We start from the raw sequence: 288,358 nt of genomic DNA, 5'->3' as shown, positions 1-288,358 counted from the left end.
TTGGGTGATTTGAGGATTGCTGGACTCAAGAGACGTTTGGGTTCTGGGACTCAAGAACCTGAGGGAAAGGATGTGGCCCAATTTTCTGGGGTGGGTCTTTGCTCATGGTTTGGTTAATGAACACTAGTTGTGGTGTTTCCCCAATTTAACGCTGATGTCGTTTACCTCATGTTATTAAAGATTCTCTACTACACCGAGACTCTGTGCTTGCGAGAGGGGAAGTATTGCCTCATTGAGGCGCCCAGGGGGTGTGTAAGATTTTCCCAGGTCACTGGGTGGGGGCTCGAGCCAGTTTTGTATTTACTTTGATGAGAGGGAACCCCTGTGTACTGAACCCGGCCCTTGCTGCTATCAACTTGGCCTGGCAGAAGGGTTACACATATTTCAGACCAATTGTAAAAAGTGTAGTATTGTGGGAGTTTTATTTGTTGTTGTTTGTCCTTTACACGTGAGAGCCTAATGAATTGCCCATGGTATGTGGGTGCCCAGGGAGGTGAGAGTGGGGGTTGACACATACAGACACAGCATATGGGCCTGACGAAATACATCTCCTTTTATACTCTGAAATGAAAGTGATCTTTTACAAAGAAAATCTCTAACAGTTGATCCCTGATCCTTGTACTTGTTCTATGGGAAAAACACATGTCACACTAATGCCAGAGGTCTGAATTTCAACACTTATATCTTACTGACACACATCAGTGTGTGATGAGTTTATGTCATCGCTTCATAACCAGTCATTGTGTGTTGACATTCTAATCCTGCCATGCTGTCTCCATGCATCCAAATGTAATGATGCCTGAAATAAATTAGGGAATTTTTCAGTGTACTGCAAGTTGAGCTTGCAGATGCAGGGCAGTTCTGTGAAAATTTGAACTGTTCAGCAAGTTTAGGGGTCGATGGCAATCCTGGCCATAAACTGGTATCTAACTCTTGTGGCTGCCCAAGAACTTCGACAAGGAAGAGAGCACAACATCCTCCCTGACATGGCTGTTAGGGTCTTTTTTCCATGCAAGAGACTTGCCATTTCCTCAGTTCCCAGGAGATGACATACAACTTTCAGAAGATGTCTGTTAACTTCCCAACAGAGCAGAAAGGAGTGGGAGAAATACTTCAATTCACCATTCAAATCTGTGACTTCCACTTGAAAACTGAGCATTACTGTGCTAAGTCCTTGGAATTTAGATTGGATGAAATGATGCACAGAAGAGAAGATGCATGAACAGCTCAGTGGGAGGAAGGTGAAAAATACACACCCAGCAGCAGCATTTTCGTTGTGGCCTAATACATGCAAGAAAGTAATACAATGCCCTTCACTGTCATCTTTCTATATTGCCACTGATCAATCAGCATTTCACAGATTTTAGTTGGTAAAAATGTTGCCTTTTGGCGCCCTGAAGCCATAGTGCTATAGTTTTTACAACAAAAAACAAAATAAAGCCTCTCTTATTTGTTTTGCTATGTTTGTAACACCCTTCCAATTATGTTTGCCTCTCACAGCTCCCCTACACTCATTCCCTGTTGGACCTAGATCAGACACACAAAAGGTCAGACTGACTTTCAAACCTTCCTGTGACTTGGCAGGAACAGAAAAGTAAAATGTATAAAATCCTTCTTCCTGTTATTTCTTGGGCAGTCCTATCTAAAATGAAATCCTCCAAGTAACCCTAACATTCTAGCCACCCATCTTGAATGTCTGGCACAAACACAGGAGTCGGATTTGTCAGGAGAGAAGGTCTATTATTAGTTATTAACATTTATTCAGGCCAATATTTTCAAACTTGGGTACTTAAAGTTAGGCTCCTAAATCCATAGTTAGGCCCTTCAGTAAGAGTGGTTGGTTTTCAAAGCACCTGCAGCTCTAGTAACATACACTGTAATTGCCTCCATTTTTTTTAATTTCCTCAAGCTATGGAAATGTTCTTTGAGGCAGTGTAGGAGTAGCTGATCATGGTATTGTCAGCTGAACAGCAGTGTGCAAGTGTTTATAGTAAATGTGAACAGCTATATCACAAGCCACTCACTGTCTGCTTCACAGTAACTTTAAAAAACAACAAAAGAAAACAAAATCACTTTGCTGAAACAGTAATGTGGATACCAATGGCAATGGATGAAAGAAGCAAAATCCAGTCAACTGTCACTTTACCACATCCTCATAGCCAAGACTATGAGGGTCGAAATGAGCTGTTATCACTCAAGAGAGAGATCTTGAAGACATTGTGGATAGTTCTCTGAAAACATCTACTCGATGTGCAGCGGCAGTCAAAAAAGCGAACAGAATGTTGGGAATCATTAAGAAAGTGATACGTAATAAGACAGAAAATATCATGTTGCCTCTATATAAATTCATGGTACACCCACATCTTGAATACTGCATGCAGATGTGGTCGCCCCATCTCAAAAAAAGATATATTGGAATTGGAAAAGGTTCATAAAAGGGCAACAAAAATGATGAGGGGTATGGAACAGCTTCTATGAGGAGAGATTAAAAAGACTGGGACTTTTCAGCTTGGAAAAGAGACAACTAAGGAGGAGATATAATTGAGGTCTATAAAATCATGAGTGATGTGGAGAAAGTAAATAAGGAAGTGTTATTTACTCCTTCTCATAACACAAGAACTAGGAGTTACCAAATGAAATTAATAGGCAGCTGGTTTAAAACAAACAAAAGGAAGTATTTCTTCACACAACGCATAGTCAACCTGTGAAACTCTTTGCCAGAGGATATTGTGAAGGCCAAGACTATAACTGGGTTAAAAAAAGAATTAGATAAATTCATGGAGGGTAGGTCCATCAATGGCTATTAGCCAGGATGGGCAGGGATGGTGTCCCTAGCCTCTGTTTCCCAGAAGCTGGGAATGAGTGACAGGGAATGGATCACTCCATCATTACCTGTTCTGTTCATTCCCTCTGGGGCACCTGACTTTGGTCACTGTCGGAAGACAGGATACTGGGCTAGATGGACCTTTGGTCTGATCCAGTATGGCTGTTCTTATGTTCTTATAACTAAGTAGCTGCACTGAGGAAAGCAGTGCATCATGTCAATCACTGAGAGGAGCTGCAGTCAGAGAAAAAAATACTTCAGAGCTCATGGCCCAGCTGTGGCAACCAGAACACTTTGGAACTGAATAATCAGCTTAGCAGCAAGCAGCTTCAAGCACAAGCTTCATCTCAGCCAAGGTATGAGCCTCCACACTTGCACCAATAGGAATGACATGCTGAAAAGAGTGTTTAGCTACCTCCTAAACTACACAACTCTGAGTCTCCTCCTGTCTCCATTTGTTAGCCCCATTGATAGAATCTGGGACTGTGCGGGGGGGGTGTGCTGCTGATACTGCTGCAGCACCAGTGGAGGCTAGGGCTGGACTCCTCCAGGAGGACTCTGTGAGGCTGGCCTTGGCAGGAAGTACCGCCCAGCAGAACCTGAGTGGGGACCCCTCGCAGCCCACTGATTAGCTGGAACCAATACTTAAACCAGGAAGCCATGATGAGAAGCTGTCTGAGGAACAACACAGACTGCTTGTCTGCCTCTGCTCCACACCCTGCTTGTAATAGACCTTAGACTCCAGCTTCCAACCCTGCTTTGTCCTTGGCTTTGCTCTTTGATTGCGATCTGTAACCTGGTGCCTGACCCTACCCTTCTCCTGGCACCTGAACCTTGATCTGTCCTGTGGCCTGCACTGGACTCTGATCTCCCAGTATCTGACTTGGCCTGACTTCTGCTCCAATCACTAAGTCTGACCGCCCTTGTTCTGGTTGTGACACCCATAATATATGCAGAGAGTAACTTTTAGCTAAGACGTAGCTCAGCAAGGAGGAGGTTCCCTTTTGGCTTGCCTGCTTAGAGGTCCCTTTTGACTCAGTAATGAATGCAGGTCCTAAATTTAAAGTAAGTTAAGAGTGCAGTTGTTGGTATGTGGCTTGGGTCATATGTTTTGATGCCACTGGTGTGAAAGATTACCTGATTTGTACATGCAATGCCTGTAATAGCTCATAATCTGAATGTGCACTTTGCACATCTAACTTGCTTAAAGATCAGGCCCTGAATGTGCAGAGCACACCGACATCATATTCATCCACCAGATGGGGTATTCCACTAATTGGTTGTCTGTTCTGATGTCTGGCACCAGTTGGCAGATACATGGCCACTCAAAGACACACCAATAAATCTTAAGCCTCTTGACAGCATGCTTCCCAGGCTGAACTCTTAGGTTGCCCTTTTTCCATTGTGTTTAATATAATGGAGGCGGAGCAGGCTTCAGACTTTGGCAGATGTAAAGGACAGAGATGAGCCCATTCTAGCCCCACTAAGATAAAAATAAGTAAAACAGCTGGTAACAGGTGAATACTGTATTTCAGAAGGTCCCAGGAGATGTTTGAAATGCAGTTATCTTGATTTCACCAGATAGTTTTAAGAGCTCCCTGGATTTGCTGCAGTCATCTGTTTGCTCACTCTACCAAATAAATGTAACACACAGCTTCTCAAGTAATGAAAGGTTAAAGCTGGCAGTGATCCACAGGAAATAGGAGTGTAAGGGTGAGTGTGTATTTTGAAATACGGATGTTACAATTTCCATTCCAGCTTGCAAAACAAACCCAGACCATGTCAGTTTAACGATTTATAAGCTTGTCTTTAAAAATCATTTATTCAGTTTCTCACAATGACTCTCTGATACATGCAAAGTTCAGCAGTCTGCTTATTTCTCATGCTACTAAGCATGGGCTGCTTGTGATTATTTCTGACTAAAGGCCAGATTGTGGCTGCCTGTGCACAGGTGTATGAGGGGGAAAAGAAGTGCAAGGAGCCTTCATCTTATGCACCTGTTTGATGAAAGGGGCCACCAGAACCGCAGTCCTTGCAAACCCAGAGCTCAAGGATATGGAGGAGTCAGAGCACTGGCTGCCCCTTGGGGGCCTAGTCAGGTGGGGCAGAGCCATGTCCAACCTCCCTCCTATGCTGGCTGTTGGCCTAGGGCAGACTTGGGGAAGCGCATTCTGCACCCTGTGAAAGGGAGTAATAGCAGGCATTCTAGGATGCATTATCTCAGTGCTTTAAGATAACAAGAACGCTTCCAGGACGTGTCACAGTGGAGAAGCCATTGTGACTTTAATCCTCTGTTCATAGAGGGATCAATCCTGCATCCCTGAAGTCAGCAGGGCCAAAATTTTTAAGAGAGGCCACACAATCTGCATGCACTGGATTTCGTATGTCCAGCTCAAGATACCTTGGCCCCATTTTCAGAAGTGCTGAACGCCCACAACTCCATATGAAGATAATGGAAGCTGCCAGACTCAGCTCCTCAGAAAAATCAGACCCACAATGTTTCAAGTTGGGCACTCAGAATCAGTGGTGACTCTTGAAAATTTTCACTTGACGAGTTTTGCCATTGACTTCAATGGGAGCAGCAGCAGGTCTAGACAGGCACAGCATGGGCAGCAACAAGAGTGGGAGTAGAAGAAATTGAAACCACAGGTGTAGGCAGAGGTGGAATTATTTGTGCTCTAAATGATGATAAACATGAAGTTAAACCAGGTAAGGTGCTTGTAACATTTTTTAGAGGATTAAACTTGGAGATTGTCATTTGTTTAATTGTAATACAAACCCCAAATGATCCTTAACATAATGTATCATCAGACTGCAGAGAGAAACTGTTATCACATTGCTTTCCAGCTTTCGTTTCAAGACATACTGCCAATTCTTTCAAGATAAAATATAAAGGGTAATCCTCAACTGGTGTAAATTGTCATAGCTCCAATGAAGTCATGACTGCACAAGCTGAGGATCTGCCCGAAAGGGTCAGAAAAATTGCCAACGGACAAGCACCAATGGCTGCTCCACAAAGTAGATAATTTGTATCAGTTTTTAGGTACCTGGAATTTGAAAGTGCTAACACTTAATATACATTTTACCTTTATTGCTTTGTGAGCTTTCAAAATGACATTCTCAAAGTTTCCAAAAACCTGATAGAATACAATTTCCCCCCCAAAACTGACACTATTCTCCCCAAAAACTATGACACTTAAAAAACTTTAAAGTATTATTTTAAGGAGAAATACTATTTTTTAAAATGGAAATTTCTCAGTTTGGATGTTGAAATGCTGATTTTTGCCATTAAGAATCCTGGTCTGAGTCTGTCACTTACTGAGAAGTAAAAGCTTTCAGTACCTCTCAGAAGACACTCAGCACCTTGCAGAACTGGTCCCACAGAGATTAACATCACGGTTTCAATGGTTACCATTGTATCCATCTCAGATATACCCTAGGGGTGTTTGTCACATCCTGTATCCAGCGTTAAACTGAATTTTTTCTATTATAGAAATGCCTATGAAGATTTTCATTTCTCCTTTTCATGTGCAACTGTTTACCCCACTTGCACAGTAAAGTTAAAAAATTAGTAAAAGCAGAAATGAAAATGATCTCAACAAAAACACTTCAATGGTTAAAATTGAGAGCGTTTTAGGATTAACTCTGTCTATGGTAAACAGCAGCAGTCACCCTGAGGGGTAGACTTTAGGATGGATAATGATTCAGAAGACACAGAAGCAGACACTAGTCCTCATTGGTTTGTATCACCAAGAGAATACTTGGATTCTATTCAAAGGGAACATTAGCCAGTATTAAGCTGATTGGAATAGATAGCTAGACATGAAGAAGATGTATTCATCATTTGCTATGGACTAAATAGGGAAAAGTTTCAGTTCTCTCTGGGATCACCCACTGTACCTAAGATTTATTTGATAATTGTTATATTTAAAAATAAATAAATTTTTGATTACGAGGGTAGTGGTTTCCCATGCCACTTTTTCAGCAGGTTTGGTACCAATACAAAGTGGATGAGATGGTTGAACATGAAAAGTTTGAAATTCAGCTATTAAAATGTGTATTGGGTAAATGTTTACTCTACTGCATGTTCATTTATTTTTCTTTCGAACCTTTGAGTCTCCTTAATGCTTCACTGAGACAATTAATTCTCTTTGGAAAACAGGATATGGGTAATTAAACAAGTGAGAGAAACTAGTTTACTCAACTGTCTGGAGATTCAAAGAACCAACTGGTTTCAGAGTAGCAGCCATGTTAGTCTGTATTCGCAAAAAGAAAAGGACTTGTAGCACCTTAGAGACTAACAAATTTATTTGAGTATAAGCTTTCGTGCATCCGATGAAGTGAGCTGTAGCTCACGAAAACTTATGCTCAAATAAATATGTTAGTCTCTAAGGTGCCACAAGTCCTCCTTTTTTTTAAAGAACCAACTGCATTTAAATGGAGTTAAATCACATTCAGTTGATACCATGTGAAATCAGGGATTCACTGAAACTATAAGCATATTAATTCTTTGGAAAATACAATTTAATAAATTGAAACTATCTTCTTAATGATAAGAGAATTAACTTCTGATTGTTTATAGCATATAGTATTTGCTTGCTTTGTGTTATTTGGAACTATACCCACTCATGCCGTTAGCCTGAGAGCTGCTCAGGACAGAGATTATGTTCTTTATACGGCACACTAATCAATTGTAAAGATCTGTGCATGCCCTATGGGGCTCTAATGACTGTAAACTTTTTGGGGCAGGGACTTAAACTTCTCTAGGTTTGTTCTGCACCTACCACAATGGGGCCCAAACTGGCTAGCTTATAGATGCTACTCTAAAATGAATGCTAAATAACAGGTGTTTTATACCCACAATATATACTCCTACATTAAAGTAGATCTAACTGAGCATCTAGCTTTATTTGCAGCAGCATGACCTGGGAGTTACAAAGAAACATTGCCTGCCTGATCTGGACAGAACAATTTTCTAAGTATGCTCTGCCAAGGAAGAAAGATTTTTTTATTATTCTAAATATGATAAGAAGCTTTTTTTTTTTTAAAGAAAAAGCAGAACAATCTTCCCTTTACTGTCAATCATAAACAGTTCCATGTAATGCAATTATTATGTAAATCCTTTATATTTTAACTTTTTATACCTTTATTTTACTATATTTGCTTTTATTTATTAGCATTTATGAACAAATGCTATTGTTTGATTGTTTGTTTGTTAAGGTTAGTCTCAGTTATGAGTGGAATGTTTCTATGGTCCTTGTTGCTTGGGCCAGCCAGTGCCTTACTTTACAATTATCTCATTTTTGGAAAAAAGTTTCCTCAATCACTTTTAAAAATATTTTATACACCAATCAGTGAAATATGATCAGATATACATACTCATTTTAATCCCACTGCATCTGAAAATGTGATTGAAAATACAAGTTTCTCTCTATAGCAACAAGTTCATATTAAGTTTTTCATTTGTTCTAAAACTCTAAAGGTTAGATTCCATGCTGTACATATTTCCTCTTTATTGCAAGTTGAGTAAGATAATGAATTTTCCATGTACCTTAGAATCCATCTGATTTTGGCACCTTTTAAAACACTAGCACTTTCTGATCTACCTCTTGATTATGAGTGTGTTAATGACTTTCTAGAAAGGCATGGGATATATTTTGTCTGACTCTGGACAAAAGTAGCAAATGAAGAAATGTTTCCGAAGGGAGCATCTGTCTCCAGAGGCTTTAGAACCAATTCCAAATGCATCTATGACTGCTGATTCTTAATTGGAAAATTTACACTTTTGACTGACTTCAGGCTTTAACTATTAAGAGAATATGTATTTAGGCGAAATTTTCAAAGGCATTTGCCTATCCATATCTATTTGTGCATGCAGACTGGATTGTACAGTTAGCTGATTTGCTTACACAAATAACTGTTTGCATGCACAAATGCAGATTTGCTCACATAAATGACTGCGTCTGCAAATATTGTGTGTGGTTAAAATAAAAAGCCTGCTAATCATGTTCACCAATACCCCCAAAATTTATGTTGGGGGTTTATTGTGCTTTTACAGAGAAAAAATCACCACCCCTTATTAATTTTGCCACATAATATCTCTAAAAGTCTTGTTATAGTTCCTTATATCTCTGAAACTGTTTCATTAATTTGATTGTTTCAGCAAGACCCTGATTCAGTAAAACATCTAAATTCATGCTTCACTTCAATGAGACTTAAGTGCATTCTTAAAGTTAAGCATGTGCTCATGTGCTTTGCTGAATTAAGTCCTAAATTATCTAGGTTTGATGAACTATTCTCCATTTCCCCTAACTTTTTAATAACACACTGTGAGGAAAACACATCACAATGGAAGTTGTTTATGGAGAATGCAGCAATAAAGATTGTCAGCTATAGTTTATGGCCAAGTTTCTTTTGTTCTCAAAGCAGACGTGAATGAGGGATAAGAAATTCAAACACATGCTGTGTATTTTGTATTTCCATAGTTGTTAGGGAAATGAGGATCCTATTGATCTGCAGGTTTCTTAGTAGTTCTCCAAAAATGAAGTCTGTGACATTTATCTCTCTAGGAAAATGTATGGGTTGGCCTTTGAATGTTATTTGACAGGACAAATATTTATGTTTACTAGAACTGACCAACTTATTAACTGTGAATCACATTATTCAGAGAGTAATCAATGTGCGGCTGGAACTCCAGAGTCCCAAGAACTATTCCTAAAGAACATTTAGTCTAGGGAAAATCCTGGATGTGGTTTCTAGGACATTTGTCCTGATTTCAAACTGGGATAGATAAATATTGTAGAGAAGCTTTGCATGGATTAGCCATCAGCTAGTGTTCTTTAAGGTCTTATGAGTGACACTCAGGCACAGACCTGAGCAAGCAGCTGTGAGAAGTCACACTGCCCTGGGCATAGGATTGCCAGGTGTCCAGAGCACCTGGTTGGAAAGGGACCCTGCCGGCTCTGGTTGGCACCATCGACCGGGCTGTTAAAATTCAGGTCGGCGGTGCAGCACAGCAGGGGCCTGGGACTAAGGCAGGCTCCCTGCCTGCCCTAGCTCCGCGCAGCTCCCAGAGGTGGCCACCAGGTCCCTGCAACCCCTAGACTTATGGACCGGCAGGGAGGCTCTGCGCACTGCCCCCGCTCCGAGGGTTGGCTCTGCAGCTCCCATTGGCCGGGAACCGCAACCAATGGGAGCTGCAGAAGTGGCACCTGCGGGCGCGACGGCAGCACACAGAGCCTGCTTGGCTGCCCATGCATCTAGGGGTTGCAGGGACCTGGCGGCTGCTTCTTGGGAACCACGGTTAGTGCCACCGGGACCCCTCACCCCAGGCCTGACTCCAGAGCCCACACCCCCAGCTGGAGCCTGCACCCCCTCCCACACTCCGAACCCCTCGGCCCCAGCCTGGAGCCCCCTCCTGTACCCCAAACCCCTCACTCCTGACCCCATCCCAGATCCTGCACCCCCAGCAGGAGTCCTTACACCCCTTCTGTACTCCAAACCCCTGCCCCAGCCCGGTGAAAGTGAGTGAGAGTGGGGAGAGTGGGGGAGAGCGAGTGACATCGGGAGGAGGGATAGAGCGAGCGGGAGTGGGGCCTCAGTGAAGGGGTGGGACAGGGGGTGGGGCAGGAGTGTTCGGTTTTGTGCGATTAGAAAGTTGGCAATCCTATCTGGGCAAGGGATTATGACTCCTTGAGGCACAGTCCCTTCCCTAGTGCCTCAGTCCACTGGTGGACTGAATGCTGTGCACCATTCTGTTCTTACCAGCAAGCAGGCAGTGCTGAGGGGAAGGGCAGGCCATCATCCTGCCTCCTTCCTAACTGTGTTGGGAAAAAATTAGAGCACCTTAGGTAAGCAGCGGAGTTCCTAAACTCCCACAATTGCAGGAGCTGCAGCTACCCCTGGCCCTCATATATGATGCACAGAGGGGGAAAGAACATTTTTTGCACCTAATCATACTGGTGCACCTACTAAAAGGCAAAAGTCAATGACCTAAAGAATTGCAGGGGTGGGGGGAGAGAAAAGGGGAGGGGAGCAAGGACTGCAGAAGTCTAGAAATATTTCAAGTTTACTCTGCAGCCCCTGCAGATCACATGACTCGAAACATATTGTTTAATTTAAAACTAATTTATACAATGTTTTTGTTATTGCTTTTTAAACTGACGTGTCAAATGGGTGCAGAATGATTTAGAGCAGAGGTTCTCAAACTGTGGTCCGTGGATCACCAGTGGTCCGCAAGCTGCATTCAGGTGGTCCACGGATAGTTCCCTCTAAGGTGCGTGCCCGGGCGGCTGCACACGAGAGAATGAAGGGCCACCCACCTAATTAGTGGAGCCGCGCAGGCGTGGCTCCACTAATTAGGTGCCTGGACCCTGGAGAAGACGCACATGTAAGGTGAGGTGGTGGCCTTGGGGGGAATAAGGGGTAGGTGGGAGGGGGCAGTGAGATGAGAAGAGAGGGTGGGGAGAATTTGGGATGTGCAGGGCTGCGGTGGCCAGAAAAAGAGGTGACTTTCCCCACCTCCAGGGCTGTGGCTCCTGGGGAGAGATGGCCCTCCTTCCCAGCCTCAGCTCTGTGGCTGCTGTGGAGGGGGAAAGACCCCCCCTCCTTTCCAGCTCGGGGGCTGCCGTGGCGGGGGAGAGAGGGCACATCCATCACCTTAGAAAAGTAAGACTACTGATATTAAAATAAGAATTGTATGCTTTTATTTGTAGAACAAAAAAAGTTTATTATTAAGGTTTTTTTTATATAGTGCTTTTATCCAAAGCGCTTTACAATAGTTAGCTAATGGTACAAACAACATTTGGAAAGATCATTAAGTGGTCCATTGAGATCCTCAGCAATTTTCAAGTGGTCCGCAAAAAAAAAAGTTTGCAAACCACTGATTTAGAGGGACTGTTTGTTCCAAACTATGGGAAGCAGTTGTTTGGAACATATCCACTTCTACCCGTCGCCCGCACCCCCAGCTACTCAGGGTCCCCTGGCAGTAGAATTGATGTCGTTCTGCTGCACAAAAGTTGGGGTGGGAGGGTTGGATGATTGGGGGCTCTGTGAGGAGTAGGGGCACATCCCCAGCACAGCATGGAGCTCTGTTCCACACACACAATGGTGTGCAGATAGTGGGGAATGCACAGGGCAGGGAAGGGTGGGCTGGAGATCTTCTGCTATGTAGATCCTCCTGTACATACCTTGCCATTGTCTGGGTACCATGGAGCTCTGCTCTTTAGGGACCTGAGCTTAAACCCAGTGAAGACAGTGGAAAGACTTCCTGTGGTGGCATGCAGATGGCAGGGACTGGGTGGAAAAAGGAAAAGCTGAAGGATCTGTGTCTAGGAGGACCCTCCCATCCGCTTCTCCCTTTCTCCTTCATTCCTCTGTGCTGGAGAAAAGCACATAAGGGATCTCCAAGGTTACCTCAGTCACTGGACTGCAACTGCCTTGCAGTCTGAACGGGAGGATTCCTTAACCACATCTGTTTCGCGCCTGACCTAGGCATTCAGGTTGGCATTGGGCAGAGCATTGCCCTATATGTCTAATTCAACCTCAGACCTTACATAGAATATATTGAACACCAAAGAGTTGCAAATAAATAGCTTAACAGCAGGGATGTCGTGGAGAAGGGAATGGTCTGGAGAGAATTGGACTCTCCTATTATAGTCATGAGAAAAAAGTGTGTATACTGGACCAAAATTCCACGTGATCAGTGTGAGCTAACATTCTGATTTACCTTACAGATTCCACTTCATTCTCCTCCATTGTGATTCTTTAATATTGTCCGCACCATCCACATTTTCAAACATGTGCAGATATAGTTTATTTTCGGTACAGAGTTATGATTGTGTAAATGGAGTAACAGTTTCACACCTACAGTTCAAGACTGGTTCATTGCATTGCTGAAATTTTCAGTGTACATATACTTTTACAAAATACAAAATGAACTGTTAAGAAAGAGGCCTAATTTGGGGAAACTTCTAGAATCATATTAAGCGGTATAGAAATATCTGCATCTTTTATATAGATAACTTTCTCTCAAATCATAGTATTTTGGAGCTTAGGATAACACATATCAGGTGCTTATTGTATGAATTTGAACTATTTGTTTTTTAAAGAGCCAAATCCTCAGGTCTTAAGCTTTTATTCATTCATTATGCCAGCAAATTTCTGTTGATTTCAATAAAAAGAGAGAAAAGTACTCAGGATCTGGCTATAAATATTTAATTAGTTTTGCACAAATGCTACAACCCCAAATCTATTCATATGCTCTCGGCACCCTTAACATAACTTAAAAATGCATAACAAGTAACTCCCTAAAAGTACAGCATTACAGTTTGGTATAACCCACCATCCGCAAACCAGGAATCTTCAAAAGCTCAAATCTTCCTTCCCCAGCACCCCCTACCAACAGTTCTCCACCGTTATAGTTAGCATTCGCCCACACATCACCCCCATGTTAAAGGCCTATGGAAAACAATGAGCTTTGTCAAGTACCTTGAACATCATTGGATTTGGGCTATTTTGGACTAAGAGGGGGTTGCAAATTCGATAGCTGAGGAACCCTGACAGAGAACACCTGGTCAGCAACTCCTTCTCATTTATACCGATGGTTCTCCCAACGGTTTTCCTAAAATGATTGTAACAGAAATGAAAAACTAAGAAAAAACAAAAGAAAAGTCTCCATGAGAGAGTGCACAACATGTGTCTGGGTCCACTGAAAGAGGCCAGAGCAAAACAGAATAAATTGGCATCTAAAATCTGCACACAGTTCATAGAAATTTAAAAGTACATTGCAGAGAAAACAAAAGACAAGACGGTTTCATTTGCCTCCCTCATTTTCACCCACTGCCAGGCTCCAATGCACTTAAGCAGTATTGCCAAAGTGTACAACTAGTGTGCCTAACTGAGAGCATGGTTTTCAGATGAGTTGAGAGGCTTTAACCACGCTTACGAGGGCCCTCATTCAGCAAAGTAGTTAAGCACATGCTTAACTTCAATGTAACTTGAATTTCAATGTGATTTGAGTACTTAACTCTCTTAGGCTCTTTTGAAAATCCAGGCCTCACTGCAACTTTAGGCACCCTGGTCTAAATATTTTGACTTAAATGATTTGCTTGGGAGACACCAGGCTAGTGAACAAAAGACGTGAGCTTAGCAGGCACCATAACAGAGTCCCAATTTTTGTTCCCACGCTGTCTGGCTATATTACCTGAGACATGTCATTTAATCTCTGTGCCTCCAATTCCATTTCCCATAGTGGATCTGTGAAGTCTAACTAAATGATGTCTATAAAAGGCTAAATAAGTGTACAGTATTATTAAGGCAGTCAGCGACAGAGGTGACACTCAAATTCAAGATTTCCTGTCTCCTAGGTCTGTGCTTAATTCCAGAGGCCACTGTTACCTACTTTTCTAAGAGCTTCATTGAGAAGGAGACAGTGGGGTTTTTTGTTTTGTTACGTGTCATTTTAATATTTTTGTAAACACGTTGACAATAAAACTATTTGGCACAAAGAATTATGAATTTCTCTTAAATTGCTTCAAATTCACAAATGTTCTGCTAACTGAAAAACACAGTTTTGACCAACATAACCGTGCATTGTTAATATTTGTGCAGCTCTCGTAAAAACTCACTTTCCAGGCAGGCTTAAGCATTTCTTCTTTTTTAACTCAGTTGTCAGTGAGGATGAATGTACAGCACATTTTTAACACGTGGGGGTCTCAGGTAAAACAATCCTTATCCACCAATCGGACAGAGAAACCTTGTTAATACCCTGCTAACAGCAATCACATTTATGTCAGCAAGGTTCTGTTTCAGCGGGGAAAGGACATAGGATCAAATGAGAGAAAAGGAGCAACACTTTCTATGACTAGTATGATTTGATCTGTTTCAACAGGCTTTATTACTGGTGAGATCTATTTCCATTTGCTGCCACCCTCTAATTTAACAATAGATTGCATCATATGGTTCCTGCAATTGAGATAGCTAGTTACCATCTTAGACTGCTTTACTTAAAGGGGAAAAAACATAAGATAAAAAGCAGTACAAAGTGATATACCTAACAATTATGTTTATGTTTTAAATCTCAGACAGTGCAATGATTTCTACTGTCTTACTGTACTAAGTTTAACATAACCCACATTTTCAATGAAGACCTAACTTGGTAGTCAGAATTTGTTTATGGAGGTCATTCTGTGGTACACTAAAACAACTACTGGGTTTGTTAAAGCAATTTTGTTCATACTAGAATCGTGGTTACCACATAAATGCTGTAATGGAAAGGCACAACATTTTCAAAGTGGAAAAATAAATAATAATGAACCTTTAGCTTAAAAATGCAATTCCTTTCTGTGTTCCTTTCTTGTAAAGAAAAATCTACATTTCAAAGGAATTTTTTTTTACAGATGGAAATGCTTATTTTCTAGCTACTGAAGATGTGCCGGGAAGTATTACAGAATATCATGTTCAGAGTTTTAGAAGCAAATTGCTTCTGCATACACTTTATCTAGCAGTCAGCTTTATGGTGCTCTTTACCTGTCTGTCATAACTTCATCAGTCTTTTCCCCAATGCATCTACAGCCTTTGAAACTTTAGAGATGTAGCCGCGCATCTTCACATGGTGTGTGCATTTGCGCCATGCTAACTTGGCTAGCATGTAAACATGAACAGCAGGTTTCTGTGCATGAGACCCAATTATTAAATGTTTAATGAAAAGCCACTTTTGGAATGAGATGCTTGTGTCAGCATGAAAACAGTGATTCTAGAACACACATATCAAAGGACAAATAACAGAAGGGACTATGCACCTTTAAAATGAGTTTCAGATGTATTGTATGATATTCAGTTCTATCACAGCAATGCTGGGAGGACCACCTTAGCTGTGGAGGATTTGGCTTTTCCATTATAAACATTGACTTTTAAACATCTCAGCAGCATTTTTAAATCATCACAGTGAGCTGAAACATACATGGTGTCAACCAGATGGGAAATTTCATATACATTTTTTAAGCCAGTTAAATCATTTTTTTTTAATTGCAGAGAAACAAAAAAGCTAATAGTAGGAATCAGGATGTGCTTTTAAGTGCTTCTTTGCATCAAGTTCCATATACAGAGAAGGTCTGAATTTGCATTTATTTATTTATTAAAAACAGTAATTTTGGCAGTCAATTCTTAATCTAGACTAAGCCATTCTGGTATTTTGACAAAAACAAATGGTCTTGAAACTGCCAGGATATGAAAGTTTGAAAAGCAGCTTCTAAGACTACATGGGGGCTACCCTCTGGACTTCATATCAATGAGAGTTTTAACTGATTAAGGACTGCAGTCCTTAATGGCCTACAGTCACTGCTTTGTTGAAGGGTTTTTTTTTTATCAACACTGTGTTACCATTCCCTCAGTCTGGGGCTGAGGAAAGGAAAACAATTCTTATCTCTGTATCTGTTTGTCATTTCTGTTGTATTCCTAATAAGTTTTGTTACTTATCTTTGGTTTCCTGTAACTACAGAGTTAACTTTGGTTTTTCTTATCTTATTGGCATAATGCAAATACGATTGCTGCTCCATGCCTTCAAGGAAATCATATCAAAATAAAAATTAATTTCTAACTGCAAATAATGCACCTGGTCAACCAGCAAGGGGCGCACTAAAACCCACAGCAAAAGAGGAAAGACTGTGGAGAACTATTGGGGACAGCTTGTCAGCGGCAAGGAGCTTCCTTTAGATGAAAAGAAAAATGAAGCTAATGCAAATGTTTCAGGAAAACTGACCTCAAAGACAAAATTGAGGATTGCACAGTTACAAAATGAAATACCTTATTAAAAAAAATTCCTTGGTAACTTAAAAAATCTAACGCATTTGGTTGAAGTTCACACCTACATTTTTAAGAACAGGCTCTGGTGTAATTCATAACACCAAAATCTTTGATGTTTCATGCAAGAGCAAGCACAGTTTGAAATAGCAGGAGTCCAGAACTGCAGACATGAACTTGGATAATTTCACTTTAGGAAACCTATTCAGGAAATGTGTATGCCCCATTTTAGAGTCAATAAACCCCAAACTCCTGCCTGAAAAGCACTGCTCTCGGATTTTAATAGAAAACTCCCTTCCCAAGCCATTGTTTTCAACTTTTTAATTACTCTGAAGTGAGTAGATGAAATGTAGCCAGAGGCAGGCAGAAAATCAAAGATTTCCCACTGCTGCTGAAATTGCACATATTTGCCAAGAGAAAATGTGGGAAGTTTTAGAAAAATGCCACTATATCATACCCCTCTGCTAGGGCAGGGGAAGCTTTGCAGTATCCCCTTTCCTCAATTTGTCACCTTCATGGTTTGGACAAAACCTCTGATTTTGATGGCAGTAACTGACTGATCTACCGACTTGACTGATCTACTGATAACAAAAAGGACACAGTTAACTCAGAAGGATATTGGGCATTGTTAAACAGGCCAGGCCAAATTCATCCCTGCCATAACTCCAGTGAAGCCAACCAAGTTACATCAGGGATAGCTTTAGTCCACTAATCCAAAAAAGATCAGAAGAAAACTGAAAAAAAAAGCCACATAGATTTCTCTTTAAAATACACAATATAAAATGGCTGTGTTTGAGCAGTAAAATAGGAGAGGTTGCCTGTTGCATCATGTTATGCTGTTAGACACAAAGCTGAGTGCCACAGCCAACCTAAAAGGATGAGGATAGTTCAATATGAGCTAACCTCGAGCAATCCAGCAGTTCAGTTCAATTCACATTAGCACACAAATATATGGCTAAACTTCTCATTGAAGTCAATGGGCCTACTCACATGCTTAAGTTAAGCAAGATCAAGGTCTAATGTTACCATCCCTAAACATGCCATGCCATCAGTGCCTTGTTATCATCAGAATGTGAGCCTACGATGAAAATTTTTTAGGAGGAAAAGGGTGAGAAAGAAAAGGATTTATTACATTTTAAAAAATATTTTCACATCACTAAAAATAGTTACAGGAAGAAATTTGAAAGATTCCTTTAAAATGCAAAACTTGGACCAGTTATTCACCTTGATTTACTTTTTTCCAGCTGCCTTGCATCTCAGAATGAATATGGCTTTCACCAGGTCCTTTCTCATCTCTCCCTCCTACATCTCCCATTCACCACCCTGGGTTTGCCTTCCCCTCCTTCCTAGATCTTTACATTCCATTGAGAGGTTCCTCATCCTGATCACCACTTCTCTTCCGAGAAGGAGGATGATCCACGGGTTAGTGTGCTCGTCTGGGACTTTGGAGAAGGGGGTTGAGTTCCCTGCTCTGTCACAGACTCTCTGTCTGACTTCAGATAAGTCAGTCGTTCACTTCCTTATCTAGGGATAACAGCACTTTGTTGTTGTGAGAATAAGTGTGTTAAAGATTGTGAGGTTCTCAGATACTATACTATTGGGGGCCTTAAAAGTACCCTAAATAAACAGAGTCTCTTTTTAAAAATAACCTTTTTTTCGAGAAGTAATGACTGCTCAGCCCACACTTCCCAGCAGCTCCTGGCTTTGTTTCAATTACAGTAAGCAGGGCTTCCTTCTGTCATGAGGGAAAGTGCTCGTAGGGTGGTTGTTCTTACCTCGCCCAGAGGAGGGACAGATTGTTATTATTGATATATAACAATTTACAAAGATTATAAGAAGGCAGGCCAGAGGTCTGAAGGACATTTAACCTAAGGCCCTGATTATGCCATTTATAAGATTGCCTGCACAGGGCCCCGTTGAAGTCAATGGAGTTGCACTAGTGTAAAACCAGAGTAAATGAAATCAGAATACAACCCCTAGGGCCAAATGCTGTGCTGATGCCATTCTGTTCACTTTATTCTGCTGGTGTGACAAAAAGAGGCCTTAGCGGGGACTAGACTCTTGCCTCTTGTCTTTGTATTTACTTGTAAAGTACCATGCTCAACTATTGCTTTCATCTGATAAATAGTTATGATAACAGTGTGGGGTCTGGATATTACTGTAGCTACTGATCCACCGGAAGCAGGATTTCTTAACACTGCTTTCACATTTAATATAGCATATTAAAACCAAAACTATAAAAAACCAAGAACCAAGCTGCATTTCCATTACATTTACTTGGGCTTTTCTTAATGCTGCAATTCAACACTGGGTCCTTTTGAAGAAAAATAAATTAATCACCCTGTTGCAATAATAATTCCATGGGAATCCCACAAAAGGCACAGAACACTTTCTTTGCATAATTTACTTTTTCCTCTGACTCATTAGAGCACATTTCCTTGGTACGTAACTGAAACCCAACACTTCTCATTACACACCCTGGGAGTATATAACTCCTAAAGAAGGTTACCAGAGTATTTACACATTAAACATGTGTATTCATTAAAAACAATGTCTGAGGCCAGGAATAACTTATTCACTGACACTTGCAAGCGGTTTTTTGAACACCCATTTTTCTGTTACTCCCAAAAATGTCTTCTTGTTACCACAGAAACTGACGCACTTCTAAAAGAAACACACCATTACACTCCTTTGTTTTTTCTTTTCCTTCCCCTCACAGTACCTCGAGGTACATCTGGGATCCTACTGAGTTAACAAATTGCAAAAGGAGTGATATAGAGATAAGTGACAGTTTACTGTCAGCAAGCCCAAAAATATGTAAGCAAACAAATTTGGCAAAATCTACTCAGCAGAGTTGATCTGAAGTTCAAACTAAGGCCCCAGTCATGCAAGCTGCATTTCATGGGCAGATCCCAGTGCCCACACGGGCAGCTTTCAGGATTAGGGTCCTCTGTCCTCACAATCAGCATTGTAGCAGGATGACTCGGAATACAAAGAAAATTTTCTCAAATACTCTAATTGGAAGACAGGTTATAATTATTCTGAATAGGCAAGACCAATAGTCCGCATCACCATTTTTAATTGTGATGCTCAAAATTTACATTAACCATTTTTTTATTTCCCTCCTGATTTTATTCCATCTTCTAAATTCTATCATCACAGCTTCACTGCATTATGGAAGGAAAGGGCTGTGACCAAGTGAGGTAGTTAAATCAGTCTCACCCTTATATTTTTATTATTTCTGTGGATTCTCCTGTCAGTAAAACATTGCATTAATTACAGGTTTCAGAGTAGCAGCCGTGTTAGTCTGTATTCGCAAAAAGAAAAGGAGTACTTGTGGCACCTTAAATTTGTTAGTCTCTAAGGTGCCCACAAGTACTCCTTTTCTTATTGCATTAATTGAGATCCAAGAGACCAAAGTGAAGGATGGGGGCATAGTGCTCCCCAAGAGGGGTTCTGGGTACATTAAACAATAGGAGGAATGCAACCCAAAGGGGGGAAGGAGGTGAATTTTACATTTAAAGTGCCTGATCTCTCATCCATGGAAATCAATGGCAAATCTCCCTTTGAATTCAGTGGTGCAGGATCAGGCCCTCAGTTTGATTATAGGCAGAACCCAATATTTTCTGTGATCCATTGGCTCTAAATTGTAAGGCTAACTAAAAATTGTGTGGCAGTCTAAAACAAATAGTAGAACATTCACAATCGAACTTTGTTGGGGAATTAAATATTAATGGCATTCTTCATTACAGTATCAGTTTAAATAAACCCTGTTTGATATTGTTTCTGCCATTTATTTTACACAGTGATTAAACATTTTGTTTTGCCAGGAAATGCAATATTGACAGTATATATAATTGGACTGTAGCAGTGTATAGCAGAGGTAGGTAGGAACTGGGGCTATTGGTAGGTTGGAAGGGAGGCTTTTGTCATAAACAGAGGGTTCTGCAGGTGAAGGTCCGATGATGGCATAGGTGGGGGTAAGCTGGGAGAATCTTTTCCAGCTGCACTGATTATGGGAGAGAAGGAATGCTCCCAAAGTGCAGCAGTGTGGCTTTGATATGCCTGTGTAGCATGGGAAAGTAGCTTTAGGGATACTCATGCAGGTAAATGTCATAGGACTGGGGGGTGCAAACACAGTTTTGACTCATTGCAAACCTAATGGGACAGTGTGGGTTTGATGGCTTGATTCACACTCAAGGATTTGTGTTCTTTTTAGCATAGATTGTGAATAAAGGAGAGGATAGGAAGCAGGATGAGATAAATGACTGCATAGGGTGGAAAAAGTTTTTGTCTTTCTTTCTGCCTGCTCCTGAGAGACAGTGGGTGGAAGGAGTAGCAGCATATGGTGAGAGAGGACTGTAATAGAGCAAATAAATTCAGTCTTTCTTTATTCCATATCCTGGGCCTAGCTCCTGGGGTTGCAGGAAGGTTCTATACTTGCTACATAGTACTGACTTCCTTTTAAGTAGTGAAATATAGCCCTGATCCCACAATTGAGCATGTGTGGAACCCATATTTGTATTTTTAAAATTGATTAAGACATGGGGGGTAGGGGATCATGTGATTAAGTTAACAGGGCAATGTTACAAATTCAGATGAGTTTTGTAGAACCAAGAAATAATTTGTCTTACAGGGCCTTGAACTCACTGAGTGTTATCCTTAGAAGGAAGGAAGGAAGGAAGGAAGTGAAAATGTAAGACTACAGATGTGTGAGATTTAGTAGTTCAGGTGTGAATATTTTCTCTGCTTTGATCTCCAGAGATTTGCTTGGCTCAAAGAAATTATAGGTCAAATCCTCAGGTCCTTTCTTAGAAAAAACACCAAGTGGGTGTTCTAAACAGAGCTTTGCCCAAGTAAGGACTCAGTAAAAGCTGAGTGGGTGGGGTAAACACGTCCTATCATTGATAGGGAGTCAGTTACCTCTGCAGCACCATCCTCATCTTCTATGGAGGGCACTCTTCCAGATTGAGAATCCATGCAGGGAGGGAGCAGATACTGGATGGGCAGGCCTTTGTAGCATGTGGGCGGGGAATGAGGGCCTATTTGACACTGAGGGTGGGGAGAAAGAGTCCCCTGCAATGCCCAGCCACAGAGAACAGCAATGACCACGTCTCAGGAAAGGGAAGGCAGGGCAAATAGAGATGCATATTATCCCTCACTGTGTCCACCTGAATTTATGTGGAAAGAGAATAGAGTCTAGAGTTTTATTTCCCACTGAAGGGAAGAGAGAGCCTTCAAGAGCATACATGACCTAGGGATGTCCTTGGTAAGGTGGCTCCATTGGAGCTGTGCTAAAAGGGAGTGACTGGGAGGACACAGAGGTTTTGGTGCAGCTATGGTGAGTTGTGCCTCTGTGCAGATAGCCTCTGACCTTCTGAAGATCTCTTAGGATCCACATGGATCCCAGCATATTTGTGTGGTTTGAGGGTAAGCTCTAAGGAAGATTCCAAAAGGGGGCAAACCTTGCTACCCCCCTCTTGTCAGAACAATCAGGGAGAAACTCCTCAAGTGGATCCTAGAAGAACTTTACTTCCCCTTGGCCCCTTCTGTGGGTTTCTTTGGACAAGGGGACAATCTGGTCCTAAATAAGGGCTTCAGGATTTGATACTTTGGTTGAAGTTTTAGGTTCAAACACTCCAGCACTCAAACGTAGCTTTGTGGAAACCACGAAGGTCGACCTTATTTTATGCTTCAACCATGCAAAACCATTAACTTTGCTCTGGAATTTCAACACAAAACTATAAATCAGTTCAGGCTCACTCAGAAGGAATTGGTGAACCTGCTCTGAGTTTTGAATTCATAAAAGAAACCCAAGCCAAGTGAATTTCATCCTGAACATTCCACACAGCTCTGTTTAAAGGCAAACTTGGCTCATGCCTCGTCTCCCACCTTTTTCCAATATTTAAGAGCGTGAGAATTAATAAGACACAGACAAAACACCCCAAACAGAATTAGGCACAAATTGCGTGAACCAAGCTACTTAGTGCTATGGCAGAAAGAGATTAGCCTTAAAACACGTTTGTGTAATAACCTCAGGATTATGTTAGTAGTGTCTGAAATCCCTGTATGAAGAAAGAGTGAATAACTTTATAAAAACAAAAGGAGTACTTGTGGCACCTTAGAGACTAACAAATTTATTTGAGCATAAGCTTTTGTGAGCTACAGCTCACTCCATCAGATGCATTCAGTGGCCAGACTAACACGGCTGCTACTCTGAAACCTGTCGTTTATAAAAACAATACTTTCTGTGGCAGAAAGTGTGCTCGGAACATTTTAATACAAGAGGAATAGGAATTACCTGGAAATAGTACAGTCCCCCTATCAGTAATGTCATCATGTAGCCAAGACAGAAGATAGTTAATACTGACATAGTGGGGCATGTATTCTGTGTAACTGAAGATCTATTTCAGTATATATGCCTCTGGGGATTGCATTTTCAGTATATTGAATACGTTACTGTAGGTGTATGTGCATTTCTAGTATGAGTCACCCATGTTTCGGTACATGCATGGTATCTCTGCATTTTCTGTATAATATGTAAGCAATAAGCATCAGTAGAAAGTAAAAAAGTTCAGTTTTTGAGTGTATATGTATTCTGATGGGGCAGAACAAAAATATTTTTAAGACACTTTCCAAAATGGAGGAGAAAAATCTCAAAAATGTTCTGTTCTACCCCATAGGGATATAATAGAGATGTCATCCTGACCTATTTACAGCACCATTAAAATGTATAGTGTGGATGGCTTGGCCCAGTTGTAGGGGCTGAAGAGCTGATTCATCTCCATTAACATTAGTGGAAAGACTCCACTGACTTTAGTGGGAGCTGAATTGGGCCCATACTTAGGTTGCACATGTTAACTATGTTGTAATTGGGTTGGTGGGGACAATGCATTGTAACCATGTTGCAACCTTGACTTGTTGCAGGGTAGCCTAGCCCCCTAGGATATGTCTACACAGGTGGCAGAAGACAGTCTCCTCAGCTAACCCTCTAAAAATAGTGGTGTAGGCAACACCTTGCTGTTGCAGCTCGGGCTGGAGCTCGGGCTCTGAAGCTTAGGGAGGAATGCTGACTACACAGCTATTTTTAGAGGGTTAGTTCAAGTCTGTCAGCCCAAGCTGGCAGGCTCTCTTCTGCGGGCTGTGTAGATATACAGGGTATCTCCCTCATGCAAATTTCCGATGGACAACGGTAGTCCTTGTCCCTGCTGGGCTCCCGGTCAAGCGTGTCAAGGAAAAATTCTTCCAGAACGTTAAAGTTTGTTTTGACAAAGAAAAAATCTGTTTGTTTGGGTTTTAGAACTTGTTAGCTAGCATGTTCTAGGACTCTAGTGTGGACAAGGTAAATTGTTCTTTCGCACATGCTAGCTGGTTGAGGTGAAGCCTGTTTTAGAATGTGCTACACGTGCCGGTTAACGTTCTAAAAAACCCACCTTTTATCCTCATCAAGAAAAACTCTTACATGATGTTGCTCAAGAGTTTAGGCTTTATTAGGCCTTGCTAAAATTTTTTCCTCTTTCTTAAAAAAAAAAAAAAAATCACACTAAACAAGAATTTCTCCAATCTGCATTTCACTAAAGCACGCACTTTATAATCTCCCAATCTCTTGGCAAATAGCAGCTGCTGCTGCAAGGTGTTGTATTATTAAGATTGCATCATTTTTATGGCATATATTTCATTTACTAGTAAATTATGAAAAATCATTATCAGCAATTTAAGCTCAACTACAGTGGACAAAAACAAACGAACAAAGAAAATTTGGGATGGAGTATCCCTGCCTTTTATATTGTATTTCTCTGCTAGTTGCTTGTTTCTAAAATTGTTATTTGCAGTGGGTATCCCACTCCGTGTGAATCAGTAACATTAATGCAAAGCACTATGGCCCTGATTTCGGAAACACATACATGCTCAATCTTGTTGATGTGAGCAGTTCTACTGAAGTCAAGGAGACTACTCCTGAAAAAAAAAGTGCATGCTTATACTGTTAATGATACACATTTAAATACAGAAAGTTAATTTTTTTTAAAAGCCTATGGTTTTCATAGCAATTAACTACTGTAGCTATCTATCTGGATATTAATACAGACTATCTAGTTATCAGACTATTACAATTGTTCAATATACATCCGTTAATATTTTAGGAGATTTTCACAAGTGAACAATGGAGTGACTTTCTGTCACACTTCTCCTCCTGTGTCTCTTTAAACATGTTTGAAAATTCCATCTTTATTTTTTAACTGCAGATAATGGTTAAAATATCTGACCTACCCATGTGATTCTAAACACCTGTGATGGAAGGATAGACAATCCTGCTTTCCCTTTTCAAAATTAAAGAAAGAAATCTAAAGTTCACAAACCAAAAATTTGAAACAACTCACTTTTAAAACAAAAAGAAATGAATCAATTATTGATAATGCTTACAATACAGGGAAACAGTGCCAGATGGACTGTGTGAAAGGCTATCTGATGGCAGGAAGTAGAAGAAGTGTACAGTACATAATATCGCTTAAGAAACTGATCCAAGGTAAAAGGAACAAATAGTACACTTTGATGAGTCATTAACAAATGTTTTAGCAGAGGTGAAACTGCACTATGCCAGCACTTTGTTAACAGGAGTGGTGCATCTTCATTTTGTGCTTATTCTGCACTGTTAGTGGAAAAATATTTCCACCACAGAGGCAGTGAGCATATGTAATGCAAACATTTTGACAGTGAATGTAAACAGCTTTACTGCATTTTAAACCATTAAATCAAGGACACAAACTTCCATGCATTTGCAGATTGCAATCTTCTCTGACTGTAGTGAAGATCGTGCTGCATCTGTTTTGTGTTTGTAATTCCATGTTGTGTTGTGTCACTTTGACTGGATTTAAAAATATATGGATATATAATATTTTTATTCTCATGGACACCAAAGCCATGCTTGTAAACATACTGGGGCGATTCAGTAGTATATTCTGAATAAATATCTTAAACAAATAAACAGTCGGACTGGGATCCTGACTCGCAGCCTTACTCGCTTTTGATTTGTGGCTTCTTGCATTTTGATTTGAATCAATTGGCTCAAGCTATATATTTTTGGCTTAGCTCCTGTATGTGAGCCCCAGGGGAGTCCATTCTTGTAAGGCTGCCATAACTAGGTGTCTAACATTGTTTCTGTCATGAGAAAGTGTACATAAAGGGTCTGTCTTGGAACACAACTTTTTTTCAAGCTATCCCATTTCCTCCACCCTCTTACCTTTTTCCAGAATGGTTCTACAGGGAAATTGAAAGTTTTCTTGAACAGGAAAGGAAGGCGCATGTCAGGATGGGCCCTTTATGTGATGGACTGGTGCCCCTCGGAAAGAAACAGTGACAAACGTGTGGTGCAGGCAGCATTTTGTGGAGGAGGAAAAGTTACCAATGACAAAAGAAATGATTTGTAAAGGAGGTAATAAGATTCCTTCAGATTAAAGGGAAAGTTTTCCTTCCTAATAAATTATTTCTCTCCCTTGTTAGTAAATCATTTCCCCCTCTGAATACATTTAATTAGCTATTCCTTTTAATTATTACTTGTCCAAGTGGATCTCTAAGGCTACAACTTAAAAGGAGCCCAACAGAACACTTGTCAAAAGCCAACGCCAGCCAGCCATGTCATTAATTGGGAGACAATTCTACTCTGACCTTCCTTTATAAAAATATACTACAGTTAGGGTCCAAAATGCTGCAGTAGCACCATAGCAAGCTATGACACCTTGGGCGAATAGGAAAGGCTTCCATTGATTTTGATGGGTTTTGGATCAGGCGAGTGTGGTATGCTAATGTCAGAGTTTGCATCCTTAGTATACTGCAGTCTTGGAGAGTATCTAATATGATGATGTGCTCTTAGTTCAGAAAAAAATTACCTCTGGACTATTCTTGCTTACCTGTGAATGTAACACATTACAGTGTATCAGAGTATATTCCTCTTACCCTCCAGCAGGAAACAAACTGGGAACACTCGTTTTATGGGCAAAAAGAGGTTTTGCCATCATGTCATGCCTGTAAGTGCCGAGCTGTGTTTTACCTTATAGCCCTGCCTCTATCTCAGTAGGTGGCTGGCAGACTTGTACATTGAGATTTATTTCTGAATCAGCAGCATAGCAGTGTCGCCTGTGTTTGGAACACACACAGGCTCACAGCTGGCTTGTCCTGATATTTTAAAGTCACTTCCAGTGATGCATGATGTGTTCCCTGGCTGTTTATATTTGTCTAAAGACTAGACATAAAAACTATTTGAAAATTTAACCTTAAATCTTTTGCATTAGTGGTTTGGTAGTGTAAGCACCCAGAAGTCCCAGTGGTTACCCGATCCCCAATTTTACCCATTGCTCCCCCAACTGGCATGGCTCCCTCTACTTTAAGCAACTAATTTGTCAATGACATTTATAATACGCTCCTCACCAAAGTATCTAAGAGTCACTCTTTCTGGGAAGAGAGCAGCCCTCTCTCCCTTCTTCACCATTTGAAATGTGAAGATGCTCTGGGGTTTATTTGCATTTAACGACCCAGAGCACACTGCATGCTAATTTCCTGAGAAATAGCAGAGGAGGATCTTAGGAATCTTGGAATGTACAAGAATATAAGATCGTGTGTACTTTGGGACCATAAACTGCAGAGAAATTCTAGAGTGCCTTTACATTTTAAAGGGCTAATATGAGGGCAGGGAAGGCTGCTACTCTGATCATTAAGAGAGCCACTTGACTTCTCCGCAGAAGTTGGGGAGAGAGAGTACCCAGCCTTGCCGTAAAGCTCATAGCTGGGAAGAGCTTTTAGCTTGCACCCTGAAATGAAGAACTGACTAACCAGTGGAAACAGGCTGTTGGGGTGCCCCGGTCCTGCCACTAAAGAACGGAGTGATAAGCCATGCTAGATTTGTCATTGCAAAAGAAGGTTATTGGTAGGCAGAGTCAGGTGAAAGGTTTAAATCTTAATCAGACTTTCAAACCTTCGATGTGATTTGGGTTCAGTTGTACAAATTGGTCAAGGTTTGGGGAAGAGCTCAATTTTACTGAGCCAATTTGTCCACCTAGTTAGGGCCTTTTAAAACCAGTTAATTAATCACCCCCTTGAATAGATCTCCTTTAGTAACTATGCTTAGCGCCACCAGTTATGGCCGCCGCTGCATCTATTTTATACCAGCTCAGTAATCCTTTGCCTGGCTATAAGGGGAATATCTTCCAAAATCTGATTCTGTGAAAATTCATTCTGTTTGACCAGCTATAGAGCTGGTTGGTAAATTTAAAAAATTCAGTGCAATTTTTCATTTTAAGTTTTCATGAATTTCTTTTGTGAAAATTACTTCCCACGCTTGACTTGCTGTAGAGGGAGTAGAATGTCTCTACATCTCCATCCTATTAGCCCCTAGCAAAGGGGTGTGGCCTGAAGAGAGAGGGCCTGGCCAGAGGGCCTCTGTGATGCAGCTATTAATAGCTGCCATAATGACTCCATAAGAGCTATTGCAACCAAATGTAAGCCTAGCTTATGCTGATGACCAGATTGGTCCCTGGTCAACCCAGAATCCAGGGCACCACAAAGATGGCACACAGCTAGCCTAAACTCAGCTGCAGCACACAATTGGGGCCAATAGTTGTAATACTACTTAGTGATGGGTGATTAGGGCGATCTCAAGAACTTCAGAGGTTGGTTGCAGAGTGGGTATCACCCCATAAATTGGGTGATTTATTTGAATCTTATCAACCCCCTTGGGTTTTCATGCTAAGCAGGAAAATTAGCAAGAAGAAACTTTCCTCATAATTTTCTAATGCTTCCTGCATCTGGCTGGTCTTAAAATCTCACAAGAGTATCCTTTCATGTGATATTTCAGCCATTTTACTTCTAGATGGAAACAAGAAGGGTAGAAAGCAAGACAATAATAGTGGAAAAACATATCCAAACTTTTTGAAAATCTCCTGAATGGTTTAGTTTGAATTTAGTTAGTCTTCTAGGCAAAGGTTTGGATCAGGACTTATTTTTATCCAAACTAGTCCACTGAGCTACTGAGATGGGCTCTTGTGACAAAGATCAATAATAAATAATTCATTATTAAATTTTCTATGTGTGGCAGGATACTGAATCTCACCATATCTCAGTTTCTTATCAATCCATGGTACTTGTATGAGCCCCATTACCAGGATATCTGAGCCCCTCACAGTCTTTAATGTGTTTATCTTCACAGTGCTCCTGAGAAGAAAGGAAGTGCTATTAATCCCCATTTTACAGATAGGGAACAGGGAGACAAAGGGTTAGGTTTTAAAAGGTGTTGAGGTGCCTAACTGCCACTGACCTTTAAACATCTGGCCCTACTTGACTTGCCCGAGGTCATGCAGGAACTCTGTGGTAGAACAGGGAATTGTACACAGGCTAGCACCCTAACCATTGGACCATCCTTCCCCTCCTTCTGTGCCCTGGTGGTAACACATACTACATAGCAGGTGGTTCAACTTGCATTTCCCCCCTCATGAAGTCTGCTTTATTAAGCCAAAGAAAGAAAACAAACAGTTTGGCTTGGCTCACCCAAAGCACGATCAGTTCCTGGTCAGTGGGGTTGTACGGATCAGCTCATCTACCCTTCCAAGGGCTCACAAAGTCCCTCCAGCTCTCAGATGCCTGTTTTATGTTTTGCTTTGTGAGCAGAAACGAGCCCACTACCACATTTTAATTGCAGTTGTTTAAAGAAGGGGGAGGGGGGCGGGGAGGACTCAATATTGGATTTTCTTGCTGTTATTTTGTTTGAGATATTTTAAAGCTTGTCATTTCCTGGAGGAAAAAAGTTTAATGTGTCAAAATATATCAAGCTTTCTGATTTTGAACAGGGCTCACTGAGTTTTCTTGCTAGCTAGTTTCAAGGTTCTGCTGCAAATTACATCTGTTATGACCAGAAGTGTAACTCTCATTAAATGGTAAACATCTGTGGAGAATACCTACAGTGTCCTTCCTTATTTTAAAAAAAAACCTCAAGAAAATCCATTTTTAATGCTATTTGTTGCTAGCTGTGTTAGGATGCTCTCATTCTCTAGGGTGCCACAAGTACTCCTGTTCTTTTTAAAGAAATTCAGATTGTCAATGCACACCTCTGCAATATGTCCTCTAGGCTCTAACCTTACCCACAAATTCAAAGTCCTTGTTATGATATGCAAACTAATGAATCAGTTGAAGGAAGTTTTTATATTATGACTGTTTTAACTTTTTTTTTCTGATTTGAAAATTAGCTGTGACTGTGGCTGATACTATGTAGATTCTGTGAACTTTCTAGCTAAAATTAGTCTTTCCACTTGTGGATTTTATTGTAGAGAAGTGATGGTCTGAAACTAGAATCATTGATCTGAAACTCCTCCTTCCTTCCACACCAGCATCCAAACTCATGTTTGGATAAAATAAACTACAGATCACAACCATCCTGCCTTTGAAAACATGTCTATAATGGCTGGGCATTATATATTAGCCTGAACTGGTTTTAAACTACGTTCAGTAAACACAGTTTTAGCTACAATTCAAGAAGCTCAGATCGCTTTAGAGGAAGCAAATACTGTCTATACGTGTGTGTGTGTGTGTGTGTGACAGAGTGCAGGGAGTGAACAGGTGAGCCTGCACTCTGATCACTTAGATGCCAATTAGTTCTCCAGAGAAAGCTAACTGAGGTAATTAGAAAACTAGGCTAGTGGTCTGAGTGGAATAAAGAGCCGATTAGCCCTCAGCCCAAGTCTGATAAAGAGGCACAGGAAGGAAATGGGGGTTGGGGTAAAGAGAGAGAACATGTACATGTCTATGTCTAGTTGAACCCAGCCACACAGAGGCCTCAGGGAAGGGAGACCTCTGTTTCCCTCAGGTCCTGATGAGAGGGCGGAGAGCACAGAAGATATTATAAACAGACTGTTGCACGGGGACTATAGTGGTAGTGGGGGAGAGAACTCAAAATAAAAGGCCCTGTGCATGCAGAACTAGTGAAGTCTGCACAGTTTCTGTGGGGCAAGAGCCAACAGGAGCAAAGGTGGGCCCTGTTGCATATAGAAATCACTTCTCATCCACTGTAAATCCCTTTTCCTAAATCAGTTCTTTCTAAACTTTAACAGTTCCAGAAAGTTGCAACCAGATGACTCTCTTGATCCATGAATTGAGACAATACCCATCCTATTCTGTCTCCATGAAGTGCTTCATCCTACTTTTATGACTTTGTAACTCTCCATGTAATTACCAGCCACTCACTCTGTTCATCCTCCTTTAACTTCTTCTAAGTCCCCTCTTCATACTTGGTGGTTCCTTTCTCACTCAGTCTGGGGCAGGTCTAGATCTTTTCCACTTCACTAAACTCATCTTTACTATCTTTGTTCTGGGATATAGACAACTTTTTTTTTTTACTTGGGGGTGGCTAGAATTAAAAAATAATAAAATGATAGCTGTTGGATGTTGTTTGTTTGAGTTATTTTGTACCACGACTAAATTTGTCCGCTTTAAATGGGTTGTCATCATAAGAAGCTGAAAGGGTTTCAGCCTTTAGGATGCTTTATGACTTATTGTGCATAAGATGTTACCAGATTGTAAGGATTTCTGATGATGTAAAGTCTTATGCTGCCTTAATATTAAAGGTAGTTTAAATGCTTATACAGCATTAAGGATATTTTCTTTAAAAAAAAATCCTAAAGGAATCCCCAAGAAACTAAATGAAACCCCCACCTCTCCCATTAAGACATTGTTAAACAATCTAAAAGGGCCTAATTCTGCACCAATGAAGTCAATAGTTGATTTTCAGTGGGACTTATGCTCCAAGGCCCAGCTTTTTAAAGGTATTTAGGCATTGCACTGATCAGTGTCGCAATGGCTAACTGATCTAGGAATCTAAATCTCATTCCCAAAAGGGATTTAGGCATGTAGGAGCCTGAATCCCATTGGCAGTCAATGGGGTTTAGGCTCTTAAATGCCTAAATCCCTTTCATTGATTTTTAGTGTGATTTAAGCTCCTAACTCACTTAGGTTCTTTAGAAATTTTTGTCCATAATGATTTTCTTTGATAAAGTTTAAAATACCCACATAATGTGAGCAGTTGTATAAAAAGAATGTATACTGTGTTGGATGCTTAGTCAGAAGGATATAGCTTTAGAATTTTCCCTGCATCTTTGTGTGTGTGTGTGTGTGTGTGGCTTCACCACACATAAATTATCTGGTTTTTCTTTTTCCTCTTACATATGGAAAAATATATGGAAATGTAAAAGATGAGAGAATATCTGGCATTTGAACCAGCCTCTGTTTATTCACATTTTAGATTCAGGCTGGAAGGTAATTCAAGAATCCATCCAGATAAAAAAGCACTGCTGTGCAAAGTAAAAGAAAAGAACAACAAAAGTAAAAGTCCATATCTTTAAAAACTATGGAGCTGCAACTCTGTTTAGCATTCAATAAACTATCTCTAGAAGAGGAAGCACGTTACTTGGTATCATATTGCAAGAGGCTGTTCAGCCCTGTTGCGCTCACTCAGAGCTAGGTATTTACTTTTGTCACTGTGTAGCAGCGATTGCATTATATCCTTCCTGCCAGGACACCAAAGAGAAACAGAAGGTTAAGTATAAATGGGGGAGGGGGAAAGAAGGATGGAGAAGCGGCAAGAAAGAGAGGAAATAACAGTTGAAGAGTAAAGAAAAAGGTCTTAACTGAATAAATAGTAAGTTATTACGGAAACAGGGAGGAACAGGAGAAGATCAAGTGGTGCATATTTGGGATTACTACTGCAATTGTGTTTCTTTTGCTGATGTCGCTGAGGGCGAGATCATTGGATCAAAAGACAATAGATACATTTTTATTAAACATACCGGTACATAAAAATGGGAGGCACAGAGTCTGGCTCTGGGGTGGCCTAGAGGAATTTCCATGATTTGGGCCATGAATGTTGAATAAAAGGCTTGCTCGTTGGAGTCTGTTGCATCCGATGAAGTGAGCTGTAGCTCATGAAAGCTTATGCTCAAATAAATTTGTTAGTCTCTAAGGTGCCACAAGTCCTCCCTTTCTTTTTGCGAATACAGACTAACACGGCTGCTACTCTGAAACTTGTAAAAAGTATGTCTCCCTAAAAGATAGTTTGCCAGAGTTTGCAAATATAGCTAAAGGAAGCTGAACAAAACAATGCTATCCTGAAGGTCTGATCTCCAGGCATGCAAACTCTTACCCAGACACCTTCTTGTGAGTCCTTCACCTCATTGGGAGAGGTGAGGGGGGGCTTCAACGTTGCATGCATCACTTAAAAATAATCTGCTGGAGACAATTACAGCATGACCCAAAGCTAGGGTGACCAGCTGTCCCAATTTTATAGGACAGTTCCGATATTTGGGGCTTTGTTTTATATAGGTTCCCTTTACACCCCACCCCGTCTCGATTTTTCACATTTGCTGTCGGGTCACCCTATCCAAAGCACACTGAAGTCAGTTGGATCAACATTTTTAAAAGTGCCAAGTGATTTGGGGTGCCTCGATTTTGGCTGTGCAATAGGAGAAAGTAAAGAGGCCCAGCACTTCCTGAAAATCAGGCCTCTGTAGTGGGACCTCAAGCTGAGCACTCAAAAACTAAATCATTCAAGATCACTAGTCACTTTTGAAATTGTAGGCCTGGGATGGTGTGTTTTGTTTGACTTCAATGGGCTTTGGAGCAGGCCCTGATGACAATATATAAAGTACTCTCTAATGGCAGAGAAGGGAGAAGGACTTTCCCACTAATTAAGAGTACATCTCAACTAGGATAAAAGGGTGTTAACTCATTTCGACTGATGTTTAAAACTCTAGTGTAGACAAAGCAAACAGTAAATTGACATGCGATAGCTGGTCTAGGTGAACAATGGTGGAAGCCATCTAATTTCAGTTACTGGGTTTAGTGCGCAGGAGCTGGGTTATGGTGGCTTTGATATACAGTAGGTCAGACGAGATGATCTGGTGGTCCCTTGTGGCCTTAAATTCTGAAGTCTACGATTCTGTGTATTAAGATACAGTTCACCCTACCTATACCAGGGTTTTAAAATCTGTTGGCTAACACATTTTTTTAAAAAACCCTTTTTTGTCCTAGTCTAGACAAGACCCAAAAGGGGCTTGAGGATTGGGTGGGGCTTGTGGATCTCCAGATGGACTCATGAGAAGGTGAAGTGCAAAAGGCAGCCAAATGGGTGCATGAAATTGCAACTACGACTTAAAAAAATTGTTTAAACATAGCTTATTGGGGGCACAGAAGACTGGTGGATCTAGAGAAAAAGTTGGAGTCAACAATGTGAGAAGAGTAGGGATTTCTGGTGATTAAAGACAGGCATGAGAATGGGGCACCATTTATGGAAAATCTGATTCCCATTCTACTGGAGTTTGATGTGAAGTGTGATCCAATTATTACTGAAAGGGGTTAGTGAATTCTGATGAGAAAGAGATTCTGCTTTCACTACCACTGCGTAAATCAGGAGTAACTTCATTGAAGTCAGTGGGGTACTCTGGTGTAGGGGGAAGCAGAATCACCTCCAACAAGTGGGTTAATATTAGAGACTGGACAGCCTGATTCTTCATTTCCTTGTATAGTTACTTACACCTATACAAAGAGGAATAGAACTTTGTATAAAAACACTCCCTAACCAGAATTCTCCTCTCACACTAGAGGTTGCATTTTACTCTCCCTTTGTAGAGGTATAAATGACTACACAAGGTGCAAGGCTCTGGAGAATCAAACTCTGGTGTTAATGGGTCAGATCCTCCTCTGGTGTAAATTATCAAACGGACCGATGTTGATTTACACCATCTGAGGATCTGACCCAATAATACTGCAGTCACAGAGCCCGATTCTCCTCTGCATTGATGTCAATGGAACTGCATCAATACACATCAGCTGAAGACCTGGCCCATACAGCACAATGAGTGTGCATGACACTTTAAAAAACAAATAAATGACAGTTTCCTGCCCTGAGGATCTTACAATCTAATTGAGACATAAGAACACAAAAGATGCCAGTAAACAAAGGGAGGAAAAGGGGGAGGATGGAAGAAACAGTGAGAAATCACGACAAGCTTACTTTATATACACAAGCCATTGCTTCCTTCTCATTGTGTTTTGTTTAAACAGGGATGGGATATTGAGTGTGTATGGTTGAATTAAAGTGAATGTTGTGTATACACAAAGAGCAAAATCTTAACTGTCAATCAGGCTGTGAAAGGAAAGCAACAAAAAGAGCACTAGGAAATTTCTGAGCCCAGTGTGTTACTCACTCTGCAACTGTCATGCTGCATTGATTCACAGCACTGGGCCCTCTCAACCAGCAGGCAGGCAGGAAGTAGACTCATCCAGCCTGGCTCGCCATTGCCCTGCCCCACAGTAAAGTGGGTTTAAAACACCTACCATTATGAGTGTGGTCCTTGTACACCCACTTGACCGTGGTGTACTGATTACGCAAGGTGCGGGGCGACAGGGCATCAGGCCCATTACTATTTAAATGGGCACTATACAGAAAGCAGATTCTTGCTCCATCCCCTATGTTTACATAGCTACATGGACAGCAGTTAATAAACCAAGAACCAAGGGAACTAAAGCAGATAAGTGGACAGGGTGGATGGTGCTGGTGTGGTGACTGGAGTGGGAAGGCTGAGGAAAAGCAGCAAGACTCTGGGCAAGATTTGAAGGAGGTGAAGGAAGGTCTCTCGTGTACAGGATCAGGGACTGTATTTGGGGCACAGGGGATGTAGTTATCCTGTCACACATTCATGCTAGGGAGAGAATTTTGAAGACTGCCTCTAAAAAAAATAACTCCTGGACAAAGGATCCCAATTCCAAATCCTTTTCTTCCCAGGATTGCCATACAGACCCGGTGGAAATAATTTATTCTCTTGAGGCAAAGAGAGTGAATGTTGCACTACTTCTCCCCTCCTCTCCCACCCCCTGCTCCACCACTAAATGGAACACCCCCTACAACAGTAAAAACTTACGTTTTCTGCAGAGAAACTGCTAGGAAAATATTAAAGGAGGAGACATCAATGAAGCATGGAACAGAGAAGAAATGCGTCATGAAAAGGAAACAGATGAACTAGCTGCGTGTTGCCTTTTAGGGTTCTCGCTCAAGTACAGTGGTGGCAAGTGACGTATTGGCCTGAAACTCAGGGTTTGGACATGTTCCTTAACTTCTTTGGATTAGTACTTTCCATTTGCTTTAGCTCTCCTGAGTACGGTTACAGGAGAGTGAACACTGTAAATCTGAGATTGTTTTGATTTGAATTTTCTTCTCACTTGATATTTAGGACTCAATCCTAATCCCACTGAAATCAAAGGAAGTTTTGCTGTTTACTTCAATGGGACCAGGATTTGTCCATAATGGGATCAATCTCAAATCCAGACTGATTTTTATTATGTGTATATAATATACAAAGAGCTATCTGTTCTCCCCTGCACTGTGGGGAGAATCCTGGGACTCAAGGAGGATTCACCCTCAAAGAAGTACAAGTGATATTTGTTCCAAGCCAAACTTTTGTAGGGCAATATAAACGTATCTTGCTCAGTCCAGTCTTTCTTAAAACATTGAAATGAATCCTTTCATATGATCCATTTTAAGGTGTAAGCCTGATTGTATTGTTTTAGCAAACATCTGGTTCTGTTGAAGATTACTGAATAGCATTTGTGAAACATAAAAATATGAAACATGAAACGTATTAACTTTTTCCTGTTTTAAAAATATTTGAAATAATGGGACCAATCTGATAGGGTGTTCATAAAGACCTCAGTGGCTGGCAATCTGTAAAGGAAAGAAGCCAGACCCAGGTCTCCTTCCACCATGGAAACTTCTGGTAAGACTTGCACTTCTACATGTTTTTAAAAATATTATCTTTGCTAAATTGCTTTTTGCCTTAAAAAACATCTCTCAGATGTTTTGTTGTTTTGCTTGTGCTATAATGATCACAATTAAACAGTATATCTGTTAGTGTAAAGTGTTGTAAGCATAGATAGGTCAATGAGGCCATGTTTAGATCAGTATCTGCGTTAGGCTCAAACTTGGATTTGAGTTTGAACAGATTAGGAATAGGAGTTGGATTTGATATATGAATTCTTGTCAGCTGTTTTTACAAGATTTCAACATCTAGTTACAGAAATTCCATAGAATCATCTGATCTCAAAACATTTCTGTCAGTCATGACATCATTTGTCCTCATGATTAATCTTGTGACATTTCTTCTCATGAGACTTCACCTACCCTCTCTTGAAAATGGCCATGTGAACCACCCTGGTTCTCCTGAATAAGTACTTATATACTTAACTGACTACAGCCTCACCTGTGGCTCAGATATACTTAATGCTGTTAAGAAGATGTGGAAAAGAGGTGGCACTAAGCTACCTTTCTTTATCTTTCCCTAATTATGAGGCTGATCAGGGGTTGACCATGCCCTTGAAATAATTTAAAGCAGACTCAGAGCACTCTGTCTGTGTCCTCTTTCCTAGCCATGAGCCAGGGTGACTCTCCTGTTGACTTCAGTGAAGCCAGGATTTCACCCCAGGTTTGTAATACTGTTTTATATCCCAGCAAGGATATAAAACACCATTTTTTAGGGATGAAGGATGGTTTTCTGATTAAGGCACTGCACTGGGAATCAGAATAGCTGAGGTTAGTTGTCTGCTTTGCCACAGTGTTCCTGTGTGACCTTGGATAAGACACTTGATCTCTATGTGCCTCAGTTGCTCATACATTAAAATGGGGATAATAATACTTCCCTATCTCACAGCAGGATAAAGAAATTCATTACTGTTTGGGGGGTGCTTGGATCCTGCACTGGGTGCCATGTAAGACCAAAGACAGGGAGGACATTGTGAGGGTAAATAATTTGAGAACCATGTAGTTTCCTGTGAGGGAATTTGGATGAGCTCTTAAAAAGCAAAGTTCTGTTCTGCATGGACACTGAAAGATTCCATAGCAGTTTTTTAGATGGAGGTATTGTTCCAGTCTCCTTGCTAACATTTCCATAGCATAACATTTCTATTGTTGTACAGTTTGCTTGTGTCATTTGGTGGCTCTCCTACACCCCAGAGGTTTCTATATTTCAGTACTACTGCATGTGTAGCACATAAAGGGCCTTCTTATTCTCAGTTATGTGAAGGATACACAAATGCCTAACCAAACAAAATGTGGATTGGGTGCTTTCTACTTAAATCCTGTGGATAATTACCTCATCCACTTACCTGGAGCTACCGGTAGTAGGTGTGTTCCACTCCTGTGGGGTAGAAGCATGCAGTACAAATTCCAATCCCAGCCCCAACTCTCATGGATAATGCTCTAAGAATAGAAGAATGCAGCCTGTGCCATGTTACTACTGCCAAGCAGTATCAGACATCACACAGAGTTCATTAGTCAGTTTAAAAGACAAGTCTTCTAACTGGAAGTGTGGTTTAAAACTATTCCCCAGGGATGTTCTGGGCTTCAGACTGAGATGCTTGAAGATAAGTCAAATCTGCTACTGCTTTCAAAAGAGTTCCCCAGAAATATAGCGTGATTGGTTGCCAGGTATAAAATTCTGTGTTTTGACTATTTGCTCCTCGCAAATACAAAATGGCAATAATCCACCTCCCTCCATTTTAAAACAAGCAATTTAAATTATTTGTCATATTTCATCATTGGTGTTGGAAGAGAGATTGACATGTATAATTCTGTTATGGCTACTTCTGTACATCAAGTGTTACAAATTCATCATTTCACATTAGAATTATAGTATGGTAATTAACCACAGATTGTTGTCTCCTAACTGTCTTTCCAGTTGTGCTGTTCTGACTGCTAAATATTGCAATCACACACATGTTTTGCTATGTATCTCTGAACTGAAAGCAGCCAAGGACCATTGGGTTATATTTTGAATACTTGATTCAAAAAGAAAAACAATTCAGGCTTGACACAATGTAAAGGTTAGATGCGAATACTATGCTTGTTTCTTGCCAAGATTTTTTAATTTATAAAATTGATGAAGGTATAAAAAAGAACATCTGCATTGTATACCCACAGTAATATGAGCTGGATTTTTGTATATGTGTAGTTGCTCATGAAAATTAGGTATGTGCAGGGAAAACTTCTTGAGAAAGCACTACACTGCAGAAATACATAGCTATTAAGATAAAAGCAGATGAGGGCCTGGCTGGCTCAGAGGATTGGTAATAGGATATGGCACCTTTTTCTTTCAGGTTGCTGACTTGAATCAAGTCCAGATTATTAGTGACTGAAAATTGCTGAAGCACCATCCAATGTGTGTTCAGTGGCCCCTGTCAAATGGGCTTCTGGTTGCAGTCCAGTTTCTTGTAACAGGTGTCCACCTCTCCAGGACCACCCAAGATGGCATCTTTGGGCCAGTCTGAGAAGACAGGCCAAGATTTGTATAGACACTGAGAATGAGCTGCCCTCTTACCTCACTTCCAGGGTACATCTACATTGCAACTCGGAATGAGCTTCCTAGCCCAGGTAGACAGACTCACATTAGCTGGGCTCAAAGTAGCATACTAAAAATAGCAGCGTGGTTGCTGCACCTCTGACAGAGATCCAGGCTAGTCACCTGAGTTCAGACCCAAGGGATCAGGTGGGCTTGAGAGCCCGAGCTGCCGCCTGAGCCATAATTTTCACACTGCTATTTTTAGCACCCAAAATTGAGCCTAGCTAGTGCAAGTCTGTCTACCAGAGCTGGTAGATTTGGTGTAAATATACCCCTACAGAGTCTCTGACCCAGGCCAGGGTATAGACGATGTGGGAAACTTGCACCCCCACAGTCTTTGTTATACTAATTCTGTGGATAAATATGATTCTGGTTTCTATAGCTGTCAGTCAGCACCTTTTACTAGCAGTGCTTTTAAAGAGGTTCTTTAATTATGAAGATCTGAGCAGATACTATTTTCTCTAAAAAGAAAAGGAGGACTTGTGGCACCTTAGAGACTAACCAATTTATTTGAGCATAAGCTTTCGTGAGCTACAGCTCACTTCATCGGTTACTCTGAAAACTATTTTCTCTGTTCCTAAATCAAAACCGGTTTCTCTGGTACCCGTCACTTCCCTTCCCTTTCATTTGTTCCACCACTTTCCCCCTCCTTGCACCATAACATCCTTATTTATTAAAATGCTGTTTAAATAATGACATGAATAGAAGAATATGTCAGCTCTGCTTCTGCCAGTAACATACTCTAGATTAAATGGCCAAAAATTGCATTACCTTGGAGTTCAGATTGCTTGGTGGTATGTCACCTCCTTGCAGAATGCTAAGTTGAACATAACTCAAACTCAAACTTCTGAAAACCAGCATCTGCCCAGTTAAGATTGCCCATGCAAAATAAACTCTGCCCTGGTATGCCCTGTTAACCCACATACCTTTACTCTGCCAACCTGCTGAAATGTACATACCCATTCACTCTCATCCACAGGATTCCATCTAACACCGCTAAAGGACAAAAGGTTGGGGGGAGAGAGAGAGAAGGTTGAGTGTACCACCTTCCTTCTGTTCCTCTGGAGCTGGCAGTAGCCAATGGGAATGATTTGGATACACTCTTGGTGCAGTCAGTCTGTTACACTAAATGGTGGAGGCAGTAGTTGGGCCTGCTTGGTAAAGATGTGTCTGGGATATGAGGACATGTGTGGATTACTTTGTGGTGTGACAGCTGTGACGATGGTATGAGGAGATCTATGTTTAGCACCCTCTGATGAGTGTGAGCAAAAGGCAGGGCTGCATGTGTACCTTCAGGATCCAGTATGCATCATTTCAAAGCAGTATTGTGTATGTCAGATAATTAACAAGGCACAGGCATTTTATTACAATGGGTATTGTCAGTAGCAAGCTGCGATATGAGAGTAGTCTAAGCATTTATTATCGGCATGCACATCAGGTAAAGTGAGCATGGTCAGTGTCAGGTGAGGCTGCACTAAATGATGGAAGCAGTAGTTAGCTCTGCTTGGTAGAGGTGTGTTTATGAGATCCGTGGATTACTCTGAGGTGCGTGACAGAGCTGCGGTTGTGATATGAAACGATCTATGTTTTGCACACTATGAGGATAAGTAAATGGAAGAAGTGCATATTTACTTTCAAGATGCAGCTGCATCATTCCTATGCAGAGTTATGTAGGTTACGCCAGTAGCATGGCATAAAGCTTCCATTACAAAGGATATTGTCAGTTGAGGTGGAATAGGAGAGGACTCTAATGCTTTTAATGATGGTTAAGTGAAAGTGTAGGCTGAGATGTTACCCCGTGGGTAAGTGTAAAAGGCTGTGTTGTGGTTCTTAAATTGTGCATGTGTGGGGTATTCATTCGGGGGAGCTGGCTAAATATGTGAGTGTATACTAGGATCTGGAACCTCCTGAATCTTATACTGCCAAAGGCCAGGGTGAGTCTGTGCTATGGGCCTAATGAGGCATTGCTCAAAAGAGGGTAAAGGGAAGGTGGCATGAGCAAACTTTTTTTCCCCTTTATGTCCTTTAATAATGTTAGATGAAATCCTGTGGGTGAGAGTCAACAGGCTGTAAAAAGAGCTGAAGAGCTTACACATTTCAGCAGCTGTAGTGTTAGCAGAGTATGTGTGTTAGCAGGGTGTACTGGGGCATTGCGTTTTGCTCAGCTCAGTGTTCTGCCAGGGAACGACATACCACCAAGCAACCTTAACTCTGCATTAACATCGTTTTTTGGCCCTTGAATTTCCTAGTTTTCTGAACAGGAAAAGATATGTTGTTGGTAGGTGTGAGTAGTCATTGAGGCTGTTGTGCATATCGTGTCCCGCACTTTTCATACTAAGTCAGCCATGCCCCTCACACCCCTACACCCAAACATCAGCTCCCCTCCCCCCCCCATGCCTGCTTTGGAACACCTCCATAGCCATGCCCTCACCCATTCACTGGATTCCTCCTCCAACCTGGCCCCCACCTATGGACATAGTTTTGGAGGGGTAGGTGAGAGTTGCCCTCCCAAACTGCAAGCCTCAGGCAGGAGTAGAATCCCCCCCCCCAAGCCCCATTGGCCTGACTGGAGCTGCCCCTGCCCCCAAATATAGAAGTCAAACTACGCCTATGCCCCCACCCCATTACCCCCCCCACCCGAGCCCCTCCTTCCCCCCAAATGTTAAGCAAGGAATTCATCTCCCTGAGGTGTTCACTCCCTCATATATCTACCCTTCTATTGTTGTTACTTCCCCCTACCCCCATAACTTGACTCAGTGTCTGGAGCAAAGCACAACCATGTTACAGTGGAATGGTGTTCCTGGTCCATGTTTCAGAATGGTTGGAGGGTGGTGTTTGTTGCAGCGCCGGTGAGAGGATCAACAGAAACGGTTTCTGTTCCAAAATACTGGATGTTTTATGTTTGAGAGAAAGATCCTTTAACCCCTGCCAAACAGATGTACTCCATCTCTGCGAAACAGTCAGGTGTCAGAGCTTGTAATGTTTCTATGCCATACAGTACACATTCTCTGGTCAGCCATGAGCCCTCCAATTTCCCAGTTCATGTTCTTCTAATACTGACTAAGAGTTTTCATTCTGTTGCTGTAGCAATCATTCAGACGCTCAGTCCAATCAGAGTCCAACCTCTCTAGTCACCAGTTAGATGTTGCAGAGTAGACATAGCACAATGCCTATACAGGCCACCTTTCTCCACCCAAATCAGCCTGTAGTCCACAATCTCCATGTCCTGGTGTACTCCTTGCTGTCCTGCAAACTTCTACACCTTGTGATCCAGGAATCACCCAGAATCCACACACTGGAAACACTGGTAGAGTGCACATTTCTTTTCCCTCAGAGGTCAAGGTACCTGAGCTGTCAGTTCTAAACGTCTATGCTATAGGTCTTTGAAACACCACATTAATCTGCCCTGAAATCAGAAAGCAGACCCTTTTCCTCCCTGCTCCTCTGCAGGGGCTAGTAATACAGATTTTCTCAAACAACCAATGCAAGGCTTGCCTACCACCCGTTCTCTTGCCCAACCCTTCTGCAGCTGCAACCCTTCTCTCTGGCCCCTTTCCCACACAAAGTCCTCTGGATCTGGCTCCCCCACACACACCTGATAACAAAAATTATGGTTAGACTGGCTGCTGACTGTTCTCCTGTGTTCACAGTAAGCATCCCCATAAATTAAAGACACATAATATGATAACAGACACAACTTGTATCAAGCAACCCGAGTTATTAAATCTTTATTCCACAGGTATACAAAGGGCTGGACTAGAAACGTCATTGGTGGGGTGTCCAGGTTTGGGTCACTAACCCTGCCTTGCATCCTCTTGAGGCATATTACATTTCAAAGGAATCTGACTAAGCATGTAGATTTTAGAGGACTTTAAAAGATCAACCTTTAAACAGAAGTCGAGACGCAACCTAAGTTCCCTCTAAGGTGCACGGCCGCGCAGATGCCTATTAAGTCCATGCAGGGGCTCAGGGCTGTGGTGGAGAGAGGCGCCCCTCCCCATGGGCCCCAGCATGGACCTGTTGTGGACGTGTCACGGCCGGGGAGAGGCGCCTCTTCCCCAGTCCGGAGCTGCTGCGGCAAGAGAGGGCTGGGGGGAGTCCTCTCTCCCCACCGCAGCCGCGAGGCAGCCTGCACCTCAAACCCCTCATCCCCAGCCCCACCCCAGAGCCCGCCCCCCTGAACCCCATCCCTCTGCCCCAGCCCTGGGCCCCCTCCTGCACCCCAAACCCTTCATCCCCAATCCTACCCCAGTGCCCGCATCCCCCCACACACCCCAACGCTCTCCCCCAGCCCCCTACCACACCCCAAACTCCTCATCCCCAGCTCCATCCCAGAGCCTGCACCCCCAGCCAGAGCCCTCACCCCCCCGCATCCCAACCCTCTGCCTCAACCCTGAGCTCCCTCCCACACTCTGAACCCCTTGGCCCCACCCCCACGACATGAGTTTTGTTATATGCACCAATATGAAGGTGATGTGTCACACATCACCTCCATATTGGTGCACATATCAAAAATCATTCCGCACATGGACGTAAAAAATTAGAGGGAACACTGGACACAACCCTAACTATAGGTGTGCTGCTGCGCCATTATGATTTCTTTTTAACAGCTGTGCTTTTCTTATTTGACCTCATCACATTTTACCTATTTCAACCTAAAGACACTTTTACTTAGTCAGCACTCAGGGTCCTAGAGACTATTGTTATTTTATTATTATGAATCATGTTTATTTTGGTAGTGCCCAGGGACCAACAAAGAATGGGGTCCCATTGGGCAAGGCACTGTAGAATACATAGTCATAGAGAGTTTGAGGCCAGAAGGAACCACTGGATCATCTAGTCTGGTCATCTGTATATCACAGGTTTCAGAGTAACAGCCGTGTTACTCTGTATTCGCAAAAAGAAAAGGAGTACTTGTGGCACCTTAGAGACTAACGAATTTATTTGAGCATGAGCTTTCGTGAGCTACAGCTCACTACATCGGATGTATATCACAGGCCACCAATACCACCCAGCACCTGCCCACTAAATCCAACTATCAAAATTAGACCAAAGTATTACAGCCCACTGGAGACTAAACTATTATGTGCCACAGGCAGAGAATAGGAGGGACCAAGAGGCACCATCCTCCCTAATGGCAGGAAAATGATTAAATCAGATATACCCAGCTAATCCCAGCAAGTGATCCGTGGTCCATGCTGCAAAGGAAGGTGAAACGCCCACAAGTCACCATGAAGCTGACCTGGGGGAAAATTCCTTTCCAGTTCCACATATGGCAATCAGTTAGACCCTGAGCATGTGAACAAGAACCAGCTAGCTAAGCAATCCCTGCTCTGAAGAGCTTACAATCTAAATAGGCAAGATAGAAAAAAAGAGAGGAGAAAGGGAAATCAAATGAGTTATAAAGAAGCATGGGAGGAACCACTTGAGTAATTCTGACAGGTTTCAGAGTAGCAGCCGTGTTAGTCTGTATCCTCAAAAAGAAAAGGAGGACTTGTGGCACCTTAGAGACTAACAAATTTATTTGAGCATAAGCTTTCGTGAGCATAAGCTACAGCTCACGAAAGTTTATGCTCAAATAAATTTGTTAGTCTCTAAGGTGCCACCAGTCCTCCTTTTGTTTTTGAGTAATTCTGTTAAAGTAATATTGGACCCCAGATTTGCTGAGATACTGGTTTTTATTTTAGCATTTTTAGATTGTTCAAGGCTAGCAATTTCTGAAAGTTCTTGAAATAGTTTCCTAACGTTTTAAAGAACTTTACTATAAGGGTAGCAGCAAATGTTTTATGATCCCAGACTGGAGGTCTGACCCAGTGTGGTGCTGAGTGTCTGTAATTCCATTGACTTCAAAGGACATTAGGAGTGCTGAGTAATTTGTAGAACTGCGTTCTTAAATGCCGGAGAAGTAAACTGTAATTGTTACCCTGTCCAGTCCAATCAAGCTGATTTTTCCCTTCTCAAGTTGTTCACTCCTTTTACATGGTAGGTCATAAAGCACAAAAAAAGAAGAAGAAAGTTAGCACTTTTTGGTGTCTCCCTATAAATAAATCCATGTACTAACATTACAGCTGGTTGGAAAACATGCCACATTTTTTTTTCAAAATTCATACTCATTTTTATTTCAGTTTTTTTCAGGCTTTTTAGTGGTTTGTTGAAATTTTGAAACATTTTGAAATTTCAACATTTTTCAAAAATTGAAAATTTTCTTCCAGCTTTTTAGCTGGTCAAAACCAACCAACCAAAAACATCACTGAAAATGTTCATCAAAAATGTTCAAGGTTTTTTGTTTTTGTTTTCTTTTGGGGGAGGGGTGGCATTGAAATTCAAATGTTCAACAAAAAATGGTCAAAAAATAAAAATTAAAAAAGTGTTGATCAGCTTTACCATCTGTTACTTGGCATTATTTTTCTGCCCAGTTATCTCACTCTACATAAAAAACATGCTGTTTTAGAAATCCAGGAAGTAATCAAACAGCAGCCATTTAAATAGACTATCAGACCAACTAGTAAATAAGAGACCAGTCTTGCTCCCATTCATATCAATAGGAGTTTTGTGGATTATTTCAATGGGAACAGAGTAGGCTCTAAGTTACAAACTGCAAACAGTAAATGAAGAGAGGCAAATTCAGTTATGCAAGCAGACACCAGTTTTAAATTCCCAAGGACAGGGCATTAGTAAAATGAGTGATTAAAAATATTTTTTAAAGTTTTCAAACCACAGACCTAATAAAGAAAAGGAGTACTTGTGGCACCTTAGAGACTAACCAATTTATTTAGTCTCTAAAGTGCCACTAGTACTCCTTTTCTTTTTGCGAATATAGACTAACACGGCTGCTACTCTGAAACCGGACCTAATAAAGGACATTCTCTTATTTTGCATCTTAAATGTCTATAGAGTTAATCCTTATGAGAGATGAAATTTCCGGAAAATATAAGGGAAAACTCATTTTAGCTTTGCAGAAACTTGATTGATTACTATGGCAGTAAAAACTTGCACTCATACATACATTACTGACTGTCCATGCAGTTCCTGCATACATTCAGATGTGTGTACTTGGTATGCAGAGTTTTGCTAAATCACTACACAGGAGATGGCATATCCTCATTAAAGCCTGCAAGGCTTTTTCATAGGGAATCATGAACTTTTTATAGCCTTTTAAAACTAGCAATATCATTTAATGGAGAATTATATCTCTGCTATAGAATTATATAGATTCATTTTAAAATGTTATAGAAAAGCTATAATTCTTCATTACATTCTATAGCTTTTTATAGTAAATTCTACAGAAGGCTATTGATTTTACCCCATTACATTCTATAGGAGTTTTCTATAAGGGAATAGAGTATTGTAGTGTTTTCAAAGAGCTGGTTTTTCCAGAGTCCTTTTTCTTTGAGCCTAACTGCTGTTTTAGTATCAATGTTAATTAAAAACAAAACTAAGATAAAAATAGTTGTTTAGTTTCTAGTGTTCGTTACTTGAAACGTCATGGACTGTTAGTCAGTAGATACGAGTGCACTCTGAAACCTTCATGCTGATACACAGAGTGTGCCCAGCCTAGCTGATAATGTAGAATTAAGGAGGCAGCCTAATCTAGAATATAAAACAAGGAACAGAGAGTTAGGAATGGATCTGGGCAAATGTCTGCCATTTCTCTTTGTAGGGATTGGGCAAACAATTTCTTTTGGCTTTCACTTTTGGAGTGTATGTTTGGGGGGGTGTTTCAGGCCTTACATTTTTCTAAACAAAATTCAAATTGCAAACTGAAATGTGATAAAAACTGCTAAAATTCACCTATTATGTAGAAATCAGATTAAATTCCAAATTGTATATTATGTCAGTGTGAAAACCATGCATTGGCTCAGATTCACATGAAAGGTTGGTGAATTTGTCATTGAATCTGGTCTGAATTTCAAGTATATAATTAAACCCAAATAAGGAGAGTTTTATAACATTTTGATATCTCTATTCAAGGAATCTGTCTTTCCCATTGACTCAGTTCATGACCATAGGCAAGTGACTAAATCACTCTGTGCCTGTATTTCTCAAATGAATACTGCCCTACCTCACAGAGCCATTGTGAGGCTTAAAACTTACTTTTAAAGCACCCGGAGTTCTTTAGATGAAAGATACTGTAGACATGAGGTAGCATGGTTCAATGAATTGGGAGTGGGAGACAGGAGACATGGGCTCTATTCCCTGCTCTGCTACTGATTCACTTTATGACCAAAAGCAAGTTATTTTGCATCTCTGAATCAGTCTGCCCATCTATAAAATGGGTATAACGATACTTGTGCACTTTTTGAAACACACTGAGCACAGGGATGAAAAGCACTATGTAAGGACTAAGTTTTATTGAAAGTGCAATATTTTATATAACAATGTAGCGGGGCGGTCACCCCACTCCGGCTCAGAAGGGGTTAATAGCCAGCCCTTGGAGAGGCTGCCTCACCAGTTATTCCCCATCTTGTATTGGGGCATTTAATTTTTTACTTCCTAAGTGTAGTACTATGTACTTATCTTTATTTAATTTCATCTTGTTGATTTCAGACCAATTCTACAATTTGTCAAGGTCCTTCTGAATTCTAATACTGTCCTTCAAAGTGGTTGCAACCCCTCCCAGCATGGTGTCATCCACAAATTTTAAAAGCATACTCTCCACTCCATTATCTAAGTCATTAATGAATATATTGAAAAGTACCAGATACAGGAATTACTCCTGTGGGATCCGACTAGGTACATCCTCCCAATTTGACAGCAAAGATTGATAACTACTCTTTGAGTACAGTCTTTCAACCAATTATGAACCCACCTTATATTAATTTATCTAGACCACATTTGCTCAGTTTGCTTATGAGAATGTCATGTGGGACTGTGTCAAATGCCTCCCTAAAATCAAGATATATTATGTCAACAGCTTCCACTCATTCACCAAGCCAGTAACCTGTCCAAGAAGGAAATTAGGTTGGTTTGGTGTGATTTGTTCATGACAAATTCACATTGGCTATTACTTAGTGACCTATTTGCCAGAAGCTGGGCATGGGCAACAGGCGATGGATCACTTGATGATTACCTGTTCTGTTCATTCCCTCTGGGGCACCTGGCACTGTCCACTGTCAGACAGAATACTGAGCTAGAGGGACCTTTGGTCTGACCCAGTATGGCCATTCTTATGTTCTTATATTAATCTCTAGGTGCTTATAAATTGATTGTTTAATAATTTGTTCCAGTATCTTTCCAGATATTGAAGTTAGGCAGACAGGTCTATACTTTCCTGCATCCTGTTTCCCATCCTCCACGAGTTCTCGAAGATAATTGCTAACAGTTCCAAGATTGCTTCAGCTAGTTTCTTCAGTACCCTGAGGTGAATTTCATCATGCCCTGCTGACTTGAATACACCTAGGTCATCTAAATATTCTTTAACCTGTTCTTTCCCTATTCTGGCTTGCATTCCTTCTCCTGGTTAATATTAATTGTATAAAATATCTTGTCACCTACATTCCCTCTAAATTGCGCAGCTGCGCAGGAGGCCACCAAGGGCCATGCAAACGTGCACACGGCACTCGGGCATGGAGTGAGGTGAGGGGTTGTGATGGGGGAGCTTGAGGTGTCCTGACTGCAGCAACTCCCCCAGCCCTGGGGCTGCAGCACGGCGAGGAGAGACGCCTCTCCCCACCCCAGCCCCAGGGCTATGGCGGCTGGGGCGAGGCGCCTCTCCCCCAGCACCAGCCCGGAACAGCTGGGACCAGGGAGAGGAGCCTCTCCCACAGCCCAGGTGCTGCTGTGGGCCGAGAGGGCTGGGGGGAGTCCTCTCTCCCCACCGCAGCCCCATGCGGCCTGCACCCCAAACCAGAGCCCTCATCCCCCTGCACCCAAGCCTCTGCCCCAGTCTGAGCCCCCTCTTGTATCCTGAACCCCTCATCCCTGGCCCCACTTCAGAGCCTGCACCCCCAACCCTGAGCCCCCTCCCACACTCCAAACCCCTCGGTCCCATCCCCGCCACACATCACCTCCATATTGGTACACATAACAAAATTTATTCCACACGTGGATGGGAAAAATTAGAGGGAACACTGCTTGTCCCACTTAATCTTTTTAGTGAAGACTGAAGCAAAATAGGCATAAACACCTTAGTCTTCTTGATGTCATCCGTTGTTAACTGACTTTTCCTGCTGAATAGTGGACCTATATTGTCCTTCACCTTTCTCTTGCTCCTGATGTATTTATAGTACTTCTTCTTCTTGCCTTTTATGTCCCTTGCTAGGTCTAACTCATTTGGTTCCTTATCCTTTTGATTTTGTCCCTACGTGCTATTCTTTTGTAATCATCCATTTGTCCATGTTTCCACATTTTGTAGGATTTCTTTTTGATTTTCATGTCATTAAAGTGCTCCTGAGGGAGCCATATTGGGCTCTTATTATTCTTCCTATCTTTCCTTCACATCAGGATAGCTTGCTGCTGTGGCTTTAATATTGTCCTTGAGAAACTGCCAGCCCTCCTGAACTCCTTTTTCCCTTAGATTTTCTTCCCATGGGACCTTATCTACCAGTTCTCTGAATTTGTTAGTCTGTTTTTTTTAAAAGTCCATTGTTTTTATTCTGATGCTCTCACTCCTTCCTTTCCTTAGAATCATGGAATCTATCATTTCAGGATCACTTTCACCCAAATTGCTTCCGCCTTCATATTTGTAACCAATTCCTTCCTGTGTGTCAGAATCAAGGCTTAAAAGGTTATTCCCCTGTTATTTTCTTCACCTTCTGAAGGAAGAAGTTGCCCCCAATACATTCCAAGAACTTATTGGAGATTTTGTGTTTGGCCTTATTACTTTTCCAACAGATGTGTGGGTAGTTAAATTCCCCCATTACTATCAGGCCTTGTATTTTGAATATTTGTTATTTGTTCTAGAAATGCCTCATCCACCACCTCCTCCTGATTTGGTGGTGTTATGCTATAGTTGACTCCTACCATAACATTGTCCCTGGTTTTCCCCCCTTTTATCTTGACCTAGGGGCTTTCTATGGTCTGCCTCTCACTTCCTTCTGGACTCAGAACAAGTGTGTATATTCTTGGTGCATAATGCAACACCTCCTTCCTTTTTTCCCTGCCTGTCCTTCCTGAACAAGCAATACCGCTATACCAATATTGCAGTAATGGAATTCTGGAAGATGGTGAATTAAGGGAGAAAAAATCCCAGAAAGAAACAGATCCTGAGAAGAAAAGAGAAGCAGGGAAGAGGAGAAGAGAATAGAAAAGGAAGGGTGAAAAAAGACTGGGGGACTGGATAGTTCAGAGAATGGAAAGAGAAGAATAGAAACTCTCATCTCTAGCTTGCAAGGTCAAATCCTGCTCAGGTTACTATAACCAAAATTTGTTACCATACTTTGATGGCGGCTGCTGCTATTCCTAGTCTTAGTCGATGGGCATCCATATTACAGGAACCACCACCTCCACAGGTGGTTGATGCTTCGTTGGTAGTCTCAGCAGAGAGGTGAGAGGCTGAATTGACTGGGAAGTGATCCCTGATCCCTCGTAATCAGGGTTGGGCAGAGTGGGAAGGCTCACAGTGCCACTGCCCAACGTGTAGCAACTTCGTGGATGAACAGAGAACTTGAGTTGTCACTTGCTTAAAAAGGAGGAAGAAAGGACATTGCATCTTGTGATACAACTAGAAGGGGACCGGATTTCCCATTTCACAGGAAATTCCTTGATTTTTAAAATTTTGTTTCCATTCCAAAAATGGAACAAAGCCATTTAAAAAAAATAATTCCATAAAATGAAATTCAGAAAAAAATGGTTTCAGATTGAGTGAAACTAACATTTTGTTCAAATTTTGATCTCTTTAACATTAAAGAAAAATTGTATATAAAGAGAATCTTGTTTTGAAAATTTGTTCCTAAACAAAAAACCAAACCATTCTGTTCCCAAAATGCCAAAGCAGGAGGTTTTGACATTACTGAAACACTTCACTTTGTGTGTTTTCTAAACAAAAGTGTCAAAACTGACTTTTTAAAATGATTTGATTAGGGCTGTCGATTAATCGCAGTTAACTCAAAAAAAATTAACCATGATTAAAAAAATTAATCCTGATTAATCTCAGTGTTAAATAGAATACCAATTGAAATTTATTAATTATTGTTGGATGTTTTTCTACATTTTCAAATATATTGATTTCTATTACAACACAGAATACAAAGTCACTTTATATTAGTTTTTATTACAAATATTTGCATGTGTAAAAATGATAAAAGAAAGTATTTTTAATTCGCCTCATAAAAGTACTGTAGTGCAATCTCTATTGTGAAAGTATAACTTACAAATGTAGATTTTTTTTGTTGCATAACTGCACTCAAACAAAACCACATAAAACTTTAGAGCATACAAGTCCACTCAGTCCTACTTCTTCAGCCAGTCGCTAAGACAAACAAGTTTGTTTACATTTACGGGAGATACTGCTGCCTGCTTTTTATTTACGTCACCTGAAAGTGAGAACAGGCGTTCGCGTGGCATTTTTGTAGCTGGCATTGCAAGGTATTTACATGCCAGATATGCTAAACATTTGTATACCTCTTCATCCTTCCACCACCATTCCGGAGGACATGCTTCCATACTGATGATGTTTGTTTAAAAAAAAAAGTGTGTTAATTAAATTGGTGACTGAACTCCTTAGGGGAGAATTGTATGTCTCCTGTTCTGTTTTACCTGCATTCTGCCATATATTTCATGTTATAGCAGTCTCCGATGATGACCCAGCACATGTTTGATTTACGAACACTGTCACTGCAGATTTGACAAAACGCAAAGAAGGTACCAATGTGAGATTTCTAAAAATAGCTACAGCACTCGACCCAAGGTTTAAGAATCTGAAGTGCCTTCCAAAATCTGAGAGGGACGAAGTGTGGAGCATGCTTTCAGAAGTCTTAAAAGAGCAACATTTTGAGGCGGAAAGTACAGAACCCGAACCACCAAAAAAGAAAATCAACGTTCTGCTGGAGACATCTGACTCAGATGATGAAAATAAACATGCATCAGTCCGCTCTGCTTTGGATCGTTATCAAGCAGAACCTGTCATCAGTATGGACACATGTCCTCTGGAATGATGGTTGAAGCATGAGGGACATATGAATCTTTAGTGCATCTGGCACGTAAATATCTTGCGACACAGGTTACAACAGTGCTATGCAAATGCCTGTTCTCATTATCAGATGACTTTGTAAACAAGAAGCAGGCAGCATTATCTCCTGCAAATGTAACCAAACTTGTTTGTCTGAGCGACTGGCTGAAGTAGGACTGAGTGGACTTTGTTTTATTTATGCATGCAGGGTTTTTTGTACATAATTCTACATTTGTAAGGTCAACCTTCATGATAAAGAGACTACACTACAGTACTTGTATTAGGTGAATTGAAATATACTATGTCTTTTGTTTTTTACAGTGCAAATATTTATAATCAAAAATAAGCACTGTACACTTTGTATTCTGTGTTGTCATTGAAATCCATATATTTGAATGTAGAAAACATCCAAAAATATTTAAATAAATGGTATTCTATTTAACAGTGCAACTAATCACGTGATTAATCGTGATTAATTTTTTTAATTGCTTGATAGCCCTAGTTTTGATTAAAAAAAAAATCTGTGCTCTATGCTTGCCAATTGGTCCATGACATTGATACAATGTGGGCCAAATCTTTTCCTTTAGTGGAGTTACTCATAGGAATAAGGCAAGCAAGGTTTAACTCTGCTTTTACAGCTCTGCTTGTACGGAGGTTTTTCATAGTAACTGAATCCCATAATATTTTCCAGAGCCAAGCGATAGTCATGCTGCATTACAGTGTAAAATAGATGATTGTTTTCTAATACACTGAATTATAATCTTTATGAAGCTATCATTAGGGGTGGAAATAAACAGGTACCAACTGGCAGTCAGGAATAGCACAAACATATTTTGTCTTCTAAACAAGCAGTTTTCAAAGTATGTGGTTATCAGTATCAGGCAAAAACAAGATGCCTTTGACAATGTATTAAAAGCATCTGGCAATGGATTGAGATTTTTTTTAATTTCAAGTCTAACTATCATTTGCACTAAAAGTGGACTGCAGAGGCTTTAAATATCTTGCAACAATCAGGTGATCATCAACATTCCAGATGGGTTTATTTTCTGACAGTGAAAGCTCTTCCAGCTTGCATTGTTCTACTGCTGCTTTTTTCAGTAAGTGCTGTGTGCATAAAAAAATGTGTGGTTTCAATGTTAAAAGCATAAAATATGTGTGCTTGGGAACAGGGAGAGGTGTTCCCTGTTCTTCATCAAACTGACTTAGTCCTGTGCAGAAAGGCTATGCTCTTGGACAGGGGCATGCAACTCACGCGAATCAAAATAAAATTTGGGATTCATTTCTTAGGAACAAGGATGGTTAGTTTGTCCCTCACTGTATCCCCTCCCACTTAGGGCCCGGTTCTGCCACCTTCACTCAGGTTAAGGAATACCTTACTCCTTGAGCAAGCCGGCTGAGTTCAATGAGACTGCCTGAAGACTAAGGTACTTTTCAATGGGCCAGAACACCAGGCAGGGTAAAATGGTTTCAATGGAACTTCCAGGGTAAAATGGTTTCAGCTTCATTGGTTTCAATGGAACTACCAGAATTTGCCCAAACAAAGGATCTGGCTCAGTGTGAATAAGAATAGCAGAATCAGGCCCTTAGTGTTTCCTTTCTTTTGTTCGCCCTCTTCTCCCCCCCACAGCCCCAGTCTTTTCTTTTCACCTCTTCTATTTGCACCCATGAGGAAAAACTTGTATAATTAATGGTTAGGATTGGGAAACATTTTTATCTTGTTATATATGCAGTCTGTTTGATTTTTATTGTTGCCAGAGACGGGTTTAGACTCAATGCTTCTCTCTATATTCCTTTTATTTAAAAATTGTTAGAATAATATAGGTTCCTGTAAAAAGCACAAGATATGACCCAAAACTATTGTTAAATAAAATAATATATTTCTGAAATATGTCACTTTATAAAGAGGTGTTCTAGACCATAGCCAGAATTTTCACACCTAAAGTCAGGTTCCTAAATCCATATTTAGGCATCTAAATAAAAGTGGCCTCATTTTCAAAGGTGCTGAGTATATACATCTCCCATTGACTTCACTGGCATTTGTGGGGTAAGCATACTACTGATCAGGCCAGTTTTATTTATAGCCTGACTTTTAGCACCCTCAGTATGAACATTTGGGCTCAGATGCCCTAGCAGCACTGCCACATGTGAGAGCCAGTTCAAGACGTGTCATGACTCCTGCTTCAGGTGGACAGGAATGGATACAAGCATCATGATTTGTCTGTCTCTCTCTCTCTGGACTGGGGGGTGGTGTGGTCAGAAGGAGCAGTCTGTTTCACTCTACTACAACCCGCATCCCATGATGACTAATTGTAAGAGCTGCTGTGTATCCTTGGAAGGAGTTGTTCCCTTTTTGTCTCTAAGATGAATACAGCATGCACAGTGTGGATGCAGAGTGTTGCAGGGTAAAAAATGATGAGCCGGGCAGTCTGACTCTGCATCATTGAGAGCACAGCTGCATAGCCACCTCATACTTCTGCTTAGCAGCAAAAGAACGGTCCGAAGGCCTGATTCAAAGCTCTCAGAGTAAATGGGAATCTTTCCACTCATTTCAAAGGACGCTGGATCAGGCTCAGAGGAATGAATAGTCTCTTCAGCTTGCTATCACCCTTAAACCCATGACCACTCATACATACTTCTTCTCTGCCTACAACTCACCTCTTACTCAGCCCTGGTCTACATTAGGACTTTAGGTCGAATTTAGCAGCGTTAAATCGATGTAAACCTGCACCTGTCCAAACGATGAAGCCCTTTATTTCGACTTAAAGGGCTCTTAAAATCGATTTCCTTACTCCACCCCTGACAAGTGGATTAGCGCTTAAATCGGCCTTGCCGGGTCGAATTTGGGGTATTTTGGACACAATTTGACAGTATTGGCCTCCGGGAGCTATCCCAGAGTGCTCCATTGTGACTGCTCTGGACAGAACTCTCAACTCAGATGCACGATTGTTTGCCATTGCTCTGACTCAGGGAGGGGCGACTGACGACACGGCTTACAGAGTTGGCTTACAGGGAGCTAAAATCAACAAAAGGGGTGGCTTTACATCAAGGAGTATTTCAGGCAGGACTTCACGGAGGGTTCCAATAAGAAATGGTGCACCTAAGTTATTGTTCTTATTGGAACAAGGAGGTTAGTCTGGCCTCTGATTGATACATGGCTAGATTTACCTCGCTGCACCTTCTCTGTGAGTGACTGCAGTGTGACCTAGAGGAATGAGTCCCCTAGACCATTGTCTGCCCTTGCTTTCACGGAGGGAGGGAGGGAACGGGGGCCTGACGATATGTACCCAGAACCACCCGCGACAATGTTTTAGCCCCATCAGGCATTGGGATCACAACCCAGAATTCCAATGGGCAGCAGAGACTGCGGGAACTGTGGGATAGCTACCCACAGTGCAAAGCTCCGGAAGTCGACTCTAGCCTCGGTACTGTGGAAGCACTCCGCCGAGTTAATGCACTTAATGCACTTAGAGCATTTTCTGTGGGGACACACACACTTGAATATATAAAACCGATTTCTAAAAAAACGACTTCTATAAATTCGACCTAATTTCGTAGTGTAGACATACCCTCACCCTGCATAATTGTGAGTAAGGGAGCAGCTGCACAATGAACACAGTCTCAATGTCAAGGATTGTGCCTAGTGCTTAACCTTTCATATGTCCCATGCCTGGCCTCCACACACTAGCACTGAAGTACAACAACTTTGCCTTCCTGGCTGCATGCTGCTCAAAATCTGGGAAGGTCAAAAGGAAGGTTCTCAAAGGTTCCCAACTCCTATTGACCTTCACTGATTGAAACTCATGGAATTTCACTGAGAGTCAATGAGAGTTAGGCACTTAGCTGCCATGTGAGCTTTTGAAAATATCCCCCGGATACATTAGTACTCCTGGCTGTTGGGTGAAGGTAGAGGAATGGGAGTTGGAGAGAGGCAAAACATTTCAAGGGGTTTGGGGAACCTCATTTCCTTAGAGTCCCTTGAAAATCCCAGCCCAAGAGGGTGGCAGAGACTGAAGAGGTGGCTGGAAAATTTGGTAGAGAAATTGAAAATAAAAGGAAAAATGCAAAAATGTTTTCCATTTTCCAGGCCCATCTACTTGTTGACCCTTACTAAGGCCAGTTTGCTGTCCTCAAATCACTGTCCTCAGAGGTGGAAGGCAGACTTTCAAAGTGTAGGTTATGATTGTCATCAAGTGGGGAGAGAAGAGAGCCTACATTCAACTGTCTGATGCTCCTATTTCTGGGGGCAGGGATGGGGGAGAAATCGCCTTATAAATTATAACCCTATCTGTGGGAAAACTCTTGCTATTGTTATCCCAAGAGGTTAGATGTTCTCTTGTACAAATAGGAATTAAGTATGCACACACTCTTTTTAATACCTGAAGAATTCCGTTTGTACTCTGAAATGACATGAAAGTGGGAAAATTAGTAATTTCTCTACATGCCAGAATTCCAGCTGCAGGCAGAACAATATGCAGTCCCGATCCTTTAACATCTGGTCCAGAACAGGCTGGTGGTGATATGACTCAAGATGAATACAATTTTTCTGTGCCTTTAAGATCAGACTAGATCAGGATCTCAAATTCGAATCACCACGAGGGCCACATGAGGACTAGAACATTGGCCCGAGGGCCACATCACTGACACCCCTCCACCCTGCTGCCCCCGGCCCTTCCCCCCTCCACCCTTTGCATGAGGCCCCACCCCTGTTCTGCCTCTTCCCACCCCTTCCGCGCCCCCATTCCAACCCCTTCCCCAAAGTTCCCACCCCAACTCCACCCCCTCCCTGCCCCTATTCCAACCCCTTTCCCAAATCCCCGCCCCTACCTTGCCTCTTCTCCACCTCCTCCCCTGAGTGCGCGACTCCCTGCTCCTCCCCTCCCCCCCCCCCCGAATGCGCTAAGCTCCTGGAGGTAGGCAGAGGAGCAGGACACGGTGTACTGGGGGAAGGGGTAGTGGGGGGCGCGGGGAGCTTGGCGGGCTGCAGGAAATAACCCCACGGGCCACGTGTTTGAGACCCCTGGACTAGATGATCACGATGGTCCCTTCTGACCTTAGAGTCTATGAACCCACACTAAAAATGATTGCATCCACAGGACAAAAGGATGTCGACATAATTGACTATAATTTTCATCTATATTTCTTGCTTCAGACTGAACTAGCATACCCATGGAAATTACCTTTGTTATAAATTATACCAATCATAATGTTGTCATGATTACTGTTCTCAGCATCTTTGAAATTTAAGGCGAAAGGCCCAAATTTCAGAATTCTTACTCAGTCCATACTCAAGCAAAGCTCTCAGGGGCAGGGACTGTATCTTTCTATATTTTTGAGAAGTTCCTATAATAATGGGGCCCTGGTCTTGACTGGAGCTTTTGGGCACTACTGCAATAGAAATAACTTAATAATTACTAATGGGAATTTTACCCACACGAGGACTGAATAAATGCTAAGTGTTTCACAATCTGTACAAAACAAACTGTTGCTTTTAAAATAAACATAAATATCTGGATAAGTATTATTTCTGGTACCAAAGGAATATAATATTTGGTACATTTTGCTCTCTTTAAAAACAACTTTTCAGTGAATATCTATGCTTGTGGAAAGTACCAGCCTACCAGAAGGTATGCAGTGTTATTGGTAGCCAGGTCAGTCCCAGGATACCACAGAGACAAAGTGGGTGAGGTAATATCTTTTATTGGACCAACTTCTGTTGGTGAGGGAGACAAGCTTCTGAGCTTACAGAGCTCTTCTTCAGGTCTGGTGAACTAAGTTTGAAATAAGGTCCCTCACCAACAGCAGTTGGTCTAATAAAAGATGTTACTTCACCCACCTTGTCTCTCTAAAGACCTGGCAGAGTCAAGTTCAATATTTATCATTAAACAGATACAACCTGAGGGTCAGTGCCAGTCTGTTCCCACAGCCTGACTACTTCCTTCAGACACGGTAGTATAGCTGAGTGGGTAAACAGTAATTTATTTAACCAATTTCACCTTATTTTCAATTTTAAAAATGTCTGTGGGTAGAGCTGGATAGAAAATTTTCATAAAAAATTGTCCCTTTTTTAGTAAAAATTTTGAAATTTGGAAAATTTTAACCAGCTCTAGTCATGATCAGACTATTTTTCTTTCGTTTATTTGTTGTTTAAAATATTTGATTAACTGTTTCAAATGTTGTTTACAACATACTATTAAATGCTCAGTATCAAAGCTCCATTGATTAGCTATGATTGGTCATATAAGTCACATGGTATTGCTTCTGTTCCCTTAATGGATGAGTGCAATCACGGTATGCAAATTTAATATTCAAAAACTCAATTAAGTGCAACTCAATTGTCTGCATGTTTATTACAAGTGAGCACACAAGAGGTGTGAACATGGCTGAAGAGAATTCATATTTAAATTTGAGCAAATAGTCACAGAAAAGTTTTGCATTTTTCACCCAGCTACATGGTGGGCCTTATCCAAAGCACACTGGCATCAGTGGAAGTCTTTCTATTAACTTTAATGACCTTTGAGTCAAGCCATCCAGGAAGGAAAAACTAGAGATACTGAGAATAGGTGGGATTTAAGGATAGGAAATTTGAGGCACACAGAGTTTAAAAGATTGGTATATGACCATACTGTGGCAGACCAAGAAAGAGAGCCAAGAATTCCTAACTCCTGTCTTATGTCTTTAGCCACTCGATAATGCTCTTTCCAAAGTACAGCATCAACAGGATCTGAACTTGCTTCCAGGTCTGTATGTCCTTGTTCATTATGGGTGAAACTCATCCTGTGCAAGGCCCTCTACCTCATTTAAATCTGAAAAAACCTGTTGGAAATGGGCCATCCTGATTATCACTACAAGAGGTTTTTTTCTCCTGCTGATAATAGTTCACCTTAACTGATCACTCTCATTATAGTGGGTATGGCAACACCCATTTTTTCATGTTCTCTGTGTGTGTATATATATATCTTCCTACTGCATTTTCCACTGCATGCATCCGATGAAGTGGGTTTTAGCCCACGAAAGCTTATGCTCTAATAAATTTGTTAGTCCCTACGGTGCCACAAGTACTCCTCGTTCTTCTTCCAGAAGAGAGAAGCAAGGGCAAAGTGGCTGCTGCACCACTGAGGGGTGCTCCATCATGGTCCCAAATGCTCTGGTCATGAAAATGCCATTCAGGGGAGGACTAGGAGATCAACACTTATGTGGGTCCAATAGCCCAGTCCCCCTACATTGGGTGTAAAGATGCTGAGGCTGCTATTCCAGCCTTAGTCCCAGATTTGAGCTTCAGCAGGTCTGACCTAGGCTTGGGTATTAGATTCCATCCCTTCCAGCCCCTGCTGAGTTCTCCACACAAAGACAGCTTACTCAAGCTTTGTGTTGGCTGTGTGTATATTTAATGCTAAATCAACACTATAACATAACAAGACCCCACTGTGGGCTGGAGCAACCCCTTCTGTGAAGAATGGAACTCAGGGGGAAGAAAACTCCACAGGTTTTCCTCCCTGCTCAGGTAATTGGCTTCAGGCCTGATCCCCAAACCTGGAAGATCCTCAAGACCCCCCAGAGGGTATGTGCTCTTGGCACCCCATCCACGCCCTGGCAGTACAACTCCAGCAGATTCCCTCTAGCAGTGGTTGTTTCTGGGACTCCTCTCTAAAAGGATGTCTGCTGTGGAGAGGACTCCATGGAACTGAGAACCCAGACCCTGGGGGATGCATGATGTGCATCCATCAACCGTGCCCTCACCCAGTGCAAGGCGGCTCACCACTCATCTGCAGATCAGCCAGCCCGCTCTTCCTCACCTCGTGGATCCAGATCCTGCAGAGGGTCTCCACATGGTTAGGAGAAGGGAAGGTGGCTGCTGCTACCCCAGAGATCACTAACTGTCACCTCCCACATGGAAGGTCCCTCTCCGTGTGGATTTGGGGATACATCTGGACTGTTCTCATCAATATGTTTAACCCCTTAATCCCTACTAGTCACATGCATTCAGCAGTAAAGACAATTTGAGTAAGTGCTAGATACCAGGATAATGGTTTTCTCTAGTGGTGCTCAGAAGGACATAAATATAGTTCTCAAGGCAGATTTTTAACCCTAATGAATTGTGTCACGTATGTATGGTCTACAGTTCTCATTAAGGTTCTTTACTCACTGTCCTTTCCTTCACTATAGTTGTATTGTGCCATTTGCTTTCATCCTGCGTATATTCAGAGGGAGGAACAGGCAGGTAAGTGTACTTTTCACATGGCCAGAGCAAGCTGAACAGCTATCAGTTTCGGTTGTGTCCGACGGCCCTTGGCTCCTCACTGCTAAAGAAAAATTATTAAGATTAATATTCTTCATGTTTCCTTTATATTTACTGACCTTGCCTCAGTGAGTTTTTAAAGAGACACTTTCATGTTAAAATTCCTTATCTGTCTTACTAATAACTTAGATTATTAAAAATGAAAGACCTTTTAAAATCTAGATTTACTTTTCATCATAGTGTTTGTTTACTTTCTGCACATCATTAATGGCCTGAACATGCAATCTTACTCATGTGAATAATCCTTATTCACACAAGGGCGAATAAGGGTTACGCAGATGACTAAGGGATTCAGGATCAGATCCTAGGACTCCAGCCTTGCAGACATTTCTGCAAGATTTACAAATGTGAGTAGTCTGAGTAAAACTACTCATGCACATAAAATTACTTGTGTGTATGTGTTTGCATCATTGGGGGCTGGGCTCTGATACTGCAAACACTTAACAAAATTAATTTTACTCACCTGAGTAATCCCACTGAGATTAAAGTTACTCCCAGTAATGAATGATTGCAGGATTGGGCCTTTGAAGTCCATGGCAAAATGCTTGTTCACTTCAATGGGTGTGGGATGGGTGCCTTTCACTGTGGCTGCTTGTCATGCTCAACACTGGGAAGTTAGGGCTGTAAATGCTTCAGGGAGATATTTAAATCCAAACCAAAAATTTAAAAAAAGAAAAATTGTGAAATATTTGATAATGAGGAATAAATCTCATTTCATGAAATCCTTTGTATAAATATTACTATGCTATTATTATTAGGCTTTGTGAAGAATTATATACTACACAGACACTCTAAGCCCAAAATGTAGCATCTGCCATGCCCCTTTAAGAAACGTGGGCCAAATCTTAGTCCTTACTCAAGGATTTTTAATGGGATCTTGCCTACGTGAAGACTGATGTTTTGGGCCCAAATTAGGAAAATCTAAATCCTTTCCTTGGACATCTTTGTATATTTATGATATGGAGATTTTCCACTCCAAGACTTCTTTTAACCTCTTTGATCTCTCAAACTGAATGCCTCTTAACTTCACAAATAAATTAGCCAGTCCCAACCTCATCTAGCCTTGAGACGACAGTGGCTTTTTATCTTTTTTTTCCTTTTCTTTCTAAATCTACATCATCATGTTTTTCCATTGCCATGGCAATGCAGCTAAGTACACAGAGAAGTGCAACAAACCAACTGGATGTTAAAAGTTCGTGCAAAGATAGAATTACTAACTAAACAAATACTATTGGCAATATGGTTCCAGCAGGGATACTGAGGGTTCTCTCTCTTTATCTTTGTCTTCTTGCAATCCGATTACAGGTAAAAGTGCAAACAGTGAGATGAAAGCTGACACATCAGGGTTTGTAAAACAGGCGTAAAAGAGGAAATCTGCATAAATGATATTACGGGTACATGAAAAAAAGTGGTGTTTGGTTCGAATTGTAAGCAGTTCTGGCAGCTTCTAATGAAAATATGGATGATTTAGCACTTCTTTAGTGAAAATAACCCTGCCCTGAACTTCAGATAGCCGTCTTATTGTTAATGAAGAAATGGTGGAGCAAACAATCAAGGGCATAGTACAAGCAATGAATCAGAGAAGAGTTCTTTTCATTTAGCCTGATAACACTCTCCATATTGTTATGTGTGAAATGAATAATAATTGGCCCTTCAGTAACACTGCAAGACAGCTACCTGCAGGGGAAAATTCTTTCAAATAAATAACTAGTAAATAAACATGGTTCCCTTTTATGGTTTATAAAATAAGGTCTTATTTTTAGTGAAAAGCATTCTTCTTATTCTTCTAGGAATCTTACAACAATGCCAGGGAAAGCCATAAATATTTTATAAAGAATGATAATACAGTTTTCTATGCTGAGGAAAAGTCAATGATTTTTTAAAAAGGGATATGTGATTATTTTCCGACTAACTGCAACAATGATGTGACATTGATTTTAATATTAGTTAATAAATAATGACAGTATTTAAATGAGCAAAATCAGGCTTTGGTTGGATATTGGAAATGTCATGATTTTGTTCAGCAATTTCAGTATGAAAGCTTGATTATTTCCACTGATGCATTTATACAGTCTTTATGACAAATCTCAGTCACTTTTCAGTATAATCCAATTGTACTTTATAAGAATTGTCACTTATCTCTCTGTGTTATACCATGATCTCATCAACTTTACAATCTGACTTGGAAAATGAGTTGAAAATGCCAACCAGCAGCCTATGGCATCCTCACACAAATTCAACTTTGATGCAAGATTTTTAAAACTATTGTATCAGACATAGCTGTAATCTGATCTCTTCATCCTGCTTTTGCCTTTTAGAGCTCACAATTACTCAGAATGTTATTGGTATCTGTTCTGCAGACACTTAGAAAACAAAGGTAGAAAGCACCTACTAAGTCATGTAGGTCATCTGAACCTGCAATGACTCAAGCCAGTAGTCTTTATTCACATGAGTAGTACCACTATAAGCAATGAGACTTCTCATACGAATAAGAGCTGGTTTTGTGAGTAATAATTGTATATTCTCCAGTGCTTTGTCTTGGTCAGTTTTAAAGGTGACCTGAAAATGTTTTGGTTTTTTTTTTGTGTCCTTTTAAAACTTTTTTTTTAATGACATTTAAGGAAGGCCTGAGAAATTTTATTTTAAAAAGAAAAAACTTTTTCTCTGCTTCTTTCTTTACTTTAATAATATCAAGAACGTTAAGTCTACCTTTTCCTTGTTTGTCTGGATGACTTCTTCTGGGTGTCAGAGATGGGTGCTGTGAGTGCTCTCACCCCTTAACTAAAATGGCAGGGCTCTTCTAGCTTTAACAAAAACGTATTTTCTCATATATTTCTATTACATGCTGAATTTAGATAGCCATTGCAAACAAAAAACAGAGTTTTGTGTCCATTATCTATTGCTTCCTCTTTGTCGGCCACTTCTGAGATTCCATCAGACAACACTATTAAGCTTGCCCAACATGATTCGTTTTTTATAAACCCATGAGGCTAAATTCATCCCTTGTGTGACCCTGCTGATTTGAATGGTGTTAGAACAGGGATGAATTTGGCCCAAACTGTTAATTTCTCATGACTCCATTATCCTCTGATCCCTTTCCTTCCCCCCTTAATATTTGTTTCATTATTTTAGTAGGGATATAAGTTAGATTTGTGGTCTGACAATTGCTAGCACTGCTTTTTTGGCCCCTCACCTGTTTTGAAGATAAGTATTTCATTGGGAGTGAGGTAGGTGTTTGCTTTTTCCCAGTCTTTGGGAGGTGACCTCTATAGTAATGTGGCTTTTTAGTAATAATGGGAGTTGAAGCAGGTTGATTAGTTTCTGCACTGTCAGGGCCTTGTCCTTGCAGTCCTGGACCAGCCAAAACACCCCTTACACCAGTAAACTACAGAAAGAGCTTTACTTCTGAAAACCCCTTACCCCAAAATACCTCTGTGGAAGGCCAGAGAGTAACAAAATGTTGAAAAATACAGAGGATCCTGGAGAACCTGGCTCCTTCAGAACAACTCTCCCCAAGCACTGCGCTCAAACAGAAATACTGGTGTACTTTAAACCACATGAGAGCTAGGGGGAAAGAATGGTGACCATATGACCAAGGGAAAGCTGAGGAATGCCCTCAAATGTGAATGTGGCACTCTTAAACAAACACTTGAACACTGCCTGATGCCATGCCCCCCCCCCCCACCCCCCAAGGAACTGTTTGTGATAGGTCTTGGCTGCAGTTTTGGAGCGACAAGCTCTGCTGATGATCAGTCAGCTGCCCTCTCTCATTTTATGTGATCCTGGAGAGTCTTTCCAGGTGTATTTTGTTTTCTGGTTATACAAGCTTGTCTTCATGTTTCAAATTTACCTGGAGGGTAGAACAACAAATATGTTTAATAATCAATGGGCCAAGATAAATGAAGCCTGCAGGGGGAGGTGCAAAATAGTTCCCCCTGTACTAGACAGACCCTTTTGCCACAAGTGGGATTCATCCTAAGGAAAAAAATAATATTCCCACTGGGTCCGCCTCCTTTTTATTAGGAGTTTCCACTGGGATGGGAGCAGTGAGCTTCTTTATTTTGACTGTGCCTCCCTTGGAGCTCTGTTGGCAGACACTGGGTGAGCACATCCCACAACAGCTCTGCCCAGCATAACAAACTTTTGGGGCTGCTCTGGCTCCCTAGGAGAGCTCAGCACAAGAGAGAGATTATGATTGCTGTCTGGTATGGCAACCTTGCAGATTTTCCACCTCAGACATCCACTTTCAGCGTTTACATCAGCATAAACCACTATAAACTCTGGTTGAATTTAATCCTATATTTATAGCCAAACAGCACCTAAAACCGTCATAAAATTGTAGACAAACATAATACACATGCTTACACATACTCCATTACAAGTACAGGTAATCCTCTTGGTAGCAGTGAAACTAAGGTCTAAGCATTACCATTATAAAGCCCAGTTTTACAGAATTCAAAACTCATCTATTAAATTTTACTCTTCGCTGAAACCTGCCAAGAATGGTTTTGGCTTCAAGTGGAAACTGTTCAAAATACATGTGGCCATTTTAAAGTTAAGTACAGAAAAAAGGTAAACTGGGATACTGAATGGCTCTGGAGCTATGTAAGAGGCTATGAGGCCTTTTCCTCAGGGTTACCACTTCAAAATCTAACCCAGGTTAATAGTGAACGTTATTAACATATGATGGCGGTACAATGACTTCTATGCGAAATGTGTTTGGTGATCTCAGTCTAGCTCCTAGTGAAGAGATGTCCTCATATCAAAGACCAACTCCCAGTTGGCACCAATTTCTGCAAATGGTGACAGTCTCAAAAGTGAATCGGAGGACTAAGTGAAATGTGAAGTGATGCTTTCTCTCCTACAAGCACTCCTTGCAGAGCAAAGTTGAGGCTCGCTGGTAAGGCACTGTTGGTAAGTTTTTGTGACTACTACCTTTGCAGTACCTGTTGGTTAAGCAGAAGATGTCAACCTCCAGATCTATCAGTGGGCATTGCCTAGGATTCTCTGCTTGGTGTCTCCCTCTAGATATCTTGTTTTGACCCTGTGACCTATACCACAGTCCCTGTTTTTCATTTTTTGTCTCTCATAATTAGTTAAATTCTAGGTCAGGGTGGGCAAACTGTGGCCTGCGGGCCAGATCCGGCTCATGAGCCATTTTAATCTGGCCCTTGAGCTCCCACTGGGGAGTGGGGTTTGGAGCTTGCCCAGCTCCAGCGCTCCAGCCAGGGAGCAGGGTCGGGGGCTGCTCCATGTGGCTCCCGGAAGCAGCGGCATGCCCCCCCTCCCCACTCTTACATGTAGAGACAGCCAGGGGGCTGCACTCTAGACGCTGCCCCCGCCCCAAGTGCTGCCCCTGTAGCTCCCATTAGCTGGGAACCGCAGCCAGTGGGAGCTGCAGGGGCGGTGCCTGCGGACAGGGCAGTTTGCAGAGCCAGAGAAGAGACATGATGCTGCTTCTGGGAGCGCCGCCTGGAGCCTGCACCCCTGAACCTCTCCCCAGCCCTACCCTCCTGCCCGACACTCCTGCCTCCCAAACCTCTCATCCCCAGCCCCACCCCAGAGCCCACACCCCGAGCCGGAGCCCTCACCCCCTCACCCCCCTCCCACTTCCCAAACCCCTGCCCCAGCCGTGATCCCTCTCCTGCCCTCCAAACCCCTCGATCCCAGCCCAGAACACCCTCCTGCACCCCAAACTCCTCATCCCCACCCCAGAGCCTGCACCCCCAGACAGAGTCCTCACCCACCCCCCTGCCCCAGCTCGGAGCTCCCTGCCGCATCCGGAACTCCTCATTTCTGGCAATAGCCCACAGCCTGCACCCACAACCAGAGCCCTCACCCCCCCCCCCCCGCATCCCAACCCCAATTGTGTGAGCATTCATGGCCCGCCATACAATTTCTATTCCCCGATGTGGTCCTTGGGCCAAAAAGTTTGCCCACTCCTGTTCTAGGTTCTGTGACACTTCCCCTCATCTGAAGGGACAAAATTTTTTTTGTTATTCCAGTGAGTTCCACCCTCCTCTCCCAGATTTAAATAGGGTGACTCCTTTTGAAAGCATCGCATTCACAAATTAGAAAGAAAACTAGAAGTTTACCAGATATGATTTTGTAGTCACAAATGGTCTCAAAAAGAAAAGGAGGACTTGTGGCACCTTAGAGACTAACACATTTATTTGAGCATAAGCTTTCGTGAGCTACAGCTTATGCTCAAATAAATTGGTTAGTCTCTAAGGTGCCAGAAGCCCTCCTTTTCTTTTTGCGAATACAGACTAACACGGCTGCTACTCTGAAAATGGTCTCAGTTTCATCAGTGAAATTTGGTGATCACTTGGTCTAAGCAATCCTTTCAGGACACTTCTTAAGCACTACACAGAGAGGCTTGTTGTTTTCTTCATTATTAAAAATGAGATCTAAAAAGAAAATGCACACAAAAACAAAATTGAAATCAAAGCATTTAGGGGTGCACATATGATTTCCATCAAAGTCAACATCAATTTTGCAAGTTTAAGGGCTTCTGAAGCAGTGTAAACCAAAAGCCAGGACATTGGAGGTTAAAGCTCAAACAGTTCTTAAACTGCCTCATTGTACCTATGTATTGCAGCATGAACAACATAGTATGTTGTGAAGATAACTCTCAAATCCTGTTCAGAGAAGCCTGCAATATAGATATAACAAGGCATGTTAAGGGTGGACTTTCAGCCTTGAATATATAATTACCTAGCCATTGCTGGTTAAAGCCAGACACCTAATGTTCTTTAGAATGTAGCTTTTTCTTTGCGGATGTGTTTAGATCTGGGTTTTTTGTGCCTAGTAAATTTAATATTACTATAAATATGTTTCAGTAGAAATCCAATCCATCTAATGATGCATCCATTGCATCATTTACACCTGTGCAAAGTAGCTATAAAGTGCTACCATTCTTTACACCCATGTTGTACTTCCTTTGTACAGTTGTTAATGACTGTGCAAGGTAATAGAGAATCAGGCCTAGCATATTTAAATGTGTTATAAACAGTATCTATGAGGTTAATTTATATTTGGCTCATGTTTCTCAAGGGCTATTAACAATATATCGCTTTGTATTCTTAGAAATCAGTGGTACCCATGTAAATTGGCATTGTTATTGAAATAACAAAAGAAATCCCCTGGAGGCCATTTAGAAGCAGTTTGTTGCAGCCAAGGCTCCCAACTAGTTTAATTGTACTCTTCCTGTTAGTTTGCTAAAACATGTATGCAAAGATATAAGGAATGATTGGGGAAAGCATTCAGTTTATAAATATGTGATTTGTGAGTTATATGTGCCTGTTGTTCTTGTTTCTCAGTTGCTGCTATTCAATGTACTTACGTGTGCCTACAGCATTGATGTCACCACTGTCAAACAAATAATCAAAAATTACAGACTTTAAGACAGCATGAGCCTTCATTCCTTGGTTCATTGGCAGCTTGTAGTACATAAGGAGTGCAGGATTGGGCCTTGTATTCTGAAGGACAAATTTTGTTTCATACTGTTAGAAAAGCTAGTGATGATTAAGAATGGATAGACAGGTGTGTGATTTATTACAAACGAAGTATTTTTTAGTGAGACAGAGTGTTTATTTTATTTTTCTATGTTATGAATTTCATGGTTTTGATCATTCATTTAGCCTTTCTTCCAGATACATTGGGATAGGTGTCAGACACTTTAAATGTCATTATAATCCAAATCCCGCACAGGAATATAAATGTTGCTATCATGGAAGAATGTAATGTAGAAATACTTCTTATTACACTGTAGTTTAAAATCTATTTTCCAATTACAAGAGCATATAACATTTTCTAAACAAATAGTCTAATTTTGTATACATAGGCAGCTTTTTTAATAGGGTGCCACAATTGAAAATTACCATATAATTCTTAAGGTCCACTGACACAAGCACATGATTAATCTCTTAATGAAAACATGAGGATTGAGCTGTGTTTTGCAGTGGAAATCACCTTTTTGTACTTTTTACTAAGAGCAGGCAGCAGATTGTTTTGATCAATTGGAAACAATTAAAACAAAGTCTGTGGGGCTTTTTACAGCTGCATTTAATAGGGAAGACCAGACTCTTTACCTCTGATTAAACTGGTTGCTGTGATGCCCAACTATTTTTATGTTTGTCTGAAAGTGGCGAGTTGAAACTTTAAAAGTTAATCATGAACTTGACTGAAAAAATACTCACCTGTATGTCAGGGTAAATATAATTCACTATATTTACTGTGTGGCATGCATATAAATTTCTCTTTTGATTCTGAAAACTACTCTGATGCATTAAACTATGTTTGGCTGGAGAATCAACCAGCACTACCTGTTTCAACAGTGAATTTGAGTTAAATAAGATGGGTCAGGGGAAAGCTGAATACCCTATTTGCACATTAAAAGCTGATCATTAATCCTATATTTTAACTCTACAACTGTCAGGAGCTATTATTTCCCAAAGAGTCTGACAGTTCAAGGGATAAACTAGAGTGGGTCCCATTATAAAGGTCTATGAATAGACGTCAGAATAGTTAGCGCATCAAACCCCAACGGCTATTAAATGTGATACTTTAAGAATCAATTTGTAGCTAAATTAAGGCTGAAGGATGTGAATCCTGGGACAGATGCTAACAAAATAGGACATATAACTTATAGTGTGGCTTTTTAAATACAATTAAGCAGATGTAAAGAAATGGTTTTTAAACCTTCAAACATCCATTGATATTCTTCCCCCTATGCTTGGAAGCTTCTACAGAAAAGAGATCAAACTAGGTGATGTGCTGAAATATTGCCTTCAAAATTATGTTTTCAAGTGACTTTAGTGCAGATCAATAAGAGAGCTGATAGTTTACAAGTATTTGAGAATATACAATAAATAAAACCAAAGAGCTCTCTTTACAGAAAATTGTAGTTTCTAACAGGACATCCTGCTGAGTTTTATCTGTGTTCATTAGGCTTTAAAGCTGAGATCGGCTAATTCCGCATGAAAAGATCTGGGCACTTACAAAACCAAATAAGGGGTGATGCGCTACTTAAGCTTATTAAGAAGTTTTAGGTTAACATTAAAACCTGTTTAAAATGGTTTGTTCATAAACAGTGGCTCATTTCACAATACTGTACCATCAGTCTGATTCCTAACAGGAACAAACCAAGCTATGATGAAATCAGGTAAAACCTGTGCAATTGCAGCTAAGTTTTTAAAGTCCATGGACTTTGCTTCCACGCCCTCAGCAATTAAAATCTTAAACATAAAAGGCTCCATTCACCACTGTGCTTCCCTAGTTTTATGCCAGGGTAGCTCCACTGAAATCAGGGAATCGGGCCCTGTGTATATAATTATCTGAAGGGGGAGGACTGGAAAAAGATTGACAATTGCACTCTACCAACAGAAATTTTGTAGCTATCATCCGACGTTTGTTTCTGTAACATCTTTCTATTTAACAGTTTGCATTTCAAAGTACTGGAGACATTAGAGACCTTTATAAAAATGTGATGATTTGTTTAAGATATAACTGCCTCTGTACTTAGAAAGTTAATCATTATTTATTATTCAGAGTAGGTTGTAGATATAAAATATTATGCATAATGTGGCCACAGGTTATTTTAATAGCTGAAAATGGAACCCAACCCTTTATTTAGGCTATAGAAGAACAGAAAAGAGTTTATTACAGTAAATACTCGTTCTTTATTCTGTTCAGAGCAAGCTGAGAAATGAATGGAAACTCCATAAAAGCCCCACTTCATACTTCACTGCTTATTACAGATTTTAATATTCCATTTGAGACAGCTAAAAGACCTGCACTATCCTGGACCATAATATCTAGTGAATCATTTTCTGTTTTTGATAACTTTGGATTATTTATTTCTGCCTTTTCTCATACTGTGAAGCACAATTAACTATTAATCACTGTACAGCCTATCATCCCAGTCTCCTTGCTCAGCCAGTTCTAGTCATCTTCTCCAGGATCACTGTCTGAATCCCATTCTTCTCCCCAGGCCCAGTCACTTTGCTCAAGCAGTTCCACCCCCATTTTGCCCCAACGCCTTGTCTTTTGTCCTCTTGCCCAACCTGTCCCAGTTGTCCCCTCCCGGATCCTCATACTAGTCTTCCTCCCTTATCCAATCTAAGTCTCTCCCAACCCCTTGTCCTAGTCCTTTTGCCCAGCTAGGCCTAGTTCTCCACCACCTGCCCAAACTGGGTCCTAGTTCCAGTCTTCTTGCCCAGCCAGTCCCAGTTTCTCTCCCCGCCCTCCAGTCCCAGTCTCGCTAGATCTCTTGTTCCAATCTACTCTTTTTCCCTCTCCCTGGTCCAGCTTTTGGACTCCCTGCATTTGAATCAGACAGCTCCCTCCTGCTCCACACTGCATGGGTGCCACTGAAAGCACAGAAGAGAGAGGCTCCCTGTTCTCAGTTCCAGTGCCTGGCCCCACCCAGGACCATATCAGCCATTACAGAGAAAGTCTGGCTTCATTCCTGTAGCCTAGGGCTGGAGCATGCTCAGTTGCTCCGCAGGGTGGTTCATGCAGTCTGGTTAGCAGTGGGAGATGGGAGAGACTTAAGGATGCTCATGAGAAGAGGTAACATGTGGGGGAGGGCATGCAGGGACATGTGCATCTCCAGGGTTGCTGCTTGGCTTGTACTGAGCATGCTCACATGGACTAAGCATGCTCAGTAACACCAGCCGAAGCTGCTGCCCTCACTCTGCCCCCTCAAACCCTCTTCTCCCCCCACTATCTGCAGGTAAGGGTCATCTCTGCTCATGAAGACAGAATCTTAGAAGATTTTAGCTAAAATCAAAGCAGTCTCTACTGAGCATGTGCAAACTGCGATTTTTTTCAAAGGTTTATAACTTGGCCAGATTAGGGCATATTTTCATGGAGAGGACAAAAGGCACATCCCTGCCACAAAGACCACCCTCTCCCACATTCCAAGTCCATGCTTTAGAGCATGAGGGAGCTAGAGCTGTTCAAAGAACAGGTCATTACAATGTTTTAATATGGGCCAAACTATATATTCTTCTCCAGACTCATTCTCTGAAACGACTGAACACTTTTGGCTGAAATTTTGCAAAACAATTCAGTCTGAGGCAGACACCTCAGAATATAAATTTCAGTGCTGAATGGTTAAAGTTTGGCAAAGTTATATGCAGGGTTTTTAAATGGAAAGTGGGAACCTTAATAATAGAGCATGCTACCAGCCTCTCCAAAAATATATTTATTTATATGCACACAGAGGCTAAATGACTATATTGGTAGGTGTAGGTGTGTATACATACACATACATAAACATGCCTGTGTACTGAAAATTTGTCTAGTGTTCAGAATAATTTGTTTATATGTGATATAGCTATCTATCTATATATATATCCCACTGACTTCATTCGGAGCAGGATGATCAGTACTGTAATCTAATTAGAGGAAAATCGGTTCAGAAACCATGTCCTACTTTTGTTAAATGCAATAATGGAGGGTAGTTTACACAATTGACTGTTTATATTTTGACATATTAATTACTCATCTAGCTTGTGAAAATGGGTTGATTCATTAAAGAAAATCTAAATGTCACAATTAAGAAAACATTTCTTTAGAGGGCAATAAATCCAGGTGTATAAAAATAGGCTTCTGTTTGTAACCTTTAAAAGAAGAAGTAACTGTTCTTACTGTCTTTCTTGCAGAGAGCCAAGTGCAATCACCACTAAAGGAAATGATTCAGTTCAGCTCAGTTTCAGCAGGAACGTTAATTGTGATGTGTATAAAATGTAAGAATATCTGTGCCTGCTAAGCACACACAAAGGTTTTGATTTGCATAAAAATAGTGCTGAATTGGAGTGGAAACAATGAAAGAGTGTATAGGTAGTCACCTGCCCCACCACCCTGTCTCTGTCTACTGAAAGGGAGTTTTTGGTTTCATGGCAGAAACACAAATAAAGCATGAAGCTAAATAATTAAAGCCTGGCATTATGGGCCAAAGTAGTTTATTGTTATCTGGAGAGTATTTGTGCATTACTGACAAAGCTTATTTTGAAAGATTTTAACTGTTTTCCTAAGAGAAAATGTAATCCTTTCTAGCATTTGCAAAACTTATATTACATCAGGAAAAAAAAAATACCCAGCAACACAGCACATCTGCTTATCTGAAACCTAATATTGTTATTGTAAGGTTTTGTAAAACTCACTTCCTGTCTTTATACTTACACAACAGGATATTTAAATTACAAAGACAATGAAGAAGCTAGGCAAAATGTTCAAGTATTACTCTTGACATCAAATATATTGTGGTTAATTTGATACTATGATTCCTGTTGAAGTAACTTACAGAAATAATAAGTAAACACAAGGTCACTCCTAGAGTAGTGTTAATTAAACAAGCTATAATTATTAAAATAAACAAGCACACAGTTTAACCATTTTATCAGCTGTTCCACTATTCTGTGAAAAACTAATAACTTCCTATTATAATGCCAGCCATTAGCCCCAATACACTTAAGGGCCTATCGCTGTTCTATTGTTAACTTGGTCTTCAAGGTTTAATATCACAGATGTATCAAATAGCACTGGGTTGACACTTAGCACACAGGTGTGTCTGGATGTTACTGTTTCTCATACATCAAAATTAAATCACATCAGCCAGATCATATATAGAAATAAAATTCTCATTTTCAGACACTGTTTATTTGCTTCCTAAATCTGAACATGAATGACGTTTAAGTCCATAACAAAAAGCGTCTAAGTTTAAAAAAAACCAAACTCTCCATCAATATCATTTTATTTATATTCAGTTTATATTGATGAAGCTATTTTTAGCCCAGGTGTCCTTATTTGTGGGCACTTATGATTTATATGCTTTGCCATCTTGGAAAGCTAACAGGAACCAAGCTCGCACCCATTTAATTGCCATTGACAGCTGCCCAGCCTCAGTGGCTCTGTCTACACTAGCTTGTCTTTGAGAAATAACTTGCCATTGTACTATTTCCACTGAAGCTCCTCTGGCAGCAGCAATGGTGAGAGAGTTAGGGTAGAACAAGACACAGGCATTTTTAACCATCATGTCATATAAGTCTGCTCAAAGCAGTCTTGTCTATGCTAGACTTCTTGGGGAATCTTCCACCATTGAATTAATGCCAGTGCAGCTCCACTAATGGTATTTGGTGGTGTTAATTCAATGCTGGAAGATTCCCCAAAAGAAGTCTAGCATAGACAAGGTGCAGGTAGCTACTAGAGTTTTCGCCACTCTCTTGTCTAGATCTGCTCTCAGCAAGGTTAACCCTATTTAATTTTGAAAAATGAAACTGGAGGCTTCTTCATGATTTATTTAATAATAAACTGTCATACTAGTAATCTGTAGCTCTCAAAGAGCTTTACAAAGTTTATGTATCACAAAGCCCATTTCACAGCTGGGGAAACTGAGGCACGGAGACAGTGACTTGCTTAAGATCACCCAGTGCCAGCACTGTGAACAGTACCCAGGTTGCCTGACTCCCTGTTTTTCCCAGATACAGCAGACTATTATCAAGCTAAATTTAGCTTAGTTCAGTGTCCTAATGGGCATAGCTACACCATCTCAGGAGAAGCCTCTTGCTCCTGGGCAGAGTAATTTGCTAGAGCCCTTTACTGGGTGTAGAAGCTTACTCCCCTAACCCCCACATTGTTGAGCAATACTGGATGAAATATCCAAAGGGGCAGAGCCAAGGCTCCATCTACTCTTATCCACTTCTTTCCCTCCCTGATTAGTGAGGGGAGGGATTTACTGGGCATGCAATCCATTCTCTTCCCCCATGACTGGACCCAGGGTTCGGGGAGCCCTAAAATGGTCACAAAGGGGGCAGCTGGAAAAAGTCTCACTCCACCTTATCCACCTGAGTGAGTGCCAGGCAAAATCTGTCCTATAATAACAATGATGAGCACTAAGGTAGGAATAAATCTTTTGGCTAAGATAAAGTGTATGTATAGCTTCTGTTAGTATATAGTTAGCATGACATTATACTTAGTTTAGTAAATGGATGCTATCTATACCATATCTATCGCAGACGAAAAATATAAATCAATATAATTCATTCATAGGTTTATGGACCCAAAGTTCTCCAGGGAGTGTTGCAAATCCACATAAAGGTTTTGAGGGCTACGTTATGCATCCACATCTCTGATTTAGCTTAAGTAAGTGTAAAAATCATAAAAAGAAAAGGAGTACTTGTGGCACCTTAGAGACTAACCAATTTATTTGAGCATGAGCTTTCGTGAGCTACAGCTCACTTCATCGGATGCATATACATTATGTAATGTCTTCTGCAGTTTCCACCGTATGCATCTGATGAAGTGAGCTGTAGCTCACGAAAGCTCATGCTCAAATAAATTGGTTAGTCTCTAAGGTGCCACAAGTCCTCCTTTTCTTTTTGTGAATACAGACTAACACGGCTGTTACTCTGAAACCTGTAAAAATCATGTTGTTCTCTGTTGACTACACATCTGAAGAAGCTGAGATGCATGAGTATGCCAGTTAATATAAGGTGCAACTTTAAGTTACATAAACTGGCCACACATCCACTTGTTTTAGACAAAGTGTAGGAAGAGCTGTATGTGTGCTGAATCCAGTGAGTTTTGATCAGATAATGCCCTTTTTTGGAGATTTTCCACCTCACATTTGGAAGTTATGTGGATCTGGAAAACCACATTTCTTTGTAATATGGTGGGAAATGATTAAATAAGAATGTTACTGTCAGTCTCTCAAATGCCTAATCTTACAGGTCTGGCAATTTACCAGTGAACTGCTGAGGGAAATTTTTTTACTCTTAATATGGACTAAACATATGTGGCAGTCAAGGAAAAAACACTTGGCTAAAGACCAAACAGATATTTCCTTTTTTAAATGTCCTTCTGAGCAAGTGCAAAAGTGAATGGGATGTTTGCATGAATGACTTCACTAAGACTTTGTAGAGCAATACTATTGCACAGTATTATAGCAGAAGAGTGTGCAAAGTAATACAGCTATATAATTCTTTGCAACCACTAAGGGACTGGGGTGGAAGCGACGCACAGATTGCAAAGTGTGTTGGGCCCCTGTTAATGTTCTGTTGCATTGTCCTCACTGAGTGATGTCTACACTGCAGTTGGATGTGTGCTTGCAGCATGTGTAATCTAGCTAGCTCAGGCACTAATAGCTGTGAAGCCACAGCAGCACTGATTTCAGTACAGGCTAGTCACTGAGTATGTATTCAAGGTGCTAGGTGTACTTGTCCTGCCCATGCTGCTGTGGCTTCACTGCTACGGGTACCCAAGCTGCCTAGATTAAAGCTATTGTGGGTATGCCCAACATGGCCATTGCAGTGTAGAAATAGATTGAGAGGCAGGACTAGCAGCAGAACAGCACTGAGGACTGGCTATTAAGACTCACTGCAGGCAGAGATCATTGAGAAGAGCTGGTCCACCTCAGCACCAGAAACTCAACTTTTGACCTTGCCAAGCTGTCACTGGCTGGGCCACCACTAACCAACTACCCCTAGTCCTCCACAGTGCATAAAAGCTGCTGAAAGCAGCAGTAGTTTACAATACATTTGCACCAGACCGTACGCTTCCCTCAGAGCAGAGTATACAAGATGCTGTATTTCCTATGCTTTTCCCCTCTCCACCTGGCCGTGCCCCCAGCTGTTACTAGTAGCTGACCTCTCATAAAATGGCACTGAGACAATAAAAGGGGCAGTGCCTGCATCATGAGAAAATGCTACCACGTAGCCTCCTTTCCCCTCCATGAAATCCCTTGATTCACAATCTCGCTCCTCCTCACTAAACAGTAAATGGGAATCTATGCCCCTAAATTAGATACTGGCATTTTACACTGCGTTGGCCCTTAAGGGAGCTAGGCATCCAAATCACATTAAACTGGACACCTAACTCCCTTAAGTTCTTTGAAAAACCCAGCGTAAGTGTCATGTAGGCAAACCAAATGGACTTGCCAGTATGCACTCACACATATCTTTGGACATTAGTACCTGTTTTATTGAGAAATGGAATGTTGGCTAGGACAGCTTTAGCAGCAACATTCTGTTAGCAGGGTTTGGTTTTTTTTTGTTTTGTTTTGTTTTTGGAGTTTTATTTTTGGCAGTATTGTCACTGCACATTATTTTGCCACATATTATGTTTATTACACTTTATCTCATTGAAATTAATAGGGTGCTTGCCCCCTTTGGTATCAGTGGGATTTGCCATGACATTTTCATCTAGGAGGAATAATATCTCAGATATTGTGTAATATAACATGGAAACATATTGCATAGTAATAACAGTGTGATTAGTGATGCATCTTATGTTATGAGAACATTGTTGTACCAGTGATGTGGACAGCAGCTGTACTGCATATTATTTTATTATGCATAACTCTTTTATTGTGCAAAGCCTCAGTGAAATGAAAAGGACACTTGCACCATTGATTTTAATGGATTTTTTTGCAATAAAAATCATATGCAGGAACATGGTGCACAGAAGGAATATGAGGACTGGTGTATATGAGAATTGTTTTATGGTGTGAACACTCGTGTATTAGTCTTAGAGAAAAAAAGCATGATGCAAATACAAATAAAATAGATAAGACATAAACCCACAATAGCAACATTCAAAATCAAGGATTCCCCTCTGTCTTTAAATTACCCTATTGTGCCTCTGGAATAAAGTGATTTTTGTTCTGGAGTAGAGTGTCCACACAAGATGCTATTCCAGGATAGAGTCATTCATTCATCGATTCCAAGGCCCGAAGGGATCATTTTGATCATCTAGTCTGACCTCCTGTTTAACACAGGCCATAGAACGTCTCCAAAATGATTCCTAGAGAGCACAGTGTTTAGCAAAACCATTTACTGTTGATTTTAAAATTGTCAGAGATGGAGAATCTACCAGCTATTGCTCCAGTAAGCTTGGCCACTCAATTTCCTTTTGTAAATGAGATCTCACACTATTTCAGATGCTCTTAACATTACCCAATCTTCTGTTGCCTCTGGTTCAGCCATATTAGCTGCCACACAAGACCTAGGCGCAACAAGGTGACAAGAATTAAATAGCAGCCCAAATGCGGAATTCCTTTACATTTCCAAGCTCATCTGGACATCCTGAAAACTTACTTGAACAAAATTTTTGTACTTAATAGGCAATTGTACTGTAGAGTGACTCTCAGCATAATATACCCTTTCTGTACTTATTTTAATAACACACTGAAAAGAAGTAAAGGGGATTAATCTGTAGAAAATAAAGAGGTAGAAGTGCATGTTCAGATCCTGAGCGCATTGCATATTACTAAAATATCTTTAAGTCCTCACCACAGAGGTTTCTGAAAACCTAGCAGGCTCTAAGTAAGGCCTTTGTTGACATGAGTACCTCACTTGTTACAGAATGCTTGGGTTTATTAGCTTTGGAGTTTAACAGGGGAAAAAAAGCAAACGACTCTCAAATTCTGTAGCTAACTGACTTTAATGGCTCACTTCTGCCTTTCAAACCAAATGAAAACGATTACCTAAAAAATCTTCTGAAATTTCTGTTCAATATTAGAGTATTTTTAATACTAGTAATTATGGGTATTTGTTTCAACTTGTTTCTCATAATAGCAAGGGATAACTCAACTGGTTCACAGTTCTGAATGATGTAAAAAAGATTTATGATTTTTGTAGGATTTATGTATAAATTAGGAGATTAGTCCATTTGGCAGGAACATTCATAGAGAAAAGAAACAGTCTATCAGCAATTAAGAAAAAATCAGTGGCAAGTTTTTGGAAGAATTCCCATTCTCAGACCAGTTTTAACTAAAACTGTGCATATTTTTCATGACTTGGGTTTATTATTATTTTTGTTATACCATAGGTATTCATTGTGCTTTTACTGCTTTAACTATATATTATTATTTCAGAAACACAAACAACACTGTATAGGTTTAGAAGTAATAGATCTAAAACCCCATCATACCTACCTACAAATGTCAAGATTCAATTGTAATATGCAGGCAATGCTATATTAATAAATGGGTTACAGCCACAAACATCTGATTTGAATACAGACCCGCTATTTGAGCAAAAGTTCAGAGGGCTTCAGATTCAGGGTTTTGGTTCGCCTCATTGTAATGTTAGAAGCCATTTACAAAATTTGGCTCAGGCCTGAAATGGGATCTGCATGAATGGACATCTGTGCTGTTGTGGAGCCCATGTGGATCTGATTGCATATCAGAGCCCTGGATTTCAAACACCACTGAAGTTTGAAGGTGTTCAGATCTAGGATTCTGATTTGGGCACATCTCTAATTACTATCTGCAAATGTTCAAATTTACACTTAGATCATACAATTTTGGCAAATTAAATATGTTATGCTAGCTTTTTTTCCCCCTTCTCCTGCTTGTCATTACAGGCCTTCATCTCAGTGCTTATGGCATATTATGTTACGATGCTAAAACTCCAACAAACTTCCTCTTAAATATGTTACTTCTACTCTGTTGCTCTTGATATTGATGGCTATTTTGACCTTTGCAGTTCTCTAATTACTGAAGCTTTAAAATAGTACACATCAGGTAAAATGTTCTCTTTTTGAAGTTCCTTTTTCCTGGCGTGCCTGAGTTGAAAAACCATATAAACCAAGATTATTAGAACACAGAGACTATTGCATAAAAGTTGAGGGAAAATTTGATGAATGTTTGCAAAAACAATTAGCTGTTTTGTTCCACTTTTACTTATGGGGGTATTTCTCCTCCCCGCCCCCATGTGATATTTAACTCAGTAGAGGATGGTACATACATGAGTTTTTCCCATGCTGTTATATAAATTGTTCAAAGCAGCTTGCTTATTAAACTCAACAAACAAGCATTTGTGCAATCTCTTTTCTGCTTTCCTTTAAGTGTATGAAAGATCACCAAATAATATACTGTTTTAATGGTAGCAATTAATCTATTTGGTTTTATGATGAGAGTTATATTTGACATGTTATAGGTCATTTTAGTTGTTGTCCTTTCTTTGTTCAGTCCAGTTAGAAAAGAGTACAAACACTCTGGTACAATCAGTTATGCATGGGGCAACATAATAAGATTTTTTGGGGCTGAGAAATAGCCAATTGTTTTGCCTTTACAAGAGTGCAGCACGTTAATGGTTCGGGTTCAGTGTGCCGAGCGATTAGCATATTGTAGTTCCATAATGAGTAATCAGCATGGAAAGAAAAAAGACCACTGAAATATGACCTACCAAAGATAGGAACTCTTTAAAAACAGGCATCCTTACTGAATTTGTCTTTCTTAAAATTAATTCTACTTTGTGGCCTAGTTCCTTTTATTTCTAAAACTATTATGGGCCACATCTGTGGAATCCCATATCTGCTATTTTGAAACCAGCTGCTGTTGAGATTCTTTCAGTTAAGTTGAAATTAAGAACAGGTTTGTGGGTTCCCTACCTGCTGTGAAGCCCTGATGTAGTTTATAAAATTGCATATGGGTGAGAAAATGTGACTGCCTGGGTTGGAAAAGTTGGTATTTTTATATAGTACTTAGTATGAAGTTAAAATAAACATGTGAACTGAAGGTGTACTTACTTTGAAACATCAACTTTTTCAGCTTTCTTCCTCGGTGCCATTGTAAAGGCGCAACTGAATAAGTGGATTTAAAACAGAATGTGAAATCTGGATTTAATTGAACCAAAGTGTAGAAATCAGAATCCTTCTATAGCTTAGCAACTGTGTTTATGTAAGAGGGAGAAATGACTGACATGACAGTTAAAATGCTGATTCTGTGAGAGAGTTCACAAGATTAGTTCTGTCATAAAGAAAAATTAGGTTGATTATAATATGGGTCACACATGGGGCTATAGAGTCAACTCCTGCTCGCTTTACTCATGTGGCAGGATTTGACCCACATCCTCACACACCCATGAAATAATAACTTGTCATTAGACTTGCCAAAAACTCTCGTGTGGTTACATGTTGAGGGAATCTTCAGATGTAGAAAGGTTGTGTACACACTTTAAGTTCGCTTAATGGAAAGTATTATTTCAAACTATTTGCTGGATTTATGCGTGACTAAACTAACAGGGCACGAGAGCTTGACCTCCAGCTCATGCAGATTCACAGAACATCAGTATGTAAAACTATGCTGGATAGTGGATAATGAATTGGCATCATACAAACTTCAGAAAGGGTCTGGCACTGTACGGCTACTAAAGAATATCCATATTTTTGTGGTGTAGAAGTAGATTACAAGTCAATGTATTTTACCAGAAAAAAATGTATTTGTTACTGATTGAAACCCTTTTTGTTTCACCATGGAATTCAAGCCACAGATAGAAATTAACCGTGGTAGTAAACCATCTGGTTAGAATGGCATTTAACAAGTTTTAATTGCAGATAGTCAGAAATATTGGTAAAATGCTACTTTAAAACATAATCAGTGATCATTGTTGTGCACAATAATCTTTGTGGTTTCTCAGATATATATGAATTATAGGTGTGGTATAGATACTCATATTTGTAAATTCTGCCTATACTATCTGTATTTCTAAATTCAGTAGAAAGACTCCATTTTAGAAAGGTAAATAATAGATAGTAGAAATTAATTGGTTTTCATTGTTGTTGTGCCTTGTTTTACCCTGGGTATACTTTGTATGCAAAAAGCCTGCGTTAGATAAAAACAGGAGATGAAGGCAGAGTTACAGACTGTAAAGCTGAGGGGTTTATTTGGTAAGGAATGTTTTCAACAAACTTGATGAGAGACACCAAGAAAACTGCCAGTTTGAATGAGTCCTGCAATGTGGAGGTAGAATCTTCCAGAGACTAGGAGCCTCAGGTCATCCTGATAAGCATTATTTAGATGTACTTTATAAATTTCAGATGTATTTCTACCAAAAAATCATACGCAACAGCACTAGAATTAAATAACTCTGAATTAGCATACAGTGGAAACTAAAACAACGGAATCCTCTAGTTACAATTCATTGAAAGTATCTGTATAGATGATACGAATATGTAATATTTAATCAAAATTTGGTTGGTTTGCCTGCCTTGACGTTTTTATGTATGTTTTCACCTCCCACTTTTACAGCGACACAGCCTTTTATTCCTTGATATTCTATTATAGTGTTTCTCAGGAACCTTTCTTATCTAAACTTCCACCAATCATTCCTAAGGCTAAGTTATGCAGACAAGTCATTGCACAGATTTTCATCAAAATGCCATTTTCCTTAGCTTGAGAAAGCCTAGTCCCAAATGCTGAACAAATAATTTATTAGACTGTAGCAAAAGTAAATAAATGTTTTCCTGCTCCATGTATTTCATTAGCCAGACTTATTATACATACAAGCCTATAAATAGCAAAACATGTATTGAGCCATTAATATCACTGACAATCTCATACAAAATACTGTAATTTAACTAAAGAATTTGAAATGAGAGTACTTCTCTGGGAAGAGTTCAGAAAAAGATAAAATTGGAAAACAGTGTTGATAAGCAGTTTAATCAACTAGGATAGTGATATGTTAATAACCTATTTTAAAATTAACAAACAGCTTCTCTACCTGAAACTTCTATCAGTACCAGTGAGGTTATACTAATTCAATTTGCATATCTTTTAAGTATTTGAATTTGTATATTGTTCTTCTCATTTTGCTTTCTGAAACCAGAAATGCTGGAATCAACAGGGGAAACATGACTAAATCTATTATTTAAAGTTACATGGACAGATAGACTCTGATAATGACTTTCTGCACGATTAATATAGAGCTTGTCGTTAATGTCCATAACTCTTGTGAATTTGGGATTCCATTAACGTTGAGTTCTTCTCATCTACTAAACTTAAGGCCCAGTTCTTCAGTCCTCCTTCAGAGACCCATTCCCTACTCTTTAACGGAGTAACCAGTGCAGGACTGAGTCCTATGGAAAGGAAATGTGGAAAATATTAAGTATTTTAAGGGCACTGTATAGAGACGCAGTAAGCAGAGCCCTGAGTGAGCTCACATTTTACTGTCTAAAGGAAAGAATCTATACAGACTAGAGAGAAAAAGAGGCAGGTCATGAAAATCACATTTTTATGTGGAGGAGCTTGAAAATCTCATGCACCTTTCATTGCTCTAAACTGTCAATTTTCACCATATGGAAATTATTAGCCTAATACTGTAGTTTTAAATACTGCCCAGGAATGCTGATTTATAATGGATATTTTATTCTTTGTGTAAAGAAATGCTAAACTGCTATATAAACTATAACGATTAGGAAAATCTGCACCCTGCATTGTGTGTGTGATTAGTTTTAAAGGGATGAATTCCGCTCCTATCTATGCTTGTGTAAATCTGGAATAAGTGAAGTCAGTGTCCCTACAGCAACTGGAGTAACAGAGTAGAATCTGGCCTTGGGTTTAAAAAAAAAAAATCTTTAGGAAAGGTTACGAAGCATAAGGAACAAAACACAGACTTTGGAATACAGATTATCTACCATGATGAAAGCATTTAAATACACTACTTTAAGGTGAAGAAACTGCTTCTGAAGTATAGGCTAAGTGCATTTTAAAAAGTGCCCTTTCTGTGTATTTAGACAAGCTATTTTCCTGTGAATTAGAATGAAATTTGATTGTTCCAACAAAATACATCCCACTCAGGCATTCAAGCTGAAACCAGCAACAATTGTCAATGACCTTTAACATGCCTGCTATTCAAATTAGTGCAGATCATTAATCACACATAGCTTACATTTTATGATTCGTGTATCCTTCATTACAAACTTTCTCTCTTGCTTGCTGCCCCCTCCCTCCCTTTTTTTCTTTATTCCAAGTCCTCTGGTAATAACCATTGGCTAGTGTAGGGATTCAGAACAGGATCGTACATTTTGGAAGCTGTCTGTAGTAGTTTCTGTTGCAAGTGCAAGAAGTTGGAGGGGTGACACAGCAAAGTCAAACGTTGCGTGCACAAATACCACAGCACTAGGTAACCGTTTTCAGCGCAGAGCTTGACTGTCTGGCAAGAACCACGTTCGGGGTGGTTTGGACAGTGTGTTCCTCTTAACTGCTAGTTATTCCTAGGTGAAACATGGCAGAAAAGGAAAGCTCTGGGGTGTAAAGATAATACTAACCCGCCTCAAAAGTCCAGCATGGCAATTCTACATCGGCATGCATTTTTACAACAAACAAACAAAAAACAAGCACTCTCAACCCTCAACACACCCGAGAAGTCTAGCACCAAGCTTCAGAAGATTAATTTAGGGTTTCCAGCCATAGACTAAACATATTCCAATCGCCTATGGCACACATACTTTGGGTGATTAAACTGAGCTTTGCAAACATACAGGAAAATAAGGTTTGAACTTTTCAAACATAGGAGTGGATTATTTTTTAAAAAAGCCATATGGCAGATTGATTTGCTCAGAGCTCTTTCAACTCTTCCAGCGTAACTGTGGAACACCATTACCCTTTGATCTTGATTGAGGACTTTAATGTTTTTGTTACTGTGCATTTGAATAAATCTATAAATATTTTACCAGTGGAGCTAAAAAAAAAAAAAGGATGTTTCTAATAGAAATGCATCTGGAGCAACTCCAAGCTCTTACATTTCAGAGCTTAGATATGTGGGGAGTGTATAGTAGTTTGCACAAACATAACTTTTCACACAAAACAATACACACACACACACAAACACACACACAAATATCCACCTCTATGATAGCTTCCAGTAATTCAGCTCCTGAATGTTTTAGTCATTTGAAAGAAGGTGAGATACATAACAAATCTGATAATGATTCAGTCCTATTAGTGGAATAATTATTTGTATATGACTCATTTCGAGCATCTAGACTTTCCCCGCATTGTACCAGAACTTTGCTGATGAGACAATAGTAGATAGTGTGTGCATTTAATATAGGACAGACCATTCTCCCATCTGGGGGAAGACATCAACCTATACATTGGAGGAAGCCAACGAAAAACAACTGGGATTCGCCAAAGCCAGGCTCGGTCTTTGGTCTGGTAGTCAAAGCAGCCCCGGCTGGCCAAAGGGCAAGGGAAAGTTTGGCGCTGAAGGGGCCCCTGGGTTGGGGCTTGGCATAGAGGGTTTGCAAGTCGCCCCCCCGTCCGCAGGAGTGGAGCTGGCGCAGTGAATCATGTGCAGTTCTTTCCTTATTGCATTCAGCGCATGGTTTCACCTTCAGATTCTTGTTTGTCTGTGTGTCCTTTCCCAAATATTATTACCTTACGCGAACGAGGTAAGGCACAGGGTGGGGTGGAGTGGGGAAAAATCTCCGTAGGATCTTTTTCTTTTTTGGGGGGGGCGGTTTGGGGGGATGTGGATCCTCTGAATACGCCCGTGGGAAAAACTTCGCTTTTCCAATGAATGGTTAGTCTTACTCTGTAATTTAAGGGATTTAAAAATGGTAACTTTGTACTGTTTGCCGAGAAAGAGATCATTGTTACTGCAGTGGTGGTGCTGTTGGGGGAATTTATGGGCTGTATGAGCCTTTTGGCTTTGTACACTTCGTCAAAGGCGGGGGTGGGGGGAAAAAGAGCTTGAATGCTATATTCATCCATGAAGAAACAAAGAACAAATTGCCTTACTTTAAAGTAAAATGCTTTGGCTAATGAAGGTGGGTGATGGGACTTCAAGTTTTTGAGCCTCGAGTCGCTACTTAAATTATTAAGGATTTTTGCTGGGTAGTATTGATTCAGAATATGCATGAAATGCTTGATGCCTGGGGTGTGTGTGTGTGTTTTCCCTTCATTTTTTAGTTGCACTCCCTTCAGCTGCGCGTATATAACTCAATGATAAACATTAAAAGAAGTACACAGCTTATCAAAGGAAGTTGGGGCGGGTGGGGGTGGAAAACAAGTATTCACGGATAGACACTGGAACGCTGAGAAGGGCTTGAAGGACAATGTGTAGCAATTACTTCCAGAAGATGAAAATAGCCCCTGGGGTGGGGATGGGGGTGGGAGTTGAATGTTTATATTTTTTAAAAAGGACACACAGAGAAAGAAGAGTAGAAATAACGCATTTCCAGACATTTTGTGCGATGAAAGCTTTCCTCCTCCCCCTTTCCCCCTCCTTCTCCCACTATCTCCAGTGAGAATTAGCATACCAAATAGTTGCGAACCTAATTTGAATTAAGATGCTTCGACAAGTTTAAGAAACTTTGGCTAAACTCTGTGATAAGAGAACAAGTTGGGATATTACCATAGGCTGAATGTGTCTGGAAACTTGTGCAGAATGACAGTCACCCTGTTGTTTTTGCTCTAAAACCAGCTAACCTCTCCAATTAACTACTCCCGAGAAACCCTGGCTTTTAAACTGAAAAGTGCTGGTTAGGAGTCAGCACCATTTGTTATGAGCGTTAATAAGCTCCCAGCAGTAGACAAGTATCTTCTGGGGAATGTGCATTGTGTGTCTATGTCCATTACGCATATAGCTAAAGAGCCACTTGGACACTAGATGTTCAAAAATAAATTTGTTCAGACTTCTTCCTAAACATGAACCCTGGTCTTTATTTAATCCAGATGCAGGATTCCACCCCCAACCCCATATTTGCTGCCTTATTGTTGGTTTACATTTTCTGAAAAGGCGACTGGTGTAACCTGTGGAATTTGAAATGCAAATAAAAGCCTGTGGGAGTTGAGGCAGAACAAATCAGCATTTATAAAGTGAAAAAGATTTAATGTCTTTGAAACCATTGCAAGATTTTTTATAAAAACTGAATCGTGACGTCAAGTCGTGTGAGAGAGTTTTTTTTGTAATGTCTGAAATGTGAAGTGCTTACAGGAAAAACAGATTACAAGATTAACATCTGTTAACATGATCGTTTATCTACAGCCAAAAATAGGTCAGTCCTTTCTTAAGGAAACACGACTGCTGGGCGGATGATTAAATAATGAATTTAGACTAATGAGTTAGTTGCAGTCTGTGTGTGTTATAATCTGACCTGTGACAAAAATATTTAATTCAGAGACCTTCGGAGATCATTATAAGGTCAAAGTCCCTTTTTAAGGAGAGGCACAACTCTCCCTCCTCTTCCTCCCACCCCCTTTTTCTGCTTCTTCTTCTTCTTTCCATTCCCTATTGCTAAATGTTCTCCATCTCCTCCTCCCCCACTGAAGCAGTAATGAATGTTTTCCATCTCCAGTATTGTTAAAGGACACCAACTCTTTCCGTGCAAATGGCTAAGTTTCCTAAGCTCTGGGGTTGTTTTGTCATTAACTGAGACAGTGGCAAAGAAGAATAGGAAACGCCGATGCAAAGTAGCTCTCTGCTTTGCATCTGCCTACCCTCTAGCTGTGATTGACAGCCCAAGCCTCCAATCGCCACTTCTTCCTCTCCATAGCTCTGAGTGCGTTTCTGTTACTGCTCAGACCTAGAACCAGGCTGCTTTATTTATTTACACATACCTTGGTGTGTGTGTGTGGATAGATAGAAATCTGCATAGGTACATCAAATCTCATACAAGACAACCGTATACCTCTGTTAGGTCCATAATAATGAATATGTAAAGAGTCAGCATATGAGGAGATTTCAAGTTACAAGTTGAGACCTGCTGGAGGAGAAGAAATATAAAATGATTTCTGGCTATATTTTTACAACAGCGTTGCAGTCATACCTATGTGAGGCAAATGGTGTATTGAAGTCCAAGAGTTACACCCATTCTCAGGTCATCATTGTTGTTTATATCTTTTAGCAATCTTCACAGTACATTATTTTTTTTAAAGTGGCTGCAGAGTGCTCTTATGAAAATCACTTTGGGCCCTATGGAGCAATCGATTTTTAGACAGAATTCCTCATTGATTTCAGAGAAGATTGCTGCTGAAAAATTAGAGAGGTCTTTCATACTGGGAAGTAAAACAAAATTATCATGTCTCAAACTTTCTGAAGTTCTTGTAAAGTTTTTTTTTTTTTTGAGGGGGACAGAGTAAATATTTAGTTCAGTGCAAATCCTTGAATTTAAAGCTCATTGCTCCAATAGAATAAAAATGCTGCTGACCAACAGACTCTGAATAATGGTCATTTCTAGACTACACAATAGGCACATTCAGTAAAGGAATGCCTGTCATGAACCATACCAGGTTTTGTGCTTAGTTAATCCTCTACCCTAACTTCGCTCCAAATATTGATGTTATAATTTTATTTTTGTTTGGTGTATCAAGAATGTGCTACTTGTAAGTGCAGTGATCCAGACCTTCAGTTAGAGTTTAGCATTTTCTGTACTTAGGGGTGGATTGTCATTTATCTGTTGAGTTCTCTCATGTTGTGTAATTGCGGTAAAAGGATGGGTGGGTTAGAGGTAGGACTGTTAAAGGACTAAATGCAACCTTTTGTATAAAACAACTTCCCAATTCACTCCGGAGATGGCCAGAATCACTCCTTGGAGAGGGAGCCCAGAGGATGTCCAAAGAGGAACCTTTATTCTTTGGCCTTGTGCCACATGCTTTATTTCATGCCTGCTGCACTAAATGAGTTAACTACCAAAGGGTTTTTCATTAACTCGACTTGGCAGCCACATATTTAACTTTAAAAAAAAAAAAAAAAAAGAGCTGAACAATTTTAAAACGGATTTGAACACCACAACGTGGAAGACTTTTACTCCTATTCAGCCCATTTTATAATACCAGATTACCTTTGTGCCCCTCCTCTTCTCCCCAACCCCATGGGTCTGGTGCTTTCAGAGAGCCTTGTCGGGATGGGAAAGGCAATTGCTCGACTTTGTCTTGACCGTTGCATTCCTGTGTTGCATTAATAGCCTGCATCGCCTGGAGGAGGCCAGGGAGCTGCAGAACACGAATGCAACAAAGACTGCAACGGCTTTAAGATTTGTTGCTGTGGTCGAGGTGGTTTTGCAGGGCTGATGTGGCTGGAAGGTGTGTGTGAGAGAGAAGGGGAGGGTTTGTACCTGGGCTGGCCGCAGGAGGGGAGCGGGCCAACCCCAGCAGCAGCTTGTTGCTGTGTGTTCAGTGCCGAGGGAGGGAAGCAGGGAGGAGTTTGGCTCAGGCAGCTCTTGCATTCAGTTGTCCGCCTTTATAATGTAGCCAGGACGTCACAGCCATGCACTGTAACACAAGAAGTTAAAGAGGCAGAGGGGAAGCAGCCACCCCTCAACTTCTAGCCCTTAACAAAGGCAGAGGCAGGCAGGGATCTGTCAGGAGAAACAGGCGCCGAGAGGAGAGGAAAACACAACTCGGGGGGGGGGGGCTCGGAGAGATCCAGGGAGGCGCAATTAATGGAGGAGGAACGTTTTGAGGAGGCGAGGGAGGGGGCAGTTGAGCTCAGGCGGCCCCAGCGCTGCCCTATTGGATTACGTGGGGATCTCGTTGCTGGTGCAGCATAGTGGCGTGCAAGGTAATTTACTTTCTATTTTAAACTCCAGTTTGTTATTGTTGAAGGGGAAGGGGGGGGTGGGGTGGCCGGGGGGAGACTTGTTGCAAGGCGTGGCGTGCCCAGAAATAATTACGTAAGTATTCAAACCGGCTTGGTGGTGTTGCTGACAAGAGGGGCAGTTTGTTCTGATGGCAGGGATGGAGTTTATTCCTGACAATGTATCGATTTGGAAAGCTTGAGGGAAGGGGATGGGGAGGAGGGGGTGAAACAGAGAGAAACATCGCGCTCTCTGTCTGTGGACAGATGAAACTTGCTTGCAAGGAACCCAGATTTATTTCTGGGCGTGGGATAAGGCACTAATACAGTGTAGTTCTGCAAAACAAAGGGGAAGGATGGTAGCTGAATTGCAGTTTTCCTGCGTTCACATTACACTCTTGGTCTTTTTAAAAAAAATATTTTTAAAGCTCTGATAACACAGATGAACTGACACAAGTTCTGATTAGTTCTACTCTATGAGTGAGTCACAGAAAGCCTTTATCTTTCAATATTATGGTGCCACTTTCTCGTTAGTGAAGGGAGGACTTTTATAGTTTGGTTTCAAGTGTTCTCTAGCTGGAATGCCCAGGAGACACTTAAAAGTGGAATCCATTTTTTTAAATGCTATTAACTCCAAAATGTCACACTAAAACAAAGATACTTCATTTCATGTAGTGATGTCCATTAATCACATAGATGTGAAGTAAATGCCATTTAAAATTGTTCTCTCAAGCTGAAGGCAATAATTATGTTCCTTTCCCCAGTAAAATCTTGTCTGTACAGTAATCAGAATGAAACTGTTTTTCATGTACCAGATAAATATTTGTATAAGCTCTTCAAATATTTTTGATGCCTAGGTAACATAGGCATCATGCATATGTTTTGGTTGCTGTAGAAGGGAAAAAGCCCTCATTTGTGTAGTGTTGCTTCATTTTCTGTCAACATGTCCTTTAGTTGTGTCAAAACAAAACCTGAAATAAACTGTCCTGTTTATGCTTTTGTGTGTGTGTGTGTATATATATATATATATAAGTTGAATGTACTCTGTCAGGTGCTGAGAAGAGATAAAGAATGGAATTTATCTGAGGTTTTTCTACTAAAACTGGAAGCTGAAGTTGTATAGGAACACCTGTGGTGTAATTAGTATTACAGTTCAGTTATTCAAGGAGACATCTTTAGTTTCACAAGAATAACTGCCATAGCCATCTTGAATAAGCTCTGGGTAATAAAAGTGATCTGCATGTATATTTGGTTTACTTTGAAATAGTGGTATTATGTATACCTTCACTAGTTCTCAGACATTATAAAAGATTCTTTTCAGTTATATCTAATAATCCTCTTCTGAATTTATTTGCAGGGTCTTGATCCTTTATAGTCCGATGATGTGGTATCTTGGTTAGCAAGTATTATTACAGATTCTGCATTACTAATGAAAAAAATCAAACCCCAAACTGTGATAAGATTGCATTAATCTGAAGTAGTTGTACGGTGCTGATAGAAAAAAGCTGAGAGAAAATTTAAAGATATTTGAGAATAACCTGGTCGTAAAACACTGACTGATATAACAGATGGGTGTCCAACACTTGTTGTATATCAACAAAGAAGTGGTGCTCATAAATTAGCATAGGTTCTTTCAGAGAGGTTTTATAGCTCATCATGACCTTTTAAATTGCTAAACATTACTAAAACAATATGCATCAAGAGCTGCAGTCTCTCAGTAAATATGACTGATCTCAGTACTCTGGGAAAATGAAAATAGTTTACATCACTAGTATTAATGCTATCTATTGTTATGACCTCAATAACTGACTTGCTGCCTGGAATGGAGTTACAGCGGTGACATTTAACTTATATAGATTAAAGTTTCCCGACACAGTGAATATCACCTTTAAAAAATATGTAGCTACATCTGATTTTCCTATAAGTAGTCATAGCACAGTGCCATCACCAAGATCTAACAAGACCAATTATCATCACAGGAATTTTCAGTGACCAGATAAAAATGATTGTCATCATTCTAAATCAGTGGTTCTCAAACTTTTGTACTGGTGACCCCTTTCACATACCAAGCCTCTGTGTGTGACCCCCCCCCACCTTTTAAATTAAAAACACTTCTTTACATATTTAACGCTATTATAAATGCTGGAGGCAAAGTGGGGCAAGCTAACAGCTTGCGACTCCCCCCCATGTAATAACCTTGTGATCCCCTGAGGGGTCCCGACCCCCAGTTTGAGAACCCCTGGTCTAAATGTTCTTTCCTGGTCTAACTGCCTTTTAACTGCAACTTTTCTCCATTTGGCTTTACTCCAGCAAACATAGAGACTTTCCCCCCCCCCCAAATATTTCAGAATTATTTGAGAAGGAGGGAGGGGAACCAATATGCCTTGCTTGAGTGAAAAATAAGAACCTTTTAAAATATACTTTCTTGGTGACGTTTGTGTAGCATACATCAGATGGCACGATATATGACAGACTGGAGGAGTATAATCAGATGAATGACGTAGATGCTAACTTTTGTAAACTTTGGGCAGTCTATTTATTTAGCTTTGTTAAGGTCATTAAGTGCAGTGGGCCAAATCCCCAGCTGGTGTACATTCATTTAGCTCCATTGACTTTAATGGAGTTACACCAGTTTATACCAGCTGAGGATCCAGCCCGATTACTTTTACACTGTGATTTTTTTCCTACCCCTGTGAAAGAAAATATAATTACCATACTTATTAAGGGCTTGATCCAAAGCCCACTAAAGTCAGTAATAGCTTTGGAGGGCCCCAGTACCGCAAAGACTTATTCATACCCTTAACTTTACACAACATTTACTTAATTGGGATGATTCACAATGTGTTTTAAAAAAAAGCAAGTGTGTAAGTCTTCAAAGGATCTTGACTGAAGTTTGTAGATCCCATATTCAGATTAGAAAATTGTGTTTAGGATGTCCAGCTGCATTATGTCTTAACACCATAACAATAGGAAGCTGAAATACAAACTTGATTGCATTCAGCAGGAAGAAACTTGCTTGAGCCTATGTATTTAACTTGTAAAATGTGCTTGTTTACATTTTCAAGACACAAGTGTGAATGTGTACATGTATGCGTTTTAAGGATGAACATGTATTAGATTTCTACCAGAAATGGCATTAAAAAAACCCCACTGTTGTTCTTTTCATAACTGTGTATTGTTTGTCAGTTTGGCAAGAATGTATGAGCCTTTTTATACTTGCTTGTTGCCTAGCTGTCCTCTGATATACATATCCTCTGCTCCTGTTGACTTCAGTGGGAGTTGCATGAGTGTATCTCTCAGGGTAAAATTGCGCTCTATTTCAGTAGCGGAGATTCCAACTGTTTGGAACCATGGTAGCTTGGAAACTATGAGCTATCTTAACTTACTTTTTCTGTAGCCATAAACTGCATCCAGATAATTAATGACTGGATGGCAAAAAACAGCAGAAAGTCAAATTTATTTGATTAGACATCTGCAATATAAATATTTGAACCTTGCAGCAACATTCCTTTTTCAAAGCAGACATCTTACATGATGTAAATGTTTATACATTTCAGTGCTAGGATAAAGCTGTTATGATTCAGTCACTTAGGGCAAAATTCTCTTTTGGGTTACACCAGTGTAATTGCACAGTAACTCCTCTGTAATCAATGCAGTTACTCTGGAGTTACATGGGCATAAATGAGAGCAGAATTTAGCCCTTAATTTCTTAAAAGAAAAAAATGGAACCCTCTGTTTCCCAAGATTTGTACTAAAAACTCTCTCAGCAGAAATGATTTTAATAACCTTGGTATTACTGAGCCTGCTCTAAAATGTACTAGTGGATCATGGTTCAGGTAGTTAACATTGCTATAGGTTTCATTAGTATTGTAGTACTTGCGTGCATGTGTTTACTTTCATTACCTGACTGTAATCCTGCAAATGTCCTGTTTCTTGGCTTGCTAAACCTGCTTTCCTGTCTGAGGCCACTGATGATGATTACCCAACATTGATGATTAATTTTGCTATTGCTGTTTACACCTTAACTCAGGTATCAGTAGAGCTACATCAAAATCGGTACACATTTCCTGTAAACAGTTTCTCCCTCCATTCCAGAAGCTGGATTACAACAACAGTTCTTATGCAAACAGTCTCAGGATATTATGCATGTGTTACTATGTTTTAAAGGGATATTGGCAAACTCTGTTTGTCTATTTACATGATGATAAAGTTACATATTTATGGTTGTTAATGAATTCAGTGGTCTAAATTGTTTAAAACCTTACGGGATGAATGAACAGAGGCTTTTAATGTGGATTCAAAATTACTTACTTTGAGCTGAGTATTTAAAAAGTATTTTGACTTTTGCTAGCCTTTCACTAAAATGATGACTTATTGGAAATAATTGAATTAGTATCATCAGTAGAATATTATATTTAATACTTGCTTAAGAAAGTCTACATTTTACAATAGCCAGATATAGAAGTTATAGCCCAAATTTTGCTGTCATGTGTACCGGTGTAAATCCAATGTTACTCTGAATTTACATTGATGTATGGGGGAACACAATTTGGCACATAGTGCTTTGCTTCTCATTAAAGTTTATACAGTTACTAAATACATTTCAAATCTCTAAGAAATGCATATTGTCTCTCTCTTGTCTGTCCGTTTTCTTTACATCTTGCTGTCTGGCATTTGAGCTTTCATTTCCACATGGTGGCTGTCATGCTTATGTCTAGAAGGAAATCTTTTCCACCAGCACATTTCCAAATTGTAAAGTAGTATAATTTTGTGACTCCCAAAAATTTTAAGTGCAGTTTCTGAAGTGATCTAGCTTTTAATTTTTTTTTTTCAAAATGAAATGGAAACTACAAAGCATGTACAATTGCAATCTGCAACTATTTTTAGAATTTAGACATGTTTAGTATATACTGCAGTGATGAAAACAAATACTTAACACACAGGGTAATGGCTGGATACAGGTTATTTAAAAAAAACAACAAAACAGTAGCATTTACTCCAGCGACACTACATCTATTTCATATATATTCACTCTGATAGATTGCTTCTGGGTTTTTTTTTTTTTTGGTCAGTAGCTAATGAAATAATATATTTCATGAAATTACTGAAAAAAATGTAAAGAAGATATGAAAGATCAATTCATCAGGCAGTTCTGGATCTAAATGTTTGCTGAAAATAAGACCAACTAATGTATTTTAGTGTTTTCAAGGCACACGTACATATTTTTCTTTTCCAGCAGGTAAAGTAAAAGGAAGACTATTGAGTTGGCATGTCACTTTTGCTCATGTCAGATCAGGCTCCTTGATATGGCTGCACTATTATTAATTTTTTCCCCCTCTGTTCATTTAAAAGGATGGTGAGCAGGGAAATGGTGTTAGCTTTCAGGACATACTGTGACAGACGATGGAAATTGAGGTGCTGTTTTTATTTTTAATTTATTTATCAACCCTGATTTAAAACATTCCTCAGGTTTCAGAGTTTTTTCCAGTAGTATGACACTTTCCAAAATGTGTCTTGATCACAGTTATAGTTAAAATTAAAAACATTTTCCATGCTTGTCATGTTAAAAATAGATTTTTTAAAGGAAATTATTCATGTTCTTTGTTTTAAAAAGGGCAGCATGTGTGTTTCTTCACCATATGGTAGCATTTAACCCATATTATATGAACTGACTAGGAGTTGCATTTAAGTGTTGATTTATTTCAGTACTTCAAAATGTTCTTTGTCTGAAATCTAGTACAGTAAATGATGCTTTTAAGGTTGTGCAATGGAACTCTGGGTTTAGCAGTTGTAGTTTGCTGTTACAATGATACTAGGTTAATGAGTAAGCATTTTTTTTTATTCTCTCTCAAATAATTTCCTTAAAGAATAATCCAGCTCTGAATGTTGAAATGATTTGTGGGAAGACTTATTCACAATAGTCAGTGACACAACATGGTGTCAAGAGTTCCAGGGTGAGATGTTGCAGTCTCTGCTGGCTGAAACTAGAGCTACTCCTTTGATGGCTGAGGATATGCTAAGCAAGACTTAGTTTTAGTGCCCCAATAGTCTGCCCATTTTAAAAGGTGCATTCTTGTTCATTTTGGGTTAGACTGTGAAGTACGTATGTTGGTGAGCAGACCATTATTACCAACTCCAAGTATTATAAAACCATCAGTCAGCTCCCCAAAAATCATGGGATTTTTTTATTTTTTTACTTTTAAAGAAAATACATTTTGAGTTCTTTTGTTTCCTTTTTGATTTTTTGAGCCTTTAGGGCTCACATTTTCAGTCTTCACTGCAGCCATGAGGGCTAGATACTTTTACAGTAAAAGCTGAAATTCTCCTATAGTTATTTGACTCCGAGAATTCGGACTTTAATGAAACACCAAATATTATTAGACTCGTGATAAAATTGTCAGAGTTGGCGACATTTAGTTACTTACATAAAGTAGTCCCATTGATCTCAGTGGAACTACTTGTATGAGTAATCCATTTGCTCTCCAGCATGTGTAAGGGGTTCATAGTCTGTCCCTTAGTGAGGTCTTTTGTGGCCTTAAAGTATACCCTTGAGTAGAAAAATATTCCAACATATCTGTAATGGTGCACTGTATAAAAGATACGTTGGCTTCTTGTAGTTTCAGATTGTATTCTTAATAAATTAATTTGTACTATAGTGATTGTAAGTACATGGTACACTTCTTAGATCATTGGAAGAGCTCTGTATAATACTTCTGTTAACCTCAGTAAAATAAAACATGAAATAAGATTTTCAACCTCCCTCCAGTTTTGAAACCATTGAGGTGTGCATTGGGGAGAATCTGTACTCCACAGCATTATGCTGTCCTCTTGATGTCTCCTTGAATGCCACTACAGGTTTCATATATTTTCATACCTGGTCCCTTGCAGTGTCCTCCCTATTGTTGTTTAACAGCGATACCTTGTTGACACTATATTTAATAGTAATATTAATGTTGATTTCAGGGACAACGTATTTCAAGGGAAAAAAAAGATAAATGTGTGTTCATTGATTTTCAGGAAAACCTGTAGGGACAGAAAAAATACATGCTGCATGTAGATAAGCCCTGGTTCCTTTTCTTATTTTCTAGATGAGTTTTACCTCTGTAAGTGAACGCTATGAACCGTGATACATAATTTATATTGACATTAACAATGATACTAGAGGAATGTTTTAATGCCAGTTTGAGAAAATACCACAATTAATGTTGATAACCCTGGTTCCATTACATTGAAATTGATTTTAGTAGAAACATCCATGCCTTTGGCATGACCATAAGTGGTATGATGAAATAATTCACTATTTTTCATAATGCCAAGCATATTGGAGAGATCATGTTATCATGAACAGTGCACACCAGGTGTCAAATGACTTGACAGATATACAGCTTCACTTCTGAATGGTTCCTTCCAATTAGAAAGTAACAGTCTTGAAGGGATCAACGGAGGAATTGGAGTCTCTGAATTCTGTAATGTCAACAGGGGTGTTTTTGCTACTGTTATTTATTCAGCTAGTTTTTAATGAGTCACAAAACTATTTGGTAAATCTTGGGCAAAGTTAGAAAACAATACTACATGAAAGTCGTGGGGATTAATAGTTTAGTGGTAGGGATTAAAAGTGGTCTCAGCAAATTACCCTGTTGATAGAGAAGCCAGAATCTGTTAATGGTATTACAAACGGATTGGTTTATCAGTCAGTTATTTTCTAGGTTGATTAGTGATTATAGGTTGCTCTGTATTTGTACTACAAAAGTAAATTGTGTTGGGACTGCTAATATTCCACACACAGTTATTTTAAATATTAAAAGCAATGTCAGATAACTTTTCAATACTTATTTAGATGGGCATCCGCTGTGGCCAGAATTTTCCAAAGTGGATGCTTATAGTATTTGGGTACCAAACAGGTGATCTGACTTTCTGAGGTGCTGAGGAATGGAAGCTATAAGTGCTTGGCATCTCTGAAAATCAGGCCATCTATTTAAATGTTTAATTTTAGTGCTGAAATTTTTGGCCTGTGTCTTTATTTGTTTTTTTGCAGAACCTTAGCATGCGTTGCGTGCTTCTGATAATCAAAATAATGTGCACATTCTTTTAAACCAGTGGTTCTCAACTTGCGAGTCACAACCCCAGAGGAGGAAGAGAGTTATGAACAGGTGTCAAGGAATGGTGATCACTCTGCCCTTTCCATTTTGCTGACTGGGGAGTCCCAGCTAGCTGAGAGTGGAGGGGGCAGGAGTAAAAGTAATATTAAACTCTTACCATTATTGGGACCAGCTCCAAGCCCCCGGAAGGGGCGGGGCCTCGGGTGGAAGGGGCGGGGCTGGGGGGGTCAGTTTCCCTGAGCCAGCCCATCCACACTGGCTGGCCCGCTCTGCCCCAGCTGCTATCGTGGCAGCGGCGACTGTGAGCCCTGGGACCTTTTAAATTGCCGGCCCCAGGGCAGCTGCCTCCCCTACCCCAGTCACCGGCCCGAGGAGTGCAAAAGGGGCAGTGATGTTAAAGCGCTGCATACAGGCTGGTACCGGCTTCTTACCGGCATGCTGTAGCAGCCTGTACAGGCCTACTTTCACCCCTGGGAGGGAGGTCTTGGTATGAACTTGGACAAGGGGTTTGAGGTATGGAGGGTTGGTTGTTTTAAAGAGTGACTCTTGTGTGCTATCGTCTAATTTTTATACATAAAAGTCTCTTCCAATGTACCAATATTTCATGTTTTTACCATTCATACTTACATTATAGGTCACATGCGCCTCTGTGCTTATGCATACAACACTTGGTATAAACTGGCACATTCTGAGAGTCTCCCTGACCGAGAGGAGTCACAATGGAGTCCTTCAGATATTTGCTGCATCTTTCTATGCTTGTCTTGGGAGATACTGTTGCTTTCACTTTACTGCCTTGCGCTGATCTGTAGTCTATAGGCTTTTCACTATTAGCTACATTGGGGAAATGCAGTTGTTTGCCACTGGAAGTGAAATGGCAGATAAAGAAAACTGCCAAGTATGATACTACTTAGACGCGTCTGGAGCACTGCAAGGAAGATTCACACACTAGACAAAATCCTAATTGTTCTCTAATAGTTTGGCTCTTACAAGAGAAGAAGGGCAGGATTCCAGTGCAAGCAAAGAAATCTCAAAGTGGTTTAGACGGAAAGTGGAAGATCAGGGTTGCTGCACAGAAAGCTGGAGGTTGGGCTGCCAAATTTACTTGTTCTCATGTTAGATGAATGAATAGCTGCAAGGACATTAGCGAGTTGAGTAGTTTGAGGGGAGGAAAAGGAGTGGAGTCCTTGAGAAGTGTCATAAAAGTTAATTCCTTGCCTTTTTAATACCAGTCTCCTTTTTCTTCTAATTAAAAATCTAATACTCCTGAAAACATTCAACATTTTTAGTTATTTTGAAGGAGCAGCCCTCTTAGAGTGATGAGAAGGATCAAGGCTTGCATCCTCAAAGAGTGTAGGAGGAGATAGATGGTTAACCTTGCTCTTTTGGGTACAGTGTGTGAATTTTGCAACTCTGGAGTACAGGAGATCAGACGTAGAGAGAGCAAAATGAACACAGTGAGAGATTAGTTTTTCTTTGACAGGGTTCAGGGTAATGGCAGGAACAACAAGTCTGCCTGAATTTTGGCTTGGGTCCTATCTCTTCCATAACCTAATTATGTAGACTGTCAGGTTATTAAGCAGCATATGGGGAGCCTTCATTCTCTCAGCCAATTCTAAGATGGGAACAGTGCCATTTGGGTCACATAAGTCTCGAGAGAGAGGTTACAGTCTGGGGGCCTTTGTCTTCTCTTTCCCCTTTTCAAGAAGATGCATGCTTTTCTCACATCTCTAAATAAAGGGAAGAGACAAGGAGATATGTGACAACTAACAGGATATCAGACATCAAGCACATTTTTGTTGTCCTTTCACTTGGGTTTGCTGAATGTATTTTAAGGAAGTGCATGGCATTTAAAAGGCTGAAATCCATCTGCTTCACGCTGTGATTGAATTTACTCTCCACTTTTGGCACAATAATTCTTCATAGGACAATTGAATTTTCCTCAGTAACTTTTGAAAAAGAAAATACTTGCTACCTTTGCAGAAGAAACACAAATTTTTTTTTCAACCCCTCTCCCCCCCACCAAAACAAACCAACTTTACTCTGATTTTCTCATATTCCTTTGGGGTTTGTGCGGACAGTGGTTGTTTAGCTAGAGGAGCCCACACTTCTCCCATGCTAGGACACACACATTCTGATAACATCTTGGAGCTAGGCCACTTTTGAAATTCTGAAGTTGAACACACACAGTCACTCCTCTCATTCAGGATAAACTAACAGAACTCTGCCAAGATTAGTTGATGGAACTGTCAGGTTCTGTCAGCTGCCTCTGTTTTCCAGTGCGGAAAGCTTGCTTTGCTACCTCACCAGCTTTCCTTTGCTACCTCACCAATAGGGAGCTGGGCTTGGGCAGCAGCAGGTAAAGGAAGAGAGGGAGGAGGCAAAGTGAGTGGGGTCTGAGCAAGGCTTTGGCGTGAATGGATGATTTAATAGGAGATGCTTGTGGGTGGGATCCATTTCTATGCAGGGCTGCTGGGGTTGTTCCGGGAACCCAGAGGCTCTTTATTTAGGCACCAGTGTAGAGACACTTGACCTGAGCTCTGTGGCACACCATGCAGCAGCACTGTGTGGAGGGGGTTGTTGGATTGTCTTGTGTTTTGGATGGTGCCTAGCCCAGTGAGAATGTGGTCCGTGACTAGGACTCCTAGGTGTTACTGTAATACAACTGATGCATAATAATAATGGGCAGAGTGGGGAGGGTGAGGAGTGGAGATCTGGGGGGGTGGGGGCAGGGGAGGGAGAGTGGTGCATATAGAAGGAGGGGCCAGAGCAGGGGTGTGTGTGTGTGTGTGGTGGGGAGAATGGAGAGGAGTTCCACTTCGATTAACCACCAGTGGTTCATCAGAATTTAGATAATCTCTGATGGCTCACTTACGGTTCATCAGAGTGCACATAGATCTTCTCCCCACTGCTCCTTGCTCCTCACATACTATTCTCACACAGCCCTGCTCTTTCATATGCACCCTTGGTCTGCACCATGACTCCTCCTCTCTGGCCATATTCAGCTTTTAAACACTGACATAGAAACCTGAGTAGTCGGGGTGGGGGTGGGGTTGTGGGTTGAGGAAGCGTATTGAGGCGTGGGGCTGTAGGGAGGCATGAAGTGGCGCAATGGGAGCAATCTGGGTCATGCACTGGAGGCTATGGGAGGAATTGGGCTGTGCCGGGGAACAAGGGGAAGGAGTACAGTTGGGGGGCAGGGTATATGCTTATCTTGTATTCATCTGAGTAACGTTTAGCATTTGCAGAGATTTCTTAAATAAGTTTCATCAAACACACACTTTTTTTTTTGTTAACACCAGTTACAGCTGCTCAAGAGTTCATACCACCAACTCATTCTTAAGAGAAATCAGGAGTCGAGTCACTAGTTAAGTACACACACAATCTTTGAAATCTACAGTTGTGATTACCTTTTGCATATCCTCCACCCACACATGCCACTTCCCTTCACAACCCTAACTCTAACCAGAAACATTGACGGTTGAAAGAAGGAAACATTGGTCTTTCTCATAACATCATCGTAATAACATTGCTATAAACATAAACTATAACAAAACAATAAACATGGTACAACCTTTTCCACTTAAAAAAATTCCCTTGATTAACAATCATCCAGCAGAACCCACTTAAACACAACCATTTACCCCTTACACACTAAACACCTACACTTCTGTGTGACACAAGTTCAACATTTTAGACAATTAGAAAAGCTCCATTTCTAACCACTAGGCTTGGTTGGAGTTAAATTATGATTATTTCTTATTTGTATTCTAGTAGCTCCTAGTGGCCATGACTGAGAGCAGGACAGAGCTCCATTGTGCTAAAGCTAGGTGATGTACATACACAAAGTCAGAGTCAGTCCCTGCCCTTGCTGGCTGTATCTTTTGTGTGCATGTGGTTATATGGATTTGTTAAATGTGTCATTGACATTCTTCAAGGCATATCTGCTATCAAGTTAAATGTTAAGAAATAGCTGGTAATTACCAAAGACCTCTTCAAATTAGTATTAAACTATCACAAATTAAATAAAATCTGTGTAATCTCAAAATTACTGTACATTTACCAAGCAGTTAGTCAGAGAATGGTGAAATATCTGGCTCCATGCTGACATTTGAAAGATGTGCTGTTTGTGGAACCTGGACATTTGTCAATAATCTTCCTGGCATCAAACGCGATCTGGATGGTCATGCTGTGGAAATGCTTTCTGTTTTTCTCAAAAATCAGCTGGTGCCACACAGGGAGTGTGAGTGCCATCACATCGTTCCTAGGACTTCTAGGAATGATAGAGAGGCCTTAACTGATTATTCTGTTGCTGTTGGGGGGTGCTTAGACACTTGATAGATGCCTGAATATCTTGGTTGTTGAGGAAATGAGTTTACCAGATACCAGGAGGCTGATTTCATGCTTCATAGTGAAAGGGCACAGAGTACTTTTTGAAGAGCAGGAAGGGGGAAACATTGGGCTTGACTTGTTGTGTAGAATGCATTCACGTAGGCTCAAAGTGTTTGCACGCTCAGAGTGGGTAGTATGGTGTACACAAGCCTTCTATCTTTGTTCAAACTTGAATGGAAACTTTTAAACAATTGAAACTTTTTTTTTATAATATCGGGATATTCGTGGGTTATGCAGCATACTTAGTCCTCACATAGAAGTGAACCAATGGGTCATTTCTGTACGTTCTGTGAACCAGATGCAGATGGGAATAAAGCAGTGGAACTCCCTGGGCAGCCTTTGGGCCAAATTCAGTGATGATGTAAATAGTGGTGTAAATTAAAAATTGGGCAGAAATTTGTGCTTGTTGCAAAATAGTGGAATTTGTACCAATTTGGCATTGATTGGGAGCTAAGTTTTCTGCTCAGTTACTCTAGATTTATATTGGTATAACTCCATTGACTTCAGTAGTATAATTGAAATTTACATCTGAATAAGTGAAGTCAGCATTTAGTCCGAGGTCTGCAAAATGAGCATAATCTATATGCGTACAGAAGATGCGGTGGGGGCAGGTAGCCACTTGTAGCAGGAAAACTAATTAAGAGGAAGAGATAAGATAATGGAGGACTCCAGGTTTCAATGTAACTTGCATCATCTTCAGCACTCCCAGATGTAGTCCTGGTGTAAGCAAGGGCAAACTTTGCTTACTCCCTTTTCTGTAGGTGCTGAATTTGGTTCCCATGGAATACAAAATCAGTGTAATTTAAACTCCCTTTCTGATCGTAATTCTGATCTCATTTATTCCAGGTGTGTAATTTACACTACCACACACATCACTGCTGAACTTGGCCCTTTTGTGTGAGCGCATATTCTTCTGTGTGCATACGCACACAAAAAATATGAAATTCAAGGGCTTGACTGTGTAGCCCTTACTGACATTAGTGAGTACTTACTACTCACATGAGTAGTCCCATTGACTTCAATGGGACTTCTCATGAGAAAGTGCTCGCCAGTTTCAGTAATGATTGCACGGTCCTGTCCTAAGTGGGGGTAAAATTGCTCAGTAGTCCTTGTATTGGTATTTCCTTCAAAAAGAGCTTTAGTATTACAGGGCTGTACTCTTACAAGTGTGAGATTTGCATGTTGTTTTCACTTCTGCCACCAGCATCAGCAATCATTTAAAAATGGAACTGAGGAACGTGTATGTAAAAATCTCATACATAGTACATGAAAAATACAATCTGTTGTTACACAGTTATCTGAAACTGAGTAAAAGATAAAAATAAATATTCCTTTTCTTCCCTTTTCCCCCTCCCAGGCCCTTCTTTCTGTCTGGCCAAATTTCTGTCCTTGGTTACATGCCGACAACCTCATTGAAATTGGAGGGGTGTAACTAAGGGTAAGTTTTGTTCCTCTGTGTATACGGGAGGTATATATGTGTGTTATGTGAATGAAGTAGGAGCTGGTTAATTATGAAATAAAAAATGGCACATGAATGAAATACAGGTTTAGGAAATGAGAAGAGCTAGGGTAACATTGTTTGCCTAAAGATGTCATCATGGCACAGACATGCTGTATATTTTCTTTAGTTGCTAGAATATGACAAAAGAATAACTTGTTAAGTAACATCAGAGAAATGTACTTGCTCAGGAGACCAGCAGTAAATGTACAATACAGTAAATGCCAAAGGCAAGGATTCAATTTAATAGTGACTTAAGAACCTTGCAATAGTTCAGAATTTTGCTTTCCACATTTCATGTCTTGATAAAAGAGCAAAAGAGTTGACTTTTTTTTACATCTATAAGAAACAGTTCCATTTTACAGAAGATATGCATTGGTTTTACCAGTCTTTAGTTTTAAAGATTATACCTGGACAAACTTCCTAACATTGCAATTGTTACAATTTATGGGGGGAGAGAGAGAGAGACACACACACACAGAGTAATGTAACAGATTTATATTCAAACTATAAAGGTGTGTGGTGCTAATCAGAACCAATAGGTACTCTAAGGCATCTTTACTTTTCCAGTTGGGTTTTGAACTTTTGGACTACTAAATTTTATTTTCTTGTTTAAGAGCCACAGTCAGTGGAGTCAATGGAGTTAGACCAGGAATTAATTTAACTAATTTTTGTTAAATATTCAAGGGTGGTTTTTTTTTTTTCTAGTTTGATTTTTAGATTAGTTTAAAACAGGTCAGAAATTAAATTGGTTTAAAATCTTTGGCTCGGGGCATCCATACTGCCACCATTTTCAATCAAAATAATTGCCACCAGTATGAGGCTTGGAAATGCTTTCCGTACTTTAATGGTTTGGCCCTGATATTCCACCCTAATCCATGTAGGCAGACACTAGTGGCCCCACTGAAGTCTGTGCAAAGGTTTGCTCACACGGGTCATCTTGTACAGTCGGAGGCTTGATTTCAAATGCAGCCATTTTTTGGCCAGTTTTTGAACTCAAACTCATCACACTGATTTTCATGAACTTTTTAACTTCCAGAGTATTTGAATGTGAAAAATGGGTGATTTACTTTAAATAGTTTCCCTTCTATGTTTGTCTTGCTATCTGCTATCCAAAAAGATTATATTGTATGCATCAGTGTAATGTATCCATTAGTTTATGGCTCCAAAGTCTTCCTGGAAGTGTCACAAATCCACAGGGTCCCTGAGTGCTAGATTTAGTATTTGAAGCTCAGATTTAGTTTTAAAATCTATAAAACGTCTGTTCTCATACAGCAGCCAACCGGTTGTGCTTTCAGAGAAGCTCAAGAGCTCAGATTATTGTTTCCAGAGTCAACTTTAATTTATGTTTAGTCAAATCCATCTTCAAGGGTTACTGTCAACTTGAAAAATCACATTTGCCTGAACATTTTGTACCTAATGTAGTTAAAAGCATAGTTACTCCTTACAACCAAGACAGAGCTTTACAGGGGTTAGAACTGTGGCCTTAGTGCAAATGATCCTTGGGTCCAGTTCTTCCACCTGGAAATCTGAAGGAAACTAAATCATATCTACGACAGGGGTCGAGCCAGTAACTCAGTATGGAGAGTGTTTCTCAAATGAGGTTGTGCATTTATTAGGAAAAAGTGGAGAAGAAAAAGAATTTGGATGGGTGGGGGCCATTCAGTAACAAACATAGCAAAATGAAATAAAAATCTGGTATATTAAATAATCAGACAAACTGTAGCAGTGGCCCAATTCTCATTCCTTTGCCTGGCTACCCTAAGTGCTGCAGCATGATGGCATCAGTGATCAGGCGGAAGTGAGTGTGGCTCAATTGTGCTGGTGTGACTCCCCTACCTGAGTTCACTTGCAGTGGCCTCTCTGTGTCCTAAGGTGATGCCAGGATGTCCTTATCCACATCCTTGATGCTGCCTGCCCATGCACTCTTAAGGGGCACATCACTCCTGAGAGCCTCCACTCCCTGCTACACTCAGGAGCCATCTAGATGCTGGGATGAAGTGACAGCCAGGAGACCTGGTCACACACACAATACCTGGGATTACTAGAGCTGAAAGGAATTAGTAAGAAAGCTATTTTTCTTCGTGTATTTTGTTCATTTATGCATGGTCACTTTCATTTTCTTCTGTAGGTAAATTTCTTCGTTGCTGAAAAGATCCTTATAAACATTGATAAGGAAACAGAAAATAGTTTTCATTTCATGTTTTTAAAAAGAGGTAACTCCTGCCCTCTCAAATTATAAGGTGCTTTATCAGAATCAGGATTTCTTTTTTTTAAATTAGACACGTTTTCAAAAAGTTTCAGGTTACAGAGTCCCTTCAAACTTTTTTGCTGACAAGACTTCCTTGCTTGAGCAAAGTTAAATTGCTTTTATGGGTTCCATCCAAAATGGCTGCTTAAATCAATGGGAGTTTTGCATGAGTCAGTCACACCTATTTTTATCAAAACTACAGTTTTATTGAGATTAGCCACTGTAAATGCCCAAGACTGGTGCAAATGGAGATTCAGACTCCATAGGATGATGAAATATATGCAAATCTTAAGCACATAAGCAAGACTGATGCATTCATTTAATCACATTTAGAGATCCAGGGGCAGATCAGAGCATGGAATTTGCCCCTCAGTTTGAATGGAGAAAACTGTTCATGTTGCAAACAAAACTGAAATTCAAATCTTGCAAAGATTAACACGCCTTCTTACCATTTCAAAATGTTAGTAGCCCCATTGACACTTCAGTGGGACTATTCACAGTGCACAAATTTAAGCAGTGTAAGTCTTTGCAGGGAGTGGGCCCAATTTCTTTTTAACCCCTTGACGCTGGGAGTCAGGTTTATTGATTAAGTATGATTCTTATTGCTAACAATGTGCTATGCAGACACCACCATTCCATCAAATTAATATTGATTTCTATTATAGGACAAAGGACATAACTGTCCACTTAAACAATGAGGAGTCCGCTGGCACCTTAAAGACTAACAGATTTATTTGGGCATAAGCTTTTGTGGGTAAAAAACCCACTTCTTCAGATGCATGCAACTGTCCACATAACACCCAATGCAAATGATGTGTTTTTTTTCCTTAAGGGAAGAAGAAAATATCAGTGCTATTTAAATATGGCATTTTCCATATCTACTATATTTAGATTGGAATGTTGCAGAAATAATCACTGGGCTGACACAGTCCTTATTTTATTCGCCATTGGTTTATTTCCCAGTTTGTTTCTATCTGTACATGAGTAAAATTTTCAGAACCACTTAAGACAGCTGAATCCCACTGACTCTGTGTATGTTATGCATGAGGTGTGTTTCCTCTGCTCACTTACACTTGCTCATGTTAGCTCTCATTAAGCTAGCGCAAGTATAAGTAGCATGGGCAGCAGCGGTGGAGGCATGGCTTAGCTGTGCCAAGTACATACCTATCTGTTTCAGATGGGTTTGTACTTTGGATGGCCAAGCCTCTGCTGCAATTTCCTGCGCTACTGGGACTATGCTTCTATTTATACGTGCACTAGCTTGATGAGAGTTAGCATGAGTAGGTACAGGTGAGCACACCCCTACCTTGTAGTGTAGATGTAGCAAATGAGACTTAGGCTCCTAAACCGTACAGGTGCTTTTGAAAACTTTACATCCGTACACTCGAGTGATTAAGTGTTAGCTCAGCTAAAGTAAACTTGTTTGTGGTGGGCATGGCCATTTTGGGCAGAACTCAGCCCCCTGAAAGCTTCATGAGAATCCATGAAATGGGCTAATCATTGTGGTATCTAGGCTGCAAAGACTAAATTAAGAATCACATTGGGCCAGTGTTTTGTTTCAGGTTGGGTTTATCTCAAATGAGATACTTTGGTTTGTCGTACCAAATCAAAATGTTGCATTTTTGGCTCAGTTCGATATTAAACTGTGTCTTCCCTGATGGAAGCCTGATGAGAACCCTAATTCAGGTTCCTCATGCCCCTCTCCATCCTATGGGCCAGGCTCCCATGCTGACTGAGTCTCTCGTGATGCACCTATGGGTGGGTCCAGGAGGCACCTAAACTGCCTCTTTCATATGAGGCATTGCACTGATTCAAGAAAACATCGTTTCACATTGAACTGAATCAAAACTAGACATTTTGATTCGGCAATGTTGAAATGTTTAATTTTGATTGGGAATGTTTTGATATTTCCAAATGGAAAGTTTTGTTTTTTCCATAACAAATAAACATTTGCCACAGAAAGCAGACATTTTTCACCAAAAATTTTGTTTAGTTGAAATCCCAGTTCTCCATCGAAAAACAGCTTTGATGGAACATTTTTGAGCTGCCCTAGTATACTTTTTTATTTAAGAAAAGATATCTGAGAAATCTTACTCTTCTGCATGAACAAAAACTCATAAAATACAGCTGATTATCTTAAAGCGGCAAGAAAATATTAGGGAGTTGGGGGCTGGAGAGGGAGGGAAAAACAGCCTGTATTAGTGTAATTGTGATTAAAATTAATGAAATAACAAATTCATAATATTGTGTTTATAGCATGCTATTCCTATCTTAATATGGCTTGCTCTTTCACCATTTAAAGCAGGGCGGGCAAACTTTTTGGCCTGAGGGCCACATTGGGTTTCGGAAATTGTATGGAGGGCCGGTTAGGGGAGGCTGTGCCCCCGCCCCCTATCTGCCCTCCCCCTTTTCTCACCCCCTGACGGCCCCCACCCCCGGGACTCCTGCCCCATCCAACCCCCCCGGTTCCCTGATGGCCCCCCTAGGACTCCTGCCCCATTTCCCCCCCCCCCCCCCGCCCCGGCTCCCTGTCCCCTGACCGCCCCCAGAACCCCTGCCCCTGACAGCCACCCATAGCCCCATCCAACCCCCCCCTTTGTGACTACCCCCCTGAACCCCTGCGCCCATTCAACCCCCGTTCCCCTCCCTCTGACTGTCCCGACCCCATCCAAAGCCCCGCCCCCTGACCACCATCCCGAACTTCCCTGCCCTCTGTCTAACCCACCCTGCTCCCTGCCCCCTTACCGCACAGCACGGAGAACCGGTGGCTGGCGGCGCTACAGCCAAGCTGCCCAGAGCGTTGCGCCAGTGTAGTGTAGTAAATTGCTCTCCATAACTGCTACCACTAGCATGTTCCTACGTGGAGCAGTTTAATACGCTATGCCTGCAGCATGGCGCACTGAGGCTGCGGGGGAGGGGGAACAACAGGGAAGGGGCCGGGGGTGAGCCTCTTGGGCCAGGAGCTCAGGGGCCGGGCATGGGGGTCCTGCAAGCTTGATGTGGCTTGCGGGCCGTAGTTTGCCCACCTCTGATTTAAAGTCACAATTGTCATTTCAGTTGCATTATCAGTAAGGTTGAGAGAAGGTGTGCTTAATACCTCTGCTCATCAGACTCCATCTTGTTGATCTCTAGTACACATATACATAATTTCTCCGAACTTGTCCTATATCAGTGCATACAAGTAGCTTTACTTTTTAGCTTTGTCTCTTTCAGCTAATGTAGATAAGAGAAAAGCAGGTTTTCTTCTTCTACTCTTTAGACCAAGGGCATGCTGACTTAATTAACACAGTAGTTTCCTGACTTCAGCAGGTGGAAGTAAGCCTCTTAGTGGTTATGCAGAAGAATTTTAATTTGCAGTTAGACTTTTAGGTAATTATGCCTGCCTGCCTTAGGGTTATAAAAATCACCAGCTCAGTGGGTTTTATCAGATTTTTTCAGGTTCTTAGAACAAAACATTTATTTGAGAATATGTTGATGCTAGAAACATAAAGCTCTAATTTCAGTTGATAAAAGAAAACTTCAGTTATTCTTAAAAGTTAAAAGGGAAGTGATGAAACACCAAGATTCTTGGTGTACTGATAAGGAAATTACAAGAAAGTTAGAAGCCTAGAGAAGAAGGAGGAAAAATGGAAGAGTCATTGGTGATTGGAGATAGGGGCATCATGAGAGGGTGAAATCAACTGTGTTTGGATGTTGAAGAGAGGGGAATCATTAAAATTGTCATCTGTTACGGAGGGCTTTGTTTGCTAGAATGTAGAAATTTCTGGTGGACAGATAACATTGTTTTAAATAAAGATGGCTAGCTCCTCTTTGAGTCTACGTAGTGTTGAAGTCACTGAATGATTGTTTCTGATTCTGATGGTTGTAAATGTAAGAGCTGCTGATTAATATGTCAAACAGGTGATTTATATTTTGTCATTGCCAAGCATCATTGGATGAATTTATCTGACTCAGCGTGCCAGTAGTTGAAAGACATGCTAGGAAATAAGTGATTGAATGAAGTTAAAAAAAAAAAGGGTATTATTTTCAAGTAACATGTACATGGTTAAGTAGCAAGATGTAAATAGCTTTTGAATAGTTCTCTGACATCAGTTTCACTTAGAGCAGGGTGGCTGTTCATTTTTAACACCCCAAAATGGAAAATACCTGTCAGTATTTATACAATAAAAGTTGCAGCCTTCATTTATGCTAATAGCATTGCCTACAACATAGCAAAAAATGGGCAGTTTAAAGAAATGATGGAAGCACGTCACCCTGGAAAAACTCCTCACATGCCTGCTAGTACATTCTGCAAATGAAAAATCAGAGGAAAAATTAAAGGAAGGACTGTAGAAATAAATACTGGTGTTATGCAAGAGAACAGGAGAAATGATTCAGTAATAGCTACAAGTATTCAGACTTGGGAGGGGGGAAGCATCCCCACTTATAGGACTGATTCTGTATCTTAAAAGAGACTGCCAAATACTGTGTCCATTTTGTTGAAGATGTCATCTAAAAATACAGGGAAAGTATGATGGGGTGGTTTTGCCATTTGTTTAGATGACAAAGATAATGAAAAAATTAAAGAACTTCTCAGGTGCAGTCATGCTAACTTCGGACATATGGATGTCAGTACCCTATTTAAAGCTCAGTGAGAAGGCTTACAGTTTTTTCCACCACCACCACCATCAGCCTCATGGTTGGTTGACTGAAAAAGGAAAATTGATGCCCTAGCCCAGGGATCGGCAACCTGTGGCACGCGTGCCAAAGACAGCATGTGAGCTGATTTTTAATGGCACGCTGCTGCCTGCCGGGTCCCAGCTGCCGGCCCTGCTCAGCCCACTGTCGAACCCAGGCCGGGACCCCGGCAGGTAGCAACGTGCCATTAAAAATCCTGCCTGCCTCAGCCTGTTCTTCTCCACCCCCCTGTAGGGGCAGGGTGAAGAAGCTTGGTCCTGCCGGCTGCTGCTGCAGGGCAGGCAAGGTCCCCCCTTCCCTGGCCTCTTCCCCCAGCATGCTGGGTTCCTGCCCCTGTTCCTGTCCCTCCCTGCCGCTGATCAGCTGATGGCCCTTGCGAGGGAGGGGGAGAAGTGGAGTCGCAGCGTGCTCCCTGCTTCGCAAAGGAGGCGGAGAAGAGGTGGGGACGGGACCTTCGGGAACGGGGGGTGGAATCAGGGCATATCCCCTCCAGCCCCCTGCCTTGAGCCGCTCTGGGCAGGGGGCTGGGAGCACCCCCAGCCCTCTGCCCTGCACCCCCCACACTCCCCCTGCCCTGACCCCTGCACTCCCCTCACACACCCGTAGCCCTCTGCCCTGACCCCTGCACCCCTCACACACCTGCAGCCCTCTGCCCTGACCCCTGCACCCCCCCACATACCCAGCCCCCCCACACCCCATGCCCCGACTCTTGCAGCCCCCACATTCCCGCCCCCACCCTGAGCACCAAACGGGAGCTCCTGCACCCACCCCCCACATTTCCCACCTGCACCCCTCGCACCAAATGGGAGCTGCCCTGGTAAGGACTTCACACCCAAACCTCCTGCCCCAACCCTGAGCCCCCTCCCTCGTTCTAGCTCCTGGCCAGACACTACACCCCAACCACCAGCCTCTCCTTCACCCCCAGTCCTGTGCTCAGTGCACTCCCACCCTCAGCTCAGTGCAGAGAGAGAGAGGAAGAGAATGGGCTAGAACCAGAGAGAAGGTAGGTACCCACTCTATGTGGGCAGGGCTGGGATCCCAGACCAGCAGCGGGCTGAGTGGGGCCAGCAGCCGGGACCTTGGCTGGCAGGAGCCAGCGGACAGAACCCCAGACTGGCAGTGGGCTGAGCCACTGCCGGTCTGGGGTTCTGGTTGCTGGCTCCTTGCCAGCTGGGGTCCTGGCCGCAGGCCCCGCTCAGCCTGCTGCCGGCCTAGGTGAACGGAACCCCAGGCTGGAAGCGGGCTGAGCGGGCCAGCGGCGTAAGATCAGCATTTTAATTTAATTTTAAATGAAGCTTCTTAAACATTTTGAAAACCTTGTTTACTTTATATATGACAATAGTTTGGTTATATAATATATAAACTTATAGAGAGAGACCTTCTAAAAAACGTTAAAATTATTACTGGCACACGAAACCTTAAATTAAAGTGAATAAATGAAGATTTCGGCACACCACTTCTGAAAGGTTGCAGACCCCTGCCCTAGCCTTTCATTGACACATTTTACTTTATTTTTGGAAAGCAGCATGTAGGTTTTGTGATGCTTTATTTTGTAGGTGTTTGTGGTGCTTTATTACAGCTAGGAAGGCTACACAGATTACTGATTTAGGCAAAACCTTTCAGGCCTGGATGCCTAACGTTAGACTCCTAAATCCACCTTTGTGCACTTAAGTGTAAGTAGCCTGAGCCTCAGAAGTGCTGAGTGACTTACAAATCCCCCATCTAAGCCAATAGGAGCTGCAGGTGCTCAGCACATCTGCAAATTGGGCACTTTTATTTAGGCACATAACCGTGGATTTAGGAGCCTACATTTGGACACCTGGGCTTGGAAAAGGTTTACCTACATTAGTAACCTGTGTTGTGTTTCTTGATGCAATAAACTATCAAAAAATGGTAGCACCTAGATTTGAAAATTTCAGCCTTAGTTTCAAAGAACTTTAAACAGCGCAGTTCTTGTTTAAAGAAAATTAATGACATTTGATTACTCCCAGTATTTTCAAGCACTGTCCTTTGGGAAAATTGTGCAGTGGCAGAGGGAAGTTTTTGATTTCCGCTTCAGTTAAACAAAATATAGGACACAACCCTGTTGACACTTAATACACGTGTATAATTTTAAAGACGAGGGTAGTCTTATTGGATTTAATGAGGCTATTTATGTGGGTGAAGATACTCAAATGCATATGTGCTTGCAGGATTGGGCCTTGGTAAAGTGTCAGTTAATGACTGATAAGACAGCTGTACAGCTTAATTTTTCTTTGTTTCTTTTTGTTCAACTTAATCCAACTTCTTTTTCAAATATATGGAAAGCCTATCAGTGCAGCATGGCACCAATCTAAACATTCAGTTTCAAAATGAAAATCATGTTAGCTCTTCTGTTGTTTCAGTAGGAGGAAAAAAGTAATCTGGAAATAGGATGGGGTTTGGGTTATTTACATATTTCACCACTTAGTACAATAAATACATTCATAGACCTTTACTAAAATGTATCTTCATGGTGTTCTCTAAATATAGAAAATGTAATGGGTGTGGTTTTTTCAGTAGCAGTGTGAACAATAGAAAGAACATAAAATCTTTAATAATAATAATAATTTTAAGTTACAATTCTGAAGTGCTGACTTCACCATACTGAGCTATTTAATGGTTTTACATAGAGCCATAAGACGGATCAAGCTTTTTTCTAATGCAGGGCACTTCAATACACTATAATTTGAGTATTATATCAGTTATTTTTATGTAGGCAGCATACAGCAAAACACGTGGAAATGTTATGACTTCATCTTTTAAAAAAACCTGTTAATAAAATAGCAGTTTTAAATACATCCTGAAATACCACAATACAATGTGGGCAAAATATGAGCTGCAGAACACATACATTTCCCTGTTGTTATTAAACTTTTAACAGGATTCACTGTGTGTCATTTTAAAATGACTTCCAGGTATTATCCAGAATGGTTTAATGGCTTTAGATACTTTTTGGCTTGTTCTGCAGAAGAAAATGGGTCCCTTTCTAAGTAGCAATTAGAACTTATTGAGACCTTTTATATTCTAAGAGATAGAGCAAAGCGGGTTTGCTTTAAAAACTTGGTCAATAATTTCAGCTATAGCAGGTCAGAGCCTTTTCTCTAAATCATATTTATTTTTATTTTTGTATATGCATTGCAGTGGTGCTTATCACCATGGAATCTGATTACACTTTATACAAACAAGTACATGAGAGAGTATTGTAAATCACAGCTGCAATTTCCTAGAGGAGCCCTAGAGAGTTGGGCACCTAACTCCCTCAGCCTACATTGACAGTCCCAGCCTACATCTGTTTGTGTGTGTGTGTGTGTGTGTACACACACATACTATAGCATATGACTATCTGATTAAGCTTTGCCATATTAATTATAGCAGTTGAGGAAGCAGGTTCTACTATAGTTAAGGTTCAGTTCCATCTCTTATTCTAATCTCTCTGGTTCAATTGGTCCTAATATTTACAAGCAGCTTCTTGGGGCTGCAATTTTACATTTTTTGCCTTAGCTCATAGACAGGGTTTTTGGCTTTGAAATTTTACTGAAATTTGAAGCCTTTTGGGGGAGTATTCAGCATGAAAAAAATATACTTTTACCATTTTTAAAAATGGGAAGACTCCCATTAGCTTCAGTAGGCTTTGGATCAGACTGGAATTCCACTCAGAAATTTGTCTCTGTCATAACTAAGAAGGTTTGACAGTAAAATTTGTCAGCCACACCTGACGTTTCTAGAGGACACAAATCCGAAGTGTCTTCGCATAGGTATATTCAAGAATGATTGGCCTAGAGAAAGTCAATAGGGTTTGCCTATTTTCCTTCTCTCATAATACAAGAAATAAGAACTCAAATAAAAGAAAAGTTTTAATCTGTGGAACTCATTGCCATAATATATGGTTGAGACAAACAACTGCAGTTATACTGTCTAGGTTAGAAATTAGCATCAAGTTTCATTCTTCAGGACATATGCCAACCACTAACTGCCTGGAGTTACAAAGAGTCCTGTGGCACCTTATAGACTAACAGACCTATTGGAGCATAAGCTTTCGTGGGTGAATACCCACTTTGTTGGATGCATTCACCCACGAAAGCTTATGCTCCAATACGTCTGTTAGTCTATAAAGTGCCACAGGACTCTTTGCCGCTTTTACAGATCCAGACTAACATGGCTACCCCTCTGATACTTACCTGGAGTTAGGAAGATACTTCCCTCATAAGCATGTTCTTGTACAATTTTTTTATTGCTTTATGCCTTCCTCTGAATATAGGTATTAGTCACTGTGAGTTGAAAGGATTCATAACTAGAGAGGCCAGGGGTCTCATCTTATGTGGCTGTTCTTATATTTCTAAGTAATATTCTCTTTTTAGGAAAAGTGTAGGCTTTTTCTATGTGTTACTGTTCGTATTACTCAAACATCTTTTAAAAAAGAGGTCATCCACATGCTGTTCCAACTCTGCCTCGGTACCAGTTGTGAGTTGAGGACAGCACTTGATAACTTTCATTGTTTTTGGTTTTACTTTTACATATTAGTGCAGCCAATAAAGGTCCAAAGATCCTCAGCTGGTGTAAATCAGGGTAGGTCTGCTGATGTCAGTAGAACTACAAAGATCAGAGTCAGCTGAGGGTCTGGCCCCACATGTCCTAGATTAATTACAAATTCGTAGCTGTATTTGAGACTTATAATGTATTAGAAACACGCACTAGTGTATTGGAGAAGTAACAACATCTTGCACTGAAATATATGCCTCCTACGTTTTTTTGAGGAATAGCACCACTAGGCCTCCAACTGTTACTCAGTCTTCTCCAGAGAGGCCAGAGCTAAATTATTTTCAATCAAGAAAGGGGGCAAATTTGATGTAGCTTGCTTCTACATTCACAGGAAAGTTAAATTCTGTACTATCAGAATAGTTTCCTGTTTAAATTGTTGGGTTTTTGTTGCCCACAACTGAAATTCAGATAAGGCAAAATCCATCTATTTCTCTCTGACCTTGACATGTGTTTGTTTTTCTTGGCACAGCTGAAAAAAATGTTAGAACAAACTTCATGGTAAGACACAAACAGAATAATTAAAAACTTTTACATGGATATGTAGCTTATCAGTTGCTGTTTACTTTTCATTAGATCAGTGCCTCCATAAAAAGAATTATAACACTCCCAGGAATTCTTTCTGGAGATGCTGGAATTAATGTGTAAGAGTCTATGATTTTGTACTTGTTTTTGTTTGATCATGATGGAGAATCTCCCTGGAAAGCTTTTATAGTGCTTTTATAGTCAATAAAAACAACTTTTGGCTTTAGCCTTTGTTCTCCGTTGTTCTTTGATTGAGGAGTACCACCAGTGCATGACAGCTGCATGTTTTCCTTTAGCGTTTTCACCAGTGGAGAACAATAATAATATGGGGATAACTTAGTTATAAAATGCATGGATATTATTTCACTTATTTGAACAATGGACTGGAAACATGGAAATATGAATCTGTAAAACAGTAAGCGTTCTTCTGATAAAGAAGCATTTTAAAAGAAATGAACTTTCAATTTAAGTATTTCTGCACTGTGCTAAAGAGCTATGTTGTGGTTTTATGCCTTCAAGTTTAGTCTGTTTATATCACAAAAGGATGTCTTAAATATTTTTGGTTTGCACATACCTTATAAGGAAGTGTAAGGTGATACAAACTCTTCTTTCCGTTGTTCCTGCAATAAGTGCATGTGTATAGAAACACAGCACAACACATTTTAGGTTTCTGAAAAAATATGAATAGAAAAGGAATTAAAATTTGGAATCTGCGAGTAGTAGTCACGCACAGTGCAGTTGAAACTAAGATTGAGTATAAATATATGTTCTTGCAGTGTAAGTAACTTCAGTGTAAGATCACACAGCCTAGCAACAGTTCAACATCAAGATGGCACATTGCCTTAATTAGCTTCTAACTCTATAGGTGAGGCACTAGAGTTTTCTGTAGCACAGTGGTTCCCAAACTTGGTCCGCCGCTTGTCCAGGGAAAGCCCCTAGCGGGCCAGGCCTGTTTGTTTACCTGCCGCGTCCGGAGGTTCGGCTGATCGCGGCTCCGAGTGGCCGCGGTTCGCTGCTCCAGGCCAATGGGGGCTGCGGGAAGCAAACTGGCCCGGCCCTCCAGCGGCTTTCCCTGCACAAGCGGCGGAACAAGTTTGGGAACCACTGCTGTATTATATAGTATCACAAATGGATCTCATATTCATATATGTTGGTCACTTTTACAATGTTACTGTGGCTGGCAAACATGATTTCTTAGTGGAAATTAAAAAGTCATAAGTGTAAATCTGTAAGCATATGAAATTATCTGTGCAATTTGTTTTAAGTTCCAAGAAGCATTATAATGCAAAAGTGGAAAGAGCAGTACAGACGGGTTAATAGTACATAGTGAAAATAATTTGAGCTTTTAATCAAAAGCACGTCTACTATAACTCTTACAGTTTGTATTGCTCATAAATGTACACGTGTATTTTACAATGTCTAAACGACAGGATTTGGAAGTCCTTGTATAGATGTTCCGTAAGGAGAATTATAAACAAATAAATAAACTGATTACAAAAGGTAAGTTAATGGGAAAAGATCAAATAATTAACTTATTGCAACGAATAAGATTTTGTCACACTGTGACACAGTTGGTCACTGCCTTGCTTAACAGGATTGCTCTAATAGCTCTGCTGTTGTTAGCAGCAACCAGTGTGGATATAACTAAAATTTCACGTATTTGATGGTATTTGTAAAATAATGCGTGTGCCTTTAAGGGAAAGTGAAATCAAATGATGGTGTTATACTCAAAATATTCAGACCTATAAATGAATCACCGTGTTTCAAATAGAGAAACTATTGGGCAATTACAGTAAAAACCCAGAGGAGAAAAACGTTTAGGTATGATTGCTAAGTACCTCCTCTTTTGAAAAGTAGTGTATGCTGCACTAACATACTGTTCATATCAACAACATACTAGTGCTCAGGTGTAAAAATACATCGTAATGACAGTGCATTTGATTGAAACACAACTGTTGTGATTTCACGGCTCTCTTATGTGGCTTTTCAATAGGGACAATCATGCCTTCTCAAAGTCTTTGTGAAACACAAAATACAGAAACAAAACGGGTGACAACTGAAGTAGAAGAAATGTACATGTTCTTCTACCTGTTCTGAGTACACCAAGGGTGTTCAAAATGTGTCCAGCTGAAGGGTTTGTGTTGGCAGCTTGCTTGGAGATTGAGGGCCCTCACAAACTTAAAAGGAGTAAATTCCATCTACCCTCGTCTTAAATAGGGTACTCCTAGTGAATTGGATAAAGACGGACTATTGCACACTGAATGCAGTAATGCTTTTTATTTTGCACAACTCCCTGTTAAAGATAAGAGAGCCTTGAGTCACATTGTCGGCCACCCATAAACAATACCAACAGCTAGAGCTACTGTGCTGAAAGAATTAGAACATACAAAGGCCTGGACCAAAACCAGATCTGCATGCAATCCTATTCTTGTAGGGAGAGGGTGCTTTAAGGTTTGGAGTGAAGGCACTCTGTTTAGATAAACAAAATAGCATTAAAGGTCAGAGAAGAGAGAGAATTTTTCTTACTGTTTTGGGGCCTGATTCTCTGGCTGCTGTGTACATGGAACTGTCATGGAAATCAGTCTAAACTTAGAAAAGGACCTTTATCGTTTTAGGGTATAAAAGGGAATATAGTTATTTTAAATTTAGAAACATCCTTAATATAAAGGAAGATAAAAATGGCTGTGCTGTAGTTAGAGGGGAAAGGCTAAAGTGTCCTCTCTAATGCTGGTGTAGTGACGTCACAGAAGTCAATGTAGTTACTCTGGATTTACACCCATGTGACTGAGCTTATAAAAACAAAAGCTGTGTGTGTGGGCAGTGGGAGGGTAGGAGCTCCTGTGAGCAAAGGACTTCATCACTGGCTCTAAGACTAAATGGATGCCCCATGACTCTGCTGGCATAAGGGAGCTAGGAGGCTGTCATAAATCCCCCTTGAGGAATACTGCCATCATAGGGGAGTATCTACGCTGGCTCAGTGACACCACCTGGAGAAGTCCTAGGTGAAAGGGATTTTCCAGGGGCATTTCTGGGAGAAGAGGGTTGTGGCCAGGGCATGGCTATTCTTTGGCTCTTCCTGGCAGATAGACATAAGTTAGAGCAGCCTGTTATCTGACCTAACCCCTTTCATGGCAATCCTGTCACGGGAGGTGCAAAGGTGACATCAAATCACCTTCCCACCTCTCTCCAGTCCCGGTTTGGCACATAGTCCAGATGGCCAGTGTATGATGATTCCCTTCCTGGAATTGAAGTTAGTTACAAACTAGAGGACAAGATGAAGTCCAATCCGAAATCTTTTCTCCAGGTTTGACTACTCCTTGGGTTCACAGTGCATTATCTGTACCCCTTTACCAAGTTCCCTGTATCAGGGCAACATCTCTGAAGCCTGCTCCTTCCCTTGTTGTGCCCTCCATGCTCAATATTGTTGGAACGTATTAGCTTCAGTGCCTATATCCAGGTCAGGCTATTAACCTCTTCTTGCCCTGGACCACAATGGGGTTTGTCCATCCCAGCACAGCTCCACAGCTATGTGGCTTCTGAGAACAGAAGAAGTGACTTTTTCATTATTTTCCTTTGTATGGAAATACAGGTTTAATGATAATATCATAGTCAATCCTAATTATGATAGTGAGATTATCGTTTTCAAGGAAAATTGTGGTAAAACCAAATGATCAAGGCATCTTTACAGACATTCAAGTAGTCAGCATGACATAAGCTTATCCAGGTGAAGATGGTTTTTAAATTTAATCTCTTTTACTATCTAGTTTTACCTGCGGGTAAACTTAATGCTTTAGACTAAGGAAAAGATTTTCAAACTTGGATGACTAATTTTAGACAGTTGATCGACGTCCATATTTGGAAAACTAAAGTTGCTTGATTTTCAGAGATTCTGAGCATTCAGAGCTACTGTGAAGTCAGCGGGAGCTGCAGGTGATCAGCAGTTCTGAAATTCAGGTCACATTTATGTACATGCCAAAGTATAGATTTAGGTGATTAACATCAGGCCACCTACATTTGAAAATTTTGGACAATGTGCAGTAACCTTCTGAGAAAACTGTTATACAGATGAAATGGAGGAAGGGGCGGGGGGAATACATTATAATAGTGTTGCAAACTCTTTATGATTTCGGAATAGATGGTGATTTTCTGAAAGCCGCAGCTTCTGGAATCGGATGATTACAAGAGAATCTCAGTTTTAATTTGAAACAGAAAGTGAGTCCTAGACCTCATGTTTGTGAAGAAAACCTTGAAAACATGCACTAGACCTAAACGCTGAAAAGCCAGCAAGCAAATAAAAAGAATAATAAAATAAAATGTATTGTTTTTTGAACATCTCATGAGTTTTAAGCCAGTCATAATTTTGGGAAGCCTGACTCCTGATTTTTGAATGCTCAGAGTTGATAACACTGTATTCATTATTTTTAATGTGCATGAGATGCTGATTTTAAAACATATCTGAAGGTAGGTACTGTTTATCAAATAAAATCTCCATCTCATTAATAAATAACATTAAAAACACAGAGAGAGTTCTGAAAGGGCAGTGTAAAGCTTATCAGTAGTGAAGTAAAATGATATTTTTCATTTCCTAGTGAAGCTGTATTTTAAGAGTGTGACATTGAAAGGAATCCTACTAGATTACAAGCCTGGAACAACATGTTTTTATGAAAAGAACCTCACTGTGTTTAAAAAAGAAATGATACAGAACTCTTATCTTGGAGACCCTGCACAATAGTGGTAATATCTTTTATATTTTTCTGTAAATAATGCTTTTTTCCCCTTTATGCTGATTTTGAAAGATTGTGTGATTTTTATATAACATCTTTACGTTACTGTTGCAAGTAAAGTAGATATTAAGCAATGACTTTGACAAAACTGCTATTACCTAAGAAAGTAAATATAGGTGTGCTTATCTAAGCTTGGAGGTGGTTTTAGTCTAAGAAGGTGAAAACCCTTTTAAGTATTAGCAAATACTATGGCTGCCTGTTGAAAACTTGCCAAGATACATTTGTGAAGTGTCTTTTTATGCAGATAATTTCAATTTGTTTTATGTTCGTTATTATAAAAAACTTTTAAAAAAAGTATACTGAATTCACTTGGGGGTATTTTGATCCTTTTATACATATGCTCTACATTTAGTACGGAAAGTAAAGTAAAGTAGATATGGGATGCTAAAGGTATTATACAAAAAATATATGGTGTATTTTGATAGTTTGAAGTACTATGTAATGATAGTACAGCTAGTAATTTATAGAGATCAAGAATTATACAGTGCAACTAACTATTGATTATTTACTACTATCTCGGGTGTACAAGTTTATTAAAAGTAATGGGCAGGCCATAAACTGGTGGCACAGAAAAGTGAAAGCTAATAAAAGTCGCGTAACATAAATAAATATGATGATGGCATTTAAATATGTAGCAAAGACAAACTGCATTTGTGTGTTAGGAATAGGATCACAAAACATCCCATAATGAATCAGTCATGCAGTAATCCATGCTTATTTGTTGTGTAACAGGTTTAAGGATTTAGTAGTATGGTTCAAATTGTACTCTTAGAGTTAGAATCACTGTTAGATTGTGCCTCCCTGGTGGCAAATGTACCGGTTTAAACATCAGCCTAAAGAGCACAGGAGTATTTGTATTTATAGAAAAGTAATGTGTGTGATATTTATGCATGTGGCTTTATTTGTGTAAAGTTTTTGATAGGCTTTTAAATCAAAGCTGTAGTTGTAAGAGCTAGGACTAGGTAGACTAGATGGTGGGCTAATCCCTTTAAAAAGAATACGTCAGCTCTGAGATTTGCCACTAGAAATCCTAAACTGTAATTTGATGCTCTGCATGGCCAGCTCTTTCTCAGTTATTTATGTATTAAAAAATGTAGAGAAATCTTTTGCTAGCATGTAGTTGTGCCTGACGTCAGATGTGCTTTTGTTCTTCTTGCTTAACACTCGTAACCAATACCGCAGATTCTGCTGTACAACAATGTAGCTAAATAGGTAAGACTGTCTGCAACCCCAGGGTTCAGAAAGGCCGTGGAAGGTTCTGCTTGAGCTGCTTAAGCTTCCCAAGAAATCTGGTTAGTAGTGTGGTTTAAAGTAAGCATCAATTGTTTCACTTTAGCTAAGGTTTCTCAGAGGAGCCAGAGAGTAGCAAAGCTGTCTATCTGAAGCTACAAAGCTTTATTCCTCAAGGAAACTGAATTTAATGACATTTGATTATTCCTTCTTCCATGCCATTGGCTATCTGTCCTATTTTTTTTTTTTTTTAGTTCAGTAAGGGATGAGTTCTGGGTAGGCAATGGAGGAGTTAGTTTTACTCTGAGGGCTGGATGAGATGAGTGGATGTTTTCCATCCATTAGCAGTGCCCACTGACGAATGGAGAAACTCTGACTGTTTGAAAAGATGAAGCTTCAGTCCATAATGATAATTTGCACTTAAATGTTCCTGGAAGTCAGATAGTACATTTGGCACTGTATAAAACAATTCAGAGTCCCTGCTCTGAGGAATTTACATCCTACCTAGATTGTGGCAATACAGACTAGCTACATATTACATGCTGGAAGAAGCACCAAAGCTGATGTGGTGGATCTTGTTTTGAAGGAAGACTTCATGGATGAAATGTGTTTTAAGGAAGTATTAGGATGATGGAAAAGAGGTTATTTGGTGCAACAGGGGAAAGGTCATTGTAAATACAGTGTAAAAAGATGTGAGGACGTGAATGAGAGAACAATACAAAAGATGCATTATGAAGGGAAACTGGAGTGGACTTTAAGCAGCACAAAAGGGAATAAGACAAAATGAGAACAGATTAGGTAGGATGGAGTTATGCGGGAACTATAAGGGGAAGAAAGGAAGCTTGAACTTTTGATATGCAAGACATTTGAATGGGGCAGTGGCATGATTGGTTTGATATGAGAGTAGAATGATTTTAGCAGCAGCATTTTGAATACATCCGAGGGGAACAAGATGAGAACAGGGAGGCCAGAGAGGAGGCTGCAGCAGCTGAAGAGAGAAATTACCAATGTGTGGACAAGTGTTTCAGGAATAGGGATAGAGGAGACAGGACGGATTTTTAGACATATTGAGGATGATGTAGAAGAAGAGAGGAGTCAAATTTGAAGATGAAGTTGTGGGCCCTGAGGACGTTGAAGATATAGTACTGTTTTCATCAGTGATGAAGAGGAAGAAAGTTGAGAAGCTTAGTCTTAGATATTACATTTGAGATGGTCAGTTGGATACATAGGCTGGAGTACCCATGGGAAAAAAATAGTCACAGCTGTTTGGCGGCACCACCCATCAGCTGATTGGGGGTGCTGCCCATCAGCTATTTGGCAGCTCTGGGAGGGGCTTGAGGGAGGGTGGAGACCAGCAAGCGGTGGGTGGAGGCTTGGGGAGGGGTCAGAGGAACTGCAGGGCCTCAGGGATGGAGCAGAGGTGGGAAGAGGTTGAGCAAAGGTGGGACCCTGGGGAAGGGGCGGAGTGGGATTGGGGCCTCAGGGTGGAGCAGGGGTGAAGCACCCCCGGGGAAAAGTAAAAGTCAGCGACTATGGTTGGACATCTAGATGGGGTTGACATAGAGGTATTCATGGACATGCTGAGTTGGCAGAAAAGAGGGATTTTTTATGCGGGGGAGAGAGAGATTTAGAAGGAAGGTGCCTTGTTTCAGGAAGGCATGTAAGTGTGTGTTTAAGTGTTTTCCTGAATAAGGATGCTTTTCTGAATTGCGACCAGGGGACACTAGTTGAAACGGTGTGAGTGGATAAGATTCCTTAGGGAGAGCATAGAAGAAGAAAAGGAGGGAACTACTCCTGAGGATATGAACAGATTATGGAAGAGGAGAGGAGAAGGAGCTTCCTAATGAGGCACTGAGAAGAGCTGGAAGAACTGAGAAAGCAGAATCACAAAAACAGAGGGAAAAGGAGTGATCAACAGTATCCTGAAAAGGAATAATTCTAGTGAAGGGGTCCTTAGACTTGGGCAGGACAAGGATGTGAGTTACAATTTCAGAGGGGTAGAGAAAGTGGATGCTGAAGGCAGACAATCCAAGAGGGATTTAGTGGACAGGAGGGTGAAGCAGCAAGTACATATGGCACAGTCAGTAAGCTTGCGGGGAAAAGGGGATGAGGAATACAGTGTGGCAGCTGGACAGATTGTGGGGCACAGGAGATAGGTAAGGGCTATAGGGGCCTGCTTTGAAAATTGGGGGAAATGAGCTAAGAGTGTTTTGCATGTGTGAGACAAAGGCGGATACATACTAAAATGGAAGGTTCCCCTACATAGATGCCTCTATAAGAAAAACACTTTCTATTGGTGAAAAACAGTACTGTATTAGTCATTCTGTTAAGTTCTCAGTTCTGGTGTTAAGAACATTTCAGAAACTCGGTATGTGGTGTGGTGACATTTCTACAAGTGGATAGTTAATCTAACTACAGTGTTACTGTAACATATTTCATGGTGCTTGCACTTTTTACTCATTAATATTTAGTGTGTCTTGGTATGTGTGTGATACCTATTTATTGCCAAGGAAAACAATCAGATAGATCCAAGAAGGTGTGGTTTTACTTTATGCAAGAACTTGGACAGTGGACTTTTTTTTAGGCTTATTTGCTTTCCTTTGTGAGTGGCAATATCAGAATGTTTTGTGGCAGATGTTGAGAATCAGTTAACCTGGTAGAGTCCAAAATGAACAAAGCACAGGTCAGGGGGTGGTAAGCATAGGGGCTTAAATCTCTCCTTTGCCTACCCCTGATCCTGGTGCTGTTCAGTGTACAGCTCTTCCTACTGCTCCAACTTATTGCTGCCATTAGCAGCCACAGGAGGCCAAAAATGCAGCCCAGGGTTGGCCTGGTGTATGGCTGTCCTAATGATACCCCCTTTCCTTCTGCGGACAGCAGAGGGGGTGCATGGTGTAAGAGCCCTTGACTATTCCAGGATCATTCCTGCACTTTGGGTAATTTTCCCTGGTCAAGTTCTGGCAGTGCAGCACAAAGCCACCTCATTGCACATGAGGACCTGGTCCATAGATTTAATGGTCTTTGAATAAACAATCTTCTGCTGAACCACCTGTGCTGTGTAGAGTCTTTCAGAATCTTCGTTTGTCTCCTAGCAATATATTGCACTTCTGTTCGCATTCATGCTATTTGGACTGGGCAAATTAGAGAGAGAGAGAGAGAGAGAGAGAGAGACTGTGTGTGTGTACGTTTTGGAGGTGGAGTGCAAGGGAGATCAGGAAAGAACAATTTGGATAAAATGTTCCTTAAGAACATATTTATAAGCAACTGATAGGATTCCTGTTTGTCTCATTCCTTGACCCTTTTCAGTGATATTCTGCGTAAATAGTTTAGCACTTCATACCAAAATAAGCCAGGCTATGCTGATAGCTAAAAAGTTTGATTTCAGGTTCAGTTTCTCCTCTCCAGAGATTATTGTGGCTGGGAGCTTTGAAACTCAAAAATTGTCAACTTGCGTTTCAAATGTATGTGGTATACAGGACTCTCACTTTACACATTTTCCCCCTTTATGATAATACATAAATAATGCCCCTGTTGTATAAGCCTCTCATACAATGCAGTAATTTACAAGCTAGAGATTAAATGTTTGCTTTTCTAGACTAACGATGATAGACCAGTGCAAGGTTCAGTATATTTCATAATTAGATTTTAAACATGCATTATGTTGAACGCGCTCATATGCTCTGGTGATGGGAACTGTAGATAACCCTAAAATAGATTGATTAGATAATAAAACAACAATAGGTGATCCTTGAGTTTTGAAAACTACCGTTGAACCCAGGAACTCACAATGACTCATTAAATCACTAGTAATCACAGATATCTTACCAACTAATGCTCATAAAATAATTATACTGTACTTGTCAGGAATTGCTCTTTGTAAATATACAGTGATATATCACTCATTTTAGCCGCAGATGCAAGTGATTGATATACATTAGCAATAACTAGGTCAAGTTACAGTCTTTTGAAAGTGCTGGATGTCTCCAAATTCGCACGCTCAGGGCTTGATTTATCACTGTTACTCCAGGTAATTCAGTTGAAACCAAAATTGGTATAAAATAGAAATAATGCAGTGGAGCATCCTATACATATAGGGCCAGATTCCCCACTTGTGTAAATTAGTGGAACTTGGTTGTCTTCAATGGAGCAACAATGATTTACAGTAGTTGGAGATCTTTATCCATAGAGCATATAAGAAATGTTTGTGTTTGGAAGGGGGCATACAATGAACATTTGGCATTCATAATGTATTGATTGATGTAGTACAAATGATAATCAAAAATATTAACTACAGGATCAGATTAAAAAATCTCAGAAAAATAGACCAGTTTTGTACTCTTGAAAAGCTTATTGTAAAAAACTTTCAAGAAAACTGATAATGTGTGTTTGGTGCTGTGTATTCTGAGATTAGATTTTTATATTGACTTTCTGTGCTAAATAGTGCTGCCTCTGAAGGTAATGTTTAACAGAATGTTTTTATGGTTTACTGCACATAATTATCTCTCTTTATATTCTAGGCCACAGTTCTTTCTTTTTGATGATGGGATTTTTTTTAAAGCTCTTTCACAAAATGGAACTTTGAAAAGAGACAATAATGGCAGTCAAGGAATTTGTTTGTCTTTTGCAGTTTCTGTTCTAATACTGGCTGGAAAAAGTAAACTAACGGCTTGCCACTGCTGCTTTGTGACTTTAAAAATCTTTTTTTTATTACACCCAACAACAACATTGTAATCTTAAATCTGTTAACAAGTTACTGGCTGGCAATAACTTGATATGGTAGAATCATTACTTTGTGTTTATTTGAGCAATAGGACATATTAGGTATGAGGGTTACCAATTACTTACTTTGAATTTCTTAATTCTCTCTGCATAGCTTATCTCATGGTAATTTATCTTAGAAATAGCGCTATAACTTCTGTTAACCTGCTGTAAACATAATTGCAGTTGTTATTATTAAATTTTCGCTGTGTTGTAATATATGGTTCTTTGCATTCAGGGATGCAGCATGCTTTTATTGGGTAAGTCATTATTGTTATGTACGTATATAGTACATATATAGTAAATCTGACCTTGCTGTAGTAAGGTCATCAACATATATTATAAACAGGGTGACCAGATAGCAAGTGTGAAAAATTGGGACAGGGGGGTGGGGGTAATAGGTGCCCATATAAGAAAAAGCCCCCAAAATCAGGACTGTCCCTATAAATCAGGACATCTGGTTACTCTAGTTATAAATCATTCAATTCAGTTTCCCATTGGTGTAACTACTAGTGGCATTAGGGAGAGATTTGGCCCATTGTGACACGCTATTGTTTCATTTTAGTTTGTAACTGGTACACACGTTTCTCTGCCACTGAAGTTTTGACTCTTGATGGCACAGTGTTTTGCCATTTTCAGTCAGAGGTCCAGATTCTCAGTTGATGCAAATCATTGTAGCTCCACTGATGCAGTAAGAAAGTGTGTGTGTGTGTGTGTGTATATATATATCAACAGAACTACAACAGTTTACACAAGCTGAGGATCTGGCCCCTATTTTTCTACATTAAGTGCAAAAATAATTAAATATTTTATTTTCAACCAGGGTGCTGCAAATATCAGTCTATCGATAGTATTTTTATGCATTTAAAAAAACATCCAAAGTAAAACATGAAAACACTCCTTCTAAGCAATTTTGTATCAGCATCCAGACTGACAAATTTTGGACCTATGCAATTTGAAATGGCCAAATTATAAACCCTTGTAAAGTGGGTTTATAATGGAAGTCCTGGCGAGATAGCATTAGCTACAAAGCAGTATTGGGTCCGGTAAAAATTCTGTGCATGTTTTATTCACACACATGCATGAATGGACAGCATCAATGCCATTGATTAGAATAAAAAAAAGCTGTACAGTATTTAGGTGGATTTGCTCCTATTTGGGGATGAATTGTTTTGTTTTTGCTTTGATAACAGATTTGGGGAGTCTTTTTTCCCTTTTTTAGTTTCAATACAGAACATAATAAAGTGGCTTCCTTCAGTGGGGTTTAGCAAAATAGGAAATGGGTACATTAATGTCCAAAAGTGAAGTAAAGTGGACTCTTTTCCAAGGCATTTGTTAAAATTGAAAATGCTTATATTCAAAATTAGAAATGATTTTATGACACACCAAAATATCCGCTTTTGACTTCCTAATATAGATCATTAATGACCCTAGCAAAAAACCCACATCTGCACTGGTTCAGTTCTTGGCCTTTCTAGGTCTAATCAATAATCACATTGTGTATTCAGCTGTCTATTTTTTTCTCTCCTGTGAGGTCAAATTTAACTATTAGTCTTTATATTTCAGAAGAAGGACATAGACTGCCTTATGCATAATAATATTGGTCTCAGTGTTTTCTTCTGGGTCTAAATTGTTATACCCTCACCAAATGAGTAACTGTTAAAAAGTGTATTTTTATTTAAATATTTTATCTGAAATGTAAGATGCTCTTTTCCACTCCGCTGCTGTGTACAGAATCTTTTGAAAATTCTAGGAAAGTATGTTGCTTATCAATGGAAAAAAGTTTGCTCTAGTTTTAAAGTACACAAGGAGATTTAAACTGATCATCGTTCTTGTGTACTGCGGGATGCGAAAGTGGCAACAAGAGGTAAATTGTTGCAATGGTTCTTGCTGGACGATAACACAGCTGCTGCAGTAAAGCCATGTTATGGTCTACTGGTCACATTTGGGCAGTCACCCCTAATTCAAAATTCTTATTTAGTTTAGATTAGAAAATAAAGGAAGCCATTGGATTTATATATTAAGTTTCTTTTCTTCTCCTGGAAGATTTATGCCTTTTTTATTTTGTCCTGTAGCCAGAACAAGTACTCTTGAAAGTGGCTTGTCTTTAAAATAAACTTTTTGTAAATCTTAGACTGTAGTATAGTGGTCTTTAGTAACTGTCTTAAAATAAGGGGGTTATTGTAGGCAATTCTGTCCGTATCACGTATCACCACTAGTTTAAGTCTTGTGATGGTGGCATTTTGTGATTTTTGTGTGTGTGTGTGTGTATGTTGTTTTTTCCATGGAATTATTACTGATACTAGTTCCCTTTTATTCGTTTCTTCATATTAGAGTGGAAATGTAGTTTGTTCATAATGGATTATTGATTGGTCTGAGAACAGCAGAAGCCCCAAGGCCTTGTCATCAATGGTACTTACTCTCCCAGTCGTGAATGCATCACTTCATGCAGCTATTTGGGACCCGTGTCTGTGGAATATAAGCCTGTAATTGTTAATCTTGTTCAGAACAGTTTTTAGGGAGAGGAACTCTTTATTGTTGTTGTGGGGTTCCCCCCCCCCCCATTTGTTCAAAGAATAGTCCCTTTGTTTTGGTAGTAAAATAAGCTTGTCCAGGATGTTAATGATGTATTTTAATTCATTGCTTATAATACTACAGTGTAACTAATAAAGAACATTTCTTTGTCTCCAAGAGGACAAACATGCACAGTACACTGAAACACAAAATATGTACTGAGTGGGTGACAGCCCTGTGTTTCTCAACATACCCTGTAGCAGTGCACAAGAATAACCTTTTCATAGAACTGCTTCTTTAGAAAGCACTAAAAACTGGGTTATGGACTTTTTATTGTTCTGCTGGCTTTTGGTTTGAGACACATCACTTCTTCGCAGCTACCTAAGCCTTTTCAGCATTAGGTGTCTTTATTATCTTTTTATATATATACACTGCACTCCATTTATAAGAATCACTGATATGAGAATCAACCGCATATAGTGATCAAACCCACTGGGACAAAATCATTCCTATGCTCTGCTTATAAGAATCAAATAATCCAGGATGGAAGTGATTCTTATAAAAGGAGTGCACTGTGTATGTATATAGGTATAAGATACACACGTTTTCTTCTGCTATGGGTGTGGTGCTGATTCAGAATGGCCTGACCCTGATTTTTGAGGCCTGGCTGTCCGTTTGAGGCCTGCTGTGGAATGTCATTAGATCAGAGCAGGAGAGAGTCAAAGAAGCTCAAAATAATGTGTCAGTGTTAGAACTGCGAACTTTTCAACACAAAAGGAATAGACTCTTCAGCTTCAGGGGAAAAAAGAACAGCGCAATTAACAAATACAGTAAAATGCTACTCTAGGATTTAAATACAAACATATAAGCGAGTTGATGTAAACTCAGAGTAATAGAAATGCCTGGTTTGTTTTTCTAGCAGCCTTTTTAACTCTCTCATTTCCAGTCCTCTATGGCAATTTTGGAAGGTTTAAACAACCTCAAGAGATGTGGTGTTAGGATTTCTGCTTTAAATAATTAAATACTTTTAAAAATTAGAAAGTCTTCCTTTATAACTGGCTCAGTTTTTTGGATAGCTTTTTGGCAGAATTAACTTAGACAGCTCTCAGAAAATCAATGCAAAGTCATGCTGCCTTTACCTAATATTGGTTTACTTTGTAGGCCAGAGAATGCCAGGATTTCCTGTGAATTCAAGGATAGGCTTACTATTTAAAGACACACTTTCTTCCACCCTCCATCTTGGTCGAAAGAATATTATCTGCTGAAGACAGAGTAAAAGGGATATAGACAAATGAAGCGGTCCATAAAAGGACTAAAGAAGGCATTTTCAGTAGGACTTTTGCCCAAATAAGAACAGCAGGATCATGACTTTGATCAAAACAATATAAAACTAACCATTGTAATGTTCTTGCAGAAGACTATAAATTCTGCCATGAAATCAATGGGGATGCACTGGCGTGAGGCCTATAATGTGGGAGTATTTCAGTAGTATAGATCATTGAGGCTGCAATGCTGCAAAATGGTGGGAATTTCTCTATCTCTTATCCCCTGTTTTTAGATACTTCAGTTCTGTTTTTCCCTTACAGTGAATGCCCTTGAACAGAAAAGTCTTTCAGCTGTCTAATTTGAGCTTCCTGAAAACTGGAAGGCCTGGTTGCTGAGTTGTCACTCTTTTGATACAGACTACTACTTCACCTGAACATATTTATATTTGCTATGTACTATTGCTCCTTCATCAGAAGGATCCCTTCTTCACACAGTTATGTGCCAGCATTTGTTGTTGTTGGAGAAGTGTACTGGAGTGGTGATCTGCAGAATCCTCAGTCTAGGAGACATGATGAGCAACATTTCTACAATGGATTCTGTGCTCCTTTCATCCAGGGCTTGGAATTCACATATCTGAATTGAAAATGTCTTGTTGCTTGAAAAAATTCACTGTAACTGCCAGTATCTGATTCTTTTCTGCAGTTTTTCTTGTCAGTGGAGACCTGCTCCTTCATGTAATGTTGTGGCCACTACAGTCCACATAATACAGTTTAAAGTTAGTTGTTTTTTTTTAATAGTCTTGTTCACGGTTTCAGGATATTGTAAAAGAAGTAAATAACCTACCTATCTAAGCTTTGTGAAGCATTTGTCCATGTGTAAGTATTTTAGAGCCATCAGCCATGAATTTGGGGTTAGGTTTCATATATATAAATGTGTATTATTGTATCTACTCCATTGTTGGCACAAAGGGGCTGTAATGGTTGTCTAGTTGGCCAGCTGAGAAGTCTCCACCATGTAGCCAAATACCTTCATCCTCTGCTCCCAGCATGTATAGGTAGCATGGTGAGCAGAAGTGTGTGTGTGTGTGTCTGGAGAAGCTGTAAGTAGCATTGGGGACAGTGGGGGAGCTCAGTGGTGGTGTAATGTCAGCCTCACCCTAGATGCCATACCAAACACAGCTCAGCTGGACCAAGAATCAGGGCCTTTAAATCTATTTTAAAACAGTAATCAACTGTAGTGAGTTAACAGCTGGTGGCTTCCACCTATTGCACCAGGCTAAGTGTTGAAAGAAACAGTCACTAATAATCTGAATGTTAACTGAAGCATCTAAGGGTCGTGTTTTGTTTTTCCTTTTTGATTCAGTCTTGAGGCATTGAAGCATTCTTTTCAAAGTTGATATTTTCATTTTGAACTCACAGTTTGCTCCCTTCCTGGTGGAGAATAGCATTCCGCAAAGAATCCTTCTAACAATGTGACAATCAGCATAGCACTCAAACAGTTAGATGAGAGATTCTGAGATTGTTCATCTACCATATGTGTGTGTACTGGGCATTCAGCCTTCTAAAGCCTACACGTGACACAATGAGCCAGTCTCTATACAATACAGGAAGAAGACTTAAATTAGAACTGGTTGAAAAACAATTTCCATCCTGCAGGAGATAATGAGATTTTGTCTCATCTCAAATTGGGACAAAGTGAAAATCTCAAATTTTTCACACAATAATTTGAAACATTTCTGGTAAGGCTGAAATATTTTGTTTCAACTTTTGTTGTATTACAAATTATAACACAAGTTGAAACGATAAGGTTGAAATCGATAATTTCTAGGGCTGTCAAGCAATTACAACACAGACTACAAAGTGTACAGTGCTCACTTTATATTTATTTTTGATTACAAATATTTGCACTGTAAAAAACAAGATATAGTATTTTTCAGTTCACCTAATACAAGTACTGTAGTGCAATCTCTTTATCATGAAAGTTGGATTTACAAATGTAGAATTAGGTACAAAAAAGTAACTGCATTCAAAAATAAAAACAATGTAAAACTTTAGAGCCAACAAATCTACTCAATGACAGGTTTCAGAGTAGCAGCCATGTTAGTCTGTATCCGCAAAAAGAAAAAGAATCTCCATACGGCTAAATTCAGTGCCTTGACTAAATTTGTTAGTCTCTAAGGTGCCACAAGTACTCCTTTTCTTTTTGCAAATCCACTCAGTCCTACTTCAGCCAATTGCTCAGACAAACAAGTTTGGTTACAATTTGCAGGGGATAATGTTGCCCGCTTCTTGTTTACACTGTCTCCTGAAAGTGAGAACAGGCGTTCACATGGCACTGTTGTAGCCTGCATCACAAGATATTTACATGTCAGATTCCCTAAAGATTCATTTGTCCCTTCATGCTTCAACCACACCCCAAAGCAGTGTGGACGGGTGCATGTTCACTTTAATCATCTGAGTCAGATGCCACCAGCAGAAGGTTGATTTTTTTTTTTGGTGGTTTGGGTACTGTAGTTTCTGCATCTGAGTGTTGCTCTTTTAAGGCTTCTGAAAGCATGCTCCACACCTCATCCCTCTCAGATTTTGGATGGCACTTCAGATTCTTAAACCTTGGGTCGAGTGCTGTAGCTATTTTTAGCACTCTCATATTGGTACTATTGGTACCTTCTTTGCGTTTTGTCGAAGCTGCTGTGAAAGTGTTCATAACACGAACATGTGCTGGGTCATCATCAGAGACTGCTATTAACATGAAATGTATGGCAGAATGCAGGTACAGGACAGGAGACATACAGTTCTCCTCCAAGGAGTTCAGCCACAAATTTAATTAACACATTTTTTTTTTACGAGCATCATGAACATGGATGTCCTCTGGAATGGTGGCCAAAGCATGAAGGGGCATACGAATGTTTAGCATATCTGGAACACAAATACCTTGCAATGCTGGGTACAAAAGTGCAATGCGAACGCCTGTTATCGCTTTCAGGTGATATTGTAAATAAGAAGCAGGCAGCGTTATCTCCCATAAATGTAAACAAACTTGTTTGTCTTAATGATTTGCTGAACAAGAAGTAGGACTGAGTGGACTTGTAGGTTCTAAAGTTTTACATTGTTTTATTTTTGAGTGCAGTTATGTAACAAATTCTACAGTTGTAAGTTACACTTTCACGATAAAGAGATTGAACTACAGTATTTGTATGAGGTGAATTGAAAAATACTGTTTCTTTTGTTTATCATTTTTACAGTGCAAATATTTGTAATAAAATAATAATATAAAGTGAGCACTGTACACTTTGCATTCTGTGTTCTAATAAAAATCAATATATTTGAAAATGTAGAAAAACATCCAAAAACATTTAATAAATGTTAATTGGTATTCTATTGTTTAACAATAAGATTAATCACAGTTACTTTTTTTGAGTTAATCATGTGCGTTAACTCCGATTAGTCAACAGTCCTAATAATTCCCACCAGACTGATGAAATTGATATATTCCAATGAAACATCTTGATTTTGTTGAATCAGGATTTTCAGCTGGAAAATTTTTGACCATTTGTAACTGAAAGGATGGGTGATTGATTTTACATAAGTAACTTTTTTTCTTCACTAATGAAAATGCTATAAAAATTAAATGTGGAATATGCCATGGCTGTGTGTGGGGGCAGAGAGAAATCATGGGCATATAAAAAAGGACTCCTTCCCTCTCTGCAATAGCAACTGTAGAGAGAGGAGCAAGGATTCCTTCCTTCCTTTTCCAGCTGCAAAGTTTTTCTTTTGGGCCTTTTTTCCTTGGACTTTTCTCACATGACTAAGGCTATGTCTATGCACCCTAGCATAGACTACAGGGATGTGACTACAAAGAGATGCACTCTAACTGCCACGTCTGGAAGCTGCTAGTGTGAAGGAAAAGGTACCTAGTTCATGTTGTTGTAGTCCTGTTTGAAAAAGGAGTACGTTAACATGAGCTAAGTACCTCTTAGATTGTGCCAGCAGCGTCTGTATGGGGCGGTTAGAGCACAGCTCTTTGGTGCACTCTTCAATTCACGCCCCTGTAATCCATGCTACAGTGCAGTGCAGACAAGCCCTAAGTTTGTCTCTTAAGCATGTGTCTTTGGATTTTCAGACAGGCGGCAGAAGCACTAGAAGAGCTTGTATTACTTTCCAATGAGGGGGTCCGTCTCAAAAGGTTGATGGTTTGGGGGTCAAATAAGTAACTGTGACCCCTTGGTGCCAACTGGCAGAGGGAACAGGGGATGCATAGGGTTGTACAGGAATCTCCTGAGTCAGATGTATGCTGAAGAGTGGCATGTGAGATCTGTATTGAGAACCAGAAGCCCACTGGTCATCATAATCATTTGTGAATATTTAAGGATTATGTATCTATACAGAAAATTACATTCTTAAGGTCTTGGAGTTAAGGCAGGTCCCCAGGAGGTGAGGTGACATACCTCAGAAAGGTCCTTTCAGGCAGCAGATAAGACATATCTCCCTGTCTGACCATGTGAATATTCAGTGCCTCACATGTATGCCTATTGACATACTAAGCCAGGGGCTAAATAAGAGATTGAAAAACCTACAAGAGAAGAAGTGTACAGAGGAGTGGCCTGCTTATTATTAATAAAGACAAGGAATTGTTCTGGTTTATTTAGGAGTGCAAACAAACACATGAGATCTTTCACAAAGGAGGCAAATGGACCGCATGCTTGTCTCATAAATGGAGGGTCAATGCCAAGCCTTGCAGTAAAGTGCTGCAAGGATTTGGGGTGAGAATTACTTTACAAGACGCGAGAGTATCTTGGTAATTAAGTCTAGGCTTTAGAATGCATGTTATGATTTTATTTTATATGTAACCATTTGTTTCTAATACTTGCTAATGTTTCAATCACTATGCTTTGTTTAATACACTTACACTTGTTTCAATGTAAACATATTTGAGTGCTCTCAGTTAAGTGGAGTGATGAGCTGAGGTGGAATTGATAAGCTAGGATGTGTTGTTTCTTCGGAAGCAGCGAGTCTGTGAATACTGGGGTTCCCCTGTGGATCAGGGGCTGGTCACTCCAGGGAAGTGATTGAAGGGCTCAAGGGCTGGGGTGTCCCAATTGCTAACCAGTAGAGTGACTGCAGGGCCTGCAAGGCCTGAAGGGGAATGCATGGGTTGCTTGTGGCTGGTGTAGTCAGGGAGCTGACCCATGACAGGCACAAATGTGGTTTCCTCACACTAAGGGCAGGTAGTAGTGAGGTTTTTCACAGCCCTAGGTATCCTGGAGAAGATTCCCAGTAACCAAGGAACAGATTTTCAAAGGTGTTTAGGTGCCTAAAGATGCATATAGGTGCCTACTGAGATTTTTCAAAAGTGCCTGAGCAGGTTAGGCACCTAACTTCCGTTGAAATCAATAAGAGTTAGGCACCTAACCTGCATAGATGCTTTAGAAAATCCCACTAGGTGCCTGTCTGCATTTTAAAGAGCCTAAATACCTTTGAAAATCTGTCCCCAAGTTTGGATGCTTATCTGTAGCTCACGAAAGCTTATGCTCAAATAAATTGGTTAGTCTCTAAGGTACCACAAGTACTCCTTTTCTTTTTGCGAATACAGACTAACACAGCTGTTACTCTGAAACTTATCTGAAACTCTTAGTTCAACAAACTGATCTGGAAATTTCCTTAGAACAGGTTTTCCCTTTACTTGGTCCCTGTCCAACATATCATTTTGACACTGCTTCCAGGCTTGGAAAAATTAAAAATAATAGGGCAATGAGATTGAAGCTCAGGAAAAGTTTGTTTATGGTTCAAGTTGGGCTGTTAATTTATTTGAACTGCTTCACTCATTACTACCCTATGTGGGGTTTTTCTGGCTTGTTTGTACTTTCGGTACAGCTTTCTGGTTGCCTGAATGACGGCCATTATTTATTTAGCCAAGCATGTGTCTTGCGGGGCTGTCCCTCAACTCAGTCCTAAACTGCTAATTTCAGGGATCAGCAGTTCAGATGCTCTCTTTGCAAACTTGTTGCTCATCTAGACATTTGAGCTCTTGATCGGATGTGATTTTCCCCTGATAATGTAGTACATCAGTTCTGGACATAGTCATAAGAGAAAAATGTGTTTCATTTGAAAGAAATGAAATTGAATTTGAGACGTGTTTCTTGCAGATATTTGTAGTTGTATTGGTCCTTGAGGAAAAGGTAGATAATGTGATGCTTACCTCTTAAAACTATAAACAGCTAGTAACCAAAATTAATTACCCTGAAGATCTAAACTGAATTGTTTTTCAGAAAATGAAAAGTTAGATTAGCTTAAAAATAATTAGTGTTATTACCAGGGAATGTAACTGAGTGCCTGAGATGAATAATCTAATTATTTTAGATTGTGTTAGATTTATGATGATGTTCATGGTCAGACTACATTTATTCACTTCCCAGTTCAGAATAATCTGTGGTGAACAAAGTGACAAGGCCTTAGACTTTGCAACTGTAAATCTCTTTTTTTGATTTTTGCATCAGAAGTCTCCAGTGGAAATTGTGTATGTGTGGTTGTAGTGGTGGTGTTTAGATCTGGCCACATCTTAAGAAACTGCTTTCTTTTCTTACTACCAAAGAAATGGATTGACTCCATCCATTAGTGCATACAATATTCTTTCCTTCAGATAGAACTTGCTGTTCAAACTGGTTAAGGGGGCTACAAATAACTGAGAAACTTTTGCTTTGTATATATAAGGGGACTGGAAAAGCTTATTTTATAACATTAATAACGTTATTTCTCTTTTTTTATGTGCTCAGGGTTGCGAGTTGATGGGGAAATACATGTTGTGTAGCTGAGATAAATAAGGGACCCAGTTTTAAAGATGGTTATTACTATACATACTGTCATGCAACAGCTTTTAAAATTCTGTTTGTTCATCACTGATCAATGTGATTTTAATAACTAAGGATCTGCTTCAGCAAAGCATTTAAGCACATGCTTACCTTTAAGTTCCATTGACATAACTTTAACAACCATTACAGTGAGCATTTAAGCACATGCTTATTTACTTGGTTGAATTGGGGCCTATGTCTTGGATCAGCATTTTTTTTTCGTACTGGATGCCCAACAGGAAATCATCTTTAAATACACAGAACACTTTGTCAATCTCTGTATTATGGTTTCCCTTTCAATCAAAATGTGAAGTGCACTGCAGTCTGCTTTCCTGTTACATGAAGTACACCCCACATCAAGCACAGCGGAACTGCCCGAAATACAATTTAATGTAATTTTCAACAGGGGTACAATATTCTATAAAGAAAGTCTCCAGAAAAGTCTTTTATCTCTGGGCAAGCAAATATTTTTAAATGAAATTATACATGACTATAAAGCCACAGACTTAAAGTGTAACAGCCACTTCAAGAAATTGTTTCCTAATGTAAAATATATATACACAGAGACATACAGACATATGGATTCTCTCTCTCTCTCTTGGTTTTGAAATAAGAAATATAAGAATGTTTGAAAATGGATTTTCCTGTTGTCGAGACTTTATTCATACTTTTTTTTTTGGGAGGGGGAAGGGGACGGAGCCCATGGCCAGGGGGGATTTGATTTAAATTAAATTGATTTAAATAATGATTTAAATCACTAGCCAGGAAGACTCGATTTCATCATGGTTTTCTACATAAAAGTGCATTTTTGTTGGTTGGTATAACCTTAATACGTATTCTTCACAACTCAGAGATAGATGTAGGTTTCATTTTTAGAAGGTACACATGATACATTTTTAAACAGTGATTTATTTTGAAAACTTTTCAGATTAGTTTTTCAGCGATATCAGAAAATGAATGATTAGTTGATTGGTTATTTCACTTACCAAAGGTAATTGAAACATATATTTATGAAGTCATTGGGAGGTGAACTGTCTCCAATTCAACAGCTTAATCATTAATATTTGGAGGATTTTCTTGCCATGCTGTATTAGGAGGAGAACATCACCCGACAGACATTTACATTGTTTTATTTAACTAAAACAACAACGTTATGTATTCTGGATTTTTTTCTTCAACAGCAAACATAATATTTTAACAAAACAAGCAAATGTCCCTCGCTTCTCACATTTATCTCCAGACTTCTTTTCCTTGTCCAGATCTATTCTGCCCCCAACAATCTTCTATTCATTGAACCTTTTGAAACTTTGCACTTTTAGAGAGAGGTAAGGGATTGACTCTGTATACACAAATTTGCAGAGGGACAATAGAGTTGAGGTCTGTTATTTCTCACCTCTATATATTATTTATTTATTTAAAAACATTTTTGCTGTTAACAAGCATGTTATCTCTGGAGACACAAATCCACAGTTTGAGAACCACAAAACTAAGCATCTCTGATGGTAACTTCTAGACTGAGCACTGAGTCCCATTGGGTAGATAGATTAACCTAAATAATCTATACAGAAGCCTGTGGAACCCCATAAACTGGGTCCCTAATCCATGAACTATTGGAATTCGTTTACAAAACTTTTCTCATATATTACATGAATATATTGTTTTATAGTATAGAATTAGAATGTATAATCTCTATTCCATGATGAGACATTATAGCTTAAAGATGTATCTTAATTAAAACTATCTTTAGATAGTTTTTTTCCTCAAAAAGCATTTTATCAAAAAAATCCAATTTAAATTTAAAAAATCCTTTTTTAAAAAAAAAAAAAAATCATTGATTTTTATCCACCCTGCCCATGGCGCGCACACATTTTTTAAACCATGGTGTCCCTTATCCCTGTGTATGTCATTGTTTTTACCCCAAATGATATTTTAATTAATGTTGCTTTGAATGCTAACCATTTAAACTAAAATTGTGCATGTTATGGAATACTAATAGAAGCTAATGCTTATTATTAAAATAAATCAAACTATAATATGTTTTTGAAATTGGGTCTGGTGACAAAAAGCACCCAAGGAAAAGTATAAATAGTTTTAAACATATTGAATAATCTACTTACACAATTTCTGTGTTTTTGTTTTTGTTTGTTTCAGGTGCTTATTGCCATCCGCTTCCAGAACATACATGAATAAAGTGACAGCCCGGACTCTTTCGAGCAATTGATAGGGGAAACTTTAACCTGAGAATGAAGAGGTAAACACTCAACAGAACCGTATGATTGAAACCACAGCCCAGCCCTCTGCTGTTGGACAAGGCTTTGTCCTTTTGCCCTGTACGACTGATGTTGCAGTAGTTCAGATGGATCGCAGCAAGGAGGCAGAGATGGAATTACGAAGATCCTCTAGTCCTAGCAAGATAAACAAGAACGACATTGATGGAGACAAGTCCATGTGCCACAGCTGCTGCATCTGTGGCAAGAGTTTTCCTTTTCAGAGCTCCCTGTCTCAGCACATGAGGAAGCACACAGGAGAGAAGCCCTATAAATGTCCTTACTGCGACCACAGAGCTTCCCAAAAGGGCAATCTGAAGATACACATTCGGAGTCACAGAACAGGCACTTTAAGTCAGGGGCATGAGGTGGAGATGGGAGAAGCACAGCTTGGAGAGATGGGAGTCTCAGAAGGCCTTGACGGATGCACCAGCCCCACCAAAAGTACATCTGCCTGCAACAAGATTCTGAATGGAGCAACCCAGGCAGACAACAGCAAGATTTTATTGAGAAGCAGCAAGAAGGAGGTTGTCACCGAGGCACCACCTGCAGAAGATGGCAAGCTACCCACTTATCTGTGCACCTTCTGCAAAAACAAGTTTGAGAGAAAGAAAGACCTGGAACAGCACCTACATCAAGTCCATAAGCCATACAAATGCAGGCTTTGTAACTACATGACATTAAGAGAAGAGACGCTGTTAAACCATATAGAGAAAGACCATATTACAGCTCAAATTCCAAATGGGGAAGCTTACACCGAGAATTGCAAGAGTGAGCTGAATGCAGGGGAATTTCCTTGTGAAGTCTGTGGTCAGGCCTTCAGTCAAACCTGGTTTCTCAAAGCTCACATGAAAAAGCATAGAGGATCGTTTGATCATGGATGCCACATTTGTGGCAGAAGATTTAAAGAGCCCTGGTTTCTCAAAAACCACATGAAATCACACGGTCCAAAGACGGGGAGCAAAAACAAACCAAAAAATGATTTAGAGCCCATAGCCACTATTAATAATGTGATTCAGGAGGAAACAATTGTGACTGGCTTATCTCTGTATGAAGTTTGCACCAAGTGCGGGAATCTGTTTACAAATATGGAAAGCCTAAAAGCACATAATGCTGTACACTTCAGAGCTCAAAGAAGCAGTACTGAGAACAAAGGTGAGGGGTTAATTGATGGAAGCCCAGATCCATCTGTAAATAAGCAATTTTTCTTACAGTGCCTGAATCTGAGGTCTGCTGTAGGGATAGATAGAGTTACAAGAGGACAGCCTGGAAAAAGGGTAGCTGAGCTGGATCCAGTCAGTAGCTACCAGGCCTGGCAGCTGGCCACCAAAGGAAAAGTAGCAGAGCCTTCTGAGTATGTAAAATATGTGGGATGGGATGAAGTCCTTGCTGATGCAGATGTGACTTATGACAAGGATAAAAGAGAATATATTCTGGTCAGCCAGGAGAAGCGCAAGCGAGATCAGGATTCACCCAGCTCCTCCAGCAACCCCAAGAAGAAAAGCTGTGTCAGTGGGCGCTTGGAGAAGAACAGCAATGTGCAACAAGGAGAAAACTGTATCCTTGCTCAGAGCGACCTGGACTACAGACCCTCCTCAAGGCAGAGCAGAAGGGCATCCCAAAACAAGTCCACTGAGTGCTTTGAGTGTGGAAAGATTTTCCGCACGTACCACCAAATGGTGCTCCATTCGCGGGTGCACAGGAAAGAACGCAGGAGCTGCAGTGAGAGTGGGACCATTGCTCAGCCAGACCGGTATGGATCCAGCAGTGAAGAAGGGGATTCTGGTTCTGTTAGTGGGCCAAGCACTCCAGGCTCAGCGTCTGCCCCAGAAGATTCTGTGACCTCTGGAATGGGTGAGGAGGGTGCTGAGGACAGCTTTGAGGAAGGAGTACCTGAACCATCACTAGGTAAGCTCATACACAACATTTCTCCCCCCTTTTGCCTATGTTACTTTTTCTTTGTCTCTAGCTCTTGTAGATCCCATGCCTCTTAGCCTCCTGGGGCCTGAATGTGGGACACAGCAAGAAGCAAAGGATCAAAATGATAGATGAGTAAAATACCATAAGAAGCTTAAAATTAATGTGGATCAATTCTGTAGCCTAATTAACATTGTTTATAGTCCCAGCTGGATGATTCAGCATTTCTGATGTAAATAATAAAAGTGAGGTCACAGGAGGTCTTTGCAAGATACAGGTAAATTTGGATTTCAAATGAAGGACAACTGAGAGGTAGCTTAGTTACCCCTAGCAACGCAGTTACCTCTGCTGTTTGCTTCAATATCTCTGCTGTTAGTTTCAGTATAGCAGTATCTTTCCTAGACATCTCCAGGCCCAATTTTGCCCTGATTTACACCCTTTCTGCTCTCAGTATACAGATGTAGTTAGAGCACAGTTTGCCTGCTGTAACCTTGAAGCACATAAACTTGTTAATTGCTAACGAGAAAGGCATTCCTTCCTCTTTTCTTTTTCTGTGTTTTGCTTCCCCAAACTTGTGTTATAACTATAAGGCTATAATTAATCTCTCTGGATTAAAGCAGTCCTCTGAGTCCAACTCTAGCTAAATGGAACAAATTATTCCCCAAATAGCAGCAAAGTAAATATATAAAGAAACACTGAGCATTTTCGTATCATTTTAAATTTTTGTTGTTTACTATCCTTTGTTTATAATACCCTATGAGAAATGAGAGAGAAACATTTCTTTCCTGACTAGCCCTCTGCTTTTTCCATTTGGCAAACAATGACATTTCCCCACATTTTCTTTTTCTTTCATGAAGAACTAACTAATCCAGGTTTTGTAATGTTTAACTTGTTTTCAGGAGCATCAGTGAGGAAGTCACCAGCACAGTTCTGGGAAATTTTTTAAACGATATTGGTTAACACATGCTTCCTCAGCTGGCTAATGAATGTCATAGAAGAAAAGCAACATGTTCCAGGATCATGTATTAAGTTCTATATTTAATCATTATTGACAGCAGTGATGATGTGGTGTTGGATATATTTTGTCACTGGACATTTCCCATCAGATTATGATCATTTTAAGAGAGGTCAAAGTTTGAGCTGAAACTACAAGGCATATATATATCCCTTTCTAAATGTAATGCTTAGATCCTCTTCCCCTGTCCCTCCAAGGGTTGAAATCATTATAAAAATCAAACCCTTTTTTGGTGCCTAAAATGTCCTTTTTGGAACAAAACTTGTCTTGGGTTGACTTCACTGTGTGTTCTCAACTTTATTAGCTTCACTGGGATTTAAGTCCCAGATGGGCAAATCCAGGGGCACATTAGATTGGAAGGTTAATTTAATGAAATACCAAAGCCAAATTCTTTTGTGCTTCCCTGCCCATCTTAAAAACCACAACTCTAATAAGTACTAGTGACAGATCAATCTTAAGTATTTATGTCATGCTCACTTGACCAAATAGTAGGCCCAAAATTTGGTCTGTCCATTTATTGTTGTATTTATGCAATTTAAAAAAAGTTTATGAAAGTATACTCATTGCATTCATGTTAAAATCCATTGGGCACTCTCTGAAACGCCCCTGTACAATAGATTCAATATGTAATTACTGAAATACAGCATCATTCAGGGTGAAAGGAGGCTGTGAAATTCTACCAGTGCAATGCACAATACCTTTGTTGTGATGGAAAATCATCTCCCCAGAGACAGGCTCAAAACAGCAACAGTCCTTTCATATAATGCTCAAAGAGTAAATTATTCTTCTGTACTGTTCTTAATCATTTGATTTTAACCTTATCTCTTTCCTACCTCAGTTCAACTTCTGAACACTGATCTCAGAAGTGAAAACATTTTAAAGTTACGCAGCAATTTCTCTCATAATAACCCAGTGCCAATAGGAAATTCATTTTCTTTAGTTGGCAAATTGGTTCTCACCTTTCGTATTGAACAGTGAGAAAGTAGCAAACTGATCAAGCTAAATAAAGATGAATATCAGTAAATAGATGCACTTGCACTGTTTGTCTGTGTGCTTCATTTTTTATTCCACAACTTCACATTTGAAGAGCTAGTTAATCAAAGAGACTACTGTATAGTTAAGGAACTTTATTGTTGCTACTTCACATTGTTAATGCAGTTTATTTAATAATTACTAGCGATATCAATGAAGTGAACATTTTTCATAGCTGACAAAGCTTTCTAATTGAAAATAGAATAAGTAGAACACAATTTTTAGGCCAAGATCAGTATCTTAATTTTCCTCTATTTATATCTCTTTGGTAAGGCAGTTTAATGGATATGCTATTCAACTGTTTTATACTGTCAACAATTTAGAGATAGAGAATTGGGTCATTCTGTCCATCAGGCTGTATGAATACTTTGTTCAGATAAAGGAATTTTAGCCCTCTTGAGGTTGCTTATTCAATTCATGAGGCTTTCCCCCTCCTTTATGAACTAAAACTTGAAGTCTATAGAGTATAGGCCAGATTCTGCCTTCATTTACAACCAGACAGCCCCATTAAAATCAAATGCTTTGTTATGCTCTTTAAATTGTCTTTTGTCCTAGAAGTGTTATGGTTTGCTACCCTCTGCTGAGGCTCTTCTAGTTAATCTCACAGGGTCAGGTGGCCTTTTTAGTCAATAGCAAAGCTCAAGCAGCAGCAACAGTAGCCATCTTCAGTAGTTGTAGTTTCTTTTCCCCACATTCACTTTACAGTGTTGTTTTTACTCAGAATGTGGCTGGGCAAACCTCGTGGTGCTCATGAGACTATTTAAAATCACATCATTTACTTTTATTTTCACATCTTAACTTCCTTTCCCCATAACTTGTATATGTTACTGTGGGACTGCGAGCCTGAAAGGGCCTTGATCCTGCAAGAGGGCTGAACATTCTGTCCTTGATCCAACATAGCATTTAAGCACATAATTAACTTTAAACATATGAACAGTACAATTTAGCTGAGCGTGTGCTTTGCTGGTTTGGGGCCAGAATGCATGGCACCTTGCAGAATTGAGTCATATTAGAGGAGCAAAAAGCATGCACCAATGCAAAATAGCTCTGAGTCTCTCAAATACAGAGTGTTCCTACCCTTCACTTATCCTCTGCTAAATCGCTAGAGTCACATCGTTCTTTCTCAGCCATGTGGGTTGTGTTTGCAAACCCAGATTACCATCCATCAGAGGCTCCCAAACTGGTGTATGGAGTACTTATAGCTGCATAGACTTGAAGGCCTGAAGGGACCATCATGTAGACTGACCTATTATAGCATTGCAGGCCACAGAACTCCTGCAGTAGGCCCATACCTCTGTCTGAGTTACTCAGATCCTTAAATCTTGGTTTAAATTTTTCAAGTTACAGAGAATCCACCATTTACTCTAGTCCAAACCAGCAAACTGCTGATGGTCTGTGAAAAGCTGGCAGGTCACATGGTGTTGACTCTCCTCCTTTTATTCAGCTGTTAATCATTTTAAAAGATGACCCAAAATTGCATTCCTTATATCATTTTTCTATGTAAACAGTCACTGCAGTTGCCATAGGAATGTTATGCAAATGAGAGGGGAGTGGCCTGTGTGATGACCAGAGGGAGAAGAGGTAGCCCATGAGCTATACTGTCTCTGTTAAGAAGGAACTGCACTATGAAAAGATATAATCTCTGTGCACTGTTTGTCAGTGGCATGAATGGCGCCAACAAATAAGGTTATGTCAGCATTTCCATTATGTTGCATTTGAAGCTGCCTGAGCCAGGTGCAAGCAGCTGTTGCTCAGCACTTACATTGACTTCAGCTTTTTTTTTTATTAGTTTGAGATCTTAACTAAAAGTGGTAGGTTAAGGGTCATGCATCATTTCCATATAAGTACAAGGAGAAACAATCTCTATTTTTAGCCCATCTGCTTCTCCCCCAAAGTATATAATTTGGTGAGCCAAAAAAAAAAAAAAGTCAGGACATGCAAGTAGTGTCTTTATTTTTAGGCTGAAAGTGGGCACCCTAATTTGATCCCCCTGTGGGCAGCCCTGAAGCACAAAACAGGCAGAATTATTGCTCTCCATATCAAAGTGATCATTAAAACAAAACAGTATGGGAAGACACCTGCCATACCATTCCTTCCCCATTAACTTGTTGTGATCCAGCTAGATCTCTGTTGGCAGGTAACTGGGGGGTGGTGGTTTGGGTTTTATTTGTTTTTGTGTGTGTGTCCTTTTGAGCTTGATCTCTGCAAAGACCTTGTAACCCCCCCCAACAAACAAACAAACAAACAAAAAGAAACAACAACAAACCAACAAAAACCAGAGTCACGGTGTGTTTGATGCTTAGAAAGTGCTACAACATCAGTTTGTTCATTAAGGCATTATGGGCTATTTCAGTTTTGAAATCTAGACACAAGCATCAACTGTGACGACATGACTGCCAGATACTTGCTGGTGGGAAAATGGGGAAGCAAGTTCATGTAGTTTTAATTTAATATTTTACAGAGCAACAAGCAAGCAGCCGAAGAACAATATTTTGTATCCTCCACTGTAGTGCTCACGGGATTTAGCAAAGGAAATAAATTACTTCCCCCAAGTATGCATTCTCTCTCTGAATGAAAAAAGTTATAAAGTAACTGTAGAAAACCAGGATTTTTAACTATTATAGGTGGGATAGAGGAGGGGGAAGTTTTATTATTCTAATTGGTCTCACCAAGAAAGGGAGAAAGAGGAGAGAGATCATTGTGCATGAGTGGGAACCCTAATTCAAGTGGGAAAGTTTCTCCTACACTTAGTTCCCTCCCCTTCTCTGCCTCTGCCTTTTATGTGTCTTGTATTTTTCTCCCAGCTTCCTCCAGCTTCTTCCTACATTTTAAAAAGTGACTCCCTTTTACTGATGCTGCTCGTTGTAGCTGATGCATCATGTTGTTTGTTATTATTTATTATGTTTGTTACAGTAGTGGCTGGGGTCTCATTGAGAATGGAGCCTCAGTGTGCTAGGCACTGTATAACAAGAGTAGTAGGCAGCAGTTCCTGCCTCGGAGAACTTAACCATCTAAATAGATAAGACAGACAAAAGATGGGGGGAAGGTTGGAGCAAACAGCCAGTCAGCACAGGGGGCAGAATGTTTAGTCGGAACTGTAGAAAATACGCTGATAACATCATCTGTTGGGGATCGGTCCTGCTTTGAGCAGGGGGTTGGACTAGATGACCTCCTGAGGTCCCTTCCAACCCTGATATTCTATGATTCTATGATCTGTGCTGGGAGGTCCCTGCTTAGAATACTTCAGCAGCTGCTTTCCTGGTTTCAGTCTCTGACTCCCCCATACAGGTTCTTTCCCCAAGGACACATGAATCCTAGTACTCCCTGAGGGGGTCTCCACTGTAAAGGTCTGGGGCCAGGAGCTGAACTGAGCAGCACAGTGGAGGTTGTGAGGGAAGGAGAATGCTGAAGAGGATCAGTGAGGGGCAAGCCCTTCAGACTTACTCCCAGGGTAGCAGGGTGTTTTGCTACTGCAGTTAAGAAAAAAAATATGTAAGGGTAGGATGTCACATCACTATTGTTTCATGCTCATCAGAGATGAGAGAGCTCAGAAAGGGTTTACAAAAACAAAATCTTTAGGATGGCAGTGGAAGCATATCTGGCAGCAGAAGCACATCCTCTCCTGGTCATATAGTTATAGTTGATAGTTATAGACTAACCTGAACATTCTTGATATCAAGAACAAGAAGTCAGAGCTCTTAACCTCTTCTCGGTTATGGTTGAAGTTCTAGGCACTGGAGAAGTGCCTGTTTTGTTTTAGTTTTTAACTTGTCCAGTGGGATTTCTTGGGGAATCAATGGTTAGACACTGTTTTATGTAATGTTTTGGTTAATGAACTGAAACGGGGGAAAACAGCATATTATTACATGTACATCAGGGGGTGTGGCAAACAACCCTGAGCACACAGCCATATTAAAAAGAGACACATAACTGATAGCATATGTTATCTGTAAATTGGGGTATTTGTGGAGAACTACAGGGAAATCTCTGAAGTCTGTTGAAATTCATTAGAGTATGGGAAAATGCTAATTATTTTGCCAAAAATAGAGACTGTCCCTATGTAGTGACCACTAGCCTTTTGGGAGGTTAGAAACGTGAGCAGGAAACAAAATGAATTCAGCTGTGAAAATTGTAAATTAATACATTTGGGGACAAGTGGTGAATTCTTGGCCCCACTGAAGACAGTGTGAATTTCTCAGGATTTCCTCCTAGTAATCTAACAGCAATATATGCAGTGGGAGAGAAGTATTTGGAAAGCAGTTATCCTCAAAGAGGCATGGGGTAATAGTGGATACTAGAGCTGGCTGACAATTGTTTAGGATGATCTAAGGAGGCATAACTAAAAATAATGGGATGATACTGAGCAAAGGAAAATGGAGACAATATCAGAAAAAAATGTGCTTATCTTTAAGTATGAGAACTTTTCCCCCCAGAAGAAGTGATAAAAGCCCTATTTTTTGAGTAATTTAAAAAACTAAAATAAATAAAGCCCCAAGAATACAATGCTCTTGTTTGTATGATTGATTACATTTAGGGAAGAAGAAATGAGTTATTGGTGAGGGCATATGGGGAGATAATCTACAACACAGTTGCACATACGAGAGCTCCTTCTGTCTTGGTGCGTCTGAGGTATAAGCAGATGCACATGTGGCTCTGTATGCCCCTAATTCTGGCCCAGGGCTTCCTATCTCCCTGTAAGGAACAGGATATTTCAGTGTGGGATACTTTTGTGTCAGGGTTTTTTAAGTTCTGTTTTTTAAGTTCTGCATCTATGTTGTTACTCTGTGGGCACAAGAGAAATAAGGCAAGGTTTGGGATCTGGCAAAGCCCAAAAGGTGTGTTTAGTTTGCACTAGAGGGGTGTAAATTCTTCCAGTGAAGTGAGCTGTAGCTCACAAAAGCTTATGCTCAGATAAATTTGTTAGTCTCTAAGGTGCCACAAGTCCTCCTTTTCTTTTTTAGAGTACACTAGTTTATCCCATGCACTAATTGGCCTCTGTGGATCCTGCTGGCGCGCACTAGAAGTTCACTAATGCATGTTAATGTAGTACTCTTTGAAATGGGGACTGTTAGTGCGCACCATTCAGGATCCACATGGGCCAGTTGGTGCTCAACATGCCAGTGCACACTAAAATGTACACCACCGTAATGTGGATGAATGCACTGAATAAAAAAGGCCTGAGATACTAAAATTAGCATAACAATACTTTAGCTGTATTGCCAGCCCCAAGCATATAAAAGTCATTCCCCAAATGTCATGATACTGGCCTAAAAATCATGAAATTTTAAGAAAAAATAAATTTAGGTCTTTTTGCCTTCTTGGGTCACATTTCCAGCTCTTCCCCTCAACCATGAGGATTAGAAACCTTTTTCTTTTTCCAGTGAAAGTTGAGATTCTTATATAATCAGTTGACTGGGACTTTAAGAAGGATATCATGAGACTTGTGATAAAAATCTCAGGAGTTAGCAATATTGCTTTATGTTTTCTAAGAGATTCCTAATAAATGGCAAGACTAGAATTGCTGAAGCTTAAGGGTTTGCCATGGAAAGGCAAACCCATAAGAGAACCTGAAAAGGAAAGGTTAGGGGAATGACTGGACACTAAACCATTTGTGCACGAAAACATCTTAGACTTCCACAAAGTGCAATAATTACAAATAAGAACAATTCCAGTAATTTAGATTAGTTGTATACAAATGAAGAAGGGGGAAAAAAAGCATAACGCCACAATTGCACAATACATCAGCAAAATCTGACAATGTCTGAGTTGGCTGTCAGTATAGAACACCTCCCCCCATGCATACTTTATTAGCAAAACTAATTCAGAACTACACACAAAAGGGTGATTAATGCCAGTACTTTCAAATATCACTGCAGGTTGATGACACAAATGTAGAATGGGGGGTTAAACAGCGGCCAGGGCCCAGTTCTTTGCAGTCACACACAAGAGAAGTTATGTAAGGTTTGGGATCTGGCAAAGTCCAAGCTGTCACTCTTGGCAAACTCATGAAACGAAGATCAGATCAGTGTATAGCTTGAAACATGGTTGGTTCTATACATTTCAAGAACCACTGGTGCCACTGGTTTCTCTTTGGCACCATTCTTGTTAACACTCTGAGAGCACTATTCTAACACACACAGGAAGACAGTGGTATTACTGCATGGCCTGGAATGTGTTTGCAAATCATAGATGGCAGAGTGCTATTTGTGAGCAGCATCGGGCCGGGGTACCTCTTCATAGCAGAATCTTACAGCACCCCTTTTAAGAGTGTGGTATGTTGCTCCGGACCACAGTGGAAATGGTCATAAGTGGGTATCTTTCTAGTGTTACGGCCAATGGCCACAGTTTGCTTCCATTTATCTTTGGATTACCAGGGGCTAATGTGAATAGAGAGAGGAGCTGAGAGGACCGAACAAAACAGAAATGAGTGTTTTGCACCAAAAGGGAATGGATGACAAGGAAAGGTTTGATAGCTAGAAGCACTGAAGGGTGTTGGTGAGAGATCAGAGAAGCCAGGGGACGTATATGGGAATGACTAATCCTCCAATTATACAGGCTTTAAGGTCTACATGCCAAATTGTTTGGCCTTCCCTTATTTTAAGCTGAATGCGGGAGCTGTGTAGCAGATAATGGAAGAAGTGATTGATTAGAGCTGAACAAATACATGTTGAGTATTGGCCTGCTAGCTGTGCTCTCTGTAATTTTATGTATTATACTGACATCATACAAACTAACCTTTATCCTGCAGGCATTTTGGGTTATTTCCACTGTGTTTCTGATTGGCAAGTTCCTTTTTTCTAGGTTCCGTTTTACTGAATCTGAGGCATTGTGAGTAGATGAGCTCAAAGTATTTGCATACAATACAAGTAGCTTAAATTCCTCTCACAGTGGAGCAGATAATGTGGTACAGATAATATCTGGTCCAGTCAAGTTGGTGATTTAGGCATGCTGGCCTAGCTGTGGACACCTCAGTAGTTAAATGATTCACTTTCCCAGAAATTAAATCTTTCTTGCTGCTCCTAGAAAACTTCTTTAGCAACATTTGGAGGTTATAGATATATTAATAGTAGGTTTGCTGCTGTGACTGTTCACCCGTTTCTTGCACTTTACCAAATTGCAGTAGATGATTTCACTTGAAGCATTTAGTTATAATTGGTAAGTTGTGAAAGGGCAGCCAACTCCCAAGCACACCCTCGTAGCCAAGGGTGGGACTGCAGGCCTCTGCCTCAGTTTCCCTTCCATAGGTTCCCAGTTATTCACAGAAACTTTATGTCCAGTGACAAATTCCCTTCTTGGGGACTGGTTTATTAACATAAAATGAACCCAGAGTAAAGTCAAACCCAAAGTAAAGGCTCTTCCATTCTAGTCTCCCACTGGGAGCAGCCCCTCCTCCCAGAGGTCTCTCTGGCTCCATCTCTCCACTAGGCACAGTTATCAGCTCATCCCAGGCTCTGATGATTCTGTCTCTCCCCTTGAGATTGGGGGTTGCGTAGACCCCCACTGCTTGGGGCAGTGTTTGCTGAATGCTCAGACTGCTTGCCACCACAGCAGCTCTCGTCTCTCCAGCTTCCTCTTCCTGTTTCCCTCTTTATGAGGCCCAGGTGCCTTTCCTTAAGCCCAGTTGGGCAACAGGTAATCAGTCACAGGTGCACTGGACCCCCTGCTTTCTCTTAAAGTGGCCAGACAGAGGGTTTCTTTTTATGCATTTCTTTTTATGCACAAAGGACCACAGTTAGGCTAGATAATTTCTGTAGACCTGTGCTATACTGCAGACGAAGTGCGGTGATGGAGCAGCATGTTTAGCTGGAGCACATGGCAGCTTATATCAAATGCTGTAGATGTTAGTAATTCCACCCTTTAGAAAAAATTTGTACCAACGCATTAAGGGATTTCCTAATCCTTGCAGCCGTATATGTTTGAAAAGAAAACTAGGAAAGTGAGGGTATTGTGAAAAGATTTGGAAAACAGTGTAAGAAACTTTTACTACCTAGATATGTAAGATCATACCAACTCTGTTGAAGATGTGCTAAGCACCACTAGATCTGAATATAACTCCAGTAGCTTCTGGATGTAACTTCTGGAAAACATAGAGGCAAGGTCTCTTATTGGACCAACATCTGTTGGTGAAAGAGAAAAGCTTTCGAGCTACACATAGCTCTTCTTCAGGTCTGGGAAAGGTACGTAGACTGGAGTTACCTGCATTTAAAGATTAGTCATGTCTATGTTATTTTGTATGGCCAGCATCCATTCTTTGTTTACTGAATACACTTAACATTTAAAAAAAATTTTTTTTTACGGTGAGATTCAGAAAAGCACAGATGGCAGTTAGTCACCTAACTCATTTGTTCCTTCAAAAATCTCCCACTTTAGGTTAAATCTATTGTATGTATTTTGATCGCTGGTGTATGTGACTTTTTGCTCTTCTTCAGCAAATGTTAAGGACATCTCCATACATGCACCTTCAATTTCTGTATCCAGTTGGAGAATAACTTGCTTGATTTCCTCAAGAACCTCGCTTCTTGATCCTTAGTCTAGTTGGTTTGTGAAAGTCTGTATAGCAACTCTGGATTTGCTTATTACTGGGCTTTTGAATGTTTCTATTACAGCATGCTATGTCACTCAATGTGACATTTATACTCATTAAATCATGTCCTGAAATGTGGAGGTAGATCTGATTAAGAGGTTCCCCTGTCTTGCGATGTTTTTTGTGAGATAAAAAACCCCAGACCGTGAAACCTATGTCAGACAATGGAATTGATAACGGTAATGTTTTGAATCTGATTTCCAAATATTTCTGTAGCACTGCAGCTTCTTTTAAAGGGTTTCTAGTGATCTGTAAATGATTGCTGATGAGGGATTTGTACAGATGTCTTTGATGTTAGATCTTTTTGCTGCTCTTAATATCCTGGTTCACAGTTTGCCCCAATCCACCTTAAATCCAGACTCAGGTCTTCTTTGTTAGTGCTTTAGATTTAAGAGTGGGTGCAGTGTGCCTCTCAGTGGAGGCAATGGACTAAATTCTTAATGGTTGCAAATGATGTAAAGTTAGTGCAGAATTTGGCCCAGTATCACCCAATGGTCAACTTTTTATCTGAAGTTGCGTTTTACAATTGTGGTATTCACTAGGCATTCGTTCTTCTCTCTCTCTCCTCCCTTCCTCCCCCTTCCCCCCCACCAGTTACCTATCCAGACAGAAGATTATTTTAGCTTAGATGGACATCCACTTACTCTGCTCAGACAGCATATTGTCCGCTCTGAATTATACCAGTATAAGTCAAGAGTACTTTCACTGCAGTGAATGGAATACACTGGTGTAAAACTGGAGTGAGAGCACTGTGAGGCCCATTGTTTTTTCAGTTGTCTCTTAATTGCCTACAAGACATTGCAGTACCTGCATTGGGGGTGCTTGGAAGATGCAAAGTTGAGAACTAATCTGTGTTTGAACGTAGCTGTTTTGGAGGTGACACCTCTAATTTTTGTTATATCTTTTGATGTCTGGGTTGTTTGAGTATTATGTCTTGGAGCTGCTTTACTCTTTGGATCAGATTTACAGACTAGAATCTCGCATGGTTTATGACACTGACATGAAGACTCACTCTTTTTGCTCATAAAATTCGAGGTTTGGGGATTTTTTTATGCTTCATACATACTCTTCATAATGCAACCTCGAGCCAGATTCATTATCATGCACCAAGATGGCTTGTTAAAGCCTGCTTAGGACTCTGGCTTAGATTTCTTACTGTACCAAGTTTGTGACTATTGCTATCATGCCATTTCTCTTTGATACACATCTATGAATTACTCTAAATGACAGTGATGGACTGGTAGAAATGTGGGCAATTGTTTTGGTGGTGGCTTTGCATCCGACAAAGTGGGTATTCACCCACGAAAGCTTATGCTCCAATACATCTGTTAGTCTATAAGGTGCCACAGGACTCTTTGCCGCTTTGTTTTTCATGTCTGTATAAAAAGTGAGATGCTACTAGTTGCTGAACACTCCGGCCCCAATCCAGCGAAACATTTAAGTACTTACTTAGTGTGAAGCATATGAATAGTCCCGTTTACGTAAGTGTTAAGTGCTTTCCTGGAGTGCTCAGCACCATAGGACTTTGAGTTTGTAGGCTCTTAGGGTCAAATCTGTCTTTGATTGCTGTATGAAATCTGTGGCCTGATTTGACCATAATTATTAACATGGTGGTGGTCAACAGTCTTGTTCATTTTGAGGAAATGAGGTTCAAGGAACCAGAGCATGCCTCAATATTTGCACCTCTATTTTTTTAGGTGTCAGAGTAGCAGCCGTGTTAGTCTGAATCTGCAAAAAGAAAAGGAGGACTTGTGGCACCTTAGAGACGAACAATTTATTTGAGCATAAGCTTTCGTGTAGCTCACGAAAGCTTATGCTCAAATAAATTTGTTCGTCTCTAAGGTGCCACAAGTCCTCCTTTTCTATTTTTTTAGTTATAGCTGTTGGAAGTTACTTCAAAGGTAAGATAATAAGCTACCTTGACTAGTTTAGTTGACAATCGTAGTAGTTGCACCCAAAGTTTAATATAAGTTATACAGTGCCGCTTACAATTCCTGAAATCTATTTAGTGCGCGTTTTCTGTAAAGAACATGCCAAACTGGAGGAATAAGTTCCCTGGAGAATTGTCATATTAACACTGCTAAGCCAACCAATACAACTACAGCATATTGCTGTTAACGACAAGGAAAAGGAACATTTTACATATTTACAAGGCAAAACTTCCAATTTCTAATGGGCAAGTATCCATATAGCCAAAAAAAAAAATTACCATCACAATTTGATGCATATTGGAAACGCCACAGGACACAAGTTCAGTTACACATGGAGAGTTAACCACTTTTTTCCCTTTAGAGGTGATCTATCCAGATCATGGCTGAAACATGTAAATGTAAATAGGTCATTTTGGGGAAGTTTACACTAGATAAACAGAAGACTTTGGTTTCAAGCTGCCAGATCAGTCTGCTGGTTTTCACAACCCTCAAATTATTGTGTGTTTTAATTTTAACATTTCTTGTTACTTTAAGTAACAAGAAAATAAGAGAAAGTAGTAGTATGCCCCAGGTCTGAGAACAGATATCAACTGAACAGAGTTTGTTGCCAATTCATGATGGTATTATTAAACTATTGTGTAACCACTAATATATAAAGTTATAGTAGTTCCAGAAGTATAGTGAAACTCCACACAAGACAGTTTTTTCCCCCTTTGCGGGGATACAGAAATGTTGATTTAAAACTGAATTTGGAGTTAGTTTATAATTGTAATAGAAGACGCTCCTAAACCTTGTGTTACTTTGAGATAACAGATTCGTCAGACTGTTGAAGGCACCAGCTCTACCTGACAGCACTTCAGAAGTATGTGTTATCTCAAAATAGCATATGTCTTGTCATGTCTTATTGCTAAAATAGCATTTGAGGCAAGTTGCTGTCAGCAAAAATTAAATAAATAATAATAGGAAAAAAACCCGAAGAAAGTCTGGATTATTATTTGCCCTATAGTGTGGAAATTTGTGAGTTTTTTTTTTTCCAGAAATGTAAACCTAAAGTTTAAACAAGAGTACTTTCCCCCCTTCTCTGTGAAACAGTTTGCATTTATTTTAACAATAAGGGCCAACCGCAAATGCCATCAGGCTGGAAGACTGAGTATACAATGTACTATGGGAATTATATTCCAGGCTAGCCATTTCAAAACTTTGATAAAACATGAGTTTACATAGAGACAGCCAAAAATGTTAATCCTTCAGAAGCTTTAAATACTTTTTTGTGTGTGTCAGACAACTATAATACTTTGTGCGGTTAAAGTATTTTATGTATATGTGCATACATGATACCATCATACTAAAATTGATCAGGTGTTCTGTTTTTCAGTTACTAGCTACTTTTTAAAATCTAATGGGGTGTACAAACCAGCATTAATTCATTTATGAATAACATCCCTTTTCTTCTCCAAAAAAGTTTATGTTCAGAGAACAGAAATGAAAACTGCCTGCCTGGTTGGATAGTGTTAGTAGCAAGGAAGTTTATTTAGCAGATTCAGTATTGCCAACCCCAAGTATTTAAAAATCAAGAATCCAAACCTAAGGGGGCTAGATCAAGTGTTCAATAGGCTGCTTAATGTTAGGAATAAAAGTGCATTGCTGAATCAGGGTCATAATAGTACAAGTATACAAGGTTCCATCTGTCTCTTCCACCAACCTACCCCAAGGTAGGGCAGCAGACCCTGAGTTTGGGGGTCGACTCTATTTCCTTCATTCCCTCACTTTCTTCACACGTTGACCTGAGCACACAGCCTGAATAAGTCAGTTGTGTACTGGTTTCCGTGATGCAGCCTTTATTCAGTAGGTGGTAAAGCCTTTTTAAGCAGTTAATTAAACAAATGGATCCTTCTCTTCTGTAATAGAGAGTTCAGGAAGTACAGCTTACACAGCACAATGCATATGGAACACATTAATTCTGAAAACTTTCAGTCATTGTACTTTGCAGCAGTCTCTTTTTCTACATTTATTTCGCACCCACATTCAGAAGCCTTGAAAAACTGGTCAGATAGCTGAATACCAGTTGAAACTTTAGTGGGAAAGATTTAATTTTTACCTGCCAGAAAACAGTTATCTGGGATGTCTTGAGTCAGAAAAAGAAGGATTTAGACTTGCAGGTAAACTGGGAGGGTTGAGCTATATGTATTTGAGGGGCATTTTCCTTTCCTCAGATGACAAGCATGTTTGGAAGGGAGACCCCAAATCTCACTAGTTGTATAGGAAACACAGGGCCTAGGTGGAGGTTCCCATTTTTGCTACTTTATATATAAAAATGCTGGTAGCAATTCCGCCCTACGATTTTATTTTACAAATGACTTACAAGTTTTCATCTCCTGCATTATCAGGGCACAAGAGCCTAATAAAAGAAAATATTTATGGGAATAGTGTGATATTAATGTTTAACAAATTGTTTATGTACCAGGCAAAAAATATACTGTTTTGACCTTTTCTTTGTGAGCTTTGTCACAGCGTGTACCTTATTTAAAAAAAATCCCATTTAAGATGTGTTGAGTAAATTGGAATATTTAATTTATTAGATTCACTGTCTAGTATTTACTCTGTGAGACTGAAGCAATGCACAAAATACTATACATTATAAAGTATGTATTTGGTCAGTAAAAAGAAAAGGAGGACTTGTGGCTCCTTAGAGACTAACAAATTTATTTGAGCATAAGCTTTCGTGAGCTACAGCTCACTTCATCGGATGCATGCAGTTTCACTCCTTACTTTTGAGAGTTTCCAAGGAGGGAAGAAATAGGGTACTAATATGGATATGCAACACTACAGGCCAGAATAGGCCAAAAATAATCTGCACAATAAAAACTCCATGAGACTCACCAAATTTTAAGAAAGCTAAGAAGAATATTGTATGCATTTAGAAAAAAACGGTGATATATATGTATAAAGAAAAAGAGCTGATGTTTTAATGTTTAGGGCTTCATCCAAATGTTAGAGACTGAAGAATAAACAAACAATGTAAATCTTTCAAGATCATTAATATTTCCAGATAGACCTCACATGTGGACATACCTCCAAGGGTTCGTCTTGGGTAACAGAAAGTATGCAGAAATACAAGCTAAAAAATTCCTTCATTACAATAACAATAATTATCCTAACCAGGAATTGGTTTCCTAAACATAATACTAGTACATTCTGATTTATGGGTCAAAACTGGCATTCAACATATACAACATCAGGAAACTAAAACTTCCTTTATGTGAGATTTATTTTAGCTTATGAACAGTGGAAAAAGAAACCTAATTTCAGGCCTGATCCCCTCACTTTTACATGCACACATGGAATTCCCATTGAAATTAATGGGAGTTAAGTATGTGGAAGGACTGCAAGATTGGGGCCTTTTTAAGGCAAAATGTGGTCTGCATTTATATGAGACGGGTGAAATTCTGGGTCTGTTGAAGTCAGTGGAAGTTTTCCCAATAACTCGACTAAGTATGTTTTGATGCTCACATGCTAAAAGAAGCGCCAGTGTACTTTTTGGTACAGAGGTATAGGCCACAAGTGAAATGATACACTAGGGTCTTTAAAACTTTGATAGTCTTTGGTAGGCTATGAAGAAGGGTCCTAAAATATTTTTTAAATTACTGTAAATATTTTTATTTTATTGATATTACAGTAAGGCATTGTCACCTGTGTCATCCACATGCCCTTCATTTGTTTGTTACACTCAGTTGTATCAGGTCTTAATTTAGATAGGAAGAATATCCCTGCACTGGGCAGTTTACCATCTCTTTGTAGAACAGATAACATAATGGGACCCAATCTCACTGGGGTAACAGTGATAGGAACATGATGTGGCTAAGTAGAATAGCTTTGAGCACAACTTTGCAGGTGATGAGTATTTATTTATATCCTAAACCCCACCCTCCATGAGATACAAAGATATCAGTAATTCCTGCTGGCTACTAACAGTCAGCAATTTGCTGTAGGCATCACAGCAAAACTGGATCTAAAGGAGGACAGAGTATTGGCTTTATAGACTTGTATGAGAAAGGTGTTCCACACCTAAGGGGCATAATGGGAAACATGAAAGTGCTTGTTGCAGAAATGGCAAAAGCACAGTGCCAGGGCAGACAGTGCATGTCAGAGAGGTAGGCAGTAGGGGAAAAGTTAGCGGGTCTGTAGGTGACAGCCACCAGGCGGGAGAGGGGATAGAAGAGTCTGAATGTTGTTCAGATAAAGAAAACGAATGAGTGAGAAGGAGAGGGAGGGGATGGAAATGTTAGGAACAAGACAGAAGTCCAAAACCACCCCCACCATGTTTCTCAGAGGTCTCAGGCAAAGTTTGTGGGAGGAGAGCCTACAAGTGCAACTGCCAAGGCTGTGTCCAAGAGGAAGAGCCAGGACTCGGTGAATGCTAGGTGGTAGAGGGAGTGAGAAACGAAAAGGTCATACGTTTCTTACAGTTGTAGTGGGATCGGTAAAATGAAAGGGGGTGAGGGAGGGAAGTTAAGCGGTGATAACAGCAAATTCAAGTGTATAAATACACAATTCCATTTTGATAAAATCTTTATAAAATCCCATGTTGGCTGTCTATATGTATGACTGCATATGGCTTTTTCTACTAAAGGCAAAATATTACAGTATTTTATTCATTATTGAATAACATCAGTTGCAAGTGTCTTGAGGTGTTCGATATAAGTTTGAAAAATAATTTCTAAAAAGACGTTCGTAATTTTTGCAGTTTGTTTCATTTTTCTTGGTGTGTTGGACTGTTTATTTTCCACCAAAAATGTCATGGAATAAAAAGACAGAAAATGATACAGGTTGAACCTCTCCAGTCTGGCACTCTCTGGTCTGGCAACATCCGTGGTCCAGCATGATTTTAGTTAGCCGGATGTCCGCTTCTTGTAGGTGGGGCCAAGTTTCCCGCCGTCCGGCAAAGTCCTGCCAGTCCTGGTTCTCAGTGTTCTTTGCTGTTATTTAGCTCTAATTTACCCCTAAATATGTCTTCTAAGAGACCAGCAAGTAGTGGAAGTGTTGGTAATGCTGCTAAGTGTAAGCATGTGTCAATATCCATACCGCAGAAGGTGAAATTGCTTCAGAAATTGGAAAAAGGCACATTGGTACGTGCCTTGTGTGAGTTTTACAACGTAGGGTCATCTACAGTGTATGATTTGAAGAAGCAAAACAATCAAATCCTTAATTTTTTTGCCAAAAGTGACAATAAAAAAAGTATGAGTGTTCATAAGACATTGAAGGAGGGGAAAAGCAGCGATGTCAGGAAAGATGATGATGGCACAAGCAAAAATATTCCACAAAGAACTTAACCTGCAGTATGTGTGAAACTGCTCTTTATTGGCGTTGTATGCCTAAGAAAACGTTGGCTACGGATACAGACGGGCCATCATCTGGTACGAAGGAGTTGAAGGACAGGGTAACTGTCTTTGGTTGTAGCGGTGCAGCAGGCATGCACAAATGCAAGCTCATGGTTACTGGGAAAAGTGTGAACCCAAGGGCATTCAAAGGGGTGAAAACATTCCCAGTGATATACCGTGGCAACAAAAAGGGATGGATAACGAATAATCTATGTCTTGAGTGGTTTGAGAAATATTTTGTACCGGAGGCAAGAGCCCATTGCACCTCGGTCTGGATTTGAAGTGCTAAATTGTGCTGATTCTCAACAATTGCTCTGCCTGCCCTAAAGCAGAGCTGCTTGTCAAAGATAATGTGGTGGGACTGTATTTACTCCCAAACTGTACCTCACTGATTCAGTCTCGTGATTAGGGTATCTTACGATCCCTGAAGTGTATGTACAGGTCTGAGTTTATGCACCAATTGTTAATATTGCATAATGATGGGAAGAGTTTGACAACATTTAGGAAAGAATTTAACCTCAAGAATATAATTTGGACACTAGCTAGAGCCTGAGACAGAGTAACTCCATCTACTCTGAAGAATGGATGGCACAAATTGTGGCTAGCCCTAATGTTTGAGGACAGTCTTGACGTCAATGATGAGTCCGAGTTCACTGGATTTCAGGTGTCTGAAAACCAAAAAATTGTTAGTGAGTTAATGAGTATGCCAGAGGTATGTCCCAACCTGTAGTGCTTGACCTGGCCAAGGATTTGGGAGAGGAAAATTCACTAGACTGGATGGAAGTCGACAAAGATGCACCAATTGCTAGTCAAGTGACGGATGAAGAATTTGTGCAAATGGTACAGCAGGGAAAAACCAAAGATAACAAAGAAGCCAGTGATGGTGATGAAGATGAGGATGAGGACGTCACAGAAAAAAATTCTATAGATAAATGCATTCAGTTGACAACAAATGTAATAGAAGGACTGGAGCAAAGACATTTCATTTCTGAACAAAAGATCATGTCTTTCTACATGATACGAGAAAAACTCATTAAAGAAAAACCAAAATACATGTGACAAGCCCAGCTGGAAGATTGGTTAAAGGTAGCGAAGAGGAGCGGTGAGCAGCACTCTACAGTCGAAAATCCACTTCATCTACCCAGGATATACCTACAGCAGAGACCCCAGATGTAACTCACATGTAATTTGAGTTAGCCGTTCTTGTCACATCACTTTGGAAGAGGAATTCAGGCATTCATTTTAGGTGAGTAAATTATAGATTTACCTGTATTATTATCTATTTCTTTTTCTTATTATTTTGTTTTTTATGCTTTATCTATTATTTACTTGTGCCAATACAGTAAAATTGCGTAACAAAACTAACACTTTGTTATGAAGAGAGCCAGTAAGTCTTGGCTAGGCGGTGTTGCAAGCGTTGTTCCATTTATTCGCCTCGGCGAGATAAAAAAAGAGACCTGCTCGCTACACTATTGACCTCCCGTGGTTCAGCAAATTCTCTGGTTCGTCACTGGCCAAGTCCCGAGGGTGCTGGATGAGAGAGGTTCAACCTACATGTTTCCCAGAATGCAATACAATTAGATCAAACAAGTTCAATTGGTCCTGCATACCCCTTACTGGATACAATACACAAATGTACAAAGTAAAGATGTGTTGAATTATAAACTACTCACACCCTGCCTATCTGTCACGTAGGGTGGACTTTGAAAACATGACAGTTTAACAAATGGTATGGTGGGACCTGTGTATTCTTTGCACATCATTTTAAATGCATCACTAAAGACAGATATGTAACTTGCTGGCAAATAGATTTAATGGAGCAGTTATGTATGTTGTATTGAATGAACTTACAAATTACTCTTGTAATGGGTAATTTGTAAGTTAATACATTTGATTCTTGACACTTTTCCTTTGTATGTATTTTAAAATGAGGAAAATACAATAGTAGTTATTCTCACCATCACTAATGAAACCAACTCTTCTAATTCATGCCCACTGGCAGTAATATTTTCTTGTTATATATATTTTACACTGTTATTCTTCACATTTTCTGTTCTTTGTTTTGGTTTAACTAGCTTAACAACATGGTGAGATCTAATGTTGAGTGTCATATTCAGAGGTGGTTCTACTCACATAGAACGATACATTTTCTATATTTCTCTTCTTACCCAATTACAATTACATTTCATTTTTAGGGGCCCTTATATGAAAACAGAACCTTCATCTGTTCCTGCAGAAAGCTTACATACATGTCACAATGTGGTTTATTTGTTTAAGAAACTTCTAATGATACCTTGAGAGAGAGAGAGAGAGAGAGAGAGAGAGACACACACACACACACACACACACACACACACACACGGCAGCAGCAACAGACTAGGAGATTTCTTGCCTTCTCTTTGTCTTGTTTAGGGATTCCTCAGAGCAGAGCTAGGAAGGATGAAGAATTCCTCTTCTTTTTAAAACATTGGGGTATTCCCCATTAGTTTGGAAGTCTCTGTGTTCACTGGAAATGTGTGCAAATGTCAGACAGATGTTGTATGAAAGCTCTTCATTCTTCTTTACTCTGCATTGTGGTTCTGGTCTATTTTTCCAGTTACTCCCCATGATAGCTGAAGGGAAACTCTTTTCCAAGTATTTCCCTGTTCGAGGGGTTAATTGTGTACTACAGTGTGACTGTAACTCAGCAAAAGTTGAGTGGAAAAATGGGAATTTCAGGATGAAAGGAAAAAGCTTTCGTGTAATTTAAACTTTCTTCCGTGTTAAGTTAGATGTTCTTACCTGACTGGGGAAAAGTAGCAGTTATTGCATCGATACAGCTTAATTCAGAAAGAGAGACCAAATCTACGTATTGTTTCCTGACAACTGGTTGCCATTAGGCCTCTGCCAGTCGACTTGTGGCGAATTAAATTTGTCACAGGTGCAATAATAATCTGTTGGTAGGAACTGAGAAAGTATGGGCAAATCCCCTGTAGGAAATCCCTACAGCAGAGGTCAGGGGGTTCAATTCAAGTAGGAGGTCAAGAAGGTAGCATGATGGAGATAAGGCTGTACTAAAATCCCCCATGACCTGAAGTCACAGGGTTAGTTTCTGATCTCATTCATACTTGTAAATCCACAGCATTTTCACTTAAGTCAGTTTATTGAGCATATCCAGACTCAAGGGGCCAGAGTCAGTGAATTTATTTGGATATATAATGATATAACTAACTGATCTCAGAGTCTGGCCCCTTGACTTTGGATGGCTCTTAGAAGTTGAGAAGCTGTATCTTATTTTTCTTATTTCTATCATTAACTCTGTTGGTGACTTTTATCTTCTCTTACTCTAAAAATTCACTTGGCAAGTTTTTTGTAGCCACTAGCTGGTGATTTTTTAAAAGAAACACATACCCAAGCCATTCATGTGGTTCTTTAGAAGTAAAGTGACTTATAAGTAGTTTCACATTTTTTTAAAAATATTGAATTTAGGTAGTCATTTAGTTTGAAATAGCTTGAGGTTTAATGGCAAAAATCATCTGTCAAACTAAACTGAGAGCCATAGTCCCATTATGACAGGTTTCAGAGTAACAGCCGTATTAGTCTGTATTCGCAAAAAGAAAAGGAGTACTTGTGGCACCTTAGAGACTAACCAATTTATTTGAGCATAAGCTTTCATGAGCTACAGCTCACTCCATCGGATGCACACTGTGGAAAGTATAGAAGATCTTTTTATACACACAAAGCATGAAAAAATGGGTGTTTACCACTACAAAAGGTTTTCTCTCCCCCCACCTCACTCTCCTGCTGGTAATAGCTTATCTAAAGTGATCACTCTCCTTACAATGTGTATGATAATCAAGTTGGGCCATTTCCAGCACAAATCCAGGTTCTCCCGCCCCCCCCCCCACACAGACCCACTCTCTTGTTGGTAATAGCTTATCTAAAGTGATCACTCTCCTTACAATGTGTATGATAATCAAGGTGGGCCATTTCCAGCACAAATCCAGGGTTTAACAAGAACGTCTGAGGGGGGGTAGGAAAAAACAAGGGGAAATAGGTTACCTTGCATAATGACTGAGCCACTCCCAGTCTCTATTCAAGCCTAATTTAATTGTATCCAAAGAAAATAACAGAACGCCACTAGCCGTCACCTTCAGCCCCCAACTAAAACCCCTCCAACGCATTATTAAGGATCTACAACCTATCCTGAAGGATGACCCAACACTCTCACAAATCTTGGGAGACAGGCCAGTCCTTGCCTACAGACAGCCCCCCAACCTGAAGCAAATACTCACCAGCAACCACACACCACACAACAGAACCACTAACCCAGGAACCTATCCTTGCAACAAAGCCCGTTGCCAACTGTGCCCACATATCTATTCGGGGGCACCATAACAGGGCCTAATAACATCAGCCACGCTATCAGAGGCTCGTTCACCTGCACATCCACCAATGTGATATATGCCATCATGTGCCAGCAATGCCCCTCTGCCATGTACATTGGTCAAACTGGACAGTCTCTACGTAAAAGAATAAATTGACACAAATCAGATGTCAAGAATTATAACATTCATAAACGAGTCGGAGAACACTTCAATCTCTCTGGTCACACAATTACAGGCATGAAAGTTGTGATATTACAACAAAAAAAACTTCAAAACCAGACTCCAGCTAGAGACTGTTGAATTGGAATTCATTTGCAAATTGGATACAATTAACTTAGGCTTGAATAGAGACTGGGAGTGGCTAAGTCATTATGCAAGGTAACCTATTTCCCCTTGTTTTTTCCTACCCCCCCGAGATGTTCTTGTTAAACCCTGGATTTGTGCTGGAAATGGCCCACCTTGATTATCATACACATTGTAAGGAGAGTGATCAGTTTAGATAAGCTATTACCAGCAGGAGAGTGGGGTGGGGGGAGAGAAAACCTTTTGTAGTGGCAAACACCCATTTTTTCATGCTTTGTGTGTATAAAAAGATCTTCTATACTTTCCACAGTATGCATCCGATGGAGTGAGCTGTAGCTCATGAAAGCTTATGCTCAAATAAATTGGTTAGTTTCTAAGGTGCCACAAGTACTCCTTTTCTTATAGTCCCATTAACTTTTACTAGTTCTGAAGATTGATTGCACTATGGGAATTTATGAACGGCTAGTCCACTACCTTCTGCTGGTAGTTTCAGGTTCGACGAAGGATTCTGTTCTTTCAGCCCTGATGTAAGTCCTCTTAGGTGAGGTCCTCTTGACTTGTGTTTTCTTTGGGAGACAAGAATAGGGCCCTAGATGTTTTAAAAAAAAAAGGGGGGGGGGAGGGGCAAACTATTAGAAATATTTTTTAGTTTTTTTGTTGTTCATGGGAAATGTTGTGACAATTATAAACAGTGCTGGAAATATTCATTCCACTCTGATGAGATTTCTTCAAGTGAGTGCCATCAATTTCTGCAGAACTTAAGCTTTTTTTCTTTTTTTTAAAAAAAAAGGTCTTTAAGCCTTATGGTTGTGATGAATATAAACTGACTGGATCTGAGGAACTGCTGTGTTCATAAACCTGCAGAAAAACATTTCTCAGTTCCTCCTTGGAGAAATTATCAGCTTCACATAAAATCTGGGAAGCAAAACAAAACAACAAACAACCCCTTCCCCCCACCCCAAGATTTTCAGTCTGAAAAAAACATCAAATACCTATTGCATTAATTCACACAGTTGTTAAAACCAAAAATAACTACAAAATAAACTCCCTCTCCAATCAGCTGAGTAAATTATATGCTGTTTTTCACAGGCCTCCTTTAAGAAACAGTTTGCATTTTTCACAAAAATATCAAATCTTTTTTTTAAAAAAAAGAGAAAAGAAAAAGCCAAGTGACATATTCACAGAATTATTTCTAAATGGAATGTTTGTCAAAGTTTCCCATGAAATGTCAGCTGTTCTTTAAACATTGCATGAAACAATGGAACTACGAAGTAAAGAATAGAAAACAGTATGGATTAGAACTATCAGTAATGCTTATGAATAAAAAACAGTGGGCAAGATTTTTCAGACATGTGCCTACCTATTTGTGGACATACAGTTCTGTGTATTTATACAAAGCTGATGTGGATGAGTACAGTGGTTGTTTTGTGCATATGCAGAGTCAGTTTGCTAGGCAGCTGGCATGCACATGTATAAATAACCAGATATGTGTGCATAGAATATTTGTACATGTAAATGCATGAAAACTGTGTGCGTGCAAATGCACAAAAATCTTTGAAAATTGAACCATATATAACCAGGACTGTCTTACTGTTCCCAGCATGCACCAGATACCATAAATTACTGCTGAGAAAAAGGGACTGGATGAACCATTCAGTTGTGAGCCCACATTTAAAGTACAGTGGTATCTTAATGAAACCGTTTGCCAAGCTCCATTTCAAACCATAAATAAAAAAACCCAGCAAATGGTTACTGCAAACTGAGAAGCATTGTGAAAATCTGTTTATTTCCAAATGTTCTGAATTATGACCTTGTATTCTTTGTTATTTATGGAAATATGTTACTTATGTTTGCCAGATTATGAGAGTGGCTGCCTATTAGTATATACATTATTTTGGGGTTTGCTTATTTGTTAGCAGATGTGTTTTTAGCTTAAAGCCTAGTAAAAATAGGAAAGATGGAAAAGACAACATCCTTACTAGATGTGAGATTCTTAAAATGTTTTAAACATTTAAAACAAGTGAGAGAAATAATAAATGGCTGGGAAAGCTTTCACAAAGAAATGACTGTCTTCAAAGCTTCTTTCCATATAAGGCTCAGATTTAAGATATAAGCATAGCTGAAAGGAACTGAAATATGTGATCATTATATACTAATAAATAGCTGCCTTCTGACTGTGCAGTAACTTTACATTCAAGTCTAAGCTTCCTTTTAAGTGCAGTTAGCATTTGTTTCTTCTGTTTTATGGCATGCAGATTACTTTTACATCTGGCATCTTGCTCAAACATAAGGCATCACTAATCGTATAATTAATATACCAACATGTTGCCATATTTCTTTGCTGACCAACACTAAATACTCTGTTGGGCTCTCTATAACTAGCAATGGAATTGTGGAGACACTGTAGTCTCTCCAGGGTGAGGTTTGTGAGGCTTTCTGTCATAAAACTGAGTCCATCTCTCTCTTTGCATTTTCTCCCTACCTCAACTTTGCCAGTTCACTGTAGTTTCTCATGTGACAGCTTTCCAATTTTTCTTCAACTATCCAGTCCCCAAAATGGTTGAAATCCCAAACTTGTTCTCTTCAGTCTGTCTTGATGCCTCTATACCTGCCTCAGGCTCAGGAATGGGGTATATGAGAATTGGGCCCACAAAGTGTAACTACAGGCCATGTGGGGCTTATTAACTACTGAGAGGGAGCCTGACCTCTTTTCAGTGTGCAAATGGTTGTAAAATTTCTAATACTTACTGTGAAGAATGTATTTTGGGAAGTAGAGATAGGTTATGGGCTTTTATATAAGAGGTGAAGCGTTGCTGTTTTGTCACAGGAGAATGTTAATTACTTTCTGGTAAAGTAAGTGGTACTACATAGGTAGTGGATTGGTGAGTGAGTGCTTGTGAAAAGTCAAGGGTAGGGCCAATACCTAATGGTCTTGAAATCCAAATGACTGGTATAACCAGGCTTCAGAGTCAAAACAAAGGTAAACTTCCTAGAGAGAGAAATTTAAACTAATAGTTCAAAAGCTTCCTTCAGTCTGGTTTCTTCATGAATGTAATCAGAGAGGATTCCTCCCCCCACCCCCGCTTTTATCAAGCAGATGCTTCAGAACAGCTACCTAATGTGCTACAGCTGAGTCCAACCATACTTCCCTCACAAGCCTTACACTTCCAGTATTTCTTGTACTTAAGGAAAGAGCCTTAAAGCCAGCCCGCACTTGGACAGGGTCTCTATAACGTTGCATTCCAATGAGGGAAGTTAATATAAGGCTCCGACCCATGTCATTCAGGGATTTGCAGAAGACTCATGCTTTCTACTGCCTACCCATCATATTGCAGAACAGAAATGCTGTATTTCTGCAGTGTTTGGGCCTTCTGAGGCCACGGCCGGCTTCTCAGGATTTGGCCCTACAAGACTATAAGTACAGAATGGCTTACCTAAATACCACAGGTGAAGATTAGTAGCTGTTAGAAGAAATAAGCAATAGAGCCTCTGTTTTCAGACATCCAATTCTACTGAGTACACTCTTCAGACTGTTGTTTCACCAAAGGATTATTCTGACATCATAAACCACCCAAGGAAAGCTCGGGGGAGGGGGAGTTTGGCCTTAGTAAATCCAAGATGAAATGACACCCCTTTGTAATACCTCTGCAATATGTGCTTTTACTTAGAGCTCAAGACGCTGTCTCCTTTAGTTCAATGACTGTGAACTGTAAATATATTGCCCTATATTGTAAGGTGATAGTTTGGAGGATTGCTAGTGGTTAGAAAATTGCTGTTTGGTGCATTACCCTTGATGCCAGTTTCAAAGCTGTGCTGCCAGTTGCTATCATTGGAATTAGAAGACCATCAGTCAAGTAAGTTAGCCAGGTAGTTGTTGCATAAAGAATGAATGTAATGTAGGTCATTTTGCAAATTTCAATTCCTCAAGAGTCCCATATAGTTTATAAATACAGCTCTGCATTTATTACCTCTTTTTTAAAAAATGATTTCTTAAGCAATGTGTAATTTTCTAACCTTGGACTATTTTTAGCAAGGCTCTTCATTTCACATTTGCAGGCTAAAGACATTTTATCAAAGAAGTGACATACTAGATGCTGAATGCAAAATATGTAGCTGGAGCAAAAGAGACAAATGCACTTTTCAGCCCTGCAACTCATGAACAACCAAGCTTTTAAGAGACTTAAGACTGAAACATCAAGTTTAGATTTAGCTGGTGTATTTTATTCTTGCAGGTAAATTGTGCAAAACAAGCAGAGTTGGTGAGATGAAATGCCCTTTAGATAGTTTCGCTGCTTCACTGGGGTGGTCCTTGGGGTTTTCAGTAAAAGTTCAGCTTTTATTTTAAGATAATGTTCTTCCCCATCTCACCTCGTACAGCACTGAAGGAGTCCTAGAGGGAAATATTTCTCTCCTTCATCCAGGAGTGCTCTTCATGGTTACTACTTTACTGTTGACTAAAAGCAGGTTGAAAGATTTGAATAATAGGCTGTAACTCAAATGGATAACCTCTATCATTTATTCATGATGGATCTCAGAGTAGCCAATATCTATCAATAGTAATGTTTGTATCCTTCTACCATAGTATGACACATAAGAGGTACAGTGATTGAAAGGCTATAGATGACCTTATGGTCATTTTATTAATTCCTCTATCTGAGTTTTATAAGCTGTTTATTGTTTATGCCATGGAGCCACAGGGTCTTCAGGAACTTCTGCTTTCCATAGCTGGTAGAATGCTCTGACTTGTTTTCATATGATCTATTCATACTCTTTGGGACAATCCTCCTTCCCTTGAAGTCAATAGGAGTTTTGCCAGTGACTTCAATAGGAACACAAACTGTGCATATTATATAATGCCTCCTAGCTAATGTAGATTGCAACTGGAGAGAGGGTATGCTGTCACCTGACCAGACAAGGAGAAGCGGGGAGCTCTGAGGCAGCATGCATCATTTAAGCCAGGGAAAGGAAGAGAAGCTCTCTTGTTCCTCCCCCTTGCTTTAAGCCCTGTTGATATTCGCATAGTCTATAAATGCTAGGCTAATATGATGTTAAAGTTGAGCTGTTAATCACAAAATCATAACTAACCCCTCTGCCTTATACATAAGGGATTTTCATTGTGTAATAACACATCATATATGCTCTGCTATGAAATGCTTCAGATGTGCATCTAAGGTAGTACAAAAAGTTAAAAATTCAAACATATGAACCACTTGTACACAATTTAACCAGTCCACTCACAGTCTTACTAGAGTAGCATTACTAAAATGAAAGAAAGCTTTTAATAACTAACATTATTTTGCACTCATGTTGCTTATTGATCATACTGGTTTTTGTTAATGTATTTGTAAGTGCAGTGAATGCAGATCTACGGAGACTGAGATCAGAATGTGCAGATAGCCAGAGATTCACATGTGGTACATGTTCATAAACTACAATGAAACTAAAGAACAAAATTCAGTCAGATTTAGAAAAAAAAGAACGTGCTGGACCCCCTGTTTTTCTGCTAGGATTCAGAAATGAGAAATTATTCCCTATCCACTCCTGTAGCCAAAGGAGAATTGATTCCTGTAAAAGTAACCCAGATGTTAATGTGCTATCAGCAAAGCGTGTGAACAAGCAATATAGGCTCTCAAGTGAGACCTAGGAATCTTAGCTTGTAGTTCCCAGTGTGGAGACTTGTTTACACCAAGTCTTTATCCATCCCACTGTGTGCCAGTGTTTCTCCATGTATATTATTCATTTATTTATATGTTTTCATAACACCTAGAATCCCTGTCATGGACCAGGACCCTGGTGCTAGGCACTGTACAAAGAATAAGAATATGGACCCTGCCCCAGATATATTCAAGGTCATTTCAACCACACACTAATCAGGAAATTTCTTTCCTCAGTTTCTGTCTCAATCCAGGGGAAAAGATGGGGGAAATCAGCGATCCATCTCGGAAGTGCATAGAGCATAGATCATTCCTAATATTGGTAGAACATCAGGATAACTACAACAAGACACCTACCCTCCCAACAAGACACTTTAATGATAGTTAGAGGCCCTAGAGAAAACAAGCATGGCTCCATTGACGATATGGTCCTGCATAGCCTCCATATTCATGCTTCTATTGCCATGCTGTTTGACAAATCTATCATCAAAGCAATAGTCTTTTTTCCCCATACCCTTACCTCCTCACACATACCTCAAAAAAGTCTTGTTGCTTTTTATTTTTATCTAGTTCTGGTGACGGCCTTCCCAGTTTCTTTGGGACGTGGCAGGGGTGCTGGAACAATTTGTATAGTGGGGGTGCTGAGAGTCATTGAATCAAACCGTAAACCCTGTATATGATGGAAACCACTTCAAGCCAGGGGTGTGGCAGCACCCCCAGCAACCCTAGTTCCAGCATCTATAGGATGTAGCATGGGATAATGGTTCACTTTGGTTACAGCTATTTGCTGTCTTCAGCTTTCTGTTTTGTTGTTGCCAATTGCTACTCAGATCTGATCAGTCTACAGTGGTGATGAGCAAGATCAAATAATTCTATTCTGGAAAATCTTTCCTGTGACGTGGCTATATCATGCAGACACCTACCCTTCATAGTTTTCCACGAAGAAGTGGTGTATTCGTATTTTAAAGTTAATGTTTACTCTGAGTTAAATTGCAGCTCTGGAAGCTTTCATCTGCCTCTGAAGAGAAGGGTGAGGAAGTATATTGGCTAGAGGGAAGGAAAATCTTTGGTTTCTGTTTGTTGCTTCCTGACATGAAAGGGACAGACTACCCATCTCCTACCCATTGTAACCGAGTAACAAAGAGTTACCAGGTAACAGTCTTTTGTTGTTGTTGTTGAGCGGTGCTCACTGTGGGTAAAAGATCCCAGCTCTTTGAAGAATATGTACGGACCAGATGGAGACTTGCACTTCTCCTGATTATAAAGACAAGTAGAATCATTGATAGCTATGAGAATGATGTCAGGGACCCATGAGTAGTCAAAACATTGTGCTTTGATGCATGCTTAAATCAGTAAGAAAGGCAGTTCATGTTTGTGCATGCTCAGAACACAATTAAAAATATAGCAAAGTAGATATTCCTCATTTTAGACAATGTATTTGGTTAAAGACTTAAAACCAAGTTAGTATTGAGTTATCTGAGAAAATAAAGGGCCAGATCTTGCTCCAGTTGAAGTCCAAGGCAAAACTTTTAGTCACAAAAGTGGCCTAGTGCACCTGAAAATATTCCCTGTTTCTCTGAAAAAATATTTTGTTTGTGTGTTTAAATAACCCTTAAATGGATTTTCTCACTTTTCAAAATGTCTTCCTCAGTGTTGAAATCAAGTATAAGAAATTGGTAAGAATCTTATAAGAACCAACAGAAATAGAGATTTAGAATCCAATCTATCTTGCCACTGACATGCTTTCACATACAGCAGAACCCTGCTCATTTACATAAATGACTAAAAGATCTGCTGCAAAGCACTGTACTTCGTGAATTAATGAATAAGCACAATGAAGAAGATGTTGCATCACAACAAGTTCTTTATGCGTTGATTTTGAGTATTGCAGTTTTTTGTTATTTCATAGTATATTAGTAACTGGTGTTTAGTGTACTTTATAATGGAGTCTCAGTAACATGAAACCTCACTACAGTCTCCTACTCTTAAACGTTTGTTGACAAGTGCAGTTTTGTGTGTGTGTGTGAGAGAGAGAGAGAGAGACTTATTAGGTGTCTGAATCAGCAAACTGTGGATTAGCAAAGTTCTAGTGTAATAGCAGTATGGCAAACACATAAGCCGGTAGGTAGGTAGGTAGGTATTCTTTGTGCGTATGGGTTTACCATAATAGCGCCTCTATAATTAAGCATCTGTTAATATTTTCATTATATAAGCCCCTATTTCAAGAATTCAGATTTTATGTATAAAAGCAAAATGTATTTTAACCAATTTTATAGGAGGCAAAAATATGAAATTACAGGCCTGTTTCTCCTTTCACGCTGATATAGATCAGGAGTAAACTGCAGTGAAGTCTTTTGTTGTCAGAGTGGTGTAAAGCTGGTGGGAGAGCAGAGTCAGGATCCAAATATGCCGTATGAGTGGACTGGTGCATCTTGGTGTTTCTTAAAATTTGAAGTGACAGACATTGAGATTTAAGAATTGCACCTTCTGCTGTGCGCATTAACTAAAGGTTTTTAGTGCTGTAATTCTGTTTACTGTTCTAACATTTGTACAGTTTGCTGTTTGTTTTCTTTAATCTTTAGAAATTATTCCAAAGACTTTGACTGGAGCCAGTGTTGTTTGTGTAGTTAAATTCCTTCTGATTAAAGCTCCCTGAATAGTCATTAATATCATATACCAAGAGCAGGTCCGTTTTCTCCATACTAGGGTGATAATGGGGTCACTGGGAGATTTCTATACTATAACTTTTAATCCAAGTTACAGTGCTACAGGGATGTTTCACTGCTTAGCAGTTTGATGCACCTCAAAGTATCTTCGGAGTACTTGGGGCAGGGTCTCATACGTTTCCATTCCTGACTAATTATGCTCAGTGGGGAAGCACTATAACAATTTCAGTTATTCCATATCAGGTCCAAAATATCATCAGATTTTTTAAGATGGAAACAGGCCAAAAAAACCCATCAAGATCCAGCTCCTATGAGTTAGCAGTACCAACATTTTTCCTTTCAAATATTTGTCTAACTCATTTGTACATTCATTTATATTAGCTGGTCCTTTGTAATTCATATGTCTTCCTGCAAGAATAAATGCTTAATGCCAGAAATTTCACACCTAAAAATGGGAATGTGTGAAGATGAGTGTGCAGTTGTGCAGATGTATGATAATGAGATGATAAGCTCTTTGGGGAGGAGACCATCTTTGTGTTCTGTGTCTGTACAGCACCTAGTACAGTGGGGTCCTGGTTCATGACGGGGGCTCCTACGCACTACCGTGATATAAAGAATAAATAATAATGAAATGGATAGGCCACCTACAGGGTCTTACATGTTGGGGAGTTAAAACCCTGACTCAGATATCAGATCCCAGCAGATACCTGAGGAAACTCCTGCTGTTGATGTTTCAAGGGTAATTGTCAGCAGGTGACCATGCTTTCAAAGTAAAGCCAGCAAGGAGTAATGGTTAGCTGTTTGTCAGAAAGTATATACCTTAATGTACTCCCTTAATGTACTGTGAACTCAATCCAAGAGGAAGTTCAATCCTTTTCGTTTCTGTTTCAAACCCTGGTTCACAGAAGCATTCATTTTGTGCTAAGGATTGAACAAGACCTTGCAGATTCTGTTGCCTCTACAATGTCACTGCATTGACCGGCTCTTGGGAGTCACTTTTCAGAAATTTGGCCCTAAATGTCAATATCATTAACGTTTTATTAAAAACTGTGGATCGTGGAAATACTATAGACTTTTGGTGCCATTTTTGCCTATGCCAACAAAAAATTAAAATCCTGCAGATATGTGGAATTTCCACATAATAATTCCCCTTGAAGAAAGACCTCATGAAGTACGTAGCACTCCATGCATTCTGTCAAAGGATTTCAAATGTGCCCTGATACAGGGGCAGGGCTCTTCGTTGGCAGACACTTGGTAGAAACATCTGTTAAGAATTTTAAATGGATAAAAGCCTGAAGAAGCCTCTTCCTAGATGACAGTTCCATTTTGGAGCTCTTATGGGAACTGAAAAGAGCTATGTAGTCCAAAGATTACTCCTGCTACCCCTGAAAAATTAAGATTAGGAGATTTGGGGGAGAAGGAGCTTGCTTCAAACAGATCAATGGTTTTAAGAGTGTCCTCTGTCTGTTAGTTCTGTGATTAAGGGGGCAGAAGGTACTTCCTCCTCTTCCATCTCCAACCCACAGTCCCCTGGTAAATTATAACGTTAGTTGTTGACCATATAGAGGCCATAAACTGTGTGGTGAGATTAATCCAGTACTAAGGCTGTAAATAACTCCTGTGGGTTCTGAGGCCCACATTGGAAGGTCTGGACCAAGAATAGGGAATATTAGAGTACAGGAGGACAGCAGTTCATTTGTTCTTCCCTTCAGCCAGCTCCACAACTCCCTGAAACACAGCTGCTTCTTTATTTTAGCCTGTGCAGCAGGCTGACCTATCTTTAGAATAGGTTATCTCACCACATAGTCTGCCTCATCCACAGCTTTCCACTGAGTTCATGTCTTGGAAGTTTGTAGATGGACCATACTGAATATGGGGATTTCTTTTGAGGGGTAGAGGTTGCCACATAAACCCAGGTGGGAGCGACAGTTGTAGGTGGTTCTGGGCTTTGAGGGACGGAAGACAGCTAGAGAGGCCACTCCAAGGGGAGGGGAAGGATTTTATTGGTGTTTTCAGTTTTGAGGGCAATTCCAGCTCCTCCAAACAGACTTCACAGGATCCAGTTCATGTGGCGTGCCCACACATCTTGCAGGGTTCACCCAGTCCTATGGGATTCACATCTTCTTAATAGCTCCAAATTAAAGGTCTCCAATCATAAATCACTGGGCAATCCTAACTTAAGAGGGATAGGAGAGAAAGAGAAGCACCCTTGTGTGTGTCTTCACAGGCCATGTCAGTTCTGTTTAATTTGAATTGTAAAACCTGTCAGCCTAGCATTTGGAAGCAGCGAAGATTCCATTTCTGTGCTTGCAGTAATATTTGAAATTTCTCTTTCTAAATTTAAAATGAAGTTCAGAGTTCTTCTGAAAATTATTAAGAATGATTCCAAGAGATAAATATATTAAAAAAAAATCTTTTCGGGCAGAGCGATGTTTTCTTTTGTATATCACCATTCTTTCACTGAAAATCATTCAGATTTTTGTGTGCTTCAGTAACGGTGAACACAAAGTATTGCTTTGTTTCTGGTGTTTTTTCAGCCTAGTAACAAGGTGAGTCAGATAATAACCTAGATAATTAGGTTATATAAAAACAATCTGTCTTTTAAAAATACAGTTTATGACTCTTAACTTTATAGCTAGAAGTTTGCCACCATTAATAATGGATCAGTTTCAGACTTGTACTGCATATAAAAGAAATCTGACTATATTTTAAGGAAGCTGAAGATTGTAAATATAGAACAGTATCCCAGTAACCTAAAAAAGGTATTTTTGGATAGACAGAAAGTGGAGTGTTTTGTAGAAGAGCCAAACCAATACTTGTGCTGTCGACTTTATAACATGTTGAAAACCTAGTGATTTGTATTTTACCGCAATGTTAAAAGTACACCACAGTCCTTAAACATTTAGCTATTGTCTAATGAAAAGTTATTCAGCTTAAAATTTTATTTTACACTCAGGTCTAACACTGAGTGGCTTGTTAGCTTTTTAGCACAATGCAAGTGACAGTAAAATTTTGACCCGTAAATTACTGATGGAGTTTAACTGAAGTCTGAACTTCTTTATACTTTAGTAGAGGGGAGTAAATGAAGAATAATTGCCTCAAGCAAGTTCTCCCACTTTTCACAAACACACACGTATACAAAACATGGAAAACTTCACAGAATTTCAAGGGATTTTTTAAAAGAAAATTATGAGCAACTGAAAAGGGAGAATGTAAATTGTTATTTATGTTGCAGTGCTACAGATTTGAAAACCAATTTGAGGCTCCATTGTGCTAACTGCTAAATAAAAATATACTGAAAGAGAATGTCTGAGAACATACAATCTAAACAGACAAGACAGGCACAGAATGGGAAAAAGTATTATTATCCCCATTTTACAGATGGGAAACTGAGCTACAGCAAGATTAAGTGACTTAATCAAGGTCAGACTGAAGTTTGGAGGAGAACCAAGAATTGAACTCAGATTTCCTTAACCATAAAACCATCCTTCCTTCTATAGTTTTACTTGATACATGGAGGGTAGAGCAAGGAAAGATTATTGGTGAGAAGAAGAAGGAAGAGGAAGTATATTTGGAAGAAGTGGATCTGGAGATATTTGAAGGAAAAGTGGGAAGTAGTTAGATAGAAAGTGGGAACAAATAACTTAGAGGTTGCCTTTACAGTTGAAAGATGGTCTTGTGACTAAAGCACAGGACTGGGAGTGGGTCACCTGTAGTCGGCTACTAGCTCTGTTGTAGACTTTCCGAATAAATTTGAGCAATGCAGCAGGTGCCTCAGGAAGGAACATAGAAATCAAAGATTCAAGCAGAAGAGGCGGAGGAGGAAAGCATCAATGCAAGACCCTTAGGAAATCAGAAAAGGCCATAAAAGACTAATTCAACAAATCATGCTCTGCTGACACCTCTTGCTGAAGCCGGACAAAACGTTTTGACAGAAACCCTTTTCAGCAAAAAAAAATGCAGATTTGGGCTACCAAAACTTTTTGAAGATTTGTGTCAATTTTGCCAAGTAGCTTTGGTTGAAAAAACTTCCAAAAAAATCAAAAAGTTTTGTTTTTACATTTTCAGACTGAAACATTTTGACTTTTTAATTTGAAGTGACTTTTTTGTTAGAAATTTCCTTTGTTTATTTTAAAAATTAAATGTTTAAAAAGCGAAACAAAATATTTTATTTGACCCCAAAATAATTTTTTTTTTTTTTAATTTTTATGTTTGCCAAAAATTTTGAAAAATGTTCATTTTGAGTTGACCCAAAACTATTTTTTTCCAGAACTGCCAGCAAACCAAAAAATCAGTTATTCACACAGCTGTACCTCTTAGTAAACCTGATGTACTACAAGAACCTCAGCTGCTGAATTTCTTAACTGGTTCTTTGGAGAGTGTGGTTAGTAGCTGCACTTGAAAATGAATCTCAGAAGACAATAGAGTATCCACTGGCAAAAGCATGTTGTTCCTTAGATATTAGAACTTTCTCTTGGGATTGAATGTGTGTTTATAAGGCTTCACTGGCAATCAAAGGCAGAATGATAACTCTTGCTCTTATTCTTGTGAAAGTCCTTAATTTTAGGGGGGAGAGGGGGAAGAGAGAGAGATTCCTAAAGGCTACTTAGAGATGAAAAAGAAATTATAGATGATAAGTTTGGGAGTTCCAGGATTTCAATAACAGAGTGACAAAAATAAGACATCGCTGTAGGGAGTCCCTGGAAAGCTGTGGCTCCACTATGCTGTAATTTTCCCTGGCAAATTGCATATGTTTTGGAATAATTTTCTGTTCCCTTGATTAAGCTGCTGACTTTATTAAGTCTAAAGGCCTATCTCCTGTGCCAAGTTTCCAGGAAACTTTAGAGAACACTGTCCAACAAAGTGAGGGATCCTCTCATTTACCATAATGTCAACACATTCTTCTGCTGTCAGAGATGATAAAACATCCTTAAATGCTGTATTCAGTGTTTGCTATTTTTGTTTGTTTACAATTCAGTTGGCATCTGTTGACAGCAATGTTATGAATTTCTTACTTGATTATGTTTATATTGTGACCCTTTGTGAACTGAGGTGGATAAATCAAAATAGGAACCACACCCAGGTGAATGTGACAAGGGATTTTGGGTGCCCAGCTAGAAGCATCTTTAAGGATACCTGGTTTTTTTAGAAAGTACTATATACCTGCCTTCTGAAATCAGGCCTCTTTAATATGTCTCAGGTTGGGCACCTAAAAATGGAGGCACAACAAATCACTAGTAACTTTTGAAAATGTAGGCCAGTGGTGGGCAACCTGTGCGAGGCGCATGTGGCCTGTCAGGGTAATCCGCTGGTGGGCTGCAAGACAGTGTTTACATTGACCATCTGCAGGCACGGCCGCCTGCAGCTCCCAGTGGCTGTGGCTCACCATTCCCGGCCAATGGGAGCTGCGGGAAGCAGAGGCCAGCATGTCCCTGTGGCCCACGCCGCTTCCTGCAGCTCCCATTGGCTGGGAATGGTGAACAGCAGCCACTGGGAACTGCGGGCAGCTGTGCCTGTGAACAATCAGTGTAAACATTGTCTCATGGCCTGCCAGCGGATTACCCTAATGGGCCACATGTGGCCCGAGGGCTGCAGGTTGCCCACCACTGATGTAGGCCCTCGAATACAAAACTCCTCTCGCTACCCCTTTGAATTTTTGCTGCAGAATTAGGAGTGGTGCTAGATTGAAATCCCCAGAATCAACACAATGTCTACAAGTTTGGTTTCAGATTTAATCAAAAACACTTTTTTTTTCCTGGTTCCAATTTGGATGTAGCCAAAATCTTGTGAGATCAGTGGATTTTGCAAGACTTCTGCCATTTGAGGCCAACATCTCCTTTCACAATAGTTTGGCACCTTGGAATACTCACTCTGATTTGGCGTCTCCACTCCCAGCCTAAACATGATCTGGATGCAAAAATCAGATAATCTCTACTCATCGTTCTTTGTTCTCTTATTACATCTGTTCTCTTTTATTAATTTGTTTGCTTTTCTATTTTAGTTACATATAAGTAAAGGTTTGTCCTCTAAAATATATTTGCCCTATTACTCCTTAATAATTTTCTCCCAGTTTGAGCTGTGGAGGAATTACTAATTTTTTAATTTGTGAACACCCTATATTTCCTCCCTCCTCTCTCATCTCCTCTTCCCTTTATTTTATTTTTCCTGTATTTAGGTCTAGTATCTAAACTACTAGAGTTTAAATTGTATTTTCATGCACTTAAGTGTGTAAGAGTTGATTACCTTACATCAGCAAGGAATGATAGAGGAAAGATAGAGATTGGCATTACCTCATTCTCCTACTAGCTGCAGGAATTAAATCCCTATTTTATTTATATTGTTCTTAACCAGTGTAGCCATGAGCTGAAATTGAAATCTCCTTAGCATCTCAATTTTTCTTAAAATTAGACACCTTTCATTCCCGGTGAGGATGCTCCTTCTTATAAACAATGCTTTTACCCATTATCCTCTTATTAGGCCGTTGATTTCAATTAAAAATCAATGATACAGTATTGCATATTATGTATAAGAGAATATCTAAAATTCTCTAGTTCTTATCTGCATGTCTAATTACATCCAGGAATCATCTCTGTTCCCCAGACCAAATACAGCCTCAATTATAAGTAGGGCTTCATTTTCCCTTAACTTCGAGAGTTACGTTTGCACCTGGGGTGAATTTGGTCCTCTTTGTTAAAAACACCAGATTAAAGTAATATGAGCAGTAATGGAGAGAGAGACTATTTTGTCATATTTATCAGAATGAAGTGCTCTCCCTCTGATCAGAATACCCAGTACAATACTGATAAATGACTTCTGTCTCAATAATTCTGGATTACGCATTTAATTATTTGGAGCATAGAAAATTTGCTCAGTCCCTTCTCTGAGCTCAAGAATTATTTAGCAAAATCTACAGTAAGTAAAGGTGTAACATGAAGTTCTATGAGATATTTTTGTTTCCTTTCTCTGTCCCGCTGGTAATTCACATATTTCATCATGGCAAAAGTACTTTAATTTCTCTCATGGTGAAGTATAATGGAATAATATTCACAAATATGTCACAGTATTGCTATCATTCTGATTTCAAATTCTATCCAAGAACTTGTAGTCCAAAAAAGCTATGAAACATGGACAGCTCCCTTAAGAAGTTATCCTGGAGAGGGTGCAAAGTTGTTAGAAACCTTAATCATGTTTGGTGATATTATACTGCCATTGAACTCTTCTGAACACAAGTTTCCTTATATTGTGTTAATATATTCAATAAGGATGAAACTCTCCCCACAGTGCAGATTAATTAAAAGATTAATTGAAAATCCCTTTCCTGTCTACTTTTGAAGGGCTTAAATTATGAGAAGATACAGGCTAACAGTTTTGAAATTGAGATGAAAGTGAAAATAAAACACAGGATCTGAAGAAATATTAAATGAAAAAATCCGTTTTTAAGAAATGCAGATACATCTTGGATTGAATTTTCCCTTTGGAGATGTGTGTGCAACTTCCATTGACTTGCATTCGTGTATCTTAGGGTGGAATATGTTAAGATGAATCTGGAAGATATTGTATATTCCTTCTAATTTCCACTTGTTGGCCAAAGCTCGATATTCTGTCAGTTAGTTTCCAAAGAAACTTAGACCACACACAATGCAAATTGAAAGACTGTGGTTTGGTTTATAAATTGTGAACAGGTGCCATCTAGTGATATTTTGAATAAATGCAATGTACAGTGGGCATGCTGGAGACAGCTGTTCTCTGAATGAATGCCAGCATCTTATTGTATTACATTCTAAACAAAGACCATTTATATTATCAAATCTTCCTTGTCCGGAACATTATAAACATTTTGCAGTTCTAAAAACTTTCAAAACCATTGAAGAAATGGCTTTGCCTTTAAAAACTGGGGCCAATTGTTAACATTATATGTGGAAGTTTTTAAACAAAATCATACTGTTTCAGTACAGAGTTATAATTTATTAGGTTGGCATAAAGCTCTTAAAAGGTCACTTATCACTACTGTCTTTCAGAGATTTCATTATTCTACACAGCTGTATGTAGAACTGTCGAACCTATCCTTATATCACAAGCATCCAGTTTAAAGGATGACACATGCTATTGTAATGGAGTTTGTACCTTGTTAACCTAATGCATCGACCCTGTGTTGATTATCTACAGGCAGTTCAATGTTTAGAAACAACAGAGATTCTATATTCATACTGAGAGGCACCCATAGTAGTGGAAACCCAAATGGGAAATATACTGGCATATGATACCCAATCCTGCAGTCCTTACTTGAAGAAGTCTCTCACTGACTTTCAGGAACTGATGTCAGTGGTCGTTTTGCCTGAGTAAGGATAACAGGAGCTGGCCCATGGGCTAAAGTTCCCAACTTGCTCTAACTCCTTTTTTGATTTCTTTTAAAAGTAGTTTAAAGGGTCAGAATCAGCACAAGAAGCCAATAAAAACCGATGTGCAAGGCCCCCAAGGAGGAAAGCCTGCAAGGTGGACTGCTCTCACAAGAGTACAGGAGTTAGCTTTGTTCAAAAACTGTGTAGTTTTGGATGGGGAAGGGGCATAGTCAAGGCAGCTGGTTGGTTGATTGATTGATTCATCGCACTCCCTGGTTGATTGAACACACACCCCATAGTGGCCTCTAGCTACAGAGCTTCTGTGGGACCTAAAGCTGTTTCTCTCCACCACCACCACTGGAAACTACCACCTGTCTGTCCTCCTTCAGAATGAACTCCTCCAGGGATCAGGTAACTCAGTGACGTGTAATTTAAATGTTGGCAAATCAGATCCACAAGTTTTCTTTGCAGTGTTGTTAATCATGTCTTTTGTTTTTTATGCTTTGTTTTGTTTTTATATAATAGAAGCTATGTTAACACTTCTTCAGTGCTGGGCCGTTGCCTGTGGGAGAAAAATGTATGTATTTGTTATGAGCATATCTGCAGAAATTGTAGGAAGGATGGATTTACAAAGCTCAGGTGATCTAGTTGAGGAATCTAGTACTAAATCATCATGGCTGTCAACTTCGGTAACTTAAGCCTGTATTTCTTTTCCATCAAAGAGCACCCACTAGGTTACTATTATGATTTTAAAAAACTATACAAACATGTATAATGGCAGTGGAAATAAGAGATTTTATTTGTATGCACTGCAGTCTCGTGATATATATACATGACAAATTATAATTGTGCTATTTGGGAAACAGTCAGTGACTCTGTGGTTTCTAGAATGTGTTTGTGACAGGACAGAGCACAATTGTGTTGCAGATGGACTGAGAGATTTGGACTGTAAAACTTGAAGTCATTTAATTACATGTTAGCCCCTGACTTCATGTGGAAGAAGTACACTAGATTTGATTACAATGCTGTGAGATACATAACTTAATTTGTGAAGATACGTAACCTCATTAACCTACATATAGTCAGGCCTGCTTACTCTGAGTCACTTTAGAAGCCACATTTTTATGTTGATTAAAGAAGAAAATCCGATTACCAAGTCAGTTTTGTATACGGTTCATGTTATAAAGATTAGTTACCCTCTAAACCTTGCATAGCCAGACATGCAGATAAACCAAACACAGATTAAACAGGTCTGAAGGAATATACTTAAATGTGAATCTGTGTGTGCCTACGTATGAAAGGATTTAAAAAACATTTTATTGATACTGACATTGCCTCATCTCCATCACTGCAATAGTACTTATGCCTACTCTTCTTCCTCCTATCATACCCTGATTGATGGAAGCAAAGTGGTGTAACTACTTACCTTTTCAGTTTTGGAAGATCTATTCCATGTCTAGCAACTGTGTCTTCCTCACTGATGATCATAATATTTACAAATCTAGATTATATGGGCCTGTTTCTTAGGCTTGCTCTTTTTTAGGCCTTTCCCTGGTCTTCGTGACATCAGTGGGATTTTGCCAGTGGGAGCGGTCTGAGGCCTCAAATGTGATTTTTTTTTTTTTTTGTATGTTGAAGTATGTTGATAACTGGAGACTCTGCCTCAAGACTAATGCAAGCAACCAAAAGGGGTCTGCTTTCTGTAGTACGACATTTTCTCTTTTGGTAGCATTAATTGTGATCACTCCCCATTCTTCCTTTGAGTTTTGCATGTTTAAAACAACTGAAAGCAGTATTTGCAAGTGTTACATCTCTTGGGGTGAGAGGTCAAAACGTAGATAATGTTTGCCACAATCCTCCTCCTCCTGTGCCCCTTCTAAAAAAGAAAACAAAAACAAAAAGGGTGAGGAGAGAGGAGAAATCCAAGCTACTTTCCAGCTCCTCTGGGTATGTTTTCCTCTAGTTTTTAAAAAAAGGAGAACTTCCAAACTAAACCAGCCTGTGGCAGTGTTTTTCAGCGTTTCCTTTGCTTCTCCCACACTTAAAGCTTAAGCCTTGTTACTAATTGGAATACTTGGGAAAATTCCTCAATTCACTGTGCAGTAGTTAGTTCAAATACTGAAAGTTTTATAGTATTAACAACAATCCTTTACCTCTTCCTACAGTGGTGAGTCGTAGAACTAATTATGACTCACTGCTGAGCTGTAGAATTAATATTTCATTGTATATGAAACTTATTTTAAACATGATATATTGCTGCCGACCCTTTTAAAATGAGTTTGATTTTTCCCCTTTTTGTTACCATATCAGTGTTACTATTATTCCAAAGATTCAGAAACACAACTTTACAGCTGGTTCTCCTTGTTGCTTTCAATGCATCTTTGAGCCACCCCTGACCTTTCTGATCTACATTATGCACCATGGGAGGATTCTCATTTGATTTCCCTCTCAAACAGAGGGGGAAGGAAGACCAAACTAGCAAATTTTCTTTAAAATTAGAAGGAAAACCAAACTAGCAAAGACGAAGAAGAATTGCTTTTGACATTTGAAAAGTCTTTTTAGCTACATCTTCAAAGAAATTATTTGTGTGTGCGTGTGCTTACGTACGTGTGTGTGCGCTTTCCAAATTCCTAAGAACATGGGGGCTTTGAGTAAACCAATAAATTCAGTTTCCCCTCACAAGCTTTAAAATTCACCCCTAAATTTAAAAGAAAAATTACCTCAAAAGAAAACTTTAAAAGTGCAGTTCACCACAAAATAATCCTCTCCTCTGCTTTCTTGTTCATGGAAGATTCTTGTAGATTCAAGGATTCTTTGTCCATTAGCTCTTAAAGGGGATTATTGAAGTTGCCAGTAAATGGCTAATGTCTTTGGTGATTTCAGCCAGGCTGTCACAGAGTTGTTTCATGCTCGGGCTGAAAGGCCCATTGACTTTTTTAGAAACGCCACACATAGTTATTGCTGTAGTTTCCTCTGTTCTTATACAAAAGAGCAAGGGAGGACACAGCAAAGAAAGGAAAAGGAAATGCAGTTTTACCTAGTATTTAATCAGCCAATGGAATTCACTGGCATTCAAGCTCATCGGGATGAATACTGTGACTGGAGACAGAGCCTTTTACCTCTAGGCTACTGGTTCAAAGGCCTAAGTCAGTGGTGGCTTAAAGTTACCCAGTGAAGGTTTTCTATGGCCTATGTGCAATTAGTTTGGTTTGAATTCAGTTCCTAGTGGATGCTGTTGCCATTACCACAATGGTTACTTAATGGCGCCCTATTTGGCAGCCTCAGCAGAGAGGCCAAAGTCTTGTGTTTCTAGCCTCCTCTCAGATCTCCCCATTTCCCACATTGTTACCCTTCAGTCCATCCAAAAGACAGCTGCTAAAATAAATTTTTCATTCATCCACCACCTCATCTGTCAGACTGCCTGTGAATCCTTCCTCTGGCTCCCTGTTGCCTGCTGCATCTGGTTTGAACTTCCCAGCCTCACCTTCAGAGTTCAGCTCAGCTCTGCCCAGGCTGCATCTTGGATCTTATTTCTTATCTTCGCAAAAAGAAAAGGAGTACTTGTGGCACCTTAGAGACTAACCAATTTATTTGAGCATAAGCTTTCGTGAGCTACAGCTCACTTCTGAAACATTTCTTATCTTGTCCCTCTGATCCCTTTGTTTCTCCACTGATGACATCCTAACCATCCCATTGTTTCTTCCAATGTGTCCTTACTCATTCATTCTGTGCTACGTGGAATGACCTCCCAATCCCAGTGCGCTCCTCACTGCCTGGCTTCTCATTCAAATTCTTCTAAAGACTAGCTTCTTCTGTGAGGCCTGCAAACATTGAGCTGCATCAAGCAATTGCTTTCTCCATCTCAGCGTTACATAACTGGGGAACAGCTGTCAGCAATAAGACTTTTAGAAAACATAACATTCCATGTTAACACTTTGTTCTGGTGTTACCCTGTGGTCTAAGGAAGACATAGTATGTCCACATTGCAGGCAGACGTGAGACTGCAGTATGTGTAGACATACCTGAACTGTCTTTGATTAGCTAGCCTGCAGTGTGGCAGTACGGGTTAGCTGCTCAAGTACATACCCAGGGTCCTGGGCCTGTGCTGCCACAGCTTCACTGCTATTGTTATTCAGCTAGCTAGATCAAAGCTAGCTAGATCTAGCTAGGATTGCCCTATAGGCATACCCAGTGAGTGCCTCAGGGGCAGGGTCTGTATTAGTTTGCTTAGTGCTGCACAAGACACAAACAATTCTTAACAAATAGTAACACAAATTTAGTCAGCATGCAGCCTGAAATACAACTTTGACACCTATTGTTTCTTCTTGCTCAAAGTTGAGATACATTTGGTGGGGCTGTGTGGAATGTCTGTGTTGTCCTGTGGATAAAGGAATTGTTTTTCAGGTTTCTCAGCCTGGCATCTTTCACCAGTACCAACCTCACTTACATCCTATTTTGTATAAGTTTGGGCTGTATTGTGCCCTATGCAGGAAAAATGTGTGCTTGACCATGACTCAGGAAGCTTGACACTATCTTCGGTAGGGGTAGCTCAGCCCATAGGGTTCTAAAAGGAAGAATGTAGAAAACTGTAGTTTGAATTCTCTCCTACTTCTTGGCTCCTCTTCTGTTTCTGGACTTCAAGGTTTCCTTTCTTCTCCTCCTCGTTGGCCACTTGGGATTTGGCTGCTTTTTGGTGTGGTTACTGACCTCTTCATTCTTCCAGTTGCTACCATGCTTTAGCTCTTTGGAGACTCACTGTTCTTAGAGCTACTTGAAGGACTTAAATTCTTAGAGATGCTTTTTAACATGAATTGCCATTTCATCTTATTGCTTTGATCCTCTTCAGTCATTTCACTCAGTCATGGTGTTGCATTGACTATGGAGATGATCCTCTGGCCTAAAATGGCTGTCATGTCTTGTACCCAGTGGAGCCTACAACTGATATTGCTGTTGCTTGTTATATCTGTCTCAAAAAATCTTCCATCCTTGCTATCCACCAGCTGCCCTGTCATGGTTCTGACTGCATTGGTTCCTTTCCTGTCAAAGCCCCTTATTTCCAGCCAGGAAAGAAGCAGAAATAATGGTCTCAAGATCTTTTGGCAGCATGCCTACTACTTCCCTCTAGAAGTGGTTTGGTTTTGTCACTTCTGTAGTGCCCCTTGCTTCTGATAGCAAGAATTAAGCATTTAATCAGTCTTTCCACACTCCTGGCTTGGAAAGACTCATTAATTTAATAATACGTTGTAAGGAAGGTGAACAGGTGGTGGTGAAGTAGCCAAGATTCTGGCATGTCTGAATGTTGGCACCAAGAAGATTTACCACTGTTTGGTTCTCTGTTTGGAGTGCCTACACAGGCAGGCTGCCACTTGTGTAAAAAAAAAAAATTAAGTCATCATTTTCCATCTCCACTGCAAACATTTTTTATGCATCTACACCAACTGGATTTTTCTTTCCATGCCTGAATTATAAAACCAAACCAAATCCTGCCTCTAATTTAGTTGTGCATCCTGCTGTGTTATTGAACCTATGCCCTTTCTTTTTCCTCCTTATCTATACTAAAGCTAATGATCAGGGCCAAATACAAAGGCATGCCTAGCTGCTGCACAATGGAGAAGTATTGTGCTTAGGTTTGGGACCAGCTTCATAATTTATATAGTATTTCTGGTAGCTGTGGAATTGCCTCTAAACTGTATTAGGGTCAGATTGCTGTCTTGCCTAATCACTTTTGTTTTTAGAGGGCATTAACTTATTTGCCTGACCATGTGGTATATTTGATATCCTATACATGTTCTTACAGTGTCTGTGATCAGGAAAATTTAAGGCAATGTCAGATCATATAGTTTTATTTTGTCTAGCAAAATATCTAAGAGTATATTTGTATTCATGGTGTATATATGTATTCCTATTGTATCTCTGTTTTGCCCACTGTTATATTTATTGTTTACTTGTTACCACACCTTCACTGTGCTCAGTATTGTGCTAGAGATAGAAGGAGAAATGGTTCATGCCGTGGGGAACTTACAATTTATATTGACAATGAAGGGACACATCTAGGGGTGAGATATAGTTAAGATTCCATACTCATTGAGTCCTTGGGCTCTCTGCTGAGACTGTCAACAGGGTGCCAGTTTGTATCAGCTGTAGTCATGGTTTCTGTATGTAGACATTTGTTCCCTGAGAACTGCCTTGAGTTTATTCTAGGGATCAAGGAAGGCTGGTCTGAAGTTAAGGCCCACGACTAAAAGTCAGGAATCTTGGTGGTCAAGTCACATAATCTCTCTGTGCCTCACTTTACACCATGTGTCACGTAGTGCAATTGAGAGGACACTCAGGACATCACTGTTGGTGAGGTGCTCCCATACTATAATATCAGGGGGTAGCCCTGTTAGTCTGTATTCACAAAAACAACAAGGAGTCCGGTGGCACTAACAGATATCTGTTAGTCTTTAAGGTGCCACCGGACTCCTTGTTGTTTTCATACTATAATAGTAAGCCATAGATATGTCTATAAATAAATACAGAGCTCATTCAACTGCTGCCACATGATGATTCTAATTCATCACCTACCGTAGACTAGTGACAGAGATGAAAGGGCTGGTATCTCATTACCAGTTCTCTGAGCCATCCATTTCCCCAACTACATGGATTTTCTAGCATATTGTTTTAAAACGTAATTAAAGGCATGGACACAGATACTCCACAAAAATAAAAACATAGAGATCCCTGCACTCTATGGTGGCAGTGTAGCCAGCTGTGGCTACTTCTCTATTCATCCTGAGTAACACACTCAGCTATAACTCATGAACCTAAAACTCTACCCAGCCTCTCTGCTGGACACAGTGCCAGCAATTTCTAGGACATAGAACCCCAGAACACGCTACCTTGAAAATGGGAGGCTCTGAGGCAATGGTTCTCAACCTATTTACCATTTTGGGCTGCATCCAATACTACCTTTATGGCCATGAGGGTGTCACATGGACCACAGCTATGTGCTGACAGGGCTGTAGGTTGAGAACCACTGCTCTGGGGCCTCAGCACAAAGTTTGATAGACTGGATGAGGCCCTTTGGATGGGTCTTTGAAGGTGAGGGTAATAAGGAAGTTATTTTGTAGGGGGAGAGTAGAGCGTACTGTATGGGTTTCTCCTGAAAGCCCCTGGAGTTTTCTTTGGAAGCCTGGAGGGTCAGTCCCCTAGATCGCTAAGCAAAATATTCCATAAGGAAATGTATATACAAATATCCATCAACACACACAGTCAACACCATATCCATTTCTTTGTTCCTTGGCATCATCCTCTCTTCAGCCTGCTGAGTTTTGCACCCACAATTAAGTGCAAACAATCTTATTATGCCTGAAAAGCCAACCAACCTGATACCATTTTCGTCGACAGTTAATTGTGCCACAAAATTGGATGCCTGTTTCAGGACCCTTTTACAAAGGTGACCCGTTAAGTGTGACATAACTAAAGCGTTATGTCTATGCAAAGTAATCTGTGGTGTTACTGAGCTAGGGAATACCTTGTAGAAAGGGTTCTTTTGTATGGTGTAATATAACTGATCTCATTTTACCCTAGAATGGCAAGTTTGAATTAAATATTTGTTACCTATGTTTTCCAATCAGTTCTGAGGCCTTTCAGATTTTACCAAGATGCAAGCCTCGTAACCTAGCATCTCTGAAAAAAATGTGCAGCCTAGAATTGAACAGCCATGTGCAGCCTAGAATTGAACAAACTTTATTGAATTAGTCTGCTGGTTGCCTATTCGTGTTTTCTGCTCACCAGATTGTAAGAGCTTAGTAGGTTTTGTTTTCACAAGCAGCAGGTGTCCTCCCAGACAATGCTGGAGAGATAAGTCAAATTCAGAATCAAGAACGTTATGAGTTGTGAATTCCATTGGCATTTTCTCATTCATCTTGTGGAATGTTTCAGAGTTCTGTTGAGAAATTGAAGTGAACAATACAATGGGTCGTTTAGCCATTCATGTACTGGGGCTATGGTTACTACAGAACTTGGGTAATGCAATATTTAAAGTGTTTGACAGCAAGAATAAAAAGTGCAGTTTGTGAGTGAAGCTGGAAGTTGCAGAGTATAAAATTATAAAATAAAACAAATGGCCCTTTGGAATAAATTTTGCATTATCCTTCAGAGACTGGGGGGAAATTATGAAAAAAAATGTTCAAGAAACACAACTGAAAATAACGTGGTCCTAATAAATGTGGAATTCAGAGCTCCAGGTATCATTCATTTAATCCTCATGGCAAGTGCGATAGTACAGCCTACTTTGAGATGGGAAGGGTGGAAATAAGGAAGCTAAATTGTGTCACTGAAAGATTCCAAAAAGATTTCAAATTGTATTGTGCAGATAACTATTCCCCCCCTCCCCCACCAAGAAATGTCGTTACAAAACATGTATTTCTTTTTTCTCTGTACCTGTAGAAGCATCGGTTTTCTATGTCCATGCCCTTTACAAGAAGTATTCAGCTTAAAGTGGCCAGTAATTTTCATGTCTTCTTGCACTGAAGTTGCTAATCATGAGATTAAAAAGTAAACGAGAAGTCAGTTTAGGAAATTTAATGAGTAAACAGTCCAGGGTACCACTGGAGACCATAAAAATCAGTAAAACAAGAATTAAAAGGCAGCAAGTTTGCAGGAATATGCTCAAAAATAATATTATCCTAGCATGTTTATACTAAGAAATATAAAAGAAATGTACCCATTTCCCATGTCTCCACATTTGCTACAAATAAAAACACACTTGTATTTTAACTAATCTTTGGCTGTAACAAAAAAAAGAAAGACACTCTTCAAATTCTCAACTACTGTAGTAAAACACAGAGGCAACATCCCCAACCAGTAGCCCCAGCTAGAGATATATCAATGAAATGTAATAAGGAAAAGCCAGTGTGGTGTAAAATAGAAAGTCATACTTCACAACTAGATAATCAGGGAATACGTGGCTGAGTGGAACAGTTGGAACTTGTTCTTCTTAGATTCCTGAGCTCTGATTCCTCAGAGTGTTATTCCAGTTTACACTGCCGTCACTCTGTTAAAATTAGTGCATTAGTGAGTCAAGTCTGCTGAATCAGACTGACCAAATTGTGTATCAGTAAAGGCCTGACTCTCAAGAACTGTGGTCAGTTTATGCAGTATAAAGACTTAACAGCCAAGGAAGTTAGCCATTAAGTGTCAACCAAAAAGTTAGCCATTAAGTGTCACTTCCAAAATTAGTACAAAAAGGAAGTGGGGGTTGTTGGGGGGCTGGTTAATCCGGTCCCTTGTACAGCTCAGTACTACCCTATTAACTCCTAGTACAGTCATTCCAGCAGTGTGTGAGGACTCCAGTTTAGTCCTTGTAAGTCTGCATCCTTATATAAGAACAAGTCCAAACTTTGCCCCTGTAAAGGGTCGGCTGCCTCCCGCGTGGCTAGGAGCGGCACTGTGGTGCCGGTACCGTACCTCAGTTTCCCCTCTTCGGGGCTCTGTAAATAAACTCAACCAGTCCAGAGTCCTTAAAACATTTCCCTTATGGTCTTATTTATTTATTTATTCATTTATATATTATTCATAATAACGTTTAGTCATGGGGCTTCTTCCCTTCACCTTGAAAAGAGTCTTTTTCTCTCCTGGGCCGCTCCCCAGCCTTCCCACCTGGAGTCTTTTCCCCCCGACGTCTCAATCAATCCTGGGGCTTCTCCCGTTTTCCCAGGAGAGGATTCAAGCCTTCCAACCTCACTCTGCTTCTATCCTGCTTTTGGCAGGCCGCTCCCGGCCTTAGCTGGCTGGAGTCTTTTGGTCGCTGGAGTCTCAGAATCTCCTGCAGTCTTCTGCTCTCCACAGTCTAAAGGAGCCGTCTAGCCCCCTGCCACAGCTTCCTTTTCAGGTTTGGTTCTAGCCTTCACCTCAGCGGCCAGCTGTCCCTGGTCGCACTAGTCTGGGAGCATGCAAAACACTAAGGCTGGTGCTTGCCCCAGTGGGCGGGGCTGGGGGCGATATAGCTACGCTGAAGGAACTGCCCATGCGGGATGCTGGCTCTTGCGAGTGGTGGCCAGATGTGCGGCTGCTTTTGCTGCTGCCGTTCCCGGTAGAGCCCTGCAGCTCCTCAGATATCCACTTTATATCCGTGGATATCCACATCTGTGGATATAAATTTGGCATCCGTGCAGGGCTCTACTGGTAATAGATGTCTGTCTGACTACACTTTGGCCACCATTTGATAAGATATTTGGGTCCAAAAAACTCTGAAATCACACAACTTCAGTAACCTTCACCATTTACTGTTGGCAGCAGTGGTGTAGTTCAAGTTCAACAGTTGGTCTAGCAGTTGATTAGAGAATCCGAAAAAGTGAGGAGCAGTTCTGGAAGCACATTTAAAAGAGTTTATAAATAATTTTGAAGTTTTAGCAGCATCTCATCAACAAGGAATAGGGGTTATATTTATGCAGATTAAACACACGTGCACACACATGGTGTTCTTGAAGTATTTTGCCTCTTAGAGTTAAAAAAAAGTAATAATTCTGAGGAGAAAACTTATGTCACTATTTGAAGTTACCACTTTCCCTTGCAAACTGTCCTACATTTTGTTTTGGAAATGAGAGGCCATTGTATTTAAGCTCAAGTAGATATTGAGTAGGCCTCAACAGACATATCTTTTTACACCGCTGTAGCTTTTTTCCCCTCAGTACCATGATGTCTCCTTCTCTTTTTCCTCTGTCATCTCCGGCCCTAGGGAGAGAAGCAGATAGGAAAGAAAAGCCACATTTTGCATTCTACACAGTGCAATACTGTCTCCCGCTCCGTCTATCAGTATGCTAGAGAGGGCAGTGGTCTGATATCATTGCTAGAAAGACAACTGAGGTACAGATGAGAGGCCTCTTCTGCTTGCGCTCACTCACTACTGACTGTTGCATTTAAGCTCTGAGAGAGGAAAGCAGAGGAGAGGTTAGAGATGGTACAAACAGGAAGAGAAGGCAGATACTCTGCAGGTGGAACAGCGCCCTCTGCAACAGGGAACACGTTTACTGTAAGAAAACACATCCCTGATGACAGCCTGGTCTACATGTGCAAGACAAACCTACTGCTAAGCAGGATCATGGGACCCAAATGGCAGATTGTCTTATGCTCTATAAGAAAGCAAGTATGATGACGCGTTGGGTAAGTATTCATGAAAAGATCAGAATTAGTCTATACCTGTTTTAGCATCTGTCTCCAATGCAATTCCGGTCTGTGGATATTAGCCTTTTAAGGTTTTTGATTTGTTCTGCAGAGAGATGGGAAAAGCCTAGCAGGCGATCCAGTCTATCTGCCTGTCTAGATTGTTAGTTTATTCCCTTTTAGCCATTAGTTAGCCAAGCTATATGTACTTAACTCTTTTAATCTTTCTTCTGAAATCCTTTCCTCCACCCCCTAATCATTTTGTTGCGGTTCTCTGAACTCCCTCCGGATTGTCAGTATTTTCCTAGTAGATTGCTGTCCAGTACTGTGTACGATATTCCATGTATAGTAACTAGAGTGATGTAGAAAAGGATAATTGTGTCATCCTCTCCCAAGATGTGATGCTTCTGTGTCTGCAGCCCAAAATTGTATTCACTTTTTTGCTGCCATATCCCATTCTATTATATTCTATTTAGGGGATTATAATGTACCCATCACCATGTTATCTAAACGTTGGGGTGATGTGGTTAAGCAACATTACTAATGTGTCTCATGCAGCCCCTTCTCCCTAGGGGGAAAATATTTTTTGTGGTTGTTATCAGATGCTGTTATTTGTAAAGGCTAGGCTGAAGAAATGTGTATTGCAAACTCGTGTCTAATTTGGGGTCCACTATTACATCTGTCTTTTTCAGCATCACTGCTTTCCAGATTTGTCCCTTCCACTGGTCATCTGGTTTTTGGGTAATTTTCCCTCGCATGTCTTAGCTTGCATTTTTTCTGAGATGAATCTCATTTTATTAATTTCAGCCCAAGTTTTTATTCTCTCTCAGTCCATTGCATTACTTCCCTGTTTTCATTGTTTTTTTTGGCAACTCCTCCAAATTTTAAAACAATTTACTGAGGATTGTGGTGGATTCTCCATCACTGACAGTTTTTAAACCCAATATTGGATGTTTTTCTAAAAGATCTGCTCTTGGAATTAATATGGGGAAGTTCTATGGCCTGTCGGACTAGATGATCACAGTGGTCCCTTCTGGCCTTGGAATCTAAGAATCTATGAAAAAAATTGATGTAACCTGAAAATTTAATTTAACGTGTTGTTTAGTGTCACTTCTGGATCATTAATGAAAATATTGAATGAAATAGGACCTCATACAGCTTTCTACAGTATCACATCTAGATATCTTCTCAAAACTAGATACTTGGCCTTTTATCATTATCATTTGTCTTCAGCCAAATTTCAAATTATGTGATGGTGTTCATATCCAAGTGAAACTCTGAATTGGATGCTTTACTAAAATCTAAATACATTACATTTACTTCTTTTCCTTCATTCCCAAATTTTGAAATGCTGTCCGAAGAAGCAGTCACATTTATCTTATTAGTTCAGTTCTTTATAAACACGTGCTTCATATTGATCGTGATTCCATTATCTTCAGATTTTTAGCTTGGTTTCGGAGGCTTTTCCTCAAATTACAAGAAGCCCTGGGAGTTAAAACAGATGTGCACCCCATTCTGAAGTTTGGTCTGGTGGGGAGCAGAGCTGGGGCGGGAATAAGTGGTGTGTGTGTGTGTGTGTTTTCTCCATCTGCTTGTGTAGGATGCATAATGGAGCACAGGCAGTGGCAATTATAAATGATGTATTCCTGGAGAACCAGTCTAATCCCAGAGTGTTCTTATACTGCCTAACCTTGGATTCCCATAAAGTTAAGTGTTTCATGCATTCCTGCTTTACTCTCCTGTGGTCTGTGATGTCATCAATATTTAAAATTGAGCCTAAGCCGGGGGCGTGAGATAATATCGGCAGCCACCTACCAGCTGCTCCATACAGAATCCTTCCACTCCGGTTGCTGGCCAGCTAACAATGGCAGACAAAACTGTAGCACTGGTGTGATGCTTTGGAGTGCAAAAAGTCCTTTTAGGTACAGCAGATGAGAGAGTTTAAGTTTGACTAAGAAAGAATGACTTAAGATAAAAATGAGAAAGAGGTGGGTGGAGGGAGAAAAGAAAATGAAGGACTGCTATGCCAAGAAATGTTTCTATGGCAAATGTGAATTATAGTCCCTCAGGATCATCCAAAAGGCATCCCATTCATGGCTTTTGGCTTTGACCAGGCCGTAATAAAATCTCAAAAATTTCCTGTGACAGTTATGCCTGCATTGCACTGACTAGAGCAATATTTTATACCAGTGATTTAAGGAGCTAGTTAGTACCCTGTTTCAGTTGGGGTGGGGAGCTGGGGAGCAGGCAAAAATATTAAATTTTTGTTTTACAGCTGTTACTAGATCAAATACTGTCTTCTATATACCTATGTACAGAGGAACAATAGGCCATGACTCACTTCTGATTGGTTACGTGTGTTTGCAGGGTTGCAGTTTAATCTGAATATTAGTAGCCGAAGAGCCGGTGAGAAGTAGGCTGGGGATTAGAACAATGTCACAGCTGTGTTTTGCTTCGCACTGACCCGAAGTATCATTTGGACCTACATGTGAATAGTGTCAAAACATTGTCTATGTATGGCATAGATTTTGGCTTATGGAAATGCTCCTGAGACAACCTGTTATAATTGCTGCTGGTATTTTGCCTAAAGTATCCATCCATTCTGCATATTGAGGACATCCCTTATGCGGTGTGGAATCTCAGTTAAATTGTATCCGAAAAGAAGCTACGAAGACCAGTTACATACTATGCTTTGTAATCATCGTGCAGAGGATCATACGTCATGAAACAGTGTGGGCTGGCATTCCTTGTTTTACCTGTGCATAATAAACCTCTGGAACTCATTGCCACAACATATTATTGAGGCCAAGAGCTTAGCAGCATTTTAAAAAGATTTAGACAGTTATATGAATAATAACATTCACAGTTTTATTAGTTAGGATTAAAATGATATGATATGATATCCTCCTGCTTCCAGGCACAGACCAACCACTAGCTGTCTGGGAGCAGGAAGAAATTTCACCAATGGGTAGAGTATTCTGTAATTGTCCATTATGGGTTTTTGTTTTTTTTTTTTGCATCTTCTTCTTACGCTGCTTTTACCGGTCAATGCCAGAGAAGGGGTTCTGGATCAGATGAGCCACGGCTATGACGTGATATGTCAGTTACTCGGGTCCTAAAAATAAGCTTTGTCCTGGATTTTTCATAGTTATACTTTATTTTCAGGCTTAAAAAATAATCAGACTTCTCCTTTCTGGTTCTCTCTCTTATAAACACCCCCCCCCCTTCTTTTTCTGTATCTCCTTTTGTGGTCTTTTTGCTCCTCGCCTGTGCACTTTCCTGATCGCCTCTCCCATGACAATGCAGAATAAGCAGGCCTGCTCTGATTGCCAGTGATTGATGGCAAGAGTGGCTTCCTGGAGTACTGAAATTTTCATGTCAAGCAAAGTGCCTTCTTCTGAATGGGCTGAATTTAAAGGCTGGTGAGCACTGAACTGTGGGTCCAGCTGAGCTGACCTAGTTTGCAAGATTTTAGAGACATATTGTGAGTTAGTGGGATTCTTTTAGTGAAAATATGAATAATTGGAATGTTTAGGAGAAGCTCTTCAGTGGTGTAAATGGGAGCAACTGACTTCTGTGGAGCTATGACCCTTTACAGCTGCTGAGGATCTGCCCCTTGGAGTCTTCTCTTTATCTCCTGGTGTACAATATTGTATGCCAAAGAACACTTCCCACCCGAAGTGCTGACTTAACAACTGTGCATTATAGAATCATAGAATCTCAGGGTTGGAAGGGACCTCAGGAGATCATCTAGTCCAACCCCCTGCTCAAAGCAGGACCAATACCCAATTTTTGCCCCAGATCCCAGATGGCCCCCTCAAGGATTGAACTCGCAACCCTGGATTTAGCAGACCAATGCTCAAACCACTGAGCTGTCAGTTAGTGTGTAAATGATATAATGTATTTCTTCATTCTGCGCTGCATTTCTCACCCACACAATCCTCTTTCCCTGGTAGCTAAGCTGTACGAGTGTGGATAGAAAGATCTACAGCCTACTCCAGAGCTCCCATCCCTGTGTCTGTACCATTTGTTGTTAAGTGGTTTGGAAGAGTTACCTTTTCCCCTTGTTCTCAGGCGCCTTGTGCTTTCCCAAGTCCAATCCTAAATTGAGCCTATCACTACTGCAGTGCTAGTTCAACTCAATATCCTTTGCTGGCATGACCAGGTGTACAAGTTGTGCCAACGTGAGATCGAGTACAAGAAGTATCAGACGGGCACAGAGCTTCACAGTAGTAATGGGCTTCTATCCCATGTGTCCATTTAGCATCCTAATCCATTTCAGATTTAGGGCAGCCAGTGTTTCCCAACACCACAGTCCCATTGAGCACCAGTTCCACAGTCTGTCTTGAACCTTTATTTACTGTATTTTGCGCTCAACCTAGCCATTTGGCTGGTGCAGTCTCTATTGATTATCGCTACAATTGAATGTTTTATTATTTACTTTAATTTATTATTTAGCATGTTGGTCAAAGGACCTCACCATTTGGAAGCCTAAGATCTAGTTTAAGTGCATAGATATTTGACAGATGTGGTTTGAAAATAACACAGATGTGCAGTGTCAAATTTCGTTCCTGCAGCAGTGTCTTTGTTTCAAATTATACACTTAGCTGGATGTGTTGTTCATGTGCTTTCAGAAGGCCTTCCTCCCTGTAACACAGGAAAAACAAGTTTTTTTCAGACTTTATCCCTTTGAGAATTTGAAAGAAAAATGATCTTAACAGAGTGAGCATTCAACCTTTATAAGACTGCAGATCTATGGGTTATTTTTAACCTAATTACACTGAATTAACAAAAGCTTAAGACTTTTTGCCTGAATTAAAGCTGAGGCTAAACAGACTCTATTTGCAGTGAAACTTCAGCCTAAAACATACTTGTTACATTGTGCAGGTTTAGAATAATGCCTATGGCGCCAATGTTATATTAAACAACAGTGCTTGATTTTCTAAAACATTGGCTTTTATGAGTTGATGTGAGAGGCTATGCAACTATAGAACAGCTCACTCATTCCCCATCTTCACTACTCCCCCAGTTATGGTGATCACTTTGGATTGTTGACTTTTTAGATGGAACATGGTCCCCTTACACTTGCCTAACAGTGGCTCATTAACTCCATGTTAATTGAAACTGAAAGTTTGTCAGATGACTCAATTCTGTTACATGTTAAATGGATTCAGTGAAGTAAGCATTATTGCTGTGATGAAAACCTCTGTGGAATTGATTGTGAACTGATTTGGAGGGATTCAAAGACTTTATCAGTAGCTCTTAAAGATAAGCATCTTGAGAACTATTGGAGTTTAGGAACATTCTAAATAATCTAAATCGAACTGTTTTTTCCCTGAACTTCTATAAAATTTACCAACTTATGTTCCATTTCTGAACTATATCTTAGATGAAATATAACTTTCGTTGCATGTCTGAGACTGGGAGGAAGGATAGAAAAAAGAAAAGAGAAAACAGAAAATTCTGTTTTAGTTAGGCATCCATACCGATCAGCAAATTAAGCAGTCACAAGCATACCTAAAATGGAACACAAACATAAAACTGTTAAAATAAAGTTGCATTTGCTTTTAAACTAACAAAAGCCAGGAAATTCAGTATTTAGACTGTCTTTACCTCATCTTATTATACCTGGGTATTGCAAAGGTCTCTGTTAAGAGAAGGATTTATGGTATATGCCATATGTGCTGCAGTACTTATATGAGACCTTTATATGCCAGGTTTCAGTGTGGAGCCAATTTTTATGGCTGAGTTATAAACCCTTTGAAAATAGAGGCTTGTAATGGAAACAGTGACAGATCTTTAACTAGTTTGGTCTTATCTGGCTCCATTATCTTTATTTTTGTTAAGCATTAAATGGCTGCATATTTGTTTATCTTTCTCTCACTCTCTGAATTTTAACAAGTTTGGATTATCAAATTGTTCTTCCTTTAAAATGTCATGAACATGCATCATTAGATAGTTTATCCAAACTTCAGAGTGATGCTTTCAAAGTAAATTGAGCAATTGTGTCTTATTACAATGATTTTCTTGGTTTTATAATACATTTAGTTTATAGGACACTAATAACAGAATAACTTCCTAAAGTTTGCTCTTTTCCCCTTCTCTCTCTCTGTCTCTGTCTGTGTATCATATTTTAATCTTGAATTTGATTTCTTGGTTTTGATATAAGTTGGTAATTTTGTTTTTTGATTGTCCTGTTCAGGTAAAAAGCCATACCACTGCAGTTTTTCTGAAGAGGGGGCACCAATGGTAACATCTCGGGTAGAAGAGCTTCCTAAATTTGGAAGTGACAATGCCAGAGAAAAAGATGCCAATGAATCTAAACCAGAGCTATCAACTTTGGTATCTACCCTGGAAAACAATATCAAACGGCCTTTTCCAAAGTATGAAGCTCAGAGAAATTCTTCAGACTTAAAGATGCCAGCTTTTCAACCCAGCCAAGAGCTTCCTTGCTCCAGTAGCACTGCTGACTTTGCTTCAGGAGTGGGCCAGACACCTTTAGATGCAGCAGTAGACTTGAAAAACTCATTGGAAAAGCAGGCTAGTCACCCTAAAGAAAATTTCTCAGACTTGCACAAGGAGCACCCTGTTCTCGAAAAAGGTAGAGAGGCACAAGAAATGGTTCCACTAGACTTAAGTGAAAAATCAACGAGGGCTGATTCATGCAATAAGGGCTTTACCTCATCTTCGCAGGCTGATTTGATTGTCCACCCATGTCCTTACTGCAATCATAAGACCTATTACCCTGAAGTCCTGTGGATGCACAAAAGAATTTGGCACAAAGTCAGCTGTAACTCGATGGCTCCACCATGGATTCAACAAAATGGATTCAAGAGTATAAAAAACAACTTGGTTTTTCTGGCAAGAAGTGGACGCACTGGTCCTCCTCCTTCCCTTGGTGGTAAAGAATGCCCACCTTTGCCTGTTGCCAGGTTTACACGCACTCAAGTACCAAGTGCGTTGCCAGGATCCAAAAGCAATTCTTCCCCTGTTGGGATGACTATAAAGCCTGGTAGTATCCATCAGTCTAAAGACAGCCATTCATTTGGCCACTGCGGTCCACGGTCATCAGGTCTTGATGGGTACAGGCAGCCCAAATCAAACCATACCCAGGAGCAACATAGCATAGCAGTACAACAGCCTCAGCTTAAAGCTAAATATGAAGTAAATGCTAAACTGATGCAAGCCGGAAGCTTTAGCAGAAGCCTAACACCCACTCAGACAGTCGTATCAAGGCTCACCTCACAGCCTGCCAACAGTAAACAGGTGGAGAAGTATATGATTCCCCAAGGAAGTGCTGGTTTCCCCCCTTCAAGTAAGCATTGTGCATCTGACCCCATAAAAGCCAAATTCAACCCGCCGCCTCAGTATCACCCTTTGTGTAAAACTGAGCAGTACAATAAACATGAAGATCTGTCAGTGCCTCAGTGGGAATCTCACACCAAGGCTGGGAATGAGATGAGGACATTGGCAAACTGCACAACAGGAACAAGAGCGAGTCCACTAATGCAGCCTCAGCCTAGCACAGCAGGAGCTTCTCCAGCTTTACACTCCATCAAACAAGAACCAGCATCAGAGGGGCACGAGAAACGTTTGGACATTTTTTTTAAGACCTACATTCCAAAGGACCTTGCTTCATTGTACCAAACCTGGGGTGCCAATAGCCCTGTGCTGGATCATGCAGGTAAGGCTTCTAAATGCTTTTTGGTTTGGTTCATTATATTGGTTTCCCATTTTGTCCTTCTGCTTGTCCTGTAGGCGACGTCTACACTATGAGCTTAGGGTTGTGATGGTAGCTCGCATCTGAGCAAGCTTGCCAAAAATAGTCGTGTAGCTGCTGTAGCAGTGGCAGTGGGAGGGGTAGCACGTGCTCGTGGGCCTGATGACATGCCCGGGGGTTCAGGCAGGTTTGGACTGGAGCAGCTAGCACGGTGCTGCCGCTGCCCATGTGATTGCAGCTGCACAACTGTTTATACTGGTGCTAGCTCGGTGAGAGCTATCACGAGAATGTGTACACAAGTTGGGAATCACACACCCCTAGCTCGTAGTGTACGTGTAGACATAATTGCTGCTAATCTGAGTAACAGTGGTTTTATCAGTGTTGAGTGGGTTGGAGTAGATTTCCTCATGTACAGTAGTATGGTAGATTCTCCTCCCACACACTGCGTGACGTTTCTGTCACAGGTCAAACGTATTTGTTTACTCGTAGAGTGTTACTAGTCCTTTGTCCCACTGCTTCAAGTAGGCTAGAATTACACAGATGTTCTGTCACACTAAGATCCTAGTGGTCCGCTGGTCCTGGCACAGATCATAACTTTTTCACTTTGGGCAAAATAAACATGCTCTAGGGCTTAACTCCTGATGCTATTTTGGCTATCTTGTTCAGTTTCCTCTACACAGTTTTTCCAGGAACAGACAGAGATACTTACACATCTTTCTAAACAAAGAATCCTAAGATCTTTATTGTACATATCTTTGAAAAGAAGACAGTAATATTTTCCAAGTGACTATCTTGGGCTGTTTATATGTGTCTAATTTTACAGTATCTGTCAGTTTAGTTTGACAGGAAAAGCATATGTATAAATAGCCAATTTAAAGTTCAGAGGCTAATTTGTTTTAAGGTAGTTTTACAAGCAGCATTCAAAAAAGTACCGTGAATTTCCTTCCATCTGTCTCTACCCTTCCCCTCCCCTCCAAAAAACCACCTTTTTGGTTTTGAAACTAATCACCACTGTGTCTCTCTGATTTCCTGCCAGATTTTGGTTGTGTCTGTGGAAACTGAAGATTTACTCTTAGGGGGGGAAAAAGCCCTGGGAACAAACCTTTTTATAAATTTTAAAAGATTATTATAAAATTACAAATTATAAAAGATTTTTTTTTCACTTTTCTTTCAGTAGGATCAGTGCAACATGAATCTTTCTAAAACGAATTTAACTCAGACAGAACCCCTTTTGTCAGATCTTTACTATAGGAGCTCAAGATTTTTACTCATGGAGCTGAAAGGAGCTGGGGACATCATCTATTAGGGGAGGAAGTAGTGTAATGGTTTCTGTTTCGTCAAGTTAGAATTGCTAGATTTTAAAAATGAAAAACCAGGGACAGTTGTAGCTAGGGAAGAGGACAGCATAGAGACAGTTTTGGTGGAATGCCTGGAAGGTGTGTACATGATGATTTTAGCCATCATGGTGTGGGTAGAGAAAGAAGACCCATACTGCTGGGTTATGGGCTTGTTGGGAGGTTTTTTGGGAGGCAGCCTGGCAACATGAATCTGCTCAAGAAATGGTCCTAGACATGCACATCTTGACAGCCTGTTGTTTGTTTTGCTTAATCAATTGATGATTAATAGTACTATCTCTTTTCATTAAACGCTTTGAGATCTATGTATGAAAAGTGCTAGATAAGAGCTGGGTGGTGGTGTTCTTCCTGACTGGTTGATGTTTCCTTCAGTTGGCCCCAGAGTGTAAAAAGGTTTACAAAAGCTGGCACAAAGCACCTGTTCTTGTAAAGCAGGCGGGGAACAGGGACATTCCCCGTTTCAAGGAACACATTGTCACAGTAGCTTGTTCTTGTGTCATATGTGCTCACTTTGTTGGTTAACTACCAACTATTTTTCATTTGTCCCTCTCTGCTCATAGGGACATTTTCTAAAAAATTTCCACCGCTACTAATGCCAATTCAGCTCTGCCAATGTTAGCAACTTTGGGTACCTTACCTTCTGGTGACACTATTTAACATCAAGTCATGTAAGCCTGCCTGGAATAGATCTGATTGACACAATGGGCTCCCTTTCAACTATGCTCGCCAGGATGGAGAGGAACAGGAGGAGCGCCATGAACCTGACATCAATGGCTGCAGAAACCAGAAGATGCACAAAAAATATTGGGGCAGAGGAGGAGTTCTATAGGAAATATTTACTTGCTGATCTACTTTTTTTGAAGTAGGACTTTACTGTGTAAATACTGCTTTGGGGGAGGATTTTCAAAGGCACACATGGAAGTTAGGTGCACTTTGACTTTCAGTGAGTGTTGGTTGCCTAGCTCCCATTTGTGCCTTTGAAATCTGTTCCTTAACCTAGAACTGTTTGTAATGGCCAAGTTTTAGAATTTTGTGGCCTGGTTTTCTTGTATGTAGCCTTTGAATAGCTTTCTTGAGCTCATTCCATATAGAATTTGCAGGTCACTGGTGCCACTACCAATGTATTGGCATGGCACTGTATATTTTTCAGAGGACTAAAGGTAAAACTGCTGCACATGAAAGGGACAGGATCCCACCTGTTAGAAGAACTCTTCCCTCAATTGCATGCAGTCAATCTCAACCGAGGACAGAATTATCCCAGTGAGTCTTTATTATGCATTACAACAAACAAGGCTTCAATTTGGCAAGAGAGATTGTGTTGCCATTATGAAGAATTTAGGGATGTTCTGCCAATCACATAGGTTGTTCCTAAGCCTCTTAATTCTGGATATTTAGTACAATACCTCATGCAGTAGATCAGCCTTAATCACAATAGAATTTTCCATTTCAGGCATTTTGGTGTGTGCTAGAGCATGTTTGTAGCCTTTGCTTTTATATTTTAAATTGGCTGTACCTGCTTGCATGAGACTGGTGCACAGTTCTGTATTCTGCTAGTAGTCTGGTGTTTCTTCGATTCTTTGGCGAAAAGAGTTGAAAGTACTCCTGTGGTACTAGTATTAGACATCAGGGCTTTTACATCAAGGACTAGATAGTTTGATTACTTCTTAAGGAGAAGAGGGTTTTTTTTTAAATTTAAGTTTGGTAGAGGTGATTTTTCTTTTTTATTCATAGGGTTATTTACAAGTATCATGCTACTAGGAAGGACATATTACAGCAGCAGGTGCACCCTTTCCCCTGGGATTCCCGTGAGACCAACTCTGAGTGCTGGTTTCACAGGAGCTCCCCTGAAAATGGTCACTTTCATTTGTATCACTTAATTTCCAAACACCTGTGGTCATCTGCCCCCCTCTTATTCAACTATAGTTTATCCTGAGAGATGATCTCACAGAGGCACTATGTTGTGACAATGGTGTCCATCAAGACAAAGCCTTAAAATACCAAAAGCTTATGATGTCTCTCTTAAAGAAATAAAACAATGACAAAAATATGTGGAAGCAATCCGGTTCTTCTATCTTTTTTTTTTTTTTTAAATAATAGCCAGAAAGCAAACCAGAAGGGATAGAGGGAGATGCTAAATGAATTCTTTGGGTACATATTCATGTACAGTAAGCTAGCTGGCAGAGTTCACCCTGTGTAAGAAAAAAATACTGCAATGGACCCTCTCTTCTAGAAGTGTCATGTTCAATAGGCAAATCTCTAGACTCTTAACACCCAGCAGTTAACCATCATTTAAAATGTTTTCACATATGATCTTCATTCTGAGGTGAACTGATGTGTTTTCCCCTCTTACTAAAATGTAAAATTTTCTGGGCTGGTTTCCGCTGCTGGTTAGCTAAATATTATTTGTATACAGCTAGACATGTTTAAAAACAAAACAAAAAACCTAGCCGTTCTGGTGCTGAGGTTGGCTAAAACTTTAAGGCAGAGGTATGGGGCAAAGATGTGGCTAGAAATATTGAACCCAAAATAAATGTTGTCACTAGCTACGGTGAGTGCACAATATAGAAGATCTGACCCTGCAGTCCTTACTCCAGCAAAATTCCCGATTTCCTCAATAGGTTGATTGAAATGGGACTTTTTACTCAGTCATGACTCCTAAGATTGGGCCCAGAATGGTTAGCCAAAAGAACTTCAGGTCCTGAATTAAAGCCCATTGACATCAGCGTGAGTCTTTCCATTGTTTTCAGAAGCTTTTGGATCAAGCCTTAGTTTCTGAAGGGGCCAGGATAATGGGCTGAAAGGCTGGACAGGACCATTAGGATCATCTGTATCAGACCCTAATGAGTGACTCCCATTGACTTTAACATGAGTGGCATCTGTTGATTGATGAGAAAATAAACCTAAATTGTTCTTTCTTGCTGTGACAGTAGTTGTTGTTGGTTATTCTACAATAACACTTAGAGACACCAACAAGATCGGGGTCTGTTGTCTTAGGCATCGTAAGAGCCAATTCCTGCCCCAGAGAGCTTACAGTTTGACTAGAGGAGAGACACAAAGGATGGGAGAAAAGACATATAGTTATCTCCTTTTTACTGGTGGAGAATTGCGCACTGAGAAATTAAACGTCTCCCTGAAAGCCACATAAGAAGTCAGTGGCCAAACTGGGAATTGAACCAAGTCTTCTGAGTCCCAGTGCAGTGCCTTAACCACGTGATTGTCCTTCCTCTATATGAGATGTATTTTGACTTAGTCTCAAAATGAATGGTTTAGAGATAACAGCACTGATTTCATGGGAAAACATATCAGGGTTCCTTAAAGCACTGCATGTAGCTTCGGTCTCCGGACTGCAGCCATAATTACTTCTGTCTTGTTGGGGACAGATGCTAATAGGGTTTTTATAGTCTGTTAGCTAGAAACCAGAAAATCTGCTAGACTGCTGCTAGAAAATCTGTTTTAATCTTTCATAGATCATGGGGAAAGTCCTGTTCACTTTGAAACTCCCAGGGAATCAATGGGAGTTTTGCCTAATCCTAATCGTAAAACTTAATGCTGCTCATCTTTACTCACACAGAACTTCCACTGATTCTCTGGGAGTTTCACATGAGTAATAGTGAACAGGATTAGGCTTTGCTAAAGCAGTGTGGTTCTGTATTCTCTCTCTAGGAACATATTCGGGGGTGCTGTAATGAAGAGAGAGGAAATACTTGTACAGCAGGTCTTTTGAACTATTTTTATTGAAGTCAATTATTATTATTTATCATTTACGTGGCAAAAGAGTGAATGACAGCCTGGTCCCTAATCTTCTTTGCCCTTCGTTTTGTGGGCATCACACCAACTGTATACGTTTTGGACATAACCTAGTTTCTTGCTGCAATTGATTTAAAAGTGTAATTTAGCTTTTTAAAACAATTGTCACTTTTTTGTTAGAATTTTTACTTTTTTTTGTGCATTGGTCAATTAAAAAAAAAAAAAAGCTGAACCTTCACTGAAACTCCCCTGAGAATTTGCTTTAAAAGCCAAGGCATTCCAATGGTAAATTAAAACATCAATTCTTTCCTTTTTAGGAGGGCTTCTTACCAAAATAGAAAAGATGTTCAAACATTTTAAAGAAATGCCCAATAAAAGTCAAATGTGTCTTTTTTGATCAGCAGCAAAAAGACAAAGACCAGCCCTTTAAGTCAGATACTGTAAACTGACCTTTGGAAAAAAAGGAGAGGTTTGAGTAGTTTTCCACAAATGCTAATGGCCTAGAAAACATGTTTACCAAGGGCTGGTAGAAGGCTGCTGTGTTGCTACTAGCTCAAAATGTCCAGAATGACACTTTCATTCACAGATGTCTTTTGTCTGAGCCTCAGAGGTCTGAGGTCAAAGCAGCACCGGCAGGCAGGTAAGCAAGGGCTAAAGGTTTGATCAGTTTGTGATGGCTCCACTCACTCTGTATTTGTCTCCAAGGTATTGCAGCCCGGGGGGGACATTCGGGCTCTGGTTCTGCTCACTTCCTATTATCCATGTGACTTGTCTCCGCCACGCTGGAGTCACTTTGATTTGCCTGATGTACTGCTTGACAAAGCTGGGTGATGGCTGAAAAGTGGATCCAGCTGCTCTGAAAAGCGCACACCTGACATGCCAGTCCTGGTGCGGGCACATCATGGGGAGCATTTTTTAATTCAATGTAATTTATGCATTCTTGCAGTCCTGTGTGTGCCTGGCCTGTCAGCCAGTGCCTAGATGAAGGCTGACAGTTGTCATCCAGGGCCTGAAGGTAGCCTCACATAATGACACATTAGACATACTAATGATGTTTTCTTCTGGCATAATGTTTTCTTCTCAACTTTCCGCTCCCCCTCCCTTTCTTCTCCCTCCTCTCTACCACAGGGATGCTTAGGACACAAACACGCCAAGGAGACTATGTCTGCATAGAATGTGGAAAATGCTTTAACCAGCACAGTCACTTCCGGACTCATATGAGGTCCCACACAGGTATCTTTTCTCACCAGTTTTTTGTTTTTTGTTTTGTTTTATTTTTTAACCCAACTAACAGAATGTTGAATTTAGTTTTATCTTCCGTACTAACCTAAATAATTTAAATACTTTCCAATATGCAATACCCTAGGTTTTGATATTGATTGGTATTGCTCTTGTTCTCTATGTGTTCCATACCTGACTTCCCTCCCTCTACTCCAAAAAATTGCAATGCATTTGAGATAAGCCTGTTTCCAAATGCTTTATTTTAATTAGAGAGTAGGATACTCGGAAATGAATATGCAAATGAATTCTGTTGCCACCAGCACAAATTGAAATCAGAGTAGCCCCTTTCAGCAGAACATAAGGCTTTGTTTTCTTTCATCATTGCTATTGACTGGAACAGTTTTGTATGAAAACAGATCCTCCTCAGACTGGTCAGTTATAAACTCTAAAATCCCTGTCAGCCATTTTTACCCTAGAATGATCTACTGTTGAGAACGTAGCCAGCTAAAGCTACCAGTGTCAAGATATCTCATAAGCATTACATGAGACAGTGAGACTAGCGGGTTCTCTTTGAAAAGTGTGAATGATGCATACATAAGCCAGTCTGATGCAAAATGACAGAGGCCAAATGGTAAGTAATGCAAGAAGAGGGTCCCTCTACACATACACTGATAATTAATGTTGTCAGTGATTGCTTTCTTCAGCACCGAAGTCTGAATTAAAAAGGGCAGTGCCCCTAGGCTGCCATTAGCACACTCTCTTACAGTAAGTGTTACGGTAAATTGGTATTTTCCGGCCACAGGCTAGTAGCTGGTGTCTTTTTTTGAATGTGGTTAATCTGTAATGGTCTCAACTAATGTACACACACTAACGAAGCTTGAATGTTCATCTGTTAACAAGCCCCCTTGTTCCCACAGTGGTATTTGAGTCTAATGGACTCCGAGGTACTGAAGTTCACACCACCTCCTCAGATGCCCCAAAACAAGTATGTTTTACAATTAATTGGGTGTTTGGTTTTTAATGTGTTAGCTGGGGAAAAGTTGCACAGTGATACTCATCAGTAAAGCACTGACTGTTTTATAACAAATGTGTAAATAATAACAGCGTTGCTTTGATTTTTAGATCCTACACTTTTTTAGCATTTTACCAAAGACTGTTACATATAGAAGACAGTTAATTGTGGGTCAGATAGTTAATGCATAAGCAAAGATGTTAACGGTGTACTGGGGGTGGGTGGGAAGGGTAATTGTATAATGCACAAAATGGTATATAAATGTAAGATCATAATTTAAGAATCGCTAGAGAGAGAGATTTGCTTTTACCCACCTAAAAATTTATCCACTGCAACAACACAAATAACACTTGGTCTGTGTTTTTCTGAAGAGTATTCCTATCGTGATATCCTGTAGCTGATATCTTTGAAAGGCTCTTACCTTTCAGTTTCTGTGGACTCTGTGTGGTGGTGTGCTTTCCTGTTTCTAATGTACATTGTTTCCTGCCTTGACAAACACTTTTCAGTTCTCTGAATTGGGCTTTTTATGTATTAAAATAAAACAACACCACTTCATCTATCTACTCCCTTCTTCAGCCTTAGCAAGTGGGCTGTGGGCTTCATCTTCTCATAAACAGTTCTCACTCAAGTTTCTATCTTGAATGATGTTTGTTTACCCTTTTCCTCCCTATTTTCAGTTTTTCTTTTTTATTGCCACAATATTCTAGTCCTTCCCTTCCCACCAAGCCCCTGAAAACAGTGTGGGCCAAATTTAGCTTGGGGGTAAATAGGTGCAATTCCATACCAGCTCTGAATGTAGACCTTTTTAAATGTAAGGACCTAATCCAAAGTGTCATTAGAGTCCATGATCCAAAACCATCCCCACAAGAAGTCATATCGGAAACCACAGCTTCATGCAGTTCATACAGTGCTCTCTTCATGAGGACTCTTAATAGTCTTCTCCATTGTGTTGGCCTACGGGGTAAAAAGGCTAGAGGTTAGTCTAGAAGCACACTCACCATCACAGCAGTGTGTTGTGCCACCATCAGTCCATTGGGATGGCCAAGGCCATCTCTATAAAAAAACCTGTCTTTTAGTGCTAAACCAACCCCAGGTCAGTAGCGACTAAAAGCTGCTGTTATCTGATGACCACTCATTACCCTGTGTGAAATGGGTATGCTGCTCTCAGCCCATTTTTCAGTGGGAAGATGTTCATATCACTTCAATAATCACCACTGTTGATCCTAATTGGTATCTTTGTTGGTAATCTCAGCAGAGGCACCAAGGATAGAATGGGTCATAGAGACTGAACCACCCTGTCCCCTTTAGAAGAGGTCTCTCCATGTTATTGTGAGGTGGGCTGAATTGCTGCTACCCATGCTGTTCCTGTACTGTGGATAAACGCAGGACTTCCCTCTCCAGGGTTGTCAACATGCCACCTTTTATCAAAAATAAATTCATATGAGAAACTTCAGAAAAATAAGAAGCAACTTTGTTTAACGTTTCTATGAAGGGGTTTTATCAAATACAATGAGACCCATCACTAGAAACATAAACACGAATCCATGTATGCCATTGACTTTATTTTTATCCTCATTACTGTAAAGTATCTTCCCCTCACAAATCCTATTTTAGTAATTTAATGAACGTATGCCTTAGTGATTAAAAAAAAATCTCAGCGATTGTAATAAGATTCATACATTGTAGGGCTTTGAATTGAATCGATTCAAATTTTAAAACTGAAATGCAACTCCTGTTCCAAAAAGAAGACGCTTATTTTTGGTGAGAGGGGCAGCGGGAAGAGAACGTATAACAGCAATGGTATGCCATAATTAGAGAATTACATATTGAGATTGCAGATGAATTCAGTCCAAAAGTGTTCTGCTAACGTCGATGATCCATTAAATTGGTAGAAAGGCATGACTCCTTGATAAAAGTATTTGACAGACGGTGAAACACTGTGTGGCTCAATGGGGGTCTTCGGTGAGCTCTCATAAATGTATTAACATAAATTTAGCAAACCTAAGCATATTTAAAATACATGTGCTGTTGGATCTCTTTCGTCTCTTTACCTTTTTTCACTTGTCCCAGGCATAGCTGAGATCAAAGATTTTGAAGGCAATGCTTTTTGAAAGAAAAAATAAGATTGCAATTGGAAGTCTATTTTAAAACACAGACAAATTGTAAAAAGGTCATTTCTAGGAGTAACAGCTGTGGTAACAGCTTACTTGTCTTTGCAAACTCATGCTGTGACTCAGTTTATTGATTAACTTCTTCCATAGCAAACTTAGTTCGCTATTGTAGTCTTAGTCAGTGTTGGTCTGCCTTGGTTGTAGCAGATTAGAGAAATATTGTAGCGCATCCAACAGCTTCCACAGGATTGGGCAGAGGTGAGCTGTACCAATTTCTCAGTCTATTGCCATTCAGTCTCTCTTCCACAGAGGTTCCAGTATGTTCACCATCCGCCACAAATAGTTCTCTTCCTCTTTTTTGTCACAATAATTCTTTAATTGCAGCCTTTGTTTCAGTTTGTCAGTGTCGTTGTCAATTTAAATGAAAACTTTCAGTCGTCTATTGTCCGTGGCCTCAGAATAAACAATGACTTTATTCCCCCGCTTCCCCCAAATTTCACCTGTAAATCCCCAGGGTATTAGAGAGTATAATTTAATTTCAACCTGGAACTCTGGGAGCTTTTAGAAGCATAGAATGTATTGAGAACAATGCTTCCAGCACTCTGGCAACACAATTATTTTCTAATTAAAATATTGTCACTCCACTGTTTTTTTTAAATTGGAGATGGAGCTATTCTTAGTTTACAGTGTAGAGTCAGTTCAACTTTCAGCAGTGCCATACACTTGCTCCCAGCAAAAACCAGTAGTCATCACATGCAATAGCTTTAGAATAAAGGTTTTTCACATTAAGAGAATCCATTTCATAAAATGTTGCCTCTTTACAGTTAAGAAATCTTCCCTTGAGCACTTATTTAAAGTGAAAAAAATTAATTTTGATGTAAGACTGTATACCACAGTTCCCCAGACCTTTCTGTATTCAAATAATGAAACTTTTGAATAACTTCCCTTATAAGAGAGAGAGAGCAGATTCTGCAGTCCCAAATGTAGCAGTTTACAGTAGTGTTACTATTATTTGGGGACTTTCTTGTAGAATAATTTAAAGCCAGCACTATCACAATGAGTCTAAAATTGGTTGTCTAAAATTAGGCGCCTGAATCCATATTTGGGCACCTAATTTAAGGTGGTGAGCAACCAGTTTATTGGGAGCTGCAGCTGCTGACCACCTCTGAAAATTAGGCTGCTTACTTAGGTTCCTTTATAAAGACTATAGGCACCCAAGTTTGACAATTTTGGCCCTTGCCTATAACTTTATAAGGGTTCCTTGTCTCACCATGAATGAAGAAATATAACCAAATGAAATATAGAAAATAATTAGGTGGGTGCCTGAGTCATAATATTCTTTCCTACTTTCTCTCTGCTTTTGCATGACCCCGTCTAAAAACAAATTGACATTTTCACCAAATAAATTTCCTAAGTACCCTCATATAGTTCCTAATCCTTTACGAAGGACAAAGAATACACACTACATAACCTGAGTCAATACAGGCAGTGCAAACTCATGCAGATCTGCTTGAAAGGCTGCCATATTAAACGTTGAATATTCTGAATATTTTTATAAATGCTAAATATCTGAATATATCCATAATTAAGATTGCATATTCTACAATGAATATGTATCACATTTGGAATACACTAAACAGCATTCCAAAGACATGATTCAATAAGCATGAATTCTGGGAGCACACACCAATCACATGAGGGGTGCAAAATGAAACCAGGTCCCTCTTGCAACAATCACTGTGACGCTCTGAATAGACAGACTTGTGTACCACCATGACTTTAAAGGCAATGAGTTTCTTAAAGGTTGAGCAATGGTAAACTGGATCCTGTGGCATTGTACTCCAAAGGCCAAAGTCTCAATGAATTCTATGGCACTGGAACATCCAGGTTGCCTTAAAAATGGCATCAGTATTGATAGCAATTTCTGGCACAGCTACTGTTCATTTAACCCTTCCAGTTTCATTTTAAAAAACAACACATGATTGTCTACCCTGTAGGGTTCACAGCCCATCCTTAGTTCTATGCTCAAATATTTTGTTTAAACAAAATACTCTAGAAAATTGTAAAGGATGAGTAGTTGCTCTCAGGAGGTGTGATTTGCAAGATGGATGACAAGATCATGACTCCTCATCTAATTGGGATGATACATGTAAATTAAAGCATCTTTACAGTACTTTAAGCATAGGCATTAAGTCCTCTGCTCAAGTATGCTGATTTGTGCAACTGAAACAAACAAGTAAAAAACAGTTTTTAAAAGCTGCTGACCAGAAAAATATTTGTCATTGGAAATCTCTCTGTCCTGCTACTCCTATGGTGCTAGAATCCCCTGGCTATCACATTTTGAAAATGACAGCAGTGTCAACAGCTAGCACAGCTCTTGAAATCACTTTCATTTAAAATGCATTTTAAAAATTGGTCTTACAATGGAAGGCCATGCAACCTCAGTAAGAAGGCATAACCATGGACCCTCATTATCTGCAGCATAGCTGTTTAAAATGTTTCCTGTAATGTTCAATATCTGTCCTCCATAAATCATCAAACTTCTGGGGGATGAATGGATTGTTAGGACCAAGGGGGAAATGCAGCATTATGTTATTAGAATTTGGGGGTTATTTTTTGGGGGGGAGGGAGGTTGCTTTTTTCTTTAGTGTGTTTTTATCTTTCTTGCTATACTACCTTACCTAGCCTAGAGCACTCAGGACAAAAATTGTTCATATCAAAAATATTATTAATACTATTGACTTCTTTATTTTATACCTTTCAGATTTTAAAAATGGCAACTAAAAATCCTGTTTATAACATTTTGCTCACATATGAAATGTCATGTCCAAGTTCCTTATTGAGTTTTTTTAAGATCATGATTAATAGTTCATTTCACATTATTGCAAATGTTATTTTTAAATAGCTATGTTGGGAACAAGAATTCCATTAATCAAAATAATAGATAATGAACAAATAAATGGCAACCTAATTTGTCTCATTCATGGATGTGGATTATAATGCAAACAATCCAGGAATCATGTAGGTTGCTGCACTTGAATATGAGTATTATGCATATACCATACATCCTTTAGTTCACAAACATCACAGATGACTTCTGTGAATGCGGCTCTTGTCCCAACTTTTTCCCACTTATATGCAAACTGGAAGAGGCAACCTTTTCCAAACTGATAGTTGTCACTGTATTGCAATATTTTTCAGTAATTTAACACTGACTTTTCCAAATATAAGTACAAAAGCCTGCAAGGTGCCATCATCTTGTAGCAGAATATGTGAAATCCTCACAAGGGAGATTAGGTGTGCAAACCAGTTTTCATTTGGTAGCTTTGTTTTGTCTATCTAAGACAGCCTTCTCCTTTTCTTAAAAGGAGTTATTTTTCCACTCGTGAGAGAAGAACCCACCATTTTAAATGGCAAAGTTCCTCCTTTGGAAGAAATAGTCCCATCCCCATATGTTAAAAAATGCCACGCGTATCACATACCAGCTGGGGCAGTGCACACTTTAAGGGCCAAATTTTTAGCAGCAGCTTTTAATTTTCTGCTTGCAAAAACATATTTGCATAATTTTACCGTTCCCAATTTTTAGCAGATGAATCAATTAATGGACCGCCGTCTACCGAATTTGCATGTGCAAATGCAGGTAAGCAGGCATTTGTGTTTGAATATTTTTGTGGGCACAAAGTCAGATGGTTCTCTGAAGCTGATTGAAAAGCACTGAGGTGCCCTAAACACTGTAGTGCTTATAGGGTGTGACAGTGCCTCGCTCTCCCCAATCTAGAGTGACTGCATTTGCCTGCAAAAGTTTGAAGTCTCCTTCCTCACCGTGAAGAAATAACATTTTGTGTGATCTCCGCTGATGTACTTTTTTTGCTATTTCTCTTAAGATGGAAATTGTACACTCCCACTTTCCATTCACGTTTGCTGAAGGCTGAGATTTCCCCTCAGTGTAGGAAAATTTGGCCCTTAGGAATGGTCGTCTTCTTTAAAGCTGTAATTAGGTGAATTCTGCTAACTTGGCCTGTTTGGAAGGGAATTGTCAGCCTCTCCCACCCACCACCACAGCCCTTGGTCCCCCTCTGTACTTTTCTATCTTGTGGGAAGATGCTAACCCCTTTCATGTTACTGTGCTACCGGTGGCACTCTATCTGTGGGTGGATTACAGCTGGACCTTTAGGGCAAACCTTCCTTCCCCAGTACTGATTAGCTGTGCTACAGAATCACCCCTAATTGCATCCTCAGGCCAGGGTCCTTTTTAAAGTTCTTACCCAGAGAAACTGGGGCAAGATGTGTCCCCCTTCCCCCCAGCACGAAGAATCCTCTCCCATGTTCCCCAGTGTATCTCTAGCTGGTTCAGTGCGAGATGTTTTAATGATAGTGCTTTCTCTTGGAATTGTGGCTCTGTCTCTTAGGCATGATGTAGCCGTGCAAAAATGTAAAACATCTTTCTTAGTTTACTGCAGGAAATTCAGCATCCAACTAAGGAAGTTTTATCACATCTCTCGTTCAGTTACTATTTCCTACATTTCAAATATACTGCAGCCTGTACAGCAGCTTTTTTTTTTCTTTAATTTTGTTGCAAATCTTTCTGACTTACCCCAAACTTTGACTGGTAAATGTCATGAATCTCGGGCCAGCTTTAATTAGGAATTTTCTAAATCTATTAACAAAAGAGATATACTTAATACATTATGTCAACCAGAGCTGGGCTTTCTTTAGCTATTTCCAAGGCTGCCATAGGCACAGCTTGAAACTTGCTGGGATTTTCCATGGGTGTCGTATGTTATGTCGTGCTAATATAAAATGGTCTGTTTTACTTCATCAGGACTTTAGCTTTAGGTTAATGTATTTATGTAAGATTAATCTTGCCATGTTGCTTTAGTCATCAGGATTGTAAACTGCATTGTTCATACAGTGATTTCTGAATGTCATTTTAAAGCTTACCCTGGGAGCTGCAGGCTCCCATTTGTTCCCAATTTTATCTTGCAGGTCACTTGATTTTTTAGAATATCCCTTTCTGCTTTTCCAACATGGTAATTATTTATGAAAATTGGTAAAAATCCCTCACAGGTTTGGACAGAGCTGTGTTAAAGTTTTGCCTGTCTTTTCTCTCTCCTTCCGTGGCCCTCAAATTCCCCTTTAAAAAAGAAAACAAAACAATTGTTCAGTTATAAATCCCTTTTTGTTACTGCAGAATTCTGCTTTTTGGAGTCCTTCCTCTCCCAGCCATTCTTAACCTTTTCTTAAGTGCTCCTTCAGTCACTATTATTTGCTGTTCTAGTATGTCAAACAGTTTATAGGAGCCTGACATGCTCTGCTCTCACTGGAGATTATTAAAAAATAACTCTTTGTGATGTATTAGGTCAAAATTAATGTGCATAATGCTAAAAAATGTAGCTCAGATATGCATGATGGTTCTGAATAAGAGCAGAGCTGTAGTGTTAATAGGAAGATTATACTTAGAAAACAAGAGGAAGGAATGAGCTTTTCTCTTTGTCTTTTTTCTTGCAGGGGAGAGACCATTCCAATGCAGATATTGTCCATACAGTGCCTCTCAGAAAGGGAACCTAAAAACACATGTGCTGTGTGTGCACCGGGTACCCTTTGACAACACCCAGTACCCTGATCGGCGATTCCAACAACCTCAACACGATGATCCCAACAGCCCTATAGAAGAACAGCTGGAAAACTTCCCTATAAGCCATCAAATCTCTGGAGTCACTGTGCTAGAGTGAAAACAGTGCTCTGCTAGAATGGAGATGCCTCTGCACTGTTAATCATTTTAAAATAAATGAAGATGCTACACAAGATATATATAAATTGACGTACTAATCAGTCCCATGGTTCCTTATTTCCTTTGTAATAAACAGTGGAGTTGGCAAGCATTGTGGCAGTGCAAGGCATCTATATTAATCAAGATAAGTTTGAGACACTGGAATAATTAAACTGTATGTGATTTGGACAGCGTGAAGAATTTAAGTACTGTAACAAAAACCTCCCTGATGCTCAGAATGACTATTTGATACATTTGAAAAACAGCAGTGGATTTGGGGCCGAACAAGTATTAATTAATGAAACTGCTACTGCTTGTCATGCGGAAAAGTAAACTTTTTAAAAGGAGGAGTGGGAGGGGAAAAGAGGTAGCATTTGGTGCTTTGGAGAGCAGTGCTTGATGAAGGACTAAAGAGAAGACCATCATTCTACAATGGTTTGTTTCATTACAGTTGGGGACCACTTGCATTTCTAAGTCTCTTGTTCTTGACTGCGCACCATTAATAGTATGTGAATATGGAAATTGAAACACTTCCACAGAAATGCTTATATTCTGCTTTGGAAAAGAAAAAGCTGGTTCAACACTAAGAAAAACAGGCTTTGGTGTTTTACTCTCAGGACCTTTTTTGTAACAGGGCTACTTTCTTTGACCTGATCACAAAGGAAGTCTGCACATTTTAAAAAATTATTCAGCTGTTTAAAGCCGCTGATCTGTACGTTTTTAATAGAAAAGGAGTCGCTGAACAAGTTCAGGCTGACCTAGGCCCTTAGGGTACTGTACACTCCTGTATTTTTGTTCGGCAAGCCAGTTACCCTTCCTTTCTGGGCTTGGTGACATTTTGAAAAGCTGAGTAACTTCTTTTGTGGTGGCAGGTTAATGTTCATATAATGTGTCATGTCTTGTATTTGGTGATCACTGGTGGTGTTAGGGGGGAAAAAGAGCTTTATATACCTCTTCTACAGTAACTCTTTTAAATGCAAGTTTTCAAGGTGGAGGTTGTGGCACATAGGTTGGTAAACCATGAAGTGTAAGCAATTAAAAAAATGTATTCCACAGATATAAATATTTTCTTTTCTCATTGCTGTGACACTATGTGTGATGGTAATATTTCTGAGAGTTTCAGATTTTGCACATATAATTTTATGCATTATCAAAAGTTACTGCTGCCTTGAAAGAAAATGTTCTGTGAAATTTTTTGCAAAAGCTTTACTAGGTTTTTTTTTTAATTGTAACATTTTGTAAAGGCAGGAAATGGATTAAAAAAAATCGCATGCTAATTATATTTTTCAAAAAAAGCAATAATTTTACATGTACAGAAATGATGCTAACCTTTAATACCGGCGAGAGCAACAGTTTACTTAATACGATAATGGAATAGTGCTGTTTTTGTAGTAAACGGGCTTCTGACACAAAGATTTGTTTAAAAAAAAAACAAAAACCATAAAGCGTGATTTTTTCTGTTCTAACAATTTTTTTTTGTTTGTTTGCTTGGGTTTTTTTTAGGGTTTTTTTGTTTGTTTGTTTGTTTTTAAACCTAGTCAATAATTGGTTCTGGCTACTACTTGTTACTTGTTGTGAATTACTTGACAGTTCTTGTTACTTTGCAACACTCACAAACATGCAAATATAACTTTCTTATGTAATTTTTTTTACTAATTTTTTCTCATACTTTTACACCAGATGTATACCAGAATTCTCTGTAGTCCTGGTGTAGTTAGGAATGTCTGTGCAAATACTTACAAGTGACTGTCATTGACTGTTTTGTAAAGTTATTTTGAGGGAAGTCGCCAGACACATTCCACTGTGTACACGAACACAGACACATGCACACAAAATTGCTGTGTGGATTAATGATTGATCATCATTTTGGGGTTTGCACTAGCTTTTTTTTTTTTTCGGTTGCTTTCTGAGTCATATTTTTCTTGGATGAAAGTAATGATGACAGTTCAGGAATGCACAAAAGCTAGTTGCTTATCCTATTTGTTTGTGTTTTAGTTATTAAAATCTCTTCTGTACCCAAAATGGCACAAAAGTGTAGTGTACATTTGTAATTTTTTTTTATTTTTTCCTGTTATGCAAGCTGATATGGAAAATCATAGTTAATATTTAGAGCAAATGTTGCTTTCTGGAACCTTTTTTCCAGCGTACCTGACAGAGGAGAGGATAGTGCTGTCGCTGCCATTACCAGGGTACTAATCAGCAAAGTTACAATCATAATTTAGCTACATGAAGAACAACAGTAAGGGAAATCAGTTTAAATAATTATATGCTGTGTATAGCACAGAAATGAGATTTTCACATAATTAAACAAGGAATGGGAGGAGTGGGTTGGGGAAAGCCAACCTCAAAGACCAGCCATTTTCAGATGTGAATCCTAGGCTTTCTTGTTCCTTCTTTATCATTGTATTGTATTGCTTTTTTAATTCAGTTAGACCATAATATTTAAAATGATTTGTGTTCCTTATTTATTTAGTTAATTGGTTTTGATCAGCTTTTTTAAACAGCATGATGATTTTTTAGCATGACACACTCCTGTAAGCCATCTTCTGACTGTTACAGACTTTCTACTACCTCTACAAATCTACTGTTTCCTCTCCTTGACAGGTTTTTACAGTGTTGCAGTCTAATGTAACTTAGCCAATAAAGGGTATGATTATCTATACTGCAGATTCTCAGTGTATCTGCCTTCCCTCTTTTTTTCTCTCTCTCTTTTTGCCTTTACTTTTCGCCATACTTAAAAAGCAGGTGACAGAAAGATTCTGTGCCACAATATTTTTTCTATAGTGAATGTTTTAGATTGACCAAAATTTTGTCAGACTCAAAGTAATCTCTTCTTGAAGATAATCAACTAGTGTATTGTTGTGTTTCTGTTTGCATCCTGGAATTCTCACTGTCAAAAATGTATGAATAAATTTTTGCATGGTAAAAAAACAAACAAAAGAAAAGCAAATCATAAAGCCAAAGCAGGTTTTAGTTTTGTGTTTCAAAATCACATAGTGAAAAGCTCATCCCCATCCCAAGAAAGACACTGCTTACATGAAAACAGCTAATTAAAGGAAATTACCCTTTAGAAAGTATCAGCTTGTATTTGTCAGTCAGGTAAAATCTGTCTCTTGAGTCATCTCCAGACTTTGACAGTGTGTACATTTCATGGTAATCTGTGTAAGCGTGATACCTTCTAACAGTGCCTCACGCTGCATATAGCACTTTTATATTTTGGAATGCACATATACATTTGTCTCATTCAATATTTCAGAGTATACTATACTTTTTGGACTAGTTTGTGAACCTTTTACTTACATTGGTATGTACATACTCTCAGATGCTTATTTTCAAATACTCTCAAAGGCATTCACAACCTGGCCTGTACATTTTTCTCTGTACTCATGTATTTAACTATAGAAATATTTGTGAAGCCCTATGAAATGATGAGAATGCATTGACACATTAGGAATTTCTCTTTTGCAATTCCCAAAATGTGTGATTTAACTAGCCTGTGGGGAGAGAGAGACTGGAGTGAAGAGTCTGAAGCAGGATACCAGTTCACGGTTGGTTCTCTGCTGTTTTAAAATTTGTTGGCTTGCAAGTCAAGAAGATTGTTCTTCATGTAAAAAACGTAAGCCCAGTTTTTGTAATTCATCGGTTTCATACAAAGCAATCCATTGTCCTCCAAGTCACTTATTGTGTTTTTGCTTTCATCATTCAGTTCCACATTGGGTCAAATTCTGTCCTTTTAGGTAAAATTCCTACTGATTTCAGTGGGAACTTTGTCTAAAGTGTGCTTGTTTGGACCCCGTATGTTTCAGAAAAAAGTTAGAGGGACACTAAGATAAAACAGAAATATTTATAACTCACCCTTACCTCATATATTGGAAGACGTGCAATGTGCCAGCACAGGTGCAGAAGGAAGTGGGATGACTCGAGATATCTCCCCTCTGTTGATGGACCAAACACTGTCTGAGTGCCTGCACTCTGTTGAGAGCACAGGCTGCCTCTTGCTACTGCCTGCTGGGGCACTCCCCATTGCAGAGGGGGCTGGGAGAACTGGAACTACAACCCTATCATCTCCACGCGAGAGAGCAGAGCTGGCTCACCACATAAGGGTGTATATGTTGGCTCCCTGAAGACAATTAGCAGGCTGCCTGCTGGGATCTTAGCTCTGTTACGGTAATTACTATATTGCAATTGGATTGATCTGGGGAGATTTTCTATCCTCTGTCACTGTAGGAGCCCCAAATGAACAACATGGACTGACCTCTTTTTAACCATCTCAAGGTAAAATGTAATCTTTATTTATTTCCAATAGCACCTGTCATGTGCTAGGCATTTTCCAAGCAAAGAAAAAGGTACAATACCTTTCCCTAATGATCTCGCAACCTAAAGACAGAGTAGCAGCAAAACATATATGCAGTTATGAAATACATAGGTATTAAATAGGATTAAGTATTTCCAAATTGCTTCTTATAGGCTTCTTGTCAGCGTGAATGAGAGGTTTTCCTGTGGGGATAGATACAACAGGTCAGTTCTTCAGGGTGTTGAGTAAGAAGCAGCAGCAGGACTTGGCGACAACTTGGCTGTATGAGGCAAGGAGAAGGATGAGTCAAAGAGGACCCCCAGATGGTGGGCTCGAGTAGGAAGGAGAATGTTATTTACCGGATCAGAGGAAGGGGTTCGCGGAGAGGGTTTAGGAGAGATAAGGAGTTTAGTTTTGGCCACATTACGTTGAAATTGATGGTGAGATATCCAGGAGGAGTTATCCAAGATACAGGACTGTATGGGGACAAGCTAGAAGTGGTGGAAAGATAGATTTGGAGCTGAATCAATAGAGGTTGGCATGGGAACTCAGAGTGGAGAAGATGTCATGAAAAGTGTAGTCAACAATGTGAAAAAGCAGCAGTGATGTCTAAAAGGATGGGGATGAAGTAGAGATCATGAAACTTAGCTAGGAGAAGGTCTGTTTGCCCCTCCCTACTTTATAAGGGCTCCTGTTCTAATTAAGGGAATAAAATAAGACAAACTGGAAGCAGCAGGAATCTTCCAACAGTTTAAAGCTGATGTGTCATCTTATCCTGCAAGACTGGTGCCCATTGCCTGAACTGGAATTATTTTGTGACAAAAAATTAGAAACACCTTTGGGATCCTCATTCCCTTGATTGGCAGATCATCAAAAGATATGACTCTGTGTGGCCAGGGAAAAGCTGATGTCATTATGGTAGCTAAGGCTGGACTGAAAAACTTCTCCAGACCCCAGAGAGTTCCAAAAAAATGCATCTTTTACAGAAACAAGCAGACTCTGACTAGCCCCAAAACGGAGAACATGATGGATCATCACTTTAGAGGATATAATATTTTTTAAGCAGATGCTGCACTGCATAATACTTTTTAAGCAGATCCTTTGAGGCTGCTGGAGGATATATATAGATAGCTCTCTCCAGGATACTGAATTTGTAGGTCACGTCATAGGGTATTGCATGAAAGAGCTGGGGATGCCTCACGCCTTTAAGAAAATACATCTTCTATTAAAATGGCTTCCCACCTTCGTGATCGTACCTTTGAAATTCTTACAACCACCGACTAACATTATTGTGAGCAGCAGAGTGGCATGGATGGCTTTATGTTTGTGCTCCTGGAGAGAGGCTCTATTACCTGTGTCATCAGTATTTCCTTCAAAGGTGAGTTACTCTTGAAGAGGTCAGAAAATGGTACCCATCTTCCTTTCCTGTGAAATGAGAGATTACTGCATATAGCTCATCGTCAGCCCAAGCACTGTGCCATAGAAGATCCTCAAGGGAACGAAGATGCTGTAGGCAGAGGAAAAGGCTTTATTAGTCTTGTAAGTGGCCCATTTTCAGTTACGACACAAGAGGCAAAAGAATGTGGGCCAGCTCTTTCTAAATCCACAGTTCGGAAGCAGATTCTTCTAGTTTATGTGGAAGTGGCTTTGGATAACAAGTACATAGCGTGGTTCCTGCCACTAGGGTATTCCATAGAATTTCACTGTGGTAGTCTGAAAAACAAATGGATGTGTAAAGTGAGAATGTAAGAGAACCTATGAAAACAACATAGGACAGATATACAGGAGAAGTAAACCCATGTTTACAGAGTGGGGAAAGACCCTTAATTCTTACCACTGTGGGGTTAGTTTTTATGATTTGTAAGGATCATTAGAGGAAGTATTGTTCGATCCTTCCACTGTGCTCCACAAGAGAAGGTTGACCTCCAGAATCAGGAACTGAAGTAATGAAGAACCCTCCATAGTCTATTCCCCACTATCCCCATGGGCTTGGGTGTCTGGGAGGCAAAAAGCAAAAGGAGAAGATAGTGAGCAGCCTAAAGTACATTACCATATAAAGTCTCAGAGATGCCCCCTCCCCCACCAGTTCTAAATAAGGCCTTCTGTGAGGGAAAAGCTGAATTCTTCTTGTATTTGATTTGCTATCTTCTTGTTTCATGAGCTCTCAGTCCTTTCAGCAAGGCCCAGCTGATAAGCAACAAAGGGAAATCCTCCAGGTACTGTGGTGTCTGAGCGATTTGTAGATACTTTGGAATGTTTCCCCAGGATTACTCAACTTCAGCCAAGCATCTTACCTCCTATCATCAAATGGGCAATGAGGGTAATAATACCAGGCTCAGCTGGTAGTTGTGTGCACTTCAGCAGGGCAGTACAGCTGTATTGGCTAAACACGTATTGATACCTTCATGAATTCTGCTGAGCAGGAGACTAACTTTTTTCTACTTTTTTTTTTAATACGGGGGAGGCGGTAACTAAGTATTTGGTAGTATCTTGCCAGCATTGTTCCCTCCTGATATCACAAACCTTTGTGAGAACAGTGCTACAGCTGCTGCCACAGTAGCCTACCCCTCTATACATAAGTCAATGATGGGGTGTCAGCTTAACAGCTAACAGTGTAGTACTTAAGATTCCATTGGTATGTTGAGGCCAGAGCTGAAGTTTGAGGAGGGAGACCTTGAGAAACCCTGGCAAGACTGCAGTATGGAACAAGCTTAAAGAACAGGGGAATCGCTGTGCTCCTGGCTGGCTCTGGCATTGACCTGGGCTGGAGTCCAGGTAACTCTGGAGGCTCCTTGAGATAGTTTGCCCCTGATTGCTCCTTGTCCTGAAGTGGGTGGAGAGATGTGGTTGAGTTGCTGCCCCTGGTACTGGCTGCCTCTTGCCCTGAGCTGGGGATCTGTCTTGACTCCTGCTATCAGCTGTGGATGTTCTGTCTGGGCTTACTATCTCCCGGCTGGGTGCTAAGCTCTTCCTGCCCCTTGCTCACTAGACCACCAGCCCTGGTTCTGCCTGCTCCCTGGCTCATTCCCTTGTGGCCAGGGAGAGGTGGCTAGAACTCTGCCCCAATGAGTGTCACTCTAGCCTTAACTCCAACTCAGTGGCCATGGGATGGGGTTTGGAGGATTGTGTTCTAGGAGGTGTCTTTATGGTTATTGTCATCCAAACCGGGTCTCTCGATAGTTAGACTGAGAACTCCAAGAGAAGACTCCCTAAAGCAGCTCAAACTATAGAGAGTGTGTTCATCAGCTCTCCACAGCAGGAGATTTCAGCCACAAGCCTGGAGTGGTGCAGAATGTGACTGAAGCCAGGAACATCCCAGCCAACTGGGAAGACTTACCAGGCTTGTCTTGTGCATGCTGCCCCTTGCAGGGCCACACTAAGTTACATGAACTCAGGCCAGTGGTCCTGGCATGGCTTGTCTGAGTAAGTGCCAGCCACTGTGCAAGTACAGACTACTGCAGAATTTGGCCCAAGTGTAGGCAGGGGCAGCAGTATCATTCAAAGAAGCCTGCTTTTGCCTTTTTTTTTTTTTTTTTTTTTTTGGGAGACATGTTGATCTGAGCACTAGGGATAAATCCAAACAGACCCAAGGGAAATTCAGGTGAATTCTCCATTTGTCACTGCTAAAGATATTTTGATGGATGATTTTATAGCTCTGTCCTTTTGCTCAGTGTTGTAGGTGATGTTGGACAAAGCAATTTACCAGTTCAGGGCAGCAGTAAGGACAGGCAGTGAGCAAGTGTCAAAAAATAACATAGGTTTTTCACTCGCTGCCAGTAAGGCTGATGATTTACTTCATAGTGCACTGTTTATGGGCTACTCCATTTTTTACACTGACTCCAAAAGTTTTAGTGCCTTCATAGAAAGAGACACCAAAGGTATTCTCTGTATAAGGTACTCAAATGGTTTTTGTATGCCCCAACAATACAAAATAATGTGAGGAATTACATGTGGCAGAAGCGTAAAGGAAGCAGTTTGAGAAACAGCAATAAGGTCATTGCTAGTGCTAACTTTCCTAAGCATGAAATGAAATTCTTTGTCAAGTAAATTTATTCTCTGTGGAGATAAAATTAGCTACCATTGTTAAATCAACAGCAACTTTAAAAGAGGCACAAAGGTAGCTGGAGTCATCACTAAGCCACATGAATTTAGTTCTTGGAGTTGTATCCTGTGAGTATTTTGAAGAAAAATAGTCTTTTGCATAACTGTTACTAGATTTTTTGAAAAATAAAATAAACTCAAATGATTAGAAAAAACATTCCTTGAATGTTGTAACCAGGAATTTGCTGCATTGGTCAGAATGACTCCAGTAATTTGAATTTGCGAGAAATAGTTGAATACTTCAGTTGACATCCTGGGAACAGGCATCATTATAATAATAATTGTTGGTAGGCTTTAAATTGACTTGACCAATGTTCTTACTGAAGCTGGTTTGGAGAGGTCAAATCAAATATTTTTAAAAAAAGTCTTAAATTCCTTGGCAGCTCTACCAACTGTATTTGGTAATTGTCAGAAGAAGTTCTGAGTGACTCATTGGAAAATATGTATTTTTAGTTATTCTCCAGATCATTTCTAATGTTTCTTTAGGGACAATAATTTTTTTGCAAGATTATAAATTTTCTATTATGTTTTAAAGGTCCATATTTGGATTACAGAGCTGCTTAGCAGCCTCAAACAAGATATAGGGGCCCCTTTGAGAAAGGCACTGTAAACACACATAGAGGCAGTCCCTAAAAGAGCTTACAGTCTAAACAGAGAAGACACAGGTAGTCCAAAAGAAGTATTATTGGCTCCATTTTCCAAATGTAGAACTGAGTCAAAGAGATTTAGTAACATTCTAAGATCACTTAGGAAGTCTTTGGCACAGCCAGGAATTGGACCCATATCACCTGAATGCCAGTCCACTACATTAACTGCAAGATTATCCGGCTCTCTGAGGCCTGATTCCAAAGTCCTTCCTGAGGTAAATCAGCCATTTATTTCCAATTAGTTAATTAATTCCAGGGTATTGAAATGCCCTTGCAATTTTAATCTCATCTCATGGGTGCCATCTCAATGCAAGTTATGCTCACCTAGAAAAAATAATAAGAAACTAAATTCTAAAATCTACATTAATGTTACGGATGAGAAACAAACCCAGCCGTGCTCCAGGCAATGTTTGGGCACACTGCCTGTGTTAATGATGGTATCTTTTATGTTTAATTTTCTTCCTTTAGTGGATTTATTTCTCAATTTACCATTAATTTCATTTTATAAAACAAAACAGGAATCTACACCTTGGTTCTCTTAGTACAATCTGCCCGACGTAACGGACAGTAAATTGCCGCACTGGTCAAGGAGCAGCCCAGGGATTTCTTCCCTTGTCCCACCTTATTTCAGGGGGATAGCAATCTATTACTAATCCCCACCAGTACCAGATTACTACCTCTCCCTCCAGCAGCTTGGTTGTGTTGGTTGAAGGGTGGGGATGGAACTTTTGGCTCCTCCTACTCTCTACCCACTTGTTGGGGGAAGAGTAGTGAGCATGTAGTACTCACTCATCCCTAATGAACTGGACTCCACAGTCCTGGGAGGCCACAGAGGGGCTTGCTAGGAAGTCTTATTCTCCCTTATGTTCCTGTATAGCTGCATAGACTGAGCTACAATCTGGCCTTTAGCCATCAGAGAGTGCATAAAGTGCTTGGTGTGAATATTTGTATTTGACCAGGGCTAGGAAGAGATGGTTACTTGCTGTCCTACAATACTTAATGCAGGAAGGTCTTACCCAGGCCAGGGCTCCCTATGTTACATTCTTTCTACACTTCCAGAAGCTACTCTATATAAAGAGAAAATAAGAATGAGGGCCAGCAAGGTGGTGCTGCCACTGATTGCTCTAACTTATCTATGGGGAATTTTTTTTCCCCTAGAATTTAATAGAGAAAGTTTGATGCTTAATTTTTTTTAAAGGCCTTAATTTTTAATTACACAACATATCTGTGAATAAACATATCACTTTTGTCCATCTGGAAGGGGGTAAGACTTTTTTTTTTTTAAGGACAGACATTAATAAACAAAAAAGAATTAGGGCTGTCAAGCAATTAAAAAAATGAATCATGATTAATCACACTCTGAAACAATGATACAATACCATTTGTTTAAATATTTTGGATGTTTTCTATATTTTCAAATATATTGATTTCAATTACAACACAGAATACAAAGTGTACAGTGCTCATTTTATATTCATTTTTGATTACAAGTATTTGCACTGTAAAAAAACAAAAGAAATAGTATTTTTCAATTCACTTAATACAAGTACTGTAGTGCAATCTCCTTATCATGAAAGTTGAACTTACAAATGTAGAATTATGTAAAAACAATCAAACCTGCATTCAAAAATAAAACAAGGTAAAATTTTAAAGCCTGCATGTCCATTCAGTCCTACTTCTTGTTCAGCCAATTGCTAAGACAAATAAGTTTGTTTACATTTGCAGGCGATAATGCTGCCCGCTTCTTGTTTACAATGTCACCTGAAAGATGTTCTCATGGCACTGTGGTAGTTGGTATCGCAAGATGCTTACGTGCCAGATGTGCTAAAGATTCATATGTCCGTTTATGCTTCAACCATCATTCCAGGGACGTTGTCCATGCTGGTGATGGGTTCTGCTTGATAACCATCCAAAGCAGTGCGGACTGACACATGTTCATTTTCATTATCTGAGTCAGATGCCACCAGCAGAAGGTTGATTTTCTTTTTTGGTGGTTTGGGTTCTGTAGTTTTCACATCAGAGTGTTGCTCTTTTAAGATTTCTGACAGCATGCTCCACACCTCGTCCCTCCCAGAGTTTGGAAGGCACTTCCGATTCTTAAACCTTGGGTCGAGTGCTGTAGCTATCTTTAGAAATCTCACATTGGTACCTTCTTTGCATTTTGTCAGATCTGCAGTGAAAGTGTTCTTAAAGGGAACAACGTGTGCTTGGTCATCATCCAAGACTGCTATAACATGAAATATATGGCAGAATGTGGGTAAAACAGAGCAGGGAACATACAATTCTCCCCCTAGGAGTTCAGTCACAAATTTAATTAATGCATTATTTTTTTAATGAGTCATCAGCATGGAAGCATGTCCTCTGGAATGGTGGCTGAAGCATGAAGGGGCATACGAATGTTTAGCAAATCTGGTATGTAAATACCTTGCAATGCCGGCTACGAAGTGCCATTCAAATGCCTGTTCTCACTTTCTGGTGACAGTGTAAATAAGAAGAGGGCAGCAATATCTCCTGTAAATGTAAACAGACTTATTTGTCTTAGCAATTGGCTGAACAAGAAGTAGGACTGAGTGGACTTGTAGACTCTGAAGTATTTAAAGTATTTGAAGTAATTATATGAATCTTAGTAGTCAACGAACGGCTACGCAGGTGGTGTCGGAGAGAAGGCTTTGGATTCTTTGACCATGGGATGGTGTTCCATGAAGGAGGAGTGCTGGGCAGAGACGGGCTCCATCTTACGAAGAGAGGGAAGAGCATCTTTGCCAGCAGGCTGGCTAACCTAGTGAGGAGGGCTTTAAACTAGGTTAACTGGGGGAAGGAGACCAAAGCCCTGAGGTAAGTGGGAAAGCGGGATACCGGGAGGAAGCACAGGCAGGAATGTCTGTGACGGGAGGGCTCCTGCCTCATACTGGGAATGAGGGGCGATCAATAGGTTATCTCAAGTGCTTATATACAAATGCACAAAGCCTTGGAAACAAGCAGGGAGAACTGGAGGTCCTGGTGATGTCAAGGAACTATGACGTGATTGGAATAACAGAGACTTGGTGGGATAACTCACATGACTGGAGTACAGTCATGGATGGTTATAAACTGTTCAGGAAGGACAGGCAGGGCAGAAAAGGTGGGGGAGTAGCACTGTATGTAAGGGAGCAGTATGACTGCTCAGAGCTCCGGTACGAAACTGTGGAAAAACCTGAGTGTCTCTGGATTAAGTTTAGAAGTGTGTGCAACAAGAGTGATGTAGTGGTGGGAGTCTGCTATAGACCACCGGACCAGGGGGATGAGGTGGATGAGGCTTTCTTCCGGCAACTCACGGAAGCTACTAGATCGCATGCCCTGATTCTCATGGGTGACTTTAATTTTCCTGATATCTGCTGGGAGAGCAATACAGCGGTGCATAGACAATCCAGGAAGTTTTTGGAAAGCGTAGGGGACAATTTCCTGGCGCAAGTGCTAGGGGAGCCAACTAGGGGGGGTGCTTTTCTTGACCTGCTGCTCACAAACCGGGTAGAATTAGTGGGGGAAGCAAAAGTGGATGGGAATCTGGGAGGCAGTGACCATGAGTTGGTTGAGTTCAGGATCCTGACGCAGGGAAGAAAGGTAAGCAGCAGGATACGGACCCTGGACTTCAGGAAAGCAGACTTCGACTCCCTCAGGGAACAGATGGCCAGGATCCCCTGGGGGACTAACATGAAGGGGAAGGGAGTCCAGGAGAGCTGGCTGTATTTCAAGGAATCCCTGTTGAGGTTACAGGGACAAACCATCCCGATGAGTCGAAAGAATAGTAAATATGGCAGGCGACCAGCTTGGCTTAATGGTGAAATCCTAGCGGATCTTAAACAAAAAAAAGAAGCTTACAAGAAGTGGAAGGTTGGACATATGACCAGGGAAGAGTATAAAAATATTGCTCGGGCATGTAGGAAAGATATCAGGAGGGCCAAATCGCACCTGGAGCTGCAGCTAGCAAGAGATGTCAAGAGTAACAAGAAGGGTTTCTTCAGGTATGTTGGCAACAAGAAGAAAGCCAAGGAAAGTGTGGGCCCCTTACTGAATGAGGGAGGCAACCTAGTGACAGAGGATGTGGAAAAAGCTAATGTACTCAATGCTTTTTTTGCCTCTGTTTTCACTAACAAGGTCAGCTCCCAGACTGCTGCGCTGGGCATCACAAAATGGGGAAGAGATGGCCAGCCCTCTGTGGAGATAGAGGTGGTTAGGGACTATTTAGAAAAGCTGGACGTGCACAAGTCCATGGGGCCGGACGAGTTGCATCCGAGAGTGCTGAAGGAATTGGCGGCTGTGATTGCAGAGCCCTTGGCCATTATCTTTGAAAACTCGTGGCGAACGGGGGAAGTCCCGGATGACTGGAAAAAGGCTAATGTAGTGCCAATCTTTAAAAAAGGGAAGAAGGAGGATCCTGGGAACTACAGGCCAGTCAGCCTCACCTCAGTCCCTGGAAAAATCATGGAGCAGGTCCTCAAAGAATCAATCCTGAAGCACTTACATGAGAGGAAAGTGATCAGGAACAGTCAGCATGGATTCACCAAGGGAAGGTCATGCCTGACTAATCTAATCGCCTTTTATGATGAGATTACTGGTTCTGTGGATGAAGGGAAAGCAGTGGATGTATTGTTTCTTGACTTTAGCAAAGCTTTTGACACGGTCTCCCACAGTATTCTTGTCAGCAAGTTAAGGAAGTATGGGCTGGATGAATGCACTATAAGGTGGGTAGAAAGCTGGCTAGATTGTCGGGCTCAACGGGTAGTGATCAATGGCTCCATGTCTAGTTGGCAGCCGGTGTCAAGTGGAGTGCCCCAGGGGTCGGTCCTGGGGCCGGTTTTGTTCAATATCTTCATAAATGATCTGGAGGATGGTGTGGATTGCACTCTCAGCAAATTTGCAGATGATACTAAACTGGGAGGAGTGGTAGATACGCTGGAGGGGAGGGATAGGATACAGAAGGACCTAGACAAATTGGAGGATTGGGCCAAAAGAAATCTGATGAGGTTCAATAAGGATAAGTGCAGGGTCCTGCACTTAGGATGGAAGAATCCAATGCACCGCTACAGACTAGGGACCGAATGGCTAGGCAGCAGTTCTGCGGAAAAGGACCTAGGGGTGACAGTGGACGAGAAGCTGGATATGAGTCAGCAGTGTGCCCTTGTTGCCAAGAAGGCCAATGGCATTTTGGGATGTATAAGTAGGGGCATAGCGAGCAGATCGAGGGACGTGATCGTTCCCCTCTATTCGACACTGGTGAGGCCTCATCTGGAGTACTGTGTCCAGTTTTGGGCCCCACACTACAAGAAGGATGTGGATAAATTGGAGAGAGTCCAGCGAAGGGCAACAAAAATGATTAGGGGTCTAGAGCACATGACTTATGAGGAGAGGCTGAGGGAGCTGGGATTGTTTAGTCTGCAGAAGAGAAGAATGAGGGGGGATTTGATAGCTGCTTTCAACTACCTGATAGGGGGTTCCAAAGAGGATGGCTCTAGACTGTTCTCAATGGTAGCAGATGACAGAACGAGGAGTAATGGTCTCAAGTTGCAATGGGGGAGGTTTAGATTGGATATTAGGAAAAACTTTTTCACTAAGAGGGTGGTGAAACACTGGAATGCGTTACCTAGGGAGGTGGTAGAATCTCCTTCCTTAGAGGTTTTTAAGGTCAGGCTTGACAAAGCCCTGGCTGGGATGATTTAACTGGGACTTGGTCCTGCTTCGAGCAGGGGGTTGGACTAGATGACCTTCTGGGGTCCCTTCCAACCCTGATATTCTATGATTCTATGATTCTATGATTACATTGTTTTGGTTTTGAGTGCAGTTATCTAACAAAAAAAATCTACATTTGTAAGTTGCACTTTCACGACAAAGGGATTGTACTACAGTACTTGTATGAGGTGAATTGAAACATACTATTTCTTTTGTTTAACATTTTTACAGTGCAAATATTTCTAATCAAAAATAATATACACTTTGATTTCAATGACAACACAGAATACAATATAGATGCAAATGTAGAAAAACATCCAAAATATTTAATAAATTTCAATTGGTATACTCTTGTTTAACAGTGTGATAAAAACTGTGATTAATTGTGATTCATTTTTTTAATCACAATTAATATTTTTGAGTTAGTCACAAGAGTTAACTGTGATTAATCGACAGCCCTAAAAAAGAATATGAGACTTATCAAAACCCTATAAAATAATCCTTCTCAAACAAGAAAAAACATTGTAGCCTGTGCCAAATTGTGTTCTCATTGGCATCCATGTACGTTTGGAGTAATTCCACTGGTATCAGTGAGTATCACTGAGTGCAGAATTTGACTTCCAGTTACTAATGCATTGGAACTTAACTGTGTAAACATACACGTGTTATTTTATGGAAGACCGGGGATAGAATGGGGATAGCAAAATATTAGTCCCTGCATGCTTGTAATCAAATTGCACCACCACCAATTTTAAAGCTCCACTTCCCATTTAAATAAAGAAATCTGCTTTTAAACTGATGGCATATTTTGGCTCCTAGCGTTTGAACTAAAAAATTTTCCTCTGGCAAAAAGGCCCATTTAAAAATTTCAATCTGAAATAAAACAGAGCCTAAAAAGATGGAGGCAAACAGGTTCAGGCTTCATAATGAATCACCTGAGTGGAAGCATGAAAATGATACTTTAAAACTCTTAAAAAGACTTGGCTTTACTATGGAAATTATTTCAGTTCAAGTAAAAAAGCAATACTAACCATGGGGGAAAGTGTCATTGAAATAGTCTTTCTACCTTTTTTTTTTTTTTTGCCAGAAAAAGCTTTGAATTATACAGTTGGGAAGCTACATAGCTAAGGAAGAAGATTCAGCAAGGGAATTTTAAGTGAATATTGGAGAATATTCACAGAAATTGAATTTTGAATTTCTACATGAGAATATTCACACAAGAAGCCTGATTTCAAACGTGATAGTCATGCAGTCAGGGAACAGAAACAAACCCTTTGACTTATGTGTCCCATGAAAGCAACTCAAATTTTGCGTATCAATTCATAATAAACAGCTGCACATCTAGAATTATTCAGAGAAATTGTGTCAACTTCTTTTTAATAATGAATAACTTGAGAATATTGTGACCTGTTCACTGACTTCACAAACAGAAAATGCGACAAAAATAATCGCTTTGTTATGAATTATTTGTTCAGCTCTAGTATTTTAAAAGCTGTCATGCTTATTTTGAAAACATGTCATATGATCAAGCTCAGCCAGTATCACCACCTGGGCCCACTAGAGTTCCCTCAGGACCTGCTCCAACCCATCCTGTGGTCAATGGAGGTCCTTACTGAGGGAACTACCTTTCTCTGGCTTTACATGATGGCAATGTGCAGCTATGAGGAGGGCACTCATACATTATCATCTGGCACAGAGAAAAATATCACTTAAGTCAAACTCAAGAATTACCTCAAAATTTCATATAAGCTCAGGTTTATCCAGTATATTGCTCAGTATACATATGAAGTATGTGGCCCCAAAGTTATCTTTGGTTAGTGCCAGAGCAAATAAAGAATCACTACATTTAGTTTCCTTCCACAACAGAAGACTCAGCTGAATGCAGAGATGTCTACTGGGAGAGGGATCCTCTGCCAAGGCCATAGCAGAATGGTTGTTAGGAGACTGCTCCAGGTTGGAGTGATTTTGTTCATGGTGGAGGAAGGTCCAGAGGATCTGCATAATGGTGGATCCTAGGGCACTATCCTTTCTGAAGCCATCTCTCATCCCATTCCCAAGAATCAGTGTAGGCTGTTATGCAGGAAGCTCCTGTGGAACTATGCTGAGCACTGTGTTGAAGTGTGTTCCTCCTCCTCCCCCCCCCCCACACACACAGACACACACCCATGTTCTCCCAACCCTCCTCCCTTGTCTGGTGGAACTGTAGAAGTTTTACTCCCAAAGGGCCTTCTGTATCTGTGGAGGTCTATTTGCTTACCTGTCTAAACACTACAGTGATGGGAGGCTATATAAGTATCTGAGCACTTTGCATTCATTGATGGATTTCTTCTCACAGCACCCCTGTGAGGTAAGGAAGTGCTATTATCCCCATTTTATAGGTGGGGAAATGGGGACTGGGCAGACTTAGGCCATAACGTTGAAACTCGGGTATGCCTAAAGCTAGTTACTTAAATCTATAATAATTAATCACCTAACTGAGTGCCCAAAGTTTCATAGGTCTTGAAGACTCATGGGTCACACTGACTTCAGCTGGGAGCTGTGGGTGCTCAGCAGGGCTGGCCATAGAACAAATGGGGCTCCAGATAAGGAAGGTCTTTGGCACCTCCCCTCCATTTGTTAAACTTTTGCATACTTTATTTTTTATTGCACTTGTAGCCCATTTCACAACTTTGATGCATGATTTACATGCATGATTTATCCCTGTCGTATGACACGATACATTTGCATGCTAGGATCTGTAAATCTATTTATTCATGCCATATAACCAAATAAAAAAAATTGTTTCCTCTAAACTTATAGAAACTTTTTAATGTTAAGAATAACTGAAATGTACTAACATCAAGAAATTGAACTCTGCACCCACATTGGGTGGACCCCTATTAAATAATGTTACAGCAGATGACAGCCTTAGAATGTTAACCCCAGTCCTTTAGTTCAAAAGGTCACTTTTCTCCCCTTTGTCCTCGCGAACTGAGGTGCAGCGTTAGAGAGAGCCAAAGCCCTCCAAGCCCAGCACTCCACACGGTCGCCTGTGTCGCTTGTCCCTAAATCCGGCTCTGGTGCTCAGCATACCTGATAATCAGGCCACATACTTTGATGCCTAAATATGGGCACCCATTTGAAAATTATTACTACTATTACTGTTTGTTTGTATTGTGGCAGTGCCTCGGCACTATGGTAATAAAAATCAGCAATGACAATTATAATTAATAATAAATATGCTGGGCTAAGTGTTTTGACCAAGGCCATATAGCAATAGAATTAATGCCAGATCTTCTGAGGCCAAAGTCAAGTATCTTAAATAGAAGAGTGTCCCCTCTCTCATGGGCAGAACTTTTCCTTATGGTAAGTGTGAATACTGAAGTTGGGTGAAAATGTCTGTATATTTTTTTCAAGAGGTTTTTTTTTTTTTTTTTGCATGTGAAATTTTCCAACCAGTTTTGGTGGCTATGCCAACTAAAATTTTGTACTGAGTGTGTGCTGTAACCAATGTATTATTATTATAATTATATTTATTAATGTATGATTTGTATTGTAGTTGAATTTACAGATCTCCAGTCATAAACCAGGACCCCATTTTGGACTGTAAAAACACCTAACAAAAAGGCCATCCCTTCACTGAGGAGCTTACAGCTGAAGGTCCATTTTTTCATAACTGCGTTATGCAACCCATTTGCTTCAAACGTGGACACTTCATGGCCATACTCTTCAACTGAGATGATTCACACCCTACATTTTACAGGTCAAAGTTCAGCCATTTTGGAAATTTACATGAAAAAAAGTGTGATAATTAAAAAAAATTGTAAACACATTTTTCACCCTCAGAATTAAAACACGGCTGATTTTTTTATTCAGACTTTTGGGAAATAAGTGATCTTTGGGGAGAGAGCAAGCACAAAAGGTGAATTTTTCATAACGATATGATCTTGTGAAAACAGGGTCTGATCATTGAAACTGTTTACAAAAGTAATGGCAGGAGTCTAAAATGCTATTGTAGTTTTGTGAGCCGTTCATTGAACATATAGAGGTTAAGCAATTCCCAGTCCACTGTCATTCATTTTTAATTGCAGTTGAGTCATTTCAGAAAACTCTTGGGATGAGCAAACCATTTCTTGAAGAACAGAATAGCGAGTCCAAGGTAAGAATTTACCAGGTGCCAAGAATCTCTAGACTCATTTAGTGTCTCATTATTTGGTGAATAAACCAATTGGCATTGCTTAGACAAACATCAGGATCATTCCTGTCCAAGACAGCTCTCATTGTATAGCAGCATGTGGCCACTATTCTCGTCCACATCAATTTCTTTCTGAGGGCAGAAGACAATAGTGAATATTTAATGGCTTCCATGGAGTTTGATTCTCTTTTAGTTTTAAAAACACTGTTCTTTAAAATTAATAATTGGGAGGTAAGTGAACTGTTTCTACTGGCAATCTATCCTACCTGCATTGCTCTATCTAGATTTTTATGCCAGGGTATCTGAGTGCCTTATGGTATCCTATAAACCCAAAAGGAAATCTAAATACACACTTGCCTTAGCACAGGTAGCATTATTGTCCTTTATAAGTATAGTTGTGATGGGAAAAATATGTTGAACAGATGAACAGCATTGTGTCCCATCTGCAGTCAATATAATAGCCATCTTGAATGCTTACAGGTGAGGGTTCCTCAACCATGAACCCACCAAGTAACCTCTCTTCTGCTTCCCCCAGTCACACTATTGTAAACAATTGCATTCTTCCTGAGGAGCACAGTCAATGCGGCAAGTCTGGGTTGTGAAGAGAGAGGTAATTCCTGATATCCAGTACTTCCCCTCTCCTCCATCAAAGACTTTGAAAACCCAGTCAGAACTTTAACTTTAATCTGGTATTCACTTGGGTCCAGGGCAGTCGTGATTGTCCTGTTATTTAGTAAGTGGACTGCTGCATGTTGCACCAGTTGCATCTTTTTAAGTGTCAATGGTTTCATTTTGAAGCATGTAGTGTACAGCAATAATCAAGCCCAACGATCATGAATGCATGGATCATTTTGAGCAAGGTATTTCTCTCAGGAAGAGACACATTCTTTGGTAGATAGAGGAAGATGGTTTTGCATCGGTTGCTATTAATATATCCAGCACAAGGAAAGAGTTCAGAAGGAACTGGTTATATACTGATTTATTGATTACTCCGTACTGAGTGTGATGGGCTGATGCTGGCTGGTTCTGAATATTTTCATTTTCCAGACAACATCACCTGTGTCTTATCCAGATTTAGATTCAACCAGTTACTCTTCAGCCAGTTGCTGGTTTCATGCAGGCTCTGGAATAGGTGGGAAATGGTGGACTGTGATGTAGAGATGGGTGTCATCTGTGTATTGCTAACATCGGAGTCTGTGCTGTCTTAATAGCCCTCCCTTGGGGGAGTGCCAGTGATCACCTGTTAAATCCCAGTAATTTCAGCTGTATGGCAGAAGATGATATAGCACAGATTCTGTCAGCATTTTAATGGAATGTCTTAATTATCACCATCTTTGGAGAAATAAATAACAAAGTTAGAGGTAATGTTTGGTCCATAAGAACTTGAAAAAAAAATTGAACAGTCTGAAGATAAAGGCATCTGATGGATGAAAATAGCCCTTTGCTATGGTTGCTTGAGGCCTGTTTCTGCTCTTACTGAAGTCAAAGAAAAAGTGGCCACAGACTTCAATAAAAGCATGAACATGCCCTTGTTCTGTATTTCCAGTGCTTATTGCCTTTACTACATTTGTGTTCTTATATTTGGCTTTCAAAAGTCATAGGGCAGTATGAGCTCCCTTTCACCAATATCACCATAATTATCAGGCGATAATCGCCATTATAATCTTGTCATTGGGCAAATCAATTACTTTAAATGTGGTGGTTCTTGCCCACTAATCAATTCATCTCCAGTTTAAAAAAAGAGCTATTTCATGATTCTGTACATTCAGTTGCTATGGAACGTCCAGCCTAGTTCTGCTTTGACGTATCTCTATACTTCTCTTTTGGACAAGGCAGGCTCTCTCTCTCTTATAGTCTTTGCATTCCTTCCAACTTGATGCACATAGTCATTTGTAATCAAGGCTGTAAATTGTATTTAAAGCTGTCCAGCACTACCCACGAGTAGCTGAATCATAAATGAGAGTATTGTCCTGCCTGTACTCTTACTTATCCTTCCATCCGTAATAGATCCTTTCATTTATGCTCAATTAGCGTTTCCACTCTTGCATTCAGTCCCTGAAAGTTTCCACTCTTTTCTTCAGGTCTTGAATGCTGATGGTGTGGTAGACGGTTGCCTCTACCCATAATTTGTTTAGCTCTTTTGTGCAATAGATTTCACTTGGAAAAAAAAAAGTTTATTTGTTTTGACAAGCCCAAACAGGATGGCTGTATTGTGCCTCTAACATGTTATAATGTAAAATAGTCCCTGCAATTAGCTCTGTGGTATTACTGCTCTGGAATAGACTGCTTAATATTTTTTTGACAATTGGAAGCTCAAACCGTAATGCTCCTGTAAAACAGACTCATCTATTAGAGGGATGATCCTTTTGCTTTTGATACAGAAGAGAGCCAAGGTGCACCAATCACATGTCAGAAGCAGTCATTTTGAGAACAGAACCTCACAGTGTTTAAGTAAACAGAGTGCTTTTCCTTTCACTTAAATGCTCTTATACTTAGGGGACAATGTGGATTTCAACAGTATGCCATCCTGAGCCATTTCCTATGGCTCCTGACTGTACTGCTGTCTTGTTTCACAGGTCAGTAAAATAACTCCACTAGGATTGTCTGACGTCAGTGCAGTAAACCTTCCCAGTGCTGCTAGCTGCTCCTTGTTAGGTATTATAACTCTGCTGGGACTTGAGCCTGATGCAAAATATGTGGCTCCTAATATTTGTAATCATTTGTTCCATTGCTACTGCATCTTTTTACATTTGCTGATATCTTGGGGGGCCAGGGAGGGGAGGTTAAAAAGAAGCTTTCCAGCTCAGATAAATGTTTCCTTTTTTCTTCAGCTTCCTCCTTCCCAACCCCATTTCCTTTATTTTAGAAGAAGGAAAAAAGCAAAATGTAAAGCAGATTACCCAGTCCAACTTCCTTGCTTTGGATTCAAAACAGAAAATACGGTATATTTACACTCTTTTTTCGTATGATCAGATACAATTTATTTCTCTCCTGCTGTAAAAGTTGCTGGTTCTTCAGAATCACTGTTCAATTACATTATGAATATGTTCCTAAAGGAGGATTCTCTTTCACTGTTAATAAAACTGGCTTCTGTTTTTATCTCACGAGTCCTTGGATATTGTTCACCATTTCCATTTTAGGCAGAACAGTATCAGTCTACTTACAGCAGCATCTCATTTTGGTGTCTCAAGTAGGCACCATATTTTTTGAGTGAAGCTTGGAAGATTCTTACTCCCTTCCCCCACCACCCATTCAACCCCAGGATGGCAGATAATTTTTATTTCTCAGGGCCTTTCTGAATATCAGACGTCCTTAACCTTTGCCATTGTTGATAATAGGTTTAAATTACATACAGAAGCTCAAATGTCAAATTAATCCTGATTTAACTTGATTGCCAACAACAGATTTAAACCAGGGAAGAATTTAACTTTGAGCTTCCATTTTTGGGGAAGCATCTGACTCGGGCCTCTGCTATATGAGACTTCTACAGGAGAACCTGAAGGTGCAGTAGAACTTGAAGATGAACCCATGATCTCTAAGGCGTCTCAGGAATCACTTTCCCGGTATTGTATTGTTGAAGTTCTGAGTGCTTCCAAAATTTAGTATGAGGCTGGAAGGTGCACTCGAAGGATCTGTGGTTGTTCTCACTCTGGTTGAGAGTTTGGTGCTGGATATTGCACCACAACTGTGTTTCCTCTGATTTATTGAGGCAGTGGTAGAAGAAGAAAAGATAAATTGGAACATCCCAGATTAGAAATTTTAGCCAATGTTATGCTGTTTATAACTCCAAGGAAGAGTAATTAAGGGACTGATCTTGCAGACTCCGGCTTACAGAACTTGCACCCACTGAAGCAAACTGAAGTTCAGTGCACAGAAGGCTTGAAAGATTGGGCCTTAACTAGAGAAAGCATAAATCTAACATGACCATCCTCTGACCGATTACTGTAACATCACAAAGGGATTGAACAGAAAACTAGAAGCCTTGAGAATCGTTATGAACAAAATAGGGGCTATTTATGGCTTCATAATATATTTTAAATTTTTCCTTTTAAACTAAAACCAGATTCCCTCATTACAACAGGCACTGGGTTCTTCAGGAAGTGGCTGTGAAAGGGATAAGCTAAATTCTTTATAATTTTTTGTTTTTAGGATTGGTTAATCCGTGGGAGGAATATAGAGGTGGTTATATTGGCTACATTGTTACTTAATGTTGTATTTCCATATGGGTCCTGTTGCTGACCTATGTGATTTTGCATCTCTGAGAAGATGTTCACTTGCACATTGGTGACCTTTGCATTGTATTACATTGGTGATCTTTTAATAAGGAATCTCTATTATAATGCACAAATGGATTTCCAGTCAGTCATGGAATTGGCACTCTCTAGTTCTTTGGTTTTCACTTCTCCAGCTAAATTGAGAGGTGAGCATCCAGAATCTAAACTGGTGTAATTAAAACCTTAATCTGGGCCCTTAATTACTAATTACAGCAATTTACACTTTGTATCACTAGCACCCCTTTACTAACATGAAACCCACCTCTGAATTTGGCCTTTTGTATCAAAGTTGAAGGGAATTCTCAGTTGATCTGACTTTTACACTAATAATACTGCCAACTTCAAGCACTCAAAAATCCTATTGGACCCCAAAAATAATGAAATTGACTTAAAATAGTATTTTAAAAAATAATACATTTGGAGTGCTTTTTATTTGCCTCCTGATTTCCGAGCCTTTAAGGGTACAGTCATTTCATGCTTTCAAACTTTTCTGTGAAACCATGGAGGCTACAAACTTAACTTTGTTTAAAAAAAAAAAAAAGAAAGAAAGCTGACATTTTCCTGCAATCTGTTGACTCCAGCGGTTGGGTCTTGAAGGAAAACACCAAATATTGTGAAACTCATAATAAAATCGCAAGAGGGGACAACAGCATACTGATGAAGCTGGAAGAAGGAGAAAAATACACCAGCTGACGCTCCCTTAGACCTCTCTGAAAATGGGAACTGTTTTTTAACTGGATTGTGTATAAGATCAGCACTGTGGCAACCAAGGCATTATTGTTGCCACAGACATCTACACTGCAAAACAAACCCCATTGCAACAAGTCTCAGAGCCTGGGTCAACTGACTCAGCCTTGCAAGTCTCATGCTATGGAGTTAAAAAAAGCAGTGTAGACATTCCTGCTCCAGCTGGAGCCTGGGCTCTGAAATCCCTGCTTCTTTGCTAGATTTCAGAGCCTGGGCTCCAGCCCAAGTGGGGACATCTACATTGCTATTTTTAGCCCCATAGCAGGTGTTCCACAAACCCCAGTCAGCTGACCTGGGCTCTGAGACTTGCTGCCCTGGGTTTTTTGTTTTTGTTTTTGCAATGCAGACATACCCATAAAGACTGAGTCTGTCCTCTTCCCTTGCCTTCTGCAGCTACCCAGCTATCACAATCTCTGACCAGTTACTACTTCCCTTGTAGGTGGTTACTATCCACAGATCTTGAGTGCTTAGACTTTTAGTTAGTCATTTTCATTTATTGTATGTGGAAAAATCATAATGAAGAGTCAGCACTTGAAGAGGTGAGTTATGTAAATCCTAACTTAGCTTAGTAACTAACCACTTAACTAAACTGCATTTGGGAGAGAGAATCTTCATAGAACTCTCCCCTAAATCTCATCAGCAGGATATCAACTGACTTCACAGTTAACCAATAAAATCTCCTGTTACAAGCATTACATCATCAGAACAACTGCTCATTGGCTGAGCATTCCTTGGAGCTATAACACTGTTTCTATCAGCTTCTCAAAACTGCCTGTTTCAAAATTCACGCTTTCATGAGTGCCAAATGCAGCCACATTATCTTTTAAATATTGTAATTTACATCTAGGGGATTCTTAATCTTAACTCTTCCCTGTAATTAATGTACACTTGAAAAATGCTTCGAATCTCATGTTCTTGCTGATTCAGTGGTCTGGAACTTTAAAATTTGGGGTCTTTACAATCCTGATAGTAAATTCCCCAAAGAGGCCTATGTAAATAATACATTTGTGGTGCTTCATTGAAAAGCATTTACTGTGTGTATATTTTTTTGTGTTGTTCTCTTTTACAAGCACCGTTCTTGTCATGGGGCCCTATCTGTCTAATTAGTAAATCATAGTCCAAATACTAACATTTTGTCCTGAAAGGAGGGTCAACGTGTGCTGCTGATATGGATTTTTCCACATAAATTGACTTTGTGCAGCATTTCTACTTAGTGAATTATAATCAGTAGAGAGAGCCAGACATGTACAAATCTCAGTGGCCTCATTTTATTACATGCACTTTAAGGATAGTCTGTTAAGGTGGAATGTTGCTTGGGTGGTAGTTAACAAGGACACCGGCAGACGAAGTCCAACAGAACTGCACAGTTTGTACAAAAATTTGAAAATTTCCATAGCTGCAACAAATTGTGAAACCAGTGTCACCCTCATGCGCCCCTTCTACACATGAGCATCTCACATATATGATTATACATGTAATTATACTGTCACACATAGAGCAGTTTGTGGCATGTCTATACAGCATGCAGTAGCCGTACCCTTTGGTTTTCTTGTACTGGAGTTTTATCAGTTTTGGACATTAGCTGGGAATCGGTAAATTCTCCCATAAAAATTAATTCCAAGTAGAAAGTGCAATTCTCAGTCCAGAAGGGGAAAAAATGCCATAATCTTTTAAAAAAAATAGATACGTACCTGTTTTTATAAATATGTATGCCTGTATAGATATCAGCATGAGTATGGAATGAGTAGGTGGGTTGGTTCAAATGTCCATTTCATTTTCATTTATGTATATAGTGCCCCAAGAAGCACATAGGCTAAGCGTGTATGGACAAAGAAGTTTAGATGGAGGTTAGGGAAAGGTAACAAGAAAAGGAAATTTTTATATAAATCAGTGAGGCAGCATTTCAGAAGTGTGCTTTTAAGAGGGACTTAAAAGAGGAGAGGATATGAGCCTTGCTGATGACATCAGGGAGGTCAAATCATGTATGGAAGAAGGCAGAGAAAGTCTCCATTTAAAGAAGTTAGAGACAACCAGGAAATGCATGAGAAAAGTGATCCCTACCATGCTGCTTCCAGGCTATTTCAAGGCAGCCTGGCATTTATCCCACTTTGATATACATCCTTTGGGCACCTTATGGCATACACTGAACTGGAGTTGCCTGCAAGCAAAGCACAAGTTGCAGGGATATAAAAAAGCCTCCTATTTTGTCAACCTCAAAATAAAACTGCCACTATGTTGTAAACTCTCACTGTCCTGACCCCCATATGTCTAGGTAGTGCAGAAAATACATTACAACTCACGCTGACTGGACACCTCTGGGATATCTTAAGTCAAAGGTGAGATTTAAGCATGGATTATTATGATTTTCTCAGTAGAAATCAGATTATTACCATTATTAGATTGTGGATTTTTTGTATTGAATATACAAGCATTTGACAAAGCACTACACTAAAATAGTTTAATAATACACATTTTGAACCATAAAATTATTATATCCAGTCTTAAAAAGTTAAATATGTCACTATTAGGGTAGAGTAACATAAAATTCAGTTTATAATATTAAAATTCAAAAAATGACACAAAGTTATCCATCACGTTCCCTGGCAATATTAAACTTTCCTCATTTTTCTTTAATTTTTGCATTTTTAGTATAATAAATTGAGATTAAAGCAAAATCCTCATGTTCAAGGTCTCTTGGCGGTGAGTGGCAGTAAAGTTACACGTAAAGTGATAAGAAAACAAATCATACAAAAATCTAATATTTAATAACATTTCAGACAGATTACGGAGATTTAAGTCTCTGAACTGTAATCAGCATTGGAGCAGTGCAGACATTCTAGTAATTACAGAGGGAACACTTGAGTCTCTTCTGAAATAAATGCAGATTATCACCACAAGGCTTGAAATAAATTGAATAGCTATTGAAAAATTGAGATTTTCTTTTCTGAAGGATTCTTATTTTGCTCCCAATGGCCTTTTGTGAACTCTCAAAATATTTTTCTTTTAGCTGAGAGGAGACTGACAACCTTAGGATTCTTTGTGTGTGTGCGCGCTAATATTATTATGCATTTAAATGTGAGCTTTTGCATTTCTTCAGCCAAAAAAAAAAAAAAAAGTGAAACTTCCAAAAATATTTCCCTACAAGGGCTTTAAAATGCCTTGATGTGTGTTCAGCCATTTTTCTGTTGGTTTTTTTAGAAGTACCCACAGTATAAAAAGTTGCATTTTTATTCACCTAATAAATGGGGAAATTCTTTAAAAATGTTGTTCAGTTGACAATGAACTGATGGCCAAATTACACAATAATGTAAAAAAAAAAAAAAAAAAAAGAAAGAAAGAAAAAAGAAAAAAAAAGTTGAGTTAACTGGTCTCTCTCTTTGCAGATACTGTAAATATCAATTACTCGATGATGCATTATATGGAATAATCTAATTCAGCATGTCAAACTTTTCAACTGAATTTATAAAGTCAGCTGCATCAGCCTCTGCATCATTTACAACAAGTAATTGTTAGCTTCTCTAGAAACCAGTGCCTCTGAAGAACAGGATAGATTTAGTATGTGTTTTACTCTGTGAACAAAATGAACGCCATGAGTTCCACACAATAGAACGAAATATTGCATATTGTATTTTGTAGGCTGAGCCTTTTTCTTTCTTTTTTTTTTAATATTGTTTTTATTTTGTGCCAGTAGAGCTATCCGGTCTTGAATATGTCAGTGTGCCTTGAATGTGCAGTCACATTCTGAGGTATGTCTTTGAACTCTTCAGTGGTGCTTTGCATTTCTTTGAGACCTTTTAGGGGGAGGAGATAGAGAAATACGGACAAAAATGCTGTGAGGTTGTCTCATTATTTCTCTTCCATTAAAAAAAAAAGAGTTCTTATTCGGCAGGAAGACCTCCATTTTACAGTATATTCAGCATCTTCTCATGGCTTCATACTGATATTTGCAGACAGCATGGGGGAAGGCTTGCCGATTTAAAATGGCCAAGACAATATTCGCTATCTGTTCTGAACAAAGAAATTATCATCACCAGCTAACCATTACGTTGACAAAACAATAACTTGGTTTCTGATGTGTATTTCATCCTGGGCCTTTTATTGTTGAAACATAACACAGAGAAAGGGAGGATAATCATCTGTGATCAACAAAATTAGGACCCTATCCTGAAGTCCTTATGAAACCAGTAGGAGTTTTGTCTGTGTAGGGGCTGCAGGGGGGGACTGCATGCATGCACCCACTTAGGGCCTGCCACCCTTACTTATGGGGAGTAATATTTTACTTGTAAAGTAGTCCCACTGCCAAGTACTGTTCCATGTGAGGAACTACTAAGGGAATAAAGTTCTACTCCATGTGAGGTGGCAGAATCTGGCCTGTAGCACATTTAATACAAGAAAAGTTTATTCAGTACCATCAGAGTAACAGCACTTACATCACAGAGTCAGCCACTTCAGTAACATCAGCAATGAATGCTACGTGTGTGTACGTCACAAGTCAACTGGACATAATTTAAAGATATTTATGGGGGGATTTTACAAAAGGCCATTTGCGTTACAAAAAATAAAAAAGCCAATAAAAGTTTGGAACAGAAGGGTATTCACAGAGATGTAATAGTATATTTTTATAGTGGTTTCCTTTCATCGAACTTACAGTTTAGCAGTTTTCAATTCTGTATGGGTTGAAGAGAGTAGGGAGGAAGAGAAAGAAAAGGGGACACATTTTGATGTAGTTTCTCTATTATAGTTGTATAATTATTTGCCATAGTTGTAGTTACATCCCTTTGCTTAGCAACTGTCTGTGATCATCTTTAAATGTGATGAGGGATCTGAGTTTACTACCCTGGTTCATTCCTTGTAATAACACACATAAAATGTAATGCATTAAACAAGTTTAATTTTTAAAATCTATCTTGCACATGTCCCCTTGACAGGAACATTCCATGAGCAGATATCTTTTTGTACTACTTGGGGCACAGTCTCTGACAGAGATTACTTTATAACCTGAAGTAAAAGTATCAGTATAAAATGTAAGATTGTATACATGGGATTTCATCCAGAGCACTCAGCCAAAAGAAATATCGAACCACTACTAAATCATTCCAATGAGTTAAGTATTGTGTATAGTTTTGTTATTTTAAGCAAATGCATTCATATTTGCTTTTAAAACTATCAAGGATTGGTCTAGGAATTTTTTCAGTGAAAGGAGTGTGTGTGTGTGTTTATAAAATTACATAAGCTTATTTTCCTCTGTGACAAAAGAGTTTAGCATAATTGTTCAATGAAAGAATCAAAATTTTCATGAATAAGCATTAGCCATTCAGATTTCCCATTTATTGTACAAAATAATAAATAAACTTCATTCCTTTTTTCTTTTCACTTTAATGCCTTGCCACCTTTATCAAATCCATATGTTGCATAGAATCGGGCACTTTCATTTGAAAGCAGGGCTATAAGGAATTATATTTACAGGGTTAAGGAAAATATTTGAATAGGTTCCAGTTTAAATGGGAGTGGGGAAGGAAAAAGGGAAATGGTACACATCAACTTGGGCTGACGGTTTGGGTGCCAAAACAGGAGCTTTCTATAGGCCCAACTAGAACTGCCTTAATCTTTATATTCCACTTCTGATTTCTGTTGGTGTAGGGAATAAATAACTACTGCAGTCCATCCATAAATGTCTTCCCTCCCATCGGTCAAACAGACCATGCTTTCTTGTTTTTAGAAATGCTTTCCACTGTCTCATACGCCAGCTCTGTGCCAGCCAAAGGTTCTCCTGCTCTGGAGGAATCCTCAGCTGAACTCTTGGAGTAGCATAAGGGACACATTTTGTGGGCTAGGACCTGGCCCTTAGTCTTGAACAAGCAAGCAAGATTCCACAGTGGTTCTAGTCGTGGCCTCTTTGCCTATACAAATGCTAATAGATTGTATTGATTGACTGGATTTGTTGTTTTTCGTGAAAGCTTCAGGAGACAGTCCATGAGACCGTGCCCACAGGTAGTGGATCTGGGAGAATGAAGGGATTATCACTGTATGCTGCAGAAAATTTTTCCTTAAATTAAAGATCAGTGTCATCATAGAATGTATTTCTGTCAAATGTTCAGGTTTCCCTTCTCCTTTAACACAAACACTGCCTTAGTAATTAGAAATGAGATATGGGATTTAAATATATAAAAAAATATATAAAATATTATTCCTGTCTCTCCTCTTAGACAAAACTAAATGCCAGTTAAATTATTCCAGCTCTATGCAAAAAAGGCTTGCTGTGGCATAGGTTTTGTCTGAAAAGTAGAGATCTGTAAACTTCGAAATGATGGTATTCTTTTTATTGTTCTTATAGGAGAAGGCACAATATGGCTGTTTACAGCAACTAGGAAATCAGACAACAACTAAGAATGTCATTGTTTTCTCTAGTATGATGCTTTATTGTGGAAGTTCAGGGAGAAACCCTCGTGATAGAAATAACCCAGCAGATATTTTCACTACTTTTGACACTTATAATAGCCTTTAAAATTATTATTAAGATATCTTAGGGGTGAACCACAAAGTTTGAGTAAATGAATGAAAAAAAAAAAAAGAGAGGGGGAGAGAACTTAGTTATGGAATATGTGCACATACCTACAAATTACAAATGCACCTATGTGTTAAAAATAACATTTGGCCATCACTTTCTGCTTCATTTCTCTTGTAGGGAGCTGTCCTGTGGTGAAGTCCATGGGGGTCTGCACAGCTACTGTTACCAGTGCAGAGCTCATTGCAGAACCTCTTCTTATCTATACCTATGTCATTTCAAATCTTATCTCACCTTGATTGTAAACTTCATGTGGCAGGGATCTGTTGTTTTATTTGTCTGTAAAGTGCCTGTATATCTGCATTAAAGCATTGTGTACATAATATTAAAATTATATGTGTTATGCCGTGGCAGATTAATGATTTTGCCGCCCCTAGGCCCAGAAATAATTGCCGCCCTCCCCCCACCCCGCTCACCTCCGCTCCAACTCCACCTCCTCCCCTGAGTGCGCTGCTGGGTCCTGCTTCTCCCCACTCCCTGCCAGCACTTGTGCGTGAAACAGCTTTGGGAAGGGGGGAAACATGGCGCGCTCAGGAGAGGAGGCGGGGCTGGAGCGGGGATTTAGGGAAGGGGACCAATAGGGGCAGGGAGGGGCGGGGAAGGGGTGGAGTTGGGGCAGGGCCGGGGGTGGAGGGCGTGAACTGGCACCAGGGGAAGCAGCATCTGGTTACTATTATAAATTTGCCGCCCCTGCAAATTTGCCGCCCTAGGCCTAGGCCTTGTCGGCCTAGATGTTAATACGCCACTGGTGTTATGGTAGTGCCTGCAGGCCTCAACAAAGATCAGGGCCTCATTGTGCTAGGTCTTGTGTAAACACATAATAAGAGGCAGTCCCTATCTTGAAGAGCCGACAGTCCAAATAATCAAGACAGACAAAGTGTGGCAGGTGAAGCACAGGCACAAAAAAGTGAAGTGATTTGTCCAAGGTCAAGCAGCAGGTCAGTGACAGTGCCAGGAATAGAGCCCAGGTCCCCATTGGACCGTATTGTCTCTAGTAAAATTGCCGTGTTCAAAATGCTGTTTCCAATGCAATAATCAAGAATATCAATTCACAACCCCTTAAAATAACAGAGAGAGTAAAATGTAAAGTTCTATCCAGCAGGAAACATTCAAGGTCTTCTACAGCCCAACAGGCTGTGATAGGTCTCAGAGATTGACTGTGCAACAAACTGATTAAATCAGGGACAGGCTGGTCTGCTAAGTGGGCTTGCTAAATAAAAAAAAAAAAAACCCTTCATGTCTCACCAGGAATTCTGGAGCAACTCTAAGCAGAGGAGTACTCATATGAAGATGCTCCCTGCTTCGTGCACTTGGCAGCTTTGAATGTAACGCCAGGTTCTTACAGCCCTAAATCTGGATGCATCCCAGACTGCAGCTACAAAAGGAGGAGACAGACTGGTCTTGGTTAGTTATAGTTTTTGGGGTTTTTTTAAATTACCTATTGTGAGGAGGTCCTTCAATCCCCCTATTGTTGCATGAATCACCTCAGGAGGAAATCTGTAACCCAACATACTGAATATCATCCCTCAGCATCTAGGTATGGGATGACTGTGGTCTGAGGTAACAAGTCTGACTATCTCAGTCCAAACAGAAGCTTCTTCAAAACCCAAATCTCCCCCTACTGAGCTTTGGCATGAGGGGATGATTCAGAACTGTATCCAGGCCCAGACTGAATCTTAATGCCAGTCCTGCTTCAGCTCAGATCTTAAAAACTCAGAGATTTTAGGAAAGGTTGAAAGACAGCAATGGATCCTAATTTTATAAAAAGAAAAGGAGTACCTGTGGCACCTTAGAGACTAACAAATTTATTTGAGCATAAGCTTTCGTGAGCTACAGCCTAGCTCACGAAAGCTTATGCTCAAATAAATTGGTTAGTCTCTAAGGTGCCACAAGTACTCCTTTTCTTTTTGCGAATACAGACTAACACGGCTGCTACTCTGAAACCTAATTTTATAGTGCAGTCCCCACTACTAAAGACAGGTATTTTTGGTTTGCAGTGGAAAATTGGCCAAAATTGCATTTTATTTTGTTTATTTAGTTAATAGTATTTGATTCACATTCTGGTACTGATAGCAGCAATTAAATCAGACTGGAAATGCAGTAAAAACACCACAATGACTGTTCTATGCATTCCAGATCCGACACACGAGGGACCCTACCTGTGGCTCTTTTCAGGTCTGACCTCACCAATGGCTCATCACATTAACTAACAAAGACGGACGCTCTTCTGTATCACTTAGCAGCTTAAATATATTAATGCTGAAAAACTTTTTTATTAAAAGTCCTTTTAAGTTTAATAGTTATGTAAACTAAGTAATGAGTAAAATGGTCAAACTGACTTCAATGGGACCTAAGCACCATGCTTTAAAGTAAGTGTGTGCTTAAGTTCTTTGCTGAATAAGGATAACATGTTGAATCAGAGCCTAAGTGAAGGAAATGCTCTTCCATTATAAATGTTTACAGCTGGTATTTGATGCCCCATGCAAAATGGGTTTGGTGATGTCAGTCCAATTCCTTTTGTGCTTATATCACAAAAAACACCACTTATATTGGCACATGTTGGCAGTCTGAGCAGGGTAGTTGAGAACTGAATAGTCTTGGAGATGGGCAAAGGCTGAAACACAATGGGGAAATGTGCATTGCCACTGCATGTACTGTGACTACTCTGAAGAGGAATACAGAAGTCTAGCTCTTATTTGAGTACTTGCTTATATCGATTCCATTCTAGGTGTGCGCGCCCACGTGCATGCTTGTTGGAGATTTTTGGCTTAGCAGTATCCGTAGGGCTGGCAGTGGCGCCCCCTTGAGTCCACACCCATGTGTTGGTATATTAGGCACCACCGACGCTACACCTTCTCAGTTCCTTCTTACCACCCGTGGTGGTTAGTTGGAGCACCTTTCCTTGCAGTGCAAGGGCTAGCGATTTCATCTCTATTGACTTTGAGCCTTAGGGCCTTGTAAATAGTTTGTTTATAGTCATTAGTGTTAAGTAGTTGTTAAGTGTAGTTATAGTTAGAAGCTAGAGTCCCAGCGGGGACTTTGCCCCAGGCAGGGTATGCCCCGGTCTCAAGGGTTTAAGCCATGCGCGAACTGTAACAGGCCTATGCCTGTAAGTGACTCACACAGCAGCTGTCTCAAATGCTTAGGGGGAAATCACATGTGAAGGACAAGTGCTGTATTTGTAATAACTTTTGGCCCAGGACTCAGATCACTGGAGACGCAGCCCAGACCTTCTGGGGCTTGCCCGCAGGCACCAGCACCACGATCACCTCCACGCAGATTGCCTAGAGCAGTGCCACTCAAAGTGGTGGTCTGTGAACCGGTGCCAGTCCGCGAGCCATCGGCTGCCGGTCTGCGCGCACATTGGAAAAAAAAATTGCCAATCCCCCACATCAGATAGCTTGAGAAGCACTGGCCTAGAGGGAGGCGCCGGTCTCCGTACTACCTCCCGCCAGTTGCCCTCTTGGCGCAGATCTCAGTCGCCTGCCCCCATCATGTCTCTGGTCCCCCCTGGCACTGACACCAGTCCCCCCTCCCCGATACCGGCACCAATCCTCTCACTCCGGGGACCAGTCTTCAGTGGTGACAGTCAGCAGGCAGACTGAGACATCAATGGCCCCACGGTGGTCTCCGAAAGGGAATTCCTCCGGCATGAGAGGGCAGTTCAGCCCTTTGCCTAGACTGCACTGGTGTGATTTGGCACCTGAGGCTGCATCAACATCGACAGCACTGCCTTGGCAGCATGGCCAGTGGCCAGTGCAGTAGTCTTATTGGAGTGCATTGGGAATGAAGATCATGGCAAAGCCCCCTTCACACTGCTTATTTGCTGCCACCTGGTGCCACCAGGCTCGGTGCATGAAACCTGCTTGGAGGGCCACCTCCAAACACCGCTCCTCTCCGGGGGATGATGCCCCTGAGTCTTCCTCGGCAGTTCAGTCATCATCCTCATCCCCAGACGAGGCAGTCGCTGGACCCTCGAGGATCAGCCCACTGGATGATTTTAAGAAACACCAAGCCCTGCTTCAATGGGTGGCTGAGAACTTGGGCCTAGAGGTGGAGAAGATGGCCGAGCAGGTGGACACCTTGTTCAATGTCCTCTTGGCCTCTCCCCTGGCATGTGTTGCACTACCAATGCATGATGGGGTACTGAAAATTGCCAAGGCCCTCTGGCAAACCCCCTCGTCCATCCTTTCTGTCAAGGCTGATTCCCCACTCTGGCACTTGAAGTGAAGAAGATGGGAGCCCGCAAGGATTTTAAAAATTAATACCTGCCACTCCAGGCTTGTATTAAACTCCCAAGGTGACAGCTTTTCTCTGACCTTGGCTTGGTAAGCACTGCCGCCACCCAAATGCAACCCCTTTTCAGATCCCAGGAAAGCGCACTTGGGAATTCCTTCCTGTGAGGTACCCTCAAGTCCTTCCCTCCCACCCCCGGGGAAGAGCTGAGATAGAAAACAAAGGAAATTAGCTGTTGCCACCAGCTAATTTAATAACATGCACAAACCTCTTAGGACACCAAAAATCTAATCCTGTTCCTAAAAAAGGTAAAATTATATTAAAAACAAAAAGAAAGAAAATACATCTGGATCTTAGGCTTTTGCTAGATTTTAAAAGAACTATTCCAAAAAATTAAGCACCCCCAATAGCTTTCTTAGAGGTTCAGCTTAAAGGTTACAAGCAAACAAAAAGCATCTGGGGTTAGCACAGAGGAGTCCACAAGCCTTACAGAAAATAAAATAAATAAACCTAATGGAGTGGGTGGGTGAGATTCTGTGGCCTGCATTGTGCGGGAGGTCGGACTAGATGATCATAATGGTCCCTTCTGACCTTAGTATCTATGAATCTATAATCGTGTCTGTCTAGGCATTTCTAATCTAATCTACTTACATATTTGGGTAGTTCTAGGTATAATCTGATGATTTTCATACCTGGCAAAAAGTGCTTTTTACAGCATAGTCATAGCCCTGACTTTGATCTGTTCCCCTCTCTCCAGAGAACACCGAACACAAAGGGGAAGGTTTTTCACAATTTTAAAAAGTTCTAGCCTTCCCATTGGCTCTTTTGGTCAAGTGCCTGCTCCCTTTTCTTCACTGGGGGACTTTTTAACCCTTTACAGGTAAAGCAAACAGCCACCAACAGGGACTTTATAGCTACCTGGCCGAGTTGGTGTCCATAAAAGGGAGTTCTCCCCCCCCCTTTCATTTATCATACCTCCTACTTCCAAAAGGGCCAAAATGAAGTACTTTGTCCCTGCCAGAGGGTTTGAGTACCTTTATACCCACCCACCTCAGGGCTCACTGGTTGTCTCAAAAAGGACAAGCAGGGGCACCCTAGTTCAACTCCCAAAAATAAAGAGGCCAAAAAACTGGACCTGTCTGTGAGAAAAATTTATTCAACAGCCAACCTGTAATTCTGGGTGGCGAACCATCAGGCCCGCTTGGGCAGGTACAATTTTAACTTATGGGCCTCCCTCCGTAAGTTCAAGGAGTCCCTCCCTCAGGGTCTGGCCCAGGAATTTGGCACCCTGTCGGAGGAGGGCACTGCAGTGGCTAGGTGTTCCCTCCAGATGGCATGGGACACAGCACACTTGGTTATGTTGGCACACTCGGTTACATTCATGAGGCACAGCTCCTGGCTTCAGACTGCCAGCCTGTCCCAAGAGATGCAGACCTCTATCCAGGACCTCTCATTTGATGGGAACGGTCTATTTTCAGAGCAGACTGATGTGAGGCTGCATGGGTTAAAGGACGCGTGGGCACCCTTCAGTCTCTGGGCATGCATATGCTGCAGTCTGCTCAGAAGCAGTTCTGGCCGCCCCTGCCACCAAGGCCTTGGTAGTCTCGTCAAGGGCCTGCAAGGAGAAAGGATAGAGACATGAGCTTTAGTCATTGCCGCCCTTCCTCCTCCCACTCACCCACACAGTCCGGCCTGGCAAAGCATCCCGGGGGCCAGAAGTGCTCACTTTGAAGGTGTGCTCAAGAACAATGCCCCAGTTAATTCTCCAGATCTACCTTGTTCTTTCCTCGATCATCTTTGTCCCTACAGTTCAGCCTGGTCATAGGTCACCTCAGACCGGTGGGTGCTGGACATAGTATCTCAGGGCTATATCTTGCCATTTGCAGCTGCCCTTCCCTCCTCTTCCCAATCCCTCTTCAGGGACCCTCATCCAAGAGGTCAAGAACATCCTGCTCCTGGAGGTGGTCCCTCTGGACATGAAGGGAAAAGGGTTCTATTCCCGCTACTTCCTAATCCTGAAAGCAAAAGGGGGCCTCAGACCCATTCTGGACCTGTATCGCCTGAACAAACCTCTAAGAAAGTTGAAGTTTTGCATCGTCTCCATCATCCCCTCTCGGGATCCGGGAAACTGGTACGCTGCCCTCAGCTTGAAGGATGCCTTATTTTCATATTTCCATATTCCAAGGTCACAGACATTTCCTCCATTTCATAGTGGGTGGATGCCATTTTCAATTCATGGTGCTGCCCTTTGGCCTTTCATCAGCCCCAAGGGTGTTCACAAAATGTATGGCGCCAGTGGCTGCTTACCTGAGATGTCAAGGGGTCCAGGTCTTCCCATATCTCGACGACTGGCTCATCAAGGGCAGGTCTCAGGAGCAAGTGCAAAGGAGCCTCGATTTGGTGCATTCCACCTGCCACAACCTGGGCCTATTAATAAACTAGAAAAAAAAAATCCACTTTAACGCCAGTCCGGTGACTAGACTTTGTTGGGGTGGTTCTTGACTCCATGTGAGCCAGAGCCTTCCTTCCCAATCAACCAGTCAGTCACATTAAGGCTCAATAATGCTGTTTCTGCCAGAGGAAAAATGTAATTTGGCTTAATTTCCAAATTCCAACAAAAATATGTATTGATTCTGCAATGCAAATGAATGATATTTCTATTTTTATCGGAGACCTTCCTAGCATGTACTGATGCGATAATTTTCTTACAACTTCCAATAAATTTTCCCCATTCAGATCCCTGCTTAGCTCAATAAATCAAACCTAGTAGAGGCATGACTATTTCCCTGATAGCAAAAACTATAAAAGGGATACAGTGCTAAGGGTAGTTCATGTAAGCTGTGCCTATCTATAGAGTCATAGATATTAAGGTCAGAAGGGACCATTATGATCATCTAGTCTGACCTCCTGCACAACGCAGGCCACAGAATCTCACCCACCCACTCAAGGAGCAGAGAATCCTCCAGCAAGTGACCCGTGCCCCATGCTACAGAGGAAGGCGAAAAACCTCCAGGGCCTCTTCCAATCTGCCCTGGAGGAACATACCTTCCCGACCCCAAATAAACTCTGCATATGGGCAAGATTCACCAGCCAGATACCCAGGAAAGAATTTTCTGTAGTAACTCAGATCCCACCCCATCTAACATCCCATCACAGGCCATTAGGCCTATTTACCATGAATATTTAAAGATCAATTAATTACCAAAATCATGTTCCAGTTTGAATTCATCCTTCTTAAACATGGGAGACCAGAACTGCACACAGTATTCCAGGTGAGGTCTCACCAGTGCCTTGTATAACAGTACTAAAACCTCCTTATCTCTACTGGAAATACCTTGCCTGACGCATCCTAAGACCGCATTAGCTTTTTTTCACGGCCATATCACATTGGCAGCTCATAGTCATCCTATGATCAACCAATACTCCAAGGTCCCTCTTCTCCTCTATTACTTCTAATTGATGTGTCCCCAGCTTATAACAAAAATTCTTGTTATTAATCCCTAAATGCATAACCTTACACTTCTCACTATTAAATTTCATCCTATTACTATTACTGTATCAGAGACCGCCTTTTGTTGTGCTCCCATTATAAGTCCATTTTGAAAGGGCAGTTTGTCTTTAATGGGTTAACTGATGCCACATTAATAGAGAAGCTAAAACATTACAAGCAAATATAGTTTAATGCATCCTACTTTGAATTCAGAGTTCATATGTATTCCAGACAAAAGGCCAAACAAATTTACAACACTTCATGCATTTCTATAGAGGAACATTTTTACTGAAGGATATGTAAATATTGCACTAATCAGAGGTTCTGGAATTCCAAATGCCACAAAAGGTTATGACCTGAAGCCCTGCTAATAGATGACTCAGGGCATAGACTAAGTAGTTCTGAATGACAGCAACCACAGGGTGTTTTGCATGAAAAGTAACCTCTAATAAATGACCTCTGCTTTTTTCTTTTCAAATCTGTGACAGTAATGAATATGAAAGGGGGAGCGGTGTACACATCAAGTGTTATTTACACCTAAACAGAGCAAAAATGGAGTCTAGTGTACAGTATGTACTGCTTCAATTCAAATATAAAATAGTGGATTCTTTTTAATATTTCAGCAAATACTTCTATTGACTTCACTATTCACCCATAGGAAAAAAACAGTTTGAAATAGTAAATACCCCTATTCACAGGTAAAGCTATTAAACTGAACTCTTGTTTTTCAGAACTTGTTGGGTTACAGGGTCTGGATGAAACCTCTGAATGCTGAAAGAAGCTTTCATGTTAAGCTAGCTTGTGATCTTTAACTAGGTAGAGGGTTGTGTCTTCTGTAGGGGATGAGCAAAATGAGGATGTCCTTTGAAAAGTGCTCTGAGATCAACTGATGAAAAGTGGTATATAAGAGCTAGGTTTTATTATTATTATTTTATTTCGAATCATAGACCCCCTGCTAGTAGATGATATTTCCGCTTGGGCATTTGTAGAAAAGGATCCCGGACAGTCTCCCAAAATCCAACCAGAGACAGACCTGGGCTCTTGAACAAATATTGTAATTTTAACAGTTCTGTCCTAGCAAGCTGCAAATCTTTATTTCATACCTTGTCAGAGAAATTAGAGATGGAAAAGAGCAATTATCAGTGGTCATCTTGTCCATCTTCCTGCCAGTGCAGCTGCAGTTATATTCCCCAGTGCTTTGTTTAGCCTAGTTTTACTTGAAACGATTTGCAGTATGTCTGCCACTACTTCTATTGGGCCAAACGTGTCTCCTTTCCTCCTATGCTTCCACTGTAACTAGGAAGGGCAGGACACTGAGAGGCCAAGCAGGGAGGTGCTATCTGTCCCGTGCAGGGCAGGACTCTGATGTGAAGTGCATTTCACTGTAGCTGTTGGAAGAGGGGAGGGGTGGTCTAAGGACACTGTGGGAGATGGGATTTTACCACTGTGGGCCAAATTTTAAAAGCTAGTTAGGAGCCTACAGGGGCAGATAAGCTTTTTTGAAAATCCCACTAGGTGCTTATGTGCCTGACTCCAATTGATTTAAAATTGGCTCCACAAGCCTAGACAAAGCCACCAAGCTACACGGAATGGCCCCAGCTGCACCTACAGCCCTTAGGCAGTAATCGTGGCAGCAGATTACTGGGCTGCGCTGCTTGCCTCCAAAACCATCTTAAATCTCTTGTGTGAAGCTTGCTTGGGATTTGGTCACATGAGGGTATATGGATGCAGCATTGGATCCACTGGGAGACCCTGACACAGTCTAATAGACTTCACAGTTCAGGAATTTTTCCTGCTATTCAGCCTAATTCTTTCTTTGCTTAATTCCATCCCATTACTATTTAGTTAGTTAATTTTATACAGCTGTTTTATTTGTAAAAGGCACTTATGTTTACTCAGGCATTACTACCATTGTCTTCAGTGGCAATTTTACCTGAGTAAGGCGTCCTAAATCAGGCCTTAAAATGCATTCCTCATAAAATGTATAGAACAATTCTGTATTTACATATGTATATAATGCTCAATCCATCAGGTAAAACTTTTATTGCCTTAAACCAACCTGCAAGGGTGTGCTCTGTGCATGTGGGGACTGGAGGGCCCAAAGAGATAGGTAGAGAGACATCTTTTTATCATTTTTAATACCACACTCATTACCATGGCATCTGAGCTCCTGTTACATAGATGGAGCCTTTCATATTTAGGTACTGGTGCAAACCCAGACCAGCTCAGTAGAGACTGGCAACCCTGCATTATTTTCTGAAGAGTTGGTGTTAATGGAATGACTGGGTGATCTCATCGTAATTTTTAGTAAGTACTCAGGTGTTCGGGAGGTTGGAGAGAAGGCAAAGCCCTTTTATTAACTGCTCAGGGCATTGAGTTAGGTTTCCAGAAATATATAGTTCAAATGGAGTATGCTCAGAGAGTAAACACAGGTATCATTATAGTCACTCCCATACTAACTTTGCACGATCTCATGAGTGAAGTCTCTCTCATCGTAGTAACTGCACATTGTTGTTCACATCCCAGTTTTTTAAGCGCCTTTAGTAACTAATTCTTTGTCAGGTTGACATGTTAGCTTCGAAGTAAAATCAAAACTACTAAAGTCGTTGAAATGGTCACTTATTTCAGCCTGATTTTTTCCAGGACCTGTGTCACAGCCTGTAGCAACGGGGGCTGGTGCGGGGCCTCCTGCTGGTGGTCTGGGAATTCGCTCTTTCCAGCTCTGGAGCGCCCTCTGCAGGCCGGTGTCTTACCTGCCACTGGTCCTGTGTCCCTCCCAGATCCCAGTGCCTTTTACCCTGGGGTTCTGCCCCAGCAGTACCCCCACACTCTGGGTCTCCCCTCCCAGGGGAACCCCCAACCCTCTAAACCCACCTTGCCTCAGTGGCTACTGCCAGTCATCACCTAGCCCCCACTCACTGGGGCAGACTGCAGTGTAATAGGCACTTATCACAGGCAAAGGGGTAGGACTAGCTGCCTTTGCCTAACCCCAGACTGCACCTCTGCAACCCCAGTACAGTCCCTGTGTAGGCCTTCACCAAGGCCTGCAGCCTGGGGGTTTACCAGGCAGGCACTCCCCATGCCTTTACCCTGCTCAGGCACCTTCAGCTCCCAGGCAGCCAGCCCTTCTCCCTCCAGGGCTAGAGTAAGACTCTTTCAGCTTCTGGCCCACAGCGTTCTTACAAGAGCCAGCTGGGCCCTGATTAAGCCAGCCACACCTGTGGTCAGCTACATAGTCAGCTTCCCCCAGCTGTTCTTAATCCCTTTTCTCAGCTGCAGCCCTCTCCAGGGCTGCTTTTACTATTGGCTCCCCCAGGCAGCCCTCTCCCAGGACTTTTTAACCCCTTCAGGACCGGAGCAGGGTGACCACCCTGCTACACAGCCTCATAGTTTTCTCACTGTTGGCTTGTGCTCTACCTGTCTCTTTGTTGTTTTCTTTTGTTGTCTTTTGACTTATACTTAGATTGTAAGCTCTTCTAGGCAGGGACTCTCTTTTTGTTACATGTATGTACAAGGGGGTCCTGATCTCTGAGGGGGGCTTCTAGACACTACTGCTTTGAACCAAATTTTCTCAAATCCAACCATTTATTTTTGCTTTCCTTTTCTTTCTCTTCTCCCTGTGTGGTCATCGTATGAATGCAACTAAAATTAACTTCCCAATGATGTGGAATACAAATACCTGCACTTTTGAAAGAGTATAGGTCTTATTTTCCACCCCCTTCCACCAGTGTGATTCCAAAGACTTACTTTTGTTTAACACTAGTTTGACAGGAGAATCAGGTCATTTAATTTTTAACTTCCCCTTTCTGAAACATTCCTTTTGTTGCCAAATTTGTGGGTGCAGAATGAAACTCTTAACAGTCAGCTCTGCCTGGCCAGGGCTTGACTGCAGGACCCCGAGGGAGAGTGTCTTTTATGGTACAGCAATAGAAGCAATTAACAGTTTTACTATCCATTTCATCCTCTCAGTTTTTACAGTAAAGAGAATTGTCATCATTTTAGGATTATTTTACTTATATCCATTTTGTTCCACTATCTTTAAAAGCTCACTTCCCATTTAGTACTACTTGGGTTCTGCCCTTTTCAGCCCCTCAAGTATCATGGAGAAAATGAATGCAGTGGCCAACAAAATGAGCAAAACGAGAGAGAAAATGACAGACTCATCTTTACTAAAGCTCAAAAACTGTGTCATAATGTTAGCCTCTTCTTGGACTTAGGGAAAGTGAAAACACCACAGCCAAGTCTGCTGTTTCCCATTTATAATGATGTCTTTACTTTGGGCAGACCCACTGGTCCAAAGTTTCCTCATGGTTTCACCAGCTTATCTCCATGGATACCCATGGAGTTAAATCAGTGTAAGGATGTGATCCAAATCCCTTTGAAGTCAATGGAAAGAATCTCATTGATTTCAGTGGGCTTTCAATGAAGGTAATTTGGCACATTATATTAGCACTTGGCTACTACAGAAATGAATATTTTCAGTGATTCTTTACCCTTGTCATATTACATTAACTCCTTAGTCCTCCAAAAACTTCTCTGAGGTAGGTAACTAAGTTGTAGGACCTATGTTATAGGAGATTAAATGAAGTAGAGAGGTTGTGACTTGTGCAAGGTTTTAGATGGAGTTAATAACACAGCCTGGATTAGTATGCAGATATTTTTGGTTCCCAGTCTTGTGATCAGATCACTAAACAGCACCCCCTCTAATCATCTGTATGTATTTAAATTTCCTTGGAAATCCAATGTGGGAAATGGTCAGCAAGTGAAAGAGAGAGATCTGGGAGAGTAGGAGTGGGTGTATGTGGAATTTGGAGTGTGGAAAAGAATGAGAAGATGGAGGTTAAGGGAAGAAACACAGGAAAAAGGAAACAAGAGGTCAAAATTGAGGGGTATGGTAAATGTGTGACAGAAGAGTAATAGAGGGGAAGGAAAGAGACTGACAGAATAGGGATAGAAGGGGAAAATGTAACACAGGAAAAGAGAAGACTCTCAAGGACTGGCAGAGATGGAGAGACAGCCTGAACAAGTAATCTGCTAATGAAAAATAGAAAGGTGGGAAGGGCAGGGACAGAGTGAGGATTAGGAAATAAATATATGTAAATTAGTCTAGAATAGCAAAATACTGGTCTTTCCTGGGCATCCCACCTATGTTCCCTCATTTCAATTTTCTTTCCTACGTTTAATAAAATTGTTTCCCTTGGGTCCTCGGCAATATTTGCATGTAGTTGCTTCTATGAACATATCAGCTGTTGAAAGTTCAAGGAATGAGTTAATTACAGTTAGACAACTATAGCTAGGGTAACAACCTAATCTGGAAGAATGAGTGTGGAGTCAGTAGTTTCTGAGTTATAATCTCAGTTCTGGCTGTGATTCTCTGGATGCCTTTAGATAAATAACCTAGGGTCAGATTTTCAAAGGTATTTAAATGCCTAAAGATGCAGATGGGTATCTAGTGGAATACTCAAAAGCCTGTAGAAAGTCCCACTAGACATCTACAGTATTTGCATCTTTAGGCCCATACAGTCTTAAGCTTTTTGACTGAGTTATCTCAAAATAGGGCCAATAATCCTTACCCTACCTACCTGACAGGGTAGTTGGGAGGATTAATGAATGTGTCTAGGGAATGTGTAAACTGTTGTGCAACTTGTGATGATTGGTATTAACTTTCATGACAACCTCTCAAACTCATAGTTTCTTCTTTTCACTAAAGAGGAGCAAACTTCTTGGAATATGAAGTTTTGGTTTTTGGTTTTTCAAACCTACTGTAAATCCATAAGACTTTTCTTGCTTAAATATGGTGGTACTGGGTAAATAATGCAAAATATGTTCTGTGACTATTCAGTCCAATTTTTAATGAAACTAGTTTCAGCTGCATTAGTGCCACTTTGATGCTTGCTTTCTGTGAACATTTGTGTGATGGAGTTTTACTGGCAGAAGTGCTGTTGGAAAGCAGATTTGAAGATTGCACAGGCTCATATTCCTGGAAAGCAAATCTTACTTTTGTTCTAATGCAGTTTTTGGATAAGAAACGTTATTATAAGAATCACATTTGTGATATCATGAAACAAAAACAATCCCATGTGGCTTATGTTCTGACCAATCACAACTAAGCAACACATCTGGAATTTTAAATATGCAATAGCAAAGCCATCCTGATCTTTTCATAGACATTCAACAGTCCAAAAAGGGTAGAAATCACTGACAGCTACCTTGTGCCCTCAGCCTAAAGTGGTTATGCAGGGGAAAAGGGGCTACTCCCATCCGTCTGCATGATCTCCCAGGACCTACTTGGATTTTCCTAGATGCGATAGCTGATGGATTCCTTCAGCAAGTAGTTGCTGAACCGACTAGGGGGGATGCCATTTTAGATTTGGTCTTGGTGAGTAATGAGGACCTCATAGAGGAAATGGTTGTAGGGGATAATCTTGGCTCAAGTGATCATGAGCTAATTCAGTTCAAACTGAATGGAAGGATTAACAAAAATAAATCTGCGACTAGGGTTTTTGATTTCAAAAGGGCTGACTTTCAAAAATTAAGGAAATTAGTTAGGGAAGTGGATTGGACTGAAGAATTTATGGGTTTAAAGGTAGAGCAGGCCTGGGATTATTTTAAATTAAAGCTGCAGAAGCTATCGGAAGCCTGCATCCCAAGAAAGGGGAAAAAATTCATAGGCAGGAGTTGTAGACCAAGCTGGATGAGCAAGCATCTTAGAGAGGTAATTAAGAAAAAGCAGAAAGCATATAGGGAGTGGAAGAAGGGAGGGATCAGTAAGGCAAGCTACCTTATTGAGGTCAGAATATGTAGGGATAAAGTGAGACAGGCTAAAAGTCAAGTAGAGTTGGACCTTGCAAAGGGAATTAAAACCAATAGTAAAAGGTTCTATAGTCATATAAATAGGAAGAAAACAAAGAAAGAGGAAGTGGGACCGCTAAAAACTGAGGATGGAGTGGAGGTCAAGGATAATCTAGGCATGGCCCAATATCTAAACAAATACTTTGCCTCAGTCTTTAATAAGACTAAAGAGGATCTTAGGGATAATGGTAGCATGATAAATGGGAATGAGGATATGGAGGTAGACATCACCATATCTGAGGTAGAAGCGAAACTCAAACAGCTTAATGGGACTAAATCGGGGGGCCCAGATAATCTTCATCCAAGAATATTAAAGGAATTGGCACAAGAAATTGCAAGCCCATTAGCAAGAATTTTTAATGAATCTGTAAACTCAGGGGTTGTACCGTATGATTGGAGAATTGCTAACATAGTTCCTATTTTTAAGAAAGGGAAAAAAAGTGATCCAAGTAATTATAGGCCTGTTAGTTTGACATCTGTAGTATGCAAGGTCTTGGAAAAAATTTTGAAGGAGAAGGTAATTAAGGACATTGAAGTCAATGGTAAATGGGACAAAATACAACATGGTTTTACAAAAGGTAGATCGTGCCAAACCAACCTGATCTCCTTCTTTGAGAAAGTAACAGATTTTTTAGATAAAGGAAACGCAGTGGATCTAATTTACTTAGATTTTAGTAAGGCGTTTGATACGGTGCCACATGGGGAATTATTAGTTAAATTGGATAAGATGGGCATCAATAGGAAAATTGAAAGGTGGATAGGGAATTGGTTAAAGGGGAGACTACAGCGGGTCCTACTGAAAGGTGAACTGTCAAGTTGGAGGGAGGTTACCAGTGGAGTTCCTCAGGGATCGGTTTTGGGACCAATCTTATTTAATCTTTTTATTACTGACCTGGGCACAAAAAGTGGGAGTGTGCTAATAAAGTTTGCAGATGATACAAAGCTGGGAGGTATTGCTAATTTAGAGAAGGATAGGGATACCATACAGGAGGATCTGGATGACCTTGTAAACTGGAGTAATAGGAATAGGATGAAATTTAATAGTGAGAAGTGTAAGGTCATGCATTTAGGGATTAATAACAAGAATTTTAGTTATAAGCTAGGGACGCATCAACTAGAAGTAACGGAGGAGGAAAAGGACCTTGGAGTATTGGTTGATCATAGGATGACTATGAGCTGCCAATGTGATATGGCTGTGAAAAAAGCTAATGTTGTCTTGGGATGCATCAGGAGAGGTATTTCCAGTAGGGATAAGGAGGTCTTAGTACCGTTATATAAGGCACTGGTGAGACCTCACCTGGAGTACTGTGTGCAGTTCTGGTCTCCCATGTTTAAGAAGGATGAATTCAAACTGGAACAGGTACAGAGAAGGGCTACTAGGATGATCCGAGGAATGGAAAACTTGTCTTATGAAAGGAGACTCAGGGAGCTTGGCTTGTTTAGCCTAACTAAAAGAAGGTTGAGGGGAGATATGATTGCTCTCTATAAATATATCAGAGGGATAAATACCAGAGAGGGAGAGGAATTATTTAAACTCAGTACCAATGTGGACACAAGAACAAATGGATATAAACTGGCCACTAGGAAATTTAGATTAGAAATTAGACGAAGGTTTCTAACCATCAGAGGAGTGAAGTTTTGGAATAGCCTTCCGAGGGAAGTAGTGGGGGCAAAAGATCTATCTTGCTTTAAGATTAAACTCGATAAGTTTATGGAGGAGATGGTATGATGGGATAACATGGCTTTGGTAATTAAATATTCATGGTAAATAGGCCCAATGGCCTGTGATGGGTTTTAGATGGGGTAAGATCCAAGTTACCCGGGAAAGAATTTTCTGTAGTATCTGGCTGATGAATCTTGCCCATATGCTCAGGGTTTAGCTGATCGCCATATTTGGGGTCGGGAAGGAATTTTCCTCCTGGGCAGATTGGAAGGCCCTGGAGGTTTTTCGCCTTCCTCTGTAGCATGGGGCACGGATCACTTGCTGGAGGATTCTCTGCTCCTTGAGGTCTTTAAACTACAATTTGAGGACTTCAATAGCACAGATATAGGTGTGAGGTTTTTTTTGTGGGAGTGGTGGGTGAAATTCTGTGGCCTGCGTTGTGCAGGAGGTCAGACTAGATGATCATAATGGTCCCTTCTGACCTAAATATCTATGAATCTATGAATCTATGAATGCAAATTTGAAGGTAGGCACAACAATATACAGATATTTGCCCACCCAAACTGATCCAAAGTCTGTTGAATTTCTCCATTCTTAGGTGAGCTTTGGGTCAGGGTTTCAGTGAGTCCTAACCTGTCCCCATTGAAGTCAGTGGCAAAACTCTAACTGATTTCAACAGAAGGCCAGCAGATAGGGCCCTCCCTCTGCTCCTTCTCTTCAGGAACCCTTGAGATGGCCATATAGCTTCTCTGAGGGCTATCAGCAGCCCTCCCCTGAAACTGAGTCAGTAGCCCAACATCATTCAGAATAGTCCCCAATGTCCCAAACACAAAGTCCCTCATAGTAATCCCAAATTCATATCCATCTCCAATGCTCCTGTTGTCCACAGAGACTATATTCTGCTCAGCAGAAGCCTAGCCTTCTGGCTCAGGCCTCCTTCCTCAGTTCACATGTGCCCTATTCTGAGAGGGAAGGTGGCATATATACTACCCTTCTTCTGAATGCTTCTCCCTATTGGCTGGGAGGGAGGGGAGCCCTGCACCATCCTGTACTACATGGATTCTAATCCCAGGCCCTTAAAGTGACAGTGTCCTGGGATCTTCCCATTGAACTGCTAACTCCATGGCACCATCTCCTCTCTTCCAAACACACTTAAGAAAAGTAAGGCTCTTCACCAAAGGCTCGTAAGCAAAGTAAGCAGTCATGGGATAAGAAGGAAGGTTCTCTCATGGGCCAGTAACTAGTTAAAAGACAGGAAATAAAGGGTAGGAATAATTGGGCAGTTTTCAGAGTGGAAAGAGGTAAATAGAATTGTTCCCCAGGGATCTGTACTGGTAGATTCATAAAAGATCTGGAAAAAGGGGTAAACAGTGAGGTGGCAAAGTTTTCAGTGGTACAAAATTACTCAAGATAATTAAGTCCAGAGCAGACTCAGAAGAGTTACAAAGGGATCTCATAAAACTTGGTGAATGGACAACAAAATGGCAGATGAAATTCAATGTTGATAAATGCGAAGTAATGCACATTGGAAAACATAATCATAGTCGATAGTTCTCTGAAAACATCCACTCAGTGTGCAGCAGCAGTCAAAAAAGCTAACAGAATGTTAGGAAGTGTTAGGAAGTATTAGGAAAAGGATAGGTAAGACAGAAAATACCGTAATGCCACTATATAGATCCATGGTACGCCCATATCTGGAATACTGTATGTGGTTCTGGTCACCCCATCTCAAAAAAGGCATATTAGAAATAGGTGCAGAAAAAGATATAGAGAAGGGCAACAAAAATGATTAAGGATATGGAACAGCTTCCATATAAGGAGAGATTAAAAAGATGGGACTGTTCAGCTTGGAAAAGAGACGACTAAGAGGGGACATGATAGAGGTCTATAAAATCATGAATTGTGTGGAGAAAGTGAGTAGGGAAGTGTTATTTACCCCTTCTCATAACACAAGAAGCACCCAATGAAATTAATAGGCAGGAGGTTTAAAACAAACAAAACAAAGTATTTCTTCCTACAATGCACAGTCAACTTGTGGAACTTGTTACCAGGGGATGTTGTGAAGGCTATAACTATAACTATAACTGGATTTTAAAAAGAATTAGGTAAGTTCATGGAGGTTAGATCCATCAATGGCTATTAGCCAAGCTGGTCAGAGATGCAACCCCATATTCTAGGTGTCCCTAAACCTCTTTCTGCCAGATGCTGGGAATGGGAGACAGGGGATGGATCACTTGATAAATTGGCCTGTTCTGTTCATTTCCTTTTGAAGCATCCAGCACTGGCCACTGTTGGAAGACAGGATACTGGGCGAGATGGACTATTGGTCTGACCCAGTATGGCCATTTTTATGTTTTTATGTTCCAGTTTCAGCTGGTTTCTGAACCTGTGCACACACCAGCATCCCTGGAATGGGCTGTTCTTATCCCTCTCCCCCTTACTGTTAATGGGCCAGTACACCTTGTTATAGGGAGCAAGATATTTGCTTGTAATGTGAAAACCTAGCAACACATTAAAAAAATAATCATCAAACAACTCTCTCCCTCCTTTAGTAGGAAAAAAGAATGCTATTCCACTAACTCTTATTAATTCATATGTATTCACATAGTTGTTACCCAGTTGCCATTTATCATCTGTCCTTGCATGTGGTACCCCAATGGTGTATTGCCAGTCTTTCTGTTTGCAGCAGAGGGAAGACCCATAAGGTCAGCTTTTGTTCAATCAAGTGAGGTGTCAGAATCCTTGTATATGTTTTTTTGTTTTTTAAAGTTCTATAGTTTTACTAGGTGGTAAATTTCTTGGTAGATGAGCTGTCTTGTGCATATTTTCACTCTGGTTTGTAACATAAAGACTGTAAGAACATTAGCTGAAGAAATTTTGAAATAGTTTTTATTCCTTGTAATGGTTAACATTCTCTATCGTACTGATAAATCCCTTTTTGAATGTGGCCTACAAAATAGACCCATGGTCCTTTCTTTGCTATTGTATGTTTCTTTGACTTTACACTAACAATGAGGGCATTTAAAACAGGAATTTTTTGGCAGGAAAGGTTATGGCATCATAAATGGGTATCCATGTGTGATACCGACGGGCATTCTTTTACACATATACTAGTTAAAATTAAAAGCCTGGGGCCAAGATTTTCAGAAATGACTAGTGATTCTGAGTGCTTCAGTTTTTGGGTGTGCAACTTGAAATTCGTCAAAGGGGCCTGGTTTTTAGAAAGTGCTGAGCACCTGCCCTCTGATAACTAAGCCCCTTTAAGCTGTATCCAGCTGGACACCCCAGAACAGAGGCACCCACAATCACTAGATTGCCTTTGAAAACTGGATATCCAGAGAGGGGTGCTAATGGTGTGAGGTGAATGGAAGGGGGAATGGCCGGTCTGAACTCTACATGCTTACCCACTAAACCAACAGATTGCCAAAAAGTAATCTGCCAGGGTATTAACATTGCTCCAAGCAGCAGCAATGCCTCTCCATGCTTCTTACCGTCTCTTTCTTGGGGGACCTAAGGTACAGTACAAGCAGGTGGGAGTAAACTAATGGCAGCACAGCTCATGAGAGAATGGGGCAGGGGAAGAACAAGGAACTGTATGAAGTGATTGCCTGGGAATGCAATGGAAAAGTCCTGAAGAATTTTACAGACAACAACATTTTCTGCATGTTTTGGATTATCCTGTGGAATTCAATACAAAAGTTGTATCCCTACGATAGAACTCTATAGGATGGTTAGAAAACAAAAGCTTTAGACAGGATACTAATTGCTACTAAATGCTAAAGGTTTTTAAAGTCAGTTTTAGAGAAATCTATTGGCTTAATCCCCCTTAAATTTTATATGATCTTGACATAAGGCAAGGTTCCAAGCTAATGCTGGGTGATTTCACTCCATTCTCAACTGGTCAGAAACTCTGACAGAAAATGAGAAGGAATCTCAAGTTTCTGTGTGGGGGGAGGGTTACTGTAAAATGAACATTTGGAATCAAGGTGATAATGAGGTAAATGGCTAATTGATAAATAATATGTTGACTATATTGCTAACCTCAAGCAGGGAAAAATCATGATTCGGGTCCCCCCCAAAATCTTGAGATTGGCTTAAAATCATGAGTTTTTTTAGAATAGCAAAATTTGGGTTCTTTTTATTTGCACTCTGTTTTTGTTAACCTTCAGCATTTGCATTTGCAAGCTGTACTCTGCAACTATGAGGGCTAGAAATGTACTTTTTTAAAAAAAGAGCTGAGATTCTCGTAATAATATGACTCTAAGAGCTGGGATTTAAGAAAAATAACAAATATTGAAAGTTAGCAACAGTGGATGGAAAATGATTAATTAGGAGGAGTTAATAGTACACAGTCTTCTTTCCTTAGAAAATATCTTTGGAGAAAGTTTTCTGATGATTATTTTACAAAAGGGTATTCACATTCACAAAAGGTCTTTGCACTGCAGATGCAAACTTCTTGTGGCTGTTCCGCAGTCACTGTATAAATTCAGTCCCCCCTCATACATAGCCTACATCACATGTCAGAACTGAGCTGCCTATAGTCAAGCCTTTCTGTAACATTCATCACACGCAGCTATCATAGTATCACTTACAAAATTGTCCCTACTTCCTTCTGTCATTTACCCAGCTATGGCTAGTTGTTTTCGTCGTTAATCCTTGAGCTGGAACTGTGTGTGTGCAGGCTAGCATAGCAGAAACCACCTATTGTATTGAATTGTGTGGTGACTTTGTTATGCCGATAGAATTCCATTAGAGAGTAGATGGAGTTCACCTACCCAAAGGAAGGCCACTACCTAAGCTATGGCCTCACCTATTCTAATTTAATCATATTGGGGAAACTGTTCTTCGGGGGTGGGTGACGGTTTACCACAGAAGTCCTTTTCCGATATGAAGTAAATGAATAGATGGGAATAGTGTCTCCGCATGTCTAAAGTTCAAAACAAAAAGGAAAAGTAGCATTTTTTTATCTTTTCCCTGACTCCTATATAGTTCAAACATGCCTTTTGATTTATAAAAACAAAAAATTGCATTATTATTACTATGTATTTAAGGCAACAGAGCTATTACGGTTTGAAAAGTAGCAAATGCTCAGTTACCTTTCAAATATGTGTATATTTTCTCCGGCTCTGTAGAATAGATCAATTTACGCAAATACGAATGATTATGAGTTTGTATTTGTACATTGTGTGTTAGCCTGCCTCCAGATAAAAATATTGAAAAGTTTTTAAAGTTCCTACATACATGCCTACTAATTAGATCACAACACTTCTGAAAGGATCATAATATGCATATTAAAAAGTTCTTTAGTTTCAAGGGAGCTATTATAGTTTACTGGTAAATATGCACCAGTGCCTAGGGAAGAAATTAAACCATAAAAGTTAAGTAACCTTCAGGGACTGAGTAAAATTCAAAATATCAAGACGGTAAGGGTGAAAATCCAGTCTGACACTTTGTTACCCCCCACTCTCATCTGCCAAGGATTCCAAAAGCATGTGTGATCTCACTTAATGCATTATATGTGCTGCCTGCAATTCTGTGGTACCACGGCATGTGTTAAAGACAGTGTCAGTCAAATTGGATTTTCCGCTATGAATTCCTTTGAGTCTATGGATTTAAGTCAGAACTTAAATGTAACTTAAACAAAGGGATTTTTTTTTTTTTGGTTTGGTGTGGTTACTCACAAGATGCCAAAAACGCAGTACCAAACTCAAGCAAAACTCTCACTGAGGTCAATAGGCTGCATAAGAGCCGAGTAAGGAATTCAGGGTTTTGTTCGCTATAATTAGAGATGGACCTAAACCAGGACATTGAATCTCATTTCCTTTAAATTTCAGGAGTGCACCTAATCCCTGCACCTAAACCTGCTCCTATAGTTTTGATTGTAGCTCAGATCCAGAATCAGAATCCGCTTATTTTCTGGTGCTGATTTGCCAAAATGTCACTAAAACCTCTCACAAGAGTTCAGTGACATAGATTCCAAGTCCAAAGCCTAGTCTAGCCCTAGTTTAGGTCAGGATATTCTGAAGCATGTTTTCCTAGCTCTATGTCTCATCCATCCAGAGCAGTGGAATGAATTACCCAGTAACTATGTGAATTTGGGGCTTGGATGAGACTCAATCCAGACTGAGATAACGTTGGGGAAAATAGTCAGAAGTCTTGGTGGAACTAATCTTGGCAACCCTCACAGAGGAAATGTGACTTGTAAAACCATTTGTAAAACATGTGTATAATTTGGAACTGTTATTAGATCCTGGCTGTTCCTAGACATCCTTGTAGCAGCTGTGACCAATGGTACTTTTTTCATCTGTGCCTGACAAGACAAGTGCAACTTATTCTTCCCAGTGTAGACCCTGGCACAATTATCTACGCCTTTGTCACCTTGAGATTAGATTTCTGTAATGCACTCTACAGAATACCCTTGGAACCATTAGGAAGCCTAAGTTAGCACAGAATGCTCTTTGTCACTTATTAAGTGGAGTTGCATGTTGGGAGGTCTGCACTGACTTTCAGTAAGCTTCCAGGTGGAATTCAAGGTATTGGTTTTCACCTATATAGCCCTAAATGGTTTGGGGCCTGGTTATATAAGCGGTAGCCTCTGTTCCTGCGATATATTGCCACGGTTGAGATCAGCGGAAGTGCTTAAGCTGGCGTGCCCTCAATATAAGTGAAAAGCAGTTGCTAGCATGTCATTCTTTGTGAGGAGTTCCTAGTTTTGTAACTTGCTCCTCTCTTTGATCCACCACAGCCTGGATTTGTTAACTGTCTGAGCACATTGGCAAGCCTATGTTCCTTCTCTGTGTTAAGGCTGCTGAGGAAGGTGTGGATTGAGGGGGATATATTTATGGGTGGTCCTTTGTCTATGTTTATACTGCAATTTTTAATTTATGGAGGAGGCACTCAGAGCACTGGAGGGGCGGCTATAAATATATTTTAAAATTTTTGAATGAAATCAATAAATACGTTAATGGAGTGGTAGCTTCAGTATAGTTCAGGTTGAGACTTTTTACTAATCAATTTTTATAAGTGTTCTAAAGTCAAACTAGAGCTTTGAGCCTCTCCAAACTTCTGTCCCTCACTCAGGATTGACCTCAGTGTCTGCCACTGCCCCTTTGGGGAAGCAATATTTTAAAAGTTATTCAGGGTGAAGACTGGATCTACAGCGTGGCTCAAATCAAGCTGATGAACAAGAAAAAGTCATTTGCTCATACGTAGCAACATTGGTGCCCTTTTGAAAGCCAGAGTGTCCGCAGGCACACTGACGCTAGAGTAACTGGTTGGCTTAGGCTGTAGTCATTAAACCCACGCAGCACTCCTGCACTGTGAGTTCAGTTCCTGCCTCTAGTAGCTTTCTGAAAATCAGTGTTATGTGCATGAGTTGTGTTCTGCAGCGGCTCCTTTGGTAATTTAGCCCTGAGAGCTCGCCTTCTCATTTTAGTGTTGATATACTAAAATGCTGTAAAATCCAGATGCACACTCAGATTTTACTTAAAAAGAATTGTCAAGGAATGCACAATTAATTAAATGAAAGGAAGATGAAAGATTCTAGTAAGCATCAGCATGAAGGTAACATAACTATGCCCGATGCGCCTCACTTGTTTCCTGAACACTGGGACTGAGCATGATCCAAGAAAAGCAAGTAGCTGTAACTCTCATCAGTGACAGCATAATCAAAGGGGTTGCTGAGCATCAGGACCTGGATCCATAAGAGAGAGCACTGATGTAAGGTCAACGTTCACTGATGTGGTGCCAGAATAACGGCCGTGCATCAAAACTATGATTTATGTTTACCATGAAAAACAAACACAGAAAACAAATCTTAACTTTCTACAATAATTCGTCAAATTTCCACAATCCAAGTGTTCTCACATGTCAGATTTACCCCTCAAAGTGCTATAGATCCTACTCTATGAAAGGGGAACAAAAGGAAATGTCAAACACTAGTCTCCTGACCCCTTTTAAAACAGTCATAGTTAATAATTCCCCACAAACTGCTATAGACAAATAGAGCAGGACAAATTCTACAATGAACGCTTTAAAGTGATATGCTAGCCCAAATATTTAGGCCCTCTTAGAATGGATATCCTGATGCAGTCTGGGGCTCTACCTCCCCCTCATATTTCTGTGTCACATTAGAACATGGGTAGAGCACGTTGGGGCTATTCGGTCAAGGGTTCCTCAGATACAGCCCCACCAATAAAGAGCTGATTTTAATATTCAAATTGCTCTCAAACCCCTATACAGAGTAAGATTTTCTTGCAAACTGATATCCCCAATAAGGGCTGAGGTAAACATTGGGAGAATACCCTGTAAGGTCATTCACATCTCTCTGGGCTATTGTGTCAGGCTGTACTCATCTGTATGAAGTGTTCTGATTCATCTGAGAACATCCCACTGAGATGAATAAGCCACCTTATACCTCTGCTATCCTCCCATGCTGTGGAGGGTTGTGCAGAGCTCCTTTTAAACTACCCCTGAAATGGAGTGTAGCCTGGGGCTCCCCTTTGCTCCTCCTTGCTGCCTCCAGCTGCTAGATATGCTCCTTATAACCCGAAGGTTACCACCTTATTTCTTTCCCAGGGCCCTCCAGCCCTGCTGGGACCACATAGGGACCAGAAGGAGGCCAGAGTTCATAGCTGAAGGGCACCGAGGTGTTCCCATGAAGCTTTCTTATGATCTCTTGCATGTGCCCCTCCCCCATCATGCCCCACTTCCTCAAAAAAACAAGGGAAATTCACTGCCCTGAAACTTTACCCATTTAAACAGAGTTAAGGTTGACTGTCAGTGTCTTATATCCTTCCAGAACACCAAATGTACCTATACCTAAACCTCTGAAAAACAGGAAATACAGAGCTAATATATGCACCAGCCCTGCCCTGCAAACTTAACTCTGCCTTCTTTAAGCAGTGCTTTATCCCACCCATTGACAGACAACCTAGTGTTCTCTCCTTCTAGCTCAGGAGTTCCCAACCTATGGTACATGTACCCCTGGGGGTATGTGAGACATCTCTGGGGGGTATGCAGGAGAATTTGTATAATGGTGGGTTTTATTTAGTATTTTATTTTTTGCATTTTTCATAAGAGGGATGCAGGAAGGAGTGGGGTGAGGGGGAGGCGCTTCATGGGGGAGGGGGTGGAGGAGAAGAAGAACGCTGGCAGCGGCAGGTAGAGGTGGGGCTTGCAGGGGAGGGAGATGGAGGAGAGGAGGGACGTGGCAGGGGTTGGGGGATGGAGGGGAGGAGAGGAAGGACTCAGCGATGCAGCAGTGGGGGCCTAGGGGAAGGGGCAGAACAGGGACAGGAAGAGGTGGAGCTCAAGCGGGGCCATCACGGCCCAGGTGTCTGTTGGTGAGTCGGTGGCAGTTGCACTGGGGAGGCCTCCCCTGGCCTATTATACCTGCTGCCTATGAGCACAGGTTCAGTTGCCCAGCAACTGTCCAATCTAACTGAGCTCAGAACTTAATCAAGGTTTTTTCTGGTTGTATACGTCGTACTATAACTACATCTGCATGTAATGCTGAAATATGGACAGATGGCTAAAGACAGGTAGTGTTAAGAAGACACAAAGTATCAGTGATGAGAAGGGTAGGGGTACGTAGGAAGCTGGTAGATCTGGATGGGGGGTACGCAGGCAGCTAGTAGATCTGGAATGGGGTACTCAATAAGAAAAGTTTGGAAACTTCTGTTCTAGATGATATGGAACGCCGTGGGGGTGCAGCACATCAGCACAGTAGCAGAAATTGTCAGATCGTGTCCTCAGCAAGGGAAAAGTTGCATTTAGGGCAGGATTAATGAACTCCAGCTGGCTACATCTGGCCTGTATTGAACCACTTCACCTAATGTGCACACACCACCCTTGAGTTGCCAGACGTTAGCGCCCCTTGGCCTGTTTTGTAAGGATTCGCTCTGGAACATTGGCTGCATGCCCTTCTACCCTGTAGTGCACTGTCATGTGTGCTACCCGACTGCTACAAATCCCCTCTGCAAGAATAAACTATTGAGCTCCTCTGCTTGAACGTGCACATAACTCAGCACAGAAATTGGGGATCTATGATCCCTTTAGGTGAAGCTACACCTCGCCTTATACCATACTTTGGGCTGTGGCACACTAATCCGGCATGAGTCAATACCGCTTCTCTTAGCACAGTGAGGGGCAGTTGGTGTGCATGCAAATGAATGAGCGCATACAATTCTGTGCGACCCAACACACCACATAAAATGGCACATTTACTTAGTCATTCCTTGTGGCTGTTTATTATAGGGCAGCCTTGGATGAAATGTACATACAGTACATCACTAGTGGTCCTTGCCAACTCCAGAGGGCAGAGTTAAGATTGCAGGGTGGCGCTAGTAGATACCTTAACTCTGCTTTTCCTGGTTTTCAGAGGTTTAAGTGTACATGCATTCAGTGTTCTGGAAGGGTATGTGGCACTGCTGGTCAAACTTAATTCTGTGTCAACAAAGCTTTTGGACAGTGAATATTCCAATACATGTAGGTCACGAGTCTCCACTGCGTCACAGCTTGTCATTTTCACCTGTGCAAAGGAGGGGATTAAAATGCTACCATTGGTGTGAATGGAGAATTCTGATTTAACACCCACTTTGAGGAGTTGTTTAAAAGCTATCAAGCTGCAATACGATGGCTAATCAGGTCCACAGTGGTTACTAAGGATAAATACTAAGCTGAGACTGCTTTTAAAAGAAGCGTCTGTGCATAAATGCATATACATGTTTATAAACTTGTGCTTAACTCACCCTGGTGTGGGTGAAGGGGAGTCGATTAACCTCCCCATGCTGTGCTGTAGAGATATTATCTCTGGAGAGAGCAGGTGGCAGTATTGTAATGCTACCAAAAAAGGGCAGTTATAATTAATAGCTAATAGGTGTCCCATTATATTAGAAGAGGCACTCACCCTGGCCAGCCCCTCCATTTCTGGGCTGTGTTTGTTGGCAGCGCAGAGATTGCGAGTTGGTCCCCACTATTTTGAGCACTGGGGACCTGCAGGCTGCATTCTGACAGAGGTTTCAGCATCTTCACCCCATTCTGGCATACAGGCTTTCTGTCAGAGGAAGCCTGCATCCTGGACTCCCCAGGCTATGAATCAACCACTATATTTGAAAAAATTGGTTTAGCATCAAAATAATTGAAGAACATTGAGGACCGACCCTGTGTAGGCCAAACCCACATGCACTGTAATTATTTCAGCCCAGTAAAAGATATCTCATCATTTTTGTCTAAATAAACCCATCTCCCCCTGAGCCTATGTGACCCAGAAATGACACAGGCACCGGACAGAGTTTATTATTCTCCTCCAGCTATTTTCACCAGTTTTCATCAAAAGTAGGTTTCCATAAGAAATTAGGAAGAAAAAAGATGAATGTCCTTCTTTCCTTCCCTCAATCCTCTAGCCCCACTGCCTCTCTGATGGAGGGAAAATGTGTGTTGCTGCAAATCCTTTTCTTCACTCTTCTCTTGCAGAGAAGTTCCTAAAATGGAAGATAACATCTCCCACAGCTAAACTGATTTTTTTTTTGAAAGAATAGTCTTTTTCCAACGTTAACTTAACAAGTGTCACTCTTGATTCAAAGAAAACAAGTGGTTTCCATTTCAAGGGCTTTTGGAGAGAGGGAGAAGCTGGCAATGCTGTGAATGGTATGTTACAGCCAAGAAGGGGGGGGGTGTTGGGTTTGGGAAGGGTGGGGGGAATTAGAGCCGTTTGCATTAGTAGACTCTGGCAGCAGTTATCAAAATCCCAGATGTCTCTTTGCTGATGTATGAGTAATGACACAGCTTGATGTTTATGGACAGCTTGTGCTCTCACAGAGAAGGTGTAAAGCAGGGCTGTCACTCTCTTCTACCACAAGATGTCACTAGCACTGCTTGGGTGCTGAATGTGTATTGACAACATGTCGCTGTTCATATTATTAGCAGGGTACCTTTAATTTTTTTTCCTTTTTGTAGATGGCTGTGCAGCTTCTTTATTGATAGTGATGATGCAAGAAAAAAAGAGAGGATCTCTCTCTCTCTCTCTCTCTCTTTTTTTTTTTAGGTCCAAGCATGTTTAAATCACCAGTGGCGCTTTGAAAACTGGCTGTGAGACCTAATAAGGGTAGAAAAGGGGGAAAGGTGGGGGGTAACAAACGGGCCTTGGTACATGTGTATAGATGATCACAGGGATAACAGACTATACTCTTACAGTCTTGCATCGTGGTTAATAAACTTTATTCATGACCTTAATCCCACTTTATTAACTTTAGAAATAACGAGTTGTGCAGTAATTGCAGGTGCTAAGGGAGCAGTGGGGATTTTTTTTTTCCGAGAGGGTATCAAATTCTGTGTTGTTATTATATATGCACTAAATCTCCATTAAAGGGCTCTCTGTAAATGTTTCAAGGCTATGCCAGATAGAAGGGTGCTTCATCTTGGTTCCTGAGCATGATATCATCTATTTTAAACACTGTGCAATCACACCTGCCTTATTTATCTCTCTCAAAAAATATGGTGTCTCAACAACAGCTTTTTCTTTTTTTTAAAGGAAAGCATAATGTACAATTTTGCGGCAGAGCGGGTGTATCCTTCATTAGTGGATCTGAGTTAAAACAAATACTCTGTACATGGGATTAGGCACTGCCATTCAGAAGGTGGCAAAATAAGGAAACCAGCTACAGGATGGAACCTCACTGAAGTAACCTGTTCTCCTTCTCATTATTTTCCTTTCCTTTTTATAAATCACACTCTTCTGAACCTGCAGGGTTTTCGTTCACATTCACACATTCACATTCACACCAAACTCATGTTTTAAAGTCCATCTTTAAACTGATTGCTCTGACAGAACAAACAACTTTTAAAAGATGGCTGCATGCTTATCTGCATATTGTGTCTTTCTGTGGAAGTACGCAGGAGGAGATATACGTTTATACAATAGGTGTGCACGCTTTGAGAGATAAATGTGTCATAGTAGCCTCAGTCAGTAATGAAATAATGTACAAGAAATAAGTCAATGGTTGCTGAGGATGTTCAGCCCATTGAAGGAGATGCTCAGCCCATTGCTGGGTTCAGCCATTAGGCTCTGATCCAAAGCCTATTGAAGTCAATGCAAAGACTCCCTTTGACTTCAGTGGGTTTTGGATTGGGCCTTTAGGGCCAGATTAAGAGGTCAAGATAGCAACAGGTGCAGCACAGGAAAACAGAATGGAGGGCTGTCGGACAGATGTAAACTGGGACCAGTGGTGTGTGAACCTCCAAAGGCATTGTTGATGTTTGGGATGAAGAGCTGCAGTATTAATTTTCAATTTTATATTACCTTTGTAATAAATACTTTTTTCCAGGAAGGAGCAAACTGTTTTGGAGCGAATAAGGAAAAATCAGAACAACTGACCCAAATCTTTGTCCCTAATTGGAACGGCAGTGAACCTCAACTCTTTAGGGAGGGTCTGGAAACTTAAAAAAATATTACTTTGGGCAGGATTCTGCATTTCTTGTTTTTTGAAAATTGCAAAATACCTAAAATGAGGCTTTTCTCACAGTATTCCTGACCCGCCTGGAAGCAGGAAGTTCTTGAATTTGTGTGTGCATTTCAATCTAATTTTCAGACCACAGAGGTTCAGGATCCTCTTCAGATGAGTATCCACATTTTCCCTTTTAATGTTCGCCTGTCATGAGATGTTTTAGAGTCTGATCCTGTGACCTTTACTGACACAAGTAGTCTTTTCCCATGCATATAGCGTTGTTAAAGCCAATGAGATTACCCACCCAAGTATGAACTAGACACATGAATAAATATAGCAGAATCTGGCCCAGGGTTTGTAAATGAAAAATATTAGATCCAATAGACAGGCCATGTGTCTGGTTTAGCTCTCAACTTCATTCATATATCCATTACTTAAATGAGTGAGATAATAGACCTGCCTAGGGTAAGAACCTCCCCACTATCCCATTACATTAGGCCTCAACAGCTTGTATCCTTGTACAGCAGCCTGCGGGATGTGAGATTAGCTTGCCAGTGGCACAGCCACAATTTATTTTTGAGGTGTAGGATTTTCTATATGTGTCCACTAGATAGCATAATAAACTTTCTTCTTTTCTTGTCGAAAAACTTTTTTCTCCCACCCAAAGAGCCATTAGCCTTTCAGTCTCAGAGTAATGGGTCTTCAGGAAAAGATCAAAGTTTCTCAGATAAGTGTTCTTTTACACAACGTTACTGACACTCCACTTTGTAAACTTTTTTTTTTAAGGACATATAAACATGCCAAGTGAGATGGATAGACTGTCACTTTTCTTTTTCTCTTTGTGTATGTGTGTGTGTTAACTGCTCAATGAGTATCATGGTTGGGTTGTACTGATACAACTGCTTGGCCTGTCTTGTGTAAACAGAGGGGGGAAAAATGAGGGGTGTGAGAAGTAATGCCAAGCACAAATTGTGTTACAAGAACAACTCTGTAAACTCTGATCTCACTTTCCTTTTGATGGGAAATTTCTGTCTTGTCCTTCGGAAATGAGATGGGGGGTTTTGCACTGAAATCAATGTGAACTTGAGGTAAGGCTTGGGTTCAAATATATATCCCATTTTGTTACAGCTCAAAAGTTCCTTAGATTTTCTCCTGAACAACATGAAAATAAAGGGACCAGAAGATATTTTCATTGATCACAAGGAGTTCAATGCAGTTACTGCTATTTTTTAAATAAATGGAGGAAGAGGAATAAAAATATGCCAGAGAATTTTGATGCTATGAGTTAGTTGTTCACACCAAGGCTAAGTCTAAACTTGGAGCTATGGGTGTGATTCCCAGTTCATATAGACATACATGTGCTAGCTCTCATCTGACCTAGCATTCTAAAAATAGTAATGTAGCCAGGGTAACATGCCAGCAGCAGCATGGGCTAGCTGCCCCAATATGTACCCCCAGGGGGTTCAGGTAGGTTTGTACTTGGGATGGCTATCTGTACCACTGCTGCAGAGGCCCATGGTACTGTGGCTACACTAGTATTTTTATCATACTAGCTCAGATGAGAGCTAGCGTATGTCTGTGAAAGCTGGGAGTCATACCCCTAGCTCATAGTGTAGCCATAGCCTCAGCGAAACCATGATCTAATGCTTAAAGCAGATGAACAGGGGTCAGGAGATGTAGGTTCTATTCCCAGCACTGCAACAGCTTTCCTGTAGCAGACTTCCAATAAACTCTCTGTGCCTCACTTGCCATATCTATAAAATGGGTATTAAATTAGAATAACACTTACTATGTGAGACTTAACAATTAATGATTACAAAGTATTTGGAGATCTTTGGGTGGGAAGCACTATAGAAAGGCAACATACTGTATTACTATTATTTTTTCCCAAGGGCTCACTGCATTTCCAATTACCAAAGTGATTTTTATTATTAATTAATGCGTATAACTGAACTAGAGACTGAACCATCTATTCCCTAAATTCTGCCATTAGTGTGGAGGAAATATGAACTGTTGCACCACTGTCTAGAGATGAGCTCAGGGCCAAAACCTTGGACATGAACACAAACTAAAATAGTGTGGTTTGGGTCAGATTCAGAACCTAGATCCAGATCTGATTTTTCACAGCTAGTACTGTTTATAATGGAATGGGCCAAACCCGTATCCCAGACGCTAACACCCCTACACAGAGTGCTCACAGCACAGATCTGGATCCAAATTCACCAACTTGGGCCTAGCTATAGTGTCTCAACCAGGGCCTCTGCCTGCATGTGGTCTTGCTCAAAGGTAACTATTAGAGAATCTATCTTCGTAGCCTGGTTAGTCCTTTCAATCCTGTTTTCTTTTGCAGTCTTCTCTCATTCTCCTTTCCATGCCTGTAGGATTCCCTCCCTATCCCAGTGTGCCAGGCCCCCCATACTCTCACCTTTCAGATCTTTCCTCAAAACACACTTCTTCCATGAAACACACACAGATCAGTTCATATCAGTGAAGAATACTGTCACCCAACCATTAACAAGACACTAAAAAAACAGAATGTACTAAAATCAAACCTTCCTTTGAGTCTCCCAGTGAGTTGCTGGTTGTCTTTCTCCTTGGCTGGAAATGTCTCAGAGCAAGGACCATGTTGTCTTCTGTATTTTGTACAGTTAGTTCTATAAAATAAAATAAGCAAATGATTTCGCCTCACAACATTTAGAATAAAGCAAAACACATCTGTTCTCAGGCTGAAGACGTTTATCATGGGGTATATTCACCACTTAGCATGAATGTCCTACTCACAACTTTACTACCTGGAGCCCTGAATCCACTGCGTTTACTGAGGTGGCTATACAACACCAGCTATATTAAATGCAAATAGTTTGAGAGTATGCACATTTTATGTCCTTTCTTCTGTAATTTTCCTACTAGAACAGTGCATTTTCTTCATTTACTTTTCTGAGGTTTACAAGGAAAAGAATTGCACTGCACCTTTGAAATGGGAGAAACAAAGGTGCATCTAGCCTGTATTAAAAACTTCCTATAGACTAATTTTGTTTTTTCTATAACCACAAGCAAGATTAGTGTGACATCAGGTCTGATCTGTTAAGTGCTACATCTGAGCTGTTGAATAGCCCATTGCTTAGCTTCTCATGAACATTTTTTCAATTCTGAGTTGCTGAGTGAGCAAAGCATGAACCGGCAGCTCACTGCTGGGACTTCCTCCAGAGGTGCTTGAGGTCCTAAGAAAAATGAGTTGGACAATCTCAGCTTGGTCCCTAATGAGCAGCAGCAGTAGATCACTTCACAAAAAGGAGCCATGCGTAATTTGGCATGGATGACAGAAGCCTCACCAGCAGAGACTCAAGGCTTTGCGGGACTGAGACAGTGTGCATTTAAAATCACCTCTTGACCCGAGCCCAGAAGATTCCTCCAGATTGCAAGGATGGGAGCAGTTCTGGGCTAGAGGGAGCTATCCTGATAAATGTGTGAGCCAGTGCAAGCCACCCTAATAATTGTGTAAACTATGACTGACCAGTGTGAGCCACTCTGTCCCAACCGTTATGATACATTCCTTGAGATTGTTAAGGGAACTCCAGGTTACTAATTTGGGGCATCCTCCCTCTTTCTCTTCTCAATGCAACAAGCCCACCCTAGTGAACCAACAGCCCTGATCGAGTGCAGAGGCAGGCTCCATGCATCTCCTCCTGATGGAGCTGGCAGAGAAAATCGGACACTGGGACAAACAACCATAAATCAGGACTGTCCTGATTAAATCAGCCATGGCTGGCAAGTAAGTTATTAGCCGCCTGTGAAACTAATTGTGATAGTGATACACTCAATTTTGCTGTGTCTTTCAAACACCAGTTGTGATGGGAAACAGCTGTTGGGGGGGAGGGGAAGGAGAAGAAAGAAAGAAAGAAAGAAAGAAAGAAAGAAAGAAAGAGCTTCAGATTCAGAATCATAAGGTTTGTCTTCTCTATTCCCTTTCACAAAAGCTCTTAGATTCTCCTATTCTCCTCTAGACAATTACTCACAGCAGGCGGGGTCAGTCAGGATGAGCTCACTGTTGCATTTAAAGTTCATCTGCTGAAGAGGGGAAAAAGAAGATGGGGGGAGGGTGAAGAATCCTCCCAATTAATGGGTAGAAAAAAATGGCAGGTTTAAAATAGTATAATAACTCAGGTTAAAGCAGTACATAAATAAATAAATAAATAAAAGGCACATGACATTGGTAGGAGAAAAGATCTTGTTCAGCTGTATTATTTGATGGTATGCTCCATTCATAATAACTCAGGCGAAGGGATAGAAAAGCTTGTGTTGGTTTGATGGCTGGATCATGCAACTGTTATGGGCAGTTTATGTAGAAAAGGGGGATGTTTTCTAATAAATCCAAAGGAGCAAGGGCCCAATCCTGCTCTCATGGGACCAAGTAGCAAAACTTCCATTTAGTTTATTGTTGGCCACAAATTCTCCCCTTACTTATGTCCAGGCAATTCCAGTGAGATCAGTGATGAACATGAGAGCAAAATTTGGCCCAGTGGATCCTATCCCTGCTAGGAGGGTTGATTCATCAAATCAAGTCAAGTCTGAGGGTTTGTCCCTACGAATAGTTAGTGCATGGCAAGCTGAGATGTAAATCTTCAGCGCACTAGCCTGCCATGCACTAACTGTCTGTATGGACCCTGGTGCCGTGCACTAAAAATTCCCTAATGTGCTTTGATCTACCCTGCTTTGAAAAGGGAGTAGATTAAAGTGCACTAGGAAACTTCTAGTGCACAGTAGTACTCCATACGGACAATTAGTGTCTGGTATGCTAGCACGAGAGATTTACACCCCACCTTCCCACACACTAACTGTTCATATAGGCAAGCACTGAGTAAAAATTTAAAAGAGATGTAGCCTATCATGGGTCAGGGCCTCAGCCAACTATTTACTGCCTGCCCCTATGGGAAGTTTATTTCAAGGCGGTTTTATGTCTGGCTCTGCAACATCTGTGATTTGTCACTTTTTGAGATAGGATACTGTAACTTATTGACCTCTGGACCGATCCAATATGGCAATTCCTGTGTTCCTAAGTTCATTTCCATTTTTCTTTCTGGTCTTGTATTTCTCTGCCTCTCTTTCTGTTGGTGGTTTTTTTAAAGTTGTAGTTATAAATGTATAGAGAAAAGAAAATGCACGGCAATGTTAAGCAGTTTAACTAGTTTGAAAGAGAATGAGAAGAAAAAACAGATCTCTCAGGTTATAATATTTCTAGCCTCCTGTTTGTAAACCAGAAATGTTTATTTTCAATGTCTCACATGGCAATGTTTTTTTCAATGTATAATGCTTGTGTCATTACATAATGGATCATAAATGATGTTGGTCATCACAGAAAAACAGAAAGTAATCGAACATTTTCTTGTTTTTAGTTGTGTTTTGTGGAGTCAGGTGTAGTTGGGAGGTCAAATCATCAACCTTTCGGTAATCTTAGTTCCAGTTTGTCCAGAGTCTAACAGGACTTTATGACTGAGTGGATCCCAATGTTAAACTTTGTTCTTGTTGATTTTTTTAACAATGGCAAACGCTGCTGCTTAATTCAGCACACCAGCCATTTATTACAAGAGATTCAGATGTTGCTTTTTCTGAACAGAAAGGTGACAGTGCAAGATAAAATATATGAACTTAGAACATGAGCATTTATTGTTTACCATCAATGGTCAAATCTAGCAATAATTTATTTTGATTTTTTTGTTTTAAATTTCACATTCACGTGGACTTAAACTTCCTCCAGGATAAGATGACCTGAAGCAGATGGGTATTAAACCCTGTGAGTTTCAACTGTAACCCTACTAAGCTGACTGGGTCCAAGGTTAATATAGTGCTTCAGTTGGTTTTCTGATCTGAACTGCAGCAAGTGTGGGGGCGTACAAGTGTAGGAGTGCAATTTTCCACAGTTTTGAGATGCATGGTTGCCCATTCCAGCCCCCCCGTCCTGAAGCTAAAACTGAAACCAACAAAGTGTGAATAATGTGCATAGAAGGTGCAATCCTTATTCCTTGACCTGAAATAAGCTCTGACGAGCATAGAGAATGGGAAGGCTTTGAGCTTTGCTGTACTCCCCTGCCCTCTTCTATCAAGGGGCTCATTTGGCATCAGTATAAATTGCCCCCTGTTCTGAAAATCAAATAGGAGATGGAAAACAGCTATTAAGCCAAAATACTGGGTGAAATTCTGCTCCTACTCACACCAGTTGTAAATCAGGAGTAACTCCACTGAAGTTGTTGGGGGAGCTGCTAGTCTTGAAGCAGATCAAATCAATTTGCTAGCTTTAAAAATAGGGGAAGAGGTAAATCTACCATTTATATAAAAACGGTATCATGTGTTTATCATGAAAACACTGTATACTGTATATAAAAGAACATCATGAATGTCCGGCTTTCTGAATTTTTTCTTAACTGATCATCTTCAGATAATAGGAAGATTTTATATCATTTCATTTGGAGGGCACCTGTCTTACTCAGAATACTGAAAAATTAAATAAGTGAAAAATAAATGCCCCCCTGTCCCAAATCTCTGCAGAGAGCGTTCAACTTCCTGATTAAGGCTCCATCTGGAGGCAGGTACTGCACTGCCCCAGGCACATTCCAGTAGGGGAGCTCCAAAGCAGCAGGAGGACAGTGCATGACATTTAGGGTGGGTCACTGGTGTAATTCCACTGATGTCAGTAAAGTTGCATCACTGATATATATGGCCCAGTGAGCATATGAGTATCTAAGCAGCAGCTATAGGACCTTGTGTCAAATTTTAGTGCTGCCACAGATCATTTGCTATGATAAATTTGCGTTAACAGGCAGCAGGATGTCAAACAGCACCTGATATAATTTTCAGATAAACACAAGGCAATACTCTACCAGTAAAGCATCCTTTTAGTGAAAACTGCGTACGCAAAAGCATTTACTTTCTTCTGTTAAGAAATATGCAACCATCACAAATAATATTGCTGACCAAAGCTTCAGGTAGTATGCATGATCAGATCCCCCTCATCTTTCATACTGTAGGTGAATGATGAAAAGGTGCTGAGTTTTCAGGCCCTGAGTCAGCAAGGTACTTAAGCAGGAACCTAACTTCAATGGAACTGCTTCTCTGCTTAAAGCTAGCCATGTGCCTAAGTATGTTGCTGAATCAGGGACTAAGTTGTAAAGATATTCCTTGTATGATGCATGAAAGATGAATGCTCCTATTTGGCATGTAAGTTACAGGCATCTTTTAGATTCACATCTCTGCAGACAGAAATCACAAGTAAGCTTAATTTGAATAAGAGGGTTGCTTTAGTGCAATTGTAGGAATATATAAAACTTTTTGTGGATGTATTATTGCTCCTGTAGTTACAATAGTTTTAAAAATTCTGTTTATTGATTTTTTTAATTTCCCATGAGCTTAGAAAAATATATTGATAATTACACTGCATATTCTGCATGCATATTCATACTGTAGCATGGCAAGAGAAGCCTTTTGACATGTACATTAGATGAAACCATCACTACTTCTCTGTACTGCACCTGTAACTGTCAACTTTAACTGCTCGTGTTAGGAAGAAATCTAAGACCCCAATACTACAGTGAGATACAGACACAGTTCTCATTGCTGGATCCAGGCTTATGCTTATAAAAAAAACTTATTGGTGGGTTAGAAAATCAATTTACTTGTGCGATGACTAAATAAAACACATTAGAATGTAATGTTATGATTAACAAAAATGAAATAAATTGTTTTTTGCTCACTTGTATTTGGATACATATTTATGAATGTGTAAGTAAAGGAACCAGTGTCAATAATGAAAGCAGACGTGATCTTCATTATGCCAAGGATAGGTTTAGAGCAGTCAGTCAAGCTGCTGCAGGGTGAATTTAGCCATGCTGGCCCTACAGTTGACTTCAGCCATGTGGCGGAAAGACACTAATCTTTGAGCAGCACATATTGTTGGGTGTAGGACTCTGTTGGACATAGTTTTTGAATTATATTATAATCAGCTGTACACAGTGTGTTTCTGACAGCAAACTAGATCTGTCTCTACACCTATGTGTATTCTTGGTATATATGCAAAATGAAAACCCAGGGCAGTAGGCATGATGAGGGTTGGGTATAAATATATGAGAGGGCTTTGGCAGTTGGCGGGGAGACAAAAGAATATGCATGCCTGGCCCTCTACAGCTAAGCAATACTCCTCTCAGTCCTTCATTACTACTATATAAATTTGACTCTATGTGTAGGGGAGTGCTGGCACGAGGCCCTGTGCCATTCACTGCAAAAAAGGATGCTTACACATATCAGACCCAGCAGTGGGGTGGACTTTGAAGCACGCATGCACTCAGTCAGCCAGCAGCTCCTTCAGGTGACCAGCTTGCATGGTTTTACAAATAAAATGGACAAATCACTGGTTAAGTACTGATGTCTATAGTAATGATGGGTCAGCCAGAAAAGTTGCAGACTTTTGGCTCACATATTTAGCCTAAGCATATCCTGGCATATCTTTTCAATCTGAAAATAGAGATAAGAATTTTATAGGGATAGGCTTGCTCCTGAGATTTACCATACTTTCTTGTTTCAAGAGGGACAAATACAGCATAAGAGCAGGCTCCTTTAGATTATGATTCTGCTTCTAGTTGAAATCAGGAAGCATAGGAGTACATGCGCACTCTGCAACCTCAAACCAGCTCTGTGTGTTGGTCTACTCTTATTTCATCTGAACTAAAGCAGCCCATCACAGCCCTCATTTTGTTCCAAAAGGACAAATCCTACCTCGCTCTCTATGGCTGTGGATGGAGTGGAACTGATCTCTATGGCTCGGCAGCAGTTCTGCAGAAAAGGACCTAGGGGTTACAGTGGACGAGAAGCTGGATATGAGTCAACAGTGTGCCCTTGTTGCCAAGAAGGCCAATGGCATTTTGGGATGTATAAGTAGGGGCATTGCCAGCAGATCGAGGGACTTGATCGTTCCCCTCTATTCGACACTGGTGAGGCCTCATCTGGAGCACTGTGTCCAGTTTTGGGCCCCACACTACAAGAAGGATGTGGAAAAATTGGAAAGAGTCCAGCAGAGGGCAACAAAAATGATTAGGAGACTGGAACACATGAGTTATGAGGAGAGGCTGAGGGAACTGGGGATGTTTAGTCTATGGAAGAGAAGAATGAGGGGGGATTTGATAGCTGCTTTCAACTACCTGAAAGGGGGTTCCAAAGAGGATGGCTCTAGACTGTTCTCAGTGGTAGCATATGACAGAACAAGGAGCAATGGTCTCAAGTTGCAGTGGGGGAGGTTTAGGTTGGATATTAGGAAAAACTTTTTCACTAGGAGGGTGGTGAAACACTGGAATGTGTTACCTAGGGAGGTGGTGGAATCTCCTTCCTTAGAAGGTTTTAAGGTCAGGCTTGACAAAGCCCTGGCTGGGATGATTTAATTGGGGATCGGTCCTGGTTTGAACAGGGGGTTGGACTAGATGACCTCCTGAGGTCCCTTCCAACCCTGATATTCTATGATTCTATGATTCTATTTGTGCTGTACTGGGAAGAGGGGATGGGTGGAACCCATGAGAAGGATTGTGATGGGGTGCAGAAAACCTGCACTAGATGCAAAGAGGTTAGGATTGCCAGGCGTCTGGTTTTTGACCAGAACACCCAGTTAAAAAGGGACCCTGGCGGCTCCAGTCAGCACTGCTGACCAGGCTGTTAAAAGTCTGGTTGGCAGTGCAGCAGGGCTAAGGCAGACTCCCTTGTCCAAGCCGGGAGCACCCTCATACACCTCAAACACCTCATACACCCTCAGACACCTCATCTCCAGCCCCACCCCAGAGCCCGCACCCCCAGCTGAAGCCCTCACACTGTCCCCTGTACCCCAACCCCCTTCCCCAGCCCTGATCCCCCTCCTGCCCTCCGAACCCCTCGGTCTCAGCCCGGAGCACCATCCTGCACCCCCACTCCTCATCCCTGGTACCACCCCAGAGCCTGCCCCCTGACAAGCCAGAACCCTCCCCCCATCCCACACCCCAACCCCCTGCCCCAGCCTGGTGAAAATGAGAGAGTGAGTGAGGGTGGGGAGAGTGAGCAACAGAGGGAGGGTGGGGATGGAGTGAGCAGGGGGAGGCTCGGAGAAGGGATGGGGCCTCAGAGGAGGGGTGGGGCAGAGGGCAGGGCAGGGGTATTCAGTTTTGTGTGAGTAGAAAGTTGGCAACCCTAGAAGAGGTTAATGAGAGTCAGTGGGCTCCATTAGCCCCACCCCTCTCTCCTGTAAGAGGTGTCAAGCCTGGAGGGAGAGGTTGAAAGGAGAGGTTGAAAGCCCAGCTCAGTAGGGGCTGATCAGGAGGAGGAGAGGGCCTCTTGTGCTAGCCCACTGAAAAAAAGCATAGCTGTGGCCAGGGCCTATCCCAGGACTGCTTAAAGGAAGACCTGGCTGGGGCTGGAAGGTGACCAGACACTGCTAGACACCCGAGCCTCTAGGGGCAGATAGACCTGGCACGAGACTCATATGTGTAGTTTGTTCCCAGGACTATGGGGTTTTTCCTTTTGAGACCTGTGAAGGAGTGTGCCCAAGAAGAGACTGGTGGAAGTGCTCAGAGACAGACCGTGGTAGGAATCAGCTAAGGGAAGAAGCAGCAGGTCTGAATAGGCATGCCTTAGCTGTTTATTACAGGGTCTCTGGGCCAGAACCCAGAGAAAAGGGAGGGCCTGGGTTATTGGCCTTCTGACAAAGGCTGTAGGGAGGCCATGGAGTTAAGGACTGGAAAAGACTTAAGCCTGTAGGTTGGGCTGAAGACCTGGTCTGAAGTAGCTGGGTGGCTTAGATATACAGAGCTCAATTTACCCTAACTTGGGTGGGATCACATGTGACCCTTCTGGAGTGTTGAGTCACAAGAAGAAGTAGATCAGCTCAGTCGTGGAGTGACTCTCAGCAGGGACAGAGAAAAGAAGAGACACTGCTATGCCACACCCAACCACAAGTGGGTGTGCCAGTGATGAGTCCACTTTGACAAGGATGTATGTTCCCTTTACTTTGAAGAGCTCAGTTTTACAGAAGCCTGTTGCATGACAAGGAAAATTGGGGTGGGATAGGTTGCAGAGAATGAATGTCTGGGCCAATGAATCAGTGTCTATGGGGTTATACTAGCCATTGCCCTCTGACAGAGCATGGCTGTATGAACTACTCTGGTCATATGGCTGCAGCAGAACACTTTGAAGGAAATTCTACCTTCTCTGTCCCCTCAAATGGTCATGAAATACTCCGGTGGCAGCCCATCAGCATAAGCTGTGTCAAATGGAAAAAATGCCAGCCTCTTAGTGATTAACTGGAGTGCTGTTTTGTACTCACATTTTCTAAAGAATGGCTTTATCATTTAAAATGATAACACAGAATGTGAACTAGAACAATGGGTATTTTGAAAACAGAAAATAAATAAATAAATGGCTCGCTACTACTGCTTAAAATGTGGTTTCTTAGGCTGCGCATGTCAATAGCGTGACTGGAGTTTCATAAGAATCTTAGGCACACAGATGTAGTACACATGCATGGTAGCTGGATTGACAAGACAGACCATGATGGCTCCAAAGGGTCAATAAAACATGCACCATGAAGGATTTACACAATAGACAGTAATGACTTCTTTGGAGCTGTTACGGTCTATTGGGTCAATAATAATCCACTTTTTAAAGAGTGCCAAAATATGAATTTACACAACAGGCCATAATGGCTCCTGATCTATCAGATAAGTGATATGAATTATCAACATTAGCGCCCATACTGCAGTGCACATTTAACTATTATACTCTATAGGGTAAATAATGCATGCTTCAAAATATAGATTCATTTTCAAAAGACTGATTTATAAACAGATCTTAAGAGGCTGCAATTTTGTCTTTAACACAAGTTATTGTAGGTTTATTTTTCAATATTATTAGCTAAGCAGTTATCAAGCTAAACTATTTATTTTTTAGCTTTTTGTTTGTTTATTTTACAAACTTAGGTCTCAGGCCTGCAAACCTTTTTTTAAAGTAAAAAGAAAAGGAGTACTTGTGGGACCTTAGAGTCTCTGAGGTGCCACAAGTCCTCCTTTTCTTTTTGCGGATACAGACTAACATGGCTGCTACTCTGAAACTTTTCTTAGAGTAGTAGCCCTTGTCGCCCAATTATGCCTGTTGACTTCAATAGGATTGCTCAGGTGACTAAGGACTACTCAGATGAGTAGTGGTTTTCAGAATATGATATTTAACCAGTCTTGATGTGAAAATAAATATTCAAGACTAAAAATCTTTTTAAATAACATGTTCTGTGTAGATCCAGCTACCAAACTGTCTACATAGAGAAAGAGAAAAATAAATACTTTCCTACACTATCTCATCTATAGAAATAAACTCTGAAAATGCTTAATTTATACCAGCGGGTGGCGACATGCAGCAACAAGCTCCAAATGGTCACAAAACTTTCCAGCAAACGATGAGAAAACACAAGGTACATTAAAATGAAATATGCATTAAAGAGGGAAGGGGGAAATAATGAAAAGTGTCCATCAACATTACATTACATATGTTATGCTTTTGTCTAATCCCAAGGCAAAAAGAGTAAATGCAAACCATTACAGCTAAAAGTTTTCCTTGCTTCTCTGCTGAATTTATTTTAGTGAGGATTGAACATTTGGCTTAGTTGTAGAGCATACTTTTAAATTTTAAAAAAATGATATTAAAAATAACATGAATGGAAAGCTGTGAGAAAACCCTCTGCACATGAACTGTAATAAACACAACAAAAAGGACAGGTGTGTAGAAGCCTATGATGCTGTGGTGAAAAACCACAGAAACTTACTGATCCAAGTCCTTTCAAATATAGGGATGAATACTTGTCATTTTGCAGCAGTCTGTGACTTCCCTATTCTCTTTAGAAACAGGAGCTCACAATCCAATATACTCACCTGAAGGCCCCTTTCCTTAAAAAAGCATACTGTAGTTTGCACACTTAAGAGAAGAAGCCACTGCTCTTACGTCTTAAAAGAACAAAACAATTTAGTATTCTATTAAGCTGATGGGCAAATAAGTCTCTATTTTTTTCCTGACTTTTTAAAAAAAAAAATTATTTAAAAGGGGAATTCTCATTCAAGAATCCATCTTCTTCCGTGTCTATTCTGATATAGTTAAGAGATATTTTGTCTTACTCTGACTCTATGCGTGCGTGTGTACGTTTGTGTGTGTTTTGTGCCTATAGAACTCCTTACTTTAGACTAAATGTTCTTTGGAAGAATTTGGGTGTTTGCAGTATCTGAAGTATGGTAACTTAACATAGCAAAAAGTAGGTCTCAGCTTGAAAAATAGGGAGCAGAGAACAGAATAACAATATAGAAATGCTGAAGTTTCCCCCCCCCTCCCCCTGGCCCCGTTGCAGTGTCTGTTTCTTGCAGCTATCTACAACCTACAATATTGACTGGTTTATCAGACAGCAGGTATCGCTATCAGCCTATCTTGAATTGTCATCCAACAGAAGATTAAATGTTGCCTGCCTCCTTCTTGTGATTTTCAGTCTTCACATCACAAAGTTTTCAATCAAATTTCAGCAGTGTACATTTAGCTTAGAGAACTCAGAGTACTTATCTTCCTAAAGCAGGTGACTTAGACCACGTTTACCTTGTACAGTTCCAAGATATCTCTCAGCAAACCTGTCTGCATTTAGGCCTTGAAATGGTTCCCAAGTTCTTTTTTCCTTTCTCTGTTTCCCTCCCACTCTCTCTACACAACCAGGCTACTGGCCAAACAACAACAAAGATTCTGTATTACAGACAAGTGCCAGTTTTCAGAGGAGTTATACCAGTGCAGCAACCTTGTGTTGTTACTTTTTAAAATGAAAGCAACATCACATACACAGTATTGTTCTGTAGAGCTTCCTCATTAATAATCTTTTGAATGCACTTATCACCACAGTGGTTTCAGCTCATGAATCAGCTCAACCCTGAGGAGGATGTCAGCTGTGCTCATTTCTTGGTTTACACTGGATACCTTAGGAAGCTGTGGTCTGTTAGGTATCTCAAAAAATAAACTACAGTTCCATTTGTAAGGAGTTCAGCACAAGCAAGCTGACAATGAAAAAAAGACTTTTCCTGCTAATTAGCATATTTTCTGCCTGGTGTTCTTATAAACAGACTAACTAGATTTTGAATAAACATAAACTTGAGACTAGAGAATGCTGGAAAGAAAATATCAAGAAAGACAGGTTAGAATTTTGTGGTGTGTTCTCTGTTTAAAATAATTAGAATATAATATAACTAAAATGACTTTGCCAAGGTATCACAATAAACGTGTGTCAGAGTCAGGAATTCCAGCCAGAGTCCTAATTCCCAGTCTCTAACCACTAGATATTTTAGGCCAATTTATCTGTGCTGTAATCAATGGAGGACCAAAGATGAGATCTCTATCCCCACTCTAATCCCTTTATGCCAAGTAAAAGGGCTGAAGTCATATAAAAAGGAATTAAAAGCCATAG

General features: G+C 40.4%; 1 protein-coding gene across 23 annotated transcripts; it reads left to right on the top strand.

Annotated features, from left to right (window-relative positions):
* The first annotated feature begins 84,358 nt into the window (after positions 1–84,358).
* ZNF516 (zinc finger protein 516) lies at positions 84,359–216,347 on the top strand. 23 transcript variants are annotated; one of them, XM_037892947.2, is made up of 9 exons: positions 84,521–84,629; positions 102,602–102,682; positions 119,342–119,486; positions 138,300–140,323; positions 196,952–198,433; positions 204,700–204,804; positions 205,710–205,777; positions 211,502–211,555; positions 213,424–216,347. In XM_037892947.2, the coding sequence occupies exons 4-9, from the start codon at positions 138,421–138,423 to the stop codon at positions 213,481–213,483; spliced, it is 3,672 nt and encodes a 1,223-aa protein (XP_037748875.1). In that variant the 5' UTR covers positions 84,521–84,629; positions 102,602–102,682; positions 119,342–119,486; positions 138,300–138,420; the 3' UTR covers positions 213,484–216,347. The 23 variants fall into 23 exon arrangements, with proteins under 23 accessions (XP_043395924.1, XP_037748877.1, XP_037748875.1 ...); XM_037892948.2 differs by lacking the exon at positions 119,342–119,486 and adding an exon at positions 104,618–104,805; XM_037892950.2 differs by lacking the exon at positions 84,521–84,629 and adding an exon at positions 88,348–88,741 and having other exon boundaries at positions 119,342–119,483.
* Positions 216,348–288,358: the final 72,011 nt, after the last annotated feature.

This window comes from Chelonia mydas, chromosome 2 (assembly GCF_015237465.2).
Source record: "Chelonia mydas isolate rCheMyd1 chromosome 2, rCheMyd1.pri.v2, whole genome shotgun sequence".
Classification (NCBI taxonomy): Eukaryota; Metazoa; Chordata; order Testudines; family Cheloniidae; genus Chelonia; species Chelonia mydas.
Note: the sequence above shows the minus strand (reverse complement) of the source record. Positions and strands in the feature narration are given on the sequence as shown.

Coding starts and splice junctions, on each gene's coding strand:
- ZNF516 (XM_037892949.2), top strand. CDS start 138,421: ATGATTGAAACCACAGCCCAGCCCTCTGCTGTTGGACAAGGCTTTGTC. Junction 140,324..196,951: donor AGTACCTGAACCATCACTAG/GTAAGCTCATAC, acceptor TGTCCTGTTCAG/GTAAAAAGCCATACCACTGC. Junction 204,805..205,709: donor TCATATGAGGTCCCACACAG/GTATCTTTTCTC, acceptor TTGTTCCCACAG/TGGTATTTGAGTCTAATGGA.